This window comes from Anopheles coustani, chromosome 3, assembly GCF_943734705.1.
Source record: "Anopheles coustani chromosome 3, idAnoCousDA_361_x.2, whole genome shotgun sequence".
Lineage (NCBI taxonomy): Eukaryota > Metazoa > Arthropoda > Insecta > Diptera > Culicidae > Anopheles > Anopheles coustani.
The window spans coordinates 12,313,619-12,596,491 of record NC_071288.1 but is presented as its reverse complement, the minus strand read 5'-3'; the positions used below and the strand labels follow the sequence as shown (position 1 = coordinate 12,596,491).

At 45.6% G+C, this 282,873-nt stretch overlaps 6 protein-coding genes across 9 annotated transcripts; 4 read left to right on the top strand and 2 right to left on the bottom strand.

Annotated features, from left to right (window-relative positions):
* Positions 1 to 58,065: 58,065 nt before the first annotated feature.
* Positions 58,066 to 63,638, bottom strand: LOC131260699 (uncharacterized). The gene is made up of 2 exons (XM_058262494.1): positions 63,534 to 63,638; positions 58,066 to 58,902 (listed from the first exon to the last, which is right to left on the bottom strand). The coding sequence occupies exon 2, from the start codon at positions 58,836 to 58,838 to the stop codon at positions 58,074 to 58,076; it is 765 nt and encodes a 254-aa protein (XP_058118477.1). The 5' UTR covers positions 58,839 to 58,902; positions 63,534 to 63,638; the 3' UTR covers positions 58,066 to 58,073.
* An 835-nt stretch (positions 63,639 to 64,473) lies between these two features.
* LOC131260697 (mitochondrial dicarboxylate carrier-like) lies at positions 64,474 to 66,370 on the top strand. Its single transcript, XM_058262491.1, has 3 exons — positions 64,474 to 64,573; positions 64,952 to 65,369; positions 65,429 to 66,370. Exons 2-3 carry the CDS (start codon positions 64,957 to 64,959, stop codon positions 65,886 to 65,888), a joined length of 873 nt encoding a protein of 290 aa, XP_058118474.1. The 5' UTR covers positions 64,474 to 64,573; positions 64,952 to 64,956; the 3' UTR covers positions 65,889 to 66,370.
* Positions 66,371 to 66,560: 190 nt separating this feature from the next.
* On the top strand, positions 66,561 to 68,125 carry LOC131260698 (mitochondrial dicarboxylate carrier-like). Of its 2 annotated transcripts, none has more exons than XM_058262493.1 (3): positions 66,561 to 66,667; positions 67,083 to 67,502; positions 67,574 to 68,125. In XM_058262493.1, exons 2-3 carry the CDS (start codon positions 67,084 to 67,086, stop codon positions 68,019 to 68,021), a joined length of 867 nt encoding a protein of 288 aa, XP_058118476.1. In that variant the 5' UTR covers positions 66,561 to 66,667; position 67,083; the 3' UTR covers positions 68,022 to 68,125. The 2 variants fall into 2 exon arrangements, with proteins under 2 accessions (XP_058118476.1, XP_058118475.1); XM_058262492.1 differs by having other exon boundaries at positions 66,586 to 66,667; positions 67,063 to 67,502.
* An 8,563-nt stretch (positions 68,126 to 76,688) lies between these two features.
* Positions 76,689 to 231,019, top strand: LOC131259723 (uncharacterized). The gene is made up of 12 exons (XM_058261296.1): positions 76,689 to 76,866; positions 133,780 to 133,990; positions 137,975 to 138,096; positions 169,019 to 169,428; positions 174,955 to 175,678; positions 186,184 to 186,324; positions 200,554 to 200,678; positions 218,697 to 218,825; positions 226,279 to 226,447; positions 226,536 to 226,683; positions 226,759 to 227,326; positions 228,806 to 231,019. The coding sequence occupies exons 1-12, from the start codon at positions 76,689 to 76,691 to the stop codon at positions 231,017 to 231,019; spliced, it is 5,139 nt and encodes a 1,712-aa protein (XP_058117279.1).
* Positions 231,020 to 234,963: 3,944 nt separating this feature from the next.
* Positions 234,964 to 246,127, bottom strand: LOC131260888 (uncharacterized). Its single transcript, XM_058262733.1, has 3 exons — positions 245,776 to 246,127; positions 238,994 to 239,122; positions 234,964 to 235,082 (listed from the first exon to the last, which is right to left on the bottom strand). Exons 1-3 carry the CDS (start codon positions 246,125 to 246,127, stop codon positions 234,964 to 234,966), a joined length of 600 nt encoding a protein of 199 aa, XP_058118716.1.
* A 2,881-nt stretch (positions 246,128 to 249,008) lies between these two features.
* LOC131259724 (steroid hormone receptor ERR2) lies at positions 249,009 to 282,541 on the top strand. 3 transcript variants are annotated; one of them, XM_058261299.1, is made up of 6 exons: positions 267,975 to 267,992; positions 277,744 to 277,887; positions 278,209 to 278,512; positions 278,580 to 279,337; positions 279,805 to 279,977; positions 280,066 to 282,541. In XM_058261299.1, exons 1-6 carry the CDS (start codon positions 267,981 to 267,983, stop codon positions 280,226 to 280,228), a joined length of 1,554 nt encoding a protein of 517 aa, XP_058117282.1. In that variant the 5' UTR covers positions 267,975 to 267,980; the 3' UTR covers positions 280,229 to 282,541. The 3 variants fall into 3 exon arrangements, with proteins under 3 accessions (XP_058117281.1, XP_058117280.1, XP_058117282.1); XM_058261298.1 differs by lacking the exons at positions 267,975 to 267,992; positions 277,744 to 277,887 and adding an exon at positions 249,009 to 249,383; XM_058261297.1 differs by lacking the exon at positions 277,744 to 277,887 and having other exon boundaries at positions 267,626 to 267,992.
* The last annotated feature ends 332 nt before the right edge of the window (positions 282,542 to 282,873 follow it).

The window sequence follows — 282,873 nt, the reverse complement described above, 5'->3', positions numbered from 1 at the left end:
TAATTTTACACCAATTTCTTTTACCTAAACACCTTTCGCATAAAATGATTAACGTAAAAAAATAGAATTTTGAAAAGTAACAATTACTTTTAACAATGTTATGTCCATCCGAAAACCAAGCCAACGTATCTGGTCCACTTGCCGTACCGATAATCCGCGATCACGGTGAAATCGTACGCATCCACATTAGCATACACGTGGTTTCACGAGACGTAAAAACTTCGCCTCGAGCGCGCCTGTCAGTCAACGCAAGGATCAAAGAAGAAGCTTGAAAGAACATTTTTCCCTAGAAACATTATCTTCCATCCAAACAGGTCCGGACGCAAATTTCCTACTTGTGGGTTTCATCACAGAAACATACAGGCAGACTGCCTTCGGTCCGACATAAGATAGGCACGCTTCTAGCTGTCGTCCCTAAAGCTAGGCACGTTGGGGTTGCGTACTTTTTCTTATAACCATGGGTTTTTTCCACCTCTAATACCAGCAGACCGGCCGGTGAATGACTGGCCGTGGCAGTGAACTTTCCTTGTTTTCGGGGACCACCGCAAAGCGTAACGGATTTTGGGGTTGGACTGGCGACTGGCGAAGTATAACGCCAAACATTAGCCTGTCCAGTTTGTTACACCATGTTGCGGCTCGATTCGCGAGGCCATGGCCGTAAGCTTGAAAATAAACTTCATAAACATTTCCGACCGCAAAAGAGGTTGTGTTGGTGTTTGGAGTGCAAGAAAACGTTGTGTACTACCTCCAGTGTTACATAAATTGAGTGGAAGTTTTCGGAGGCCATCATGGCGCTGGCGAAGAAAAAAAACTCGGCGAACAAAACTGATCGAAAAAGTAACGCTACATTGTTGCAGAAGATAAACTTGTCCGAGAAAAAACTGATGGCAAAACAGGCGCCGTATTTGGGGTTTTGATTTAATTTGAATACGGTATAGTTCGTATCTGTACACCGTTTGTTGATCATGGTCCAACAAGGAAGATCTCCGAGCCACTTCAAGCACAACATAAGCGCGGGCAAGGCGTCCATCGGGCTATTTTTTCATTCTTTTGCTGGCCAAAAACAGTGCGGTAATTTGGGCGGCGCGCAGATCATTACGTTGGTGGTGACCGCGGTTGTTTGTTTTCATTAAGTTCGGCCCGGACACTGCCGAAAAACGGTACGGATAAAAAGCAAAAGTTTAAACAGAACAAAGTGGCTGTTTCGTTGGCATAACTCAGTGAAAGCACAATGTTTACTGTCGCGAAACTTTAAATCTCCTGCAAAATACATTTTTTCTTACGTTTCTTCTTTCATCGTACCAAGTTGTCGGAAAGTTTTACCCACCATTCGGTGGCAAAGAAGAATAAAGAATTTCCGAAATTTCTCCTCCCGGAAAAGAAACGTTCAAACACTTCCACTTCCACTTTGATGTATCATTATTTTTCGAGCCACACCGCAACTATTTGAAACTGCTATCGAACTGTAGCCAGCTGTAAAAGTCAATGCTATTATGGCTTGACGGTAGATAGCCGCCTGTACCGGGCGAATCTATGTGGGCTTTACAACGCTCATTACAGCATAAATCAAAAGACTTTCGGGACAAGTCAGGCTAGCGTGATCAAAAGCGAACCGTCCGTTTTGCTCTAGCCTAATCCCGGTCATAAATAAGAAAGAGCGAGGGGCAAACTACGCAAACACTTTTGTGGTTCACGGTCGGTGAAGAACAAATATATTTATTGCTGTTATGACGGAAAATAAATCAGTGCGAAGAAATTCGTTTCTTAAAGCAAGAAAAATAACGATGGTGCAGCTTTTGACCGATGCAACTGCTCGTAAAAAAAATAAAACATCGAATTAAGAATGGAAAAACCAAAACTTTGGTTCCAATGATGGTCGGTTCCGTTGGATGAAAAGAGCAAGTGAGTTGTTTTTCATTCACCGAACTATATTAAAGCAATCCCAGTTTTATTTGCCATTCATATTTTTACAGACTCAAACACAAAAAAGCCCTGCGCGGTTTGGAAACATTGCTTATCAGCGAACATTGTTTGGGATTCTCATCTTATTTGATAGCATGATCAACATTTACATCCTGAGGTTATTTAGTCGAATTATCCGCGGGTTTAAAGATAATAAGCGAGTCTAGTCGTTTGCAATTCCCAATAATGTGCTGATGGCTAGTAATAAAAAGAACCCAGAAAACCCAACGAGTTTATGTAAACTGCCAAATAAAAACGTCTCATAGCGATAATATGTTTATAGAAGCTCCATGAAAATTATCATAATTCTATAACAAACACTCGAGAAGTAATTGATGCAGCACTCTCCTTAATTGAATTAATGCCCACGTTTAGGTATGTATGTATTATGTAATCATTGAAATTCAGCGAACATTCATAAAAATGGCGTGTTCATCTTCCGTACGTGACTTTTCACTAATTGTCCAACACACAGATTGAGCAGAGTACAATAGAAGAACCAATTGGCATGGGCTTTAGTTCGACAACATTCACCTGGTCTCGACCGTGAGCATTGAAATTCATGGCAGCTGACGGAAAAAAGAGGCCATAACTCACCGTTAACCAGAAAACCGGCGGACCAAACTCTCCCTGGGAGGGAACGAACCAGAAATGGGGAAATGAATATTTACTGTCAAATGGACGGGAATGACGCTGCTCGGGCGGATTCGAGAAAATATGACTAACCCGGAAGCGGGCGGGATACTTCCGGGAAAGCGTTCAGGATCACTTTCATTAGCTAAAAACCATTGTCCTACGGCTGGTTGGCACTTTAGCTGACATTCCTGTCCATCGGTTGGTATCCACTGCTGATATGCTGATGGATGTGGATGTGATTACGGGGTATTTGTCACTGTCGGTGGGGAAGATGCGCTGAACCGTTAGCTAGTGGGCGGGTTTTAACAAATTAACCATTAATCTTCGTTTTGAGGTTGACTGCTTTCATAGCCGTTGAGAGATTTTTATAAGCAACTGTGAAAACTTGTCCAGAACCAGCATCAACTTTTTGTTAAACAAGCTTATTTAAGGTTTATTTAAGCAGGTCTCTGGCACACGCCAGAACGTCAAACATGGAACGATCAATTTGTTTTCTATTTTGCCGTTTCTAAACGGGCCTTCGATGGGCAGGCCTTTGAATTATGTTTCACGGTTGTTCTATTATTCCATCCGCTATCCAGAATCTGGTTTAAGTGACTGCATAATTTATGTGACACGTTGGCAAATGGAGCATGCCGAAGTTTCGGAAGCGAACCCCAAAAGTGGACGAGCATGAGTGCGGGATTGTTTTTGTTGCCCCTTTTTTCACCCACCGTGATGAAACGATAAGCTCCAATGTTTAACCGGTTCCAGCATCGCCATCCAGGGGGGAGAGAAAGAAAAAGTCATGGAGAACCCGAACTCCTGCCGGGCATCGTTCAAAGGCAAAAGGGTGACGTCTCCCACTTGACTGTATCGTTGGCTCGTTGCTTCTGATGAAACACGGAAACAAATTGAGCAAAAGGCGACCCGGGTTCGGTCGCTGCGGTTGACAACGGAAGGGAAAAATTAGAACCAAATTATACGTCATCCGCAAATCCGCACCGAGGGCGGGCACCGATGTCAACACAACAGGGGCACAAGACGGATGACCCCCCGGCGGGTTGCGGAGAGAGTCTGGGAGAAGGATTCCCGAAAACTACAACCAGAACCCAAGGCGGTGTGTGGCTCCTTGTTTGCGTCCGAATCCGTGCGATAAGATCGACCTGGGATCAGCGCTTTAGAGTTTCAATAGAAACCTCCGACAACAGCGACGTGGAGCACAAAAGGGCTTGCTGTCAAACGGATGTCAAGCTACAGGGCCACCATATCGTCCGGAAGGGATGGAATACATTATCAAATCGCCGAAAGTGAGCAATGACCGCCGGGAAAGAGGGTCAACGGAAGCGAATTTGTCGAGCAAAAGTTGTTTTCCTAACCATTTTTGGTAAACAAATCATATGCCGGATTGTGCGACACTTGCTTTGCTTTTGGTATCGTATGTCATTCGGCGGACCTGCCAAAATTCCGTTCACATTAGTGAAATTGAGGGCAACAAGGTGACATGTTTACTCCGGAGAGTTAAAATCAGGTAAAAAGCGCCAAAATTAGTTGCAACGTTGATAGGTGATCGACTGTGAGGCAGCACGGTGTAAGAATTCCTTGAAGGACATGTTTCGGACCTAGTAGACTAATCGCATTACTCCGGCCATTGCTCTCTAATATTAATCTAATGATTATTTTTCGTTCGAAGTACACTAGAACCACAAACAAGTCTACTAAATATACCAAGAAGGCTACATTCGAGAAGTCAACGTTCACTTTATGGCGCTCTCGCATTCCCAGAAGTCCAACGGTCGATGTAAAACAGACGTGGTACGTAATCGTGAGGTGTTCAAAAAGTGGTTCTCCACGAATAAGATGATTAAAATGAATTCACTGAACTCCTCCTTCACACACTCTGACAGACTAGGACAATTCCAGATTGGGTGCTAGACGAAGAAAGTTTATTTCGCGTGGGCTTGAGTATCGTCCATCGTTAGTTGCGTCTCCATTAACAGACACAAAAAGTGTTCATGAGCTATTTCTGTATATTTAGGATATTTTAACAGATTTCTTGAAATATAAAATAATGTTAGGCTGCTTAAAGCTTAAAATTCGGACCAGCAAACTTTTTATGACTAAATATGTAAATGGTTCAGTCAAGACAACGCCAGCGTATACATTGTGGACAACGCCATCGCATACATTGTGGACATCGCCAGAGCATACATTGTGAGTCAACATTCGATCATCGAGACGCGGCCCCCGGACCACAACATTATGCTGAGTTGCAGCTTCCCATAGCAACGCGGACCGCCCGCATTATGCTGAGTTGCAGATTCCCGCAGCGACGCGGACCACCTAGAATCAGAAGACCGTGAACCAACGATCCAGATCGCGAACCGATCATCAGTTGGTATCCAGCATCCGAACACGATAGTTGGGTATTAACCCGCACATATGTTGTAGGAAATAAAGTTTAAGTTTTTTTAAAACTCAAACACCCGCAGCAGTGCGTTAACTGGCGCCCGAATAGGGACCGCGCTATGTGAAATTAAGTACAAGTGAAAGTGAAAGTAACCACGCTAGAGTGATAGTTACCACCGAATCCCAAACTTAAAAAGACTTTCCTGATCGCCGAGTGCAGCCGTGTAAAAAGGATCCCGAGTCACCTGTGCAGTTAGCAGCTCACACAGGACAAAAAGGAGCCATCCATTACACCGAGAAGGAAGTCATTCACAGCCGGTTTTCCAGAAACTAAACTACGCCCGCTAGAGGAGCAGTAAAACACAACGCCCGTCAGAGGAGCATCATAAATCATAAAACCATCGCCCGATACAGGATGCGTATGGTACTGTAAGTAACAAAAAAAAACAGTAAGTAAAAATTGTGAAACAAACACAAAATTGTGAAACAAAAATCAAGTGATTACAAAAACGCGATTAACAAATATTAAGTAAAATTACCTAGTGAAGTGAAAAACGTGTTAAAACAAACAAAAAATCCTGGAGGATCTTATAAATTCATTACAATCTTTTTCCTTCAAAATGTCGAGACCAGACCTTGACCAAATTATTAACCGCATTGCCGCACTCGAAGCGTGCAATGTCGCCCCCGCTCAGATCGATTATTCCGATCCACCGCTTTACTTTACAAAGCCAGATGGAACAAGTGTAAATCCCGAAAGTTTTGAAAAAATCCCTGATTTGGTAAAGGATCTACCAAATTTCACTGGGGATCCCAGCGAACTGAATAGCTGGTTGAGTGACGTAGACAGCTTGGTAAAACTGTACCAAACTAAAAGTACAGACACACTTGAACGCCAAAACAAATACCACATGATCTGCAAATTCATTCGCAGAAAAATCCGCGGTGAAGCGAACGATTCACTCGTTGCTTCAAATGTAGGCATAAATTGGAACCTGATCAAAAAAACATTGGTCACGTATTACGGTGAAAAGAGAGATTTGGAAACATTAGACTTCCAACTTATGAGCGTGCAGCAGAAGAGCCGCTCATTGGAAGTATACTACGACGAAGTAAATAGATTGCTCTCGCTTATAGCAAATCAAATAAACACTGACGAAAGATTCACACACCCCGAAGCCTCAAGAGCTTTAATCGAAATGTACAACAAAAAAGCAATCGATGCTTTCATGAGAGGACTAGATGGAGACGTTTATAAATTCATTAGAAATTATGAACCGACATCCCTTGCAGGAGCGTACAGCTACTGCATTTCATTTCCGCGTTGTAAAAAAAAAAAAAAAAAAAAAAAGGAACAACCAACACTACCAACAAAAACCATTTAACAATTTTCAACGTCAACCGCCACCAGAGCCTATGGAAGTTGACCATTCCATCAGAACACAACAAGTGAACTATGGAAACCGCCCTAACTCAAACAATGTTCGACCCCCAAAACGTCCCAGGGTCAATAATATCCAAACACAGCCAGGACACTCAAATACGGTGAACCACATAACGGATGCCAATCCGCCACAACAATTCGAAAACGGTAACCCCGCGAACAACACAATAGATAACAACACATTACAATCGTTCGAGAGATACCTCCGAACCATTGAAAAACAAGAAGGATGCAACTTCAGTGACACTGTCGAAGTCGCAGAACTTAATTTTTTAGACTAAACTCGGCGTTGCCTTACTTTCTTTTTTATGGTAACGCCTCGGAGCCATTAAAAATGCTCATTGATACCGGTTCTAATAAGAACTATATCCACCCGAAACATGCTAAAATTTCCCATAAAATTGATAAACCATTTTATGTATCTTCTGTAGCAGGAGACATAAAAATCGAAGCTTATTCACAAGCCCGTTTATTCCAACCATTTTCAGATAAAATGTTAAAATTTTATCATCTTGAAAACTTGAAATCATTCGATGCCATAATAGGGCACGATTCACTGAAAGAAATCAAAGCAGTTATTGACACAGCCAATGATGAATTAATCATTGACGGCACAAATGTAATACCCCTACAACAATATGAACTACAGGAAGTAAATAAAATAAATATCCGCGATAGTCATCTCAACCAAAACGAAAAAATACAGCTACATACCCTATTACAGGAATATCAGGATCTTTTCCAACCACCTGATTCTAAATTACCTTTCACCTCACAAGTAAAAGCTACCATAAGGACAAAAAATGAATCCCCAATCTACAGTAAAACTTATCCTTATCCCCAAGCACTTAAAGGTGAAGTTAACAGGCAAATTGAAAAACTACTAAATGATGGAATTATTAGACCTTCAAAATCCCCATACAATGCACCAGTGTGGATTGTTCCAAAAAAACTGGACGCTGCCAATGAAAAAAAATATAGACTTGTCATAGACTACAGAAAATTAAATACTCAAACAATAAGTGATAAATATCCTATTCCGGATCCATCTACTGTTCTAGCCAATTTAGGCTCAAATAAATTTTTCACTACCCTTGATTTAGCATCAGGATTTCATCAAGTACCCATGTCGGAGAACGACATCGAAAAAACTGCATTTTCGATAAACAATGGAAAATATGAATTCGTACGCATGCCCTTTGGATTAAAAAATGCACCTTCCATATTCCAACGCGTCATGGACGACACTTTGAGAGAACATATAGGAAAAATATGTCACGTTTACATCGATGACATTATCATATTTAGTGAAACAGTTGAAGAACATCTGCAAAACTTGAAAATTGTCTTAGACACATTGCGAGCCGCAAATTTCAAAATACAGCCAGACAAATCCGAATTCTTAAAAACAGAAGTAGAATTCCTCGGATTCATTGTCTCAAGTGAAGGACTTAAGCCAAACATAAAAAAAGTTGAAGCCATAAAAAAATTCCCAGAACCACAGAACCTTAAAGAACTGAGAAGATTCTTAGGACTATCAGGTTATTACCGCAGGTTTATTAAAAACTATGCACACTTGGCAAAACCCATCACAAAACTTCTAAGAGGGGAGGATGGCCATCGCCAAATTTCAAAAAACGAATCAAAAAATGTTCCTATTAAATTTGATCAAAATGCAAAGAACGCATTCCAAACCTTGAAAGACATAATATCTTCTAATGATGTTTTAGTTTTTCCAGATTTCCAGAAGCCATTTGAACTGACAACAGATGCATCAGATAAAGCACTAGGAGCTGTGCTTTCACAAAAATGCCACGACGGAGATAGACCAATAACCTTCATTTCCCGAACTCTTTCCCAAACTGAGGAAAATTATGCAACAAACGAAAAGGAGATGCTTGCCATCGTGTGGGCACTACATACACTGAGAAATTTCATATACGGAGCAAAAATTAATATCCATACTGATCATCAACCATTAACATTTGCTTTATCACCGCAGAACAACAACGCAAAGCTGAAAAGATGGAAATCATTCATAGAGGAACATGATTACCAGTTATGCTACAAACCAGGAAGATCGAACGTCGTAGCCGACGCCCTTTCCAGAATACAAATTAACTCACTAACACCAACCCAGCACTCAGCTGATGAAGACGATAATTCATATATCCCTTCAACAGAAGCACCTATTAATGTTTTCCGCAACCAACTAATATTTAAAATCGGAACTAATTCCTCTTCCGAACTAATAAGCCCTTTCCCGAAATTTAAAAGGCATATTTTCATCGAACCAAATTTTACTACTGATTTTATCAAAGATAAATTCAAAAAAGTTATTAATCCAAACGTAATTAATGGAATTCATACAGATGAACAAACAATGGGAATTATCCAAGAAGTTTATAAAAACCTTTACAATCCAAAAACAGTTAAAGCTAGATTTTCTCAAATACAAGTTGAAGATCTTTGCGACGTAGAAAAACAAATCGAAGAGATTAAAAATATCCATAATTTTGCACACAGAAACGCTAAGGAAAATTCATTGCAATTCATAAAAAAATTCTACTTCCCCGGAATGAGAAAAAGTATTCAAAATATTGTTAAAAATTGTGAGATATGCAAAACCGAAAAATACGATAGAAAACCACAAGTATTTATACCAGTAAAAACACCAATACCGACATATCCAGGAGAGTTAATTCATATTGATATATTTGCATACAACGCAAACTTTTTATTTATCACGTCAATCGATAAATTTTCAAAGTACGTTAAAATTCGACCGATAAAATCGAAATCAATCGCTGACATAAAGGAAGTATTACTACAACTTTTATATGACTGGGACTTGCCAGCCCAAATTGTTATAGACAACGAATGTACTTTTGTATCGAATGTAATCGAACAATCAATACTAAATCTAGGAGTCAAAATCTTCAAAACTCCAGTTAATCGTTCAGAAACGAATGGTCAAGTAGAGAGATGCCATTCGACTATCAGAGAAATAGCAAGATGTACGAAAAAACTCAATCCAGAAATGAGTATCATAACATTAGTGCAACAAGCCGTTTATAAATATAATCATACTATTCACTCATTTATAAAGGATACACCAAGAAATGTGTACGTAGGAGAACGATCAGATGATCCACAAGAAAGAGCAAGAATAAGAGAAGCTACAAATGAAAGAATACTCGAAATATTCAAAAAGAATGATGAAAAGATCAAAGATGAAAAATATAAAGACTATGAAGAAAGCGAATATGTATATGAAAGGAAGAAAACAAATAATAAACGCGAAAGTCGTTTCAACATAATAAAAGTAAAGGAGAATTATCCAACTTATATAATCGATTCAAATAATCGAAAAATTCATAAAATGAATCTAAGGAAATAAGGAAGAAATATTAATACACTCTTTGAAATTCTTTTAACTATCGTTACAGAGTGATTACAACCCTGTTGATCAAGCTTATTGTAGCAGATATAAGCATATATGATCTAAGTAATAATCCCTTAGCTATAATACCAATAAGTAAAGCTAAAATTCAAATCGGATATGTAAGGACGATACATCCAATCGATTTATCAAACATAGAAGAAGCAGTAGAAAAAACGTTAGAAGAAATTCCAAATGGAATCTATACGGCATCAATTGAAAGTTTGATTAATATAAAAGCTAGAACGCTACAGGAAACCTTTAGAAAGATTAGACCGTTTACAAACAGAGAAAAACGATGGGACACGATCGGAAAGGTTTGGAAATGGATCGCAGGAAATCCAGACGCCGACGACCTACATATTATTAACTCAACGATAAACTCCCTAATTGCTGAAAACAACAAACAAGTAGTTATCAACCAAGGTTTAAATGAACGACTCCAACAAATAACAGAAGTCGCCAACACGGTTATCAACATTGAAAATCAACGATACGAAACGCACCAGACAGAGATTCGTCAACTGATCCTGTTATCAAACATGAACATGCTACAAGAAAAATTAGAAGTAATTGAAGATGCCATCATACTCGCGAAACACGGGATTCCAAGCAGCAAGCTACTATCCCTAGATGATCTAAACTCTATAGCCCAATTCCTAGAGAGTAACAACATTACTTACCGTACTCCAGAGGAATTGCTAGGGCAATCAACTGCGCAAGTTGCTGTAAACCAAACGCATATTATCTACATACTAAAGTTCCCCAAAGTAACCACACAAATGTACGAATACGAATACATTGACTCCATAATCCAGCACGAGAGACGGATTATCGTAAAACAAAATTTCATAATACGAAATCGAACGCATGTATTCGAAATTACGGAAAGATGCCAAGAGCAGGAAGATTTCTACATATGCCAACAAGTAAATCTGCAACAACCCACCAAATGCATAGAAAAACTCGTGAAACGAGAAGACGCTGAATGTCAATACGAAAAAATTTACTCGAAAGGATTGGTGAAACGCATTAATGACGCCAATATTCTCATTAATGATGCAATCGCAGAAATATCGTCAAATTGCAGTAATGCAAACCAAGTATTGAACGGGTCATACTTGATACAATTTGAAAATTGCAACATAATCATCAACGGAGAAATTTATTCAAACAACGAAGCCATCATTCCCGGTAAACCATACTACTCAACAGCGGGAATTAAAGTCAACATAAGCGAAATTGAAGACAGACCACCGATAGAATATCTAAACAATCTTACGTTGCAACATCGAGAAACTCTACAAAGTATAAATCTACAAAACGATTCCATCAAATGGAAAATTCATGCATTCGGAGGAACGTTCATGTTACTATTCATATGCGCAACCGTAATCTGCTTATTTTTCAATAGAAGGAGAATGGTAAAAGTAAACATAAACCAAGAACCGCAACGCGGAGAAACATTCGTAAGCAGACCAACATCATTCCACGCAGCAACAAGACTTTGAGGACAAAGTCATTTAAGAAGGGAGGAGTCAAGACAACGCCAGCGTATACATTGTGGACAACGCCATCGCATACATTGTGGACATCGCCAGAGCATACATTGTGAGTCAACATTCGATCATCGAGACGCGGCCCCCGGACCACAACATTATGCTGAGTTGCAGCTTCCCATAGCAACGCGGACCGCCCGCATTATGCTGAGTTGCAGATTCCCGCAGCGACGCGGACCACCTAGAATCAGAAGACCGTGAACCAACGATCCAGATCGCGAACCGATCATCAGTTGGTATCCAGCATCCGAACACGATAGTTGGGTATTAACCCGCACATATGTTGTAGGAAATAAAGTTTAAGTTTTTTTAAAACTCAAACACCCGCAGCAGTGCGTTAACTGTTCGCTTTTAAGATAAAGGGGCTTAGGCGCGTCTTCGGCGATTTTGGAAGCCTAAGATTATCGGGTTCCAGAACCTGTCATGTACCTTAAACGTTCAGCGCAGCCATAACATAAAGGTGGAGCTCTAGGGCACCTCTTTCCCCCTTCTTCGGCAGGTGAGTCTTTAGAAAAGGCGACGTCAAGGGGAACCTCGGAACAACAGACATTCGGGTTGACCTCGAACATCGTGGCCATGCTGTCAGATACCGCTACGCGGACTAGTTTAAGCCGAAGAAAGCACCAAAGAGCTTTCCTTCCCGAACTGCCCACGATGGCTTCATCACGCTGACCAGGTCCGCCAAAAACGTACAACCCGATGGGATGTTGGAGTGAAGTTAAATGTCATCGAAGATGATTGGTTTGTGTGTTTTCTTCCCGCCTGGCTACCTTCCATATTTTTGGAGAACCCTTCGGTGGGCACTTAGGTGGGCACGCGCAGGCACGCTCGTCCATCACGACCCCGTACGGTATCTCGCTCGCTCCAAGGGGATAATTACATTCCCGTTGGTCTGCCGAGCCGGTTGGTTGATAGGAGAAAATTCTCTGCAAGAAAATATCTCACCCCCCTCAATCGGCCTCGTGCCGGTTCCGAAATGGAGAAACTTTACCTATCGAACTTCGATTATTTGTACTCCGAGCCGATGTGACCTACCCTACCGTCAAGGGGCCTATGTTCTTTCTTCTCTTTTCCAATTTCCAATTTTCGTTTCGACAAACCAAACGTCGTTTCGTTTTGGTCTTGGCCTCGCTTCGCGCGCCAGGTTCGGGTAACACATTTTCCGACTGGGTTGTGATGGAGAACGTAGCCTTGGTCGTTTGCCTCTGAAAGGCCGTTTGATAACACGTCAGCTGCCAGCTCGGTCGTGCGTGGGTCTGGAGTGATGTGTCTCAAGATTTGGTGATTTGATCAGTCAATCCGCTTGTCATAAGCAGAAACCAAGTAACGTGCAACACAACCCGAGGGGCAGATAGCCAATTTACGGAAAGCCTACAAATTGTTTTATATCATTTCACTACCAAGTTGAAGATTAATCGGTTAAAACAAAACAAATTGTCGTCCGTTATCAAATGGACAGGTTCGAAAAAAAAGCCGCTGCCTTTCGCATGCAAATTACTTACGCCGGGCACATAAATCCACCATATTGAGTGGGGCAGCAATTATCATTGGTACACTTTTCGTAACGGAATATCGATAAATTGAACCCCCTCTTCCCTTCTCCCTATCTCGTTGGACCCAGCCGTGCGGTGGAAAAAGGGTGAAACAATTTGCATGTAATGATAGTTTTCCGGCCCGTGGGAGTGTTTTCTTTTGGCATTTCGCACAGCCTTTCTGCCCCTTGACTGGCGGAAGCTGGATCCAATTTACGATGCGCCCCAAAAGTGCGCCGCTTCCATTATTACCATTGATTATTAATTGCAGTGCGATTATCGGTGTACTTGCGGTCGGGAGAAAAGTTCAATAACGGGGCTTTTTGGTTTTGCCCGAGTGCCCGAAATGGAACTCACAGCGGTAGATTAAAACTGTTTGCATTTCATTTACATCATTGATTTGTTGTGTGCCGTATTGGTAGGAGAATTAGCATGGAATGAAATTTAAATTCATAACACAGATTCGTGAGTGGGCGAAATTTCACATTTTAAAGCATACATAATTTATTGTTGATCAAACAAGCGTTTTCAACGTGTAAAACATTTGCCCAAAAAATGACATAACAAGAAAAGAATTTTTAAATTGTATGTAAATCATATTTAAAAAAATACAACTTTTGCCGTGAACGCTATGGCTTTGTGAAATATGCTTCGCTAGGTTTATTTATTCGTTTTTTGGCATAACTGACGCATCAATCTCGCTTGCCAACGCGAAATCAAATTAGTTCACCGATCATATTCTTCCCCGAAGAGGTTTACCGACAGCAGCACGCTTCCATTCTCGCGCGGGCCGATGATTTGATTTGTGATGAAAATTAAACGTTTCGCGTGCCGCCGGCAAAACAGATCACTTCCAAGATTCTCTCAATCTTGTTGCTAACACCATCCCGCAATCGGATCTCAAAAGCCGGGGAGTGATAGAAACCGTACACGAGACATCCTTTAGACAACCTTCGTCGCCGACGACAAACTGCACGTCACGGAACATCCGCCCGGACTCGTCGTCGTACAGTGCGTTGACATTCGCGCCACCGTTCGACGTGACTCGTGCCTTCCTATACGGCGATGGCAAGGGTGAACGCCAACGTTTCACTGTCTCGGGAGACGTTGATTAAAAATGTTTGCCACCAGTTTCGCACCAGGCAAAAGATGATATCGATTGGGACGTCTGCCACGTAACTGATAAGCGTCGTGTGTGAACATATTAGTAAGCGAGCTGAACGCCGCCTGAAACTATGTAACATGTCGAGCGGCAGAAAAGCAAACAAAAAGTCCACCGCTTTTGGGTAGCGATAGAGCTAAAGGATTTTGCAAAAGCTGGCCAAGTTTCCCTTGGTTTAACAGGTATGCCAATCAATCAAATCGTCGTGCCGACAGCGTAAAATTAATTTGTAATTTCATGTGGCTTGTGGCAACAGGCGTGTTTTGCATCCACCCCGAGGTAAACACTACAAATCGAGCCCTGCCGTGGCATTTATCTAGTTTGATCGTAGGTTTAAGAAAAGCCGGCTGCTACTGATGGCGTGGTTTCTTGAAATTTGAACTTGTTTAACTTTTTCGGAGGAAACTTCAAGGGAATATTAGCAGCTGTGCTCCAGATGTTGGCATACGTTTGCTTTCTGTGGTGACGGAAAGCACTTAATTCGAAGGAGTTTGACGATAACCATATCTTTCTTGATTCTGAAATATGATTAGATGGTAGAAAGTTGTAGTAATTTGCTAATGGCAGTCACATTTCACATCAGTTGAAATTCCAAGAGGTGGTTAGCTGATTAATCCTATGGAAGGTGATAGTTCGTCTAATGTGGAATATCGGATTCCAAGTGCTTGAAACACAATGTGGCACAATTTGAGAGTTTTCGAACTCTTTAACAAATATTGCATTACGTAAGGGCTATAAATCAATAATTATTAGTATATTAAAAATAGAAAATAGAACATAAAAGTTGACAACAAAAATGCTCACACCAAATCATGTTGACAATTGATGAGGAAAAGAGAGAGTAGAGTAAAAACAAAAAACCAAATTTAAGGCAATGCTATTGGTTGTCATCACAGAGAATTTGTTTATGGTTTACAATTTAAATCAAGCAGGAATGAATGTATAAAATAACATTGACGGGATTCTTTGCACAGAATTAATTACAAATTTCAACAAGCTTACTTAGCTTTGTTATTGTTATTTGTTATTAAGATGTTATACATTATCTGTTGAAATGTATACTGCAATAAAATAAATTTGAAAATGGATAAAATCTCTTTTTATCAAATAGAAAACTGAGAAAAGAACCGTTGTTGACGGTTCAATAAATCAACGACCAGTAACTGTAATGAAAAGAAAACAAAATGGGAACAGCTTTCATCGAAATTGGAAGAGTTGATTAGAAAATAGGACGCACATAGGGAAAGCAGGGCATCGTGGGTCACATTTTGGCACAACTTTTTCCTTAAGCTACCTCCACGCCGACATCATGTGAAGAAGTGTAGTATACACTAATCCACTTGAGAAAAATGCGATGGGACCCAAGGATGCTCGAATTACAATTTTTCTTCGGCATGTCTCCGCAAGGCACAACACACGGGGCCAGCGACACATGCCCGCGATATCGAGCATTAATCAAATAGATAACCACCCCCCGCCTTCAACCACCCCCACCCACCCTCCCTAGGCGCCGGGTGCAGTTGGTAAAATGATTTACTGCCCTTGGAGGACGAGCCGGCACTTTGTTTTCCGCTGTGTTTGCGTTGTCTTCCACCTTATTTCGACACCTCACAGCGTCGCCTCCATCACCTGTTGGGTGTTGTACCTCCCTCCTGGGGAGGTACCGAAACTTTGGCGGACACCGATGCGAGATCGTGCGTTCCGATGGTCCTCGGAGTCTCCCGGCATATCTTTCCGATCTAACATGCGGCATCGTGCCGGCGATAAACTGTCCGTTTGCCGACTCTCGGCCCATGTTCAGCGCCGAAAGACCGGGGCATTATCATTATCGGGGGACCATTTGCTCGAAACAAGTCGTCGGCAAACCTTTTCCCGACCCGCCACAGGAAGGAGGAGGGTAGGAAGCGGCTAGTTTTGCCGTTAGCCTCCGAGGGCGACCCCGGTGGACCATTAATTAAGTAATTCATTGGCGTTCCCTTCCCTCGGCGGGTTTGCTCGTTTGGAGCGATATGGGGCGTGAAAGCCCAACACAAGCAAACGCACGCACGCACACAAAGTGTGATCCAATAAAAGTCAGATGCTCTCATCATATTTAGCGAAAGTGTTTCGTTGGACAAACGTTGCGGACGATGCGGAGCGCTCAGGTGAAAGCTCACGGAAGTTTCGGATCAAGGATGCTGTGTGTCCTTCCCCAGTGAGCCTCGTCCGGAAGGAATGCATACCAAATGATGGCGTCCGGTCTGGTTGATAGGATTTTTTGCGAGAATTCAATTATAACTTTCCCTGGACTCGGGTCCCACCGGGGTATCGGGGTGTAAGGATTTGCCGCTGTTGATGCCGTAATTAACTTTCACCGATAATTGCGAGCTTTGATGTTGTCCACCGGACCGGTTCGATTGCCGACCGGAAGTCGAACGGTGGAAGATCCGACCGTGGGAAAGGGGGCTGCATTTGGGGACGGATACCGGGTGCGTGCTTGCTTACACACACACCTGGTTCACGACAAGAGGATGACTAACGAACGAGCCGGGAAATTAGTTAGGATTGTACGAGAAATCTACTATTCTCTTTCATCCACGTCAACGTCATCAACCCGGAAAGAAGAAACCACCAACTCACAACCCACGACATTCTGGCGACGCGAGGGAACGTGCCGAGGCGCATAGGCAAGATTTGGCCAGGTTACCAGAGGTTACCTTCGATGGTCCTTTGTTAGCGCTAGCATGCATCCAAACCCGACGAAGGAACTTATTTCGTTATCTTTATTGTTTCTGCTCATTAACGCGATATTCAATTATTGGGTACGTTTTGGGGCAAACAAAGAGGGAAAAACACATCTGGGAAACCTTTTTTCGCCTGGAAACCCCCCACTTGATTTATCAACCGGAAGCATCTCTCTCGGCGATTTTCCTATGGAGTTTGTTATGTTAGCACTGTAATCAAAGAAACTTTGGCGTTTTGCGATCCTCACTTTAGGCAACGAGCGACTAAAAATAAATCCTTAACTAACAGGACAAAGGAAGCGAATTTATGTTCCTTCTGTCACTCGATTTAACCAAAAGTGAGAAATGGAACAAAAAAAAAGTAACCAATACTGATCTTTTCCTTCCGAACATCATCCCAAGGAAACGCAAGGAAATTGTTGTATTTCGAGGAACGAAATAAGCTGCCAATCATGGGAACGATTGAATCTTTCGCTGTTCAAATTGAAACATTTAGGATTCTCTTCCAGCAGTTCGGCTGAAACTCCGATTGGCCGATGCTGATCAGTTCCGGCGATACTTAGGATGGGAATGACAAAAATATATTAAAAATGAGTTGAGTAAAAGCAATCAAACAGGAAATGTGAAGGCTTTGGCTTTTTGTGGAAAAGCGCCGTCATCTTCAGAAAGCGATTGAAAAGAGTCAATGCTGTTATGGAAAGGTGCTGGTAGCGGGGGAAGGAAAATGAGTGATCATAAGATATGTATGTGTCAGTTCCTGCCTTCATTCGCTTTCATACATGTAGCACGTTCGATAATTTTCTGGTACCGGAAAAAAAGTGTCCTACCTGTCGCGAATGGGTAACGGCTTTTCCCGTAACGTTTCCTTTTTCTTCCCATCCCTTACTATCAATGTGAATGTTATGACAGGTTGATGGTGGGGAGAAAAGCAAAAAACTAGGAAAATACTAAAGAATAATCCTCAGTACAACAGTGAGTCCGATCTGTCGAATCGGAAATTGACTTCTGCTGACACTGTAAGAGGCGAAATGAATAAAAAGAAAACCATACACGGATGACTTTCGGTGGACCGAAGGGGTGGAGGTTGTGCGGTTGCCAACATTACGAGCCCATTAGCTGAACCTTCTGAAGGGCGTCCCATTGAGCGGACGATTCTTGGCCGTGGTTGGAAAACCCGGTTCTACCCGGACACGGTTGGTCAATAGGTCGATTGGTTTTTCCGACCCGGTTCGGCCAAAAACCGCCGCTTTTTATCATGCTTTCCGTTCGCCACTACTCGAATTTGCCGGCGAGGGTGCGAATGTGCCGGCCGGTTTGGACAGTTATTACGTCTCGGGTTGGAAAATAAAACTTTTCAATCCCACTCTTCTCGGTGGCGTTCTTGTTCTGCCTTAGTTCTGCCGAGAATCTCTCATGTGTGCCACAATTGGCCATTTAAGAGTCCCGTGTTTTGCTCCACTCCCCTCGTGAGTGTGTGTAAGGGATCGCTTGAGGTTTTATGTCTCGAGGACATTTCTTGAAACGAAACACTTGAGCATCCCTTTGTCCTTTGGACGCAGTGTCACGGGTACCGGGTTGCCACCAGACTCGTCGGGACGCATAACGAGTCCGTTTCGATAAAGCCACGGGCAATTGAATTCAGCCGGTGCATTAACAGAGCGAGTGGGAGGAGGTGGACGAAAGAGTGTCGAAGATTTACACCGGTGCCGGTACGAATGCTGGGTTCGATTTGATTTTTCCATGGGTGGAACTTGAAAAACACGAGAACATGCGGCATTTAGAGTAGATTATCCTTACCCACGCTGGGCGATGGGCGTTTATGAGGGTGGCTCGCTATACTCACATCCATTAACCGTTTTCTTTTAGGGTGGAAAAGTTAATATCGTCCCCTGTGTTTCAATTAAGCTTAACAAAGTTTGATAGCGGCGCTTTTCTTGGTGCACGTTTTTGCATTTCAGTTTGCGGCTGCGTATCAACATAATCTTGGGTAACGAAACTTTTTACATCAAATTAAACGTAAGACCTATTTTTGTTTTATGCCTTTTTTACGATTTCATCACTGTCACAGAGAATTTACATCTTTCCTAGGTTTTAATATGGAATTTAAATGTGATCTTTTTCGGATGTCAATACATATATCTGGTTACTAAAGTATTGGTCACTTATTTCACTAACAAAGTTTTGAAAGCTCTCGTGCGTGAAAACATACAGTCGTGCGAAGGAGAAAAACTTTAGTGAACACTAAAGATGAATATTTGAGCTCGTGCATGAATATGAAGCATACATAAAGACTTCGATGCTACAAATTGCTAGGTTGGTGTTTATCATGGGTTCTGTGCGCAAACTACTTGTTCAAGGCATTTCAAACGGGGTTCCAAGAATTCAAAAGTAATTGGACGCCTTTGCAGCCGTATGTCTAATCTTGTCATCATCTCGTCCACCGGCTCCACAAGCAATTTCCGCACACAAAATAGCACGGGACAAGCTTATTAGGAGTAATTAATCGGAGGCGTTTCGGGTGGATGCTACTGTAAAATACTTACAACCCTCCGGATGGCCCTCATTATACCGCCTCCGAAAGTTGGTAATAGATATTATCACATCCACATCAATCGCTGGCTTTGATGTCGCTTCATCAATGGAAGCGGTTAGATTATATAATTTGTTAATGATGACATAATCCATCGTTTGTTTCGTTGGTCGTAAACGAAACATGGCTTCCGGATTAACGTTAACAAAATCAGTAGCGATATAATGTGGGTAATTCCATACCAGACCAACATTATTGTTTGATCATAAACTGAATACTCTGATTGGTTTGCAATTTATTATCAAATAATATATGCCTTTGCAAGATTCCTCGGCATGGCTTTAATGTGATACCCGGTCGATTCTGAGCAGGGTAGTGCAAGTTAACTTTAAAATTTAAAATACAGCATTAAAGGGCCAAGAAGCCACTCGGGTATGAATCGTCCCATCAGCTGGCAATTGACAAAGAATCACTTGTCATTTTAGCTTTCGGTTTCTACGTCTCCCGTTGTACACTGCTGTGAAAATTGTCACCGCAGTCGGCCCATTCAATTAATGAACCCCGCCAAACACATTGTTAATAACTGCTCTCATTGTGGGTTGCGCCTTGGCGCGCAGCTGGATATGCTATAAACTGTCTATTTCCGTTCGCCACTCTAACGCCATTTTCCCAATGATTGATTTGACAATCCGGGAGACATGGCGCGATTGGGTGGCAGTTTTGCGCTCCGGCCGTCTGTCAGGAAAATGAAACTCACCCGAAATTCCGGGAGAGAAACCATCCGGATTTCTGATGACCTCAAGCGTTGCTGTTACCGAGTTCCAAGAATGTCCTGGGCCGTGCCATGGCTACCATTGGAACAAGAAAAAACCCGTGGGATGCGCGCTGTAAGGGGTCTTGTTTGTTTTTCTTCTGGGTGTGAGGGAAAACGCTGATTATTTTTTTTCCAATGGCTATCTCACAGGAGGACCGGATCGTGACAGCATAAACTCACCCATTGTTTGGCGGATTCAGCTTCCACTTTTCTTCCGCTTCCATTAAGTTGGCAACCGAAACGGAACGGTGGGGATCAGTAAACAAAATAGACGAAATAAAAGCAATGTCATTAAAAATATGACGAAATGGTTGGGACGCTTTTAAGGGCTTCATTTCGGGTGTCCTTTTTCGCCCTCATCCTTAGAAGGTTGTAAAACTGTTTGGACCTATTTTGGTGGCACCTTCTTAACCAAGAAAACACTCTGTGCACAAGCGAGTCAGCGTGAAAATGGGGTTCGATAATCGGCTCCAGCCGCATAATTGCTGCTATGGCTGAAGTCATCAAAACACCATCAAAACACGAAACCAGGCAATGTGAGACATACCGGGAATCGTACCGGCACAGTTACACAGTCGATTATCTGGCAGTTACCGAACGGTAGCTTTATTTGGATAGCGATGGAGACGCCTGGTTGTTCCACCTTTTCCGTGTTGCCACGGTTTTACGCCTCCGCCAGGGGTCGCCCAGGCGAGGAGGGGGTGATAATCTGGCCGGGCTGAAATAATGATTACCGTTCATTTCCTTCATCCTGACTTGTTCTAACATCTCCCGCGGGCCAAAGTTTGTTCAAGCTACTTATTGAATCGCTGTCAAACGATCTCGGAAAAGCTTTCAGCGCGCGCTTCGGCAGCCGGGAAGAAAACCGGGGAAAGTTGCTAATTATTCTGACACTCGGTGCGGGGCGGAGTGGCCTTTGTTTGATGGGATTTGCAAAGCCTAAGTCGTTGTTTGTGTAAATCCTGAAACGGGGAGGGGTGTGGCCGCTCGTGTGCGGGTTTCGTGCGCCGAAAATGCGTATGCTAATAACTCCTGCGAAGTGTCAAAGAAAGTTCGACAAAAGCACCTTCGCGGAGAAACGATCTTAAGGTCCAAGGGCAACGGCCGCTCCATGCGAAACGGATTAATTTATAAACTTCGCGAAACCCGAGCTTCGATAAACCGATGACGCCTAAGTGGGGGGCCAATGTTGGGCAGCTTTGGTTTTTTTTTGAGTGATAAATAATTGATATTTTCGCTGGAAGCTGTCGAAAGCTAGTCATCCAGTTTGAACTTTATCAAAGCACAACAGAAAGTGGCGATTTTATTGGCCCCCGCTGTACTTCATTACCATAAATTATGTATTTTGGATTGTTTGCCACTAAAGCATCTTAACTTTGTTCTAGTTTTCACAAAAAAAAAGAACTAACGACTTTTAATTTCAGAAATCGATTCATTAAAGTATTATTTCGTAACTTTTAAGACGTAAGAAAACTTTTAAGTTGCTTCGAGAAAAATGTATTGAACGCAAAGAGGCGTCCAAAGGGATGCTTAATATATTTATTGCGGCACCTGTATGTAACGTTTGCTTTGAGGTAATTTCAATGATTACACGTTCATGTCGCCACCGGTTAATTATGTTGAGTGTACGATAGGTTATACATTTTCTCGAATCTACTGTACGGTATTGGCTATCTCGTTGGACTGCATTAGATTATGTAATGTTGCGATCGTCTTCGAAGTTCATGTGATGTAACAAAAGTTCCCACCGACTACAATGTTCCTTACGTGATTTTCCATAGGATTGGATTTTTTTCTACTCGTTACATCAAAGCGTTCGATGTTGCTCATCCGATTAATGCAAGGAAACAGTCCTCGCCGGGCTTATGAGACACAGAGTGAATAAAACATCCACATATACCTTTTGTAGCGTGTAGAGATTGCCTTCGTACCGTCGCTTCTCGGTACGTACCGGCTGCCACGACTCAATTTGTTAATGGAGTACCTAGTACCGAGGCCTGTAAGTGACTTAAAAAAGGCTTAGATAAGGCCGTTGGCGTGAAGTTGAAGGAAAAAGACTGGAAAGAACCTCGGAAACGGCAGCATTCCGGATGGCATTGCACGGATGGTAGGCTGAAAAAAACACGGACCGGTTGGCTCGAATTTTTCGGTTGAATCGATGGCTAGAAGGACGACGGAACGCGATACCGTTGTGCCGTCGCGTCAAGGTGAGCTACAAAAAGGGATTACGCCGAAACGGGTGGACAGAACGATACGGCGTACGGCGAAAGATGGAACATGACATCGTTATTTGGGATAATGCCGGGCGCTTTATGGGGTTCCGCTGTCGGTGGCGGAAGTTTTTTGTCCCTTTCTTATTTTTGACACGTGCAGCCGACGATACCGGTCCCCGTGTTTCCCTAGCGACCGGGGTATCGGAGCGAGTGATTTGAGCTTTGGAAACACCTTCGCGTCTACTTTGGCGACCGGGTTTTAAATCTCCGGCGTGTTTTATGGGTAATATGTTTTGCTGTTGACGTCTTCGATGGATTTTTTTGTAAACAAATTGAGCTATCCTACCTTTTAACAGATCAAGATATCCTACCTTTTAACGCACCACAACTATTTCAAAATCAGGTGTCAACCCGGGCGGGATGATCCGGTATTCAAATTATTTAAAACATGTTTGATAACCAAATTTGTTGAAGGCCTTATCCTTCGCACTCCATTACCGTTGACCTAGGATATTGGCTTAACGAAACCCGGTTTTGAGCTCGTTCGGCCAACTCCCAGTCGCATATCCTCACTAATTTATCGCAAACACTAATGGGCGTTCATTGCTTATGGTTACCGATGCCATAAAACTCGATGGTGTACGATCGAGAAGAGATGTGTCGGTGTGCCCACGCGTAACTTACCAACGGTAACTGCCAAATGCTTTCGCACTGTGTACGAAAAGCACATAAAATGCTTCTGCTAGCCAAATCGATCGACTCACCCGAAGGGATGTATGCAAATGTTTATAGTTTGCAGCCGTCCCTAAAAATAGCAACATCCTTCCGTGGCACGGGTGAGGGAAACATATCGGCACAGGAGCGAAAAAAATCTGCCACAGCTGCAGCCGCTGCGGTGGGGAAAAATGACACGCCAGCAGGATCCCTCTTTTGGCCATTTTACGGTCGCACCGAGGACGATAACAGCGTGCCAGGATGATCGTTAAATTGAAAGAAAGTGAACGGTGCCGTGGGTGGGGAAGCGAAGTGCGGGCCTTCGGTATCGTCGGGTCGGTAATCCCAGTAATATAACTTCTCATTGCCGACCGTTTGTAGCTCCTCCGCAACGAACCCACCATCCAGCATCGGTACGACAAAGTAGGACAAATGGGACGCCTTCTTACGACGAGAGACGTTCGTCTTTCTATCTAGTTTGCTCTAGGATTCCTTAAATCTTGCTGGGAAGGATGGTCGGTACACGCACACACACACACACACACACCGACGATAGGACGATCCGGGGTGGCAAAGGTAGCGCTGGTGAGGGGTGGCCTCTGACGTGAAGCTCGGCATCGCGGATTATGCAGTGAAGGTCGTTTGCATACCATGTTCGCAGCATGGTCGCTCGTTAATTCCTCGGCAAGAAGAATGCAATTCTTAGCGAATAAATTAAGACAATGGGTCCGGCTGAAAAATGGTTCCCTTGGTTGGCTTCAATTAGTGGCTTGAGGGAGGCAACCGAACGCCTCGTTCAAAGCTGTCGTTGCAGTTTTTTTTTCGGAAAATTTTCGGATCACGAGCGAGTGTCGGATAAGCCAAAATAAATTCTCCAAAGAGCATTTCATTCCTTCGTTAGTGTAGGTTTTTGGTTGAACAAGGGAATTTCGCGTCATTCCGATTAAGAAACGCATTTGAAAGATAACAGAGAAGCATGATGCTACTTTCAGTCTAAGTTTCGAGCAAGATAACCTCGCTCTGAACGAGTCTTTTGGGAGTAATATAGTTGTTTGTTTCCGTTCAAAAGTATTACCCCATCCATTTCTATAGATGGATTCATGGCCATGATCGTCGGCCTACGCATCAACACCAATGTCAACTGGAGTGGGGTTTGTTCATTAAGTTGTTTTCGTCCTTCGAAACGACAAAATCCTACCACTCGATTTCGAGGCATTTCGACGAAAACATTACCATATCCAGCGAGCAGAGAGATGAGGCGGATTTTTGTTTTCTTATCGTGCGGTTCCACTTTCTTCTACGAACCGCAATACCGGGCCCTTCTGTGCTGGCGGCAAACCGCCCAGGCCGCGGTTAATAATTCGCATGAGCTGAATCTCGCCCGCCGCACCTCCGCCACTGGACGGAAAAATGCCATCCCTCGGCTCGCATGTTTGTGCCTTGCGCATACGCACACGGAGCGAGATGTGATTATCTACCACATTATGCTGCCAGAGACTAAGTCCCTGGGCCGCTTTCGGCCTGTCAGCTAATAGATGAGGGTGCCCCTAATGAGCATTTCGGTTAATTCCGGCATGCGAACTTGCGCGCATATTTTGCCCTCACCGGTTCACCGATAAGCCCGCTTCTAATGACATGACAACCCGGTCGGTAACCCACCTGCGGTCGGTTGCGATTAGCGGTGGAGGAGGCCGTTTTTATCAGTCGGTGCCGTATTAAATATCCCAAATAACTTACCGCAGCGGCACGTACACCGATGTACTCCTCCGGAAATAGACGGCAAGTCTTTGCTGGTAAACAAGGTGCGTAAGGGAACGTTTGCTGGGCGCGTTGTTCAGTTGTATGATGTTTCGTGGAAACTTCTGTCAAGGAGGAGGATTTTACTGCACTTCATTTCTTCTTCACAACTCACCAAACGGTTTAATCACCATGCAACCGTACGAAAGATAAAAAATCGAGCACAAAAGCACGTCATAACTCACTGCCTTGAATGCGTTATTTATGGATCTTTTCTTTTAATGTAATTTGTTTCTGCTTTGCGTTACATTAGACGTGCACAGTTTTTTTTTCTTTTTCACACATCCATTCGCTGGTTTGCTCGTTTAAATATTTCACGATACGATTGCCTGGTCAACACTTTTCCATTCAGCGTGAAACGAGCAACTATGCCGATCCTTTCCTTTCGATATTCCGGCTTGCGGGAAAGCGCCGTCTGCATGGACACGAGAGGATATTATAATGGGAGAAAAAGAAGATCACGAATAATTTTCCGCTCAATTTCCACCACTTCAAAACGTCTCCGTCACACAGCACCACGCACTTGAAGCCAAGTAATTAATGGTCACCGGACCGGAGGACAGCTCCGGCAGGCCTCTCGAACAACTGGGCACGATCTGGGCTCGGCTGCTATCAACACTCGTTCTCCCCAAGGACGGGATGCGTCTGGCCGCACTCAATCACAAGAAGAAGAAAAAAATGGCAACGACAGCGTGTTCGGCCATGCTGTGCCCCAGTGAAAACCCCGTTTTGGGCCTTCGGCCCGAAGGTGGCAATAAATTTTCACTCACGTTCCTAAGTCGATCAATGCCGCTGGCGTTGGCTAATGCGAGACGAATGGACTCATTTGCACATCCTTCGATGGCCTAAAAACACACTGCCAGTAGGCGGAATGAACACAATCACAATCACACACATACACACACACACACCCTTGCCCACGAACACGAGACGATGAGCGAATCGAGTGGAAAAACGGGTTCCATTTACTATGGATTACCCGCCACCAGGCGGCTCCATCGAGGACGAGGTAAGTAAATCATCCCGGTACCCTCTCGACCAGCTCCGGGTTGGACACGTGACGGATGTAACGATTTTTTACCCCTCGAAAATGTAGACATATAAATCACACCACCGGCACAAAACCAACTTCACTTCCCAGCAAATGTAGCGAAAGCTCGAATCAAATGAACCAGCTCCTACCGGGCGGAAAATCGTTTTCAAATGCAGCAAGACGGTTCTAACGGTTGGAAAACGGTCGGACTGTTCCGTCGCGATAGTACGCCTGCGGCCGATCACGACGACGTTTCGTTTGAAACTGTCTGGTGCGGTAGAAGGCGCGATGTATTGCTACAGTCTGATTCGTCGTACAACACGGATCGTAGTGTATCGTGGGTTAAAGCCAAGCTTGAAGCATTATTTTATATACGAGACTATTAGAAAATTGGGCACGCAAAAACTAACTAGAGTTAATTTAGTTTTTGGTGTACTTTTCAATGAAATATCTTATTAAGAAGTAATGAAATTTTAGCGAACACAGTAATTAAACCCTTCACAGTTTTGCGCGTTGTTTATTTCTAGTGCAGCAGCTTCGACAACACGTTCTAATGTGTTTGTTAACTTGTATTCATGTATTTGACACTAATCGATCGATTGAACCAAATATTTGATTATTATCGGTAAATTTTGCTGATCACAATCACAAATAATACATATGCAAAGTGACCATCATTTAATGATAAAATTTTTATTTGATTTAGGAAAATATATTTTTTCCTTCGGTTCTAGATCAAAAATGTAAAGATAAAACAGTATGACAATTTTGAGTACCATTTTCTCAACTTGGAAAGACTGTGAAGGGGTTAAAAAGATGCTTGCTTATTTTTTCGTTCATTTTGCGTCTTCAAATTCAAATTCAAATGCTGCAATATTCCGAAACATTGACGAGCGAGAAGTAATAAGAGAGGAAGGTTCTCTTGTTGGTGTGTAATTTTTGTGAAGTATGATTTTAGTAAAAGTGTGACCCGCCTTGAACAATAAATTTGCTGATTCGTATTCGAATGATCAAGCCAAATATGTTGTGCAAAGCAAAATTCACCATAATTTTAAGCTCGGAATCATACGATACTAGCAAGTTGAGACTTAAAACAAAAAGTATTTAAAATCGATCGAAAGGGTGCAAAATTTTATTTTTGTAACTTTTTCATTAAAATACCCTTTAGTATGACAGAGTTGTTTGTACTTCTTCTTCCTCTTGGCGTAACGACCTTGTTGGTCATGCCTGAACCGTTGAGGGCTTACGAGACTTTTTTACTCCATGTCTACGTGGATAGTCAGTCCTCTCGTACAGGGGAAGGAGGGTCCGGTCTCGGTTGGGATTTGAACCCACACCGTCGAGGTGGTGAGCCCCGGCGCTGATGGGCCGATTTTCTAACCGGCGCAACCGCCCGACTGTCGCGGACCGCGGTTTGTACTTAAATGTTACTAAAACGAATTAGTACCCGTACAATTGTTTTATTGTTTTATAATATTGGCCTACACAACCCACCAAATTTTGCGCTGGAATCAAATTTTGGTAGCACCCAAAAGGTCCCTTAACCCCCATTGTACTCTATCGCTCCGACATGTTGCGTGATTTTGACCCGTCTTGTAACATTCGTCCGTTCTACGGTGGATGAGGCACGCGATCGGAAAACGTGTGGTCCCTAAAATATGAAGATCGAAGGGAAGTGACTGCGGGCGGCCGGTCGGTTTATGTTTTCGCTTCATAAACAAACCTGTTTTCGCGAATCGCCACGGCAGCTAATCCATGACATCCGGGCGGTAGAGTGACGGTGACGGCATGCAAACAACCTGTCGTTCAGCTGTCCAATCGCTGGTGCTAATGTGGGCGACAAATCAATCAATGTAAACCGGCCGGTATGGATGAGGCAAGCCCCAAAAACCACGGGCACGATGTAAAGGTCCGTCAAAACCGGCCCCGTCTCGCTGAAGTCTAGTTCATAAGTTTGAATGGTAATCAATAAAGAAAAAAGCCAAATAAGTGGACACGACGTTTAGTTGCTAGGGTCTCTGTCTTCCGTATTCCATTCAAGATTGTTTGGTTTTAAATTATCTCGAGAGTATGGCTCTGTGTGTTGTATCCGCCTGACGTTACGATTTGTCGCCACCGACATCAAGCAGAGGTTTGTTTGCTGTAGATTTTATGTTTTATGCGTTGTATCGAATTATTGACGACGAAGCAGAATTTTAAATACATATCCTCTCTACTTTTCCCGTCTAGACACAAGGAACAGTGCCTTTAAAAATGGTTGTAGGATAAAAATGATTGGGGAGGTGTTTTGAGCTATGCTCTGTCCATCGTACAACGCTGCCCGAACTTTGGAAATAATTGTCTATTGAATGGACGATCAGACGAAATCGATCTTTTGATTTTTCATATTGACATAAATCTTCGCATCGATATTCATTAGTTTGTCTCATTTACATCTTATTAAACTTGGCTTCTTTTTTACGTTTCGTTTTCTCGCTCATAAGATGGGATGGAAAAGTTGATTCTCTTTTTCATTTTTCTTGTTGAGAGTTACCAACACAACCAAAGCAGCAAAGGGCACGGACGAACCCGAAGGTCAGCCTTCGACGAGCCGGTTTAAGGAAAGATGCTTCCGTCCACAGAAATCTGTCAGCAAGGACCAAACCCGGCTACAGACCGGCCAGGCGTGCTCGGCTCAGCCTTTGAATATGATATTAATTAGATGATGATACATCGGTAGCGATACTGCTGAATAGCGCGTAGTTAGGAGTATTTTACGAGCCTCATTATGGTAGTTCGTTCCGGGGGCGAAAGCCAGCATGCGGATGTTTACTTTCATGAAATTACCGAAACTTTTTCCAACCATCCGCCTGCGTTGTGGAGTAATTTTCGCGTACGCCGGCGACAGCCGAAGGTCCAGCACCGAGTATGCCGCTCGTAAAAGCCACCCAACGACCATCCTTCTGTGACATTGGACGCCGCAAGTGTGCGGAAAATCCGTCGAAAAGTTTCCCCGTACATCCTCATCGCGGTTTACAGTTCGGGAAGCCCAACATCGCTGCACATAGGCGATTCTGGGAAATTTTATTTGCTGCACGCGATCGAACCGTTTACATCCATTCCATTGCTCTTCACCCACGTAGCTTGCCTGGTGTGTGTGTGTTTTTTTTAATTTATTGGCAACTCCCGTTCGATATCAAATTGCTTGGGACTTTTTATTGGCACTACATGGCACTAAAACGATATCCTGGAAGTGGGCTGAAAACGAGTTTTCAACCATTTCCGGGAAGAAAACAACTACGGTTTTCTGTAATGCAATTGAGCAAGCTAGTAACTCTTATCGCCCTCGAGATTGGTTTTGACTTTCCGCTCAAAGATTGTTTGTGAGCTTCAAACGATTTCTACGGAGATGATTAACACAATTCGCGGCTCTAGACCGCAAGGGCTGCCATTTCGGTTTCGCATCTCTTCGGATGTGTAAATGAGTTTATTTTGTACGCAATATACTTCATTTCCCAGAACTGTTTGTAATGTTTGTAACGGACTTTTTGTGTTTTCGCCTGTCCGCCATTTGCTTTCCCCGGCACTACTTGTCTAATCTGCATGAATGGACAGTCTCAAGTGGGGCAGCACTTTAGATTAGCGGCAGCACGAATCGTTTCCGCCCCGTGGGTCATCTCGCCGTAAAGTGGTAGTGATCGAAAAATAAATAACTTGCTTCCCAGCGCGGACGTGATCGCTATCAATTTTCATTATTTCCTGCTGTCACGGGGAGGGATTGGCTGTTGCAAAGGCCGGGCGGGTTCGAAAGTTTTTCATAATATCTTCCCACGCAAGGAAAACCACCAACGACGGGGAGGGGGTCGGCGAAGGCATAGTGGGTGAATTTCCGCCCGGGTACTGCGGGTTGCGCTCGAAATTGAACGCGACCTTTTCCCGGTGACGACATCGGCAGGACTTCCTATATTTGCGCGGCGCGCATTGTCGGGGCACACTTTGATCCGGAAGTCAGCCGACACCATTTGACTAAACCAAATTTCCGCCGCAGGAAGTGTGAGCCAAGGAACACGCGGATTCGATTACCCGACGCGCTTCCCGTTTGATCGTTAACGCCGCGGGCGTGAGGTTGCGTTTGATGAAAAATTATCTGAAATTCCGGCGGGTTGAAGGGCGATTTTTCCGCCCTAAAAATGAGGCAAGGCTTTTTTTATGCATCAACCTCCCCCCACCGACAGTACTTCTTAAAGCGGGCGGGAAACGAAAATCGGCGACTAGAATGGGTCTTTTTTGTTTGAGGCGTCCATAAAAAAAATATATAAACAACCCACTCACCAATTCGTGGAATCTCGTATGCCAAAGGATGAGTTCAGGAGAAAAAACGATCTCTGTTCCACTTACCATCCTTTAAACGTGGGATATTGGACATGAAATTGGAAAGGGGTAAACAGGGTTTTCAATCTGCTGTGGGGTGGAAAAATCGACCCTGAAACGTTTCATCAATCATTTTGTTTAAATCACCCTACACACCAGCTTCCGTCACACACAAGCACGCATTCTCAAACCTTTTCCATATTTCATAAAATCTGTCCAATCTACCGGTTGAAGATTGCGCGCGCTTTCTTATGCAACACATTTTCACGGAACCGCTTTAAGATGCTCACACGCAACGGAATCGTTCAAAGTGGTAGAATATTGAACGGAATTTTTTTTTCTTTGTGAAAGTGTGTGATGGATCGAGATGATAATTTAAAATGTGAGACAAAAAAGAGTCAAGATGATAATTTAAAACCTGAGACAAAAAAAAAGCCAAAACGACCGGAATCATAATCGTGATAGATAAACTCTAAATCGCTAAGATTCTTTCCTTGAGTGTTTATAAAAATTGTAAGTGAAAAACCATCTCAGAAACATGCAGATTTGTTTTTAAAGATCTTACAAAAACATTTTGACTTCAACATTAGCAAAAGATGTCTTGACGGGGTTATGCAAGGAAAATATGATATTGCTTTAAGCCCGTACACCCAGCTTGTCTCGAAAACCTTTGACCAAAATAATCAGTTAAATTGTTTTTCTCACATTTGCTTGCTATGACGTGCTGACATTTTGTTGTCCAAAGCGTCTTGTCAATCCTGCAAATTGGTTTGACGATAAAAAACAAGCAAAACACAATACCACTCCAAGCGTTTCGATGCATTTTCAACTGTCATGCTCACTCAAAAGCCCCTAATTAGATTTCCGATGGCTGGGTCTCCGTAAAACATCTACATTATATTCGTAGCAGTTCGTAACACTTTTGGTTTTTGTTTTGTTTTTGCGGCCAAACCAAAAATAACCGTTCCCAAAACACTTTCTCGTCATGCTTAGCACCGTGTCGTAACCGATTTTGAACAGATGCTCCAAATAACAACGAAACACCGTGGGAAACCCGATAGTGGATTGCCGGCGGAGAAGAACGTTAACACTCGAGTAAGCCAACCCTTTTCGGGGGTTACGTCGGAGCGGCCAACTGGATGGGATCTTGTCTCCATCATGCTTGGAAAACCATTTCGCTAGCCAAAGCGAACGTTAACGCTGACCCGGTGGACGTAACTCGCGTTGGCGTTAGAAAGTTCTTTCGGGGAAGGACTATCTGGTTTCACGTTCGTCGAGCGAATGCACATCAAGTGCAGATGCCATCGAAGGGTAAATGAGATCGCAATTGGGGCGCAAAATGGCTCCACCCCGGGGTTTGATCCTTCTTTAAGGCGAGCACTGGAAGGAACAGTGCTGGTGTCGTGGCTTAAGGGCGCACACTTGCAATCACATTTGACCATCAAACTCTGGATGATAGGGTGGGAATGGAAATTTTCAAAAATAGCTTCCAAACGGGAACGGCCCCAAGGTTCCATTAAAGATCGTGACTTGCCATGGTCACGGCTCCAGACGCCCAGTATTAACCGGCCACTCCAGGTCGATCGCTCCGGGTGGTACTGATAGGAATATGCCGCCCTCAAGCGGCATGTGAGCTTGGGAAAGGAATATTGTGTTGCCCGATGGCCATGGCGAAGGTCAAGCGATAAAGCAAATTTTTCGTTCTGAAAGGGTGTTACTGCCAGCGAACCGCGCAAAAAGAACCAATGCAGAGAAGCCATTAGAAGTGGTGAAATGAAAATAGAAAGCAGAAGCGGGCGGAATGAGCGAAAGAAAGGCTCGTTCGCCAACATTCCTACGGCAGTTATGCCCCAAGGGGACGCCCTGAGATGTGAGGCGCAGTCCTAATTGATTTATGGGCAGAGCATGGATCACTCTGCACTGGATACAACCATGCACATCAAAGCAACCCCGTATTAAAACACGATTCTAAAGACAAAGAAAGATTGATTGGAAAGGAAGCACACGAGAAAAAATCAACAAACAGCTTTCATCCAGAAGCTTGCAAATAAAAAAGGCGCACACTCATTTCGTATTCCAATCAAACATTGGAGGAAGGGAAAAAAACGCTCCTAAACATGGAATTAATTCCCAGCCCCGAAACGATATGTACCAAACCGTGCCAAATTTCCTCACTAATTGGCTTTTTAGTGGCAAAAGTGAGTTATTGCTGGTTTTGCTGGTGCTTTACCGTTTTTGGCGAAACACTGCGATTAAATTGGTAGCCGGTGGAGTTTTGTTGGAGGAGGACAATTTTAGACGCCACCCAAGCGTAAACGCCTCCTCCCGGAAGTGGAAGCGTTCGAATTAATCGGCTTCTGGTGTGGCCGGCAGAACGTTAATCCTGCGGGCATCGTTTTGCGCTGGCTACCGTCGGGGCGGCGGTTTCCCGAATGAAGTCGGAATATGAACCAATTAAGTTCCCCGGCGCCCGGCTTTATCGAACGCGGCGATCGAAAGCCCACGTTGCATTAACCAACGGGCGATTAATTAATAGTGGCAGATAGGAATCAGCTCAATTTCAGGTTGAGCCTATCTCGCGATTGTCTTAAGGTAGCGAGAGATGGTAGCACACTTTCCACTTGGTGGGAAATGATGTATCAAAATAACTCTTTCTAAAGTGTATGGTAAAATTGGGCAAGAATCACTCCTTCTTTCCCATCCAATCTAAATTCTTGTGCTCAAAGTTGCACACCATCCCGCCCGCCCACCTTCCAAAGCGAGCCTTCCCGCTCCTGGATTCGTGTTGGATTAGCGAACGGGAAACGGCACACAATAATTGCCCCCACCGGGCTGAGGCCGGCCGGTCGCCACACCGACGGTTTGTGTACCTCCGAAGAAGGGTAATTAATTTAAACATGCCCATCGCCACGGTTTGCTGCGACCATTGGCAAAGACAGCCTTGATCCAATCTGGGCGCACGATCATCGTACGATCCGATCAAACCCTCCACCGCCCACCCCTCGGCCGGGGGTTAACGGACCGAACCGCGGAGGTCAACGGCAATGTGGTGGGTTTTTTTTTTCACTCCCTACCTTACGTGTAAAGTGTAATATCTTTGGCAACACCTTCCACCGAAGAGACGGGGCGAGAAGCGGAAGAAAAAGGCAATGTTGATTTTTGGCTCCTATCTTCCCATATCTAGCCGCGAACATCGTGTAGAAGGCATCGCGATGGATACGGCAGCTTGATATTAGCTTAACGGTTCGGGCGAAACGCACCTACACAGCATTTTAATGGCATAAGAAAATCGTTGATGATAATTATAATAACGCCATTTAGTTGTTAATTGTGGTTTCGCAAGATACAATCAAACCTACGCTCGGGCAAAGCCTAAGCTCGTGCGAAAGAGAGAAGCGGCAAATCTTTGCCTTGTGTGTGGGGGAGAGGGGAGAAGAAAATATGTTATCATGGGAAAAGAAAGACGCAAAGAAAAGTCCATTTCGTTCGAATGAAGACAAGCGGGCAGAAAAAAAAACCAGCATCGGTTAGTTTTCCCCATCGGCGCCAGCCTGCCACATCGATGCCAGCTTATGGGCGGCCAAATGGTCAGCCCCGGGTTGGGTGATGCGGGTGGTTTGCACAACGATAAAAAAAAAATCACCCTTCCCCAAACCCCTCGCGACGTCGTGGCTCGAATGGTTTTTGGAGTTGAAAACTTGGGCCATGAAATTGAATCTGAAATTTGTTCCATTCCATGTCTTCGAAGGCTTCGGGCAACCTAATCGGGAGCGGTGGGAGGGGTTGGGTTGTCTATTTTGTGGAAGAGTGATATTCTCCTCCGGCTTGTTTGCACCACCTGCGCAGTTGAGGTTCGTTCGTGTTGTGGATTTTCCCGAACCACATTTTCTTCATGCGAACCGCAGACGAAACAATCGTGAAGAAGAGGGTTCTCCACCTTCATCCAACGTGGTGTGTGGGCGTTCGAATCTTCCCGCAGGGAGGGGGTTTCGATGGCCTATGTGAGCTGTTACGGTAGGCCAACAGCAAAAAAAACGAGGTACTACGATCTCGATTTCCCAGCGGACGATAATCGGCAGCGGATCTCGGCTCCAGTCGGCGTGCTATTTTCCTGCCGGAATCGTACTGCAGAAATGGCGACGATAATTGAGGCAGTAAAATTATTTCTTCATATCATTTCAAGCGAGTCAATTTACGTGCACAAAAGAGCCTGAAAGATGAGATGTGGGACGAGTAGAAGGGTGAGTGTGGGAGAGGCAGGGGAGGGGGAAGGGTTGAATGGTCTCGATCTACGTTGGCCCATGTGTTTGGCAAGGGAAATGGTAAAATTCTTACCCTCTATTTTTCCCCCCCCAAAAGGAGGGCATTTTCCGTGAAAGGTTTTCACGCACCTTCCCGGAAACCCGTTCTTGCCGTAGTCACGGGTGGATCACGTACGATCAGTATAGGGATACTTATTTTGCTCGTTATGAACACGAATATGTACCAGTTCATCGGCCGTTAGGTGTTTGGGTTCATTTTCCCCAGCAGATACTTCAATTCGAGGGTTTGTATTACAATCGAATATTGTGTGTTAATATCCAACCGAGTCACAGAAGAAGTGGAGTGTAGAAAAAGAGAGTGAGATAAAACAAACTATCAAAAGAAATAGACATTAGTGCAGAAGACTGGTTTGAAACATTACCCGTTTTTTGTTGAACAATTGGAAGAAACCTTGTTTCTTCCTAAAAAGAAAACTGAGCAGAACTTGACAAATGCAAAACCTCTTAAATTGTCACAGTTTGTGTTTCAAACACTAGGAAACATAAATAGAGAAGTAAACCAGTTTCTAAGAGACGAATGTTAGAATATATACAATAAATAACAGAAATAAATTTATATAATTTTTATTTATATTTATTTATATTGAAAAACAATATTTTCAAAGTTAAATAAATTTGAAATAGTTATCAAATGCAAACGTACGTGTGCAAAATAAGTGAAGTGTTGGAAGGTTTATAGTAAACTAGTTATGTTTAATCAATATCTCATCGAAAGCTGAGCACATTGTGGATGTTTAAAATATTTTCCCCATCTCCCAGCGCCCATTTTCGGAGTACCATTTTCCACCGCTCTACCATTCAGTTTATCTCGTACAATGAAATCGCACAAAACTTTTATTGAATATCTCCGCAGCTTATTTCGCTGCCATGACATTGAAGCACGACGCCGCGCCCGCACGAGTCCGCCGAGGCAGAAATGTTCGCGTTTTCGCCGCCTTGCGGTGTTGCGAAAGAAAACTCCCGTTGCGTTGTTTGAATAATACGGAATTCCTATTGCCAAAGTTGCGTTTTTTTTTTCTTCAACTCTCCAAACAAACCAGACAGCGGCAAGCACGCACCAATCGGACGGTTTTATGACCGGACCGCCGTGTCCAATCCTTGTTTATTTCCCGTGTTTCCGAGTCCCCCCCCATCCCACACACCCGTCCCCTCCTTACCATTGGGTCGGGGGCAAACGGCATTTCATTATGCTCGCTCTAAGTCGGAACTTTTCCTGCACCGGGTCGAGTTTGGCGAGCTGTACTCTTAATTAACGGCCAAAGTTGATTCGATATTTATTTTGTAACAACTGATCAAGGCCAACGACGCCACTCCTCCAAAAATCCACCCTGTCGATCGCAGGGAGGGGAAAAAACCACAACAAGATGCTGTAATCCCGTTGATAATGTTGTTCTCCCGCAGCACATGGCCTAATAATCGATGCATTGTCGGGAATGGACTTAACTTTCGCCGACGCCGTGTGGCGGCTGCGGCTGAGATTGGCAAATGATTAGCTGTGGGGCGAACTCATCTAGCACACCTGAGCAGCATAATCGGTTCGCCGGGTTCGGATGGTGCGTTTCGAGTGCGAACAATCCCGAAACCCATCAATCATCGTTGGCAGGCCATGGAAGGGTCGGAGAGTGTGCTGTCCGGACGTTGGGCGTCATATCAGTCGCGGGGCGGGCTCAGTACGAGGGCGAAAATGGTGGATAAACCTTCGTGACCGTCGGCACCGGTGAAGATGTTGAGCCCATGATTATGGGCACCGGGCGACTTTCCGCGCGGCGGCTGTGAAGAAATTAATCAAAATGTTCCACCACCGGCCGTTAATGAGCCGAGCTGTTTCAGCCGGGGTTGGGGCGGGACACCACCGAAACGATTCGAAAGCTGGTGCGAGTGCATCCGACGTCGAAATAATAGATTCTAATGAATACCTCCGTCCAGCTCGCGGTCGGTTCTGCGCTTCAACCGGAAAACCCCGGTCGGGCGTTCCTCCCGGGCCGAAGAGGACCGCTTGCGACTTCGTTAGCTCGCACCGTTCGATACTTCGCCGAGCGGAGGATGCGTGTTTGGCGGCACGCAATCAAATCAATTACCGTCTTGTCAATATGCGACATTCAATCGTTAAACAAAAGCACCCGCCCCGGGCTGTAATTTGTTTCCTATTCAGATTGGCTTCAAAGACGGTTTTCTTTTCTGCTTAATTTTTTCCTCCATTGCCCACTCAGGTTCGGGTCGCAAGAAAGCGAGAAAATGGCGGAAAAATAATTATCTGAAATGTGAGACAATTTGGTTTGGATTTTTTTACCCCACAAAGGAAGTTATGTGAAAAAATAAAATAAAATTGGTGTTTGACACAAACGGAAGAAAGTGAAAAAAAGGTTAAGGATTATCCAAACCGGAAGAAACGGAGGTGACCTGGACAGGGATGGTGAATGCCAAGGTACTGGCCAAGGCAGGAGAAGTGTTTTGCATGTAAATTACGGCTGGGGTCCACTTTCAAAACAAACCTTTGCCGTCGCGAACAAAAAAGCCTGGAACGCCGGAAGAGTTGTTTTTTTCGTTCGGACGCATTTGCGCAAGGCTCGCCTTTTGAATATTGATGGATGTATTGAAGGGGAAAATTTACCGTCGACGCGGTGTTCCTTTGGTTTCGCACGGAATAACAATGTTCTAATTTGGTTGCAAAGTTTCTTAAGAAATATAAAATAACAAACATGGACATGCAAATATTTGGAGCCTACAAAATAAATTTGATTTGAAATTCATCCTCGATCAAACATCGAGCTTTAATCACTTGCGTTTGGGGGTGAGATTTTAAGAATGTTTTTTAAAACCGTGATTAAGAATCCCTGACAAACAAGAACAAAATAAAAATGGAAATTGTCGATGGCTTTCAACGTAATTTCAAGAGGGATTTAATTGAAAACATCTCGCCCCGTCCAGCAGGTCGGGTAAACATTTGCTTTCCAAGAACTTCCGGTGTCCAGAGCCGGCCTCCAAGGAGATGATTTTGCATTACAAATGTATCCCTCCGGCGAAGAGCAACAATTGTTTCATTGATTTTTTTTCCTCCTTGAACTAAAAACCGTCCAACCAATGTAGGCCCACGAGAACAAACGGCGTGAGTAAACCCACACTTTGCGAAGCAAACGCCGGAGGTACTTTCTTAAAGTGTGCCCTGGACAAGATCTCATCGCTTCGCGCCTTACGTCACATCGGAGCACGGAAATGGAAGCACATGTTTATGAAAACTCACCAACTTTCCCGTGCAGTGGCCACCTGGAGTATCGTCAGTCCGGCAACCTGACGCGTCACCGCCCGCAGCTGAAGGGTTGTTCTTGGCAATTTGTATGCTGCCCAGGTTCAGTCACCTTCACTCCAAGGACGAGCGAGTGTATGTGTTTTATTTTTTAATTTAACTTCCCGACGGGTCTTATGTTATAAATAAATTTGCGACGAAACCTTCAGTCACCTGGTGCCCAGGTGCGGGACTGGACTAGCGTTTTGGTTTGAAAGATTTCCCGGTTTGGTGTTTCCACTGCCGAATGGGGGGAAAAGGAATGGGAAAAGGCAACGCGTAGCAGAAGACGAGCAGGCAGTTTTCCTGGCTTTTCCAGGACGGTTGAACGTCTTTTGATATACGAGCAAATTGAATGTCACGCAAACCGGTTGCGGGCTGTGGCGTCACCACCCTGCAGTCTGTCGGGGCACGTAAGCCGACAGGAGACAAAACCGAGCCACTGCATCACAGATTCCTCTACCCCTCTCCACTCCTTCTAGCCTTGAACCTCCGTACGAACATTCCGTTGGGAAGTGAGATGAAAAGAAAGCATCTTCCTCCATGGTTTAAAGCAGAAAGACCACAGTAAGCTGATCCGGTGAGCCCCATTTTTTTTTTTCCCGACGCCGGTTTTCGATGGATTTCAACGACAGCGATGACCTAGAGAATCCTCTACCTTGGAGCTATGGATAGATGGCTAGAAAAAAGAGTCCACCGTAATGGAGCTCGAAAGGAGCGAAGTGCTAACCCGGAAGCCTCACGCTATCGTAGGACGGCTTTCAAAGAAAGCGGCGTAACCCGATCCGTGCCGCGGAGTAGCTTTCGATGCCCGTTCAGCCGTGAACATGATTTTCAAACTACCTTCGAAGGGCTTACGCCAACGCCCTGTCAGTGGATTGCACCCGTGGCAACGGACACTTGTTGCCGAAATCATTTTCCGGCCGGTAATCCCACGCGCGGTTCAAGGTTTCCCGAGCGAGACTAACGCTCTACCGGGCACCTCGCACCGGTATCAGGTTGCAAGATTTTCCTTTTCATCTCGCCTCCGGGTGCTTTTCAGCCGGATTTGCTTTTGCCCACACAAGCATCGTATTTCGCACCGCTAGAAGGGGCTCACAATAATTTTTCCCCACGAGTTGGACACATTCAAATGATGTTTTCTACGATTCACTCAATGTGCTATCCTCAAAAGCACATGTTCTAGCGTCTCCGAGAAATGGTTATGCCTTTTCCAGCACCAGCGCGAATTCGCTTATGGCTGCAAAAGTGAACAAACGGCAGCTTCCAATCTGTCGCTTCTTCATTTGGCAATTTTCTCCATTTTGTTTCGTTGGAGTTCTGATCAGATTGAGCTGGAAAAGGAATCCAACCAGAGGGCAATAGTGGACAGCGAGCTATTTCCTTCGTATCATTTTTTCTGTCTCTATAATTTTGTTTATTTTCTTCTACCACCCATCGACCGTCCAATTGGCAGTAATTAAGTTATCCCGACAAACTCCAGATTATTGGTGGGTTGCAGCCGCCTTAAACGCACACTACTTCCCAAGGCACAGACGGTTTTCGTTTCTGGTCGATAGTCCATTATTGGCTAGATGGGATAAAAAGAAATTCACCAAAGGAAAAAGTCGATCGCAAATCGAAGTTGGCGTAGGAAAACCATTGGAAACGAACGAAAAGAAGGGCTAAATTTGGAAAAAGTTGAGCTGATACTGGGCCGCAAATAACAAACATCCCTGTTTCGGGATTGATTAGTTTTCAACGATAAAAAACCACTTGTAGCAATTGATTTCAATTTACGCTTTAATCAAGTCAAAGAAAACGACCGAAACAGCAGCTGATAAGGAAAAGAAAAGTATGTTGCAAACAAAATGTCTACCGATGAAAAATTTACCATTCCGAGTATTTTTCATTTTCTCTCATCTCTGTGAGGAATATAAAGCAAATGGGTTTAGTCAAAGCAATTTCAGGAGTGCTAAAAATCATACCACCATGGAAAATATTTTTCATCAAGCCATACATCGTAAGGCAGGCCACATACCAATCGACTGACACGATGTAAGGTTCCCTGCACAAATAAAAAGTACTTCACGTCGTTAAGGCATGGTTAAAAGAATAAAATATAATAAAAAGCAATTCGGATGTTCCACTTGTCCCCATTCGTTCGGTTCCGGTGAGTCATATCAGTTTAATTAATAAAGCCCAACGTCCTTAAAGTAGAACCAGGCGACGAGCAACCATTGGCGACAGAATGAAGCTGGGAAACTGACGAGAAAAGCACGGCGAACCTTCCACACCGGAGCAGTCTATTGTTTTTTTTTCACGACTGGAATTAAATTCAGCCAAATTTGCACGCATTATATCCAATTTGGGTCGTACAAGTATGTAGGTTGCACGGGAGGAATTATGCTTCGCCGTTCTATTCGTGAGGGTGTGCGTAAGATGCTGATTTCCGGGAAGCTTCATTCTCTAGAAAGTAACGCACCAAAAATCGGCTTCCATAATGCTCGAAAACGGGAAAAGTCAAAAATAAAAAGTAAAGAAAACGCCACACCAAATCAGGAAGTGTGGGGCGTAATGGAAAGTGACAAAAAATGTCTATATCTTTCGGTTTTCCATCGCTTTCACCGGAGCGTACCGGCCAGACGGGAGTCGACGAGGCTAGCAGCCCCTGCCCGAGGACAATTTATTATGACATTAAGAGCACTGATAATCATATTTTATGGCAAGTACACCCACCATCGCCCCCAAGACGCCCTCCAGGCGCGGTGCTCGTGTAATTTACGTTTTCCGTGAACCATCAGCGCCGGAATCTATTCCAGGATTCCTAAACCCGACATCGCACACATTCGGCGGTCGGGCTCGAACTCGGCAACGTATGGAGTGTTCCCATTTGGAATGGATATAATATATACCAGTCGAGTGTTTAGGGCACCGGCCAAAAGGTATTTCAGAGGTAGACCCCTGTGCGAGTCGTTTCGGTTCAATAAGTTGGCGAAACTGCCTTGCCAGGGTATCGAAGCATATAAATATAAATGTATTCAAAATGTTTCGTTGTATTTTCAATATACGTACACCCTTATCTGGTGTACGAAAGCATCTGTTCATATGCTGGAATTAATTACCATTCGTCTCTAATTGGAGCTGGTGAACCTACAGCATTCAATTGCTCCGGTTTTATTTCCAGAGTAAGATTAATGCGTCTGTCTGGCCGTCTGTCCGATGCCAAAACGCTTTTGAGTTCGAGAGTGGTTCGATTCGACGAATTTCCCCGAATCATCCTTCACCTACAATCGAATCTGACGGTCACGAAAGGCAGAGGGCGGTGGTTTAATCTGGTGGAAATGCCATTAAGTATCGTATAACCTTGACAAGAGTCCGTTAAATTCAATTACTTGGTGTCTGATTTCGTTTGCATTAAACAAACACAAGTACTTTAAGAGGGGACGGTATTCGTTTATTTCTGCTGCATCAGAACGCTAGTATTTAAGCATTAAAGTTATAATTAAATACAGATTTCAATTCAGCGTTTATTCTTTCGAACGAAAGTGAAAAAATCAATGTTTCGAGTGGTTTTTAACATAAGCTTTATTTCTTCGTACAACTCTATCGTTATACAACTCACAAAAATGTTAAATAAAGTTTAATCATGTGTGATATAATTTTTCAAAGAAGCAAATGTATATGAAAACTTTAATTCACTTGCAATTATTCGTACGATAATGACTGTGCACTGTGGATAATTATGCTTAAAAAACGCATTCCATCACATGAGTCCATCGATGCTTCGATCATTTGAAAACAAAATAAACAAAATGAAAAGTATGGAAAATTATTATCCAAGAGACTGAGTGGGCAGAAAATCTGTACTCGTTGGCAGCCCGCCCAATCGTCCTTTCATGCACTTTCCGGTCCCGAATGTAGGCTGCATGTTAAATGTAGTCGATGCAATATTGTTGCTTGTGTGTGCTCCCATGATTGAATTAATGCACGTTCTTGGGTTTTGGAATTTCCCCAGAACTGCCCACACACAACTGTCACAAATCACGTGACAACCAGCGGGTGGACCGGAATGGGGGACCGACACCAAATCGATCCGTTGCACCCGGAGCGAGTGCTGATGAAGGGTTTATTAGTTACTTTCGCCCTGCCCAATCAACGGCCAATTGCTGATAGGCTCCAATGGCCTTGCCCAATCCTGCCGTCAACGCAGTCAATCATGCGCCGATTGTGTGGATGTCACGCGTCAACAACAGGCCACCGAAGTGAGGCCGTCGTTTAACCGGCACGCACCGTACGGTCTGTCGCTCATTGACCAGCGCTTCCGGTAGGCGGTGTGGCGTCTGATTTACGTTCGCGCTGCGGCACGCTGCCAACTGGGAGCACCTGTTTCTTTTTCACCGAAGTAATCGAGCTATGGATGGCTAAAAATAGACCACCCGATTCCGGGACGGAAGACCCGAAAGAAAGAAAGAAAACCGGAGGCCTCATTTTCCCGCATTCCATCATCGAGCGAATGACACAAACATACCACGACATGCGTGTGGCGGAACTGTTCTCAAGGTTGTTGATATCGATTCGAGATCCTCGGTTACACTGGAAGTAAAATACGTCTTTAATGTGGACAGTTTTCATCATCATCCTGAATCGAGAATCACACACACCAATCAGAACAGATCAGAAACATTTATGATTTTTTTTATAAGCACACATTACCATTAATTTTGCTTCTCAAGCGTATACAATGTTGGTAAAATAATGCATAATAGGCACGTTATCTTGAATGAGTATGTTTCAGAGCACAAGGCAATAGAGGAACGAGATCATGCAAAAGAATTTTCCTCATGAATTATTTTAAAGTATTTTGATTCAATTAAAAGTACCGACGCATAACGGTGGCGAAATGTATTCGTTGTAACACAAATAACAAATGGTCCGCTTAGAAAGGAAAGAAAAGAATAATAAACGAAGCCATAACTCACAACCTACTTCAACACCCGCTTTACGGGAGTCGTATGGATATGGCATTGCCTACTCGGACCCGCCATTTCCCTCGGCATCTTCTTTCCATGACGGATAGAAATAAATTTCCACCACGGCGCGGACAGAAAGCGTCCTGCCTACACACTAGCTATTTGCTCTGCGTACAGCATTGTTTGGCCAACGTGCGGCGTGCGCGTGTTTGGTTGTGCTGGTTTTTTGGTCGTGTAAAAACGATTTTAATTCTTCCTTGTTTTGCTTGGTACAGGCTATTTACAAAGCGAAATCCACGAAAAGAAAAGTACGCCATTATCCACGCAGGGAACAGAAACAAAACAAACTACACCGAATTTAAGCTTGCATCCCATTATGTTTGCGTACTTACCCGTCCGACGCGCGGGATCGTTTGATTTCCAGCGGTCCAAGCAACCCGCCTGGCTGGTGGAAAATGGCGGCTGAGGCGATGAAAGGATGCTTTCTTCATTTGCTGCAAAGCCGAACAAGGCGGGGAGCGCCCGGAGGCGTATGTTCTTCCCAGAAGCCCGGATCGGAGCGGGCCCTTCGCGGGTCTTCAATTTTTCCGCCACACATTTTTGCTGCCGAATTGTTGACGCGATTTAGATGCTGGTTTGCGAAGAATCACCAGCAGAAGTATGTGCTTTTCGGGCAACGATTCAGAAGCACAACCTGCCGACAGTTCGGGTAGGTGAACCACATTCCTAACCCGGCCTCCATGATTAAGGGATGTGTTTGGTTTGGTGTCACAAACAACGCGAACCGATCGACGAGAGGATCCTTAGCGTCGCGGGCCGTCGTCTTGTCGGACGTTTCATCGCGCGGAATGTGGATGCTGTACGGCTGAGATTAGGAAGCGTTAGCGTAAATAACCAATTAGTGTGCTTGAGCGAGCGGGAAACGCATTTCGGCATTTCGGGGCGGCGAACGAGATTAAAACTGGAAGCCGGTCGGTATTCTAATCAATGGCTTTTGTTTTGCAGCTGAACCATCGCTGCTCGCCGCCCTCCGCCCACTAGCCGCTGGTACCTCACGCGTGTTCGGAGCACATCAAAGGATTTTACATTTCTAAGTATCTGCCACGGTATGCTGAAAATATTAAAAAATGAAAATATATTAGTTCCAGAAAAACTCGTACGGCAAATGGGGGATTATGAAGAAGGAAATGCGGGGTTGCGATGGGTTTGGTGCACTTTGTACCAGGGAAAAGGATGTTAAATTGACGCTTTATCGGCTTCAAGCTTATGTTGGGAATTATTATTTATCTATCCAATGCAAACTGTTAGTTAAATATGGCGATTGATCATTTTACTCAACGGCTTAAACAATTATTTAAAACATGTATTTGGAATCTAAAAATAGTACGACTCTAGCAAGATGCTAAAAAAGGAAAAACTAAATAAATAATCAAGCAATTTTATGAAGTAAACAATTTTCAATTAGAGGGTCTTTTCCCAATTCTCTGTAGAAAATTCCTTCGCCAGCTGATTTATGGAGCAGGAACATAGGGACAGTCCGGCGAAAGAAATACCACAGCTTACTGTCGGGGGCTCGTCTGCCCGGTTTGGTGAAAATTTATGACACTTTAAACCGTTGCTTATGATGTGGAAACAGCAGCCTGGTGGGCTTGCAACATTTGGTTGATGGTGGGGCTTCGTTTCTATTATTTAGCTTTCCAGTCAAACAAACAGCAAATATGGCGACTCGTGGCTTCGTAGCAAATAACGCGAGTACACATGCATCAAACACATGGCGGGGAAAACCCGGTTCGTTCGGTGGTTTCACTTTTCAGTATTTAATGTTTACCTTCTCTGCGTGCTCTTGCGACTCACTCTGGAGTATGTGAATTGGAAAATTATTTCTTTATTGAAAAGTGCACATGGCACCTTTTCTTCAGCTCGCTGCGAGAATGGTAGTTTCATGTTTGCGTTTTTATTATTATGGTGTTATGCGTTTTGTTTTTTTTTTCTTTTCCGCCCACGCCTCCATTGCGAACACAATTGCGATCGATGAATTGCCATTCGTTTCCATTACGATCATTCATTACGGAAGTGAAATTTATTGCCATCGACATTATTGGCGGCCAACATTCAATCTGGGGCTCCCACCCGAAGAAATGCAAAGCTTTGGGGTTGAAAAAGCTCCGTTTGAAGGCTGGTGGTACGGCGGGCACCCGTTGAAACCGGAAGGCACATTTTATTGTCTTCCCCGAGCATTCAATTGGGTCCCCACGAGAAAGGGACGTGAAATGTCGCTGAAAAATCAATGATCATATGGCGATGGTGAAGTTCTTCGCATATAAAAAAATATATTCTTACGCTTCGTCGCACGGGGAAGAAAACCCGAGTGCTGTCCATAAGGTTGCTCGGTGGTAAAGCGGTAAAGCATATTCTATGACTCGTTTGTTCGATTCTTTCGTTTTCGCCGGCGGTGGAATTATTGGCAAGCGTTAGGTTTCCCGCAGGTGGAAAGCAAACCGAGTCGGAGCGAGCCGATAAAAATGGCAGATTTATAGGAGCGACCTTTTGCGACCCCCGGATGGGGCGCTGGGAAAATGCACGGCCATCGGGCGGAGGACGATTCACCTAATCAGGTGCAATATTAAGCTACAGCTGGTATCGATAACGATGGGATGCACACGTGCCTGCATGCCGCTATGGGGTTTTCCACGCGTGAATCGTAACCGAGGAAAGATGAGAAATGTGACATCGAAGTGGCTCCAAGTCGAGTAATTGGGAGCCCCACGTGACCAGCTTGACTGATTAATCGTCGTGTAAGTAGCTAAAACTAACGAAGCAATTTCGGCGACTCTATCAAGTGGTAAAAGGGAGTTTGAGTAAAGGTGCGAAAAGAGTGGAATGAAAATTAATTAAACTTTTGGAAATCGCTTGCACGTGCAACCTCAGAACGTTAGAAAATCGTACAACCGCAGAAGTCATTTCGCAATTTAGCGTGTAATAACCACGAACTGGTTAATTAAAATCATTAATTTCAGCGTGGACCATGTCCATCGTTTATCATCCAAATGGACCAAACATTAAATTGAAAAAAAAGAACAATAAAAAAGTTTATCATTTATGAAAACCATGTTCAGGACGAGAAAAATATACGATCTTATTAATGTGAACCGTACTTTTTCCGTACCAAACAACAAACAATTCCACACGTGGAGTATTAAAGATATTGTGCGTAATGATGGTGGATTGGAAAAATGTCACGAATAAAAACAAATGTTGATTCCCACAGACAAAAAGGAGCACTTTCCTAATCGGTGCAGTTTCCCGCGGCTGGCCTTGCTTGTCATCTTTCATTTTTACTTCGATTCGCCGTAAAATCAGTGTAGCGGATTCGTCTCCATTTGTCCCCGATTCGTGGCCAGCCGGCGCTAATGTACCAACTAAGTGTTCTTCGGAGAAGGTCATTCCGCAGTCATCCTTGGAAGGGAGAGGCTCGCTTTCCCGTGCTTCCCCGCGGTTGATTGATTCCATCGAGCAAGGCCAGAGAAATTATGTCGTAGATCGGGCAAGTGCTTCTCGAAATGAAGATTGATGTTTGGTGAAAATTTTGCAATAAAAAAGACCCATACCGGGGCGATAGCTTACGTGATCGTGTAGCCACCCACTCGCGGGAAAAGCGGTGCAGAAGCATTTACCGGGAAGTTGTTGTGACAGACGAACGTTTTTGGTGATGCCGGGAGGCACGGTATGTTATAGACCGTGGTGTCCCTTCAGCGATCGATTTTGCTCGCGTTTGGCATTGGTCAATAAATTTTCCGCTCGTGCCCGAGCCCTCGTCAACCGGACTTGGTAAAGTAGAAAAAAGACCTTTTGGTTGAGGGTTCGAATCTACGATCGGCGTGTTCGCTCTACTGTCGAACCACACAACACGTGAACGATGAACGTTAGAACCCAAATAAAGATGGTGCTTTTATACGTTCTTTACGTTCGTCGTCTAGGTTTCCCCTCCCCTATATGGGATGCTATCGACCAACGTTTGGGGCAGTTGGAACAGCATTCGAACGGCTTTAAGTATAGCCGTCCCGAAGTGGAGCAGGAGCTTGGAGTTTTCGCGTGGTTTCGGTTGAATTGGGAGCAATATTACCGCAAACGGATAGCTCACATATCGGTCGACCGGGGTGACGGAGAGTCAGCGATTTCGCCAGGTCAAAGCGCAAACATCGTAAATATTTTATTTTCCATTGGCTCAACCATTTTCCAGGACACGCGTGCTCAACGGCATTCGAACCGGCAGTCAAAAATGGTCGCGTTGATTAAGGAGAGCATGTTTGGCTCAAATAACTGGCGCACAATTCTGTCACTTGTTGGGATTACTTTTTGAGGCATTGTTTGTAAGTTGATTTTACGGAGTTTTTTTGCTGACGAAATGGGTAATTGACATTCAATTTGGTAGAAATATTTGCGCTATGTTCCAATTGGTATTATGGTACTTTCAAATTCCGTCGTTGCCCTACTATGTTAAATTCACCTGTAGTCTCATTTTTATTTGAAAAAGTAGAAGCGTCTTCAAACCATTTTCTTATGCAACCTGATGAAAGGGAAAAACTGTGATTTATTATCTTAATTTCAATTCTAAACAATGAACATAATTTATGTACATATGTACATAATGAGAAGCCAAACTTGAACTCGAAACCTTTGTGTGCTACATAAAACATACGCAACATAACAACATGCCTGCTACTGTTGCGTGATGACGTCAGACGCAACACCTCGATTAGAACCGTTTTCCAGCGTAAAATCGTCTTGGAGTTTGATTCATTCTTTTTCGTGTTAAAATACGATTTTTATGTAAAAATACGGTTTAGAAAAACTTCAAACTATATCAAACCATCCAAATATATATAAAATTTACAAAAACCTTTTGTGTGTCTCCAACAATTGATGTTACGATCACTATTAAATTGGGAAAACGTAAATCATTTTACAATTCACAAGGTTCAAGTTAAGCGTCGTACCTTCGTACGTGAAACAAGTCAATTGGTTCCACTTCAAACAGGACGTGTGTTCGAATGTTCGAGCAGATAAAGTGGGGCTCGGGAAAGTTTATGATTTAAGGACTGCCGCACACGACCCGCCCGTCCTGCCACAAACTGCCCGGACGATGTGGGATGTAATTTGTAAAGTATGCTTACGCTGTTTGCCTTTTTTGAGCCTCCCCCACACCTTTGTCAAACAACTTACAACGTTCCTTCTTCCACAAGACTTTATCATGTCTGTCGCTTTCTCGATCGGCCCTCGGAACACGGTAAAATGTTTCATTTTTCATACAAATGATGTCTATTAATAGGGTAGTATCGCAGTGCCGCTCGGGCAGATGATCTAACATCGACCGTTTCTATGCTTCTACGTTGCCCGGGAACGTCTTGTCCTGTCGTTCCACGATTGTGGGGTGCAAACAGTTTGCCACTGCCTAAATGGATCCGAAACGAGTACGTTTACCGTGACGCTCGACCGATGGACGCCGCTTGCAACTACGCGGGACACCACAGTGCTCAGAATGGCTGGAAACGAATCAACCCCACAGACAGAAGGAAACATCCATGGGAACCGGTAGCGATGCGAATGTGAATCACCAGCAACTAACATCGGAGTGCCGCAAAAGTAAAACCACCTACCAGCTGCCGGTGTGGGGCTGTATTTTGGCACAACACATGGCCGAAAGCACCTCTAGAATTCTGACCAAGAAATTTCGAATGGATTGATTTTAAATATGAACCACGCTGTAAGAACGGCTAGGGAAATAAGACAGAACCGCACTTAATTACTCTCGCTTGAAAAGGCGCACTTCCGTATGGTCTGGCGAGTTTCCCCAGTTTTGCTGAAAAATCTACTCCAAAAAAAACCCGAACAAATTAACAAACCAGACAACCCGAAACAGTGTCTGCCGTCCGGCACTTTGGTCAGCGTGATAGACGACGCAAAATTTGCAAAATGCAGTGTGTGGTGTTTCACCGGGTTTTTCGTTTACGTGTTATTCCCCTGCGCGGGAGACGCGGGGTTGAGATGGAACATTTGCACATGATGCGATCATAATGAAGCTATTCCGGTAGGGAATGAAACACTTAAAATCGCAATCCTTCGCACTTTGCCTTCGCGAGGGAACGCGAGAAGAAACATTTCAATCGATGGCCATTAAATAACCATAATTCGCTATCCACTGCATTAACTCAGATGCGCGTGTTACGGTTTTTTTTGTCCATTTTCACCGAGGAGAAAAAAAAGAACCCATGGTAGCCAAAAACTGGTTGAAGAACGTTCTTGTACCAAACCAAACCGTTTGGGCCGATTTTAAATAGCACGCAGATAAAACGACTTGAAGGGCAAATCAAGTGAGGCACAAGAAAACAAGCATAAATACATAAATCACTAACAAAAAATTCCGTTACAAAGCACACAATCATCGAGCACATTTGTTAAATGTTTAGGTGATCTTCAAGTACACACACACACACAAACACACAGCTGTGCCAGCCGTTACAATTTGCCTTTCGGCTAACGATCAACCGATTGGGCTCGATGAAACAGAACATTTTTCAACGAGGCAAACAAGAAATGGGCCCAATAGGCAGCTGATTTAAATAAAACACCATCATCATCGTGGCCTAACGTAAACATTGGAAGATGAATCAATAGTCAAAAAAGCAAAAACAAAAACCGTCACGAGAGGCAATTCGCACAAAGCATGGCACAAAGATAGTTAATCAGTTGTAGTATTAAAAAAATTTGGGGAAAAAAAGTGCAGAGAGATCAGAGCAACCAAACGTGGGTCGGGAGGAAAAAACTCTTTCAACTTGAAGTCTTCATTTCGGAACACTCACCTTTGCCCACTCCCGATGCGGAGATGTTCAACCCGAAATGTATAATTTTTTTTTGTTTATCTACCATTATTCACAGTTTTTTTCTGCCCTAGTAAGAGATAATTACATCCCCCCTCGTTGCCTTTCGGCCACCGGACGGATCGAAGGGGTTGCACACGAACCTTTGGCAAACCTTAATGGAGCCCAAAAATACGGAACGTTCCGGATGGAACTGTGTGCTCCAAACCGGCCGGCGATCACGACCAAAGATAGACCCAGCAGTATCGAAGGGAAGGGTTTTCCAACGCACGTGCCACAATTCGATGCAAAATACGCCTCCCAAGCATGGGAAGAAGGAGCGGAGGTAAAATTGCGACCTCCCAATTGCTTTCCGAAGAAACGCAAACTCCGGTCCGGAAACTAATTGAAAATAAATCCAACCAATGTTCGTCCATCGGTGGAAAATAGCGGGCCAACCGGGAGGGGGCTGGAGAGGGAAAACGGAACGGAAAACCGGTAGGTACAGGGCCGTGCTATGGGATCTGTTTGCATGGCGTCGGTGCTGGTAGTTAAAACGGAAGGACGACGATTTAACGACGGTGGTGTTAAGGGGGTGACGCGAGCAGGAAGGAGGAGGAGGAGGAGGAGGAGGAGGAGGAGGAGGAGGGGGGAGATTGGCAGCAGGAAAGACGTAATGGGATTTCAAAGTGACAAATTTTATTGAAAGCATTAAAACTTCCTGATCCCACCGTGGTCCGCTTCGGGTCTGGCCGGCGTTCGGTGGAAGATATGTGGTCGTTCGTCGATTGTGCGTGTTGGCCAAGAAACACGCTCGTAAAGTGCCGATCGTTGCACACGAGGCCGAGAAAGGCATGTTTGTAAAGTTTTCGTAGGGCAGCAGAAGGAGAGGCCACACAAAAGTTCCTTCATAAACAGGCACCGCTTAAGCCGGTCTGGGTGAGATTCATTAGTAGTTTAGAAAATTATTTTTCCATGTGAACTTGTTGAAAAAATAACAATTTTAAATTTCAATTTTCAAACAAACAAGAAATAGAATAAAAATGTCGGTACAAATTATACAACCACGAAATTTGATTAATCTGACAAAAGCAGCTGAAGTATAACAACACAGGTCAACGTCATCGACCGGTTTAGGGTTTGTGTAAAGAGCAAACAACCTTCAAAGGGAGTGGAAAGTATCCCATTACATCCAAGAAATCACGCTGTTTTGCTGCCATAGCGTTCGACGGTGCCTATGTTAAACAACAGAGAACATAGAAAATACAAAATGGAAACGCTTTGTAACAGAGCAAAATTTGAAAAAAGAACAGGTTTCTGTCTGTAACACTTTTTTCCGTTGCAAACCCTTCCACGGTTATTGAACGAGACACTAATTCGTCTTGTTTTGACGATGTTTATGTTAACCCCCTTTTACAGAACTTCGTCAAACTGAACGTTCGCACTTCGCTTGACACTGCGGTGTATTTTACATGCGCCACACGCCAATTTTTCACCGCCACCGTTTACCCCTTCCTTGCCCGGTAGTGCTGAGTGGCACGCTCGGCCACCTCAAGTGTTCGAATGTATTTTGACAACGTTATGGCAGCGGCACTTGATGCGCGCGCGGAATTGCTCACGCTCGTCGATGTGCGCTCGACACGGGTTCTGACAGCGGGTCGTGGTAACATAAACACGACCACTTTCTGCCACCCAAATGCGCTGGTTTTCCTCGAGCTGGCTGGATGGATGGAGGTGGAAAATGTTCGAACCACAACCATTCGAGTGGGACGCGAGTTCAAGGGTTGGCGGTCGGCAAAATGGGTAATGAATATGACCGACGAGAAAATTGAATCCCTTGTAAATACCATAAACACGGGGACGCCCCATCGCTGCCGGCGACGGATGGCATTTTCCGGCCGGCCCCAGCGTGCCGCTGGCGCCGTGGAAAACCGGCGACATCTCACCGCAGGAAAGCCATTTGTGCGTTTGAAATGGTCGCGTAATGACCGCCAAACGATCCATTTCAAAGTCGATTGCTGGAGAGGCACGAAACGTCAGGATGCCAGGATGGGGGGGAGCGCGGTCGGGGACACGTTAAATAATTACCATCACCACCGACAGTGCGGGTCATCCGATCAGAAGTTTACCCTGGCGCAAATGGGCTGGCGGCTTGGAAAAGTAAATATTTAATCTGGCAACTCGGGCAATAAATAAAATAATAATAAACGGCCGCATCCTTCCAGCTTGCTTGGAGTGCAGCGTGGTGCGAATAGGCACGCGCGCATCCAAGGATACGGAAGGACGCACGTGTGCTTACGGAATGTCGTCCGCAATCCGGGGCGCGTAATAAAACTAACACGTCCGCACGAGCACCACGGAGAGCGCGTGAGGATATTATTTACTTTACAAAACCGACCGAACACTATGGGTCGGAAGAAAGTGGGAGTGAATCGGGTGGCCGGTACGAAAGATCTCCCCACGGAGCGACCATTTCCGAAGCAAACTTCAGCGCGAATGATTTCAATAAAATTCTCGATCGCAAGGCGAAAGCCTGGAAACGATTGCCTTCCGACGGAGATTGCTTAAATCAAATAAACCAAGTTTGCTTTGTTGATTTCGCAAGATGCAATCTATTTCCGAGACCGTCTTCTTAAAGGTCGCTACGGCAAAGACAACGAATCGCTGTTGAATGGTAATAAAACCGCAGCCAAATGAAACTGCAATCGATTTTGGGTCGATACTGGATTTCACTAAAAGGATAGCAGCAGCCAGAAGCATTATGTTGCCTAAAAGAATTGTTTTCTCGGTGAGAAGTTAGAAAGTAGGACAAAAGTACTTAAAACATATTTTTTTACGTATCACATTTTTTAACTTCCTTTTTACAGCTCAGCTCACTACTCTTTGTACAGTAAAAAGGTATTTTTGAGATCTTTTCGCGAATTACTTTAACGATTTTAACACACTAATAGTTCCGATTTTGTAAAATTTCACATCCATTTCAATTTCAAACATTTACTTTCAAACTAGTTTGAAAAACTATTACCAAAGCGCCTAAATGTATGCAAACACCATCGATAATTGATGACTTTTCTAAACTTTCCACTCGGAAAATCGTATTGTATGCTTGTGTAAATATGTTGCTATATTTACCGTTTCGATTTTACAACTTCATTCACTGCCATGTCGTCTATTTGCCTCGATGTGGGAAGCCGCACGCACGCCACCGGTATAACTTGAAGTGCTGCGCAACTACTTTCAATCAAATTCATGTCAATATCCGCTCGGAAAATCCTTTATCTGCACAGACAGCGTACCATCGAGCAAAGCCTCGGGTGGGCGCATCGAACGCTTAACCCTTCCCTTTCGAGTTTGTGGACGAAGGATAACTCGAGCTTTTCCTAGTCGGAAGTATTCGCCTTCTTCATTCCGTTACGGGTAGTTGATTTGCTGAATACGAAACTGATACATTCGATCAACCATCTTCCGGTTGGAACATGAGAGGAAAATTTCGATCGGTAATGATAAATGAAACTTCCCGCTTTAGCCCATCAGTATCAGTCTTGCGACCCACTCGAAGAACCCATCCACCCCGTATATACCAGGCAGACATGGTTTATACGTATATACCAAATATTCGTGCCGCTGTCACTCGAGCCGGACCACAGGGACAATAATTTCTCCCCGTCCCCGTCCGCTCGCAGTCCCTGCACGGTGCGTGCCGAAAAACTTTGGCTGTTCCCAGTTAAAGCGTCGAGCCGGTTCGACAAATACCTCAAGCCTGTTCGGTCGAACACGACCATGTTGATTGATGGTCAGTGCGCACGCAAAAGGATTGAACAGGAAGCGCTCCGATGGGTGGAAAACACTCCACACCGAGGATGGGTAGAGAGAGTATTAATCTTGGGCCTGCCAGCTCGGTCATTGATGAAGTTAACAGATCGGAACAAGCCCCATGGCTTACGCACACGATACGTTTCAAATTTGGCCGGCTGTGTCCGGGCGGGTGGGGACTTTATTTGAAACGAAGAACAACGGGTTTCACGTTCCGTTTCATCCCCTTCTGCCGGCGCTACGGAGTGATTTGTTTTCATCGGCTGGATTTAGGAGTGATTTGCTTTCATCGCCTGGCAGAGTCGACCGGGAGTGGACATAATTTTTTTAAATTAACTGAGACGCTAGACATAATTTGCAGCTCAATTTGAAATTGGTTAGACTTCGGGTTAAAGCAACGGATCTATTATACATGCAACAAGGAACGACCAAACCACTACGGACAAGTAAGGACAAGCAATACCATTACTCAACTTTGTGATGGGATTTTCTTTCTTTTTTTTTTTTAGTACCAGCTTGTGATTGATAAAGGTTTCGACAGTTGTTGGAAGCATTCTGTTTCAGATTAAAAAAGCGAGGGTTTAGTAACCAGAATTTAGGAAAATGTCATTGAAAATTAAACAGAAATTGCTCGGGATAGAAATGAACGCAATAGTACGTAGAAAATGAAATTAATTTTTCAAACCTAGCAAAAAGGGAAAATGAGCTCCGATGAGTTTTCAGAAGAAGAGTCGATTTACGCTCTCGAGAACAACAATATTGACTTTTCTTATAAAGCTTAATGAAGTATAAAGTAAAAGGATTGTTTTCAAATGAATTCCACTCACTCGAGTACCGCCAACGCCTTAGACCAGACATTTATGAAAAGCTCATCGTTCCATTCGATAAAATATGAAACAATAGCTCTATTTTAACAGATGCAAATCATCGCGCCGGAAATAAGCGGAAGGCAGCCGATAAGTGAGCAAGTAAATCAGCTGACATTTATGTGATGCCGGTGGCGCGAATCATGACTCGGCGGCACAAAAACAATACGGCCCATTTACAGCGCTTTTGTGACTGATTTCAACACGTTCAACGTTCAAGTTCACGTAGAATCAAAGAAGAAAAGTGCTGGAAACACAATGTTACCGGTGGAAATGGTTTTCCCAGAACTCAGATAAGATTTGATGGGAAGGATGATTTTTCCACGAGCAGCCGGAAAATTACATCGATTCACTCTTAGCCGGATCGTAAAGCAATACCAAAAATAGGAACCACTTTCCGTTGGGCGTTTCGTTCGGCGCCCTTGACAACCTCGACGGTTCGATCGATTCGATGTGAAGTCACCGAGGTGAACGCAAACGAAACAGTAATACGTTCGGAGCGCAAAGTTTCACCGTTCCACCATTCATTTAATGCATTTTCGACAAACGAATCCGTGTTTGTTTCTCTCGTCGAGGGGAGCAAGCAAAAAAAAAAGGATGACGAAAAGGAGACCTAAATCAATATCCTTTGCGTGTGGTATGGACCAAAGCAAACGGGGATGGCGAAAGCAACCTCTACCATCCAAGACATCTGGCGCAATCGATTGGATAAAATCGATGGTTCAGTCGATAGCGTGATGGTTTTAGTGCATCGTAAAAGGGGCGCGTAAGGAATCTTTAAATGATTATTTTCGCTTCCTTCCCGGAAATCCCCACCGAGTAAGATCGCTTGGGACAGTCCCGACCGGTGTCGCGAACCGTGTACCGCTGGGCCCGATCGTGGGCTCGACTGATATAGGAAAAGTTCATAAAAAAAGGGAGCCCAAATGTGATTCCATAGGCGTACACGGAGCCACGTCCGATTAAAGCCTATTTGTAGAGGTACGCGTTGTGTCGACACACGACATTGAGATGCCGAAAAAACGGGACACTATTTTTATTACACTTTGGCAAAGGCAATAACGGTTGAAATGGGGAGAATTGAATATAAACAGTCTCTACAAGCGTAAGATAGATGTTGTTTACTAAACGAAGCATCGCAAACGACGAAGAATGAATTTAAGTTCAAAGTTCAGGGTTGGTTAAACGTAGCGGAAATTGAATCGCTCTTTAACTCGTGCAAACAGAAAAACAAAAGAGTCGAAAAATGGGTCGTTTTTTTTCTAGGCTTGAGTAACATTTCACGACCCATATCGGGGAGTCGATTTCATAACATTGGCAATCAAGAAAAAGCCCCATAGCCGAAATGTTTAATATATGGGCCCGCCTGTCTTGATTATGAAAAAAATTGAAAGCGAAAATCGTTTGTCTAAGAAAATAGTTGTTTCTTCCAATGTTGTTCCAATTTGTTGGAAAAAAATCTTACTTTTGGGACAATGCTATCCAAAGTGCTTAAAATCTAATCTATAAATAAAAGCATTTAGCTTTTAATGGGCAAATTATTGGATCGACTAAAACTAATACAGTGTGAATGAGAAACTGCAATAAACACACATATGTGGATATATATGGTTTCGTACGGCCACGGTTCGTTTCGATAGAGACACACCGAGTTTGGTGGCGTGACTTTTCCCGAAAACCACCGTAAGGCTCATTAACAATCTGTCAAACGCATCCGCTCCGGTTACAGGCAATAAATTTGTAACCCTGTAACTCTGCCGACGCAGAAGAACCCGTTCGTCCATTCCTCCATCCGGATCCAAGGAGCCTCTGCAACGAGTGCACGTGCAAAAGTAGAAATGTGTGACCTCCACACGGTGGTGGTTGGAGGCCACAAATGACAAAAATAGCGAAAAATAAAAATCAAAAACAACATCGAAGCACCATCAAAAATATGTAATAACTCATTTCGCTCGCGATGCCGGTACTGGAGCTGTTCGGTCGCACACACTCAGGGGTGACACCACGAGGGAAGTGATGGAATTTTCCTTTCCCTCGTGGGTTGACGAGGACGAAAAGAAAACACAGCAAATGTGGGTGTGGGTGTGTGTGTGTCCCGTTTATGGCGGAATGCGCTATGAAATATGACCGTACAAAATGTTTCATCGTGCCCGTTCTCTCGTGCGGCAATGATATCTTTTTGGCAGAAAGATTTGCCATCGAAAAGTGACGAAAGAGCACACAAGTAAAATGGGTAAAAAAAAGCCTTGGCCGACCCTTTGGGCGCTGTGTGGCATGTCCTTTTCGGTGTTCGGCTAATGGCGCGGGTGGCAATGTACGCCCCGCACCGACCGGTAGCCGGTCACGAGATCCGGAGCGGAGGCTAGTAAATTGCAAACATTAAAGAAATAATGTAGCACGAGTTGGAATTCGAGGCACAAGCACCGTGGAATGGAATGGGAATGTTATCTCAGTCATCGCACCACCCTCCCCCATTGGAGTGCCTTTAAGTGTTGAAAGGTTTCTCCAACTGCTTTTAGCGAAGGAGAAAAAGGCGGAAAATATATCAAAAACAAACTAATTTTCCGCTTCAGCTCAATCTTAAGCCAGCTAAATTAGAAGTTCGCCAACCGCGTTGCTTACATTGCGGAGTAATAAAAGATAACTACTTTCCACCAGCCTCGAGCTCGACATCCGAAATGGTGTGTTTAATCAATGTACCTATACTTCGCACACGATATTTTACGACAAAGCCTACTTCTCCAACGGTTTTGAATGATCGACATAAATTTGAGCACAGTGGTATAAATATCGCCACGCATCAAAAGATAAATCTATCCAGCATGTGAAAGCTTCTTGAAATGGCAGAACGTTGCCGGTAGTGTTTGATGAAGCCTAACCAAACCACACGCAAACACACACACATGGTACGTCATAAGTTCGTTTATCTTCTTAACATACTCCATCCCGGAACAATGTTCCGTCAGCATTGGTACCACGGTAATCCCGGACCCCTTTCTTCACACTCTCGAAAAGCATACCGGAGTCATCATTAAATTTTTCCCAACCAAAGTTGCCAAAACTCGACGGAGGCGGGTGAAACGTGAGAGTTTCGCACGTACCAAAACGTCATGGTGCACGTGCAGATGTACGCATATTTGCGCCGCACGGCAGACGAATGATGTTTTCGCTTTCCTCTCCATCGACGCCATCGACGGCGAGCACGAGGTGTGCGGGTGTTTGACTTGTTCTGGTTTACATGAAATGAATCACGTACCGCGGGGGAGAAAAGTGGCATAGGAGGTCGTGAAGAGAAGTCTTGGTTGAAAAATCGTTTCTTTCACGTTTTCGAGCGTGCGAACAAAGCGCAAGAATTTGCAAAATAATACTCTTTGCGACGCTTGTCAAAGTGGGACCGAGTGAAACTGTCACATCGGTGTAATAAAATTTCTACCTTCTATCTCTGTACCGCGTGTCGTGTGTCTAGCGGTCTGTACTAAAGGACATTCGAACTATGAGCTGCTTTCCCTACAGTAGTAACCCATTTCTTTGCTCCACCGTCACGCGACATGGTGAACATTATTGCTCGTGGAACATTACCTGATACGAGAGACCTAGTGTGACTTTTATGCATACGGGCGACAGCTACTTCGGGCGGTCCAAATGTAAGAGATGTTCGTTTTCTTTTTGCATTCACCACCTTCATAGGTTTTTTATTCCAAACTCTCCCGGGACGAACGTCTGTACCTGGCGGTCACCAACTTTGTACAGGAGATTGCAGCGAGCCTTTCGCAAAACGAGACCCGACGACCGATCCTCGGCCCTCCGCTCGTGCACCGTCATGCGCCCATCCACTTCGCGGAAGTTGCCCGACGGCAGCGGTTCGAGCAGGATGGAAATGGTGGCCAGGTCGTCCAGGGTGGCACACAGGCGCTCGTAGCACTCCGCCGCGTTCACCTTCAGCACGACGTGACTGATGCCGGGTTGCGCCTTGTCAATTAGTTCCTCCGCGAAATCTATCACACTGTCCTCGGCCTCGGGTGACGGGTCCATGATCGTGTAGAAGCTGAGATCGTCTACGATGACAACGGTGTTTGATGTGGCTGGTACATCGCGTACCCGGTTCCGAAGATGTGTCAGCAACTGGGTGGGCTCAAGTTTGGGACACTGCGCATACAACTCCGCGTTCACATCAACCAGTTGAAGCTTGCCTGATTCGATATAGCTACGTGCGTTAAAAGTCAACTTCTGTGCGGCCCCAATGTAATGAGCGGCCGTATGATGCGATGCAAACATTAGCACATGGTTCTGCGGACCCTCGCGCAGATGGCAGGCGATCAGTTGCACTAGCAAAAACCCTCCATCAACGCCGGACCGCTCCTGTACCAGTGACACCCTCAGCTGGTCCGATGGTGCAGCTTCATTTGTAGAATCCCAACCACACGCCCACAAATTCCTCCACGACATGGTCACACGGGGGGGGTCTGTGCTAATGCTTTTCCGGAGCCGAAAAGGTAGCCTCTCTGTCGTCCTGTGGGAAAGATAAATGAAATTACGGAACATCAGTAGGTTGCGCGTGAAGGTGGAACAAAAAATTTTAGATTTATTTTTTGACCCGTCCGACGGTACCCAGTACGACCCCACAGGGACGGATGTCTAGCCAACTTTATTCTCGGTATTCGTTCTCGGACACATTCAGAAATGGAACTAAAAAAAACGTCACACTAAGGCTGGACATTCTAAATTAACACAATAAAATGGAAGGTTGGTTTTACTTCATGCCGAATGCCGGACCTTTGACCGTTTTTAGAACGTTTCGCCTTTAAATCTTTCAATCAGTCAAAACTGTACAGGTTGTGCATGCTTTAATGTCGTTTCAACGGCGGAGCAATGGATGATGAGTATCGTCAACCTGATTCGATATTTATACGAAGTAAATTGTAAAGATCCTCTTGAACGTTTGTACGAATTCCTTTCGATGCCGGAGTAATTGGAACATTGAAAGAAAATGACCAACAACAAAAGATTGGTTGGGCGATATGTCCTCTAAGGATTCCCCGCCCCGTGGAACGATTGAAAAAACCGCGGGGACAAAGGACAGCAATCGACGAGAAGGCGATGCACCTTCCAAACGCGACAGTCTTCTTGTGGTCTTTGCTCTGATAAGTTGCGTAGTCAAGAGTTTTTCTACCATAAACAAACCATTCCATTCCCAAGCTTCCATATTACCGCTGATAAGCTCGGCGACTAAAGCAAATTAAATATTTTAGTCCACAATGGTATAAGATTTCTATATACCAAAACAGATGGATTTCTCGTCAGGAAGTTCATTAAAAATAACTTACAATCTGCTTTGCCAGCTCAGATTCCTTCTCCGTGAACAACCATGGCACAGAATAAGCTTTCTGTAAAGGAGATAATGCCGTAAGCGTAGAAGCGAACCATCTCATGTCTGCCAGGCGATCCGTTTCCCACGATATTGCTTATCGTTTCTTTTGTTTCTTTGCACGGAAATGCAGCTGCTTTCTGAAAGAATGGTACGAATTGCATCGGGTGGATGCAGTTTTCTTTTCTTATTGCATTTGTTAGCCATTAACATTCCAGTCTCGTGCGTCACTGCGGATGTCTTTCAGGGAAGGCCATGGGATTCCACTTCCCACAAAACCTAATGACATTTTCCGTCGCGGAACGGTATCGGCCCGATAAGGATGATGCTAAATTATCCATCGGGCGCATATCTCCCACTGACTGCGTAAAAGATGTGCAATGGAAATGAAAAAAAACCCCTAAAACGAAAAACCATTAAAACAGAAAACAAAGTCTATACGGCACGATGATATGATTTCCTTCGTATGGTTTTACGAGATAAAAATTTTCGTTTAGTCACGAACACATAATTTAGTTTTTGCGACCAAGAAAAACCGATCAGTGAACGGCGGAGGAACGCAGACGGAAACAACAACACCTTATCGGCTTATTTCTACGCAGGCTGAAAGAGAAAGGTCCATCCTTTTCCCATATCAAAACAGATGAGTTGGTTCACATGCAGCTCAGCGTCTGATGAAAGGTCGCACCGTCATGTATTACGGCCGCCTCGAATGTTGATGTTTGCTGTAACGATCGATGGGCCGGCGATGGAACTTTCATATTGCCCCGCTTTTATACACTAGGCGATAAGTTGCACCGATCGTTTTAATAATATTTTCTAACTAAAAACTTTCTCCCCAGCTAATGAGTCCTTAATGGCGCTCGATGTCGCAACTGTTGCGCATAAACAGTCTCTCCCAGTCCGGATAAGTGCCCCGGCGGTGGCAGTCGTCCTTTCCCCGGTGACTTTTCTGGTAAAGATATGTTCTAACCGAGGCCCTTTGTTTTGTGTGGTTTGCACACGGGTTCGAATTGAAACTCGAAAACTTTCTCGACCGTCTCCTGTGTACGGTCTCAGTTTTTCGTGCGACAATAAATGAAACACTTGTCACCGGATGGAACGGAGAAGGTGCTTTAAGGTCGAGCCAAATCACGTGGCAGAGGTTAGTGGGTGGATAATTTTTGTCTTTTGCAAAACTCTCTCGGGAAAATCCCTTTCGAGGGTGGTTTTCGTAGGGAGGGGCTGAAAACTTTCTGCCGAGTGTTTTGTTTATTTCCTCTCAGTGGTTCGCTTGCGTCTCGCCGGTAAATCTTTAACCGCATACGTGGAAAAAGTTTTACGAAGTATTTAGTTTTGCGTGGAATTTGTAAGAAGTTTGCCACTTGCATGTTATACTTCAAAGAACGGAGAATGGAGAGGCAAGGTTGGACAATAAATACACACAAGCACATTTCGGTAAGAAACCAGGAGTGCATGAAAAACCGCATCTCGAAACGGTCCGAACGAAGGTAACTGTTTACGAAAAACTTTTTTATCTTATGGCTATGGAACGAGCGAAGAGCGTGGTGGGCAAGGAGGACAAGAGAATCAAAATCACCCAAAGGATGATGATACTTTCATTTGCACTCGCCACCTCGGCAGAGAAGGTTTAATTCAACGCCTCAATAGAAAACCACTCTGATTCGGGGTCCTTCAAATACTTTAAGTTTGATGGCCTTTAAAATTGAACTCTGATACCACCTCGATCCAGCAAGATATATTTCAAACTTTATCGGCACGTAAAATGGATTTCAAGAATTTCAAACGAAACGATGGACAAGGAGGTACGATCTAAGAACTGGGTTGAGCCTCGAACTTGCCGCATTAGAAAAGGATCGGTGGACTAGCAAAGTATTAAGACGTCAATGAACGAATTCTGGGAAGTCTGAATCAAATTATAAACTTGAAAAGTTATTTTCAGCACCGACGACGTTCTGATTTGTGTTAATTTCTAAGCCAGCTTATTTTGGCGTGCGGATCAAGAAGATCATTTAAAAAATGCCCTAGGAAAAGTGGTAAGTAGCCAATTTGCTTTGATGTGAAAGACTTCCTCTTCCCGGTGTGAATGCAAAATAAGTTCTAATTAAAGCTGAACCCTAATGGGGAGACCTTTTAGTTCAAACAAAACCGAAAACTTCAACTCACTGTTGAACATAATTCAAAACGTAAAAGGCAAGATAACATTTGCCCAGAAATCAAGAAGTTCAAAGGTTCATCAAACTTGATTCTAGATTGAATAATTAAAATACAATATCGGTAAAATAAAATTCCCTTTGGGATATTTCGAATTTATGGCACTCTGAACATTTTCCGTTATGATTCGCTATATACATGTATATCTATGTACGAATTATAGCCACAAGACATTTAAAAAAAAAAAAAATTAATTTAACAAATTAAAGTTTTAAAAAGAGCCGGTGCAGTCGTTTATTAACCCATCTTATGAAATAAGATGTCGACAAATATTTGGCCTCAATCTGCACGCCTTAAGACAAAGCATTCAGAACAGTCTTCGGTCGTATTGAAGCAGAGAAATTGTAAATTGTAAATCAAGACAGTGATTTCAAGGCAGAGAGCAAATACACGTGAATATTTTAAACGCTGTCGTTGCCATTGCCATTTTGTGAAATAAGCCAATATAAAATTCATTGAGCTTTTTGAATATTTTATTCATTGTAAAATACGGTACTGAAGTACTTTCCATCACACCTACACAAGACGTTGGGCGAAGGCAACGGGTACCAGTTTCGGTAACAACGGAAAATCGCTTGCGTCAATAAGATCTTCTCTACGCACTAACGCGGAGATTGTTGGCAAGCAGAGGTGTGTACGCCTTTTCCCAGCCGTCCATCCCGTGGTCCTTTGACCACTTGTGCGGTACATGGAAATCGGTGTGGTGCAAGAATAGAATGGCACCAATCTTAGCGTAGTGAAGGTTAAATCCTTTGCTTCACTGCCGATTCGTCTGGCATGATATGCCAATCCTCATATGATGGACCGTTTTTCATGCCATTTATGCTTCCAGCCGATGATAATGTACATTCTTAGCATCTGGTTCCCTATCATCCCGTCGTCATAATCTACCATCAATCAACGATGACAAAGCCGCAGAATCTTCCGTCGGAAACGCACACGAGTAGCTCCGTATCGGGACAGCGTCCGGAACGGAACGCCGATGGAAACAAGCAACGGTTCTCGGTCGGTAGCGGTGGTGGTGAATGTGCGTCAGCCGGTGCCGCGGGGGTAAGAAATTAAAAAAGAAGAGGAAATCTTCCAACGACATGTCACTGACAAGAACCGTCAACTGATGATAATTTTAGCTAAACGATTTCGGTACCTGATAACTCTCACTCTGTCTTCGTTCGGCAAGCTGAGTGGGTGGCGCCTTTCCTAGCGCGGTTACTGCCGTCGGAAGTACCTCTAAATTCCAACGTTTCGCGAAATTGTGGGTAAGCATGGTGCAGTGTAACCGGTTGAGTGCGGACTAGTGTACGAATAATTAATGCCATACAACCTTCAAACAGTTGATTATTCAATCGATTCATTTTTGATTGCAAAGCTAGTATGTGCAATGCTAGTTTGTGTCACATTGTGGCCACATGGCAATGAATACCGTTGCCAGTGCGCTTGGTGAACGGGTTGCGAACGCGAACGCTGTGTCCTAGCAACAACACCTCCACATACGTGCTAATGTGCTAATCAAACGTCAGCGCGCACTAAACTCGTTTATTGAGCAATAAATAGTGTCCACTTACCGGAACCAAATTATCAACCGGCGGCTAAGTGATATTTATTCTTACAAGCACTCGACAACGCACAGCGTACACAACGACGAAACGCACGACGGCCTTCGGTACGGGTATTCCGTTTGTTGTTTGTTTTGAATCAGCTGATTGTGACGTTTGCCTCGTCGAGGCAGGGCTGTGTGGCATGGAATCGATGAAACGACGAAACACCATGAGTTCCAGTTCGGCGTCGCATCAGAGCGGATGGTTAGCAGTGCACGAGGTTCCTGAAAAGGGTTAGCTGAAAAGTAAGGTTATCTTAGGCACGGCCGCGTGGTGTCGCCGAGCTGGAGCTCAAGTCAGAGAAATCCTAGCCGACGCACATCTCGTGCTGTTTGAGTAATCAAGCGGATCACGAGTTTCGTGCGATCTGACAAACGGAAGGAAATATTCCTTTCGTTACGGCGGGTGAACAGCCGCATTTTGACTGCGCACTAGCGTGGTTGGCTAGCAGTGCTCCTGGCCGCATGGTGGCAGTCAAAAGGCGACGCCTACAGAAAATCGAAAACCACAGAAAATCAGGACATATGGCCTTTAGTTGCCAGTCCTTAACCTAAAGAGGTCTATGTCTCCAGGTTAGCTTGCGAAGGCCCAGGAAGCTGGATTCAATAGCCGTACTGGAGTAAATCCTCGCCGAATTGAAGAAGAAGAAGACGAAACACCATTAGCTCGATATTTCTCTTTTCCGATGTTTCCAAATACGGACGAATACAGAAAGTTTACACATTGTAGAATAATTTTAATATTCGCCGCAGTATATGACTCACTGAAACACAGCGTTTGATACACTGGAGCACAACTCAAGAAAATAGTAACAATTGTTTTACTAAGTGTGGCGATCCCTTGACTTTCAGTTGTCAATTACGTCATCGTTACATTTCATTCAAAGTACTTTGTCGCCGCTGTCGTCGTCGTCGTCGCCGTCGTCGTTGTCGTATTTTTGGTCGCGGTCTTCGCATCCCTATCCTTTCCCCCTAGCACGGCTGCCTTCTCCTACCGCACACACGCAGGTAACCTGTACCCCCGTGCACCAAGCCGAGTGCATTATCTTCCTCAAACAAATTTGGCGTGGTTTTATCTAAAAATAACACCATGACCAAGACGCACCTGTGTTATTCTACGTAGCCCTAGAGGGCAAGATTTTTTCATATCGCGGATGCCCTTTTGCTTAACCTTGTGGCCCGTTTTGCGTTGAGTGTTTACGTTTTGTTTACATTTGTGATTTGAGCTTTTTTTTTCGTGTTCTTCCTCATCCGGGAATGCGATGGACCGGGTGTTAACTGGACCACATCAGCTGATTTTACTTGTCAAATGCATCTCATCCGGTACGCTGGAGCCGAACCGAAGAAAACTAATCGAACACACCCTTTCGTTCCATTCCATTTCAGCAACGATGTCCGACGACAAGAAGAAACGCCTTTCGTACTGGTACTTTGGAGGGCTGGCCAGTGCTGGAGCGGCCTGCTGCACGCATCCGCTGGATCTGCTGAAGGTCACATTGCAAACGCAGCAGGAGGGTAAAATATCGCTGCTCCAGCTTACCGGAAAGGTGGTGCGTACGCAGGGTGTCCTAGCGCTCTACAATGGCCTCTCGGCATCGTTGCTTCGCCAGCTGACCTACTCGACGACACGGTTCGGAATCTACGAGGTGGGCAAGCAAGCGATGGGCAGCGATTCCGGATTCTTCGGCAAGGCGCTGCTAGCCGGAGCGGCCGGAGCTGCTGGTGGATTTGTCGGAACACCGGCCGACATGGTTAACGTGCGGATGCAGAACGACATCAAGCTACCCCCGGAGCAGCGTAGAAAGTAAGATTGTGCCAAGCGACGTTGGACTGCACTGAACACTTCTCACTTGCTTGTTTTAGCTACAAAAACGCCGTCGATGGTCTGTTCCGGGTGTACCGAGAGGAGGGTTTTGCGCGCCTGTTCTCCGGGGCGTCCACTGCGACCTCCCGCGCCGTTTTCATGACCATCGGTCAGCTATCATTCTACGATCTCGTGAAGGATCTGCTGCTGAAATCGGGCCACTTTGGCGACAACTTGACGACCCATTTCCTCTCGTCGCTAACGGCCGGAGCCATCGCGACCACACTGACACAACCGCTGGACGTGCTAAAGACGCGCGCCATGAACGCCAAACCGGGCGAGTTCCAGGGCGTGTGGGACATTGTGCGATTTACCGCCCGTCTCGGACCGCTCGGGTTCTTCAAGGGTTACGTGCCGGCCTTCGTGCGCCTTGGGCCGCACACCATCCTTACCTTCGTCTTCCTCGAGCAGCTGCGTATGAACTTTGGCTATCTGAAGCCGGAGTCGAAAACGAACTAGTGGCCGAACCGCAGCATAGCACCTCGAACGATTACCGTTTACGGGTTACCGCGAGCTTTTAGAGCATTTGTTGACACATTCCACTAACGAACAAGCTGTAGGCATCACGGGTAGATCAGGTCGATCGAGTACCGGTGATGCAACCGGTACCGAACATTGTTATGGGTTTCTATTTTTTCGTTTTTTAATCTTTTGGTTTTAACTGACACGTATAAATTTGAAAACTTTCCACTCTCATAGAGACACCATAAGGAAAGTTGCGAGATTACGAAGAGGGTTTGAATAAATATTTATCAACGTTAGAGTTAATCCGCGAGCCGTATTTTTCCACCGTTTGTACGTCGTTTACGTCAGTGAGATCACCTGTCCACAGTCGTGAGCAAGGACAGCGTAGCATTGCGAAATTTTTTGGCATACCCAATTTCTTATAGCGACTAACAAAGAGCGATGCTCCCGCCTTCGAAAAACAAAAGCGCATGGAAAATGGGATTCAAATTGGTAAATTAAATAATCCATTTAATATACTGATTTTACACTGCCTGTCTTTCCTTGCACATTACTGTAAATACTCTGTTGCATCTCTTTGGCAGAACAGCGGTGTTTGACGTTGTTCAATGCAGTAGAAAAACATAGTGCCGGTCGGTCGTACCTTTAGTTTTCTCGCTTCGGTGCAAACTAAACACTTACACTCCAATTATCTGAAGATCCGCTATCAGATCCAGCTGCGTGTAAGCTGTTCCTATCGGCGAGGCACTAGGAATCGAGGTAAACAGTCACCGGTACGAAAGAAAGTTTGATAAAATTTCGTGTTATTTACACAATATCGTTGCCAAAGTGACACAATAAGGTGGATTAGCAAGTGGTTTTTTGACGTTCTTCTCGATAACATTATTGTGAACGAGACGATACCTTGTAAAATGCTTGTAATTCGGAAATGGTTTTGGATGTGATGCAAGAAAGCCCTTGTAAATTTACAAAAAGTACAATTGCATCTAATTTTTTCGAATTTTTAGGTAGTAAATGAATCGCTTTTGGATTAAATCGTCAAACTACACTTCTTATCGTACCTGATTTCATACCACCGTGACCAAACAGCTTTTTTACCGCTAGATGGCGTTGTTCATCGCGTTCGAAGTGCCAGTTGACAAATTAATTTCGATTAGGTTTTTTACAGGCATTTTTCCTATTATTCAGAATGTTGATTTCGAAGGATTCCGAAAAAAAGTCACGATGGTATTTTGGAGGTTTGGCCAGCGCTGGTTCGGCATTCTGCACGCAACCGCTCGATCTGCTAAAGGTGATCTATCAAACGGACCTCCGGACCAACGTGTCGATGTTTCAACTTTCGCGTGAAATTGTCCGCGACGATGGGGTGTGCGCTTTATTTAATGGCGTTTCCGCAGCTGTCTTGCGGCAGCTCACCTACTCAACAACACGATTCGCAATCTACGAGCTAGGCAAGCAAACAGAATTTGGAAAAGAGTCCGGATTTCTTGGTCGTGTGGTGATGGCAGCTATCGGTGGTACGGTTGGCGGCTTTGTGGGATCTCCGGCAGATCTGATCAACGTGCGAATGCAGAACGACATCAAACGACCACCCGCGCTGCGGAGAAAGTAACGATTGCCAGAGTGTTCTCAGTGTACGGTTGAATTTACACGCCGGTGATCTGTTTCGATTCTTGCAGCTACAAGAACGCCTTCGATGGCATCGTCCGGGTGTGGCGCGAAGAAGGCTTCCGGAGACTGTTTGCTGGGGCAAGTTCGGCTACGGCACGGTCGGTGTTCATGACCATCGGACAGCTGACGTTCTACGACCAGGCCAAGTACACACTCTTCCAAACCGGCTACTTTACGGACAACATCGGAACGCATTTTCTGGCCGCGTTAATTGCCGGTGGCATGGCCACCACTATGACGCAACCGATAGACATGGTGAAGACGGTGATGATGAATGCGAAGCCAGGTGAATTCAACAGCATCGGAGCTATATTGGTGCACATCGGTCAGCTGGGACCTTTAGGATTTTTCAAAGGATTCATCCCTCGCTTCATCCGGCTTGGGCCGCACACCGTGCTAACGTTTATATTTTTAGAGCAATTGCGCATCCATTTTGGAGTGGTGGAATCTCGTTGAACATGCGGACTATTTATTTATTTTTTTGTTTTCGTAGGATATTGTGATCTTTAGATGCGTGCTATTAGAATAGAATATAGTCTATTAGTTATATTTTCCAAACTTGCCTCAAAGTTTTGCAATAAAATGTTAAAACGTATTCTGCGTTGAAAATTATTATGATGTTCCTAACCATTAGACACATTTAGACATTACCCTCCCTAGTGCGAGGGAACTGACTATTCACGTACAAGAAAGCCCTTAAAGTTCCTCCTGTTTTTACATCTACCATTTCCCACAGCCTGGGTCGTCAAATGATTCGGTTATTTGGCCGTTGGGCTACAGTACTGTATGTCACAAATGAAGCACGTGACCGTGTTATTAATCTTGCCCTTTTCTTTTTGGCCTAGCGACCGTTTTAGTCGTGCTTGCCCTTGTTAAAGGTTTTGCAAGACTTTTGCCTTTTGTGTAAGTAGATAGTCAGCCTTCTCGCACAAAGGAGGGTCCGATCTCGAGTGGGATTCGAACCCACGACGTCGAAAACGCGCCTCTACGCTCATGGGCCGATTTTCAATCCAATTGACTCGTCCAGGGCACAATCAGTTGTGTAGCATTGTACGTTCGAAAAAAATTTAGGGTTTTCAAACTATGGTATTTTGTTTTTAAGGAAGACTCTTTACGAAATAACTTTTAAATATTCCTGCATGCATTACAAATTGCATTTTATTTTGGTATTTTTTAGAATTTTCTTATAATGCAACAACGAAATGCCCCAGCATACCCTACTTGTTATGCTACGAGCATAAATTCCGAAATAAACATGCTAAACTCTGACTCGCACACTCCTATCGAAACAATGTTTTGCACAAACACCACCGTGGCTGCACACGTATCCACAACCACCAACAAGCGGCTCGCCGTAAACGTACCAAATTCACGTATTTTGCGTGCCAGTGTGCGCATGGCGGAGTATGTTTGCGTTTAATGTTTATGCTCGCGACACGGCCGCGCCGGAGCGAGCTTTCGAGAGCTTCGGCACGGGGCAAGTTTCCGTACAGGTTTCATCTCAAAACAGGTTTCTACACAGGCCACCGTCGAAGCGGGCACCGACATGCGCTTCAGTTGTAGTTGAATCGTAGTTTCGATAGGACGTTCTTCTCGGAGTGGCCGCACCGTAGGCACGTAACGGGAAGAGATAGACAACATCTCCGCGGTTCGTCATCGCCGTCTCGCGAGATTGCGTATGAACACTGAATGACCGTCCTGGCTCCCTGTTGAACTGGTATATCCCATTTTCCCGTGGTTCCCCGTTGCCAAGTGAGTGTAAATTTGTGTTTTTTCCGTCCAGCCATCGAGTGACAAAAACAACATCCCCTCGGACGGGTGTTTTGTGTTCCGTGGCAATTACTGTCATCCAGCTGTCCCTGAAGGGCGAGGGACGTGTTTCTCTGTGTGTCTTTTGTCTGTGTGTGTGTGTGTACACGTACATAGACAGGAAAAAGCCTCTTTCATCCCGAAAAAAAGTGCTGAGCTTTCGCGAGACGTACTTACGTTCGCGGTGTCCGGAAAAACCCGATCGACCGTGTGACAAACCCCCTTCTTTGATCCATAGGTGGGATGTGTGTGTTTTGGGGCTGGCGAAGTGCTACGTGGGAGCCACAACAGGCTCCAGCTGGTGTTCGAAATAGCAGCCGCAGTTTGGGCAGTGGGATGTGTTTGGTGTCCGTGCGTCGTTCGGTTGGAAAAGATTTCGCATTTTGAAGGAAAAACACGAAACAAATATTCAACCAGTAAAACTTGTGCAGCCCTTAGCGTGGTGTTTGTGGTGTAACATTCATCCGTCTTGAGCAGCTAGGTGACGAAAGAAAACAAAAACATCGCAATGACGCAATTTGGCGTAGTTCTGCAGACGTTCTTCTCCGGTGGCCAGCTTCCTTCGGGCAGAGATCAGTGGACCGTCAGCTCGATGCTCGAATGCAGCAGCAGAAACCAGTCGTCGGTGTAGTTGGCTGCTGGGAAAGGGTCGGTCACAACACTACCACAACCTCGAAGGCCTGCCGCAGGCTCCCCATGAAGGGCCGTTGAGAAAAAAAACACACATAAAAGGTAAATCTACCTTCAACATCTATGTGAGGACATAAGCGTGTAAAGTTTACCAAAGCCTGCTTTCCTGCCGTAATAAACAACGCATCGAAGTAGCTCGTTGCGTTGCTGTGCTGTTCTGTTGTTGCTCCACCGGGTCGCACGTGTTTGTGTGCTGGCAAGTTCGGCGTTTCTCGTTTGTCATCAGCTCGCGCTTGTGTGTGGTGCGGTTTCCAAACGCGACCGCGAAAGGAAAAACTCCCCCTTGCGGTCCTCGCGAAGCTTCGCTGCGCCGTTAACCTTTGCCGCTTTTTGGTGCAATACGGCGATACGTGGCGGGTTTTGTTTTTCCTTCCCTCGGTGCGTTATGTTGGCCGCAGCGTGCCCTGGCACAACGCGACCACGGTATGCCACAGTTGACAGTCTTCGCTTCTGCCTTTCCAGGGGGGTTGGTTTAACGAGGGAGCGAAGCTAGCTTTTGATGGTCGGGTGCCCAGTTTTCCCTCATCTTGCACACGCTTGCTGGACACGCGGTTTGAAAGCTTCTTATACGGGATTACACACCAGTAGCCGCCTGCTTGTACTCACTTTCCATCCGCATTGTCACGCTTCCGCGGTGCGGAAAATCTGCGCCCGAACCGGTGACAGATGTTACGGATCATCTCCGGTCGTCACTTTGTTCGGTTTCCATACCCGTTGGATCCACATATAAAAAGAATCAAGAAAAAACATCCTCCGAGAAGGTGTAAGAGTGTAGTGGAAGGTGATTATCAAGGTTATGAATACAGAATATTTATGTAGAATATGTTCCTTGAACCATAATTATAGACTTTCGTTCATTTTGACAAATATTGAAGTAATTCAATTCGAGAATCACCTTCGTTCCCACCTTATTGAGAGTATTGATCATGATGTTGATAGAGTAGATAAAAAAACACCTCCAATGCGTAAATGTTAATCATTTACACAACTTCCATGATTTGTTTGAAAGCTTAGGCCACTGTAGCACTTGATTGGCAAGGTGGTAAGGCCCCAAAAAGGTGAGAAAAGTAAAGAAAAACGCAAATAAATAAGGAAACCTCTCCATGCTTTCCCTCAACAAAACTTCCGGCGCAGCGTGAAATTTGGAAAAACAAAAGTTATCCCTCTCGATGCCGGCCGTTAGTTGGTTTGTATCTTTGCCGCTTTTTTGTTGTTGTTTACGTTTTGTTTTCCTTTTCTTTCAACCGGAAAACACCCGGGTAACCCGCCGCGCCTGCTCGTCTTTACGGTACGAGGGATTGGTGCTGGTGATAAGAAGTTTATGGAAATGTTTCTTTCTTTTCGCCCCTCTTTCTTCACCGTTTGACGCAAGTTTTCCCTCCCGTTTTCCAATGGAAGAGATGGAAACCCGCAAACAATACCGCTTGCTCGGCGCGGGATGCGAAACCATTATGATTGGGATGATGTGTCCATCCCCCGTTCTTGGGTGGTTGCCAAAGGAGGGTTGCGGAACGGAAAAGAAAATGCGCCCGTTCGAGTGCGGGAAGATGCCACGGGCGCAATTCACCACCGTGTAGCGTCGTAAACGAGGATAGTGGTGGTTCACGGTTGCAAAATGTGTCAGAAACTCGGACAGGCAAATCCCAGGGCGGCCACGGTTTCAGTGGAAAACTAGGCCCGCTTCAAACAGGGCGGTACGGTGGGCTGCGTCTTTGCTTTTTCGAGCGGGGCAGCGGGCAGCCTCGGTGCGGTGCACGTTTGCGCGTAGGAAAATCATACGGAGGCAACCCTCGAGGCAGCGTTTGCTGAGGGTGCAAGAATGAAAATGGAATACTTTTATTAAATTTATTCACATCAGCACTTGGGGGGGATTGGTGGCGGTGGGGTCAGGGCAAGCGAAAAAGCGAATCATGGACGTTCGTTAGAATTTGTGGAAATTTGAATTAACTGCGTGCACTGCGTGTTTGGGGATTACGAAATATGCTTTCGAAGTTTTAAAGGGAAAATTTGACGTTTATTGAGGTCGAAGGGATACAACAAACAAAAAACGAAAAAGAAGGAAATTTAATAATGCTTTACAAACCCCATGTTTCGTTTTGAGCGGATTTCAATTTTCGCTGTCAGGAATTAACTTTGCTGTCTGTTATTATTTTGGAATTTCGTTTTTGTAAAATATAAAACTAATTTATTTTATTTTTAATTCAGATTATCAAACTTCAGACAACCAGACTTAGAAAAAAAAATTATAATTGGGTATATTCCAAACCAAACTGTGAAAGTAAAACATGTGCAGTTTTAAATGTATTATTTCTGAGAATGTAACAGTACAACATTTACTGATAGTATGATAGTGCTGTGGAAAGCTTCGGTTGGCTTGTTGGTTTAGATCTCATTGTAAATTATAAGTTTAATGTACTTTGAGAGCAACTTTACAAACAATTATCCGCATATTCGTATTTTTCATTTATCTATCGCCATGTTAAATATTGATTTGTTAGCTCATACATTTATTTTATGGAGGTTTGCTCTTAAAGCCATTTCCTTTCAATCCAACCGGTCATGATACGATATGTTTTGAAATCCATTCACGACCTAAATGATCGATGGCCGAAGTTATCTACAAAGAGCAAAGCCCTATTGCGAGCAGCACAATGTACCATGTGGTTGGAAAACTGAAAAACCACATACCATTCAAGGCTCGCTAGGGTCGCTCGAGTAGAGTTCAATCAGCTTAAAGGAGTGCTTTCCACCTCACTGACACTGAAATAGCGCCACTTGAAGAACTTCACTTTCCGTTTGATGTACGCCAAGGCACGGAAAATGGCACTGGCGCTCTTTGATGTTGACGCATCGGTATGCCTGCTGCGTGTGGGCGAATTGAGAACCCGGGCTCATCCCGCTAGGGATTTCCTTTTCTAATCTCTAATTCCAATTAGTCAAACCCCCTGTCGAACGCGTGTTTGGGCAGTGTGTAATACAGCTGTCGGTTCGTGTTTGGACGATTGTTTTAGCCCTAAAGATCGTTGAACTGCAGGACGCAGTGAAAGGCATACAATTTCCATGCTAGAAGATGGAAGATTTCCATCCAAAACTGTCCTATACCTCCAAAACCCAACTATCGCTTGGTATTATTTTACGTTTGTTTAACCACTTTTGCGGGTTTATCGTGGAAAGGACATAAAATCGAAACTGAAGTGCCGGTTCGACCTACCCCTCTTTTGGACGTGGAAAACCACATACCGCTAACCGCAGGATAATGGAAATGGCCTGTCACATGGCAGTGTTTGTGCGCCAGAGTGGGCCGCTTCCTTCCCTAATGCGTACCTTTTTTTCTCGCCACCCTAAAAGACAAGTGTAAGGAGTCCTGATACTGTCTTTCCACCCTTCAGGGCCAAATCCCGTTCGTTCGTAATGTCCTCTCTTTACCCCCGCGAGGATTGGTTCCATTTTCAAGTTCATACCGCTCACCCACCCAATTTTTATTACCATCAAACCAATACACAACAGAACGGAAATGGAAACCTGTCGGGGTTTTCACCGCTTCGCCTAGGGGCCTAGGGATTGGGCCGGACGTTTACCACATCCGTTTTCAAAGGGGCAGCACCGAGTGCGCCAAGCGTGGATCAGATTTTTCCATTTCCTGTGTGTGTATTTCACCATTCTGCTCCCTTTCGGGGCCTCGGTGTCTTGTTGACTTTTCCTTCCCAATGCCAGACGAGCCTATCCATTTAACGAAAGAAAACTCCGCACACACGCGCGTAGTTTTGTGTTTGTGCGTACAGTTTTCTTTCGTTTTTTTATTTAGGGCGCGTGAAAAATGTACCCCATTTCCGAAGGCGCCCCCTGAACTCTCTTTTGTCTCTGAATGGCAGGTGCTCGCTAGTCTCGGCTTGAATGTGTGAAAGGAAACTGTCGAACAGCCTTTCCCATGGGAGTGAAAAGTGTGGCCAAAATGGGGACGACGAGGGGTGTTGAATAAGACAGCAGTTGTTTTCCTTCTGGCCCAGGGAAAAGCCGTAAGAAATGTGCAAGATGCGCACGTGCGATTGTGCGTGTGACGACTCCGACCACATTTTCGCTTGCGTAAGGACTCGTTTACGCGTTTTATAGCGACGGTTGGGTTTTTTTTGAGAATGGTTTTTCCTCTTCGATATAGTACCACGTTGGTCGAAAGAAGAAGAAAATGTAAACCTCTGTGGTATGAAGATGCCCCCGAAAATTGGTCCTTTTTTCCCCTGCTAGTCCCCGTTAAGTGAGGGATACAATGCGGGATAAGGCAAGAAAAATTTGGTAGCAAGGTGGGTAACGAAAAGAAGAGCGCAAGGAAACCGCGCAAAAATGATAAAAATAAAGAAACAGAGATCGGTGGGTATGCCGTACCGCACACCACCGCAAACGGAAGGATATTAAATTTCCCCTCGGCCCACCGATATCTGAAGATTTGGTGAAACTGCCGAAGGGCGTCCCGACGTGACGTGGAAGCGTGTTGGAAAATGTTGGGCAGCGGCGAAACGCAACGTCAAACACTTGGTTGTTCGGTGGCGCCGATAAGGGATGGCGCTGGGTAAGATGAACACCGAAAACAAGGGTCAAATGGTAAAGTGATAGAGTGATAAAGGAACCGCCGGGAAATGTGTGCGTTGCTCCCAATTTTGCTTCCCTTTTGTGGTAGAAAGGTGCCCCATAACCGTTCTTTGTCGATCGCTAGTTTTTTTTTGATCGATTTTCCGAATGCTACTCTCAATTGCTGTAGGCCTTCCAAAGTTGCTTTTTCCGATGGGAAGATGCTGGAAAATACTTCTTGTAAAGAAGCACTGGGAGAGATAGAGAAGAAAATGGTTGCAAGAAGAGAATTACTGTATTCCGTTATTTACTTTGATATGTTGCTCTTTCAAGATAATCTGTTTGTATTAACATCTTGCGAGATTGCGAGGAAGATTGTAACAATTTATTGTTAGTTAGATTCTTCTATTCGATTTGCTAAAGCTAATGTTAATGTTAAATTATCCTTTTGTAAAAATGTGTAGCACTAAAGTATTTTGGAAATCCATGAAGAAGGGTTTATTTGTAGTTGTTCCGTAGTTTTTCGTGTAACCACTCTTTTAAAATTGTTTCTTTCTATTTTTTCTCATTTCATCCATAATCTTTCAAATTTTTGACAGTGCTATCTTTTTTATCTTACTCTTATGTGCGAATAATGGTCTTTTTATCTTTTCAATTTTATTTTAAAACATGCGTGAACATTAGTTTTCTACGTGTACTTTTATGTAATGCGGGTGTGAAGCTAAACTGAATGTCTCAAAATACAGTCCTCCGAACATATTGATAACGACGGAAAAATGTGTTTATTTTGCTAATTACTACTATTTAAACAATTAACTTCTGTTCGGCGACAAAAAAACTACTAGCATGGATGCAAAGAAGTTTTTTTTATTTTCCCAAAGAACAACATGACCTCAACCGAACCCGCAGCATTGCGTGTGAATGAACCTAGCGTGGTTTATTTTTCGTTTTCAATCCATTCCCAGCATCATCACCTGCGCTGGAAGGCAATGTACTAATCATAATTAATATTTATTTGTTTTCCAATTGTTTTTGCTCTCTTTCAGTTTTCCCGGTAACCGACACCCGGCGGCAGGGTCACGGCAGCATACCGTAGCGAGCGCTGAAAAACCAACCAGAGAACTACCAACCGGAGGGTGTTTCACTGTGTGTGTGTGTGTGAGAAGCCGCGCTCCGGAGCCAAACCGGAACGCTACGGAACGTAACGAACGGGTCAAATTATTACAAATGGTCCAGAGATACGGTTCATGCTTTTCCACCCACGGCGGCTGGGGCTCGGACAGCAGCGGTTCAGTGCACCGTCCAAGCGCCAGGTCTAAGCCCACACGTAGTAGAACAAGCTCAGCGGGCGGACTCGGGCCAAGTTTCGGTCGAGCAATGTGAAGTTTCGTCGAGTATGATGAGTGATTTCAGCTTAATGTCGTCGCTTCCACTTCCAACCGGGCTAATCTTTTACAATCATATTTTTCCCTCAGGCATTTGCTAGCTTACAATTTGTACGTGTGAAGGCGGGTGTTAGTGGAAGCGTGTAAATGAAAAGTGTTTGTGCAAAGTGAGTCGAAGTGTGGAAGAAATTGGGCTTGCGTCGCATCAAGGGAAAGGGATGTGCGAAAGAGTGTCAAGTTGTATAAAAGTATTGTGAAAATTCCCCGAAAGCAAAAGGTCATGCGTTGTGCGTGCATGCGATAGAGCCGTGCATGGTAGCGAAAGGAGATCGAAGGCCGAGGAAAGCTTCCGTTTTTCCACGAGATGGAGCACTAATGGGCCGTCCATTTTGCGCCGCGTTCCGTTCCCGGCTGGCGACACCGTAATGTCCGTCGGCCAAGTGTGCGCTCGCCTCGTGAAGCTGTGGCCGTACCGATACTGCCCACCACCACCGCCACCGCCACCGCCATCGTCCTTCCGCCCATCCCGCAGTCCTTAGGGCTACTAGCAGTAGTTGTGTGAGTGTGAGTGTATGTGTGCCTGTGTAGGTGTGTGTGTCCGCCCGGCGTTGGTTCGCGTTCCGATGTGCATTCAATTAAAATTTAAATGAGCATTTGGTGATGTCATTACGTTCGGATGATAATGAACAGGATTATATTCGGGGCGTTTCTCCTCCTCACGTGCCGGCCCCCGTCCACCCCGCCGCACGAACCGGCGGCCGAACTGTTGCACGTCCTGCCGGGGCTGCACGATGGTGCGGGTGGTGGCAGCATCGGGGGCCTGCTGGTCGTCCAGGCGTCTCCACTTGCACAAGGTTAGTATGCGTATACCTCCCTGTTGGGGAGGCCTTTTATCCCCGTTCTGTCCCGATACTAGGTACGGCATGTTGAATTCATGAACCGATTGCCGAGCTTACCATTTGCGAAGGGTTGCCATCGTGGCCATGAGGTACCGGGGAAGCACTGAAGCATTTTACTAGGCATTGTTCAATCCTAGTTCGGGAGCGATTCAAACGCTACATAATTCTTGGCAGCAACCATGAGCACTAGAACGACCAGGCGAGTCAAATTGATCTTGCAATTGAGTTTAATTCAAATAAGATGTACCGGAAGCGTCTTAAAATTTACTATACCAGGGACATTATTTATTATTTTATTTTTATTAAAATGTTAGAAAGTGTTACAATTTGATAAGTAAAAATTGTACAGTCATATAATGTAAAGGTTACCTCTTAATTGTTGTTGTTATGTCATTAAATAAAAAAATGTTACCTCATTAAACTTCTTTAATTTTATTTTAGTTTGTGTGTTGCTATAATTATTTTGTTATGCATAACACTTTTTCAACATATTATTGGAAAATTGCCTGCTCTAAGGAGTTTTATTTAGACAGTCGGTAGCTCAAGTGTTCGTTAAACCCTACGGCAATCGTCCTCGTCAGTTTGCTGCAGGTCAGGAGTACCACCGCAGCGCAATTGGTTCACTTTATTATCACCAAACCATATCGCTGTTCCCCGGGGCCTATTTTCAATATTTTTTCCCCATTCTGCCGTTCGAAATTCGTCCCTGCGAATACATTCCATTAGAAAAAAACGGGACCACCAGGATCGGGCCCAAAATCGGACACTGGGTGTATGAGGTGCGTTAATTAGAGGGCGCTTTTTCGGGCTAAAATTGGGGGTTTTTTTGCCCAAAATGAAGCTGGACAAATTTATTCGTCCAATTTTGGGCGAATAATTTTCCAGCGAATAAAACGTTTCCCAGCCATTAGGCGATGCCGAAAAGCTACCGTTGGGATCGGTGTCGGTCAGTGTCCTCTTTGATGTCAATTGTGCCCCCCCCATTTATTAGACGCCCCTGCGGGATGGAGTGCGTGGAATTTGGGAGGTATTCAAAATTAAAATAAAATGCTTCCAACAAACGGGATCTACCCGGTGCTATGCTGCACCGTGGAAATGGGGGAAAATGAAGCACACGCCAGCGTGCTCCAAACAGGTGTTTACGGTGGAAGCTGAGGGAATGCTCATGTTAATAAGCGGTGTTTAGCTGAAAGGTAGCAGCGAATGGAAGGACTTCTCGGAATGGGGTGGGAAAATGTATGACTCGCTTTGAAGGTTTCCTTTCATGTCGAGTATCCTTTTCAGTAAGCTTCCTAGCGTGCAGAAATCCAGTTGGAGCTTTTGTAACTTCCGAGAAGTATTATATTTTCAAACAACAGATTAGTTGTTGCATTGAAAAGGATTTAAGCATGTGATAGAGTCCTTGCATACGCAGGAAACATGTGTACGCTGGGTTGAATGTGAATTTGTCGTTATTTCCTCTCTGGCAGAAAGTGAACAAGGAAGATAGTCATTGAAACCCCTTTCCATCATTCAAACCAGCATCAGATGTTGATCGTTGCGTTTGGCATGGCAAATAGCGATCCATTCCCAAGGATTTATCTACTTCCATGTTTAATTTTAATCAATTTACATCTTATTTACCTCTCCCCGAGTTCCGGACGTATTTAGCAACACAAACAAAAGTTAGTTGTTGAATCTCGACGGTGTTGTTGGCATTCACCTTGCGTAGCAATCGTTTGGCAAATAAAGTGAGCCATTTCGACAACAACCAACTTTTCATTTCAATTTCCTCATCAACTTTTGTATCATTTGCATCCCGGATGCAACACGTTCAAGTGGTCCCCTGTTAGTTTATTCGCTTCATTTTCCCCCTTTTGAGTATTGTTTGCTTTTATTTCCCGCCCGGATGCTTGATCCTTTCAATTGTAATTACACTAATAAGTCGATTCATTACTTCCCTCTTCTATCCATTCGATCCACTCGTCACTCGATTAGCTTCCTCGGGGCAGTGGAGAAAATAATATCACCCACTTTGCGCTGCTCTTGGCCGTGATGCCGTTGTGCCATCGAGTGCCCACCACAATGAAGGCGCTAGCACAATGGGAAGAAAATTGCATTTCACTCTTCTCTTCAAGAGTGCTCGTATTACAAAGCAAACAGTGGCATGCAATGCAATGCAGCACCAGCCAACAATGGGGACCGAGCGCTCACATGCGTTTGCGGGGTGCGACCGCGGCCTGAAACATTGCCGTTGTTATGTAGGGCGTGCGACGGTTGGAAAAATCGGAATCTCGGGTCACGCTGCTGACAGCTTATCACTGCAGAAAGAATCAACACGCTGGTGGTTTGCAATGTTTTCTCGCGCGCTGTTTCATTACCAAATCGTCAACGGTGTTTTATGGACGTGTGTCAATGTTTCACATTGCTTTCGCATCGCTTTTCCATCCTCGTAGGACGGGCGAATGGTTTGGATGGGGTGGATTATGGAGAAGAAAATGGCCCACTCACCGTTACTCGTGACGCCTGGCTGACTGATGCATTTCATTATTGTTGCTTCACAGTTTTGCGAAGCTGCAACGGTGTTGAGTACAGCGTCGACTTTCGGCGAGCGCCGATTACGATTCGAAACATCGGGCGATATCTATAATTCATAGCACGCGGTTGTGTGCAGCATCCGGTGACAACGGTGTTGCATCCTCGATGCACCGAAGCGGCCATGCATGCAATTTTGACAACTCACCGCGGGCAAGCCAGGGGGGATGGATGGCGGATTGCGGCGTGATTGAATTAAGCCGTAGTCGGTGACCCGATTTTAATTGCCACCGAATGCGGGGAAATCGATTCTCAACCCTTGCTCGATCCGGCATCCCCTGCTAGTATCCTCTGTTTGATTTGAATGTTTGATTTTCGCAGCCCTCACTCACTTTAGTTTACACGTGGTTCTGGTTTCACTGGAAAAGCCAATCTGGTATTCATTGGAAGCAGATGATCTTACACGTGAAGTTTCAATGTAATTTTAACTTTAATAGAAATTTGCAACTGTTGACGCTTGAGAGGATTACCAACATCAAATCTTTTTGAAATTATGTTTTTCCTCGTTTAAACTGAAATGCTCGTTGAACACAAGCTATTTTTAGATTCTCAACAGACAGACAAGAAGGTCCCAATGAGTAATTAAATCTATCGTAACCGCGACAAAACATAATTAAGAAACTATACATCTTGTCCTTCTTATACAAAAATGTTTCTTGTCCTTTTTATACAAAACAGTTGTGGAAAACTGTTGACCAGAATCTTCGAAATAAGAAAGAATGTTATAGAATTTTTAGATACAAAGGGCAAGCAAGAACCTTTGCTACGTGATGAAAACTGGCTTTGGAAAGTGGTATTTGCGGCAGACATAACAAACCACTTGAATTTACTAAATCTTAAACTTCAAGTACAGTAAAATCTTATTTCCGTTATTATTATCTTATTCCGTAATTATCCGAAGCTCAAGTTGTTTTTAAACCAGCTACAGAAAACAAACTTTACGCATTTTCCGGAGTGCCAGAAATTTAAAGAAAAATCACAACAACAGTTCCCAGTTGACTATGCATATGATCTGATTATAAACCTGCACAACCAGCTCAATGAATGGTTTTCTAAAGTAGATGCAAAGGCTTTAGAAATAATAATTTTGCAAAACTCATTCGAAGCAGTTCCAATGAATAACAATTTGAGTTCACAGAAATTCAAACAAATAATAAACTGAAGGATAAATGCAAAGAAGGGCTAATTAATTTTGACAATTTTGAAGGACAAACATGTGAACACTGATGAAAGGAACGTCAAATCTGAAACCCGTATTCCTACATTCGTACTAGTTGATTGTTTACATGAAAGTTGACACGTAGAAAAGGTAATATGCAGTACACAGATATAAAAATGTGAACGGTATATATAAAAATACAACGCTGCGGTTATGCGGCTCATGTTATAAAAAGTTTGGAGACCCCTGATTTAAGCAATAAATAGCAGAATAGAATGTATTACACTAGTGCTTACTCAAAAATGTGCGAAACTTTTGAAGTCTTAGGAAATGGATTGTTATGATTGTTCGAAAGCATAAAATTACTTAATTAAATTATCGACAGGAACTTAGTATATCGCTTAGTTTCCTTGCGGAAGGCAAAATTTTTGAAAAGAGATATTAATATCGTCCTCATGCGTTTAGTAAAGCCCCCGGACTGTTGCAGGTTTTAGCAACACTGCTTTGTAGCAATGCCCCTGCTGCTTCGGTAACTCTATTATCGCCGGGTTACTCCGCTTCGGGTGTAATTATTTCCACTTTCATGCTGCAGTCGGTGCGGTGTTACAATGGCGTTTGCGCCACTGCAGGCTGATTATTGTTCAATAATCCTATCACACAACGGCAACAACAACCATGCAGCGCGGACCCTCCCTGCCCATTTGCTGCCCTTTTCCTCGGCACAACCACCTCCGTAGCGCGAGGGCGGTCATGCTAAACCTAATCAAACTCCCTGCGGGGCAGGACACGGTCCAAACAGTGTCCCAAACAACGAGTTAATTGAAACGGGACACACTCGGCGAGAACCACTTTCCACCCGGTGTGTGGGTGTGTTTGTGTGTGAGCACTGGGGCCTATCCATCGGTCGAACAAATGACCGTTAAATGTGCCGGCCAGCCTGTACGCGTGTCCTTGCGCGTATCCTGCGCCATCCCCCGGGGGAAAACATGGTTCGTGCGTGTGTTTGTACGTGGGTGCACCGTGTGTAGCAGATGTCAGCTGCATACGGCTCGGTTTCGGACTACCCAAACCCTCCCCTCGAATGGTTCTGATCGCTTGTGGGAGCCGCATCGTAATTGAAGTTATTCAAAATTGTGTACATCCGATGGAAGTACGTGGGACTCTCGAATAAACAATAATTGTCGTTCAAACATGTGCACGCTGGTCAATATAATTCGGTTTTGGCTGTAAACTAATAAGAATCGGGATCAAATTAGATTAGTCTGTTTGACTGCATCTACACCATCACGCTGCATTGGAAATGGAAACTATACCGGTCAGTTTTCGGTAAAAAAATCACGTTTGAACAATGTAATTTTTTTAAAAACATTCATTTTATTTAAATTTAAATGTAGTCTATTTTAGTTCGTCTCAATCAAACTGCAAAGCGGTGGGTAACAGGAGCTAATTTACATATTTATAAAGTTCAATGCACATTGTCCCTGGAGTCTGTTAAAACCAACAAACAGTTTTTACGTGCTTCATAGTGACTACACAAAAAAAAAACTTCACACGCAAAACACGTACCAAACAAAAAGTTCTTGCATTATGTAGGTGTTGGGCAAATCAATCGTAGCTGATCGTTAACTTGTTCATTGCATTGTTCCGCATACACCCCGGCACCGGCATCTATTTTAAGGAGTGTCGATTCCGTTGTTCATGATATACTTTCGCGTGGTGTACAAACACTCTTTTTTTCATTATTCTCGTTGTTAGTTGTGCGTTACGCTTAAATGGAGCCGAGTTTTTTTTCCAATCGGTTTGTGTGTTTTTTTCCACCCCCCTTCTTATGTTTACTCCCTTTTATGTATCTAGTCCATAGTGTTGATATTCATGCTAGGTTTAAATTTTTTTCCTTTTACTACAGTTTTGTTTCTCGCAATTTGCCACCGATTTGTTTGCCGTCCGGCGGTGGGTAATTGTGTTAGTAGTGTGCTTCGCGCCGTCCCGATCCCGTTTGCCAATTGTGCAACGTGCGAAACGGTGGGAAATCGGTGCACCATTCCGGTTTCAGGCTCCGATTTCCACTGGGGTCCCTCGTTGGAACGCACGAACAATTGAAGTGGCCATGGTGGGGAGCTTGGTTGTTACTTGTTTTCCCTTTGGCATCAATGAGTTGAAAAGTTCATGAGACTATGAGGGATAAAAAAAGGATACACTAAATGAAATTTCCCGCTTTATGGTTGCATGAGTCCCGGAGAAGGTTAAAACACTTATTTTCATGTATGATTAAAACCCAACTTCTGTTAAAGTCATATTCAAACGTTCCAATTAACGAAGACATTAAACTGACGACTTACATAACATCGATTAAATAGCCTGCCCGGTATCGGCTCCCCCAAACGTTTCAGTTCGTGGACCGCCTGCCCGACTGGACACAAAACCTAATGCTCACACAAGCTACCCTGCCCGTTTCCACAACAAAATTCACCGCCGGCCAACCCGGGCGCATTAATTGTGCTGACTGCGTGTGATCTCCTGCTGAGCGGAAAATCGAATAGCAATATGGCGCACAACGAAACAAAAGCAATCAAGCGACTAACAGCGCCCGGGAAGGGACGACCGGGTACGTCCGGATGTTAGAGGAGGATGGGGGTAGATTTCAAGGAGCGGCGAGAGAGAAGAAACAAAAACAATATCCAAATGCAACACGGCAGTAAAACCGGAAAACGGACATGAAAAACGAAGCAAAAAACACACACAGGGTAGGAAAAAAATGGAGATAAAGCAAGCACAAACAATAAAGCACGAAGCGCTTTTTTGGGAGCTGGGCGTCCGTCCGGCAACGGCAATCGGGCATGCCGAGCCACAGCCACCAGCATACCGGCCGGTTCCTCCTCTCTCCTCCCCCTCCGGGACACACAGCATAAATGGCGGTGGCGGTGCATTTAATGTCGGCAGCTGTAGCTCCCGAACCCCCGCCACCGCTTGGTGTGACAGCACACAACGCAGACATAATCCTTCCATTCCGCCCCCATCCGGCGGCCGCTTCCGGGCCGAAAGTTGTCCCGCCAACCCCCGAACGGTGTTGGCATGAAACTATAGTGTCGTAAAAAAAAACACACACACAGAAGCGACCGAACTAAAAGTATGCTAAGAGTACATAATCACGGTAGGTTTATTTTTCGCAATTTATTAGCATTCCATTCGGTTGCCGTGCCATGCACTGCAACGGGGGGACAATGTTCCCGTGCGCCTTTCGTGTTACAACAGCTGCAGCTCCAACAACAGCAACTGCGGCCCGAAATCGAATGTCACAACTGCTGCTGGTGGTGGTGGTGCAGCTCTCAAGCCTGTGTCGACCGATCGGATGCAAATGTACCGTGAAAATGGAGCGATCATCACGACGCGTAAAGAATTGGGCCCTTTCCCGTCCCTAGCCTCGGGTGAGAGAAGCTTCGAAACTCGAATGAAACCTAACGAACGAACGAACGGCGCGCTGTTAATGGCCGTTCGTTCGAGGTGAAGATCCAAAAAATCCCCTCAATTCGCCTGTGTTAGTGGCGATCCACTGGTCACGGCATGCAAAAAGACAAAACTTGGTAGCACTCCACAAGAAATTTCGCGCCTTGGCGACGATTTCTTACGCGGAATAAAGTGAAGTTTTCGTTTTCCAGCCCGGTGGCATTTAGTGGGATGGAATCTGGCTGTTTCCCCTGCTCCCCATCTTTTTCTTCATCTTTTAATTAACCTCCCGTCCAAAGCTTGGGCAGTTTTGGTGAAATGTTTTTTTTTTGTTCATCCCTTTCAGCGGGAAAGTTTTTGAATAAAATTGGAATAGTTGTCAAACTTCCGTGCGGCCCGGTTTGAGTGGAAACGTTTCGCGCACTAATTTACTCCCTCTCGTCGGAATGTTGGTATGGAAGAGAGGAAGGCAGGCGGAAGGAGGGGGATTCCAACGTCACCACAACGAACCGTATGCGATACAAATGCCAATGACAGCACTCCCAGCCAAAGTTTGGGAAAGCGCGCGACTTGAAGCGGACAAATTCTAATCGAGTAGCAATTTAAAATTTTCCCACCAAAAGCATCTGCGCACGGCAACTCGCTGGATGTTGGAACGGGTGGAACTGCTGGGCGGTTGAGCCGCCTTCGACAGGGATTTTAAACTTCCTTCCCAGGTCGATCGGGAATTGGCATCTTGCGCGCACTTCAACCAACACTCGTTGGCTTCGTGCCAGTGGAAAAACAATCAATTTTTAATAAACTCCCCCCTCCCAGGTGAATGTGAATGTGTGTGTGTAGAGTGAGTGGCACTCCAAGTGGCACGGCGCAATCGTTTGGTAATTAAAATTTCCCGCCCGTGAAGAACTCAGCTCAAATAAACTTCATCCTTCGGGAGTGTATCGGCATTGTCTTATCGCCTTCGCTTTCCGGGACTTTGAAGCCGCCCAAGTTTCTTCCACCGGAGCTCGAGTGGAGTTAAATTTTCGGCGTTCCGGAAGCTTTGCGAAAATTGAATTCACACCGCGTGCGCACCTTCCTCCGAGGTTTTGTCCACCCCTGCAGGTGCGCGCCCTCGGGTCCATCGTCTCCCTTCCCCCGAAAGCTGGTTGGAATTAGTTTTGCGTGCTCCAAAAACCGTTGTCCGTGCCAGGCTCGGTTCCATTTCCGGTTCCAGCGAACGGATCGATAGATTGGTTTCGTGCCCCGAAAAGGAAAAATGGGAGCTGACCTCCCCACCTATTCTTTCCCAACTAAAGGGAGGAGGAGCTTGATGGGAAGTTATAGTTTCCTGCCGGAAGTTCATCCTGCATTATTGGTCGGCACCATCCCCTTCTAGAAGCTGCGGGCATGGGGGGGAGGGGGGGGGGGGGGCTGCCACCGATCGGGGCTGTTGTGAGTAAACTTTACGATAAATTAAGAAATAATAGCTAGAGGATAATTGATTCGCTCGAAGTTGTGCTACGCCCCGTATCTCGTTTGCATCGATGAAACTGTGGCTGGCAGGATTATGGTTTAGCAGAGCATGGCCTCCACTCTTGGTCGAGGCACTGGGAGGGGATATGCGGGGGGTTGTAGAGAGCGAGCCCCGTGGTAGATGGATATAAATTGGTCAACGATTCCGTGTCAGCCCGAAGGGGACAGACGTACAATGTGATGGATGAACTCAAACATTATGCTTACGGACGGAAACTACTTCCCGGTCGTTACAGCATGAGAACATGGTTCCTTCTGTGGTGAAGTTTGTTCAAATAGTTCATCAAAGGTCGGTATGCTACTGATCAATAGATAAACAGCATTTAATTGTTTTAAAATAATTGAATTAATATACGCAGAGAACATACGATGGATTTTCAACAACAACTCAAAAAAGTATGTTTCAATTGCATTTCAATAATCAAATGTTTCTTTGGTCCTAGCGTTAATATTCGTATGAATATTTGTGTCATAGCCAGAGGCGAATTAAGCGTTCTAGGGGACCTAAGCAGCTGTGAGTTTAAGGCTCCAAAAACATGCAATACATTCAACATTCAATTTTAAATATCATGATTTATAAAATTTTAAATTAAATTAAACCCCACATTTTTAATAAGGAGCGAATTTAAATTAATATATAATTTCCTCAAAGTTATTTAATTGAAAAGTTTTCATTACCAAAGGCTGATATGCAAAGCCCAATTTTTGCGAATCCATCAATAAATTTTCAAGAGAATCATTTTCTACGAAAAACATTTTCTACGACCCACACTGACAAGTAATTATTTTTCTTATTTTTTGCAATTTAAAATTGACAATCGAGAAATATTTGAAAAAGAAAAAAACACGAAGAATGATAAGTAAAATTACTAATATTACTAGTGCAGGACATTACTTTTGCTAATTTATGTCCATTGTCCTTAGAGTATTCTAAGAATGTTCCACTTCTTTAATCAAACCATTCACTGATCTCTTTAAATTGCGTCAGTGCAATAATCTCAAATTTTGTTGCAAAATAATAAAAATAATTCCAATATTAAAATATAAAAAAAGAGCCAAACAACGGGGTCCTCGAAAGCTCTGGGCCCCAAGCAGCTGTTTAGTTTGCTGACCCAATGATCCACGTTTGCTCGATATTCATCTAAATGAATGATGCCTTTTTGAAATATCCATTTCATATTCGTGATGAAAACCACGATGCACAAATTTGATGTCAAATGGTGCGTCCAAAACTGATTTCAAGAAATAAGTAATGGAATTACGTTCGTCTAGAAAACACCTAGATTTCATGGCACGTGGACATCGGGCCCGTAATCAGATGCTTGAAGTTTAACTAGGACATAAATTCTGCCCGCCACCGCCCTTCCCGAGCAAATCCATCAAGGCGAAATAATGCATTACCGAGAAGGTATGCTACTAATTTTAACCGGTTTCGTTAACGATTGTTCAACGGCGTTCTAATGGCTACAGGGCTAAAGGTTAAGTCGGAGGTAACATTTTTAGGATTCGTTGGTTTTGTTTTTGAACTCCGCTCGCCCAGCTTCGGGCGAAGCGTTCGTAATGCAATCCGTTCGTTAGGGGTTCGGGACGGCGAGAGTCGTTTGTTTTGGTATTAAAAAATTTTATGCGCTGTAAATTTTCCCCATTTTCCACCACCTTGCGCCGGTGCCGATGCGGGCGAGGCGACGCACGGCGTAACGAGCAATTGTAAAACGCTCTAATTAAAATCACCCGCACACCGGTGAGGGTCGCGCCACTGGTCCGTGGTTGTCTCAGGAAATGTTCATTTGAATGGATAGTTTGAAGGGTTTTCTACATCAAATTTTGCCGGACTGTTTGGACCGATAAGTTGGTCTCGAGCTGGAACTGCTCGAGGACGAGAACACTCTGGGTTACGCAACCGGTAACAACGGCTTTTTTATTATGTCCCTAATCTGCTGTCTCTAGAATTCTCCTCCAGTCGGTGGGCGTTTACAACTTTCGCAACCAATTGTTGAGCCATCAACCTCCTGGACTGTGTGGAGCCGGTCGTTGGTCGGTTGGGAAATTGTGTTTACGGTTTCGTACACGACCTTGTTAAGCTGTGTTTGCCTTCCATTACCACCGGTCGGTGGTTGGGTAACGTCTTATGATGTGTTTGCTTTCAGGTGACTGAAACTTCGGGCACCCAGGCTTCGGATTGTACGGAACATTCTCCCCACAGGACCACATTGACATGGGATACTGGACTAGTCTTGTATTTATATGTTTCCGAAATATTCAAGCTTTGTTCTCACTCACACGAAATGAAGTTCCAGAAGATACTCTCTCTCCGTCTACAGCGAAGAGTATCCTCCGCTAAATAATGCAATCTAGGGGTCCCAGGGTGTCCTCGTTGGCTCGTTAGACTAAAGGAAACACCAAAACCTGAGTGTCTTCGTTCTCTACGCCATCCTTTTGCGGTCCATACATGTCTGACAATATCCGCACGTATTTTGGGAATACGCCATCATAAAACCGTCCGTTCTAATACTTGCTCGTTGGGGGCTGTTTGATGCTTTCATTAGCAGATACTTCCGTCGGGAGCTTTGGGAGTGATTGCAATTTGATCGCCCCGGTACCGATGCTTTGGTTCGAGGAAAAAGGAGTATTTTTATAAATAACTTTTCAGATGGAACCATCTGTAAATCGTTGAGTCCTACTGAACGTGGATTGAAAATGTAATGGGAAAAATTCATAATTATAGACTGGACTACAACAGATCTGTTGTGCATCCATTGGGAAGTAATGGAAACCCATCTAAATGGCCCCATCTTTCCACTGTGCGTCCGATACAACCAGGATGGCAACGGTGAAGGACGCACTCACCTCGTACGGCTGTTGCCGAATGGGGACAAAAATATCTCATCCTTGCCCGAACCACTCGTTATACTGTGCCTTATCGTGTGGGACTTCGCAGAAGGTCAATCATCGAAGCCGCACTGCAAAGCTGTCGTCGGCTGTGAGCTTAGCCACAAAACGGTCATTCTCGGGCCATCCGCTCGGTAGGTTGGGGACGTGAAAACGTTGCTCTTCCCAACGCAACGCCACAAGCGGCGGGGCACAAACGAAGGAGGGGGAGGACGACAGCTCTATCTATCCTGCAGAATGCCTGCAGGATGTACGGCCGGGATCCAATTTTTCCTGACACATGCACGGCCCGGTGCGGTCGTGTGAAAAAGGCGCACACACACACGCACGCACACTACCCACATGCTATCGGCTACACATGCGGTGATTTGGCCGCAAAAAGGATCGGTCATGAATTCCCAATGACCTATCCTGTGTCTTTTCCTGGGCACGACATTACCCCGAACACAGGACGCAACGTCGGATGGACGTGATAGACGTGAGCGGCTGTCGTTCTAACGTTCGGCTCTAGCGACGTGTCCACAGTGCACTGGACCGGGGAAAGGGTAGAGCACCCGCAAAGGTACGGAACGGGCCTTTCCCTGTACGCCTAATTTCTGTTGTGTGAGTGAGAGTGGGACGATTATCCTTCCGGGTTGGGTTTGTGGGACCATAAAAGGGGTCGTAAGCCACTCCGCACTCCCGAACCCTTCAAACTACACCGTCGCAGGGGCTTTCGCCCCCCGGGAAGAGAAGTGTGCAACGGGGGGTGGGGGTGGACTGAGCGAATAAAAATAAAGCCATTCCCGAACGCCGCAGATGTCCATGCGCTTCCAGGATACAGCATGAACGTTTGATGATGGTAATTTAAGGCTTAGAAGTAGGTTAACTGAAGCGAGCGATAGAGCGAAAATAAAAATGGAGAAGCATATTCTTCTGCCGTACGGCCGAATCGATTAGCGGTCGTTGTCGAACCGTATTTCGCAAACGAAAAGACCGAAAATAAAATTAAAGAAAAAGCGCAAGCGAAAGTATTTGAGTGTGCAAAGAGATTAAACCGCAAAAAAAGAAACAAACGGAAAAACATGACTACTCGACTTGTCGACAGCGCTTTTTTTTTTGTTCGCCGCATTCAGTGACAAGCGGCACGAAACCCCCGGCGGTCGGGCTCTCGGGACGCTTGGTGAACATGCATGTTTGAGAAATGACCTATAACCCGCCGAAAGGACGATTAAAAGGCGATTAACGGGGATGGCTTACCGTTGTCGGTGTCGCCGTACCCCGAGGAAAAGTTCGAGGGTCGCGGTTGGTTCTCGGGAAGTTTGGGGAAATTTTCTCCATTCGCTGAAAACGTACCTCCCCCCCCCCGTCTTCCCCTCGAAAAGGATATCCCCGAAGGGGAGGCGAATGAGCGAGCGAAAAATTGAATCTAGACCGTGCAGACGCTGGAAGATAATTTGCTCCATTCCAATCCGGTAACCGGCCGAATTCGAATCCTTTCTCGGGAGGCTCCCCTGCGGTTGTGCTTACCCAAAACATTGAATCAATTTGCTCCTAATGGATCGGTGTTGTTTTTTTTCTCCTTGGATTTTGGTGTGTTGCGCCTTCAAAATCCGTCCCAAATGGGCGCCCGGACAAGGAAACATTTTGCAAACGTTAATGATACGGCCTTCCCCGTGGGCTTTCTCTTTTGGGATCGCATCAGTCATCTGCGCTTGGAGGTTCCGCCGAGTCGCTAATGAGGGTATAATCGGTAGAGTAAATGCCGCACAATTAGTACGTCACTTTCGCGTTTGGTGGTGGTGTTTGGCCATGTTATTTGTGTTTTATTCACGCACTTTACACCCGCAACAGCACCACATCGGTTGCCAACCGTCTCGCCGGGCTAGACTTTGCGCAAAGCGTGCCGACAGCATGACTCATTCCCTGAATTTGGGTTTTTTGTTGTTGTTGAAGTCGCACCGAAAAGCTGGCCACGGGATGGATTGGAACGGGCGTTGGTGTGTGGAATGAAGAATGAACAAATACAGCTTATCAAAACTCAAGCTCGAAACACAACCGTTGTCGCCGGGCGTCGTTTCTGAGATGGAGAAACTTTTTCCACGGGAGGATACGCTGCGGGTGAGCTGAAGATGACACATCCGAGCAAATAAAAACGTATCGCTCCTAACTTTTATTTCCAATTCTTGCTTTTTTGTGCCATTCCCCGAGCGTAGGCGTACTGAAAGTCGGTCGATAAGATGTCTTTTATTATTATCTTTTCTCCACACACACGCCACATGGTGACGATTTGGTATTAGTATGTTTGGAGTGGTGGATTGTTGTCAGTTTATTTGCCAAAATGTTTTTTGCGACACTTTGAGGTAGATTTTATTTCGAAACGAAAAAAATATGTTTATTTTGGAGGTATTCTTGGGTGAGGTATTGAACTTTTTTATTATGATCATACTTACTCTTACTTACCTCAGTAAAAGTCGTTCTTAAAATGTTGAATAACTAGCTTGACGCCCCGGCGTTGCTCGGTGACGAAGGGATTGAGAAAAGAATTATGGTTTTAACTAATACTTGAAAGGTATATTTGAATTTAATAGTTACAATTAGGACATATTTAAAATGTTTGACCATTCATCAATTTCACCGTAATGTATAAACCTTAGGGTAACTATATTGGATACACCTTGACATTTGTTTACATGCTTGTTTTGTTTGTGTTAAAATTGTAACTGAGTTTAAGTTGTAAGATATAGATGATTTTATAAAAAAAATAGTGATCAAACTAACCTTTAACAACATCTACAGTACTTAAACTTAATGTGGGAAAAGTTTCAGAAGCGACGGTTCAGTATTGGTCGAGTTTTTAGTGTACACAGAACTCCATACATAAAAAAAGCGAAAATATGTAGTAGATAATGTTTGTTATTCATATAAATAGAAACTTTAAATTTCTATTTTATCGACAACAGATTGCTACCAGAGCAAAGAGTATTGGCTTCCTACTGCGCAATATCAACGCGCTCCCATTTGGTCAGTAACAAAAGACTTAAACGGCATGCGCGATCGAATGTGACGTTTTGCAAGCGACGAACCCGGTTTGTTTTTCTTGTTTGTGCCCCAAATTCCTTCCAAATGGTCATCACCAGGAACCAGTCTGTTTATTGCCGCTAACCTATTTACTTTTTTGGCTAGCGCCTGGTGGTACTCAATATTTGTCATGTGTATGTGTCTGTGTGTTTGGTTTGTTTGGTCAAAAGCCATAATATAGTATTCGATTGGCGCGCCGGCACTTTTGTTATCTGTTTGGAGTGGGTGTTTTCGAAATTGGTATTTGCCAAACGCGATGTGCTTTCTTTGCCCGGCGTGACCGAATATGTGTATGTGGGATTTTTTTTACGTTCCTCTCACAACTATCCCAATAAATCCACCTCGTAGGAAGACACACTTTGAAGCAGTAATGCGGCGACCGCTTCCTACAGGATATTATATGCTCAACATCAACCGTTGCAGTTCCGTTCGCTACGTTCTCTCATTGCCTTCCAGCCCGTCGACACATATGACATCTTCGTAGCTCGGTTGGCTGATATTGACAGCAAATTCTGCTTACCGACCACTAAACCCGAAGGCGGGTGAAGCTGTGACGGGCCGGTCGTGTACAATGGCCGGCTCGGAAACTGGCACTCCATTATGGGGACGAGTGCTTCCTTCAGTGCTTCGGGCAAGTCGAAGCGAAAGGCAGGGAGTCGGACACATTCTGTCATCAACGTTTTCCGTTTTCCCGGAAGATACGATGTACTCGAACACTTCACCCGCCAGGCACGGAAGGAGATGTTGGCTAGCGGATACATCGCATCGTATGAAAAGCTTTCATTGTTGATATTTTTGCCAGCTGCGGACGGAAAATCTATCTATCGTCGGCAGGAAAACATCCTTTGTCAGAACTGGTGATTATATAAACGTCGCAGATCAATTGTGTTTTCTAATTCCTCGAACCCGGCGACTGGATGGCTTGGCACTGATGGCAGGCACTGTGTTCACCAGCATAGAAACTCATTCACTCGCATTCTGTTCGTAACAAAGCTCGTTTCAAACGAATCTGTTGAATAGTTTTCCATCGTACCGGATGGTGATGAAGATTGCAATCGAAGAAAACAATGCGGGTTGAATTCAATCGATTTACTATTTAACAACAACAAATGAACAAATCCCGTTGACAGATTTTTCTTCCTCTATCGATTTCATGAAATCATTTTACTTCAATTTATTTTTCCTACAACTTCCTCGACTTAGTAACTGCTTCTAAACAAGTTTTTTTTTCATTTATTTCCCAGGTAAGTCTCGGCGCTTCAAATGCAATTCCAGAAGACAACACATCAGCAAGATGCTTATGTGTGTTTATTGGACCTGAATGGCTGTGCTGATGAGCAGCATTGCACCATTGAAGCGGACTGTACTCCATCGTAAAACGAGTGTGTCTTCGTGGAAATAGCGCCATATTGTGCGGCAAAGGGAAAGGTCACTCTCGTTCCGCGAGCTGCCACAATGTATGGCTGCCTTAATTTCATCGCACCGCCACCGGGTGATGGCGCTGGCCCCTTCGAACTCGTCGTTTTGCCCTCGTCGCAACGGTCAGCTGCACATCGTCGCGTCGCCGGAACCCGTCGATGGTTACGTTACCAAGTCGCGCGCGGTGTTGGTGATTGTCTGCCGTTGGCGCGCCGAACAATCACAGATAAATCTTTGTACAGCGCGCCCCGTTCTTGACACGGTTTCTTCGAGCGTTTCTTCTTCCTGCGGGCGCTTCGCTCGCCCTCTGAGCGTGCCAGAAGCACTGACCGGGCAGCTTTTCGAAAGCGCAGCAAACGGGGCGCGATTTATTATGCTCGTTTGTTGTCGGTGTGACCCCGAGCGCCACTCGGTAAAATCATATCCCAAAAACCCTTCAATTAGTCGCGGGAAACGAGAGCTACAATCGGGCTCGAAAGTAGTTTTTGGGACTTTCGTAAATCATAAACATTGACCCGACGGGGGGGGGGGGGGGGGGGGGGGGGGGGGTTCGGGTTACCGTCTGGTCGTTGGCCTGAGAGTTGTAGGTTGGTTGGCGACTAGGAGGTCACAACGGTTCCACCGACAACCGTCCGCAGGTTCGAACACACACAATCGCCCCAACAATTGTCGTCCGCGCTGATGATTGACGATCAAGAAGTGGCCGACAGAAGGGAAGAGACAAAAAAAACACTACGATGAGCTTTTGGTGAACGTTCACTCGTCGATGGAAAGCTTCTTCAAATGGCTTGTTGCTTTTTCATGAAGGTATGAAAACTGGTCCTTGCCTATTTTTGTAATAAGATCAACATCACGGTCAGGCCCCGGAAAAGGAGCATCTCGTCTAAATATACAAAACAACGACCAGTTCGTCGTGCTGCGATCGTTTAAGTCTCCAACGCTTCAAAGTATCGTTTTGCAAGAGTTTTTCGTCGTGTGTGTGTGTATTGTATGTGCTAAGAAAAAGGTAACCGCGATCGTAGCATCGTTGTATGCTGGTAGTCGTAAGCAGCTCGCGATCGATGTAGCAAATGCTGCGTTCTACAAAGCTGTTTCTTGTCTTTCAGCTTGGTGGTGGTCGGTTGGAGTCTTACAATCGCTCGCCCCGCTGGTAGTGGTAGTCGCAGCTGGCTTTGCCGCGAGATTAAATAATGCCCCGAGGTTCCCCCTCGTTTTGTATCCAGCCGACACGGCCCGCCAGCCGCGCTTTCGTGGGCGTCTAGGGAAACCGAACCCCGAAGGCCAGAGACGATATCTCCACTCGCCGCGGACGGGTAAAACTGGTTTTACCATCTCAAGGTGTTTGTGCGTTCGTTCGTCCGTACGTACACAACAAAACCCCACGGAACGATGGAGCTAGCCCGCGGACTACTCGCCATCTCCGCTTTTTAGACGACGACCCTTAGGTTAGATTTTTGCGGTTACTCGCGGATTGTGTGAGTTGGCGTTGTAACTGCTGTTCTCGCGATCGACGCGAACTGTTGCCTGACCTCCAAGCTTGGCGCAGGGAACGGAAACTTTACGCGTTGTATTTCGTGACCATGCATCACTTTTGCCGTGATGTTGACTGCAAAGATGCTGATGGAATCGTTAGTTACGTCCTCCCCGAATGGGTATGAGATCATAGTTGCGATTTGCAGAGTATAGCAAATTCTTGGATGCAATTTCCAGGATACAATATGATAAAAATCTAATAAAGAATCGTAAATCACTTCTGTGGAATTGTGAGATGGAAAATAAACATTAAACTCATCCGTGTTAATTGCTATACCACATTGATGAAACTACCTTTATAGCTAGAAGATGAACTACACTGCAAGCAATCATCTGCTGCTTATATCATCCAATTAGTCGGATTACTCTACCGTAGTATTTTTAGTATGCGATAAGGATGTCATTTGTGCTCCATTCTAATTGCAATTCCGGGAATTCAATATTGCTTTGGAAAGCAATAACGCAATGTTAACATCAATTTAATATCAGTATGCTTTCGTTCAATGGTTTAGTTTAACATAATTTTTTGGTTTGTTCTTTCTCGGCAAATCGGCAAAATTCTTTATGTTGGACTATGAAGAAAAAATGTTTATAATTTTTGAATATTTGTGCTATTGATACTTTACATATCCACTCAAAAACGAGGTAAACCAATGCTATACGCCGTTATGATTCTGGCAATCGTTTGGAACACTATCGCTTACAAGCTATCGAATATGTATGAAGTTCTCAGAAATGGCTCGTCATCGATGCCATCGGCATTTGCGTATCGTTTTTCTCGTTTAAACTTTCCAGAATAAAACAAAAAAAACATCAAAGGTCCACTTTAGGTTCTGGTCACAAAAAAAAACTTGACCGGTGCGAGAAGCGTGAGGAATTCGAAAAATGGTGGAGAAAATCTAACGCAAACCACTTCCGCAAACTGAAACCGCCCGCGAAGCGACTGTAAAATGTGGTAAACTTTCCATGATTTATTCCTTATTTGTCACTCGATAAGCGCCGGAGTCTGGAGGAGTTGTTGTCCTCGGCTGGTGGCGGAAGGAGCTGGGTTGCCAACGAACCCCTGAGAAGCTTCGCTCGTCGTCCCAACGCCACTCCCGGTCCGGCTCGGGCGCGGATGAAATTGATGTGAAAAGTTTTCCCCCACCCTCATTCCTTGTCCGTTTCCTTGTCTTTCATTTCCGATGGCGGAAAATTCGGTTCTGTCGCGTCTTCCCTCGGTCAAGCGTGGTGCCCCAAAAGTGGACGTCAAGCGTGCTATTGTGTAGTTAAAATTTTAATTTACGACAGCTGGTCAACTTTCGGCGCGCGGACAAAAGTTTCCGCGCAATCGGGTCCGTTTTCCCGCTAGCCTGAAAAGGGAACAACGTCACTGGTCGCCTTCGGATGTCGTAGTGGCAGACATTTTCGACAGATGAGACAACAGCCGGAGGATGGCCGCAATACCACGGGGACGGTAACTGACGAGACCAAATCGACGAATCGGTTCTATTGGACCGACTGAGTCCAGTTAGTTGGAGTCCGGTGAACACGGAGTTCCCGAAAAAAAATAATGAAAACTCGTGTGACAGTCTCTCTCTTTCTCCCTTTGGCTTGTCACAACCCAATGAACATCGTGATAAGAGGTTCCGGTCAACTGACTTTTTTTACGAGAACAGCTAACACAGGAAAAACAAGACCTTTCCCACTTGGGAACTTGTGTTTCGCTGTACTAATTATGGGAACGTTATTCACCCCATTCCCACTGGTTTTTAATTTTTCTGCTGTCGGCTCCTTTTTGAATGTTTTTTGGGTATTCCTATTTTGCGAGATTTTTGGGTATTCCTATTTTGCGAAACTGCGGTCGAAAAATACCTTTTGTATTTTTGGCCTTTTTTGTACTGTTTAGTTTGAGACGAAATCTGATGAAAGAAATTTGTTACAAAAAACAGCACAAGAAACAAATCAACTATTGCAACTATTCTAAAACCATTAGTAGTATAGCAGAGGGTGATTAGAATGTCAGATTTAATGAGGTTAAATCATCCAGTGATTACCGTAGTGGATTACTGGGAAAATCTAATTATATTAATTCCGGTATCTGGTTAAAGGAACCGAGTACGATGATGAGATGGTTTCAAAATGATGCCAATGTATCGTTACGCTTGAAATCAGAATAACAGAAGAACCCAAAATACCAGTAGCCTTCACTGTGCACTCGGTAATGTAAATAAAAATAGAAGCAGTTAACTCGAACTGAAAGTTTTCCTACCGCCCTTCGCCAAAACCGGAAGATCAATTCTTGCGGTAAAAATGGAATTCCGCTCAACTGAACGGGTTTCTTGGGCAATTGGAGCATTGTGCGGGTAACGCGAAATCGATTGCCCGAAGCTGCGCTAACGGAAAGCCACATTGCAAACAAGAAGAAAATCGTAAACTCATCTTTCCAGATACTTCACTCTGGCGAACCAGGGTCTGCCTTCTGGGAAGGCTGCCAGTGCGTTCTAGTAACCTTCTTTTACCCACCCAGCTGGTGTATTTATGTGTTTAGTCTGCATCGAAGGCCGAAAACGACGCAACATTCGACCAGCGAACGGACAAAACACTGACTCATGCGATGCCGTTCTATATTTTTCTTATTTATTCTTTCGTGTTTCAATGTTTTGTTCTTCTGCAGAAATTACGCACTTTTAGAGCTCATTTAAACCATCCAGTTTCATCCAGTTCTCACATATCCACATAATTTGGCGCAATCATGTGGATGAGCAATGTACGTCTGTAGGCGTTGAAAGCTTTTGTGTACTTTTGAAAATCATACGCTCCGACACGCAGCCCCTTTTTATGTCCGTTGCTCGAAGTTGCTGGGCTGCGAGTTCAACGACCGTTACAGTAATATGGCATATCATGTCGTGACATACTCGTATCGATCGGTGAAAAATAGACTAAACATCGAAGCTTGCGAAACAAACCTTGTTTCTGGCAATTCCGTAGGTAGCGCTTTCCTATCCACTTTACATTGCCTTGTTGGGAGTATATTGTTGATATTAATGCGTGTATGTTTGTCTTTGGGAAATTTTCACAAAGCATTGAATGGTGTATTACATTGGTAGCAATCAATAACGGCCGATGTTGATCCTTTTGTAGCAAACGTGTAATGCTCTAACATGGTTTGAATATCGAATAGCATCTACAATTACATCGGTCAAACGTTCTACTAAGAACGGTTAAATGCTAGAAGGAAATAGGCTAACCAATTGTCGGATGATGTCGTACATCATTACGACATTTAGAAAATATTTTACAACGTTGCATAAATTTTTAAGAAACTAATCCATTTTTAATAAAAATTGAGAAATATTTGTTTTACTTATTTGGATGATTGACGTTTGAGATAAAAAAATCATGATAAAACAGAGTACAAATAAACTGTACCCGCAACCCGTAGCGCTTAATCAATAAATGAATGATCGACGCAATCAATCATAATTCATCGGACGTACTCCGAACGAGGATGTATCCATCCAAAGCTCTCTTAACTCAATAAGGATTGTTCCGTGTGCCTAATGCACTCAGCATAGAGATAATAAACAGAGGCAGAAAAAGATACGCCAAAGACAAATACATCCCGTTCACGATGTATCAAAATGCCTGCCTCAGGAGTAAACAAAGTTGAGAATAAAGTTGGAACAAAAGAACCAAAACACCGGCTGGAAGAAAACATCTTATGGATGGATCGCGCGTGGTGGGTCGTGGGTGGAAAAGTTGATTAAAACATTGGGATAATTTTAACCTCGCTTCCTTATCCTTTTGAATTCTTCCCGCCGGTATCCCGTCCCATCCCTTTCCGGTGTCGACGGGAGCTAATGAGTGCTGGGTAAATTGAATAAATTTATGGAGCAGAATCCGGTTCGGAGCTATCGAAAGCAATACCGAAAATAAAGAACTGGATTTCATTCATTTTCACATTTCACGGCGGCGGCGTCCCATGCGATGAGGATCCGTACCGTCCTATAACTTTCTCCTTTGTCTTGCCTTCGCTTTTCACTTCGGGGGTACGGGGTTACGAAATCGTGAAAGAGAATGAATTCTTTATCGACTTGGAATGTCATAGAAGGGAGTCGCTAAGGAATCGCATCCCTTTTCGCTTCGGCTTTCGTCTTCATTCCCGGTGCGGAGTGAAACATATTTCTAATTGCTATCGATTCACCCGCCCGGAAGTGATTACCGATTCGATTTTCCGACCCGTGCGCGATTGGCGAAAAAGCGGAGCATCAGCATGCAGACAAAAATGTGATGGCTAAATTTATGGGCCCATGTTTTCATGGTGTGTAAAAAGATAACGCAAGAGGAACGAGACGCTGGAAGAAGAGCTCCCGGTCCTTCCGGCTCTCGAAGAAAGTTTATCCAAATAGAGAAAGAGAGGAGCACGCGCGGCTGAAGGAGGAAGCACAGAACCCTTGGGCGGAGGCACACGTCAAGAATGCGATAAAAATCGAAATGGACGCAATGCGGAGCGGGCGCACCGTGGATCGAAAAGTGGGTCCGACGAAATGGGAAATGATTGAAATTTTTCCATTACCGAACTTTTGTCGAATGCCAGCGGTGCGAAGGGTACGGCGGGGGACAGGTGGGGTGGCGAAGTAGTGCCCAAACCGTTGACGGATTCCGCGCCCATCCCCGTCAGCTTGCCGACGGGCGGCGGCATGCTTTCGGTTATCATTTTCCGCTCGGTTATGACAACGGCAACGACGACGACGACATATTGCACCGGAAAAGCGAGGCGACAGTTTATGTGTCAGGGTGGCTCGTTCCGGTTTTCCTTCACCGTGCTGCTGCTCCTCAGCTGAATGGCTATTATTTGGGCATATTTTGGATAGCGGTTCCCAAGGATGGCAGTATTATTTATCGTGCCATATCTGCTAGCTAGATATATGTTGTTTTTTTTTCTAATCTTTTTACGATCCTTGTTTTTTTTTATACCTTCTGTCATAAATGATACGGGTTCACTGAAAACGACGTGGGTTACGGAGTTCTGTTTCTTTCTGCATATTTATCCAGCTGTTTTGCTCGCTTGACAGCAAATTTGACTTCGTTTCTTTCTTTTTATAGATTGCTGAATAATATTTTTAGCTTTCTCTAAATGGTAATTTACTCGTGTCAGGAACTTTTCATTAACTTTTTTTTATTGTATTACAAAGTTTTGAACTCCTTAGAAATGCAAACCATATTACTTTATTCAGAATGGTAAAATAATTGGGAGTAAAACAATATTGGCTGGACTTAACTTTTTTAAATTAGTTCATTCAACAAGTTTTCCTTTTGAAAATAATCTTCTTAAGGTGCTAAAGATCGGTTTTATCTACAAACACATTCACCAGCTCAACGATGGTGGCTCTTATTCAATTATGCTTTTCCAGTACAGCTGTTTGAATCTGAAACCACACAACATCTTCTGGCAATTCATAAATTAACAATTTACAATACCATATCAAAAATTAAGAGCTACAACATTCATTGTAAAGGAAAAATTTTTGCTACTCATATTTTATCTGTAAACAGCCCTATTGGAAAGGTTGTCAAAGTGTTCATTTTAAAATCTTCTTTTTAGTAAATTTTTGAACGTTTTGATGTTGTTTTGATGTTTGACATTTTATTCACGTAAGTGGTATATTACCTCACCTTCTCCTATACACGACCAGGAACCACAAACTGCGGCCAGTTTGGTAAACGATCAAGCACGTTACCATGTCAACCGTTGGCACATCTTCCGCATGATAGTGCGATAGAGCGGTTGCGGTTGCAGGAGACAGTGTTGCATTTGGTGCCCGACCAACGCCATCCCACACGAAGCGATGGTTGAGAAAGCAAGCGGAACAGGACGAGCCTTTGTCAGAAGGCAGGTGGGCGGGGTTGAAATGGAGCTTGAACGACCGGAAATATTTTTCATCAAAATTTCAAACTCAATTTGTGTGCCCGCCTCGTCGATGGCAGGAGGGTGGACTCTCGCAGGGAAACTTCTCTGTCCCAAAGATTAAGACACTTTTCGGCGGCCACGGGAGCACGGAGTGCTTTGCCTATGTTGCATACGGGGTAGCTTTTCTCGTAGGAACGTTGAAAATGGAGTGGCGACCGCAGGGCGGCCCGAAAACATTGGGTGCAAAAAGGAAGGAAACACCGGGGGGCAAGAGAAAAGAACAGCACGCTCGACCGTTGGTGGGATGTGCATCTATGTGTCATCCTCGTAGGCGGAAGGAATATGAGCATGTCGTGGGTGTTCGCGCTGCTGCGGTGAAAACATAAACGGATCCTCCAGGGATCCGGCCGGCTGGTAGATTTGGTGAGTAGTGCTTCGCCGGGTAGGCCGGGACGCCCAAGAGATCGGTCCACTTTCTTCCGTTAGGCCACCGAACACCACCACCGTACGTGCCGGTGTCCTTTAATGGCGCTTTTGTCATCGGAGACCGCCGCATACCAAGTACTCTGTTCGATGTCGATGATTCGAAACGAACGTCTTTCCACCCGACGCCGTTTGCGGAGTTGCATTTGCGAGATTTTGGTGAACCCGTAGATCGAAGAAGGATCGATTCTTGGTTGTGTGAGAGAGTGGATGTGAGTCAGCGTACCCGATGGGTAAATAAGAAGGAAGCGGGAAAACAAGCGTCTGGGGTTTCGTCAACCAACCGGGAGGGTGAGTTGGATGCGCAAAACCTCGCTCGAATCCGCTTTGAAGAAGCGTTTTTAAGCTTCTTATCGATAGGGTAATGATGATGATACTGGCCACGTTCAAACATCCGTACTTCGTTTTGGGGAAAAACTTATGTTAAGTGCTTTCTAATCCCATCAGCGTTGATTAATCGTAATTAAGCTACCGAAACAGGACGGCGCTTGTTCACCTGCCATCGCCTGCAAGTGGTCCAATTTGGGAAGCGAGACATTTTACGGCATACGTGCACGTCAGGGGACGAAGAAAACCCCCTCACACACACACACGTGCACAAGAAAAACCCAAATCCTTCCAAATAGTGGACAGCGTAAGTGGTGATTCTCGTTTTGGCTCGTACCTTTTGGCTGTTGCTCATGCGTGGGCGCTTCGTTTGTGGTTGGAGTGGAAGCCGGGTTTTAGAAGCTGAAGCTCATCAGGAGAAGGCTTCTGGCTTATGGCCAGAGCTTGCGATTCAACCACGCTGTCTTGGTGGCTGATTACGGATTCGTCCCATCAACGCCACTGACGACAACGACGATAATACCGTGTTTTCAGCTGATGCAGCAGCGCCGTGTGTTTGGGCCGCTTTCCGCCGCCGCCCGTTCGTTGCAGCGATGTAAACTTTTCCAATCTTACGCCGTGCGCCGTTTCGCCTTCGGGGCGGGATTGATGCGGTCCCGGGACGAGCGCCGGTTGCGTTCGGTCGTAATTTGTGCTGCGATTAGAGTGGAGAAACTAAGTTAATTACAGAGTGCAGTACCTTCTGAAGACTGGTACGGCCAGGCTGCCGAGTTCATCAACCGCCTGCCCGCTACCCACGAGCCCGTCGCCTTCCCAAGAGCCGGTTCTCTAGCGTGTGTGTGTGTGGCTCGGATTACAACTAGAACCGGTCTTTGCTCGTGCACCTCACTCGTGGTTTGGAGTGAGTGATAGGCTTTTACGAGGACGCCGCATCCTGTCGAAGTAGCGCGCTTCATTTGCGTCCGACGGCAAAGCAGCGTTGGGAGGGGCGGGAAAAGTGCCACCCCCTAAAACTCGGTCGGATGTTTTACTGCGAAATTATGCCTCATCAGGAACCGTACGACACGTGTGCGTTGCGGTAGCGGAAGATTCGACCGGCAAGATGAAGCGGTCCCATCCATCTCCATCTTATGGAAAGCCAACCGATTTCTATCTAGGAGCACTCAGCGGACCTACAACCTGTCGATGATGTAACGTGGAAAAGCGTTCGCAATTAGCCTTCCTTATTACGTCCCACCGCTCCACCGAACACCACATCATACGGTGCAAGTTGGGAATGTTCTAATATCCTAGAGGAAAAACCCCAATATAAATATTCATACTCTCTACTGGTTTTGTGGGAGCTTTTGGGGCAAACGATGGCAATCTGGCCAGCTTAGATAGGTGCTGTTCTAAACCGAACCGCCTGCTTCTTGGTCAATGTTTCGCTCGAGGCTGCGATGGATCTGGTGTAAGCAGCATGTTTGCGTAGAGTAAAAATTGTCAACCAACGATGTGGGATATTGAAATTCTTTGTCAAAACCCCGAGGGCCGGGAAAGCGTCGGGCTTGGCACACGGTTTCCATGTTCAAGGCGACTGGGGAGCATTTTATTAGAAACGGATGAGTGTTCTTAAGAAGCTGTAAAATCCATCAATATGTACACATGTATTCTTGTCACTGTGTGCTCGATATTGGAAGCAGGGAAAAAGGAATACATGTCACGAGGAATGTTTTTTTTTTGTGTGTGTGGTCCGTTTTGAGCGGCATCACTTCGGTTTTCCACCCAAGGCAAAATACCTCACGAAGAATGTGCTTTCTCGTTTCTGGCTACACGTATTAACTTTTATATTGATATACATTGAACCGTATCAAACGATAATAGTACATGGGAAAGGCTTCAGCATGGTCTGTGGGAAATTAAAGTCAAGTATGTTGCCTACATTCTGGCGGATATCATTGGCATAGAAAAAAGGATTAACGAAAAGGATTAATGAAAAGGGAAATAGGAACTAAGTCAAATGAATTATAAGGTAACGCGAATGAACTATATTTGACAGATTAATAAACAGTAGCAAACTGGAGCTCAAAGTGTAAGGTTTTAATTGCACAGCACGAAGACCATCCGAAAATTCACACATTTGGTCCTTCGAACCGGATTTTTCGTGTTGAGTGAAAGTTTTACTCAGTAATTGTTTTACGAACAATTATCTCGGTTTACGTCTACGACGTACGCAGTGTCTTACGGACAATTGTTTTCTTCGACGTTCACGACGTCAAGACCGCGAAGCAAGTGTTAGGAGAACATTCGACGAGTTCCTCGTCAATTGTGAACACTGATTTGCACAACGAGTGCAACGCAAAGGATTTGCACAACGAGTGCAACGCAAGGGATTTGCACAACGGGTGCAACGCAAACAACAGTGCAGTGAGAAAGAGTGCACACAATACGAAGTTAGTGAAAGTCGCCTACGCATCTCACCGCATCTCGATAGTGCTGCATCATCTAACCGCCATCACGTTTTGCGCGCCATCAAAGTTTGAGAGAGTTCGCGCGCATTTGATCTTCCAGCGCGTCACCGGTTAACCCTTGGGGGACAGCGAAAAAAGGCCACAGTGAAAACAAAAAAACTTTTAAGAGAAATGGAGAAAAAACTCAAAGCGGCTCAGCATAAAAAGAAGGTTGCGTTGGAGAATATCAAATCGCTTGAAAGATTTGTGACCACGTTCTCCAAGGATGAAGTGGGTCAGCTTCCAGGTGCATTGGAGAGGCTTCAGCAGCAAAAGGAGGATTTCTTCGCAGCGATGGCGAAATTAGAAGAACTCGATGATAGCAGTGAAGCGTTGGAATCGTGTATCAGCGATAGGATTGACATGGAGGAGCGTTGCCAACGTTTGAAGGCATTCTTGCGGACGAATCTTCCGAAGGAGACACCAGATTCTTCGATGCTGGCAAACTCAACAATGGCATTTGGACGGCCAACTGCAACCAATCTTCGGCTTCCAAAAATCGAATTGCCTACGTTCGCCGGTGACTCTACAAAATGGCTCTCGTTTCGCGACCGTTTTGTATCGATGATCGATGATTCGGCAGAATTGTCATCGATTGCTAAACTGCAGTATCTACTGTCATCTTTAAAGGGCGACGCTGCTTTACCCTTCGAGCACACACCGTTAACAAACGAAAACTACGCGGTCACTTGGAAGGCGCTGTTGAAAAGATACGACAATACACGTAGCCTTATTCGTGAGTATTGGCGGAAACTTCATTTTCTTCCGGTGGTAAAATCAGAGAGCGTCGAAGATCTAACTAATTTAGTGGATGAATTCACACGGCATTTGAATGGTTTGGCCAAGCTGAAAGAACCTGTGGAGGCATGGGATACTCCTTTGTCCAACATGCTGCTGATGAAGTTCGACAGCGAGACCATTCTTGCGTGGGAGAAGCATTCCGTCCACTTCGAGCGGGACAAATATCAGGAACTGATGAAATTTGTCGAAGATCGGATCCAGATCCTCAAATCCACTAAAAGCCTTACCATTGTAGAGGATTCGACGATTAAGGTGGCCGGCAACGCACGGCAAAATACCTCACGGAGAGCCATTACAAACACCGCAGCCATTCACAAATCTTCGGGGCAACCACGGTGTTTGTTGGAGTGCGTTGAAAATCACTCGCTACGCATGTGTCCAATATTCAACGGCAAGGATGTGCAGCAGCGACGCGACATCGTGGCAAAGAAGCGCTGTTGCTGGAATTGCCTAAGCAATACGCATCTAGCGAAGGACTGTGTTCGGTGTGCGGCCGAACGAACTTACACACAGACTTGCACCGACCTTCCTCGTGGCGTGAGGAAGGATCCAGGGAGTGACTTCAGCGGATGGAAGCCACCACTGCCTGGACGGAAAAGAGCTCGGAAGTAACCTCCGCGGATTAAGGTTACTCGCTCTGGAAATAAAAGCAAAGTCGATGGGCAGGCCAACAGACTAATACTCTTCCTTTCCAACTTATGGAGACTTAGACGGCAAAAAGGTGTCCAAATAGAACTACCGTGGGTCGGATTCCGTTTCGGATCTAATTGCCTTGATAAATAATGCCTACGCTTCTTTATTCCAAGTTCTCCATGTATTTCTTCAAATTCGTGGCCTCAAGGCATCCCACGATCGGATGCTATTATAGCGATATCTAAATCCTAGCTACTGCTTTTTATCCTAGTTCTACACCATGCTGTACTAGCGATGAACAGTGCTTATCGCTGTAATCTTGCTACGTCTTTCTTATCGTTTCACGTTGTACAGTTCTATTCTGTACTCTGTTCTAAAGGTTTGGTTCTAAACTATATTGCCTACATTCAGGCGTTCCGTAGCTTCCGATCTAGACGGAACATACACCCCCCGTTGAGGCTACTCAATATTTCAGGGTTACTCTTACTCTTCTATGGGCAATAAAGAAATTTTTGTTATGGGTCGCCGATATGTTGCTCCGTCTATGAATACATCAATCGCTCGTACAAGGCCATCTTCACCAGGATATACTGCTTCCACTCTGCCCATCTTCCAATGGAGCGGAGGCTGTTGTCGATCATGGATGAGGACGATCATTCCTTCGCGAACATTCGGCAGGCTGCGTAGATTTTTCTTCCTAGGTTGCAGTGTATTCAGGTAGTCTCGTTTTGCGCCTCGGAAATTTGTTGCGTTATCCGAGTGAATCTGCTGCATCATTCCTCGTCGACTGATAACCCGCTTGAGAGATGCAATGAACGCATTTGTGCTTAAATCAGACACTGCTTCTAGATGAACTGCCTTTGTTGCCATACACACATAGACTGCTATGTATGCCTTGATCATTGCTGAACGACGAACACCTTGCTTGATGAAAATTGGACCGGCGTAGTCCACTCCGGTAACTGCAAACGGTGGTGATGGCGTCACTCTGACGGCTGGCAGGTTACCCATCAACTGGCTTACGGGGGCTGGGTTGGTCTTGAAGCAGGTGACGCATTTTCGGGTGATAGACCGAATCGTGGAGCGTGCGTTCAAGAGCCAATATCGTTGACGTAGGGCGTTCATCAAGCCGGTTTGTCCTACATGAAGTAACTCTACATGCATTTGTCGAACAATAAGACGAATAACTGGATCCTTGTTTGGTAGAATGATAGGATGGCTTCTTTCGAAGGGTAGAAGAGACCGATCCAGACGGCCTCCCACACGGAGCAAACCTTCAGAGTAGATGGGACGAAGGTTTGCAAACTTCTTCGATGGTTCGTTTTTCACTGCTCGCTGAATTTCGTCGTCAAGATGGATGAGTTGGGTGACACGGATGATCGCTTCAGTAGAACGGCGCAACTCGGGAATCGTTAAATACTGGCTGGTATGTCGTTGAGTTGACGGTCTTCTACAATTTTCCACAAACCGGAGAACGTATCCCATGATTCTTTGAACCGTTCGAAAACAACTAAACCGTTCAAAAAATGAAAATGGTTCAATAGTCACGGTTGGGTTGGCCATCACTCCTTTTAATTCGGGAAGTTCGTCCTCAGGAACAGGATCTGCTGGATTAACCATATAGCTCGCCTCATGAAGGTAATCGTTTCCTCTCCACCAGAGGTTGTTGGTTTCCAAGGCTTCTAGTAGCATGCCTCTCGAAACGATGTCAGCTGGGTTGTGATGAGACCTTATATATTCCCATCGACACTCTTCCGTGTGTTTCTGGATTACCGCAATTCGGTTTTGGACGAATAGCTGCAGCTGGTTCAATGGTTTTCTAATCCAAGCCAGAACAATTGTGCTGTCACACCACAACACAATTTCTTGGAACTTCAAATTCAGGGCTGGCAAAACCTTTTGTACTAACCGGGTGAGGAGAAGAGCGGCGCACAACTCTTTGCGTGGGATGGAAACGTCGTGCTGTGGAGCCAGTTTGGATTTGCTAGTGAGCAAACATAGCTTCGCTGAACCATCAGGAAACAGGAACGCACCTGAGAGAACGTCGTCCATGTATGTCTCTTCCTTTATTATGCGGGATGCAATCGGAAAGGCATCCCCGTCCTCCTCGACCAATTGGAGCAAACATTTGGTGGCAAGAAATGGTGCTGATGCTGTACCGTAGGTAACTGTACACCACTCGAAGACTCGTAGTGGCTCGGAAGGGTGTGGTCTCCAAAAAATCCGCAGGAAACGTTGATCTTCTTTAGCGTGGAGAATCTGACGATACATTTTGGCGATGTCTCCCGAAAAGGCTACTTTGTACATTCGAAATCTCAGAACAATGGAGTAGAGATCGTTCTGTACAACTGGTCCTACATGCAGCACGTCGTTGAGCGATAACTCGGCTGGAGATGCCTTTGCACTGGCGTCAAACACGACTCGGCATTTCGTGCTCGAACTAGATGGCCGCAAAACCGCATGGTGTGGCAGATAGTAGGATAGCTGGTTGGGTACATCGTCGGATTCACGGATTTGTCGGCAGTGCCCTAGAGTTTCGTACTCTCGGATGAACTCCACATACTGTTGTTGTAGCTCTGGGTTGCGAAGCAGTCGGTTCTCTAACATCATAAATTGTTTGAGGGCTACCGTGCGACCATTGTTCAACAGAGTTTGTTGTTTGTTAAACGGTAGTCGCACAATGAACCTTCCAGATTCATCCCTTTGAGATGTAGGTAGAAAATGGTTCTCGCACTCCAGTTCTTCGATGGATCGTTCCAGGACGCCTGGAACCTCTTCAGTTTGGCCAACCTGCTGGATCATTGTTTCGATGTCGACCAAAGCGTGGTGGGAATACATAGCTGGGATGGTAATCTGCTGCTCTGCTATGGCTCCGGTCACAATCCAACCAAACTGGCTATGTTGCAGACGAGGTAGATTATCAGCAAGATCGAGTTGGCTTGGCTTGAGTATATCGAAAAATAACTCAGCCCCGATCAGTAAATCAACCTTGTCTGGCGTGTAGAACGTTGGATCAGCAAAGGTTATTCCCTCCGGAATGTCCCAGTTGTCGATGTTGATGTTGCAGGATGGGATTGTGCCAGTTATTTTCGGAGTTACCAAACATTCCAAGCTTGTTTGGTAACTGTTCACTCGGGATTGTATTGTAACGGTCTGCTTGTCGCGAACGAGCGTGCGCAACGCGTTGATTCCCACGATCGGAACGTTTGCCGGTCTCTTTGGCAATCGTAGACGGTTGGCCATTTCCTCGGCAATGAAATTGACCTGAGAACCGCTATCTAGGAGGACGCGGCAGCGATGTGGCTGGTTCTTGGCGTCCAGCACGTTGACCACGGCCGTCAACAGGAGGACGTTCTTACTGGGTTTGATGGTTTGCGATGCACATGTCGTCGAAAGTTGTTCCCGTACCACTGGTTCGCCGTACTCTGCTGCTGTCGATGGAGGATGCACTCTTGGGGTCGGAGGTTGAGGTTCTACTTCTGCTGCCATGGAAATAGTTGGCTGGCCGGTGGGTGCTACGTCTTCGTGCAGGAGCGTATGGTGGCGACGCTGGCACTTGTAGCACTTTCTCTTGGAGGGACATTCCCGTAACTGATGTCCCTTCCGCAGGCAGTTGAAGCATAGTCCTGCTTTTTGTGCGGTGTTACTTCTTTCCCGTGGTGTCCCTTTCAGCAGTTCTTGGCAATTTATATTAGGATGGTCCTTACCACAGATTTCGCACTGAATGACCGCTGCTGTATAGCTCTTCTGGGCTGGATGTCTCGGAGAAAGCGGATGGTTGCCCTTTAGTTTGGCCACAGGAGCTGATGATGACGCTGCTGCGCAATTTTCCAAAATCTGGCATCGGGATTTTAGAAATGCCATCGTCTGCTCGTAACGGGGCAGCTCACCTTTCCGCTGCGTCCCTTCCCAGGCTTTTCGGGTTGATTTGTCTAAAGCCGAAACCAACAGATGGACCACCATTGGTTCCGACACTCCTTCCAGGTTTTGTTTTAGGAACTTGAGACTTTCCACATGCCGGGAAGTCTCTTGGACTAGAGCTCTTAGCTCGTAGAAGTTTTCTGACGTCATCCTTTTGAGGTTCAGCAATCCGTGGATGTGGCTGTCCACTATGGCTCGATGATTGCCGAAGCGCTCCGTCAGAATCTCCCATGCTTGCTTGTAATTGCCAGCGTTGAGAATGCTGACATCGATTGCACCTGCAGCCTCGCCGACTAATGCCTTCTCAAGGTGATACAGCTTCATAGTGTCACTGTCGCCGGCATTGGCCATCAAGTCTTCGAAGATGGCCTTAAACTTGGGCCATGCAGCGTATGTGCCGTCGAAAGTCGGGATCGGTGCCTTAAGCGGTTGCTGCTGAATGATGACTTGCGCCGCGGCAGACATGTTGTTCTTGGTCTTCGATTCCGCAGCAAGCAGCAACTCCTCGATTCTATTGGACGCCTCGTAGAATACTTCCTCGAACTCGTCGTACACGCTGTCCTGCTCTGCCATTGCGCTGTCTGGAATTAGGCCTACGATGGTGGTGTGTATGGCACTAAATTCCGCGTACACAGTCGCGACGTTTTTGGCGAGCACCTTCAGCTGGGAAACGGTTGGCTCTTTCGTTTCCTGCAGCGTCTGCTCGATTCTCAGTAGCTTGGCGTTGATCTGCGCTCGTTGGCGGACTGCCGTCTTCAGCGCCTTTTCCATCTTCTCGCTGTCCTGGGGTTCACTTGTTGAAGTACTCGCTGTCGGCTCACTCGGCGTCTTCGCTGGGGAATCCACTTGCTTCGATGGGGTGTGCCTAACTCGTGGCATCGGGTTGTCTTTTTACGCTTCACTAACACAATGGATCCGGTTCGAAGGACCATATGTTCGGTGTGCGGCCGAACGAACTTACACACAGACTTGCACCGACCTTCCTCGTGGCGTGAGGAAGGATCCAGGGAGTGACTTCAGCGGATGGAAGCCACCACTGCCTGGACGGAAAAGAGCTCGGAAGTAACCTCCGCGGATTAAGGTTACTCGCTCTGGAAATAAAAGCAAAGTCGATGGGCAGGCCAACAGACTAATACTCTTCCTTTCCAACTTATGGAGACTTAGACGGCAAAAAGGTGTCCAAATAGAACTACCGTGGGTCGGATTCCGTTTCGGATCTAATTGCCTTGATAAATAATGCCTACGCTTCTTTATTCCAAGTTCTCCATGTATTTCTTCAAATTCGTGGCCTCAAGGCATCCCACGATCGGATGCTATTATAGCGATATCTAAATCCTAGCTACTGCTTTTTATCCTAGTTCTACACCATGCTGTACTAGCGATGAACAGTGCTTATCGCTGTAATCTTGCTACGTCTTTCTTATCGTTTCACGTTGTACAGTTCTATTCTGTACTCTGTTCTAAAGGTTTGGTTCTAAACTATATTGCCTACATTCAGGCGTTCCGTAGCTTCCGATCTAGACGGAACAGACTGCAAGTCGGATCGGTCCTGTCGCACGTGTGGGGAGCGTCATCATTCACTACTACACATTTCTTCGACGATATCGATGGGAGTGAACTCGGAAGACGAAACGGTGTTCCTTGAGACGGCGGTGCTACATCTCGTCGATGACTACGGAACAAGGCACGAGGCGAGAGCGCTTCTCGATTCCGGATCGATGTCTAACTTCATCTCGGAAGCGTTCGCTCGGAAATTAATGGCCTCTCGGTCTAAGGTCAACGTTTCCATCTCTGGCATCGGTATGGCGTCGCAGTTGGTGAACGGGTCGATTGTGGCAACCGTCCAGTCGAAGATACAACCATTCGCGACTCAAATGGAATTCCTGATCCTGAATAACCCATCGGCGGACATCCCAACGACTCCCACTGACGTGTCTTCCTGGAGGATGCCGGTAGATGCAGTTTTGGCGGATCCATCGTTCTACATCCCAGGCAGAATTGACATCGTCATCGGGGGAGATGCGTTCTGGGAGATTCATTCCGGAAGGAAACGGTCGCTTGGCAAGGGACGTCCGTGGCTGGTCGAGACTCCCTTCGGTTGGGTCGTCGCGGGTAACACTGCCCAAGCTGCAAAGGAGGCTCCACGAATTTGCCATCTGGCTACGTCAGACACCCCACTGGAAGCGATCCTGAACCGGTTCTGGGAATGCGAAACACTTCCCAACGAAGCAACGTTTTCGGCCGAGGAGGACCTCTGCGAGAAACATTACGTTTCTACGACGACTCGGGACGCTGCGGGAAGGTATGTGGTTAGTTTACCGTTTAACTCGAATGCCAATACAATTTTAGGAGCTTCTAAGGAGATCGCCGATCGCCGGTGGGCGGGAATGGAACGTCGGCTGAATTCCAACCCGCAAATGAAAGAGGCATACATCAAGTTTATGAAGGACTACGAGCGTTTGGGGCACATGAAGAAACTTAGCGAACCCGTTGATGATTCAGTTCCGCATTACTATCTGCCGCATCATGCAGTAGTAAAGGAGACCAGTATGACCACTAAGGTTAGGGTTGTCTTTGATGCATCCTGCAAGACAACTTCCGGGTTTTCACTAAACGACACTTTGCTCATCGGTCCGGTAGTACAGCAAGATCTGCTTTCGATTGTCATGCGTTTTCGGGCTCATGCGATAGCAATTACTGCAGACGTGGAGAAAATGTATCGTCAATTCCTTCATCACGCCCAAGACAAGAATTTTCTTCGCATTCGGTACAGAGAAAATTCCGCAGAACCCATAAGCACCTACGAACTACAAACGGTTACCTACGGCACGGCATCGGCACCATTCTTAGCTACACGAACTCTGAAGCAGATTGCAAACGATCATGGGGAGCAATATCCACGCGCAGTTAGCCCTGTACTGTACGATTTCTACGTGGATGACCTACTAACCGGTGCTGACGATCAAACAGATGCAATCGAAATAGTGAGCCAAGTTACAGAAATGCTGCAGTCAGCTGGTTTATCGCTAAAAAAGTGGGCATCGAACATACCTGAAGTGCTCTCTCGCATTCCACCAGAAGACGTAGCGATCTTACCAACATACGAATTACGAGACGCGCAATGTGTATCCACTCTCGGGCTTGTATGGGAGCCAGCCCTCGACTTGCTTCGGTTCCGGATCGATCTTCCATCTACAGCACCAATATGGACACGAAGGATAACAATGTCTTACATTGCAAAGATATTTGATCCACTCGGATTGTTGGGACCAGCCATAACAGTAGCCAAGCTATTCATGCAACAGCTTTGGTTGCTAAAGCAAGACGGGAAAGCTTGGGACTGGGACGTTGAGCTGCCATCACAGGTCCAAAAGGAATGGCACAAGTTTTATTCTACATTACATCTTCTTCGGGAAGTACGCATCCCGCGTTACATATCAAGCCGGGAACCCACGAGCATACAACTACACATCTTTGCAGATGCATCCCAAGCTGCATTTGGGGCATGCTGCTACCTTCGAACTGTAAATCGAGACGGGATTTCTGTTCAACTCGTGGCAGCCAAATCCAAAATCGTTCCATTAGATAACCCGCATTCTATCGCTAGATTGGAACTATGTGCGGCTCGACTGGCAACACACTTATACCGGAAGGTCAGCCAATCCTTAAACATTACTATACAATCCACGGTATGCTGGACCGATTCCATGACCGTGATACATTGGTTGAATTCCTCACCTCGACGTTGGAAACCATATGTGGCAAATAGGGTGGCTCTCATACAGAAGGAGTCCAGCATTACGTGCTGGAAGCATGTTCCGGGCACAGATAATCCTGCAGATGACATCTCGCGCGGTCTTCATGCAGATAAACTATTGGAATGCGATCGGTGGTTCCATGGCCCGCACTGGTTGTCTTACAACGAAGAAAGCTGGCCTGTGCACAACCCATCTACAGAGGAAGGAGATTGTGTATCGGAGGAAAGAGCAGTGACGCCACGTGTGGTTGCTGTATCAACGACGGCAGATTTCAGCAACAAACTCTTTGCATCATTCTCGGCATACCATCGCCTTCGCAGATCTATGGCGTTTTGTCTGCGTTTTATTCATTGCCTGACTGGACGCGGCGCATTCAGAACCACGGAAGACGGAAATTCACCGGAACAGCTGTCACTGGTTGAGAGAGTGCCACCATTAACACGGGAAGAACTTCTCCAGGCTGAAATCCAGTTGTGCCGGTTGTCGCAGGAGGATAGCTTTGCAGAGGAACTGCATACCGCAAAGCATGGCAAGGAGATTCCGAAAACGTCGAAGCTGCGGTGGCTATCGCCCTTTGTTGACTCAAAGGGATTGCTGCGAGTCGGTGGTCGGCTTCACAATGCGCAGATTCAGGACGCGACCAAACACCCGATTCTGCTCTCCAGTAATCATTCATTGGCCAAGTTATTGACAGTCGCGTATCACTTGAAATTATTGCACGCCGGACCTCAGTTATTATTAGCCACACTACGTCAACGATTTTGGATAATTGGCGGGCGCAGTCTCGCTAAGTCTGATTACCACCATTGCCAACAATGTTTCAAGGCGAAGCCAACATTGGTGAAGCAAAGCATCGCGGACCTCCCAATTTCACGGGTAACACCTACGAGACCGTTTGCTGTCAGTGGAATTGACTACTGCGGACCAGTCTCACTAAAGTCAACGATTCGGAACCGCAGCCCGACGAAGGCGTACATAGCTATATTCGTGTGTTTCGCGACCAGGGCGGTACACATTGAATTAGTGGGTGATCTCACGACGACGTCCTTTCTGGCAGCACTTCGGCGTTTTGTTGCAACAAGAGGGAATATCTCAGAACTTCACTCCGATAATGCAACGACATTCAAGGGCGCCGCGCATGAGCTTCATCGCCTCTATAAGATGCTCAAATGCATTCAACAAGAGCGGGACGAGATTTTCAACTGGTGTGCGAACAACGAAATTAAATGGAAATTCATTCCACCACGTGCTCCGCATTTTGGCGGTCTTTGGGAGGCAGCGGTACGTTCTGTAAAACAACACATTGTTCGCACAGTAGGAAGTACGAGCTTAACTTATGAGGCAATGGTAACTCTGTTAGCCCAAGTCGGACAATGTTTAAATTCACGACCGCTACTGCCATTGTCAAACGAACCCACAGATACAGAGCCACTAACACCAGGGCATTTTCTAGTAGGCTCCAATATGTGTGCATTACCACAAATTGATAGGTCGCAAGAACCATCAAATAGGTTGAAGGAATTTGAGCTAGTACAGAAACATTTACAAGCCATCTGGGCGCGCTGGTATCCGGAATACCTTCAACAATTACAAGCGCGTGCTAAAAACTGTTCAAATAACCCTGTAGAGCTAGAAAAGGGACAACTCGTCTTGATCAAAGAAGATAACGTACCTCCAACTATGTGGCCCATGGGGCGAATAACAGCAGTGCATCCAGGGAAGGATAGCATAGTTAGAGTTGCTACAATTCGAACTGCATCAGGGAAGGAAATTGTACGAGCAGCAGCGAGACTCGCTCTCATTCCCAATCCCCAAGTGTAAAACCCATAGGCGTAGGATAAAAAAAAAACACTCACGCAACAGTTAAAAAAGGGATACCCTTTTTTGGTGGCCGGAATGTGGGAAATTAAAGTCAAGTATGTTGCCTACATTCTGGCGGATATCATTGGCATAGAAAAAAGGATTAACGAAAAGGATTAATGAAAAGGGAAATAGGAACTAAGTCAAATGAATTATAAGGTAACGCGAATGAACTATATTTGACAGATTAATAAACAGTAGCAAACTGGAGCTCAAAGTGTAAGGTTTTAATTGCACAGCACGAAGACCATCCGAAAATTCACACATGGTCTTTACACGATCAACATAGAGAATTCCAAGGGTTTTGTTTTATTAAAATTATTGTTAAATAAAATGTTCTTATATCTGGTGAATAGGCGGTGATGGTACCTTCTCATATTTTTTCAACCATGAATGACTTCTAAACTTATGACTTGACTTAAAGTTAACCAAGCTAATTGAATGAAGTAAATTTTATTGCAAATATTTTGACAGCCAGTAAGGCGGCCTTACGGTACTTTTCCGAAGCTTTAGAAATAGTTGACAAAACCAAATTTGGGCCTTCGTGACCAAATGCTTCTCTAAGTGAGCATTAACATGTTAGAATAGATCCTACCTTTAAGAGTTCGGAACGGAATGCCCGTTAAAGGGCTTACGAGACTTATTTCCCTGTTGTACGTGGATAGTCAGTCCTCTCGTACAGGGGAGTTTAGGGACCCCAACATATTTTAAATATACTGTAACAAGCTTCAACAACCACAACAATAACTTCAATAGCAATTACCAATTGTCGCAGAGGGAATGTCTCACAATATCAAACAAATTCGTTCCACCAAGTTCCAACATATAACCAAACGTCGTTGGTTTAATGTTTTGTCCACGTCAGATTTAAATTAGATGATAAAGTTGTCAAACCCCCCTGTCAAAAGTTGTATTTAATTTAAAAGAGGCCGAAACTCTTTATTTTGGTTTCAACAGAAGGTTTCTAGCATTTTCCGTTTTTACATGGAAACTCGTTAAAGTTTGTGTATTTTTTTTATGCAATCGTTAGAACTGTTCTGGTTAGGTATTGAATCGTAACGATGTTTTTCTTGTTCAATCGTTCCATTGTAATGCGTATGCAAATCAATCAGGTATTTATTTTGTCACTTAAAGCAATACGTGCACAAACAGTACTCAAAGAGGCTGGAGTTAATCATTCAAATGCGGCATCCTGAAGGAAACTGCATCGCCGGGAAGCTCCTCCAATCAACGGGTGTGTCGGTTTGGTACAATCATACCTATCACAACTGCCACAATAATTGTATGCACCACCGGGTGGGTGTGTGTGTGTGTGTGTGTGTGTACCCAATCAAACTCCCACAATGCGCAAAGGTGCGTATGCTGAATACGGTCCACCACCAGCCATGAAGGTGTGCATTGAATTTTACACTTCAATTTGCTGCTCATAAATAATCAATAGCTTTCCCCGAGCCCGAGACGGTTCTGACTTAATTTCACCCGGATTACCGGTGCTCGACGTCAATTCCTGTCGTCTTAGCAAACGTCGATGCGTTGGCCTCTTCCCTGGTGGGGAAACAGAGTACTAGGAGACGGGGAGTATTGGGGGGAGCTTTTCCAACGACGGCGCGTGTTGTGGAGATGGCGCGTTCGATGAAATTAGGTGGCTGCAAATCTCTGCCCGTCGGTGAAGCTGAAACAGGTCTTCATTCTCGATGCTCGGTGTAGGGCCTTATCGTTTTTCCCATCATCAGCCTCCTACCCCCTTCATTGTGTGTTGCGTATAGGCTTCTCAAAAACCATCCGCACTGGTGTACTGGCGGTTTCGTCTTGGCGCTAAAGAGCTGCTGCATCATCGCAATGTCTCAAGGCGTGTGTTCGGTGGGTTTGCTGAAGACAGCGTGGTGGTAGGGCTTTGTTCGCTGTCGAGAGTGGTTTTAGGCTTGACTTACCCACCGCAGCAGTCGAGCGAAGGTGTGTGTGTGTGTGTGCATGTTTGGGCATGTGCGGTGGTCGATCGGTTTCATTAGATTTTCCTCCGGTTGAGTTCCTCACCTTCACGACCGCCTGTTTCCGTTACGACGCAACATAAGTGGGTTTCTCCGTGTTGCTTCCGTTGGTGAGCCATCAACAGGGCCGGAGGGGGATGAGGGTAGGAGGAAATAAGTCAAAACAATTAACATAAATATTTATTACCAGAACATATTCCTCGCGTTTCATCATACGCCTAAACAAAGCTCCCGAAGGAGAGCTTGCGAAGGGAATAGCCTTCCATGCTTCGGTGCGCTCGGTTTCGGCGTGGGGTGCCATTTTTCCGGGGGGCTGTTGGAGGTCAGTTTGGGGTGGAAACACAGCTCGCCCTCCACCTGCTCCTCCTCGTATCAACCGAGCGTGGAAGGCGCTCGCGTACGCGTAATTGATTAACTTGCGTCCTCGGGAGCTCTCAAAGCTGGGTTTCGCGAAACCTTGGCACGATGGAAATTGACTGAAGGGTACACATACACACATACACGCACAATGGAATCAGGCACATCCAGGTGTGTGGTGCAATTTCTTCCAGGCGTCATTTGTGCGTACCTATTATGACGCCCCGCGGAACGATCGGATTGCAGCAAACCGAATGGGCAGGGGAGAGCGGGCAAGTAATTGTAGCGTGACGTGCAGAAGATTGTTTTCCTCCGGGGCTGGGCACACCGACGCGTAACCGAACCACCGTGAGGAACCGGTAGGCGAGGTGGGCGAGAATCGGTGAAGAAAATCCCATCGGAACATCCTGGGGTCGGTCGACGTCAACCAAGGTTGCAAACACAAGTGAGAAATTCCCACCACACTCGACGACGACCGGACCGCTTGCCTGGCTAGATGAAGATCTTGGGCACCATCAACGGGTGGGCCGCTATCCTTTCTCCCCCCGAACGTTCCCTTCAGTTCTCCATCAAACGGGTTGGTTCAAGTTTCGTTCCCACGTCATTGCTCCACTGCGTCGACAAATTGCATCATTTAATCAAAACGCACGGCTTGCTGACGACGGGCTCGGGAGGAAAACCCCAAGAATGCGAATATTTCCGCCAGCTCGGTTGGGCGGTACGCGGTTTTATTCACCACAGTTGTCCCAAGGATCCCGCTCATGGCTTCCTGCGTTACCGGCGTATTATATTTTACGACATAACAACCCGCGTACAATAACTGCGAACGTTTGATGCATGCGTTTTGTTCTTTCTACATTCTGCGAATTTTCCACAAGCGCAATCGTAGTATACTGCAGAACTTACTTGTTCTCTACTAAGGATTCTTTTGATTGTCAGATCAGTAGTTTACTAAGCCTCTTAAACTCTATATTCACATCAGTTTTAGAATCCTGAGATGTACGGTATTTTACTTTCTCAAGCTGTAAATGTTACCAACATGTGAATATACTAATATACTTTTAGTTTTACTTGCTCCCGATCATTTGCAATCCGTTCGGTTAATCTGTTCGCAAAACCAGGAGGAAGTAAGTACAAATTTGTCTATCAGAAACTCCATTATGGATGCATCGTCTACCGAAGTCGAAGTAAATTTCGTGTCGCCCTCCGGTGCACTTCAAGAAAACGCAAGTTGTATCAAACTTTTTCCTTCAAAAAGAAACATCCATTAAGATAGTTTTCAACATATATGGCTCACCATCATCCCACAATGCATGATGAAAGCATTAAGAGGACGACGCTTACTGTTTCATATGTGTGTGTGCTTTATTATGCATATGCAAAACTTGCATATTTCCTTTATTGTTTACATTGGTTGAAAAAAAGCTCCAAGTGTTATTTACTTTTAAGGCAGTATTGAATTACTTACGAAAAAAATGGTTTTGAAATTAATTTAAATTTAAAAAACCTATAAAATTTCACATCTCATGGCGAAAGAGTCGTTCTGCTTTAGTTTTCGCATTTCCCGTACCCTAGTGCACTGCACTTTCTTGCTTAATTTCGCACGAGGGAAAATGAACATTAAAAGCACTTCCCCTTCACCAGCAGCACCTTAGATACTAGATCCCAGCACTTTCGCAAGATCGAAAGTGTACCGAGCGTACCGGCGGCGCCCATTTTGTCCATGTTTTTCGATGCAAATTTCCCGATTATGATTCGCCGCACCGAACGCACCGGGTAAAGTAATTATAACGCGGTATGAATATGCAGATGAAATGTGTGCACTCTTCAACTCCTCTCACTTGAAGCAGTCGCCACGAGGAGCTACCCTGCTAGAAGGGGGTGAGTTTTCCCGAGTTCCGATGGTCGGAATCACTTTCCCCCTCCTAAAGAAGGCACGGTTTCGCACGGCGGAGGAAACAACAAAACCGCCATTAAAATAAACGACTACACCGATACATTTACTAGCGATCGCCGAATAAAGGTTGGATTCCGTTCTGCCGGTTGGGGTTGCACATGCCCACGGTGGCCTGACGGTGGAAAACCGTCCCGCATTCGCCAAGAAGCTGCCCGTGTTCTTGCACGTCCGCATGCATCGATCCGCTAGGATGCGAAATTTGAGAGACTTCTGATGGACGCAGAAGGATGTTCGCTTTATTGCTCCGGCGCTGCTTTCCGAGAAAGGAATTACTCCCCTCCGTGGAGGGCACGGCATTAGCTTTTGGCACGCTTTTTATAGCACCGCCATTTGTGCGTACGCGGTTCGACGTCGGAAGCAGAATGTGGCACCGGCACGGAATCAGTTCACTTCACGAGCGAGAGGTCTTTGGAGAACCTATGCCTTGTTTTCTCCTCACTCTGGAGGGAACACTACAGTTTCATTCCGGCACGTTCCAGCGCGGTTTCTCGCAAGCTGTACCCTCGTCCACTCACTAATGTGCCTTAAGAGACAGCTTCGAAAACAAATAAAAAACGCCACCCCTTCAAACGGACTCCGCACAATTATAACCTTTTTCAGTGCGACGAGATGATACGCTGCCCGAAAATGATCCATTTATTTTCCGCCGACAGAAAAATCGTTTCGAGAACCTGTGGCGTGATCCGAGAATGATGGAGCGAAAATCACCCCCTTGCGCCGCCTCCCCGCGTGTGGGTGGCGTTCGGAGTTTGGGGCCGAACGGTCACATATGCGCCGGAGTGTAGGTTACGAGCATACTAATCCACCCGCACCCAACTGATGACACAAACGTGACGTTGGCAGTTTTGCAAGGATTTTCACTTTTTGCCACTCTTCGCCGGTGAAATGGACACACACTCCGACACTCCCACACACGGCGAATGGGAACAAAAATTAACTGACCCCAGTGGTGTCGTTTTGTTTCGCTTCTCGCTACTCTCCGGAGGATTACCTGCATTTTCCCGGTGTCGGTTTGGATAGCGTTATATCTGGTGGGTCTGGGAATGACTGGACTGTATGCTTGAGGCTACTGCCGAATGGCAAAAAATAGCTCAACCGTGTTTGTGATGTGGATGTTGAAGTGTGCAACAAATAGTTGACTTGAAATTGGATGGTTTTGGACGATCAGTTGTTCTTTTGTTATATTAAACAACATTGTAAACAAACTAGGTTAGAAAGGTCGTTGAATTGGTTCGTCGAGTTTCAATCATTAGGTTTCAGAAAATTGTATTTTTGGTTATAGTTTTACACATTTGTGGACATTTTCGAGGAGTCGTTCGGACGTTTTTTAACCTTACTCAGTATTCTATTGTACTAGTTTTAAACTCCCGTTGATCAAAGTTGCGATAAAATGATGTTTTCTATCATTTAATTGCATTTTCAATGTTTATTTCATATGTTTACACCTTTCAAAGAACATTGTTTGTTCAACTTAAAAATTGGATAAATGCTCATGAAACATGTTCTCTTTCTCAAATTTATTTCCATCAACCCTCCGTACCCGAACACGCGGCTGTGTTTGGTAAAAACAGGTGAATGACGGTGATATAATCTTCCGTGTTATTTTCGGGTTTTATGTAACCGACAAATGGGACCTCCCCGGGGGACGAACCGGGGAAAACCACTCACCCGGAAACGTGAAAAAACCGGATGGATGTAAAATGAGCTGCAGCTCGAGAATGTGCTGCGGTCGGAAGCGACAAAAAAGGGAGTACTAAAAATCGGTGGAAAATACACTACTCTGCACATGCACCGCACGGGCCCGCTTGGGTGTCGGTCCCGGCGAGCGTTTGGCAGCAGTTTTTCCGGCCCCACGGACGGCAGCAACGGGCACGGGTGGAGGCTTTTAATCGAGTAAGTGCCCCAAGTCTAAGTTGAAATTATGAGTTTCTGTAGCATCAATAAGTGCCACTTTTGCCGAGTGGTTGGCACAAAATTCTGCCAGATCCTGTTCCGGGCAGGGGTTAAGAACAGGGGCGTTGGATTTGGCCGCTTTTACGATTCAACTCTCTTCACCACCCTCCGCAAGGGCATGTATGTGTGTATGTGTGTGTAGGGTTTTGTGAAAAAGTTCCTAATTGCAAAACTACCCGCTTTCCGCTTTGCAACAACCGCGGGTTCGACGGGGTTTATTTTTGCTTGCATTAAGCAATTGTCAAAAGTTTTCGAAAAGTTTTTGTCGGGCCTCGTTTCGTTTTTACACTCGGGCGAATAAAATACTTTTTCCACCACTTTGTAACACCTCTAGCAATGTTCAATGTGCATTGAAATAGTTAAACAAAATGGAGCAACTGCTGTTCGCTAATGTGATTGATGTAAACTTCACTTTGTTTAACTAGTTTATAACTCGTACGGTACATTTGCTTGAAAAGTGTTTGCTGCATAGTTTTCCACACATGTTGCCTTAAATTGATTATATATTTCAAATCCCATTGGCTTTCAAGTTCGCTTCTGCCGTCTTTGATCACGTAATACTGTGCAGGCCCAAAATAAAAGGGTAGAGTTATAACGGTCCACTAGCAAAAGGGTTTTCCGCACCGATCGTTGCCAATTGCTGCGGATTCTACTTGCTGCCAAAGGGTTTGCAAAAAAAAAAAAGAAAAAAACAAGTCAAGGGTCAGAGCGAACCGTCTCCTTCGGTTGTCATAATAACACGTAACGTATGCGTAAAATGGCATAAGTGCAGCACCGTATAACTACATTACCGTTAGTGTGACGGGAAAGCTGAACACACATAATCGAAGCCCAACGGTCGGCCGCTCGCGTGCGCCGGTGGCGTTCGAGTTTTCACACGAGGAAATCGTACAAAATCGATACAACTCCACTGCGGCCCGGTCCAGCGTCAGCGTTTTCCTCAGACACCGTTCGCCCGCACGCTCCAAAAGGCGCACGTTTGCCGAAGGTTACGGTCAAGCGTGATCCGCGTTGGTACCGTTGCACGGAAGAATAACGAAAAAAAAACACGAAGAAACGAAAATGAAACACGCATAAAACAAAAAGAATTACAATCGAATGCGAGTGAAAATTTTTAACGACCTTTTTTTAAGATTCCCTGGCCAAGAGTTGGTTCCTTGCTTTCAACGGATCGATCAGATCGGTTGAAACGGAAGCCAGCGTGAGCCAAATCACGTGTCTTCAAATCGTGACCTTTTCCGAAGTTTTCCCCCGCGCCAAGGAGGCCACGGAAAATATAGAACACGAATATACGGGGCGAGGAAAAATCGCGGATAATTTGTGCAAATACTCGCGAAGCCCAACGACCACCAAGCGGACGGGGTGTTTTTAGCGTGGATGGCAAAGAAAACGGGAAGATCAAGAACAACGGCGGGGAAAACAATAAGAATTAGAGCGTGGGGAGAAAGCAATCCTTGTCGAAGGGAAATGCAAGAACATCCTCCCAGTGTCAGACGGTCGGACAGCACCGTCGGAAGGAAGCCCATCGGTATGGATTATAACGACACTATTAAGTTTTATGCGAACCGTTTCTTTCCATGGGCTCGTGGTTTTACGGATCGTTTCCTCCCTCCCTCCTGCGGGCCTTCTTCACCCCGGTGCTAGCACTCCGACGGGTGAGTCGGTTCGTTTCCCGCGTCCTTTCCACCGGATCCTACCTTATTTTCCCCCTTTGTCATGCCGTTCTTTCGCGTTTTCGCGCGCATTTTCCAACGACACACCGGAATGCGAAAAACATGGCGATGTGACCTCGCGACAATCAGCCATGCCAGGCACGTTTCCTTCAGCCCGGTTGGGTGGGCGAGGTGGGTGGGTTGGGTGGCGGTGATGCAACGTGACGGGATTTGAGCGAGCTGACGTGAAGCCGCCCCCACCGTTGGGGGTGTGTGCCTTCCTGCCTGTCTGCCGGCGGGCGCAAATGATTTCCACATTATTGTTGCGACTGCAAAGTTTGTGTGGGCGTGTATCACTATATACCCGATGGCGTTGTGTGCGTTGCTATCCTCTCGAGGCTCCATATATCATCAAACGCGCTGGGAGGGAGAAACAGGGGGAAGCTGGCGGGCAGAAGCCATTTCGGAGAAGTTTAACAACGTCCTGGAATTGACTTAATTTTTGATTTCGATTCACTGCGACACGTTTCCCAATCAAGTGCGAAATGCAGTGGTTTGCTAACAGTTATCGCGCACTGTGTTTCGTTTTATTTTTTATTTATGGTGAGATTGTCTGCAGGGGATAACAATGAGATAAGCGAAATGGTGTGCCATTTAAAACTCTGTCCTGCTCTGGTCTTAGTTCACTTCCGCTTGTAAGAAAATGTTTTGTTGTGCAATTTTATTTTCACATTTTCCAACAGATTTCCATGAGATATCGAATATAATTAAACAGACACCTTATTGATAATTCTTATATTTCAACGTCTTACATATATCTTGTATTTCAAGGTTTCACTTTTTTCACTTCAATTTACTTGATGTTTTTATGATTTGGAACTCACTCAATTCAATTAAACTATTATAAATAAATCATATGGAAAGCAACTCTTTCTTACATGTGTTTTAGTGTTCAATTAGAAATGAGAATGAAAACAATTTTCAAATTACTTTTACTTTGAACACTATTCTAATTTAGTTTTCTGTTTTGCAATCCATATTTATCAATGATCCTTATCGATTTGTTTTCATATGATTGCGTATGAGCTAAGATTTCTCAAATGAGATAATATATTTAGAACAAGTGGATTCACACCAAATAACTAGGAAATGTCGAAAGAGAGATATCGATTCTGATAATTTTCCACTTTTGGTGGCTGAACTGTTGTTTATACTCCTTTGTGACTTGTGAATTGAAGGCCATATGAATCGGATATATGAATGATGTCTTCATCCCTGTAATTATTGCGATATTTAAATACTCTAACATTGCTGACACATTGTTGTTAATTATTGATTTAGTTAAATTTTTTTTCTAACTTTTTTCAATTTAAATCATTCGAAATCGAAATATGCAGCTTACCAGCGGAAAGTACAAAATCAACAAACGAGCGCAATTGCAAGAGATCAGCCTAAGCCAACCACTATGTTGATAGTTACCGTGCATTTTTCATCGAAATCTGTACAAGCTGTTGATTTATTTTTCAGAGTAATCCTCTCAAACCGGCTTCCGTCGGGCTCTGGTCATGGCCCTTGCCCAATCCCTGCCGCGTCCACTTCCGGTTCGATGCCCTCCTCCTATCCCGCCCGAGACGGGCGTTCCCCGTTACGTAGCTTCATAGTGCCTTTTGAATAATTCATCCGGCGAACCCAACGTTATGAATCCGATTGCAAGTGTGAAGCAATAGACCGGATATACCGGCTGAACTTTACCGTTCACCCTCGCCCATCCTCCCTAAACTCCTCTCCCTGACTATTATGCACCATCGATGAAGCATTTCATCAAAAGCCCCGACCGAAAGGTGATGATGCCGGTCGATGTCGTTGTTGCGGTTTGGCGTGAAGCACTTCAACCCGCCTGCCGTCCTCTGGCGCGGCGCAATATTTGTGCGTGAATGTTTTATGACAACGCGCACTTCCGTTTACCCGCACGCTGCGGGGCTGGGACGGCCCGGGAATCAGGTTAATTGATGATTTTAATTATTAACACTCATCCGCAGCCGATTGGTTTGCTTCCGAGTGTGCGGCCCAGGATTTCGGAGAGGTCGATACCGTTCCGTTGCCGTTTTGGGCAAAGCCAATTGCTTGTGTTGTGCTGCATTGTTGCTCACCGTTCGGTAGTTCCACTTTGTGTTGGCACCATGGTGCGTGGAAATAAAAAAGAAAATCAAACCTACACCAAATCCGCTCGGAAATCTCCTCCACGCCATTACCATACGAAACGAAATTGCATAAATTTAAGGGGTTGCACTTGAGTGAAAGGGAGTGGAGGGAAAGTTTTCATTGCGTTGATGAAAAGTAGCTAACGGGGAGAGAAAAAAAAACCAAAACGGTCCCTCCAAAACACATTCGGCATGAAACAAGTCTGCGAGGCGTCAATGGTGGTGCCGTGCGGAGAAATGATAAAATAATAAACACCAATGTCAATGTGCAAACTTCCGCGCGGTGCTTTCATTAGCCATTATGAGTGTGGTCTTTCACTCCTTCTCGTCGCGTCACTTCCTCTCCGGTCCCAACGCGACGGGCGACACGGATCCCTGGAGTTTTGGCGCCAGAAAGGGCAGGCCTCCCCCCTGGCGGATGGCGCTGTGTTGACTTACTCGTATTTTAATTTACTTTTCGCTGATTGCGGCCGCACGATGGGTGAGCATTTTCCCGTACGCCCTCGCATACATTTTCCAGCAGGAGTGTTTCTTGTGAGCCGGCGTTGGTTTCTTCTGCCGTGGCATTTCGTTCACGCCGAATACCGCGAACGAATTATCTGCGCATGGTACGCGTGGAAAGAAGTTTGTTATTTCAGCCTTTCGTTCTACGTTTCACCGGTTTAATACACTTTGTCTGTCGTTTAGCTTGTTCTCTAACCAGTCCTTCGCTGTAGGCTTCTTGCAAGATACCAGTGCTGTGTAATTTTATTCCCTTTTTAAATCTCAAATCCCACCAATGAATCATTGGTAATGCATGCGTGACAAATTTATCTCGTAAATTCGTGCCAAGCTTAAGAGAAGAAAGTACGACCGAATAGACAAACCTTTTACGGGCTTCGATTTATGGTTAATTACGACGGCACATTAGGAAAACACTGGCCGTAAATGGTGGTACGATCAATCGTTGGCACTCCTTGACCACCAAATCGGTTTTTTTTTTCTCCAAATGCCCACAAGTGCGTCGGCATTGTTCCCTTGTTGATTAGAGGCGAAAGTATCTCAGTGCTTTTTGTGCGCATCATTGTGCCTGTCATCATCATCATCGTCGATAAACGAACGGCTGCGATCGAAGTGAGTAACCATCAAACCGAAATGGGCCACCATTTGTCTTTGCCAAAAACTCGTTCAGCTTCGCTTCATCGGACAAACACTGCTGCTGCCTGCTCCTGCTGGTGTATTGCGCTTGTGGGTTGTGTTTTTTTTTTCGTGCAAAACAAATGGTTGATTTATTTTCGATCAGCTGACTAAATTGAGAACAATGTGGAAGAAAAATCATCACACCCTCCCCGGAATGGGAAAGCCCTTCGCGTTGATTCGCACGTTCGCGCGCACAAAAGCACATCCATTATCGGCTGACGTTGATGAGTTGATGTGAGTGTGTCGCACTGTTTGATTGCTTTTTCCACATCCACGTCCGTTCTTGGGTGGCTTACGGTGCGCTGCTCGGTTTCTTCGCCCGAAAATTCAACCCGCCTAACAGGGCCAAAGAGATTTCCCACTCAAACGAGTGCGTGGTATTGGTTTTGGGAATCATTCCAACCAACCAACCATCTATTTCGGAGTGCCCCAAGGCGACTGCATCCGGAGCACCGCAAGACCCAGCGTGCGGGAATTGGGACTTGAGATTTGAGCGTCAACAAGCGTGAATAAAAGTTTGCTATTACTTTCCCGATTTGGCACGCAATCGGCACGGGTGGTGGAAGGGGCGCGTGATCGAAGTCGTGCCGTAATTATCGAGCAATTAATTCCGCAGCAGCCCCAAAAGATGAACCTCTCAGGGGGTTGAGTGCTATTGTTCGATGCTCGTTCGATTCCGTCGAAATACCGCAGGGTGTTCGGAAAAACGGGAGATGTCGAAGTTTTTGATCGAAGCTCGCCGAAAACCGTTCCGATGGTTTCACCCGATCCCGCACCTCCCATTCTTCCCCTCAAGCATCCCTTAGAGGTTGACCCTGGGGTAGTTGAGGAGATTTTCATTTACGGTCTTCCACTTCCAAGCCACTTCCGAGCGAGCGTTTTATTGTGGAGTTTTTGGCGTTACACACACACACACCAATACTGGTGTGTGGTTCGCTTTCATTTTCATTATGCTAGGCACCGTTTTCACTTCCCTTTTGTCAACGACAAAACAATCGAATCAATAGAGAGGGAGAGGAAGAGGAATTAAACACAGAAAAAAAGTGCTGCCCAAGAAACACAATGGATCCCAAAACCCCGAACCGAAGATGGCCGCCAATGCAGCGGATCTGATCTTAAGCGTCTTAATGGCGGTGAAATAAAGAGACTCGGGGGGGTTTTTCCTTCTTCTTCAGAACCACCAAACCCTCGTGGTTCGGGTGCTCCCCTCGCCTCGGGAAAGCGAAAGCGCGGACTCTTATAAGAAAACGCCCGTCCGCACGCACGCCAACGGGACCGGAGAGCGATGGGGAAAGGGAAAAGCCCATAAGCGAAAGATAACGCGGGCTCATTATCGGTTTAATTGAACGCGTTTGTGAACGTGGATGGGTTTTCTGGGTGACCAGGATTATTGTGGCCGTCGGTTTTACTTCGCGCGCCCGAGCGGGTTATCTCTCGGCCGCCATTTGCCGGGGCCCGTTTATGGGCCGAAAGTAAAGGAAAGCCCACCGCTTTCGTTGATGTTGATGATGATGGGGCGCCGTCTCCTCGAGATACAATGTTCAATTAATTTGCGCACGTGCGTACCGGACTCCAGTTTTTGGGCTCCACAAGCTCGCTAATGTTGTGCTTTTCGATGTGCAAACATAGAAACCCCCCCGGCTTTGGGGTGGGTCCACGGTATGTTTTGGCCGACCAACCATGCTACCGGAGTTGGATTCGGTAACGCATTCCGCACCAGCCGGGTTGCTGTATCTGGAGCATGACCGACAGCGTCGTGTCGTTTCGATCGTGCTAGATGCAATGGGACGGAGTGGGACCGTTGGCGAGATAACGCCCGGTGCGATTGCCTTCGGACTGGAACCGAGTTTGGGGCTGAGGTTTTTTCTGTTTGGGTCGACTGCGGTGGCGAAAGGTGAAACCGAATCCGCAACCCGCACCGAAAACAACGTGCACACGCGGCGAAGGAGGGAGGCTGTGGCCTAACCTTGACCGGGTAACCTTCCGGAGTGGCGAAATCCGTGCGAGTGATACATTTTCCAGCGCTGGAAGCTGCTCGTTGTGATTTTGTTCAACCTCATCACGTGTGCACATTACGTAAGGATGCCTATTAGTGAAGGGTGGAATTATAAATGTGAAAAAAGTCTACTCGTGTACAGCCATTTTGCTTGAGTGAGATCAAATAACAGATAAACATTGCCAAGAGCAGCCACGCCATAGATTATGCGATACTCACGTTCTTTAACTGGCAAGTAAATTTAAGGAAGTGAATTATGTTTCATCATAATCCTTCTATTAATTTGCAAACCCAAAAATTATTTTAGTTTTGCCAGCAGTTGTTCATTTTCTACATTTTATGTTGTTTTATTTTTAAAACCACTGTCGTAAATTAAATGTAGAAAACATTTAAATAAGTCCCAAACATTTAGTCTGATCAATACAGACATGAATTCATATAAATGGAGCTACAGAAATTAATTGTATTAACATGCTTTTATTTCTCCTTATGTCTGGTTCTATTTATCTGGACGAACTGTAAAGTTTAGATTCTTATTTACTTTATAGTTTTTCTGTATAAGCACTGCATAGCACTGTATGCATATTTCAGTTGCATTTTATGTTTACTTTATCCTGGCATTTTCTATTACTTACCAGAAGTATAGTCCATCGACGAGAAAGTACCTTTTAATTCTATTTTTCATTCAAATTAGACTTTCTTTTTAACAAATGTGACTTTTTCTCTTCCTTTTCACTCTACAACGAAGTTTCCAACCTTAAATCGTTTCAACCATCATCATCGAAATTGATGGAATAATCTAAAAAAAGCCCGCATTACTTGCCCAAACCTGCTCAAAGCCATCGTTAACTCGTATTTGAATAGCAAAGAGGTCGTTATTCATTCATTCGCAACAACGCGGGGGAAAGAAGAAAAAAAACTAACCAAATCATTCTTCTGCCATTGCAACTCCCATGACCCCCAAAGGTCCCGCGTCCGGATCGGTAATGATGATGTTTCCTTTCCTTCGGCGCTGTCGACGAGGAAGTCGCAAATTAATGCTCACTGATTGCCAGGTTGTGGAGCGCGTAAACGCGCGGATCTTTGTTCTCCGTCCGATCCGTGCGTCAGGAATTCCGTTCCGTGTGGGGTGGGTTTCATCCCTGGATCATCCCTCCGGTGGCTCTTGGTGCGCTGGTAAGCGGGAACCTTGAACTTCGGTGACGCTCGAAACTATTTGGCACCGGGCCAGACAACGCCGGGACAGCAAACCATCAGCATCAGCATCATCATCAGCATCATCACCTATCGTCGTGCGGAGGGGGAGGGAAGCTTTTCCGCAAGGTTGTTCTTTATTTTTGCTTCTCCTTCCGCGCTTGACCAACTGTTGTTGTGGAATGACATCATTTGTTTGGCACTCGCACTCGCCACGGTCGGCGAGTGAGATTAAGAGGCGACGCGAAGGCTGCCCGGCGGGGTGGCCGTCCTTGCCCGGTGGTTCAAAACCGTATTCGTGTCCACTGCGAAACCGTGGCACCGGCGAAGGCCAAGTTCGTACGTCGTTCCGTGCAGCATCCTTGCCACGGAAACCGATTAGACCGACTGGTGAGCTGGTCGAATCCAAGGCGATTGGCCATCGGGCGAGCTTGTTGTTTAGCTTGCTCCGAATACTGTTCTTCATCAGGCTCTTCGAGCTCTTACGGGGCATTTGGTTTTTATTCGTCGTATGTGTGGGTGTATGTGTGTCTTAGTTAAAACGATTCACCTCGGGTATCGTCCACATGTTTATCGCCAGCGACAGCTCAAGGTTGACTCTATTTGGGGCTAAAGTGGATTATAGCACTTGACTACCGACCCTCCCAGCGGATAAGCGCCGTCGAGGCTCTAAATATTGCCCGTTTTCTTGCAACCAACCGCTAGGAGACACTTCTGCTCCTTGTTGAGCGTCACGACATCACATTAGTTCCACTTGTGTTCCACCGCCCACCGACGTGAATTATCATCATGGCGTAGGTTGTCTTCCCATCGATCGAGCATTGTGTCGTGGTGGCACCTGGAGACACTAGAGATTAATCATGGATGAAAAATTCCAACGAACCGATTTCACGATCGGCGTCGACGGTACGTGTTTGTGCACGTTAGCGTTATCTGTGTGGCGCTCTCTGAAGGCGCCATACTTTCCAGACGCAACACGATTTTTCTCCTTGTTTTGTAGATTGTGGATGAATGGAGAGGCCTGCAGCATCATCATGTTGTTATTTCGATGAGAATTATTCACCCGAAACGATACCTTCGTAATTCGTGCAAGATATCAGAGACATCCTCTCTTCTTTCGGTCGTTAATGCTTCACAAAAACATACACCTACGCTACTTCTTTCCATTCCGCGACTTCATCGAACATCACAAAATGCAAATTCCCGTTCAGTTATCGAAATTGTTTTGACTACCGCGCTCTAAGTAGTAGTAGTAGCATACAATTTATTTCCATTCTTTAGATTAATACATCATTTGTGGCTTTTTCAAATACATAAATATTGGGTTCGAAATATTCTTTCCGCATTGTTCAACCACAATTTGGTTTACTAGCTATTAGTTGTGTCATATTTTTGAAATACTTTTAAGTAAGATTTGTTCAGTATTAGTTCAAATGACGTTCTGTACCAAGAAGGATCCCTAAGTATAGCCTTTAAGAAATTGTTTTGAACTCTTTGCAATTTTAGCTTTGCTTTATAAAGTAACATTTTGTTTTTAAAGATTAATTTTGATGGAATTTCTCAAGGGTATTACTATTCTCTTGAATATTGAGTTGACTAATAGGTAATTTGCGTTGACTAGTATTGCTAGTAAAGAAAATTATTTCTGATTTGTCGCCGTTTACTTTTAGCTAACAATTTGTACATATTTGGAAAGAGCTCGATTTAGGGTTTTAGTGATCGTTTTTAGATGTTTTGGATGTACGCCCTAAGAAGTAGTGGCTTTACGTCACACTTTTGTCAGTAAAGAATGTGGTTTTGAGATTTAATTCACTCCCACCCGACAACACATGGACCAACTGCATAGTGAAATGTGTTCGTGGTTTCGTCAACCTCCACCAGGATTGACTACGACTTCCACTCTCTCGCATTAAGCTTCCATTCGTCTTTCGGTGCGTGAAAGTGGGCGGCGATGAAAAGCTGTCACATTTTCTTCCCGCTGGGGCGACGTGGTTCGTTCGAACGCCGCTGCGTTGTTTTATGCTTGCCGGACCGGTTTATGAGTCGGGCTTACGGCACACCGGCGAACCAACGCAAAACACTGGTGGATTGGAACACGAACACGTTCGCAAAGCTTTTTGAGCCGCTTTCGCCAGCCGTCATCAATCAGCAGAACTTTGTCATTACCGTCGGCATGTGCGACAAATTGAGTTTTCGTTACAAAATCAATAGCTGTCCGACATCGTCGGACAACAGTGGAATCCGTATCCTGGACCATAAGGGTCGCGTTCATTCGACTTCGGTAAACCACTCAGCACAAATACGCTAGGGCCTGTCAGACATTTCCGTGAAGGAAGGCTAGGCTTTTGGGGGCGAGCAATGTAGAAGCAATAAAAGTAATTGCTTCTCCAATTCAAGGTTATTTTATGTTATGAGTGTTCTTGAGCTTTTTATTAAATTAATTTAAAAGACAGTTTTGTGTAGAGGATTGACTACCCAATTGAATAACAAAGAAACGATGCATGGAAAATCGGGTCTTTGGATTTAAAATACGTTTCCGGAAAACGTTTGAACCGTTGAAATGAAGACGCATGACAATTTCGCTGAATAGACCTATTTGTGGACCTGCTTGATGTAAAATTGATGGTGAAATCTCTTAATAATTTCCCATCCGCCAACAATCCAGGCGCGTGTCAAATTAGAAATGAATAAGCTTCCATTCGCTGGCGAGATAGCGCCCGTCCCTTTTGCTTCCCGCTTCGCTTGACAGATCGACAAATCAATCAATTAGGCTGGCCCTTCTATTTCCTGTACCACCCATGCCGCCTCCCCCGCACCCGCAACCTATTCCAATCGAGCTTGTTCGAGTGCACATGCGAGCGCGATGTACTTACCGAGCGCGAAAGCCATCACCAGATTCATCGATTGATTCTTCGCCGGCGCGTGCTCCCCGTGGGAGTGGGGGGGGAGGGCCCGTGTAAAATTTCCACCCCACCGAGCCTACTTGAGAGCCACCGTCTGGGCCATCGTAATCGTAATCGTGTTACTTTCTGACAATACCGTATCCTGACATACCGCCGTGCGCCGCCGAAGGTGGCAGTCGAACACGACACGGTTCGGTACCGAATGTAATTTCATTTACTCCCGGCACCGCGTTGGCTTTTCGCGAAGCGGCTTCACTGTCTCCCACCGTCTCCCGACAGGGCGACAGGACGACTGCGACCTGTTCGGCAAAATTGGCGAGATGCCGATTTCAGTGTGCTCTTCCGGGTGAGGAGCGTGTACTGCGCGTTGCCGAAATTGAATTTACATCGACGAAGGATAATGGCATGTACTCAGTGAATTTACAATCCCGTCGAATCTGTTTGTTCCCGATTTCGGGGAGGCGTATCTGAGCTCCTAAGAGATCCTTCCGTGGTAGAGTGTGTACCTAAGTCATGGTTGGAAGCTCTGAAAATGGATCCCATTCCGTATTTAGCGTCATTGGGACGACTGTTTGTGAAAAGCAGGCATACTCGCTGTCTAATAAAAAAGATGGCAGAGTAATTTAGTTACTTATTGAATATCGATTCAATTAGAAGGCGATGTAAGTGCCTTCAATTCATGATCCATAAAGGATTCGTTTTATTTAAATTTAACTACCATTGCTTTTCGGTTGCGCCACAAAATTATTTTAATTGCAAATGAAAACTAAACGATCTATTTTAACAAGCTTTCAGTGGGTCGAACGGTTAATTTTTCAAAACCATCGTTCAGTGCACTCACCGTAGCCTAACTTCAGGCGTCGGCACTGTTTGACGAAAGACAGCTTAGCATTTTATTTTCAAAATAGAGTCGTTACACGAACAGGCAAACTTAAGCTTTTGCTGTTCTTTCTTCAATCACTATCCAAACTCGACATGTTTAATCAATGCATTGCGAGTTAATAGAGATTTCGATACGCGTAGGCTGGGTATTAATTTACGTGCGCGTCGTAATGTACGTTAAATTATGGAACGCGACACCAGAACCGGCAGGAGGGAAGGGCTGGCTGTCCCGCCCACATGAGTTATGTTGCCTTATCGAATATCCATCAACAACCCCACCCTTCCCACTCTCTTTCCCGATGCGGGGTGGTACACGGGATGTCACTTCCGGTGGATGAAGCTGGAATGTGACTGCGCGTAGCTTATCGGCGTTGCTTCCTGTAATTGTGTTCTGGTAGATGGAAATTTATTCCTCCTCGCTTTCGGCATGACCCTCGCGGTTCCTTCGTTGCCGTTCCGTACCATCCAATACGTTACAGCACAGCGTGAAGGTGAATTATGAAACACGAGCAACGGCTCCCGGGCGGAGGTTGGGTACGTGATTTGTGCGGCTCGGTTCGATTTCGTGCCATCGCGGACAGCATTGCTTTCCTTTTCCCCCATTTTTTTTTGCGTCGAGATTAAAGTGAATCCCATGTCAGTAATTCGCCGACCGCCGGGCCATTGGCAGCAATTGCCACCGAATGCTACCGATTAATGCTACCCGTGCGCGCGGATCCCTCGCGTTTCCGACACGCCGTAATGCCTTTACATACACCATATGCTCCCCGTTTCGTGCCCGTTCTGACCGGTTTCGATGTGTTGCTTATGCGCTTTCGTTTTGTTTCCTTTTTTACGCTCCATTTCAGCACCACCGCTGGCGGCCGGTGGGGACGATTCGACGATCAACCCGTTCATCCGGTACTGGGAACCGGCCCGGTTCGATCGCGGACTGCTCGAGCTCGCACACCAGCACCACGAGCAGCACCGGAGGCGACGACGCAGCATCAATTACGAGCACAGCTCCGCCGCGTACGGTCCGGCCAACGTTGTGCGGTTAGATTTCCGCGCTCATGATCGGTAAGTTTTGGGCAAGAATGGGTACTTTATTTAACTGATTTTTGTACTTGACTACTTTACAAAAGAGAGACTTCAAAAACAGTTATTGAAACTGTCTTGGACAAACATATTTATGCCTAGGAAACATTTTCAATGTATAGTAGACTTAAACAAGTGTTTTTGTATGTTTTATGGGTGTACTAAGCCAAATAAGTTTTATTAAGACTCAGTCAAAACATCTTACAACATTCCGTACCAAAACTAATACCATCAACGGACGAGTTTTGCACCTCTTTTACAAACAAAACAGGGCGTTAAAAAGGAGGTAGAAAAAGGCAACTAATAATTCAGCTGTAGCAGTTAACATTTCCCAATAATCAGCCATTTCGAAACATAACCAACCTAGTTTACCACAAATACTACGTGGTACCGAACGTGTTAAAGATATAAGTATCTAAACTAGTATAAACTGGCCAATAAAGAGCTTCACATCTTCATCCGATTGACATTCAAGTGGAAAACGTAACAAACGTTATACCACATACAGTTTATTGTGCTATATAGTTGCTAAGTAAAGTGGCATACAGAATCTATTTGTTCAGCAGCGTCTTTCGAAATTTCGCAATTTTATTAAATCCCTATTTGTACATCAACTTGAATTTGTATAACATCAACTTGAAACTTCGGCTTTTGATGGTTATTTCCCCTGCAAAATTCTTCTTCGGTATACAATGTTTATGTAAATCTCTTATACATGGCTTTTATACATAGTCTTCATAAAACATACTCTTAACTTATGCTCAGTGAATTTAAAATTCCCCCAAAATTATGTTTGATAAAAATAAATTTCGCTATTTTACTAGTTGTTGACCTATTTTTTCTATTTTATGTCAACATCGAAGGCATTTGAAAATAATCATTCGCATTGCATTGATGGTGCCGGTATGCAAAGCGTACATATCATAGGTATTTGGCATGAGGTTCGAAAATTATGTTTTTCCAACTTCCACCATTCATTAGAAACTTTACCCTTTATTAGTATAGCAGCATGATACTTTATTGTGCTACCATTTTTTTCAATGTATGTATGCTAATAGTAATTTTAACATTTTTTAACAAACAAGAGTAGTTTTTGCCGTTGATGGACCACTATTCAAATGTTTATGAAAAGTAATATGTTAGTTTTCTAATGTTAATTTATTGGTTTTCATCACTTGTTTAAATGTTTTAATTTTAAACTGTAACAAAACGAGACCACCCGACGAAACTCGATTGGACTTGAGAAAAATAACGACGATATATAAACAATTAATCAAATGAAAATGGCTCAACTCGTAGGCAGCAGAAACGTACCTCTTGCTCCGATGGCTGCCAAACCGGCGGTCGGCTTCTTATCAGTGAAAAACGAATTCAATTTTCTCCCGGCTTCGAAGGCGGCCCTCCGACATTTGGTGCGACAATAAATTGCATCCACCGGAAAGCGATCTGTTTTCGGAAAATGCATCACCACCGAATGACCGCGCCGGGACGCAAGCTTGCCCGAAACAAATTGCGCCATTAGTTTTCTTTCATTTGTATTAAAACAATTTCCCATCCAATCACGCCACGCAACGGACCACCGGCCCGATCGCAGGCAACACCGTTTGTCGTCCGTCCGTCGGTCGAATAGATTCGTTTGGTCGGCAATTGTCGGTGCCACGGTCGGTGGCCCCGCATGCCCGAAATCGCCCGGACGGTACGAAGGGCTGCACGAACCCAGCGAAACAGAGATGCTGCCCATGACGAAAAGTTTCCGGTCGACGATGTTGTCGTTTTCCTCCTGCTCGGCGGTTGTCTGGTGCCGTGGTGACGTTGTTGGTGGAACTTCGGACACGTTGGAAATCGAAACGTGCTGGGTGAAGAAACGGTAGCAAGAGGGAGGAGGGAGGGACCTCAGCCTGATGGGATACTTTGTATCCCTCTGCACTTGTGTCCTTCTGGCCTAATCCGCCACCGGCGGTCGACAGATGTTGCATTCGATGTTGTTTGGGAAACACAACCACCGTCTCCTTCTACACATCCTCGACCCGCCTGCCTTTGTGTGCGACTCTGTGACATCGTCCGACTCTCCCTTTGGAGCCATCGGAAAGCGTACCCAACATCCGTGTGGCCACACGGTTGGCGTCCGAGGCGTTCCGTGCGGCTGTGTAGCTCATTTTCATTAAACTCTGCCAAACTGGGATGCACCAACGGAGGAGGGCCCGGGAACACCACCCGACATGTGTTTCGTGTCACACAAAGTTCTGGCTGGAACATTGTTTTCCCGCACTGATTAGCTCGCGCTGACACGGACCGTCCGAGGCGGTATCCAACGAGTTTGCAGCGGCTTCAGGGTGAGTGCAACGTGGATATCCCACTGCAACTTCTCGCTACATGGTATATGACAAAAAAAATGGATGCTACCTCTCGAAGGGCTCATAAATATGTTTTTTGTTTCTACCAACGCCCAACCACAGTGATAATAATGAGACATAAACTCTGGTACTTTCCAATAACTCAGTTACGAACGATATTCGATTCGCGGATTGCGTGGAACTCTTTCATGCCTTTTTTTTCTAGTATGCGATGATCCACGTAACCATCGACCGTTGTGGTCTTTGGAAGTGATACTCCAGACCAGCCTGAATAGTCTGGCCCGGAATTGGAGCGAAACTGGCGCTCCATTGGCCATGCAGGATCACATTTGAGTTGATTAATTTTACACGATAGTTCGTGGGGAAAGTTTCGCTTCCGGTAATATCATACTTCCGCGAACCCATCGAACGCCATGTACGGCACACAGGTGTGGAAAACTTTCCCAATTCCATTGCTGCTTCCTATGGACTTGTTTCCTTTTTTTCCGCATTTCCCAGTATCAACTCCCAACGTATCGAAAAAACCGGCGAAAGGTTGGCTGCAAAGACAGAGCGAGTGGGTGAGTGTGTAGTTTAACCGCAGGAGCATAAGAGTAGGAGCGCTAGAAGACAACGCTGGAGCTGACGCAGCAATAGTAGCAGCAGCAGCTGGTAACCGATAAGCCTTGTATTCCATTTTATAACCTCGGCAAACTTTATGCTTTACTCCCGGAACTTTTCCGGAGACATAAGTTTCATCTAGGTAACGGCTCCTCATCCTCCGTCGGTTTCGGATCGGGTGGGTTTCTCCAAATATTGTCCGGAAAATGAATATCTGACAGGGAGCCCCGTGTGCTCCGAGCTGCTGGACGCTCTAGACAGGGTTTTCCGGGTAGGCACTATTTGGCCGGTTGATTCATGGGTCACATGAGGGGCCGGGGGCCGGAGTAACACGCTGTCCCGCTTCTTCTGCACCACAACCCTCACCAAAAGCCTCCGAAAAGTGGGCTGGCGGGAAGTTGGTAAAACTTTTCCCGCTCACCATTTGACAATGGAAACGCCGATTTCCGCCGGTGTGCAAGCGAACTGTATTGTAAACCTTTTTTGCCGGCACCGGTCTTTTTTCCCCCTATCGCTCGAAACCGGAAGTGTCCGCCGTAGGAACATCTTGGTTATCAGTTGTAGGTTTGAAGATAGTTTCACCAGCTACAGGGTGTGTGTGTAGGTGTGTGTATAACTCAACTCAGAGTCGCCGGCACGAAGTTCTCCATCGGCGAATGGAGAAAGAATATACATCGGTCGGCAATGGGGGTCATAATAAGTTTAAACAAGCTTCTTTCCCCCCCATCTCCCACTCCATCCGGAGGGGTTTGCGGTTTTCGGTGACTCAGAACGGGCCGAAAAGTAAGACGGGTCCATTGTTCCATCGGGGCAGTTTTATATGCGAAAAGTTTGCCGGCGTAAGAACCAACCGCGAACAGTGACAGCGGCCACTCCATTAGCGTCGGCGTGACGAAGACACGACTAGGAACGACGGTTCCGAACTCGGGGAAGGAAATGACCCACATGACTCAACGAATTAGCTGAATTCTCATGCATTTGTTCGCTTTTCCTTTGCTTTCCTTCATTCCAGAGAGTTCCGGCTGGTGCTGCGGGAGGACCCACGGTCGGTGTTCGCACAGAACGTCCAGATCGAGAGTACCGACGGTCCGATGGACTACGATCTTTCGCGCATCTACACCGGCATCGTGGAAGGTAGGCAATGGTTGTATTTCTCCAGAAACCTTCTTTTTAGGCGCTTTTGAGGCTCGTTACTTCCAGGATACGCTAATCAGAGCCGAGGCGAAGAAGACGAATGTACCGTCTCGGAAGGAATTCGCGGGCGGGCGGAAGCTCTTTCGGGAAAGATAAGAACAAATTAATTTTCCACCTTCCACCTAAATCACGAATGTGCCTAACTTTGCGCGGATCGCGACGCGTAAACCACCCGAAAGTGGATCACATCCCTGGCAATGCGAGGAAAAACGAGTAAAAGAGAGGCCCTGCCGGTGGGAGTTGATTGCGAAAGTTTCCAAACCGGCATCAAGTCAAGGATTTAACGTCCGACGACGCTTCCACTACTCCGCGGATGAAGAGATTATGGGGAAAATAGTGTTGGGATGGGCCGGTGCCTTTCGGTTTCCCGAAGTGCAGAACTTGGCCAAATAAAAAAGAGGGGAACTGGGATGTTCTTGATGCGCGAACATTTCCAACGAATGCACTTTTCATCATCCGCACCGGAGCACTTTTCCGCCGTGCGCAAATAGTTCATTTTGGAAACTTTTCCGGGTAGCGACACAGATACACTAATACAGAGGAGGCACACACGGCAGGCGGTTTGTGGAGGATGCATGTAGTTACGCTTGTAATTACCTGCCGCTAAGAAGATTGCACTATCGTTCGTCTTTTAGTTGGGTTTTTTGAGGTTCTGCTGAGGTGGAAAATCGTACTAACTCCCGCATCCGATGGTATCGCTTCAAGATCAAATGTTTAGCTTACATGTAATGTTGATTTTAGTGGTGGTAAGTTATTTGCATCGATGGGATATTGTAAAAGGTAAATTGTTGGAAAGCTCTCATTGGAAGATAAGTTACTTTCTTGAAGTTTCTCCTCTAGTATTTTTTTTATTTAACAAAATTAATTATTTGGAACAATATTTTTGTTATTTCACGTAAATCTTACTCGTCTAAAATTTTCGAGATATTCTAAATCGGTTTCCCTCTGCGTGTTGTATTCTCTTACTAAGCGATTTACGTTAGCTTTACCACAAATTTAGAAAACTTTTTAACCGATCCAAAGTTGAACTCACGAGAACGGAAAAACCGTCCATTGAAAAAGAAAGAAAAGGCCCAATGCTTTTAACTTCATTTCAAACCGGTAATGCATAAGCTATGGCACACTTGGAAATCGCATCCGGACTACGGACAAGCGTCAACAACGAGGTTTCCCGGCGTACCTACAGGTTGGCTCGTCGGGAAATTGGTAGCTGTGTTCCGGTGGTTGGCAGCAAAAAGGCAAGCACCAACACTGGCCCGATTTTCTGCTTCTGCTGTCGAAGCTCCCATGGGCAACTGTCGGCCAGCGGCGAATCCGTTCCAGATGGATGTTAGCCTCCGCTCCGGATGAATGTGGCTGGGGGTACACATGGGACAGAGGGGGATGGAGGGAGCCGTCGTACCTACATACGACAAACCCAAGTGCCACCACCAACAACACCACCACCCTTACCACCACCGTTCGAAAAAGCGGAAGCAAAAATTCAGTAATTTTATTCATAATGAAAAATAAATGGCTTTTCAACAAGTTTAATTCCCACTCGCGACGGAAAACTACGAGCTTAGGAAAAAAAATTGGAACCAAAATGAAAAACCATGGAACATGCCTGCAGCATTTGTTTTGGGCTTCTCGTGGTTTCTTTTTTTTTTGCCAGCCCTTGGCGAGTGCCGTGATGGAATAAGAGCACTAATAGAGTCCTTGGGCGGGTCATTGTAAAAGCGGAACGCGTGGTTTCGGGCAGGTTGGTCAAATCCCTGTCGGACGATGTAGTTTTTCCGTCGTTCGTCCGTCTAAGAGGGCGTGTGTTCGTTGCACAGGTTGTCGGACAGTGGTTGGCGAAAAAGGAAGCGAGAGGAGATCGGGTTGGGCAACGAGAAGGCTTAGTGTGCATTTTCGAGTATTCCAGTACTTTGTTCCCCGGAAAATGGCCTCCATTTTCTTGACTTCCTTTTCTCACAGTGGTTTTCTCTTTATCTATTACTATGTTCGTCTCGCTACACTTACATAAGCCGGTAAATTTGTGTGTGTGCGTGTGTGTAGGTGTGCGTATTGCAAATGCATAATAATTTGTGATTCGGGTTTTGCCGCTACCCAACTTGTGGAAAGTCCTCGAAAAGCCCCGAAGCGGCCCAAGTGGAGTTTCGTCGTGTTTGCGGGATTCGAAATTTGACGGGTACGAGGTTTTTCCACGTCAGATTGCGGGCGACTGGGGAAGGGTAAACCGTCAAAAGTGTACCGAACGGGATGGCATGATCATGTTCGGTTTCGGTTTCGTCTAGCCGCAAGGGAAATCTTTCTGGCCATTTTTGTTTGTCTCGTTTTCCGCCGTGCAACCGGCGGTGGTGGACTTTCGTTCCGGTTGCAATTTTATCCCCGCACTGCCACGTGGAGCCGGGAAAACTAATTTCGTTCTTCAGCTTTTTTTTAAAAGTAATTTGTGCGCCCGGCGTCCCGCTTCGTCGATTGCTTTCCGTTTTAAACCGTGACGGTCGGGGATTTCGGTGCATTGTCGTTGCATTATTAGTGCAATTGTCCCCCGGTGCAGCTGCCAGATGCAAATGATACACTTGCACCCGGCGTGCTACTGCACGTACATACAAACACTCACCCGCACCAGTGCCTTTAAAGCGGGCTCGTTCAGTTCACTGGAAATGTTTTTATTTTCATTTTCCCACCCCCACCCGGGTTCATCCCACTACTTGGTGAGGAGAAATTTTCTGACTGAGTGCACGAATTGTTCTCGCCGGGGATGGCATTTGCCAAGCGTGCCGTTCTCATCAACGGTGGTCTTTTCCTCATCAGCAGCACCGTCATCATCACCATCATCGCCCCCGGGACGGGTTGGGGTTTTTCCTCGGCAGTGGAAGGATTCGTTGGCACTGAACTTAACACTTTTCCTGTCATCCTGGCGTCCGACGCTCGATTGTCATTCCAGTCATTCCGTTCCGACGAACGTTCACGTTCGGGATGTGGTGATGTGGCCGTCGGCCGTCCGCAGCAGCGAAACCCTCGTGCGAGTGAGGATTATTTCGCAGGATACTATTTTCCGGTACGAGTTGTCGCAAACCGCTTGGGGGCCGCCAGCACTCGGCGTTGTTGCCGATTTCTCTCCCGAGCCGTAGTTCAACTTGTGGCGCTTTCAAGGATACTGTTTTAAGCGGAAATGTTTCGTTTTATGCGAACACTAAATTGCATTTTCAAAATCAAAATTAAAATTTAATATAGGTGTACGAATAATATTCTTCGACGCATTTAAAGCTGATTGCTTAATTTACAACCGTGCAATAAGCCTCATTGTAAGTAATACGCTTCAGTAGCTTTTATTCCATTTCTTTGTGGTTTGATTTAAACCATTCAAATTTTTATCATTTTTGAATGTGTTCGGTTCGTTTTGCCAATCGCGTTCGTTCAGGAATAGTATGAAAATCGAAGGCACGAGGAAAATGGCAATCAATCGTTTTGCCTTTCCGTCCAAATTGCCGTCAATATGCGATCATCCTACGGTGTTCCCAAAGCGCGCAGCTGAATGTACCGATTGAGAGATAAAAGTCCCGATATCATCATTACCGCCTGGATGTTGTACTTCATTTTGTTTTTATTTTCTGGTGTCTGTGTGTTCGTGTGTGTTTTCCCGTTTTTCACAACCTTTCACTCGTTCTCTGGTGAACGCGACGTTCGAAAATCGCATGCCGTACTATCGGGTTCGGCTGCTTGGAGGTACTTCTGGCTCTTCTGATGTCCCTTTCCTTCCTTCGGCTACGATACTCCGCGGGCGCAGCGTTTCTGCTTCAGCCAGCCATCCGATTGCAGCTTCCGCGGATCGATAAATATTCATTCGATTTGATTTCATTAGACTGCTCGATGGCCTGTACTCCGGGGACGAGGGGGTGGTTCATGCCTTTGGCCGGGCTGGGGGAGGGCTTGAATTTTCTTGGCAGCAAAACTTGGGTAGCAGGTGCACAAATATGTGTGTAACGAGCTCACGTGTTAGGCGATTCTGCCAGGTCGCAGGTTGACACTCTTTATGGTGGGCTTCATCGAACGAGTAACCGGTTCACGTACTGCGCGTTGGCTGGTGCTCGAAGTAATGGTAAACATTTTTTCGAAAACAACGGTTTTAGCACGGTGGGATTTGACAGGTTTATGAGTACCGAGATGGTATGGGAGTAGAAACGTTTAGGGTAGTAAATGGGATGAAGTGCCATTTATTTTCTAGGAAAAATGCGAAATTCAACCCAGGTGCACGAAACGCTTTCTAGAATAAGGACTGCTGATAATGTTTTATTTTTATATTAATTTATGTGTCTACTTGCGTTGAAATCAATCGAGTTGGTGTCATAATAAATTATACAGAAATAAAAGTTGGTAATTGAAGCACACAAACTGTTTTATATATGACATGAAATATGGACATAAACATCAAGGATCTTTAAAAACAACTTTAGATACTGATAACTTACAGTACTTACATCAATCTTCTCAAGATGCTTAATCATAACATTACTTAACTAATTTTAAGCCAAATTATATTAATGCAGCTTTCATCGATTGGTAACTTTCAATCAGATAAAAAATTATTCATAAAATCTGGAAATTATACATAAAATACGATACAGTAGTCAAACAATAGATTTTCACTATACTAACATATGAATTATATCGTATGGATCGCTTTGTAGATTTGTCCAAACTTATATTAGGAATGATCATGATCAATAAAAAGGGAACCCGCAGCATACCATGTAACGGGCTATAAACCGTTTGGAATTTGTTTACAATTCACGAGTGGCCTAAAGATTAGCATATTTCACTAACTGAACAAGAGAGTTCCGAATTACGCTCTGTATATGTTCTGGAGAAAAGTTGCAAATGAGGAAGACCGTCAGACTTGATTTCGGACATATCATGGCGACTAAAAAGATCCATATCCCATAACTGAGCAACGAGAAGCACTTTCGACTACTCAGGATATTACTTTACTACAATATCTGTGAGGTCCAGAGTCACAACTGGAACACTGTGATCCAGAATTTCCGGTGATCTATTTCGTGTAACACTTTTCGAACTAATTGTCAAAACAACGGTGGAGCAGAATATAGCTTTGTCCTGTCCTATCTTTTTAGCGAAGTTGGTAATAATTAACAAAACCGGGGCGTAAATTGTAAAGTTCAGATAAGCTAATAGAACACGTTGCCTTGCTAAATGGTGTTTACAAGTGCTGGTTTGAAGTTTTGTAAGCGTTTGACAGATGACGATAGATAAGTGATGCAAGCATTTAAATAACCTGTTATTAATCGAGAAAAGCATGAAATGCAAAAGTTTCCGAAACTGAACACAATCGGCGAGACTAACGAACAAACAAAATAATTAGCATTGTTAAACGCACGGCTACGATACCGTTCCGCGCCGCACCTACCGTCCACTCCAATCCAGTCTTTGGAAAAACAATCGTTTCGTTACTGTCTCTAACGGTGAGTTTCATAAATCAACAGGATGTTCTTTGGCTTCTTCCTTTGCTAACCTTCCGTTCGGCGTACCGCACAACGAAACGGCGAACAAAACGGTCCTGCCAAGCAACACAAAAAAGCACAAAAATGGCGCCCCATCGGGGTGGCGCACGATGATGAAGAACAACGGGGCAACACGTAAACCGAACGGGGTTCGCTTCGATGTCCCGTGGTCCTGGCGGTCCCCGGACCAACACGCGTTTCACTCCCGCCAGCGATGCACATTCCGAAGCGTACCGGCTGCATGAGCTCGCGCAAGGAAGTGCATGAATAAGTGAAACCCGTGATGCACTCGCCGTGCGCTCGTTCATTTGCCACGGTCGCTACACGAATGAAGGTGAAACCGGAAGCATCGTTGCACTTGCACCGGGTACATTCTGAAGGGAAATAAAAGAATAAGAGAAATCTCTCGCCAGTCACCGGATGGGATGCAGTTTGCACCCTTTCACAAAGGAAGGTGTTTCTTTCTCCCACCCGGCTCGGTTTGCCTCGAGGCGGGAGAAAAATGGTAGGAAACGGCATCCTTGCAAACGAAATGTACCGTGCGTCGGGTTTTTTCCCGACCCGCCGGGGAACGATGCAGATGAATGCTACGCGACTGAACGCGCCGGTAGAGCGAAGCGATATGTTAAATTGTGCCACGAAATAATTGACTTTTGGGGAAGCTTTCTCGCGAGTGTGCATTCGAGAACTGAGCTCTAGAACCACACGACAGCCTCAAACTGGTGGTCGCAGGCGAGCAAGAATTCCCCCGTGTTCACTTTGTTTCCCCGTCCCCGTCCCCCGTCTAGTACATGTGAACTATCGATATTGTTTCGACATCCCAACACAGCATCCGCTGGGACACGGTTTCCGGTGAAGTAGTTTTCTCCTTTCACGGATTCCCAGATTATCCCTCCGTTCGGGGTTTCCCCGGAAAACAGTTGCGATCAGCGCCATCTTCGATGCTCCTAGTAATGAACGGTTCCGAAGGGACGACGCTCGGCGAGCGTTTTCTGCCACAATGACGTCCAATCCAATTATGAATCGTTTGTGCCACTCCGAGTACCGCTGACTCGGCTGTTTTGGTTCTGATTTTTGGTACACAAAACCCACGAACGCCAAGCAAAACACACACATACACACCCACCACCACCGTTCGATTGGCCGGGACTCTTATCCTTGTTTGCCCAGGGACTTCGGTTCCTACGGCGACGGCTATCTTTATGTATTATATGAGGTGATAACGAATCCTAGAAGGCACGTACCGAACCACCCTCCACGGAACACGGAAACGCTCGCTCCCGGTTGATGTTGATGAGGGTGCGGAAAATATTACAACCTTTTTGCGGGTAGGACAAGAGCAGAAAAGGGGAGGCGTTATCGGGGTGGTTCTGAATTGATTATTGGCTTCAGCTTACCTGAGGTGGGGGATGGTCGATTATTCGATGCGAGGTGGTTGGATGCCCTCGGAAGAGGGAATAGCATCCGAATCTGGTCCCTTTTTCTGGCATTGTGGCACTGCCGGCTGCAACAATAAGCCAATTATTTTGCTCGAAACGCTAGAAATTATCCCACCCACCCTCAGACGTCGCCCGTGCCCAGCGCACAGCGAGAGAGATTATGTCCAAATGGAAAAAGACACGAGAACAGTCATGGATAGAAGGGACATTCGTAACAAATGACTGTAGTCGACATCTGTGGACAATTGTTATGACTAGTGTCCAAATTGTATTGCTTTTATTCGAGTATTGTTTTAAACTTTTGGTTAATCACACCAATCACTTATAACAAAATCAAATACAGGCTGGCCCCGGGTTTCGACCTTTGACAAATCACTCGAAGCTGGTTTATAGTTTATGTATAGTAGTGTGCTCTGTTCTTTACTCATACGATTTAATGCATTTTGTATGACATAAGATCCGAACATGGTACAATAAACGAGTGGTGCAGGTTTTCCACTTCATACTGCTTTGCTCAATCAAAAAAGTCTTTCAATTGAAGTACTGAATGTAATATTGTAAACCTATACGGCATGGAAACCGGAGAAGTAAAACGGAATATAAAACGATTGATGGCCATTGATTTCATGATAAAACACACAAACTTTGTTATTATGTGAAGAACACCTTCATATAATTATAATTTTTACATAAAAAAAATTTATTCTGTGTCTGTTAAGTTTTAAGTAGGTATGATAAACGAAAGAACTTTTGCGCGCTAGCTCCGGTTTTCGTCGCTGTCATAGTCCCATTTGAAATATTCGTTGGAAACAATGATAATTTATTACAATTACTTGTAATAATTTGTACAAATGGAAATGTAAGCTTGTATAAATAACACCCACAATAAACGACATTTCATTAAAGAAATGGATAAAAATATTCTTGAAAACAACAACAACAACAACAACAAAGGGCAATATTTCATTGTAACGTCCTGTAAACTTATTTTAACGCTATCAACCTGTCATTGTATATTAAAATTAATGCAAATTTAATAAAACGGATATTGACAGCATAACTTGTACATTTTAAATAGAGCAGTGAATCCACCCTAATATTCCTATCCTCTTCGGCACCGTGCCCACTGTGCAGCACCGTTGAACGGGATGTGGTTTTTGAGCTGCGCGAAAAACCAACACCAGCGGCACGTAGTTGGCAAATATTGAACCTGAAAAGCGGATCACTTGTAGCACCGCGCATACCGTTGCGTTCCGTTCGACTCGCAGTAATTTATTGATCTAATTAGCATAATTGGAAATGCTGATCATAATCACAGTTATTCGGAAAACCGCAAACCCCCACCTCCCGAAACCGTCCTCTAATGAGGAGGGGATTTTTCCTGGTCGTTATTCATTCACGCCCGCCGTAATCCTTAACTCGAACCTCTCTCTTATTACCCCATGTTTCCTCTTCCCTGCTAGAAAACGTTTCGTGTAGGGTAAATTTTCGGCACACGCATGGATTACAGCTCGCTCGGACGGTGGGCGTGTAGGAAAAAGGAAATATATGGCCGAAAAAAGTCCATATTCCGAAAGGTAGCGCTTGGATGGCACAATGTGTGTGTGTAAGGGGAGGAGTAGCCCTAATTGAAAAGCTCTCCAATGTTGATCCCCGTGCCGTGTCGTGATTGAAGCATGAACAGGTCGCGCGGTGTGGAAAGGCCGTCGCCTCGCCCGGTTGAGGAATGTCCAGGGTGATGGGCAGGGTTCTACATTAACCTGATTTTTGGCATCCGGTGGGATTACATTAACGATTGGCTAGTTCCCGTTGCGTTCGCCCGGGTCGTGGGATTAGCAGCCTATGTGTTATTTTTAGTTGCGATTAGTAGGAAAAGCTTTGTTTTCTAACTCGAAAGGGGTTCGTCAAGTGCGTACTGGTGGTGGGTGGGTGTATTCCGGGTGGGTTCCAGGTTCCGGATTAGCCTCCCGGATCGTTTAGCTACCATTGTTAAGTGAAGCTCGTAAAGCAAATTGTATAAACGTTTTCCAGTTTTTTGATCCGTGTTCGGCTGTTTTTTTTTTTTTTTGCTTTGTCTGACTCAAACATAAACTATGGATTTTTTGGGCCCTAGCACGCCAAAAACACACCCACAAACAGACACACGGGTGGCCACACCGACATGAAGTCTAATTAAAACACATAAATTATCCTAACGGAACGAAACCGGACGCACCTCCGGAGCGATGGCACCGTCAACGGTGGCTTTCTTTGTGTGTTTGTGTGACTTATAGCGTTTATTTTGCATGCCTCCCTTCCATGTCCATCCCTTCTCTCCTCGTGGCAGACATATCCCATTGCTCTTCGTACATGTTTTTCGTTCGTTCCCGGACGGAATGTCTTTTCCATCCACTTTCCCCAGCGTCAGATATACTGCTGGATCCTCCGGAGGACACACGGTTAGACAACGAACGAAAGCTTGAACCGAAAATGAGTGACTTCTGTGTGTTGGTGCAGATCCTTGAGTATGCCTTGCCGCTGTTTATATTTACACCATTCTCAACCAACATCCACAAACATTCACTCTCGCAGTCGGTGTCGGTGGCCTTCCCTTCCGGTGGTTTTTGGGTCCACGCTTTTCCGAGCAACGAGATTTTTATGCTTCCGGCCGAGTTCACGACCCTGTCGTTTGAAGAAGCGCGAAATAATGCGAGGAATTTCGCGGAGCCATTCATATTTTATTATTCCGTTTTCACTTGCTCTTCCACTGAAATACGCCGGGCTATGGTTTTTTTTTTTGTCAAATGTATGGTATGTATAAACTGCATATGAGGCCATAAATTATGTTCCAAATAGTTCATGTCATTTCTATTCTTTATGCTCCGTCGCTGAAAGCGTACCATATTTACGAAAATGATTTATCTTTAAGTGTTTGAAACAAAAGAGCACTTTGCATTAAGTTACTTTAGTTTGGATTCTTGAAATACTATGGATGGATCTTTATTTGAAGGGGCAAACATCTCGAACCTAAAATAGACGTCTTTCTGTTTTGTTCTTTTGAGAAGCGAATAATGAGTACGATTAAACAGTTATATTAAATGCAACTTGACTGCAATATCTTTCAAAAAACATGCTCATGAAAACCTTGACGATGCTTCTAAGTCCAGAGTTCATTCGAATCAGTTTCATACTTTATTTTCAGTTAAAAAATAATGCCGAAGAGAATTTCAGATCCCATCCTCGTGATGGAAAGCATTTATTTGATGTGCAAAGATTTTTTGAGCCATCTTTCGGCCGGTTTCTGCTGGTGAAAGCGGTTGCTGAAATTAATTATGAATCAACCGTTTCCAGCATCAGACATACACTCGGTATCTGGGGCTTGTCCGTGGTGAGTTAGGTGAGCAACCTTTCCATCGTATGAAGACATCCTCGCCTAAATCTTCCAGATTCACCCCTGACACGTGTTGGAAACGTTATGCCTCAACGGCAAGATCAGAAAGGGTTTTGTTGATTTCTTTTCGTGAACGGTTTATCAAAATTATCGTTTGATTAAACGTAAACTGGTTTCCTGCTCAATCAAATTTTAAAGAGGGTTCAGCAGGTTTTTGATCGCCTTAACAAGGCAGTTTTTAATTCATTCTGCAAAACTTAGCAAATATAGCATCAAACTATGAGTCTTCTTTTCTTAAGATGCATTAAATCAGTAATCTTTTTGTTGCTCACTCACTCGTGTAAATCTCTTATATCCTTTTGCTAAGCTCATTAGACAGTGTTTCGGTTTGGTAGAAAAAAAGGCTGCGATTAATCCAAAGTTGTTAATTTGCCTTAAAGCATAAGTTAAACAAGAATGTTAAAAAAATAAAATGCTTCATTGCAAAAGATTACTCGTCATCGGACGTTCACTCCACCATCTGGTCCGCTTGCGCTAGTTAGGAAAAGTGTCCGAACGATTCCATAAAGAAATGATGTTGCTTCCCCCAAGTGTGGCCAAGCTTTCGCATCCTCCCACCCATAACTAAAAGGGAACTCGGTTGGAAGCGTGAACGAATGACGGGCAAGTCGCTTCCAAGCCTCCCTTTTTCCCTATTTCCCACTGCCCACTCTCATGGGGCCGGAAATGTTTCATTCTTTTAATTTAAATTTAGTTATCACTAATTACCATCTTGCCCTTCATCCGGCTAGATTCCGGAATCACTCGCTACTTGCTGGTAGTGTGTATGTGTGTGTCTGGGCACTGTCCAAGGAACTACGTTGGAACTCGCCTTCTCCTTCTAACTTCTCCCCTCTTCCACTTCCAGCGACGCCACAGATAAGTTGTAATTAAGTAGTTTTTTATTCGTTCGCCAACCAAACGGTGGGGTCCTGCTGATCCTAGCGTTCGTGGGCGGAGGTCCTTCGAGCTCCCAAGTTTTTTTTTTTTGTTTTTCACTCTTCCAATGGCAAGTCTGTTTTTTTTTTCCTTTCCTTCGAACGCCCATTTTCGGAAGTTTTTTTTTTATCGTTCCCGGAAAAATTCCGCATCGCACCGAAAGAAGATAATATTTTTTATCGGCCAAAACGGTTTTCACTTCCAAGCGAACGTTTTGGCCAGCAGGCAGGCAGAAGAGGTGCGGAGATGGAGGCCGAATAGGCCACGAGCAACCCGCGGTGAGTTATTCACGAACGATCGCCAATTAACGCACCGGACACTTAACGACGGTGTGACACACTGGGTGGGCTTGCGGTGCGCTGATAACGGCGAGAATGTTTTCCACCACCTTTTTTTTTCCCCCCAGTGTTGTAGCATTCGCAGTTTGTTTTTCTGCACTCGGTCCACTTTTCGGGCTGCGGGGACAAATATTGGAGCTTGTCGAGTGCAGTGTTCGGGCTCGATGACACTGTTGTCACCCTCTGGGTGGGGGGAGGCTTTGTGGGGTCGTTCATTCGAGTGACCAAATCGAGTTTACCACCGGTGTGTTTTTCTCCTTCCTTCACCATATTTCACCTGCGGCCACATTGATACATCATCCATCGCTGGCGAATGTTCTGATTGTGATGTTTTTCCATCCGTCTGGTGGCATTTTATCTCTCTCTCTTTCCCTCTCTCTCTCTCGTTTGTTACCACACATCAAACTGGCTTAATTTCCTCCCCGAGGGGGGAAGATATGTTTATACCTTCTCACCACATTCAATCGGCAATCGGGACCGCGGTCAAACACATTCGGCCGCGAGGGGTTACCCAATGGTTTTTTCTTTTCGGTTTTTCCGCACATCCCGTTTATTATGGTTACGGCCGAGTGCGAAGGTATAAATTACGGAAATGCGTCTGTGAAATGTATTTATTTTCCCCCCTTCCTCGTTTTCCCCAACCCAGCCCCCCCAACAAGTTGGTGCAAACGCATAACCACAAAGCGTCACCCGAATCGATTCCGTTTGCGCGATTTTATTACGTTTGAATACATTTGCATGCCGATAATGGTTTGCGCTTGGAGAGCGTCCAAATCGTATTATGGCGCTTCGAAAAGCGGACCCCGGTCATCCTTGAACTATCGGACCTTCGGAAAAAAGGTACTGTTAGTTTCTGCTGCTGTCATCCTCGAAGGTCAGTTACGATGAAACATCCTTCGTCGACGTCAACTATGAACCCGCTGTCAACGCTGGAAGACGGCCAACTATATAGTTCTAGATTTTTTATTCTCGCCTCAAGGACACCGCCACACACACGCTGGTTTGTTGGCCAAATTGTGTAGGCCCCAAATGGGCCGGAAAACTAGTGCCCATTTCCGCTGGTGCCACCCGGAGTGAGCATTCTTCGCCAACGTCCCGTGTACGATGCGTGGAAAAAGAAAACCCCCACCGCATCTGGGACGGGTGCATAAGCTTTGTATGGAGTAAAAATAGAAAAAGTACGCAGCTTTTCTGAATGGAAAGTAGAGATTCGTGTTTTCCGATCCATTCCGGTCCGATGCTAACGCAGAAGGTCCCGGTGCGTCGGTTCGTCCTTGGGGAATTGTGAATGGAGGGCTGCAGAACTGACTCCCCACAAAAATCCTGGAAGGCTCTTAGAGTGCTTTGGTGCCGGGGACACGGCGGGTTGCCCGGAAAAGCGACCACCGAAGAGAATATGGACTACGGCCGTCCACTTTCCGGGAACGTGTATAATTTACCGGTAAAAGCAAGTGAACAAATGAAAAAAGAAGAAAAAACCAGAATTCAAAGAGCAGCGTGACATAAAGATAAACAAAGTCAGCAGAGCAATTCCTGGAGCGAACAGGATTCGGCAACTAAGGCCCGCGCTAGAAATATGCACCCAAGCCCGGAAATGAAGCGAATGAAATAGGAACAGTACTATTTCACCCTGCGGGGCGGCCGGAGAGTGGAGGAAACGGGGGTAGGGGAAGACCAATGGACCGACATCGATGGTAGTGTATGTGCATAAATTTGGACACCAATATGGGGCCAACCCCCTGCTCGCCTGCCTCCCCCTTTCGCCACCGTAAATTTATCGCCCGCTGCTCGGGTGAAATATGGCTTTTCCTCGCATCACGCAATGTCGACGCCAGCCCGTGCTTTCCACCACTCTCGCATCGGGCATCCTGGTGGCTGTGGTCAGTGTAACGAGCTTCCGTGGCCTCAGGACTTGCCATCCACCGAACGAAAGCCCAAATGGAACGGATCGGACGACCTGAACCTTTCGCACTTTGGCGAGAGTGTAAGTGGAAGATTACTATCGTTAGCCTCTGCATCCGATTGGAACAACACTTACACACACACACACACGCATAGTCGCAAACACATGCCTGGCGCGATCTGGTCACGGTCTGGACACCGCGGGGGGGTACGTAAATAGCATATCCGTTTTTCACTTTCCCGCGTTCGGCGCGCTCATAAATAATGCATCAAGTGGTTTTTATTTCCTTTCGCCCGACGTCGGGACGGCGCGGTCCGGCGGCGTCCGGTTGGGGGTTTCCGTGTTTCTGTGAAATCCATCCTCTGTCTTCGTTGTGATTCATTTGCCCCTTTTTCCTTAAACGGTGTCCTTTGCCAACGCTCGTGGTAATTTGTATTTTAAGAACACAGCGAAAAAGAATGGAAAATCCGTTCCGGTAATTTTTAAGCTATAAAGAAACCCCACCGCTTAACGAGCACCACAGGTGGTTTGTGCTAGAATCGGGATAGGAAAAAGGGGTTTCCCGTGTGCTACTTGCCACCCTCTTCTCCCCCTCCCAAACGAGGGTTCATTGTCCGGTCCGGTTTGTATCAATCGGTTTGCTTCGTTGCTTTAAGGGAGGAAAATAGAATTGCGAGGTCAAACGTGCGGCTCTGAATGATGCCACATGAAAAGCGACCAATAACTCCTTCTTCTTCTTTGCCCAGACGTCGGGTCATCGATGACTCTGGGTTGCCCATCCCCCCCGAAAACGGGGACGAACATTAGGAACGACCCCGGGTTTGATGAAAATGCCAGAGTGGTTGTTTAATTTGATCACTTAATAATCATTCTCAAAGTTGCTCACGTTCCATAAGGCGTGGAAAATCTACCCCACCCAAATCCCTCACATTGTGGTTTCGGACGATTACTGGGCGTGGGAGTGCTGGGTTGACCCCACCCGCGGTGTGATTATGTCAAGCGCCTGGCGGGAGGTACAACCAGTTCTCCGAATCGTCGACCACAGACGTACGCTTTGGATGGGGAGTAAAAATTCATGATAATTGATCTCGGTGGCCAACGAAAGGGACACGTTGGGGTGGAGGAGGGGTGGCCTAGCGGGACACCGAAGTGTGTGCCTGTAGCGTCAATAATGTGCTTGTTGCCACGTTACGAAACTTTGCCGTGTGCATCGTGTGCGCTAGACTTTCCAGCCGGACTTTGCGGTCCGATGCTACGTCGAATCTTTTAATTTTCCTTTTCGCCGAATCGTGATCCTAGACTGGCTGGGCTTTGGCGGCGAAGACCGGCTCGGACGTCAAACCGGGCAACAAAGTGTAATTGAAGCGATTTGTATCGCCCTCCTCCGTTACTGACCACGCTGATGGCGTGGCGCAGGAAGCTTTCCGTTTTCTTTTTCCCCGCTTCCCCGGGGGGAGGAGGGAAAAATTAAATGGACCGCACACGGTGGCGGGAAGGACCACGGCGGGAAAAGTTTGTACTTTTGCTTGTTCTTTTTCACCCTCCCCCCGCTGTCTCTCGTGTTCGTGGTCAGATTCGTTCATTTTTCACGAATATTTTCCGTGCGCTGAATTGGCTCGTTAATTTTGACAGGATGTTTATGATCCATTTTGGTCCATTTAGCTCGATGAGGTTGTTTTGCTCGCTTGATGTTTTGGTGTTTTGGCTTAAGCTTCTTTTGTTGGACGGTACATATTTATTTGAAGGTGCCTGCCGCCGACGGGGCTCGTTGTTGAGTTCACTATCACGGGGGGTAAAATTATGGTTCTGGCAAATTGATGTTTGAAATCCACTTTAAAACAAATCGCATGCACTTTAATTCCATCACTGTGGGAAATTTAGTGAAAACAAATGTGTTTCAAGAGATAATATGGTTTTCCTTCATATTTTTTTTGTAAATGTTTTCCTTTTTGTGCACTCACTTCGGAAGCTGGTCGGAGAACGCTTACCTTAAGCACACGCGTAACTAATTGGATCAGTTAATTAAAATGGAGCTTTTCTTCGGAGCCTCTCTGCCTTGACCTAATCTGTCAAGTTAAGCATACTTTATGGGGCTTTGGAAGCCTCAGCTATATCCGACTTTTGAGCGATCCAGGGAGAACGGGAAAACCCCAATCCAGCGTCAGTCATTAACCCTTCGCGGGAAAATATTCGTCACTCACCGTTTTCGCTGACTCGGACGTTCGTCTTCGTCGGGCGAAGAGGTTTCCTTCACGTTTCGCTTCTGTTTTTGACGTTTGTCATGTTTCGCAGCCTTCTTTGTTTTTTACTGGATCCCTTTAACAAGAGCTAAATTAGCCTCAAAATCCCTCCCAACAACGGCCGGGATTCGCTATGGTTACGTGGGTTCCGATGTGGTTCCGGAGCGTGATTAGGGTTTTTCGCGGGTTCCGTTCGGACAAAGTTTGCGGGAAAACCCCTTTTCGGTGACCCAGGGAAACGGCGACCGACCGATTTCCGTCTGGAACCAAACGCGCGTGTCCCTTATCCGCGGTGTTTTCTCTGAACCACCCCCCCCCCCCCCCCCCGGGTTTGGCGAGAGATCTAGATTTTCGCGAAACTTCCAGCCGAGCGTAAAAAAGGAACCTCATTCAAAACCTACCGATAGCAAAGCAGAAGGTAATCAGCCAGCTAAACATTTTCGCCAGGACGGAGCTCGGTTCGTGATGCCAGGAAAGCCATCCCATTCCAGTCGCTCTGAACATTGCGTTGGAGCCGGGGATTAAATTAATGATTTTTTCCCGCTTGATCGAATCTGTAATGCTTAAAACAACACCAATAACGAGGCGGGAACGTTTTCCCAGCAGTGGGAGAGTGTTCGGAGTTTGTCGCAAAGTTGGCTCTTCCGGTAGTCCTTCCCCCCTCTTCGATGATGGTAATTGGAAGGAACGCAAAGTTTAGTAAAGAAAATATTTTCATTCCTACCTCCTCCTGGATGGGAGGCGGACGGCGTCGGCATGGCCGTGGCGGTTATTCAAGGCAGACGTGTGCTCGTCAGGGATCGAAGCCGAAGCACCTGACCGGAATTGCTGATGAGAGGACGCGGTGTGGACTGTGCGGGTTGGCACAGATGGTTCTAATTTAGGGAAAATATTCTTCCCGTTGCGTCGAACCCAACCTGGCCCGGATTTGATTGATGTCCTGCCGTCGTCCCCGGGTTCCAGTAGGGGACGCAAACTGGGCCGCTCGTCAATCTGTGCCACCAAGATTGTACCCTTTAAATCCCTTTTTCTGTCTGTCGGAAAAACCCCCGTTGACCGCACCGAATGGGCGTAGGATGGCGGTAATTTATTTGCCCAAACACGGGAGCTCTAGTTAAAGTGAAATAAATTCCACCGAACCTTTCCTTTCTCCGGCGGTCCCTCGGGCTAATGAAACGCAATCTCTCACATTCGGTGGTGATCGATCGAGCTGGCCATGGACGGCAACACCGCTCAGCAGCTGCGTCACTACTTGTTCGGGAATGCCGTTCCAAAGTGGTGTGGAATGCATTCCTTGCACCAACCGCCCAAGAATCCAGCGCCCTTTTTTATCGACCCGGGCATCAATGCAGCACTCGACAGCATTCTGGCGTGCTCGGGATGGGAGAAAAATAGCAAATCACGGACGTGCATTCCTCCAATAAGTCAGCCGAGGTGTCGAAGTTTGCAGCGGCTAGAGACAACGTGGCGCGAGCTGTTTGTTGATGTGTTCAGCTTCCACCATTCTTTCAGCCAATGTCGGTGTGGGTGTGTACGGACAAAGTGTTATAGAGATAGGGATCGATTTATCTTTCACCGTCTTTCCTCGGCCTGGCATAACCTTCCTTTTCGCTTTCCAGTCCTTCTCCTAGAGATTGGAATCTGAATGCACCAAAGTGCCTTCCGGTGAACCACGAGAGAAATGTATTTTTTTTTTCACTACAAAATCCTTCACCCACCCCCATTATCAAGTGATCGATCGGTTTTGGGTTTGGGTGGGAAAAAAATCCTCCACCCACCCTCCGCCTGGCTAAACTAATCGGTTCGCCAGATGAACCAAAACCAAAAATGCAGTACAATGCAATTTTGAAATGCACGTCCGACCACAGGACACCAATTGTGCTCGTGTGTGTGTATGTGTGTCAAGTATCTTGTATCTGCCGCATTATTCAAGTACCGGTTTCTTCCCCACGTTTCCCCGAAGAGAAACACCGTCCGGCTGGAGGAGGCCGGCATTTGGTGGAACGAAGAAAATCTTCCCAAATCAGCACGATGACTTTGCAGATGCATTCTTTTCGTTTCGCACAAGGATACAGAGGAATGAAAAGAAAGAAAAAAAACATGAATCCTCCAAACAGCAACAAGGTTAAAGGGTAACATTGCCGGGGTGACTCGGTGATGGTGGAAAAGAAAATCCACGAAAAGAACTCACATTGCATTGAAGAGTGCACTGGGCCCCGATAGTCCCCGGAAAATGGACACGAGCCACATCAGACTTTACTAAGCGGATTTTCGGTCCATGTTTTCTCCTTGCTTGGTGGCCGTTGGGGGTTTTGTTTTTTCCCTCCCAACTTTTCCACCAACTCGGAATCGGTTCGGGGCTCGAGAGCTAGCTGATCTAAAACGCTAGCCGCCACTCACGGGTTTGGAATTTGGCCAGCATGCCCCAGCTTCCCGTCCTCTTTCCCATGCGCTCTTGAGCCTGAGTGCCTGCGGTCACCCTGCGGGAGGGGAGGGGTCGGCGGAGACGACCAATCGGAATACATCCAGTTCATTGCGTTGCCGTCAAACTATGCCAAACATGCATCTATGCATTCCGTAGGTCCGACCGAAATCCCAACATCCCCGTACGCAGCGTGGCATTTGGCGCAGAATGCGTTTGGTAAGGCCAGTAGTTTGTCTGGGTGAGTGTTGTGGGAAATTCTATCACTCCACCGTCTTCTGATCCGCCGTGATGTGTGTGTGTGAGTGTGTATGACCTGATTCGCAGCGATGTTCTGGTGCAAAACACGCTCCGATGTTATCACCATCGGACGGAGTCGGTTGGATGGCGGGACGAGCAGGCAGACGAGGGGTGTATGTCATAACCTCCATCTCCGGTCGGCACTCGGTGCACGCTGGACAATTTTCCGATGAAAACAATTCTCCAACCGGCACGAAAACCCGGGGCGGGAGGTTCAATTTCGACCCGGTTCGGATCGTTTAGCAGCTTAGCCAGAGCTCTCTAATCGAGTTGAGCTGCGCGTCTGTACACACACACACACCCATACACACAGCTTGTGTCGAATGTTAGAGCTCCCCCTCCCCCTTTCCTTCCAATGATCACTAAGTCCGGATCAAAATTTACCGTGCGTCGTGTCGTGGAGCACGGAATGACCGAAAAGTCTGTGAAAAACTTCTACTCCGAACGGACGAAAAATGCAGGTCTCGTTTGCAGTCGTCGTTTCGAAATGCGTGTCCTTTCCCTAGCCAATTTTTCTACAGTTTTTTTTTCTCCCCTCCTACACGAACTGTCTCGCTGCCACGTACGTCAGCCAGCTCTGGGTGGTAGGTATTTGTTCTTTCATTCGATTTACCGAAATACGGTCTCGCAGACATTTCCCCGGGAGTCGGGAGGGGGATAGGTTCCGTTTGGTGCATTCGGTTTGTTTTCCTCTTTTGTACTTTGCGAACGAGCATGTGAACTTGATTTCCATCGATAATTTCCACTTACTGCATGCTTGACTTGCGGGTGGGTGTGTGTGTATTGTGTCGTGGTCAATTTTGGTTTCATTTCCAGATAAAAACCGACCGGTCAATTTGTGTCCTCTTGTACGATGGGTTCTCCGCCTGTCGGTCTCTTGAGTGCCAGGACTGTAGCTATGCAACCGGCATAGTACGGTGATTGTACTTTTCCTTTTACTGTTTTTTTCAATGCAATTGTACGTTCCATGTTTTGTGGTTTTTGTGTTTCGTCATGTTTCAGTATTCATTCGTTCAAGAATTTGAGAGATTCTCGGTTTTTTGTTAGATTTCTTCAAATGGGACTCCTTCCCATTAAAAAGTCGACATAATGCAATTTGAGAAGGAGGTAAAAGATTTAGTATAAGTAAAGGCTTTAGCAAACGAAGCAGCTTTCCAGGAGCCTCATCCTTTTGGTCCATTTTTTAAATTGTAATATTGGAATTATTTTTATTATTTTTCTACAAAGTTGCTTGTTTTATCAAATGCGTGATGAGGTTGTGAATTTACTTTTTAAGGTTAAAATATGATATTGATGCACAGACGTAAATTAAACAGATCAGTGTAGAGATTTGATTGAATAGGAGGAAAATTTTCAGAATAAAGTTTAAGGAAAATGGATATGGATTGCCAAAAGTACTGTCCTGCATATTTCCAAATATAGTAATTTTTCTCAACACTATTCGTGCTTTTTTTCTTTTGCAAATATTTGACGATTGTAAGTTTCAAACAACAAAAACAAATTAATTGAAATGTAAAAAACAAAATAAATTACTTGTCAATTTGGTTCATAGAAAATGATATTCGTGAAAAATGATTCTCTTGAAAAATTATTGATGGATTCACATGAAATAAGGTTTGCCAAATCAGGTTTTTGCCCATAAAAACTTTGAAATGAAATAACATTAAGGAAAATTGTAAATTAGTTGATACTCGATTCCTTATTTAAAATATGTGGTTTAATTTAAATAGATATTTTATCAATTTTCAAGTAAAGAATTTAAAGGTATTACATGTTTTTAGGACCTTCAACTTAAAGCTGCTTGGGGAATGAAGAACAGAATGCTAGCTTCGGTTGATGACTGTAAAAAATCGACTTTTATTTACATCACATGATTAGTTTCATTGAATCGTCCTATTTGTTCTGGTACAATACACTGATTTGTTTACTTTTACCAAAGTCTCTTTGTTCTATGGAAAACAGAGTACGATTGTGCATGTCTTATGTAAAAATTGGTGATAAATTTTACGAATCCTTTGCAATATGTATATTGCATGCACCCATAACCTATAAGGTACGGTGCATGTCTTCAGTTCAGTTTGGACTTTGCACTGTGGCAAGGACGTTTTATACCATTCGTGCAACGTCTTTTCCATTCAGTGAATCGAGTTGATTTATACTCGCAGTGGTGCTTCTTGTCTTTTCTTGTCTTGGTCAATGCAATAACAAGCAATAAAGAAAGGATCCGCGGCTTCCAAGAATTATCCTTTCGCCTTGCGCGACTCCGACCAGACCACAAAGGGCAAGGGAAAACCCCGATTAATCCAATCTGAATGTTACTCATCGTGACGTTGATCGCTCGAACGTTCGCTTGAAAAATAAAGACAAATAAAATCGGGCCAACATATTTCCCGAGCCAGACAACAATGCGCTACCTCAACGTGGCGCGCTTGTTGCCATAAAATAAAAAACTAAAATCCCTCCGAGTGCGGTTGAAGGTGGTTGGGTCGCTTCCGAACAAAGTATCAACCATCAGCCGCCTCCCCCCCCCCCCCCCCCCCCCACTTTCCACTCGACGTTGAAGAAAGGATTTACTTCTTTGTTGCTCCACGGACGGCAACTAACATCACCTCGGCGCTCGTTTCGTAACTTTTCCACCAACATCCACCGGCTTGGGGCGGAGGAGGAAGGGGAGCATAAATAAAGTTTCCCGCTCGTCTGCTCCCCCCCCCCCCCCCAACCCCCTCCTTTGGAATGGAAATTGGTTGATAAACTTTTTTTATATGGGCATTTCCTCACCGGTGTTGACAGTTACGACACAAGTCCCGGTTCAATCCGTCGTCGCCCGTCGTCGGGTGGACATTTTCGTTTTATCTCAATCACGCCACCCGCTGCACGACTTCTCCGCGGCACCAGTGTGGGGGGGATGGAAAGCGACCTTAAGTGGGAAACTATGTTTCGCGAATGATAAGCAATTCGTTCCCGTGGACGTCGGCGAACGGCGTGCGCCACGCGAAAAACCGCAACGTCGAGCGGTCGGCCCCAGCTTTTATGCGTTATTGATTGAAAAGCGTGCTCGCTCGGTGCTCGGGAATACCTCGAGTGGCCGCCAGCAATGTTGCCTTAATCAAAAGCTTCCTTCCCCCACCTCCCGGATTTGGTGGTGGCGGTTCATAAACTCTTTCATAAACTAACGAACCCTGACCCGCTGCCGCCGTCCCCGGCACGGGTGCACTCATAACTGCATTACGATGCGAAGCGATGCAGCTTATTTGCATATCAGTGTTCCCGGAGCGCCCGGGTTCCCTGTTACCTGTTCTGTTTGCAACGGCAGTAGTGTCCTTTGTGGAGTCCTTCGAGTGGGGCTTATGGCCAGGTGAACCGAGGATGGATTCTGCCGCTGAGGGGTAAGATTTACCGATCTAAGTTTGCTGTTTTACGGCTCCTTCCTTGGCCAAGCTTTAAGAGGTATGCTCCAGCCCGCGTTGAAGTGAACCTGAACCCTGCCAGGAGCAACACACCTTCCTTTGTTATGCCGTGTCCTTTCGTACAATATTGTGACCGCTGCTTTCCACGCCGAGATGGAAGGCAAAAAAGACTGCTCAGGAAAGATTATTCAAGGAATGTTGTTCGTTTGTATCTACCTTTTCTTTGCCACCACACACACACACACACACACACACACACACACACACAGACACAACGTCCTCGTCCGCCGAAGCTCAACACAAAGGGTAAGCGAAAGGACTTCTGTTGTAAAATCACAAGAGGCACGAAAGATTCCATTTCCGGCACACCCTTTTCCCGAGTCGCCCGCCGCCGCCGGCGAAAACTCCGCTCGGAAGCAAGTTTTCCCGCGTCCGCTCACAACAACACGATGACAGTTTTCTGAAAGCTGCTAACGCCAGAAAGCGAGCCGAAGAAGGCAGAAGCCGTTTCGCTCGTGCTTGGTGCCCCGAAGGTTTGGCCGTGGTTTTGAAGGATGGATGGATTGATGATTCATGTTTCTTTTTTCTCCATCTCCATCTTCGAAAGTTCTACGAAAAGCAGGTAGCGGAAGGTTACTTCGGCTCCCCATCGTTTTTTTTTCCCCGCCCGACACGATGAATGACGTTAAGAGGAATACTTACCGAAGCTCAAAACTTCGTTCCTTACGTTGGGAAAACTCGCCTCCCTCGTCACTCCCCCCACCCTGTTCGTTAGTTGATGGCAGATTGGTAAAAAGGTGGCCTCGAAAGGTGGTTCGAAATAAGATTCGCTTAGTTTTTCCCTCTTATTTTCCTGCTGCCAAGCAAAAGCTCGCTTGAATGGAAAATGATCGAAAGCGGAAAGACAAACATTTAATGGAAGTTCTTCGCTTCGAGAGCGAACATTTTTTTGACATAAAGAATGTGCTTTCAAAGAATGAACGGCATCGGGCTCTGGGAAAAGGTGGATCAATCCTAGGGAAATTGACAGTTTCGCAAAACCGGAAATTCCACCGGCCAAATATAGCGTTTTGGGCAGAATTTTCCACTCGCCCTCGGTAAAGGATTGTTAGCAGGCAGCGGCTCGTTTGGGTCGATTTTGGTTATTTTCCGGGAAATAAACAAAAGAATTCCAAACCCGAACGCCGGAATGCTCGCACAGGCTCATCTTCGAAGAAAGAGCAAACCCTCCACCCTCCCACGGGAGGGTGGGACACTTTTCACGAGTCAATCATCATCAACGTTTGGGGCTGGAGAAATATTAGTCCAATTTTTCACTTTTCATTCCACACCACAAAACATATTATACCGTTGGCATTAATCTCCGGGGTGCGCCGGGGGAGTGTAGGCCGCTCTCTGGAGGGAAATTTGTTTCAAAACTCGCCGGCGAAAACATTTGCCAGAACTTTGACGGCACTCGAGAGAGGGAGTCGGAGGAAAGACCGGCGCTGACTTTTACTTATGCTTCCGGGTGGGTCAACTGTAAAACAAGAAGCATATTTTATCACGCCACTCGCTCATAAAAGGTTTCCCCGGGCGGAGCACGCAATAAAAGAAACTTCTGGGCCAAATTTTCCCGCACATTTCCCGCTGGGATGTGCTGCATTCGTACGCCGGGAAAGTGATGGCATTGCTACTTAGTTTCCTTTTCGCAGCCTCCCAACGCCACGCCAACGTGGCCGTCGACACTAATGCGGTAATGGTGACACTATTATATGGGAAATTATGTCACCATAAAACGGGGGCCGACGGAAACCCTCGGTGGAATCGCATCCGACGTCGGAAATAAACACAAATGCCGGATGATTCGTCGAGGGCGATAAAAGAAAGGAGGCAAAGGCTCGGGTCCAACTATTGACAGCGTAACGGTGTTTTAGCCGCGATGACACTCGAAAAACCCCCGTGCATCCAACCACCGCCCGGGACGCCCTCTGGTGGCGCGGGGTGGAATCGAGGGGTGCCATTATTACTATCGATAAATTCTTGCGAGTTTTATGTCCCACGCCGGGCCATACGAAGGTGTTTCTCCTGGAACGGAGCGCGGCGGTTCGCTTTGTTTTACAATCGGGAGGCGCTGTGGAAGGAGCACACCACCACCACCACGTTCCGCCCATCGCCCAAATCCATTTTCCCAAACGATAATCCTGGCCCAAAAGTTCATCCTTCCGCGTCGACGAAGATGCTCGCTTCGCTTAGCGGACGCTCTTGCGGCCAGCCCAAGCAAGGACATCCATTCTCGGGAGTTGTCGGATAAAATTTATCTTGCCTCACCCACACACACACACACACACACACATGCACGTCTGCAGTGAAACATCTCTCTGGCGCCGCGTGTGTCAAATTCGCCCGGCCTGGTGGTGGCCGCGCGTTGGGTGATAAATTTTATCATCATTTTCAGATCGGGCGGGAAGGAAACTTCTCTTCTCCCCTCCCACCACCACACCGGGCCACAACTCATCTTCACTCCACGTCTCGTACGTCTTCGAGCACGAAGCTTCGATTGCTGTGACACCTCTTTCAAGACCGCGGTCGGTGTAGAAGTTGGTAAATCGTCTCTTCACCGGCAAAACTCCCTCACTTCCACAAAGCCCGGCCGTTGCGGGCCGGAAGAAAGCGAACCGGGAAAACGAGCTTGTGGTTTTCCATAATAATAAAAAAAAGAGAAGTAAAGTTTACTAAAAACTTGCTTCCCTGCTCGACGGTGCCATGTGTTCCGACGCGGGCGAGAAGTTTTTTGTTGGCTTCATCTTTAAAATTCGCTCTCGGGGACCCCGCAGGTCCCTTCCGCCCGGCTGCACCGTCCAAGCTGGGTGTCGCTGTTTTACACATAAAAAAATGTCGTAAAATATGGCACGGTAATTAACGGCACCGGAACACCGAACCCCCGAACCGCAGCCGCCCGGTCGGAAAACCCACGCGCAGTTGATGTAAACTGGGGCAATATATTGCTTTTTCTGGCTGGTAGTAACCACCGACCTTCCCGCTGCAGTTTCCGTTTGCCGCTACCGCTGAGCAGCATACATTTATGACCATTCGTGGGCACTGTGTTTTTTTTTCCTCGCCCCATGTTCGTATGGAACAATGCATAAAATGGAGTGAAATATCTTTACACTGAGAGGAAGGGGGAAAAAAACGCAGAAAATCCCAACGCTCACACGTGGCGTTACCGGCAACCGCTGGCAAATGTCGTTTGACGAGCGCAGGGGAATCTCGCTAGCTCATCTAGAGCCCTTAATTAAATTAAAAGGATATTTTTGCTGGGGAACAAGCACTTCGGTTAGTTTATATTTCTTTGCGCTGCTCGGTGGCAGTTTTTTGTTTTTCGCTATCTCCTGATGGTAAATATAAATGGTGGACCTCACAGGAAAAACATTTCATTTTGCAGTTTATCCTGAGAGACGTAATCGTGAGCTTGAAATAAACAAAAACGTTCGCTTTATGTGCTCCTTTTTTCTCATTCAGATAACGTGGTTACTATTTAAAAAAATAGTACAAAATTCAAACATTTAAAAACCCTACATCAGCGTTTCAATTTTATAAAAACATTGCGGGAATTTACACACAACAAGTAAAAACTGAGCTTTGATAAAAAAATGAAATAAAACGTCAACTGCAAACATATGCACTCGAACGCAGCCCAAAGTGGACCAGAAGTCAATCACTACTTGCCCCCTTTCCCCAGCGGGTGACGCGACCTCGCCAAAGTTCATTCATTATGTGGAAAATTCAATTAAACTCACCCGTGTTCGGGTGCCAGCGATTGTTACAATAACCAATTAATAACATGACATATGCAAATAGGAAATGAGAGGGGGGGCCTGCCATCGAAAATAAAAAACTCAAATAAAAATGCACGCGAGAAAAAACACACATATAAAACACGCGCACAGACAGGTGCATGTTGGGGGGTCGATGCAAACGGATGCACCGTCGCAAACGAACAACACGTGGGATGCAGACATAAATAAATTGTTCTCAACTGTTTTCGAGGGGCAAAGGGAGGGAAAAGGTACGAGAGGAACGGAATGGTTCATCCTGGCGTGTGGTAATGTTTATGTTTTCCTTTTCGCTACACTGTCAATAGTGGCGCTGGCATGTGTGCACGATTGTTATACACCTGATACGCCGGTGACTTACGCGAGCTGAAACCGTAAAACCGTATCGGGAACGCGCGGGATGGAAACCCGGTGCGTGACTTTGTTTTTCCCCGTTTTCTTTACATTCTGCATACACCGCACTGAGCTGATTGATTTGCATAGGATGCCCCGGCGCGCCCGGGATGGTACAAACATTTATCCTCGTCTCGTACTCCGAAAGCATCCATCTCGGCCCGTCGTTTCGTACTCCGGCCCCCTCCCGGGGTGGAGGGGGCGGTATGGAAAAACCCAAAACCAAAGAGGTGGCAGCAAAAAGTCGTCACTGGATTGGATAACCGGGAGCGTTGGGAAATATTTATTAGCATTCGGCAGAGCGTGGAAAATTAATGAAAACCATCTGGCAACACTTTTTATACCCTTTTCCGAGAAAGAAAAACCCGCAGGGTACCCTTGTGCGAGTGTTTGTGTGTGTGTGTGTGTGTCATGGATACAAATAAATCTCTTCGCTTCTGGTAATGGTGGCACCTCGGTTCGCACGGGTAGCTAAATCAAATATCATTAAAATGTATGCCCTTTTTTCGACGCCGTCTTTTCCGGGTGTTTTCGTCGTCGCGGGAAAAGTTAACCCCGTCGCCATGTGCACGCTCGCCGACGTTCTTCATTGAAAGCGCAGACCTCAAACACGACGGTGGCGTCGGTGGAAAACGAGTGGAAGAAGTAGCGAAGCGCGCACCGAAAGTAGTAGTAGTAGTAGTCGGCCGAAGTGTAGTAGTCGTCATGTCAATAATTCAATGCGGCGCCGCGGTTGAAGCACGGGAAATGAATGTTTGGCTTTTGGTGGCGAAAGTTGCCGGCTTGAGGTTGCTCGGAAAACTCCCGCACACAACTCCCGAGCGAGGAATCGTAATGACGTCGTTTCCTGTAAGTCACACGCTTTGTTTTGGGGGGGTCGTTTCAGGGTGTTCCGTTGCGCCCAACGCTACCAGTGGCTACCCATTCTTAGTGTGTGTGTGCAATGGTACCCTCACGCGAAAATGTAGCATTTCTGCTCACTCTGTCTATTAATATTCCTTTCGAACCGGATTCGACTTTCGCTCACGTGAAGTGTTTGCTTAAGGATAGTATGTGCAAAGCTTCGGTTCCTATTTTTTATCAGTTTTTCTTCCCCGTCCCCTCGCCGTCAAACCGCATCGCCGAAGTTTCGCCCCTCACATCGCACCCATAACTCATCCATTCCGAGTTGTTGGTGCGCCGGCCCGGGGGTGTGGGAAACCCATTCCGATGGAAGCCACTTGAACTTTCGATGGCTTTTGAGGCGGATTTCGTACGCTCGAGTGTCGGTGCGTGCGGTATATGGACAGTGTGTGATTCATGTGGGTGCCTTGCCCGACCCTTTGGATTTTCCTGCCGCACCCTGCCCGTGCCGGATCGCCCCTTTTCCGACGCTCCCCCTCTGCTAGCCTGGGTGGTTCTGGCGGTGGTTTCCATTTGAAGTTAGGAAGTCTGTTCATCGTCCTTGTGCTGGAAGCCTCGGGAGGATTCATCCCCTAACACACACACGCACACACATGTTCGCTGGCGCTTTCATGCACACAGCCGCAAAAGACAAAGAAAGATTTAGCAACTTCAAACTTGTGCGTGGTTTTTGCGTGGAAATCCAATTCGAATAAATTGAGCTTCGAGCCTGGCGCGTTCCGGGGAGGTGAACCACGGTCGGCGGCTGGTCTGGCGGTATGAGTAGCGGCTTTAAGGGTTTGTGATTGGGAGGCTCGAAAGCAGCTTTAATGTTACAGATGGTACCTTCGAAGCGGCACCAACTCGGAGAGATTCCGTGGTTTGATAGACAGCTGTTAATATTTTTAGGGGAACGCACTGTGAGAAGGTTTAAATATTAAAACTACTCTGTAGTGAGTGCTTACGATAGAACGATGGTTTAACACGTTAATTGCCACACAAAAGTAGGTGACAGCACCAACTAGTTCTAAAAAGAACTATAGTAATGTTAAAAATAAGTTATTTGGGAAGCCAAGTCTATGCTTGGTCTTGGAAAACCATCGGTTTAACATATGTTATAAAAAAATTTTATCGACATTTTTTAGAGTTTTCAGCACCTTTTTCTGAGTACAATCTTTTTTGATAAAATTTGTTTACAAAATAATCAAACCGCCGGTATTCAAAGATCAAGCAAAGACTAAACGTCCCAACGAATTAGTTTTAAATATTGCTATAGTTTTTAAGCTACATTTCCATTCATTTAGGGGGCATAAACTGTTTGGGGGGCATACACATAAACTAAGAAAAGCTGGTTATCAAAAATTATAGCCATTGCAGTTAACGTGTTAATTGTCCAACTTTGTATTAAAAACAATAAAACAATGATTAGAATGAGGTATTATTTTACACAAATTTGTTTATCCAATCAGTTGAAGTTTCCATCAAAATGTTTTAGAGGATCTCATTGAATAAATTCTTGAGGACTTTTAACTCTTTCAAACTCCTCACAACTGCCACAAGGCATTGCAGGGCAACGTTGAACTGACCTACAATACAGTACACCTTTTTACCTACCAAATCAGCATTTCATCGTGAACAAAGTGCTACTGTGTTGACTACTAATCAAAACAGACGTTCAGTGCTTCTCGTCTTGGATTCAGTCATCAATTATCACCGACATTAAATCAGCGCCCAACATGAACGTACGAGAGCACTCAGTATGCAAACGTGCTACGCGGTTCTTGGAACAGCGAAATGTCCTGTCCACTAGGTCGAGCTCGAAACACGCTGTCACACACCGTACGCTGTGTGTCAAATAAATTTCACCACCGTCCCGTAAGAATTTCCCTGATTTACGAATGCAAACACATCCCCCGATGGATGAACACGCGATGCGGGCAGTGGTTTGCAATCGGGATTCTTCGGTTTCTTTGCTAGAGAAGTGTGTTATGCTAATTTAAAATTTAGAACTCTGATAGAACTCTTTAACTTTTTCATGCGTGATCACATCATCTTGTGACAAGAAGCCTTTTTAGCACGAACTCCAAATCGTGCCGCTCCTTTAACCCTTTTTTCTCCCCCTTCACAAAGCGACAGTTGTCGACCCCTGGAGAGGGGACTTTTCTGACCGGAATTTCCTCGCTTTCGGTCATCTATCATTTTGCTGCGCCGCGTCCTACCTCCAACGCACGAAAACGAGGAATGACCCTCGGGCGAGCGCGAATCATCAATCGTGTCCATCGCTCGCTACATCCTGACAGCCGGATTTGCGTGCGAGTCGGTTTGCGAACGCCGGGACGCTCCATCGGGCATTCGACGGAACCGACCGTACCGTTTAACCATCGTAAGCGGCTTAACCGTACGGCGACACGAGTGTATGTGTGTGTGTGTGTGTGCTGCGTACGTACATTGTAGCGAAATGGGGATTACAGGATCAGCGCTTCGGGTTCTTTATGTTCGATGCGAGGCGGAGTTTGTTCAACAATGTCACCATACCGGCCTCGTTCTTCGAGTCGATATGAGGGTACGCTCGTGTATGTGTGTGTGTGTATGCATACGCATGAGGGATTTTTGTCATGTCTTTTCGACAAATCAATTGATGACCGCTTGTCCGCTTCTCCCAGTGGCGCCACCCCACGCACACGCCCAATCCCGCGTTCAATAATCCTTTGCACGATAATCCCCTTCCCGGCAGCATAAACTTTCGAACCAATGTCGGATCATGCCCCTCTTCCCTTGGAGTTTTTTTTTATTATTTGTATTATCCTACTCGTTGCCATTCGTGTTGGAGCCCAATCCTTTCCGATGGCATATGCAACCGTTCCCATTCCTCCTATCGGCCTAGAAGTGAAAAGGCTTCATCCTTTTATCACCGTTGGCCAGGGGGAGGAAGAAGAGGTGGAGAGCATTTAGGTGGGGAGAGTGTATTTCATTGTCAAGGCTTTCTTTTCCAGTTCCATTCCACACCGGAATGCTAATTTTCCGTCTACTTTCTTGCCGGTTTCGGGTTATGATATGCGAATGCGATACCGAATCAAGGTTTATGTGTACGTGTGTGTGTGTAAGTACCTTTTCCATTCATTTTTCCTTTTCACTTATTTACGCTGTCCAACTGGTTCTCAATATTTTCCGTGTTTTGGGGCTTGGGTATCTGCCGGGCAGACTTGCAACATCCGTGACGAGTTCAAAAGAATTGATTGAGCAAAACGGACCCAGCACGAACCGCGGTTGTGTGTGTCTCACCATGTCAGCCGACCTAAACCGAGCGACCGAGGGTGGGATTTGTTCGTAAGGGGTGAAAAAAACCCCTTTATTTATTTTTTCTTGTAGTAGTAGGCCATAGTGACCGAAATATGCATACGACGATCGGGTTTGGTGGATGATTATTTATGAAGCCGGCAAAGGATACGCGCCCGGCGAGCGAGCGAACGGTGCATGTGTAGCTGTTGCGGCCGAACGGGAAGCGGAACATCCGCTCCAACCCAATGATGGCGCGGTAAATCAAGGTCGGTGCGCGCCCATCTGGGGACCGTGAACTGGCAGAATGTTTGGGCAAGGCGTGTTTAATGAAGCCAGAGTTCATTCTATCGCTGTTGCCTTTTGGTTTCAACGGTGTATTAGAGCCGCCCGGGCATGCAAACGATGATACATGCGAGCTTTAGGTAGGACTTAGGATAATGATGTATAGACCAAGCTAAAACGCACCAGCTTGATCGACTTATGCCGCAGCGTGACGTATGGGTTTTTGATGATACCAAATTTAATCCATTTCTTCACCATCGCTAACGCTTTCCTTCCCTCACGGGGTTTCCCTTCTCGTTTGCAGGCGATGAGCACTCGCACGTCCATGGGGTGCTGACCAGCGACAACCTGTTCGACGGTACGGTTGTCACGAACCTAGAGCAATATTATATCGAACCGGCCGCCCGGTACTCGCCGGAACTGGAGCGCCGGCACGGTGTCCATACTGTGATCTACAAACTCAGCGACGTTAAGATACACCAGAACCACCATCACCACCACCACCATGAAGGTGGCAGTTCAGCGGAGGAAACTGGCGCGAGTAGCAGTAGCGGCGACCCTCGGACGGGTGCCACTTCCGGCGGGCGTGTGTTAAATTTAGTAAAAAACCAGTCTAGCGCTAGGATTCAATTCAATCAAAAGTCTGACGACGACGACGGAGGGCGGACGACGACACGCAAGGCGCGCCGGAAACGTTGGCTCGAGGAGGAACTGGTAAGTGACACTGCTGCGAGGAAGAGGGAGAGAGGGGTAGCGAATCAGCATATTCACGCGTGGGCAAAATTTCACGCCATAAAACGATCCGTCCGACTGGAAGTTGTCCCTCAAATATTCACCACAACATCGACCACCGTCCCTGTGGGCGAGGGGGGGACGCAGGCGGTGGTCACGAAAGCTGTAGTGCACACCTTCCGTCCACGTCCAACGCCTTGACGAAGGGACGAACGACGTGCGCAAACTTTTGGTTGACGTTACATAATTACTTTCCAACGATTCCAACGAGTAAAAGGTTGCTTTCGGCGGCCGGAAACCCCGGACGCGGTGTTTGGTGGGTTTTTGCGGGCAAAGTTTGGGGACAAGCAACAAAACGCGCCATCGGAAAAGGGATGGAAAACATCGGGCCCGGCACGCCGAACACGGCCGAACCCCTTTCGGAACCGCAACCCGGTGCCGTTTCGCACCTGAGAGCGTCAAACTTTTACGACGGCACCGTAAAACGACACGTGGGCAAATTGTCTTTCCCGCGTGCGTCACGGCATCCTTTCCGGCGATCCGGACCGGCGTGGGATTAGTGTCGTCTTTGCCGCTTCACCAAAGTTGGGTCCCAAAAACAGAAAAAAAGGTTAAACAAAAAGTGCGACCGCGCCAGTTCGTCATTGGAAAGTTCGGAACTCGGGCAACCCCGGGAGCCGGAGCGGGAAGCTGGGTGACCAACGGTGTACGTGCCGCGGTGTGCATTTCATTAAGCATAACACCACTCCTCGGGTGCAGCCGAGCACGCGGAGGTGTGAAGTCATCCGACGAAAAGGGTCTCACCACCACCAGCACCTTCGGTGGGGTGGCTGACCATATCGCAACCGGCGCCGGCGGATTACTAATCCGTGGGAGATCAGCGCCGGAAACATGACACGAATATCCATTCACATTTGTCCACCATTCATTTGTCGCCTTCGCCTTTGGGGTTAGCACGGCCTTGAACTTCACCACCGGTTAATATTGTCCAACCGGTAACGTGCCGATCACCAAATGGCCAGGGCGGTGGCGTCGGCACATTTGTTCCATTTGTCAGCATATTCAGATGATTGGAGTTTCCTGCTGAATGAGCCTTTTCGTTTTAGTTTGGCGTTTTCACAGGAGAACTTATTAGTCGCGCCGCGCGCACGACAAAGGCTGCAATTTGCGCGGATAGTCGTGAACAAAAGGTTCATTATCGATACCGAGTGGATTTTGGTGCAGGATTTCAGGTCTAGCTTGGTTTTCTGACAGTGTGGACGGTCAGAGTCAGAACAAATTTTCCTGGAATCTTATTATGGCTTTTGCCGGGAAACTCGAGGTTCCATTGGTAGAGTTTCCTTGCTCGCGGCGTTATTGTTATTGTTATCTTCCTTCCTTCCTTTCAAAATCTGATAAAACTTAAATGTTTACTGGCGGTCAATACTCAAGTTTTTGTTAGCTACATGGTTCTATTCTTTAATTTATTTACTTTTTTACACTTTTAGATATGGACAGCGAGCGATATCAAACATATTTTTTCTAGTTAGATTTTTGGTATACTTTTGATACCACTTTATCATTTTTATTTTTCCACTTTAAATTCTTATTTCGGTCTAATCTTTTCCTTTGAACTGCCTGCGATTCACAGGCAAAAGTGTGTTTTGTCACTCATGTTATTTGTTTTCCTAATCAATGTTCAAATCAATAACAGGAGAGCGATTTATATTAATTATTACATGGTAGATATTTAATCTTAATAAAAAGGATCCTCTTTTAACAGTAGATAGATGTAACAAATAGATTTCAATTTGTTAAAAGAAGTAGAACAAAATGAAATGAGACTGAGAAATTTATTGGAAAAGTAAAGCCAAAAAAATAAGTAAGTCATAATAAACCGCAAGATTCTGATTGTAGGGAATTTTTTTAACTTATCTACATTGCTTTGTTGAATGTAAAGAAATTTGTAAAGCTACATATACAACAACCTGTAAATAGTGGAAAAGGAAATTATTAAACAATAAAGCAGGTCAAACTATAGCATTTGTTAATACTCTTCTCTTGTTATTTCACAAGTAATTATAAGTCCAACTTAAAATAATAAAAGATATAAGTCCAACTTTGGCCGGACATTAGAATAATGGAAATGTCTGGAGAGATTGATCCGCCTCTGAGTGAAGGGGATAAAAGAGTTTATAAAATAGACTCAAAGTTGAGGTTCCTAAAATACTGATTTAATGTAAATTCACCTTCAATATGCTCACATTTACGTTAACTGTCATCTACAACGGTACAATATTTTGAAAGGCGTTATGCAGCTCAAAGGTCTATTTTCATATAAGATTCCTGTATCGCTTTCCTCGAGAGAGTCGATTTCTCTTTTCAAGGAAATCGCACAACAAGGCGACCGTAGTAAATCTATAAAATCTCTCGAGGACGTTTTGCTTGTGATTTCAAGGTATAGGAAGAATTGAGGTATAGAAAAAAACAATTATTTTTTAATTTTTTTTTTTTTTTTTAAGTGGCACGACATCTCCTAGTGGGACAAGGCCTCTCTCCGAAGAGAGTTTGTGTGACCGAAAGACGGTATATTATAGAACGGTGGTCAGCCGTTCGTAATACCGGAGGGTGCCAGACTCGAGATTCGATCCCACACCTGTGGTGTGGTGTTTCCTCGCGCTACCGCTGCGCCATGGGCACCCCCTTATTTTTTAATTGGCTCTTAAAATAGTTTATTTTTTCATTAAAAGATACTTAAAACCAATATTGTTTTTAATTGAAATTTACCTTTACCGTTACCTTTCAATCAAATTTATTTATTTATTATCGTATGACGGGCGTTGCCGTATTGTTGGTTTGTTTGTTATTATTGATTTGTTAAGTACGTCACCAGTGAGAGATTTTCCGATTATTTCCTACTTTGAATGTGAATACTTGCTTCCCATGTAACGGGAGGAAAATCGATCACAAACCGTTCCACTTACGACCCTTTTACCGCATTAGTCATGTTCCACATTCGCTCGGTGTCCTTTGATCTGCCGATCTTGCCATCAGCGGACGGAATGTGTATCTGCAATGTTTTGAGTGCACTTTTTCTATCTCACTTTCTCTTTTTCTTTCTTTTTCTGCACACAACCCCCACATACTCCACATCCGAGCGCGATTGTGGTTCCCAATAAATGCCGGATCCTCGGTCGATTCCGGCTCCGGTATGGTGCCGTTTGTTCGCTCCAGCGAGCTCTCGAGAACCCATTCTTAAGCACTTCCCAATCGCCTCAAGCACATGCAAACATGCTCCGGCAAAAGGGTTGATCGATTTCGTTTGAAGTCCCAGCTCCAGCAAAATACCGAATGTAACCCGGAGGCTCAACCCGAAACCTCCCGAGCCGTTCCACCACCCCGCGGTTCTAGGATTAGTTCTAGTGGACGGGGATTCCTAGCATGGATGGAACGAACGAACCGAGCGAACGACGACGCAAACGAATGAGTGATTTTCGAAACGATTGCTTTTGCAGTAGAAGAAATCCGTTGCCTAGAGCCGTTGGGAACGTCGGTAGCGAGAACGTGCCTCGTCTGCAACATGTGCGTTCCGCCCATCCTCCCCATTCATCGCCCTTTTTTCTTTCGTAACGAAGACGTTTCTTTTACTTGAGAAATTTTCATCTTTTAAATGTTAGTTTAGCAGAAAGTCTTCTCCGTCTTGGAGTCCTTGCCGCCATTGGTATTTCTGGAACTCGAGCAAATGGCCTCGCCTCCGGGCGCCTTCTCCCAACCCTCCTCTCAGCACCCCTGTGCGGGGCGCACTCCAATCAGCACGCGGACCACACGTAATTCCCACCGCCGACCATTTTCGATCCGGGCGCGCGCTAAAAGGTCGCCCGGAGCGCAACCGGAAAGCTTTTAGCCTTTTAGTTATTTACAAAGCTTACGCTTCGATGGCATTTGTGAGTTCCGGCGCTCCGGCGTTTCCCTCCCCTCCGCGTTCGAATCGTTCCGCTCGTTCGAAAAGCGAAAAGGACCAAAAAAAGGGAAAAAAGAAAGGGGCGAATTCTTTTCTTTGCCACCCAACTTCCACCTTCACGTCGGACGGATTGTGCAGTGGAACGTTCCCGATCCGAAGGGAACGATTGCCGCTCGCCTCACCCTCCCCCGGGGGAACGGGGGTTGAAATGAATGTCAAATCGAATTCTGCAAACGACGACATCGAACGACGGGCCGAGCTATTGACACAAAGATGCACCTCTTTTGCCATTTTCCTGCCCCAGCCTAGCGTTTTCTCTAAGAATGAGGTGGGTGGGGGGAGGGTAGGAGTGAGTGGTGAAGCAGGAAAATAAGGACTTGCTATCCCTCGGATGGCACGCCGGGTTCGATACCATTGTGAGGTTGCTGGAAAAGATTCAACCGGAAGTGGAAAGCGTATTTACATTTCAATGACTCAATTCTCCCAAAGGGGTTAGAGACCCGGGAGGACGGTGTGGGGGGAGTGTAGGGGCAGCTGTGTGTTTGCTGAGTGGCCCGAACGGTTGCCACTCGAACGGCCAGATTGCATTACTTCACCTAAGGAGCACGCCGTTCCACGATCAGCAAGGGACGGTTCCGTTTCCTTAAGAGCACCAGCAAGATCTTGCCCTCCTTATCCCTCGATCTGGGTTCACGTTTTCCTAGCGGAACGGGACCATTACTTCACTTCGGCAGGCAACGCGCAGTGACCGGTACTTGCCTACCCATTCCATCCATTCCGGAGGTCCATTAATGAGTCCCTGAGCTAAAGTGTACCCAAGACGAATGGAAGCATCTGGGTTTTACCTCCCGCTTGGTAACGTATTTTAAACCTGGAACGATTCATTACATCTATAAATGTAATGTGGTCCAGTGTTCGAATGATGCGGAGTAAAAAAAGTTCCTTCCTTTTCCCCCAGGAGAGGTCCAACAACGAAGATCCGAGCTGCGTGCTAATTTTTCCAGCACCACCAGCAGCCCGTTGTTGGCGCAAAGAATAACTTGCCCCCGTCACGCACGTTACATAAATAGAGATTCTTTTGTGTGGTTCCCCATGGGGCAGAAATGTTGTTTTCCTCCCCATGTGCACGGACATACACACATACAGCAAGGAACCCAGCAAGGTGGCTCGTTAACACGGCACCGGATGTGTCCGGCCAGGCTAAGAAGGTTCTATAATTGTGTTAATTAATTGGCATGCTTGAAAATCATCACTCTTCCACCCCCCCTTGGCCCATCCCCCTGGCTTCCCATCCGAATGAATTGGTCGAGGGATTTATGTTGGTTCGGAAGCGTTGACCGGAACCGAACCACTCCAGTCTCCCGGCTCGTTCCGGACGGAATTTCTAAGCCCGTGCTGGGAAACTATTTTCGAGAAAATCCCTTAACGATGAGCCCGGCATCGGCTCGGGGAACCTTGTTCCTTGTCCGGCATTGCAATGTGAGCAACGTTTCGAGCTCGTTAAAGTTGTTGAAGCAAGCACATTCTAATTAGATCCCTTTATGTCCTCTTTCCCCTCTCCCCCACAGGTGCAGGAAAGCAGAAACCCTTCGCTGCCGCTGGACCTGGAAGTGCCGTACAACAATGACTACACGATAGTGCGCAGCAACGGCAAGACGCAACAACCGGGCGAGGGAGTGGCGTCCCCACCGACCCGGCCCACCATCAACCGGACGATCAACCGGGGCATCATCGGCGGGACGGGTGGGAACGGGCCACCGATCCGGGCCCCGACGCCGACGATAAACAATCGCAAGAATCACTTCCTGCTGTACAACGTGTACAATCCGCACGGCAGCGGAAGCACCATCATCACCGGCGGCGGAATGGTGGCGGGAGGTGGCGGCGGTGCTGGGGCCGGAAGTGAGCAGACGCCGTGGACGCGCCCGGTCAACACGACCGGCACGAGCCACAACAAGGACCACTACGTCGAGATCATCACCAAGAACGGATCGACGCGCAAGAACGTCCCCGTCAGCGACCACCCGGACGTGATGGTGAACGGCAACATCAACCTGAACGTGCGGAACGATCTGCACGACCATCACCACCATCACCATCAGCAGCAACAGCAGCAGCAGCAGCAGCAGCAGCAAAAGTCGCTGGCCAACTCGCTGTACGATCGGAAGAGCACGTGTATGTTGTATCTGCAGGCGGATCATACCTTCTTCCAGAAGCTGGGCTCGGACGAGGCGAGCATCGAGTCCATCACCCGGCACGTGCAGCGGGCCAACTTCATCTACTCGAAGACAGGTAAATTATTCAGACTAATCAAATGATCATATTGTGAAATGTTTACAACTTTGAAAAATTTTCGAGATTCATTTTTCTTCATTCTTCTTTGCTGATTTTCTTTTGTAGACTTCAAAACTCCCTTAGTTTAACGTAATTAAATACTTTTTTCATTTTGTCTTAAACTGCCAACATTGGGTAAAAATGTTTCTCAAATACTTCGTGAAGTTTACAAAACATGTGTGTCATTTTATTCTTATTTCATGAAAACTGTCCTCCTTTATCTTATTCTGCTTTTTTTAAATTAAAATATTGCAAGGACTAAAAGTGTTTTCAAAATTTTGTGATTTTTCAACTCTTTCTTTTTGCAATTTTTCACTCATCTTACTTTGTTGGAGCAATATTTTCCAGAATTATCAAATGAAAGCTAAACCACTGTATGCCATTTAACCTTTTATTTTAACTCGCGCTACTAAAATTTCACATTCTCATACTTCCGAGTCATTCGAGACAGATAAAATGATTGTATCGTTTGCATATAATCGTTAAGCTCAGCCGTCTACACTACAACTATTTTAATGGCCCGGGATCAACGTTACTCGAAAGGTCACTCTTTCAGCTGGTGGATCCGAATTATAAGCTTCTTATCGCCCGCCTAAGCTTTTTCCATTTTAGCCACTCCACCATAAGGACTCCCATTCTCATAATCAACATTTCACCGATAATCCGTGACATTCTCCTTAAAAAAGAAAACGGTGGGATTATTCCGATCTGCCTTGCAAATTGCACCACGATCTCGACCGATGGCCCTTGCATCCAATTGCTAATGGTGATGGTGGTTCGTAACTCCCATGTATCGCTCCCCTTCCCCTACTCTCCGTCTCTCCCTCTCACGGCTAACGACATTCCATTGGTGCCGTGGAAATGCATAAGCATATCGTTCGATTTAAGTAATATTTTATTGTGCACACTATTTCGCCCTCGTCGAGTGGGTGGCCCGTTTTCGCAACTAGCTCGAATTTTCTGACCCCCCCCCCCCAGACAATGGCCGATAAGCTCTGGAGCGTCATGAATCTCTTAACCTTTGCAATTCTAACCTCCACCGTTTTGCTCTGCACTGCAAAGAACCGAAGCAGAAGAAGTGAAAGAAAATATGCCAGCGAGTGGAATGTGGATTACGAATTTTACGCTGGCGTATGCATGCTCAAACACCATTCGTTTGCAATGCTTCGGCACACGCTCGGTTCGGGAGGGGGACAACCCAGATTTTGCCACCCCCGATGCCGGAAAAACGAATCTCGAAAACCCTATTTGATAGCGACCACCGGAATATTTTGGGGCCATCTTTACCATGCGTTCCCGTTTCCGGAGTGTTGTTCCTTCCGCGTCTTTTTGTTGTCCGAAAGAGGGACTTAAATTGGAATAACCCATTCCCTCTCGTCGTCCCATTTCCCCTAAGAAACCCCTCGAAGTGCGGTAGAGTTTCCCAAAAGAAACCCATTGATGGCGTTACATCTTGTTTTTTTTTTCTCCGTTCGCTGCTCGATCGGCTTCGGAAGCACAACAAACCCATCTCCAACTCAAGGCGCGGCCGAAACGGGCGGCGAAGGAGGTGGACGTGTATGTGTATTTTATTCTTGAACATTTGCAACTTTTCGTCCTATTTTCGTTCGAATCGAAACGAATACGTTCTCCGCACGGCATCCAACATTTTGCCGAATGTGAACACGAGGGCGGAAAGGCGGGTTTTCCTTTTCCTCGCCACCGAGCACAAAATTGGAAACCGTTGGGGCCATCCCACCGGGCCCGGGGTGAGCGTGCTTGGCTAGACGTTCGCGTACCGTGTTGTTGTCGCTCAGCTGGAGCAGTCTGCTCCGAGCTCTTATCTTCGACATATGTAATACCGGGGCCGCAGAAGGGGGTTCCTGATTTTCTTTTTCCGATGTCGCAACCCTGAAATGGACGAGGCCAGTTATGGTGCCGGAAGCGAGGGGTTCGACTCTTCAGGTGTTTCCCCAGCAGCGAATAGGAAAACTGGTCTGATTGATAACATCGTTGCCTCCTCTGTGCTGTCCTGCCTTTATTCACAAACCGTTCCTACAACGGAACAATAGCATGGAACAAAAACCCCGTTTATATTTCCAGCAAACAGTGAAGAAAAAACAAAGATACAAAAAAGCACATTACTAGGAAAATAACCACAGCGAGGGCATATCGAGGGCACGAGCAGGAACGGGCGTAGATGTTTCCGCTTTTGTTGAAACAGGTTGTTTATTTTGTTGCAGTTACGCCGCTGTGTGGAACGTTAGAATAGATCCGGAGAAAGAGTATGTTTATTTATTTCCTAGAAAAAACGAGCGGTTCTTGCAAGCTCGAAAATCACAAACAAATAGCGACGCTGGTGTTATCCTTTGTCCTGTGCTTCACTTTTCTGTTTGCATCAGTAAGCAAAATGCAAAATAGAAACCATTTTATCGACTAGGCTTTTCGGCGTAGGGCGTTCGATAAGGAATTTGTGATTGCTATCCGTTTAGCATATTCGAGGAGGGGAAATTTTTTACATATTTCTTGGTCGAAAAAGATGACCTTTTCCTCTCTTTTCAATGTTTGATTTGGTATAACAAGATTAGAGATTGATTAAAGTGTACTTGAAGCTTTTTGAAATGAACAGGAAATGAAAATCGATAAAGTGGACGTATATTTTTCCTGGAAGTTAAAATTAAACATAACCGATGGCAATAGGACCATTTATAAGTGGTATAGTTTCAAACAACATACGGTTCTTTTAGTGTTCAATCCAATGCGATTCAAAAAAGGGTCACTTATTTTACTTCATGCTTGTCATGTCAATGCTGTTGATCAATACGATCGAATCAAACGGAAAATCCGTCGGAAGGAAAATGGTGTTTGAAGCTATGAAAACTCATCATCAACTCTGCTCTTTGGAGCGCACTACACAAACACTTGGCCCGCACCCTGATTGCGTGTTCCGTGTCATTCCACGCAAATCGCAAAGGAGCCGTTGTTTTCCTTTGGCAAACAGCATTTGCATGCCATTCCCAGTGATTGTTCCGCTCGGAAGGCTAAATATCTCGCATCGCACGATCATATCGCAATCTTGGATCTCGTTTCGCCGATGACTTACTGAACCGCTGGCATCGGGTAGCCGGAAACGTCACTCTAGAGCTTAATTAAACGACACCCCAAACCAGCATCCCGCGCTCGGCCGCCCGCGTCCCGATTCGATGCCGACTCGTGGCGTGTGAAAATCAATCAGATACCGATACGCTTGATCGGACCGTCCGGACGCTCGATGGTTTCCGGCCTCGTTCGCTCCCGCCGGCATGATGTCCCCGGTTGACGGTTTCTTGACGGCATTCCAGCGCGTTGGCCCGTCATCAAAATTTACCGCAGTTATTTTCCGGTCGACACGAATCTTTCCCTCCTCCCCGTCCACCGTTCGCTCCCGCCAGGACGCCCGGTCGGTGAATGTTTCATCGCCGGAACGCAGCGCGAAGAAATCTGAGAGGATTTAATTCAATTCCACCGTCCTCCGGCGAACGGTCACCGCCCTCGCCAGTTCCCGATATCGATGGGAGTAAGCGCGTGAGCAAAGCTTCCCACCGAAAAGGGTCAACGGAAGCGGCATTCCATCAGCGGTACACGGGGTAAAAGTCAATTTCCTACGATGTTTTCCAGTTCACTGACCCCCGGGAATCGTCTTTACCGTGCGTCGCCCGCTTCCGATCGCTTCCTTCGCCGATCACTCACTTTCCGGGCGAGCTGTTTTGCTCGAAAAAATATAAATAAACATCATCCTCCTTTCCTACCAGAAAGTTGTTCAACCTAAAGAGTCTTAGCGTGCGCCCGTGATTTGTTGAGCACGAATTTTCCCTCGTTTAATCTTACCACCATCTGCCCGGCAGCATGTCGTTCCGGCAAGGCAAGCGGAACAAATGTCACTGGAGTTTCTGGTGGGAAGGGGGTGAAATGTGCTGAAGATGAGTAAATTTGTTATGAACTAACGTGATGCGAAAGCGTCTAACGGGAGTACTCCAACCGCCACATAAAATGAATTGAAAGTTGAAGGAGAAATAGCAGCTGTTAAGTGTTTTTCAGCATTGCGTAAGCTAACTAGATGTATCCTTATGATAGAATAGATACACAATATCAGAATTCTGAGAAAAAGAGTACTGAATTTGAATCATTATTTTCCTTGAATAATGCAAGGCTACAAATAAGAGAAAATCAATTTATTGGATCTATAATTGGAAACAAACGGAAAAGACACAATATAACCAGCATTTCTGAATCATAAAAAGCCTTGATTTGAAAATAGACAAACGAACAGAGCTTGTGAACATACAACTCAATTCTCTTTCCATAAGGATCCTGTTTTTGCATTCGTTGACTCCCATAACTCCCTCCGATTCCCATTTTAACTCTGTTTCCACAGACAGGAAAAAAAGAGGGTTAGTTCATAAAGCCGAAACAAATTCAAAACAAGAACCTCATCCCCTAAATTCATCCAACGTTAAGGGAGGACGGACGCTTGCCTCACAAATTCAAACCAATGTTCTGGAAAAACACAACCAGATATCTGTACACTAGCTGCACCACTACCCCCACCGGCACCAAATGTCCGAACACTCCAGCCTGCACCTGTATAAAATCCACCCATTCGCAGCCAACTAGCAGCAACAGCGCACGAGGCGAGGTGATGTGGAATGGGGGAAAACACAATCGAAACAGCCCGGAAAATCGTTTCATTTGTCTCCCCTCACGAAGGGATTGTTGTTTTCTATTCATTTAGATATTTTATTTCGGTGTTGCCTTTTCGATAGCGCTTGTGGGGCGGGGGTTGGTATTGCTGGTTTTGTGATAACATCGCTCTAGCCCCCGCCCGGGCACCCTTCGCCTGCCACCGTCCAACAGCTTATCGTACGCATCGTACAGATTGGCAGTGGACCCTCGAAGGAATTCCCGAACTGTTTCACCGGGCACCGAGCCGAGCGGATTAGTTTCATGTTGCTGTTGTTACCCGGCTCGTGTGTATGTGGTGCGGGGAGCGAGATACCCTCCGCCGGAAAAGCGCACCCCTTCTCTGCAACCCTCACATGCCACGGGCGGTTAACAAGGTGAGCGCCGCGATAATGGGCCGGGATTGTGTTTGTGTTTGAATAAATTATTCAATTGCCTAGCTTTTCGTACGGTATTCAGCAGGAATTTGCCACCCCCTGGCTGGAACGCTGTGTGGTGTAGGTGGTAAAAAGTTTGACCAACTTTATAGTGGCCAACATATTTGTTTGTACACGCGGTCAATCCGACAACGCAATGTTCCATTGTGATGGAAAACGTGGAAGCACTTGCTTGAACAGTCATCGAAAAGCGAAAAAAAAAAATATAGTCCAAACATGTGAAACAACTTTCAACACACTCTGTCAATAGCGCACTGGATAGTTCACTATAGTTTAATGGCCCCTCATGGTGGATCACAAATAAATCCTGTTGTGTGGTACTATTGCGGACGAACATTTTCCTCGCTGTGCACCGTCTCTTGCTTTGTGGGTTGAATACGTTTTTTTTTTTGGTTATTTCAGGTATACCGCTTCAGACTATCTATACTGCAACCGAATTTCGCACTCTAATTGGATTTTTATTTCGCAGCATTAAATGACCCCGTTGTTTTTGTAGTCTTATTCGAATTTGTTTTTCTTCAAAAAATCTAATCCCAACCTATTTGCTACCGACTCGGTCTAGCTTTGGCATTTTCTACTTCCAAAGTACGACTACCTTTACATGATGGAGTTTATTTTCCGAACATCCGATCCGATTAAGCATGATCCACCAGGCGCCTCCATCGCACTCGATGTACCGGGCACTCCACCTACCAGGCGCCTCCATCGCACTCCACCCACCAGGCGCCTCCATCAGTGTGACGATCGACTGGGAATGAAATGGAAAAAGTGCTTTTCTACCTGCAGAAAAATCTCCAATCCCGTCCAAAATTCGCACCATGCGTACGTGCGGTGATTAGGTTAGCAAAACCAATGCGCGCAGGTTAGAGTACTGACAAAAAAGGGGTGCTAGTGGGAGTGTTCGCGTGCGGGACATCCCGTAGTGACGTACGAAAAACTATTTTTTTTTGTTTAGGTTTTGGTTTGTTCTATTATTAGGGACGTTTATAGGTACGCTGTGTGAGTTTTCCATTTTCGAATCGCTAATTGAACAAACCTGTTTTCCCCAGGTATTCGTTTATCCCGAAAGTAGAATTTTGTTTTTCTCGTTCACACGATTTGGACACACGGTGTTAGTGCACCGTCCCGTAGCAAGCACTGGGGAGTTTATTGAATTCATAACCGGCGTTCGATCGGCTAGTGAAATCGACAAAATAAAATGTCTGCATTCGACGGAGACGTGTTCCACGCGAGACCGTTTCACAGGCGCCATCAATAATAGCTTCCCGATTTATCCGCGCCAAGAAGCGCGCCCTTGCAATCCGGTGCAACGTGTGGTTACGCTTGTTTATCGCCATATCGCGATGCCGCGAACGGACGGCTCATCGTTGTGGCAGCTAACGAGACATTGTTGGCCTCCGGTGCCCTGTCATCGATGCCGGAGCGGGCAACTTGTGGTGCACCGAAATTTATACACTTGCCCGGGTAGCCGACAGGGGGTACTTGAAGCGTAGGGTGGGAGGGCAAGGAAAACATTCACCCGTCTCCATTCCACGCAGTGAGCGGCCCCGGTGAGCCGGCGGGTTCGCAGTGAATGGTGCTCCTCAAGTGAATAATAAACACCGGAAAACCGATAATTGTCTTCTGTCCCTGACACGTGCCTTCGGCGTCGTTATTGAACACTCCATCGAGCTCCGTCGGGACCGTCGGTACTCGGGCCGTCGGGCGACATTTATGTCACACAAACTCCGCACTAGAGCGCGCCGAGGGGAGCCCGGGGGAAAGGGAGCGACTGCACAACGGGCAAGCGGTTGACGATAGATGAAACATGCCTGGCATAAATTTAAAATTATCGATTGTGGTTCCGGGCGCAACATTGGTTCGATTATGTTTCTGTGGTCGCTCCGTTTATGGTGCCGCGACGGACGAGGCAACAGGGAGGAGTGGCGGGGGAACTAAATTGTTACAATTTATGGCAAAACATAAACAGTTGTAAAGCCCACGAGCGGGATTAACATTGAGACGCTGGGAGCGCATTTTAATTGTCTCTGCACATTGTATGAAAATGGCCTCAATGGCACAGAATGAATCAAAATAGGTTGCAATTATTCAAAGAGGAAAACATGCGGCAAAGAACAAAGGCAAGGGTGAAAAAAAAAGTCAAATAGAATGGATTCAAGGCAGTTGGATGAGAAAATAAAAATAACACTGAACGCAAACATCAATGTCAATCATGCGTTCGGACGGATGCTGCCATGCAAGGGAATCTAGTGTTATTGCTTTGCGTCACTATAATAATAATAACATTGGTTGCGGTATTAATTTGTGATTGATTTAACGCAGATGAGCGTATGTGATCGGCATAAAATATGTAAATTTCATGCTTTGTGAGAATCGCTTTATTGATGATGGTAGAGTGGATCATAATCCGCGAACAAACAGTAACGAAATGACTAATCTGTGCACGGCTCTGTATACTAAACGTACCGAGCACGTATTGTTAGTATTATGGAAGTCATATTCGTTACATGTACCACAAAAGAACATGGTCATAAGCTTAAAAAAAACAATTGAATGAATGAATGAAATGCATTTACAACAAAGCTTAAATTGGCAAAGTTATTCTATGATTTAAGCTCTTCATATTGTTGAGCGGTTTTTATCCCCTTTTTTGTGAAACATTTGTTTTACATCCGTTCGATATTTTAATTGCAAGTTTTTAGTTACAATCTGAATTATAGAATTCGATGTAAAAGAATTATATTTGTGGTTTCAGCTTTTTCACATTCATAAAAATTGCATTGAAACAAAACAACCTTTTTTCGAACATCGTAACATTGTTCGGTGCTTGTAAGTGTTAAAAAAAATTCTCTCCATTGGGCAATACGAATCCTGCTGAACGAATGCCTGACCGGTTCATGTTAAATATACATTCGTTTTCCCCAGCCCATTACCACACGGCACATAATTTATTTCGTGCCATTACTTCGTCTAATTAATACTCAATGCAACCGCCGGTGTTTACTCCCGGGCGCACCATTTTCCATTTCCCGTTTACGGGCCAAAGCCCCGATGCAGGTTACGGAGATGTGGGCGGAAGTCCGGCAAATTTGCTAAACTAAACGAACCGTGCAACACCTAAGCAGCCGTTCCAGCTACTGCCCAGCGCAGGCGTCTCGCCTCGGGCCCGCCCTTCGACTGATGTGCCAGAGAGTGTCGACTGATGGCGCAGTAATGCCAACCCGGGGGTGAAGGAAATGGAATCTGATGTTTTTACACAAATGAGTCCTGCCCACCATTGCATGTGTTCGGTGTCACGCTGCTTGGGGAAACACCCCCCCCCCCCCCCCCCCCTCTCGACAACCCACAGAAGACTTTCGAAGAGTGGTGTACCGAGCAGCGGTCTCGAGAGTGTGGCCATTCGATAAATTCACCATTGACTTCCCTGGGAACCGGTTCCCGGCTGCCGTCGGCCCGAATACAGGAAATACGGGGAAAAGCGTTCCCATTTAAGAAGTGCCGGCCGGGACACCAAAGACACCGGAACCAGGCACTGGCACAGAAAGTTAAGCCCAGCTCTAATCGTTGCCCACCGACCGGACGGGCAAATACACTTTTCTGGCTTCCCGCCGGCCGGAACCGGAAACGCATTGATGCTTTCGGTACGTAGCTGCCTTCTGGCAGGCAGCTGGCCGAGTTCCTACCGGTTGAAGCAACAATGGATTACGGGTACGTGTTCACCAACCCGACCAGCATGCTTATTTGTGAATACCATTAAAGGGCCCTCTGGCCGTGTTTATCCGAAATGTGAGTATGGAAATGAAAAAAAAGGTTAATTTGAAAGGGTTGCCTAAATGCTTTATGCTGTTTAGCAGCATACACTCGGGCAGATTACACTCCGATGCACTTGAATACCTGATGGTCCGTTTGAATGCGGTTATATTTTTACGAAAAGTTCTCTAAAAGCATTGCCTAGTCAAAAGAAGTAGTTTATAAAATAGTTTTAAAAGAGAGCGCAAAGGATTTTGTTTTGTTTTGTATATTTACAATGTTCGCGTAGCAGAGGTTCAAATGGTTTTGAACTACTATGAATACACATTTTCGTGATTAAACGTTGATGAACTATATGATTGCTCCTTTTTATTTGAACCATTTGATCCACAGTTGAAGAAGAACTTTTTCGATTTCATTCCGAATAGAGTGTTCTGTTTCCAGAAATGTACCATCATTTCGGAGGCAATATACCCTGTGAATTAAAGCATTTCCACATCCATCCATACGTACCCACGTGAAAAGAAACCCTCTTGCATATGCATATCGTTTTCCGATTCCGGGTGAATAAAATCGTCCGCCTTCTCCCGGGTTTTTCCAAGCCCCCTTGCCCCCACCCGTCACGCCAACACGTCAGTCATTAAGGTACGGGAAGAAAGGCAAACATTCAACAAATGTCATCATGCTTCCATGGCCACATCCGGCGCGCACGGAATGGCCCCCGGCACAGCCCACTCGTCGCATGAGAGTGTGCTTGAGTGGGAAGGGCAAAAAGAGAAAGGTAAAGAGCGAGGGAGCGAGTGATGGAGAAGTAAACTGTCACCTGCAGGCGTTGCCGTGCACAAAGAAAAGAATGGTTTAGTGCAAGGCGCGAAGAACGAAGGGTGACCAGGGAACCAAGGAAGGGAACATGAGAATACGACAAACCATCCTTCCCAGTACATGATGACGATGATGGAGCCCGACTGGAGGAGAGTTATCGTGGTGGCTCTTTGTATGTTTACACCTTTTCTATTTACCTCTGCTACTCGATTCCGTATGCAGTCCATGGGTGGAACAGAGGCTGGCACCTCCTTAGCAATCGTAGCCCCAACGTGGCAAGGTCGTGATGCGACAGGAAAAATGCATTTCCGGACCCCCAACCGCCCACCGTGAATCTCGGGCCCCGTCAGGCGGAATCGGTAAATTTGCCACCATTGCAATATGGAGTGTGCTGACGAATCCCAGCGGATCAAACGGAAATGGGGAAATGTGGGCTCCGAGTGGGTGTGGGTTCTCTTGTTGATGGCGTTCGTGTGCAGAACGAGACGAAAAAAGAAGTAATCGGAAATGAAAAGACGTGTTCCACAAACAGTCACACAATTGTCAAAGCGACTACATGTGATAGATTGGCGATTAACTTTGGCTAATAACACAAGGTATACTCGGTCGTTCGTGGACATTTTTTCACCTTATTGTTCATTCCTCTCCTTACACCGATTTTTTTTTACAAAAAGTGTAAACAGGTCATCTTATGATTTGGATTATCTTTCTTTCATTTAACAATTCTTTTCGTGTTATTTCCTTCCCTTTTCACAGATTTCAACGGTGACGGCAAACCGGACAACATCACCTTCATGATCAAACGCATCAAGGTGCACAACCAGAACGCGCTGAAAGACCCCACGTACCGGTTTCCCGGCAGCTACGGTGTGGAAAAGTTCCTAGAGCTGTTTTCAGGTAAGTGGTGTTTGGGGAAAAGAGCCCTGTACGAAATAAGATGAAATGCCGTACCGAACCGCTGGCATGGAATGGGTCGAATAATTTTCCACTTTTTATTAGAGCCAGGTATCGTAGGTAAATAATAATAAAATGCCTCTTGCGAGGGTAGCGTAAGGAGGAAAATGATCCAATAAATCCTAAGCAAAACAAGCAAAAACCGAAAATCTCTAACAGGAACCCCCCTTCACCGCAACGACCAGGAAGGGTCGAATCATTGGACCGAATGAATCGAAGGCGAACGTCAATTGGGGGAAAAACCCGATGACTGTGCAATGCATATTTCATTGAAGGTCGCTTCAATGCCGGCCGCTCGCTGGGTGAGTGGTCTATGTGCGTGCATGGATAAAGCGGACCGGTTGTGGATCGGGAAACTCGATTCCTGCCAAGTGTCCTCCCCGTTCGTAAGCTGTCTCATTTTTCACCACCATCACCACGGCTCGAACGGCTCGAGCAAACGAGCGACGCGAGCGGAAGTGCGTCCCTACGTCAATTTGGCTCGATATCGTTTACCGAGCGGTTTTGCAAGTTGGCGCGTACGCTACCATCGCCAGTCATGATACGACCGGAACGTAGCCGAACCCTCACGGTGAGTGGAATTTAAGCGTGAAGGACCACCCTCTATTGGAATGCAAATATGCTCAAAATTTGTTGTGAAGAAAAACAGGATGGCAGTGTACCGGAGGGGAGACGGCGTCTTAAGTAACGGAAAAAACGGAAATTGATGAACAAAACTAAAATGAAGCAACCTTGTTCAAGATTACATTTTGGATTAATACAGTTGGCGGGAATCGATAGTGTAAATTAATTTTGAACAAATAACGCTCTAGTAATTTCTTATACAAGAACAAAAAAAACTACAAAAAAATCAAAACAATTTGCATAATACACTTCTACAAATCACATACAATAAAAACAGAATTTTCAAGTATACATCATAATATTCCATGCAATTATCAGCGCAAATCACTGCAAGTAATAGTCTTTCGATGATAGTCGAGTTCTGTGCAAGATCTTTAGCAAAACGGATCGGTTGTACTTCTCACCATTAAAACCGTACGCAGACAAACACACACACACACACACACACATGCAGTTATTTTCCATGAGAGCTTTCGTGGAAAAAACGGGTCAAATTTTTGATCCCATTACTTGCCCAAGCAAAACCGATGCCATACGGGTGCTGGAGTAACGTAATAAGATAGAAAATTGCCAAAACGATGATTTACCATTTTCCATCCAATTTAGGTCGTGATTTATTGCATACGACCACTTCGCATTCTCCACGTGGCGTACGTACTGAACAACGAACTGAATAACTGGCCACAAGTGCAGCGGCCCTCGATGGAAGGGTTCTCCGGACAGGGCTTGGGCTTCTGTTGCCTCCACCATCCATCCCATCGTTTGAAGAAGCCCCTGCTGGGGGAGGGAAAGTTTCTGCAGGAAGTTTATGTTGAAACGCGAAGGAACACAGCACCAACACATGGGCAGCGTACGAGATAGACTTTTCCTTCGCTCGGATCGAACGCTTCCACGCACGAACCATCGTCTGGAGAAGGCAAAATCGACCGATTGGCTCTTAAATTGTAGCACGAGTGAGCTGAAATTGGAGCACCGTCGGGAGCGAAAACACAAATGAACCGAACACCACTTGATCCGCTTTATGAATGCAGCACCATTTTTCGATCGGTTGGCAATCGAACTGTTTTCAGAATAATCATTTGTTTAATGAAGATTCGAAAATGACAGCTGTCGAAAAAGTAAGAAAATTTCAAATGAGTAATAAAAAAATTAGAATTCACAAATATTAATGTTTACAAAATCTTGCTGAAGTTAAAATGATTATTTTACCTCATCAAATACATTTTGTTGTTGTAATGTCGGTTGAAATCCATGAAACCATCATTTCCTTTCTCTATTGAAAATTTCCCTGAAAAATGCACACATTCAAAATAATCCACATGCAACATGCAGCTTATAATAAAATACAATTAAAAATATTCCTCAGAAAGAAGACGAAGGAGAAGCAAACTTACACAATCGGTTCAATTACGCCGGCCCTATCGATTATGCACACAACTCTCGTACGTTGGGACCATATACTTGATGTTCAGGTATGCATCCGGGCCTCCGCACCGCTCGAGCAGCTCCAACGTTTCGATGATCAAGTCCCCGACACGCCGACCGGCCCGGAAGTCAATCTGATCGCCGATGTTGACGCGCCACTGCTTGAACAGGTTCAGCGTCGGAAGCAGCTGCCGGTAGTACGGCACCAGCACGATGCCGATCGAAGGTCCTGCGAACGAAAACAAGCGGGCAAACAGCAGATTGGTCGGCGCTCCTTTCCTTCCCTCGCTCGCTTTGATTGTCAATTAAAACATCATTGTATAATTGACGTGTGCAGGGCGCCTCGGAACGGAATGCAATGCACAAAACGTCAAGACATGGGCGTTAAATAATAATTACATGCATCCCACACCACGGGGAATTACCGAACCGAACCGAGTGGCATTCCACAGGCAGGGAACGAAAAACACACAACCGTCAAGGCTCGCAAACACAGACAAACGTGTGTGCCTTTCTGTGGAGATTGCTGTTTTTTCCCTCCCATTCATGAAATTACATTCGACCCCGGGCGGGAATGTTTCCCGTTTTCCCGGCGGTCATTTCGGGCCAGCATGAAATGTACAAAAGCAGCCCACAATCACACACACACACCCACACATACACCCTATGGCGGTGTTGAGGTTGGTCCATTTTCTTGCACAAAAATGCCACGCTCGTACGGCCCCGGGTTTTGCTGGCGACCGCCGGAGGCGCATCCCGGGTACGCTTTTGTTCTGGCAATTTTCCACCGCATTTCATTTTCCCCCCACTCCCCCCGATCCGCAGCCCTTCGCTTCCGTTGGCGTGAGGGAAACCGTTTCTTTTAGCTGTTTTCCTTTTTTTTTTTGGTGTCGTTCCACACGTCACATTCGACGTGGAAAATTGCACAATGTCAGCGGTTTTTTCCGCTGTATATGGAAAACCCCCACCCGGTTGGGGGCATTTCATAGGAACCGCATGGGGCAAAGGCATGGGTTTTCCTCATATTTTTTTGTTTTTTTTTTTTACAAGTGTGTCTCCTATTGTATGGTTTGTTATGGTTGTTATTCCTTGCTCCCCTTGTAACCTTATCGTTTGAGTTTCTTTCGCTCGGAAATCTTTCCATCGCTTTCCCCCGCACCGGGTGCAGCACATTTCCATCGCCACTCGGTAGGAGTTCATGTAGCAAATAAACAAATGGAACCAGTCAGGTTTTTTCCCCATTCGCAGGACGAAAGGAGGGCGTGGTTGGGACGTGCACGGGAGTTTTCACATATTTCCATCGTTTTTATCTATCCGTTTTGCTGGTGGTATGGATAAGGCGGGCGGATAACTCGTCCATTGGGAGCGGTAGGAGGACATTCCACACGATGCGGTGCACCTCACCACTTTAATTTTATCATGGCACCTACACACCTTCACAGGAATTTTCTTTACAAATTTGCGCCAACCACAGCGCCGCGCTGGACCGTCACATCATAACCACGTAAAATGTTGTAAAATAATGATGGCAACAGTAAAAACCATAAAATAATACTACCCTCAACCAACCACCCCCTCCTGCACCCTACGAGGGGAAAAATCGAGAAAACGAACATACTACGAGAGTTTTGGTTTTCCTCGCCGCCGTTTCCTTCGGAACCAACGCAACGAGTGCCTGCCCGGGAGACTCCATACACTTTGTAGGCTCTTGGTGGAAGATGATTTTTTCTACCAAGGGGTTGCTCGTTGCATCGGCACCATAAGTGAAAGAAAAGAGAGAAAAAGATTTAGCTCAGATCCTTTTACAAACGGTGGTGTGCACCATTTAAGCTCATCATTGTTTAAGAAAGACAAAGCCAGATTGTAACGATCACAGACACTGTACGAAACATGATGAGAAAATTAAATTCCGCCAAAGAACCAAGAATCAGATAGTACATCTCGGCGATTTATTTTACCATCAAGCTTCTTTGGAAGAAAATTGAATTTAAAAACATTGTACCGACAATGAAATTAAAAATCCAGCATCTTACAGCTACTGCAATTTATTAGATGCATCTATTGCTTGTTTTAAATCGCTATACTTATATGAATTTTATGCAGTGCTGTTTGCTTTAAAATAATAAAAATAATTCTATGGCAAACCTGCTATATTTTCCAGTATAAGACCCCTGCTTATCTGTTCATTAAATGAACTCACCTCGGTTCACCTCAATGAACGGTGCATTTCCGAATGCGGTGCAGGTACAATTATTTATCACTCGATTCAGTCACAGCAAAATTACATACTAACGATTACTGGTGGCGCCTGAAATCCCGTGGGATTAACGACTCGGCTCGGGTAACATTTTTCTTTATTTTATAATGATCCCCATAACGCCGAGTGTAGCGAGTGAATATTTTCAATTAGCTGTCACAACTGACAGTGGCAAACCCCTCCCCACCACCGGCGCCTCCTCCATGGGCAGAGTATAATCCCACAGAACGAGAGCGTTTGTCATGTTCCAACGTTAATGGAAAATTAAAATTTAATTTCCCTCCCCAAACCCCGGGAATGGCTTTCACCCTCCCGCGTACGTGTGTAAAATCATCTCACGGGAAACGGCCCCCGGTCGCGACGTGAGCGAACGGGATCGCGTAAGCAAGACGTTATTGCATGGGCGGTGGTGGGTTGTTAAAAAATGTCACTCACACACACACACACTCCCCTTCCAAGAAGAAGTAAGGTAGAGCGGGCAAGTCTTGCACGGAAAGAACATCAGACGCTACAAAAGTACGGAAAAGAAGCTGTCGAAGCACTCGAGGCATTAAAACAATCCCAACAGGTGCCGGAACCATAAAAACGCTATCAGCAGGAGTGGAGCCCGTTGCATGCGGTTCCGCTGCGACGCACTTCCGAGAACGATCCGGATAGAAAGTGCCGGAAGGGAACCCCGGGGCAGGCGGGGCGATAGAAACGGAGAGAGTATGCCTTAATGGACGTTCCATTGAGATGTTCCTTTTTTTTTTTTCTTGCTGCTATCGCCATTTTGTTGTTTTCATTTCATTTCTACCGTCCATAAACAAAATTAATTAAACGCCCACTACCGGTCCTTCGCGTCGGTGCACCGCAGGCAGCGGCCGAGTAATGGCCAGCATCCGTCAGGCTGCCGTCGGTTTATTGGGAACGGTTTTAGAGTTTTGTGCCCGCCACGAACGGAAAATGATTACTGATGGCAGATTTCAGCAGGGAGTTTGCCTCGAATTTATTGAAATCGGACGGCGGCTCGTTAAACATCCGAATGTTATAATCTGATGCTAGTTTGCGTTGATTTTAATTACGATAGTCAAGCAGGGACAAGGAGGAAATTTAACAATTAAATTGGAAGAGCCGTTTTCGTGAAGCAGATCAATTTAATATGTTTACCCAAGGTTGGGATCCTCTACCTAGGAAAAGTTCGTGTGATTGCAATGATGGGCGTCTAATGTATGCTACTCTTGTGCGTTATCAAATAAAATAATGAATATGCCAATAACGAGAGGGGACTAATGTTATCACCCACACGGGATGGGCACTTATACCATCACCAAATGTAGCTTAAATTAACCGCTAACAAAAGTGTAGACCGGCAGCTCGTTCGCCGACTGCAAAATAATCCTCAGCTAACCCACAGCCACAAACGGTTAAATTGTACCCAAGCTGCTGGAACCTTTATCCGGTTTGGGTTTTTTGGGGGCTGGCGCCTTCAGAATTAAGCGACCGGAGATGAGTCAGACACCCTCTGGTAGGTTGACGGGAAAAACGTTGCGGTACGCCATGTCTGAAGGACGGGGTGGCATCATTTCCTGACTTACCGACTCGCAGCAGCTGCTGTAATGCTCGTAACGTGGCCATCATAACGTCCGGATTTCTCGTGCCCAGCGCGTCTCGCATCGGCAGTATCAGCATCGGGACGGTTTCGAGTATCTGCGGAACGGATGGGAATGAATCCGGGTGAAAACATGGTGGGTGATGGATGGAAATTAAGCAAAATAACTTATACACTCCATCTGCCGATTGCTTATCATTTGCTTTCGTCTGGTTAAGCGTCTCCATCTCGCGCTTAATCGTAATCGCAGTTCACGCCGAATGAAGATGGTGGAAAAAATGCGGCAGATTATGATAACGGCGCAAATCGGGTGGAAGTAACGACCACAATTATAATCACTGCCGTACAACTCCGGCGCTGTTGTTGCGTCGTTTGTGACAACTCTGCTCGATAAAGCCCTCGATCTATCTCTCCGTTCTCCGGACTGCTTTCTCCGGTTTCTCGTCGAAAAGTACGCCTCCGTTGGTGCGACACACCGCCCGCCCTCGTTACCCATTAAAGGACCGTTTTCCGAGGTATCCCTGCTCCGTTGTGTTGTACGCTTTTATCTCATGCTCGAAGTCTTAGCGTTGCCCAGAACGATTTAATTTGGTGATAGTTAACCGGAGGCTGCCCGTGCGCTCCCGGGGTTCATCCTCGCCGGGTACTAATCTTCAGTGGGGGCGCACGGATATCGACTCGCTCGACCGTAAAGACTATGTTGTTTCGACGCCGTGCGACGATCCGAAAGTAAATTAATTTTTTCATCCGATTCTCCGGAACTGCTCCAGCCGGGGGTCACAACAGACGCTGGGGAGTCCGAAGTAAGCTCCGAGGATTCGATGGCTTCTTCCCGCTGCGAGCCGGGATGGAGCAGAGTCGACTGATGTTGATGATGCAAACAAGCGCTCTGCGTCGGAGCAGAGGGGTAGGGCTTGTGTGGGGAGGACCTGTGCCCAGCGGTCGCCTGGCGTCATCAGCATTAGCATCGTCGCCCACCCACCCCATCCCGAAGCACGGGCACAGCGCGCTAATCTTCATCAAATTAATTTATTAAATTATTTACCATCATTGAGTCGGCTTTTTTGGAGCGGAAAAATCAAGTGGCCAGCGCATTCGCCTGCCCTCTACTGGTCACGCGGGGACGGAACCGTGGTACGTGAAGGGTTTGCTCGCTAAAAGGATAAGGAAATCGGAATACGAGTCAATCTAATTTTGCACAATCCGGCGAACGATCAGCCCTCGGCGGGCCGTGACTTTCTGCCGGACCGACGGCCGGCGTGTTTTGGGGGGTAAAACCCAGTCCTTGAACTGGGATTGAGTGAAGATTACCCGCGGCAGCACCACCGTCAAGCCACTCGCCACGCTTGGCCGCTGAAGGGAACGTCACCCAGAAGGCCAACAAACAGGCTAATGAAGAGAGAACAAGCGGCGGCAGCGAGTGAAGAGCTGCGGCCTGCGGGAGTAAAGTTTAGTCCATTAGTAAAATGGTTAACTCTTGCCAGCGGCTCTGCGACCGGCGATGCTGGTTGGCTCCCATCCGTCCTAACTGCTAAAGTTTATTAATTTTAAGTTTCGCCATCGTCACTCGGAGGACGCCGAAAGGAGTCAACGAAACCACCATATTGGCAGGTGGCCAGCAGGGATCAATAATTTTACATCGTTTTACGAACGAGAGCACCCATTGGGGGGGAGTTATTTGGGTTTGGAGTGAGGAAGGGGGGTTTAGAAAAATATGTCAACTTCCCAAGGGATGGATTTTTCGAATGCGTTGGGCGAAACAAATGGATTAAACCAGTGATGTCAAATTTCCTTCCAAAATAGGTCTGCGGGCCAAAACGTAGCATTGGTTGGATTTATGAAAAAAGGATCTTATTAGTGTGCTTTTAGCTTAACAGGCAATCATTATTTACACTTCAAGAAATTTTAACTGAAAATTTTGAAGGTCCATTTAATTACTTCTGATTAATTTGCTATGAATCTGCTAATATCGGGAACTCTCTAATTATTTTCTCTAGATAACTAGGTAACTCTCTACCATAAAGCACAATTGTGCTGAATTGCAAAATATGTTTAAATAAACTTGATACGATTTCGTTAGAATTTGGAAAATGATTGAATGTTTTGAGCTCTCGCTGCTCCCCGCTTCCAATGAATCAGAAAATTCTATAAGCTGGTTTAAGCGCATTCTATAAATACCTTTTTTCCGAATTATTCAAAATTTAATTAAAGTGGTCGCAATCGTTTTATCGATTCATGGGAAACAGCTCTTTATCCTGGCCAATTTGTTTTACAAATGAATAGATAACTAACGATCATATCTGTTCCATCGAAATCCAATCGAATATTAAAAACACGAACTTTTATTTCTTGGAATCGCTTGCACGCCACGTTATAAAAAATGTGATCTTTCTTCTCCGTCGACAATGGTTACAAGGAAGCACTTTCCTCTTCGCGCTATAACACATTAATTAATAAAATATATTTGAACTCTTCGGCTTTCTGTAATTCATTTCTGGCAATTGCCAGCTTTATACAATTCAAAAACCGTTCTCTAGAACTTAGCAATCCAAGTTTTTGAAATTTTGCCGAAATTTTTCACAGTTCAAACCGTTGCTTCGTTTAAAATACTAAACACTGTTAAAGATCTGTAATTTAATTGCGAAAGCTCTTGTAGTTAATCAGATTTATTCGCTTGTTTCGAAAATTCTGTATAAAACCCTAGGTCTTGTCCACCGCTATACGTCGGCGTGATCAATGGGGAGCATGACTTTCAAACAAAAGCCAATACTCAGGTTTTAATACTTTCCATGTATTATTTCAAAGGAGTCGCGGGCCGCATGTTTGACATCTCTGGTCTAAACGGTTTGACAAGTGGAAACGCTTTTCGCAACAAGGGGAAACAACGCTCGGACCAAGCGGGAAAGCCAGGTTCGGTAGCTTCGAGTGGAGTAATTAAGTATGCGAAAGTTTATCTCTGGGCGCCGATCAGATACAATGGTGAAAACTTCAGTTGACAATCGTCTTCTCCAACCGCAAGGAAGGAAACCCGAGAAAAGGGAACCAAACGAACAAACGAACGAATGAATGAATGGCCTAGCGAAGAGCCGGAAAGTCCTGTGAATGATGATTTTGCATGCAGCTGAATCATTAATTCTAGCTCCATTTCGTCCACCCCATCGGGTGGGGTGGTTTGGGTGAATGGTAGCCGGAGGCAACTCTTAGCAAAAGCCAACGCGTTCCATGCCACGTCTTTCTTCGGGCTGCCAGAGACGAACGAACCCGTAAAGCGCGCTGTTTGGGTGTTTGACAGTTGTTGTGTCGGAAATATATATATAGAGAGAGAAATGTATAAAAGCCACCCGCGGTGTAGACACAAACACCATCACCACTACCACCACTTCCCTCCGGACACATCCCAGGAGGTGCGAGCGTATCATGGCTCGGGAAAGAAAACTTCATTTGAATATTAAATGATTTATGTTTATGCGATCGCAGCCCGGTGATGGAGCGACCCTGACGGAAGACGATACGATTTCCACTCCCCTCTGTCTCCCCAACTCTGGGGAGGGGGGTCAAGTCAAGCCGCTGTCCGTTTCGCAGACGGTGGAGAGGATTAGCGAGATTTCGGTTTTGCGTGGGGTGGTATGTCCGTCCAAAAGGCGCCGCAAAAGGCGAACTCCGCAGGGATCGGTAGCGGGAATGTTTGTTTCAGATTTGATTTCGGTAGGGATTTTCTTTTTTTCCCGCGCAATCGATCTTTTGGGGCGGGAAAGTTTAAGAGTTTTTTTTGGCAAGAAAATGCGTAGGTCGTGAGCGTCGGGAAAGAATTTGTCGTTTACGGTACAAAAAGACCAACATTTAAATCGATCGAAGGAAGCGAGAGTTGCAACACACTTGACATCGTTCTGCACGACCTCGTCGTCCCTTGCCCCTCCAACTCAACGGCGTGCTAAGCGTCGAGCTGGGACAAATTTCGAATTTTCTTAACTCTCATTATGATGAATTTGTATGGAAATCGTGGCAATATTTGAATATTGTTATCATCGTTTCACGGAGCGCAAAAGTTTTTGTGCAAGGGCACACCACAACCACGAACGTCCCGGATGCTCGAGACGAGAAAACTCCCTCCACCCCACGCTCCAACGCTCCCTGCAAGCGAATCACGCTGGAAAATGCGATTTTGGCTGCAGCTCGAGCGTCAATGGCGAAAAGTTTTTGATTCCCGCTTGAATCGATGGCTTTTTGCTAAAGTGTATAAGTCCTTGCCGGGCACAGCTGGCTCCGTGACTGTTGGGAACTTTGCTACCACCCTATCCACGATGGGAGTGGAAAAGTTGAGTCTAATTTCTTATTCCGTTTGTTTTGCCACATGCACTCACTCCCGCTGAGCACGATGTAAGGAGATTCACCTGCCGGGAAAAGGGTCGGCTTATGTACCCGCACACAAGCAATACGCAGTGACATCAAGGGCTACGCTGGTCCTCGCCTACCGGGAGTGACAATGATGGAGCAGACAACACCCTCACGTCAGAGGGCGTTCGATAGTAAATCCACTTTGCCGTGGCCTCGGATTCGTGGTAAAACCTTTTCTTCACGAACGTCTCGAAGTTGGGACTAACAAGCAGTGTCGGGGGAAACTTGAACGATTTCCAACGAACGAACGACGTTCGAAGGCGGGCATTAGTTTGATTTGCATGTGCTCGGAAAAGTCACAAATCGTGCGGAGAAAGAAAACGAAATTTAAAATTTAAATCCTAAAGGCTTCAAACGGTACATTTCACTGCGTAATCCCCCATGCCAGTTGGTAGTTGGTAGTTGTGCCTGTTTTGCAACCTGTTGGGACACTTTTGAAGCGAAATGGATCTTTTGCGCTCGAGCATCAAGGGAGGGTGGTTCATGTTCTTGTGGAAATACCGCCCGGTAGAGTGATATGATGATTAACATCAGTATGCCTTTCGGCCGGTGAAAGAAGTTGTTGGCTCTACAATTCCCCATTCAAATATCTCTTCCGTCCACAAGGGTGGGAGGTTGACTCACCTTCGAGCTCAGCAGAAAGAGACTGATCTAGTCCACTGTCCGACGAGCTTGGACTATTTATGGACCCTGGATCCCGAAGTCCCAGCATTAATTTACCGATTTGCTAAAGAAGGAATCACTACCATCAGGTCACGGCTGCAGATTGCACCAGAGACCCGACTCTCGCTTAGAAAAGTGTAGTTACCTTCCCAAGCGTGTCTCTAGCCGGACCTGGTCCCAGGTGATGGTGATTATTAGCTAGCTTCCAGCTCGGTCCATCGTTCGCCCGCATCGAGAGTGATGATTTCTCTTTCATCAACTCACCCCAACGGTCCTCCGATCGATGCCCGATGGGGTCGGTGTGTTGCATCGGCTTCCGAGAATGAGGTCAACGGCGGATGGAGATGTTGGTCAGCCGAGTCTCAGGGGGGTCATATTTTATGACACTCTTCTAGCCGGCATTCGGTAGAATGAAAGTGAGTGAAGTATCAGCCGTGTTTGCCTACTCCATTTACGCCATCACTGGCGTTCTCTCGCCTTCAGGCCGGGACGATCCATCCCGGAGCCAAGGACATGGAGTAGATGGAGATGTAAAAAACAGCGGGCACTAAAAAATAGAAAACTAGACCAGTCAATCGAGAAGAGCCGGTGGAAAGAGCATGTAAGGTTTCCCGGGAATGGCAGCTTAGCGAAGGTCAACCGAAGAGGGAAAGCCAGCGGGCAACTTACACGCCGACGTCAACATTCCGACCAACAACCGCGTGATGATGGCCAGAGTTCAACCGACATAAAAAGCCTCATAAGGGCTACGGGGGGTGGCAAATCGGGTGTGCGCGTGTGTGCGTGGCAAAATGGGCGACTGATAGCAAGTGACAGCGACAGCCCGCGGCTCACGGACCGGACCAACTTTCAACATCACGTTTCACAACCGAAGGACGAATGGAAGAGTGTGACACGTTGAACAGGATTCCTTTATTACTTTCGTTCCTTTTTTTCAACTATGCTTCCTCTTCTGTCCATCAAAATAAACCCTCCATAGTGCAGGGCGAAAGTGAAGGAAAAAGTGAACCGAAATGGATGGGGATTCGCCGAAAATGTGGCAATAAATCTTGCGCACCAGGGAAAGTTTGATGGAGCTGATTCACCGAACCGAGAGACGACAAAACAGCGAGCGCCAACACTAAACCACCATTAGCCATTTTGCCTAAAAAGCTTCATCCGGTAGTCCGTCGCATGGATCACAATGCATTATTACACGCGTGCAGCTAAACACAAAAGCGAACAGACGAGTATGCAACAGAAGTTCATCTGCATTCTTGCCGCAACAGTCGGGAACGCCTGCAGCTCTCGAGCCGTCGCTACCGAAAGCTCTCCACCGTACCGGCGGACCAGATTGCATTAGCGTCTGTCAGTGTGTCCTGGTGAGCGAGATGCATTAGTTTGGCTCGGAATATCCTCGGAGTACGCTCCAACCGGGGCTGTGTCTCCATCCCACCGTACGTCACTGGCAAATGCAATTTCAAGCAGCACTCGCTCGACCACTCGGCGACGCATTGAGGGGAGACGAACGTCGAGGTGCATTGTCACTAGACATCCCTGTCAACGGGCGTGTACAGCGTTTGTTGCCACTGCGAGTGGCCAATGAATGATTCGCCCCGGCTCGGAAGTGAATGGAAGGCAAAAACAGCTTTTCCACCACGTTCACGCTTTGAACTGTCGCGAGGAGTTTTTCCCGTTGGCCGAGGCAGTGCTGTGCAACAGTTGGCAACGGACGCTCGTACGGATGGGTATTGTGTTTGTGCCGCTTTTGCTTTTGCACCAGAAGAGCTCTTGCTGGCACTCGTGTGGTGGCCCCACAAAGGCCAGCAATTAAATGCCAGTCTAAATTAAGTCTTCCAAACTGTTAAATAATTTTCTTGGCGGCGTTTCCAACTTTCATGGGGAATTTAATTTTACATGCATCGTCGATGAAGTTGGCAACGATTAAATGTACTTGTTTGTTTCGTTACTGCATTGTATACGACTCAAGATTGGTGAAAAAAAAGGTCGTTTCAAACCGTGCATAGAGCCAAAAACATAGGGAATATTTTTGACAGTTGGTTTGAATTTTTGAAATCTTTCATGAGCTGCTTGAAATGTTTGTGTTTAACAGAACATTTAGTATATTTCACTAACTGAACAAGTGATTGAGGCGTGTTCGCGGAATTTCGCGGATAGAAATTGATCCTCTGTGCGAAGTCATGGGACATGGTTCCTGTTGGTCGCCATGACTATCTAAATGAAGTGTGATGGTCTTCCTCATGTACAGCCTTCCTCCAGAACATATACCAAATGCCTCAATTGCTTGCTCTGTGAAAAATATCAAATTCGCAGTTTTACCCCACTTTAATGGCTGCTCACTAAGAGGTGAACAAAATTCAAACCAACTGTCAACAATATTCTCACGGTCTCTGGCACGTTACATAGTGTGCTGCGACCTCTTTTTATATTAATCTTGGTAAACCCGTAAGTACAAAGTGGTACATATCTGATAAAATCTCTTTCCCGTTGCCATCTACAAAGTTGCATCATTTGAAAAGGGGTTCATTAAGCTCTGACTCACCTGTCGTTCGGTTCCGACCGCCAGCAGGTCCCTAACGCCGTGTCGGGCAAACTCCCGGTACGGGAATGTCACTTCACACAACCTAGAATAATGCATCGCGTACCGGGGCGTGTTGGTAGGAATAGAACTCGAAATTCGTCGCATAGCGCCGTTGCCAAACCTACCCGTCGAAAAACAGCGGCAAAAAGCGCCGATAGTTCAGCTCCTCCGGTGGCGTGTGCCACTTGATGAAGTGCCACAGGCCGCGAGGACCACACTCGCGCGATACCGGCACGTCACCGCGCAGATAGAACCGTCGGAAGCGCGAAATTCGTGGCCCCCGGATGCAGGTCACCGGAATCGGGCACGGTGGAATCACCCGGACGCAACGCTGGTACGCCGACTGCACGGTGAACGCCGGAACGGGACGACCGAATTCAGGACAGGTGCGAACCTTGCACCAGCACGACGCCATTGGATATTATTCAAACGTTCGCTGGTCGATTGATAACGAAGTTGTGTGCCACTTGAAATGTGTAGAACCCTTTTACTTATCGCAAAATAATTTGTCACTTGAAATTTGAACACTTCACGCCACGGGATCCAAAACAACTTTAACAGCACGTTAGCGAAACGCTCGCGAACCAAAGCCTACTGATGTCGTTTCATAACCGCTTTTCTTTATCCTTTTTGCAGAGGAGGACTACGACGCGTTCTGCCTGGCGTACATGTTCACCTACCGCGACTTCGAGATGGGCACGCTCGGTCTGGCCTGGACCGGCGACCTCAAGAATGCGGGCGGTGTTTGCGAGAAGAACGGGGTAAGTAAACGTCACCCGGAATGTCCGTTGTTTCCTAATACACATCCAATCTAATCCGAGCCCAAACCGATGGCGAACAGTACCATTAATTCATGTTGGTTTAGTTTACAATCCGAACAAGACACCGCGTTAATTAATAAGTGCTTCGAAGCGGGACGATTTCCGGAAAAATGGCTGACTCATGCCGATGTCGCCGTTGCTGCGCAGTTCTCGAAAAGCGGCGCCTGCCTTGCTCGGATATTTTCCGATGAAATTTAAAACCTTTCGCACCAGCGAAACGAAGCGCCTGCCATTATTAATGCTCGTCCTGTAATTGGGCTGTCTAATCTGCAACAAATCTTCCGACGACTGTGCCCGCCAACCTATCGAGATCCAATTTGGCACACTTGTTTGCCTGGCTGGCAGAAAGCTCGCCCGGCGCCGGAAGCGAACCCAACAGCGTGGATGGCCGCGCGATAGGAAGCTACATCAAATTTAATGACCACTCATCGCATCCCATCCTTCGGCCCTAGTGGTGGTGGTGGTTTGGCATTTTATTTTTTGCTATTGCTACCACTTTAGCAGACACTACTCCGCCCGTTCCCTCGTTCCGTTCCCGGTTTCGCCCTACGGGTCTGATTTTTATGATTATTGGCTCAGACACGGATGGAAGAAGCTTTCCATTAAATTTCAATACCCGCCCCAAGCGGAACAGCTTGCCACGTGCGTGTGTGTATGTGTGTGTGTTGGATACGTTGATATGAGAGGTGCTCGGGTGGTAACTTATTTAATGCGCCAACGAGAAGACTTCCGCCCGGACGGTCGAAGGGAGCGCCATTTTATTATCCCACACACACACACGACGAACCGATGGCGGAAATCGGGCATCCAGCATCACACAGATTATTATGCCGACAGACAGGCAAACGATCCGATTTTATTGACGCCCAACTCCGATGAGCTTCAAGCTGCGAATCTGGTGCTTGCGTTGGGATTTGGTCGGCAATTGCGATTCCCCCCGCCGGATCGATGCTATCGCCACTCGACGACCCCAAAGACCTTGCGGCATGCGAGCAAAGGATTTGCCTCGGGGGAGCAACGCTAGGTCAGCAGATTTGAAATCATTTGAATTGCGGAATGATTATATCCCGCTTTGGGGGAGGATCCGTCGGGGGTTGTTTTTATTTCCGTTCTATCCTTCCCAGTGGCGGACTTTAATAAAAATGGGAATCAGTGCCCTGTGTGCTAGCCCTCGACCCGGGATTTCTCTGAAGTACTTCGAAGTCATCTTTCATTACGCCACCCGCCAATGTGTGCTCGATTTCAATTAGCTCGCTTGCGCGCGCGCAGTCGAACGGAAGTGGAAGTGCTTGAGCCTCGATGGTTGGAATGGTGAATCTGACTGCATCAATAATCCGTCGAGTGTCGGTCGGTCTATTCATGATACGAATCAACCCGCTTTCCTTTGGTTCCCGTTGGCTCATCAAGGAACCGTCGGTGCATCGATAATCATACCCGCTTTTGCGCTGATACCGATACCATGCCGTGGTAAGCGTAGTGAACGTTTCCGCCGTTCGGTACTGGATGCGCCGGTTGAGTAAATATTCTACAACTCCACTGTAGCCGAGGGTGAGTCCTTTGCTTGAGTATTTGTTTGGTTTTTGTGTGCGCTCTTCCTTCGATGTGTTTGAATTTTTTTCACCTTAGAGACGGTAGCACTCGTCGCGTATGGATGGTTTTGGAAAATGAATGGCCTCGTCAAGAGTGTCGCCGTCGTCAAACCTTTTCTGGCGACCGCAGGATACTCACCCTGTCCGAACGATAACCATTGCTACTACAACGCAACCGATGCAACTCTTTTTTCGTCGAGTGCTAGGTACATCGACAGGAAAATTCAAAAGAAAAGTTCACCTACACCAGCGGTTTCAATTACCTCGTCTGGGCACTATGGTTCACCGGAATGCACTAGATAGAATGTTGCCGTTCTGTGAGGTTTTTCCGTAGATTAAATTCTACATCTCATTATTTAAACAACAAAAATCGCTTAATTTTCGAAAAGCAACTGTTTTGAAATGTCTTTTCTCCATTATTTTGAAATTATACACAAACGTAAAGTTTTCTTACTTCCCAAAGGATATTTTTACCATCTTTACAATCGTCTCACATTTTTTTTAATATAGACAGCAGTATTTGTGTGCTTAAACTCATATACAACATTAACATACGTTTTATAACGATCAGCTAACATTCAATTCCACTTTTTAATATTTTTAGCTGTTGATAGGGCACGAAAATAAATATTTTTGTGAATCTGTTGTTCAAGTGCTTTGTAACTATTTAAGTGTTCTGTATAAGGAATGCAATAGAGTTAAAAACGTGAAAGTTTCAAAGCATGTCTCCTAATTTTTTTTCTTACACTCATTTAAATTTTTTGTTGAACTGTAAAAATTTATGTAAAAACATACAATGTTCAGGAAAATTCCGCTATCATGCATTTATAAAAAAAAGTATGTATGATTTTCTAGTGTTTTCTTTTTGAGTTTGTGTAAAATTTGGGAGCGAAAGGCTACCAACACACCCACTGTGCATGGCAGTCGTGAGGAGTCTATTTAATTTTTTGCCAAAATGTCTAACTTTTTGATACGTCTGGAGGGGGTTTGATGTGCACGATGGTGACGATTGGATGTTCGCGTGTACTTGAATAGTCCTTCAACATTTTCGGGATGGATTTTGTTTTTTGTTTTCAAACTCCGTACACGCTCCGTACCATCTGCATCGTGCCGGGTTTAGCAGGAATTACTAGACAAAAGCCGAACCCACGCTTTGACCGACGCCAAACTTGTTGAGTTTGGTCTGCGTTCCTTTTTTCCTCCCTACCTTGGCCTTGTCCTAGCCCTTTGGAAAACTAACTAGGATCATTTCCACTCATTAGCCAGCGTGACGCGTTCGGCGGTCGGTGGAAATACGCGAGAAAGACACAGGGTTTTGTACCTTTTTTGCTATCGGCCATTTTTTTTTTCATTCCTTTGTCCGTGGACGTGGTCCGTGGCTGGATCCGAATCCGAGGTCCGGCTCCGGTCCGGAGCTTGTTATACGGATTCCGTCGAAAGCGAAAGTTTCGTCCGCTGGCTGGAAGAATGATGGGTCGCCATTTTCTTCGGGCGCCCGGTGCGCCGGTTCGGCCCTAATGGGACGCCGAGTGGGGTGGAAACAGATGACAGGTCGTAAAAACTCTTGGCCCCCGCCGATCGCTAGCGACCTCCGGAGCCGTGATGGAGGCCGATGGAGGACGTGAGACGGTACAACACTTTCCAGCTTTTCCCACCCCCTGTCAACCACCTTTTGTTCTAAGCTACCCTTTTGTTCTGCCGGAGGGCCCGTTCTGTCCGACGAAAAATGGCGTTTTGTTAGTTTTGGTTGCTTGTTTTGCGTTTTGTCCATCGTCTTTTCTGTTGGCCGATGGAAAGCTTGTGATATATATTTTCTCCGGCGTCATTTTCCATGCTATGGTACGCAATTGTTCACACACCGCAATGACAAACATCCCGGGCGCGGATGACGGAGATGGATTGGAGTCACCATGGAGTTCTGGGCGGGGGGAGGGGCTGGAAAGATACAAATGTTACACTCCAGCTAGCAGATTCTTCTCCTCGCTAGAGAACCGGGTGCCAATTTGCACACCGTCGGTCCGAGGTTGGACCGCTTCGGTTGTGTAATAAAAGGCCCCGGAACAGCTGGGCCGGACCACCCCCAGCTAGCTGCCGCTCCCAAGACCGAGGACATCCTAAATCATTTGTCAACCCGTGCTGACGATAAACTCGGATTTATCGTGCCGGAGGTGCTGCGCATCGGTTATATTCGGGCGGATGCTTTTACGAGTCCACCCGTTCGATGGAGCAAACTTTTGCCTTCCGGGTAGGAAGAAAATAAAATTTAGCTACGACTGCTTCGTCGTCCCTTGCGCAGCTAGCAAGCGAGTCCTGATGCTGTCCGGCGTCACGTTCTCGGGAAACGAATACCGAACGTTTGCAGAAAAGGTGCGATGAATTTCGGTGTTTCACATTTTTTGATCGCTTTCTGGCGTTCCTTACGAAAGCGTGCAGACATTCGAGGCACGACAGACATAGTGGCACGTTGTTGTTTGATGTAGCGACAATTCTTCATCGGCATCGGATCGGTTCTACACCATCAAAGTCTATGGGAAAGGAGAAAGGAAAGAGAAATTCCGAAATACCGACGGCTGCAGCTACTTTTGGGTTTAAAAGAAGAATAATCTATAAAAAAAACCCTTTGCGAAAGCGTTCAATAAATTGTATCCTTTTTTTCTCTAGACGCTTCTGTTCAGTACACGAGGACCAAGTATCTCCTCTCTTCAACCTTTCATGCTGAAGTGCACTAAAACTGCTGAAAAGGTCCACCGGATGCCTTCCCGTCCACCGTCATCCACCAAATGTCCTTTTTTTTAGCTTACACCGTTGTTGCCACGACGGTGTTGAAGACAAAACAATTCTTCCACCCACCACTCTTCCGAGCTTTCCGCCCTCTCGTGGAAGGAAATGCAATTTCCGTCTCAATTACGGTGTGTCAGCGGTACGGTCGGGTCCGGTGGCCACGAAACATAGACCCACGATCCACGACCATATTGTTCCGTCCAGCGTTCACCGGACGAAAGGGAGCGCGATACTCGGATGGTCGAAAGAATTGAATTTTAATCCAATCTGAAGGCGACTAAAGTTTCCGCTGATTGTGTACAACCTCTTCGGCGCTCCGACAAGCGGCGAGGGCTTGAAGAATGACTTATTTTTGGAGTGGATTGCTTCAGTGGTCTCCTCCTTGCCCTCGGGATAAACTTCAAACTACCGTGGTGGATGTTTCCAATCTGTGAAGCTTTGGAGCTAAAGTTCGGTGAAAGATTTATGCTCTGAATGGCTTTTATGGTAGAATTTTTAATCAATCACAATTGCTTACAGCGGTTGATCCGGGAGTTCAATTTAAAGATATGCTTCTTAATTCGAATGGAACCGTGCGTAAATTTTTATCGTTGAACTACGTTTTCTCTTATCAGATTCACTTCATCTCTGCAAGTGGTTGAGCTTTCCCCTTCGATGTTCGGACAAGTGTTGAATGCGACGGAATAATTTCATTCCGTTTACGAGCCCGGGACTCCTCCACTACCCCCTCCCACCCCCTCGCCTCCATCCCACCCAATCGAGCCGCTGGCAAGTGCTGCACCGAATTAAATAAGCCCGTCGGCGATTGGGCGTCGTAAAAAAGCAAATTACATTCGCCCGTTCGTCATCGTGCCGGTCGTCATCAATTTCCACTAAGAGTGACGCCAGCAATCCCTCCGAAATATCTCGCACAATTTATTGGCATTTCCTTCGCACCCCCTGCCCGCCGATCGCCCGCTATCCGTCATCTCAGCGTCGAGCGCTTCTGCGGGTGCAACCGTTCTGCAGATCGGAAGTGTCGATCGATAGTGATTTATTTCGCTCACGGATGATGTTTGCCCGCCCGGATGAATGAATTTCCGTCCCATCGACAACCGCATTAGCCTATCGAGGCCTTTTATGTATGTGCTGGTGTGCGTGTGTGTGTTGAGTGTCGAGAAAACCAACGGTAGTAGGTCGGGCTGGTTTTTCCGAGTGTCTAATTGTGGAGTGGGAAGCCTTAAGAAAAGAAAACTACGGAAACGGACGAATGAATCAGAAAAAGAAATTCTCGGGCCCGACTTGCACGTCCTGCAGCCGTTTGCTTGAAGGGAAAAGAAAAGAAAACCTTTGTCATCATTGCGACCAAACGGCCGACCTTGGTTGGGTCTTTCATGTTTCCCTCCCAATTTATCCCCAAAGAAAAAAAAAAATGAGACGAAAGATGTTCACGCCAACATCATCACGAACCACGGTACCGGTTGTCGGCTTTTCCGCGACCACGGCCACTTCTTGGCCCGTACACAATAACGGAGTGCGCTGGAGCAGTTGCTTCCAAACTGAATTTATGACCACCTCTGACATTGACTTAACCGAAAACCGCCACTGCGATCACTTTAATGTGTCTGCCAGCGCAACAAGATGATAACGGCACGAACCGGAGGATATCCATGTTTCCGTCCCACGTCCCTACCGTGCCATCGAAACGGCTACCGATGACGAGCCAGTTTCAACGTTGACCCGAAACCGGAGGGCGGACATATATATTCTCCAACGTAACGACAGCGAAACCGAAACCGGGCAAAACGGAACGGTTTGGTGGTGGTGGTGAAATAACGTGCTGCCGTACAGATAACGTTCGAATGGGAGGGAGAAGGTGGTGGAGAGGGGTGCAGGCAGACCACTGGACAGACAGACTGGTTGCCGTGCGCCGGAAAAAGGGCCACAGCGTGTAACAACGGCTGCGAAGCGAGAATAAAGAATATCAATAGAGACATTCATACAACTTTTATGGACAAGAAATGATAATTTACAACCCTCCGGAGGCAGTTAGTTATGATAGCTTCCGCACAGGTACCCCGTCCGCAACACCATCCCCCGGCTTCGCCACAGGATCTTTCTGCAAGCCACACGCTGGAGCAACGTGGAGCATTTTTCCTATTTGCGCCTGAATGTCGGCAAACCGGTGCACTTCGAGAGATCATTCGAGTGCCGGAGAGGAAGGTCAAAGTTTTTCCCGCTCGCATGTCTCATACACACACGCACACACCCCGTTCCGTTCTTAATCCACCGATTCGACATCCGGCGACACACGGACACGTTCCGGTTCCAACGGCCGTTGATGTTTGCCCCTGGCAACCCGGCGAACAAGGGTCACGTACACGTGACTCGCATCGGCCCCCGCCGGAATATGGCGAGAAATGTACTAATTGTAAAAGTTTGACTCACTTCACAGCCCCGGGGGGGAGGGGGAGTTGGGTCAAGTAACAAACGATGCATGCGTCCGGCACATTCTCTCCCCGGGGGACCCCATCCCCGGTCTCTGCTCCCATGTCAGCAGGTTGTTCTTTCGCAGCTAATTCGGGGCATAATTTTCGATTTCGTCCCGAGCGACCTCTCGCTGGGTTCGAACGACCCATTCCAACCATCAATAGCCACCGGAGGGAACCTGGTCGGCACATAACTTCTATTCCGGATGACCAATTAACGGGCGACTGCTGAGCTTCCCGGTTCTCGGAACCGGCCAAAGGCTGGTTGCAATTTTTGGGGCGAGTTTTACTGGTGCAGCAGTTTTGGGTTTTCGAACTTCGTACGGTCCAGTTAGTCGTTGGTAAAATATTCAACGAACTTCACCCCGGAGTACGGTTTCCAGCGTTTCGGCAGTGGCAAATTGAAATGTGTTTTGGTGTTTTATTCCTTCTTTCTTCCTTTCTTGTGAATCAACCCGAGTGTTGTGGTGTGCACTTTTGAAAATAATATTACAATCCACTTCGGCATCCCAACGTTCGGTGCAAGGTTTCGTCTTTCATTGTACTTTCCCGGAAGACGCGGGAGTACGGAAAATGTGCTGAATGCTTTTACTTCACATGTGATCCTTTAAAAGGATTGCAATTTCGTCCGCCCTATTTTCCTTTCAGCACTCTTCAAACTGCCCCAAAAAATCATGCACTAGCCGTTGGTTGGAAAGTGAAGCACTTTAACTTGATGACTGCATGCCGTTTGCTATTGTTATAAGTTTTTTTTTCTCTAAATCAACTTATAAAAAAAAGCATCCAACATTGATGGTCCGGGCTGGAGTCCGGAGCCTCATGCTGCTACATTTCCGGAACGAAATTGGATGGAATAAAGCTCCCATTTGCGCCCCGTTCCTCCCACTTGACAACAACACGTTTGCACGTTTCAGGTTGTCCTGGAACGTCTAGACTGCAAACGAACGGACGGCAAGTCCTTTCCCTCCTGCTCGAACATTGGTACGCCAACTCAGGGCCGGGGATTTTAGGAGTCTTCGTTTTTATCTGTGCTGCTTCTTCCGAGCCTCGGTGGGCTCGGTATTCCGATGCGGTTCCGCAGACTAAAGTTTGTTTCCATTCGGTGCGCCCAAAAATCTCTCCCCCTCCGGGATCCGGGTTGTGTTGCGGTCAGGTGAAAATCTTTTTTTTTTTTCTCCCGGATGGTCCACTCGAAAGCCCACCTCGTCCGGTGTTGGAAGCGATGTGTTGGACGTTGCATACCATTCTGGTCGGTTGGTCACGGCGGAAGAATGTATTTATTTATTAACATGCACATCGCATCCGCTACGGGGTGTAAAGGTGGCTTGGATGGACCGCTGGGGAGAGCCATGTGAGGGGTGAGCAGGAGGTGGGAAAGCTACAACAGCACCGGAAAAAAAACCCCTCGTTCGACGTCGGGGAATGGGACAGACAGAAAATAAAATGGCAACAAAATGGACGAAACACGTTACGATGGTTTCCGTCGGGTTCGGAATTTCCACCACCAACTCCACCAGCCCAGGAAGTGGGTGATTCTGTCCGGATGTCCTTGTGACTGGACCACCGTCTCGAGCATTGGTTGAAGATTTTCCTGCTTCCCACACGTACGGAAAGTACGGTTGACAATAGTACCAGTGGCATGAGGGAAACTATAGAATCTCTAACTATTTTCCATCCGGTCTATCCGGTGGACGTGTTTCGTGGCAAGAAGTTAAGATGGAAAAAAGTGCATCGAGTGCTTTAAGTGCTGCTGCAAGCATTTCTTAAACCACGGGTGTGGCACTCGAAAATCAACCAATTGTAACTCCACTCACTCGACTTCTGAGCTCTTCTCTTCTCGATTCGATTACCAATGCAATTCTTTCGTTTGATCCAATTAATTTAATCTTACTTATCTTTAATTCAAACTGTTCAATTCAATCCAATTACATCTACTCCCGGTGCTTTTTTTTTATTTTCATTTCTTGTAGAAAAACAAATCTTGCGAAAAACTTCACAATGTGCGGCTGACTTTCTCACATCAATGCTCGAAGCTCACGTCCCTCCTAATCCCTTAATCCCACACATACCACTGGCAACACCCACTGGCGCACTAGTCGCACCGAAGTGTTTTGACACGTTATCTCGATGGTGCCACGTTTTCCCGCTTTAATCCCCTCGGCGCGGCTAATTCGCATCGCATGACTGATGCCACTCATTTGGCAACCGTGCCACCCATTCTAGCATGAAAAATGTATGACACCCGGAATCCGAACAGCCACGTGCGAAGTGCCAAAGAAACCCCCCACGACACGCCGTACGGACTGTGACATGCCCCAGATATGGATCTTTACTGCCGAAATCGGGGGGATTGGAGCTTCCCTTTGCTGGTGACAAATTTCCTCCCACGATACGATGAGGTCCCGAGAAGAAGCTTCACTACCCCGGTTTGGAGTTCATAAATTTCATTAGCATTAATTTTGCTCGTGAAAAATCCGAACCGTAAATATGTTCCCTTTTTCTCGGAGCTTCTACGGGGCCATAATATGTTTGCCGGGCGATGATGATGTTTTACCGTCGTTCGGTGCGCAGTTCTTTATGGCTCACTCCGGTCGCGGCCTTGCGCGATCCGGCTCGATCTTCGGTTTCTTCCATCTGCCATTTTGCCGGGCGCATGGTATACAACTGAATCCAATATTGTGAATTTCCACGGTTCGATAGACTCCCTTTTGAGGTTTGCATCCATGCGGAGGTTTGTTTTCTTCCTTCTCAAACTGACAGACAGTACTGCGTCTCCCCGTCTTTGCCCTCGTTTCTCCCCGTGTTCCTGGCCTAATCGAATGATAAAAATGTAATCGGTTTATCCAGAACGATGTCAGAATGATGGACGAGTGTGACTGAAGGGTTGACTTGTTTTTCGCTTCATCCTAAACCGGGTCTGTTTTCTGCTCCACAGAACGTTTCTTGCGCGAAGCGTAAAATTCAACACCGCGATTGGATGCCCACGCAACCACCTATTTCCCGATGCCCTTTATTTCTTATTCTATTCTGACATTCGATTGTTGGATTTTTACAGGCAAGTGTAAGTTACCGGTATAAGAATCAGCTCCCTTCGTGCGACACAATGACCAATGTGAAGCAAACAATCGTAGAAACAGCCAGCTTTGGACTCCAAAATGGTAGATTCCCCTTGGACGCACGTGGAAAGTCACATAAATTGAAATGAAAACTTTCCCGCTTTTTCTCCATTACGCAATTCGTCCCCAGAGAGCCCGCTGCTTGATTAATGGGTGGCCCCTGGCGAACCGGCGAGCAGTTCGTGGCCGAGAAAGAGCGGCTTTTCTTTCGTTTTATTTCACCTCCCCGAAGTGCTGATTTCCTTTTTCGTTTTCATTTCCCCGAAACCACCGCCGGCTGTGTGCAGCGAAACACTTTAAAGAGCCACACGTCGGACGTATGGCGTCAGGCCTTTAAAGGACATTTGGTGGTGGTATTAAAGTTGACCAACTTTTTCTATAACTCCTTCGGCAGGTGAAACCGAGTCTGATCGTATTTCGAATTGTGGCCATTTTTCTACCGTATCCTGTAAAAATAGTTTGTTTGGATTCGCAATTCTCGTTACTTCCTGGAGGTAGTTCCTATGTCGGTCTATGTTAGCTTCGCTTTCATTTGCGCTGTTATGGCGAGCAACAACCTTGCTGTCTGCGAAATCGATAAGAGAGTCATCATAAAATATTTATGACCCAAGGCGGACCGAAGTTCTCGTGTCGGATGTGATTTTTTGCCCTTCCTGGTTCGCTTCGTTTTTTTTCACTTAATTTCTACCATCTGATATGCAGGTTCCGGTGCGATACCTTTTCATTAAATATGCTCGATGTTGTTCGCTTGGATGCAGGAAAAAAAACGGATTTATTTTTCTCTCTATACTTCGCCGGAAATGTGTCATCCGGTCTGCGCACAGAGTTGCTATTTTACAGTAAAAAAACCAGTGTGTAAAACATGTACCAAGCGCCTTCATCACCAGCCAGGAAGTCTTCTTGCATAATCTACGCACCTTAATCTAAACCATAGAAAGGAAGAAAAAAGGCTCTTGTTGGAGGTTGGCATCAGCTTTGTTACAATATCCTTTCTCGATGAGAATGAGAAGGAATGAAAAATTGCAACACCGATTCTTCTCCGCTGTTGCCACCTTTCGAAGCTTTTCGAGGGAAAACATTTCCCTTTTTTTACCCCCATTCGCACTTTGACAGACACGTTTGTGCAACAAAGCGCGCGCACAGCAGTCAACGTGGGTCGGGATCATATATCCTTTCTTTGGCCACTTTGCTTCCGCATAGTGTTTGCGGCGCGTGTGAAAAGGCTATTGTTTCTTTTTTTTTGTTTTTGTTAGCTCGGGTTGTGCGGGGATTATTCCCTCCGAGAGCGATCCTGGCAATCATCGTCCACGTTGTCGTCGTCATTTGGTTGACTTTTCTCGGGAGCAGCAGAACCGGTGTGTCCCTTGTTTTTCCTCGTTCCACCAAACCCCCCGCTCAGTCGTTTTCATTTTCTTAAAACGTCACATCTGTGCTACGATGTTGTGCTTACTGGAATCATAGTGGCCTGCCGGGAGGGGGTGCTCGGGGGGTATGCGCGGGTGACGGCGATGCAAACAAAAACAATTAACTATGAAGTGTGGAACAAATGTTTGACAAAGAGCTGTCGGTTCCATTTCTTCGCACCCGCACCCGGACCTGGCGTTGCTGTGTAATTGTTCGTCCTGTTTGCTCAAGCGGTGGAAGGGAAGGGGGAGGGAAAGAAGAGCTTTCCGTATTATTATCTCACCGGCCGTGTTCTGTCGTGTTTCATGAAGCACCAGGAGGGCACACAGCGCTTCCTGTCACCATTTTCCACGCTCCTCCGCGAAGGGGTTGGCTTCGGTTCGGTCGATAGGCATCTGGAGGCAGGCTTCGGAGGGTAAGACAACTGGAGGCAGGCGTACTTAGCGGTGGGCAAAAGTAAACTGAATCTCGAATGCCCCCCAGAGACGGATTGGCGAGACGAGTGTAGGGTTTGGAGTGAAACAGATAAGCGGAAAAATCTTAACGCAAACTCTAGCAGACGGTTTGTCAGCAAATTTTGAAGTACTTGAGTCTTCAAACTTATTTGTTGCTGCTTCATTTGGATGGTGCTTATGACGATTGAAATTCCACTGAGATAGGAGTTTTTGAATCATTAAAAGAAATTAAGTCTGTTTTACTTTCTACTTTTTGAAAACAAGAATTTATTCCTTTTTTAACGGCAGTTTTGTCACAAATGTACGATGCTTTTTGCTTTTCCTTCGTTGGTTTTGTTGTAGTAATTTCTGGCTACAGATGTTTAAAATCGACTTTTGCAGTTCTTTTAAGGAATTTTTTTTCTGACAAAAGATTTCTTGCTGAATCTCTCAAAAGAGTATTACTTTAAAAAATCGATCATTTAAGCCCCTGCCGGCACAAGATGATGAATCCTTTCTTCGCTGTTTGTGTTAGTGTTCATAGTTTCTGCTCGGGATCGTCTTTACCTTTTGTATGGGAAGTGTTGTTCACCTTTTGTATGGGACAGCGTCGAGAAACTGACAGATCTCGACGGAAAAATCATGAATACCTCAAATGTTGATCGGATTTACGATAAAATGCAATTACATAAAAGGTTGTAATGTCGACGATGTGATTTTCTACCGTGTAAAACAACCGCTGCAATATAATAATTTATTTCAATTAAATATGGTACTTACATTTAACATATCATACGAAACATTGCCAACTTATGGTTTTTGGAGTGCACTCAGCAGTAAAAATTGCTAAATTAAATCATGCATTAATTCATAGCAACGTCAAAGTATGATTATTAAAGTTGTCCTGCCAAATAAAAACACCCCGCCGAAAGCCTGCAAAGCATACTCGATCGAACTTTATAAGCATGACGTTAATTACTGGCTCGGAGAGTTTTATGAGCACACAGCTTTGTCGGACTGCCACAGTACGAGGCAAACCAACCGGAAGCTGCCACAGAGCCCGGGCCGGGTGCGTGCGGATGATTTTGGTGTACTTCATGAATTATGAATAATATCATCCTTCGGTCCCCTCGGCAGTGCATTCCCGGCATATCCCGGGCGAAGGTGGCGACAGGGGAGGGGACCTGCAAAGGCTGGCTGGCAGGGCGGTGAAGTGAAGCATAATTCGCAAAATGTGTTGCTGCCTCCACATTGCTGCAGCGGTGTCCTGGAACGCGCGCCCGAGTTGCTGTGCATGCATTATAAATAAAGTAATTTCGATTTTTCCTCGCATCCTCGGCCCGGAGTTTCATGCCTGGCGGTGTTTGAGTAATTTAAAATTTTGCCTTCCATTTTTTTCGGCATCAATTTATTTTTACATCACTTTTTACCCCGCCGCTCAACCGCGTCGTTTTTCCTTAGCTTCGTTATGTCCATCACTGAAATGTACGAAATTTGTTAAATTTAAAATAAAACAATGCCCCACTTATTTTAGTATTGCTTTTTTCTTCGATTTTAATCTCTCAAATTGTGACTCAAACGTCCATCGGAGTGATTTTTCATATGTTTAAAATTTTATGGAAAATAATAAATGGGGCTTAATTTTCCACACGAAATCAAACATAAAATTTTCGCATTGACCAGGGCTAAGTTTTTCTGGACGGAATGTTTGAAGTTTGCAGAATAATAAAGTCATCTACACCGAAACATTAATTTTCAAAAATGTCAAAATGTTTCCGCCAGAGTAAACATTCGTCAGAATTTACTCAGTAAATTCACTCAGTACCTGGGAAGTCATCCATTTTTGTATTAATATATTTGTGACTCTCGCAAAGTACCAACAATATCTATTTTGGGTTCACAGAAGCAATTCATGCTCCTAGCAACAATTCAATCATTTTCCAATGATGAGCTCATGTTTTGGAGTGATTTTGTTACAAATTATAACAGCGAGCAAATAACAGGGAGTGGAAATTCATGACAGTTCCCAGTTGTTCGCATACACATTCCAATGAATTTCTGCTTCGATGCCCTAGGGATGACTTGCTACCAATCGATTCCTGTTAGACAAGCTATTTGTTTTTGCACCGTTATTTATAAATTCGGCGAAACCTGACGGAAAATTCGATTACAAATTATTCGTGCTACGTTGCCACCTTGAAGCTTCATTTAATGGATAATTGAATTACACGCGTCCAGCTTCACGAAGCTAATGGTAGAGAGAGCATCGCAGTTGTTTGTGTTGACTCCAGGTTGCCATCGTATCCGTGGGTGGTCAACGTTATGAGAATGGAAACGCTGGTGAAGTTTATTTATTTAAAAAAAAATAGCCGAAGGTTAAATAAGAAACTTCATAAGAAAAAAAAGCCTCCCGGGTGGAACCTTGTACCTTACCCGGAGGGAGGCCACCGTAGGATACAATACAACGAGTAATTCAAACCACCGAAGACCAAAATGGCCGCAATCGAGTTGTGAACGGAGAAAGAAGCTCCGTTCGGCAATGGTTTCCTTTTCGATTCGAAAGGAAAACAACCGAATCTGTATCGCGCCATAGGGTGGGTTTTCTTGGAATGCGACGTGCTCACGTTCAAAAGCAACTGGATGCGGTGCGGTTGGTGTTTAATTAAAAATAAGCGAAGGTGCAGAAATCAAACAAATTAAGAGGAATGGCGCCACAAATGGCGCACGGGTGTGGTCCGTTTCTCGCTTCGTTTATTTATGAAAACTGTACCGCCCGCGATCCTGGCGCTGCTCGCGGGGTTGGGTTGAGAAAGTTTTCCTTACGATAAATTGTAGGGCAAAGGCATGTGATCGGTGCACGGGCGATTGAACGTGATCGTGCCGGTTCGTTTTAAGGGCAATTTTGTTCGTTTGTTGGTTTCGCTTATTAAAAAACGTCTGAGCATATCCAAACGTGCCATAATATGCTTGCGATAATTTTTCAACTAACAGCTTAAAGAATTATGTAAGGTTTACTTTCTTTTAAGTTTATGCAAGGTTGGTTACATATTATAATCTGTGTTAATATTTATTTTTCTTCTATTTTGATATTGTTGTATTTTTGCTCAAATCAAATAAATATCTCTGTAAGATCAAATTGAACAAAGGGACTTTTTTATTGTTGTCCCCTTATGTTGAAACTTTTATCCCTAACTAAGCTTCAGAAACTATTTTTTCTTATTCAAACAATCAAGATCTTTATTTAATGGAATTTGTTTTGTTTTCGCTCTGTTGTACAAATTCTCGCTCCAACACAACAACATCGCAAATGGTGTCCCGCTGGCAATTTTATTCCCAATGCTCTCCTTTTGTGTTGACCTTTGTTCACATATTAAATAGCCCCTTCAATTCTTAGCTGACGAACTGGCCAGTAATTAAAGGATAACCCCTCGGCACGGTTCCTATCAATGAATCCTCGGCTCGGCAGCCGACGAAACAACGCAAATCTGCACGAAAAAGATCGCCATCAGCTTGTCGTATCGTCCTCGCTCTCAGGTTCGCCCGATCCCCCGGAAAGGGATTTGCTTTCACGGATGGTGCGGGCGATAACGGAAGATGTTGCCTCTTCGCCTTATTCTTTCGCATCGGTTGACTTATCTCCAACCCGTGGAGAGGAGCATCGTGTTGCCGTGCGGGTGGCTAATGAGGGAAAGCTACCCCAACTGCCGTTCGTCCTCCGCCGCTTATTCGGCGTTTGTTTTCATCCGCTATCGCCTTTCCGAACTTCCCCGTGCACTCATCCGATGGGGGGATGGAAGGGGGCCAGGGACCAAGGTTTAATTAGATGCAGCCGGACCGGTCATACAGTTAAGGCCGTTCCAGCCTGCGCTCTGCTCGGGGTCTGGTTTCCGGCTCGCCATTCCAGGCGAGGGATTTTTAATTTTGAACCAAATGAAACCTTTTCCCTATCTTCGCCCACTTTAGCCTGCTCCTTTCGCACGGCTTGTTGTCGTGCAAGTGTATGTTGGCTTATCTGTTCGTTTCTTTGCTACTTTCGAATCGCTTATTTATTTTCAAATCACAATCCGGTAAATGAAAGGTGTTTTTCTAGCCGAGAAAGCGGATTATCATCATTGGTCGAGAGGATGTGGAAACGAAGGTTTGATCATCTTATTTACATCAAGAGCTGATCATCTTATTTACTGGACGTACGAAAACAAATTTACCAAACCACAAAGGACTTTTCCTAATCTTGCTAACTATTGGAATTAATACTATTGGAAATAATAGGAGTTGAATCTGAAAACAATATTTCGATCCATCTCATACGTGCAAGATAATTCCAAAAATGTTTCAGTACGAAATGAATCAATCTCATTAATTGATCAATTAGTTTGACATGCTAATTCCAAAGTTCGGAATCGATTCCCTAAATTAAAGGACTCTAATTGATGCGGCAAAGGAATGAAGATTTCACCGCAACGATTACGGTGTGGTCACATCGTATCGAACTGCAATCAATCTTTCGCTATCCGGTTGAAAACAAGTACCGTCCGGCGGAAGGAGAACGTTCCGACATTTTATTGTATCGGACTGCCTTTTCGCCTCTCCTTGGCCCACATTCAACAGTAGCGGCACTTTTCCGCTTACTCAGGCGACGTTTGCTCGTCCTTTTGGGCCGAGTGTGGTCAAGTGTGTGTTGTTCTGTGTGCGTCCGGAAAGACGATGACTGATAGTTTTTCTATTCAATTACGGCTAAATGAAGCTGTCTCGTTAGCTCTCGTTAGTCCAGCCAGTCCGGTGTGAGGGAGAGGAAGAACGGGGACGTCTTTCGAAGCGAGGCTCTTGGCTCAATCGAGGCCGCGCGTGCTCGTCGCTTTTGGGGGATAACACAAACGCCGGAAGTGCTGGACGATTTTCATCGATTGGGTTACAAATTAAGTATGCGATGGTTGGGTGAAATTTATCATCTTCATCACCCACCACCCCTACCACCAGCATCCGAGCACTGGTCCACTTTTCTGCAGCAAGCTTCCGGAAGTGGTCGGAAAGCGTGCTGCGGCCTCTTGCCGAAAGTAGAATGATGGATGATGATGAGTGTGTAATTTGACTACATCGAAACCATCGTTGGGAAGATTTGTGCCAACGTGTGGACGGATCGATTGGCCGGCATTTCCCCTGGCGACGACATTTATTGCTCTAATTTCCCGTTCGTTCTGAAAGTGGGATGAAGCAAACTCGTACATAAAAAAACATACCACATTTGACGTTTCGTCGATACACGCGTTCCATTTAAAGTCACAGTTTCCTCGCTTCGCCAAATTACCTCCTGGTGTTGACGGTATTTACTTTTCGGTTTGTTAATTTTCCACTCAACCGATCGACACTGACCGTGATTGGAAATTGTAAAACCTCCGAGTTGCAGTCCTTGATCCGCAATTCCGCTTAAGCTTCGCCGTAATGAGTTTACGAAAGTCCGCACCAGCCGCGACGGGCGTTTACAAGCTGTCCATTTACTAATGGGAAATTGGTAGCTTGTTTCGCTCAATCGAAAACTTCGCGGAAAAATAGCAAACACAAAAACAGCAGCTGCCAGATGATGTTTACGACTCAACATGTTTTAAGTAATGCAGATTATCAGTTTAGTCTGTAATCTGTTTTCGAAATCTTCAGACAAGAACCAATTTATTTTTAATCTTTTCCTTTCCTCTAGTTTCTGAGAATTGGAATGAAAAACGTTCGTCTGGATGAATGTGTTTTATATTTTCGTTATAATATAATCTCATTTTAATTTCAAAACGATTTGTATGATGGAAAATGTTGCCAGTGTGTCTTGATTTTGTATCTCAAATGAAATTGGTATCCCAGAGAAGCACAATGACAAAAGCGAGCAAACTTTAATTATTGAAAGTATTACCAAGTTATTTGTTTAAAAACAACAATTTTCCGTTAAGGGTAAACGTCCCCAGGAATGAATGAATACTGCATAGCTTTCCAGTTCGCATTCCTTGGGATTGCATCGGCAAATGGCACTTTTGGAATTGTCCGGGGAAAAGTTGTCACGTAAACGCGCCATTAACGACAACAAAAATCCTTCCCGAGTTTTTTTTTTTTTTTGCGTCTACTCCGTAAGCGTTCGTTTTTCCACCGTGCTGATCACCCCGTTTTCTTCTCCCTCTCATTCCAGCACTACCGGGGTTCGCTCAAGTCGCTCAACACCGGCATCGTCACGCTGCTCAACTATGGAAAACACGTGCCACCGGCCGTGTCCCACGTAACGCTGGCGCACGAAATCGGACACAACTTCGGCTCGCCGGTAAGTAAGACCCACGGTTCGACTTTCTTTCACCGATCCGGCAGCGGGAAAAATCGGCTTCACCGTCAACCGGTGCCTCCGTCATTCTCGCAACGATCATTAAAACATCAAAAGAAAAGGATAAGAAGCCAGACTTGGCTCGACTCGAACTGACTGTCGGGAGCTTTGACGTCCATTTTGTGGGTTGTGGGAGGGCAATCCTTACTGCAAAGTCCGCTCGTTGCTTGGAGGATTAAATTGCGACAAACGCGAACCGCCCGAAGGACCGTTTTACAAAATGTCGCCACCAATCGGGCGTTGTTCTTATACAAGCCTGTCTGAGAAATAGCTTTCTGAAGGTAGAGAAACCATCTTCTTTTCTTTCCTTCCCTTTGCTCCGCTGCTCTTTGTGATCTTTGAGCCAACTCAACCGATCGACCAACGCGAGAATGGTAACGAGCTGGACGAGTTGGTTTCGTTGAAAGATTACGCGCCCGAGAAAAGGCGCTTAAGGATGAGATTTTCAATCGGATAAATTAAAGAAACAATTCATTAAAACAGCATTAACTACTTTCTGGAATAAAATTGTTTCTGCTCGGGAAACCGAGCGCACCCGTCGTTCATATTGTTAATTGAACTGAACAGTTTAATTCTATCCGATTCAATTAAAGCTCCCTCGAGTGCCTCGCGAACTGTATGGGAAAATTAATTTCGCTCAACGACGCCACCTTTTCTTGGCCTTTTTATTGTTCAGGTTTTTATGTTCCACCAGTTGTGGCAGGTAGAAAAACTTTAGCAAAAGGCGTTGCGATTTGATTGCATTTTCCTCGAAGCAATGCGACGTGCATCGCCGGGCAAGATTTTCCGGTCCCAACCTGTGCTGGTTGCGCTGGTGTCCTCGGCTTTTCACCAATCGTTTTCCCGTCCCATCGACGGGCCTGTCGGGCTTTGATCTCAATCTGTCGTTTCGTTCGTCTTTATCTCTTCAGCCTGTGTTTTTCCGCTCGAAATATATATTTATTTTAGTTTTTCAATTTTCTTCCTCACCTCCCGTGCACGAGTGGGTGAAATCGATAAAATAGAAATAAAAGTCGAATCCCGAACCGAACGCAATTGGTTGGCTTCTTCCCCCTGACTCCGGCTCGGGGCAAACTCTCCGCGCGGCCAAACGGAACCGACCAGCCGGGAATCACCACCGAACAGCTGCCGAGCCGGCCAATTGTTTGTCGTAAGACTACCGTTTTTCGGCAAACCGTTGGCAACTCGTTCAACTGGATCGAATTGGATGGGCAGGGAGAAACGGCATCCCCGCCACCTCACCTTGGAACAGCTGTAGGGTGGTCGTTCCAATTTTTCCTCGGCGTTGATCCTACGCCATCAAGGCTTGTGCGAAGCGTCGGCAAAGCTTCGTCGCAGCACGATTTAAAGGGTCCACTGCTTTGCTGCTTCATCCTTTCATCGTCTCTGTTTTCTTATGTTACACACTTTTATGTTTGGAAAAATTAGAACGCAACGTGGAAGGGAAGGACGGGGAGCAGAAATATCTGATCGAAGAGTCTGATGTTGTATCGCCTTTCTCGTCGGTCATCTTTGGAGGGATATCTTCTTAGGACAATCTTTTGAAACGCTATTCTGTGAAAGGACATACCGTTTCTGGTTTTTTTGCCAAACGCTTTTGATCTTTGTTACGTTCTCATATTTTCTTTTCATATTTGGTCTCTTCTTTTATTTCTATTTTACCAGTTTTCTTTTGATTTTTATTTCTTAAGCTTTTATTTAGTCTCTCTTTTCTAGTCTTTTTGTTTATTTAAGCCTTCAGGAATTCTATTAACAGTACGTAAAATCAAATAACCATAATTGATTCCAATTTTCTCTAAACAATGGAAAGCACAATCTCGAACGAACCTTTTAGTAATAATCTAGTAATAGTAAATCTTCCCGGAATCTTATTTCAGCGTTGGGAAGCCGGTATTTTCGTTCATCTTTCTCCACCTTTTCCCCAACAATCAACAGTTGATGAAATAAATCCTTCGGCACCAGATGTGTAGTGAGCAAACAAAATAACGGGAAAATACAACAACCAGGAGTAGCTTATCCTTCACACCCTTTCGGTATCGAAATGTTCGGTAGTTTTTCCCAAAATTGATTTCTCAACCGAGCTAGATTCGGTTCGCATCGCAAACACGACGACGGACGTCCAATTTCTTCCCTCTCCACCCCCGGCTCCACTCGAAATGCACTAAACTACGGGCCCCCGTAGGTCGTAGGCATTTGGAGTTGGAAAAGTTTTTCCTTTCATCCAACGACTCGGCGCACTCTTTCCGCACCGTGCTTCCACAAACCCATTGCGTTGATTGCGTTCCAGGCAAGAAGCCGTTGGTGCCATTTGTGCAGCCTTTTCGCAAAGCGAAATTCGAAAAGGCTATCTTTTTTTCCCTCCTTTCGGCGCGTTTCTATCCATTCGATTATCTACCCCTCGAACCCGGCAATCCCGAGCCTTCCTCGGTCGCCTTACCGTGAGCCGCTGTCGGTTGTTCGATGATGAGCAGGGAGGAAAATTTATTGACACGGAAATAATGGGCCTAATCCAAGTGTAATCAAGATGTGCTTGAGAAGAAAACTTTCCGACACAAAACACCCCGTTTCCGGGCCTGGGTTTGGGGTTTCTTTTCTATACACCACCACCACCGGCAGTGGCTGCAAAACAAAATTCACCCCGGACACACTTTCAAAAGAAAGTCCCTTCCCGAATCCTTTTTATTCGGTTACGCTTTTAACCAGCGCAAAAGGATGAGCTGTCCCAACCTGTCTCGGCCCCGTCTGCCTGCCCCGCAAAATCAGTCGGGAATCGGGAAAACGCTGTGTTTTGAATTGAGTTTGAAAATTCCGAATAACTTAATTATTCTTCAGCTTTAGTGCAATCGGGACTTGCTTTACCTTCGTTCGGCCCGAAAGTCGTTCACCTAAGTAAGGGGTTGTCCGTTCGTGCGTGAAAAACAAACCTCCACTCGACAATCAAAAGAATGTTTCTCCATAAAACGACGGACGCCGGTGTGTCCGTTGTATTCATCCGCAAGCGTACCTCATTTCCATTTCGTTTCCACTCAGAACCGAACACACCGCAATGCTTGCTGGCTTGCTTTCGAGTGGGTGGAATTTCAAAGAAAAACTAAGCGAGTCCCACTCGAAAGGATTGCGGTGCTTCCGGAATCAACTAAAACGATAGAGTGGAATTTTTAATATTCATAAACGGTTCGTCCCCTCCAAAACGCCGCCCGGAGAAGCGCGGTTTGCAAATGCAAAACTGGCCGATGATGTATTCAAATTTCGACTAGGAACACAACTGAAACGCCAGTGTGTTCTTCCTGTTGGTTTGTGTGCCTTGAAGCGGCCCTTTTTCCATCAGTCCCAGTCAGGAAAGATTCGTTGCAACCGACACGCTGATGCGTTTGTGATTGTCGAGAACACTTTTACTCGCTTAGACATGAGTGCACCACGACAGTTTTCATCGCATCTCGCGTCAAAACGGTTTGGTCGAAAATGAAATTTAGAAAATGGAAGTGCGAGGAAAAAAAAGGCGACCAACCCTGCGGGAGTGAAAATGAAATGCACATTTCCTCGTTGGCTGGCTCGAGGAAATGGTTCGGTTGGGGTTTTCTCAAGTTGTTTTTTTTTTATGGTTCTCTTGTCCCTACGGTTTCGCTTTGTGAGGATCCACCGTTAACCGTCGCGCGCATTGAATTGTTTTGCCACGTTTCGAATGCATGCACTCCCTGTATGAAACCAACCGTCCTTTGACAGCCCTTTGCGAAGGACTTTGCTGCCAGCGGTCTGGTTGTTAGCGCGCAAAGGGACATGTTGCAAGAGCAGAAGCAAACGGAAAATGTCGACTCCCTTAAACGACCTCGCGTGCGTGCCCGGGGCCCGCCTGCAAGCAATGGTAAAAATGACGAAAAATCGTACCTGACACTTGGAACAAACGAGAGGACTTGTTCTGTCATGACCTACACGGAGTGACATACGTTTTTTTTTTTGCAAGCGAAGCAACATATGTGGAGTTGAGGTGAAGTGGGTGTTTCATCTTCCACTTGTCGGAATGGATTTTTCGCTTTCTTTCGAGCGTGAAAACAGAGGAAGTGCCAGCTCTAGGCGCATCCCGCCGGGGCAGAAGATGTGCGAACGGCGTTGAACGTAAAACGCAACTGGCGTTGACCTGAATCCCCGATGGTGACCCCGTTTGCAACAAGGACGGCACCTACATTGGCGTTTAATGAGAGCCTTTTGTGTGCAACGGGTGTCAACTTCACGCGAGCGATGGTTCCCACACTCTTGTGGTTGTGTTACCATTTGTTTCATCCTTCCCGCTATGATCCGAGGATCAAATTTGTACATTGTATTACATGTTTCTCATACAATCTGTTTTTTATTATCATCTTATACCTCAATAATAAATTCAATTTATTTGAATGTTTATTAACAGTTTTTTACATTTTGTTACATTATGCAAGAGATATTGGTGGTTAAAATAATAGACCACATTTAACAAATTTTGTCAACTAAAGTTTTTGTACCACTAGTTCCAAATTGGTTTTTGTTTGTTGCCTTGCCTTCGATTGTATGTTTTAAACATATTTCATATATCCTATACTGTTAAAACATATTATCAAAGCTTTTATGCAATGGGATGTTCTAGATCATATGTACTTTTCTTAAAATATTGAACCAGAAAAAAATCCAGCGAATTATAAACATTTATCTGAATGTAAATATTTAGTGTTTATGCACTTAGGGTGTGAACAAGTGGGGTGAATGTTTGAATTAAAACAAGAAATCTTTTTTGTCAAATGTTTTATGCTTCTCCATACGTATCGTTAGCATCACCATAACATCGTGCTCATTTCGTCATGGCATCAAATTTTCCTCAGTTAAGAAATAATGGAAATTTCAATGCTGCCCAACAAAGCGTTTTCCTGAAGGTGTAATAATCTCTGCTATGCTTGTTGAATCTCTGTTTACCAAAAACAAACATCGATGAAAAAATAAATATACCAACTCTCCCACAAAGACAGTTTCGTGCCGGCCAAGGGCAAGACCGGCTAAAGTAAACATTAAAGAAATTCCATTTTAATGCAGCTATCCAGTACGGTACCATTCCATTTGATTGCACTTTATGTCCATCGAGACTGTCAGCCGTGTACAGGCAAAAACATCGTCCTTCCGGGTCCAAGTTAAACCGGGAATAATTAATAGATTAATAATACCCGAGATTTGGATCCTCCGCTTTCCGGCAGAGGAGGAAATGATAATCTGGGAAGCTGGCCAACACAGCAGAGATGGTCGTAAAAAAGATAACTTTAAAACATTATAATAAATAAAAGGTGCGGAGAGTGAGAAGGAGACCCTGTGTATCGTTTCCTTGAAATGATTTTTTAGATGTCCGTTCGTAATCCCACCGTGGTTCCTGCCTCGAAGAACTTCTTATTGCATCTTCATTCCATCGACTGCGTTGCGGCGAGTGAACGTGATTCCTTTTCCGGTGCAGCTCTCACTCGCATCCTCTTGGGAGGTGGCGGAAGTGGGAGGTAAAATAAATACTGAACGGAGAATTTATTGGTCTCAATTAATCGCCTCGCGCGCGCTGGACGTCGGACGTGGCACGGGAGCGACGATCCTTTTCGCAGCAGTCGGTCATTAGTGGAAGCTGAAAAGTTTACTGCGAAAAGATAAATAAGGACTTTAGCACAAGGGTGGGTCGCGGAGGGGAGGGTGGAGAAGTGCGGACGTTAACAATACTTTAGTTGCTTCATTTCATTTGCCAAGAACTACGAAACGAGGTGGATTTCGGCGTCGCTGGAATGCTGGGAGAGTAATTGCAAAAGAAACGTCCCGGAAGGCATGCCGGCGGGTTCCAGAGACGTGGCCGTTTGCTAAGTGAACAAATTGCAGTTCGTTCCGTCGGGAGGTGGGAGGAGTGGCCGAAACAAGTGTATCCCATTTAGAAGACACGCTGTTGGCAGCTTGCACAACTCGATTTTCCCGGGGCTTTTCTGGTGGCGTTAGTACAGAGTGAGAGAGAGCTTATCACTTCCACTGTGGCATTCCCCTGAGCAGTATGTGGCTCTAAATCCCAGGACGCGGTATATTAGGTTTTGGAAAGCAGCAGTGAGTCGTCCGAGGGTATGATGGAAACATGCAGCTGTATGTAGCAAGTTGTTTTTAGCGTGTTTCATCAATGTATCTTCACGAGAAAATCCTTCAAACCGTGGATTGCTCTAGCGCAACCTTCCGAAAATGTTGTGCCAAATGAGGTTGAGCTTGTAAATTATATTTTTTGGGTAGCAATTTCAACAACATCTTCACTTCAGGCGAGTGAATGACGGTGCAGTGGGTGGATGAATCTGAGTCTTTAATTAAAATGGATCCATTACTCTCTGTACTATATTAGTTATTACAAAATGAAACCTCCAACATTTAAAATTATATTATATTTTTTGGGTAGCAATTTCAACAACACCTTCACTTCAGGCGAGTGAATGATGGTGCAGTGGGTGAATGAATCTGAATCTTTAATTAAAATGGATCCATTACTCTCTGTACTATATTAGTTATTACAAAATGAAACCTCCAACATTTAAAAGGCAATAAGTTGAATTTGAAAACAAGGAATGCAATAGATCTAATTTTTTATTTCATATCGTTATTCCCTCTGTTGATTTCAAATAGAAGCTCTTTATTCATCTTAAAGCAAACTGAGACGGTTGTTTTCGTTAGTATTCTACAAACCTCAAACTCTACCGAAAGTTACTGTAATTATTTGTTGTTTTAAAAGGCATCATAAAGTTGTACTTAAGAACTTTAGAAAATGTAAGGTTACAGAAACCAACAAACAAAAACATTCATTTATCTACTGCTTAAAAACTCGCTGTCAAGAACACCTCATTCATAGGTTTAAATACGGTTATGCTAATACTTGAGATCAAAATACCTTTAAGTCAATTAATCTATACTGACCTAGTTCGAGACTCAATCTTTCTACCAAACATTTGATCTTCCGCGACATAACTCAATTTGAGCTCCCGTTTTACTTCCCTTGCGGTTCAAATCTCGATAATCGTCTAATGAAAACAAAAACAAAACCACCATAATCAATTTAACGGCACTGGTTGTGGTGGTAAACCATCACAATTAAAAGTGCATTCAAGTGGCCGTGCCTTCGACACGCGAAACCCTTCCTTCGAGTGAAGCAGGCACTGCAGCAACAGTGCACAACTTCCTTCACCGTGCCGTCACGTCTTAGCGCGAACGAAACGCATGGTGCACATAATTGTGGTTGATTAATTCCTTTCTCTGCCGGCAAAATTACAGCCATTAGTGCGAAAGTAGCCATATTTCACTTCCTCCCACGGTGGGCGGGTGGGTTGGGGTTTTTTTTTACTTACGTTTACACTTACACCCCCTCTTTTTTCGTTCACAGCACGACCCGGAGCAGTGCACGCCGGGTGGCGAGGACGGCAACTTCATCATGTTTGCCCGGGCGACCTCCGGCGACAAGCGGAACAACAACCGCTTCAGCCCGTGCTCGCTGAAAGCCATCGAGCCGGTGCTGAACGCGAAGGCACGCAGCGCCAAGGGTTGCTTCACCGGTCAGTATTCCGTCAATCACGGCGTCGTTGTGGGGTTTTCCCTCCCGCCAGAATTTAATTGTAACCATTCGACGCTCTTTTGTTGCAGAACCGCAAGAGGCCATCTGCGGCAACGGGGTGGTGGAGACGGGCGAGGAGTGCGACTGCGGCTGGGAGGAGGACTGCAAGGACTCGTGCTGCTACCCGATGTCACGCCATCCGCGCTTCGACCAGAAACCGTGCACGCTGACGCCGAAGTAAGCCACGGAGCGATAATCGCCGCCAAAGAAGCGTTTTTCTAATGGTTTTCCCTTCTTTCTCCCCCACACCAGAGCCCAGTGTAGCCCCTCGCAGGGACCGTGCTGTACGCTCGAGTGCACGCTCAAGCTGGGCGACAAGTGCCGGGACGACAATGGGTGCCGCGATCCGGCCTACTGCGACGGCCAGCAGCCCGTCTGCCCGCCCTCGATCAACAAGCCGAACAAGACGATCTGCAACAAGGAGTACGTGTGCTATATGGGCGAGTGTACCGGCTCGATCTGCCTGGCGTACGGGCTCGAGTCGTGCCAGTGCACGGTCGGGCCGGCCGATCCCGCCATCAAGGCGTGCGAGCTGTGCTGCAAGCAGCCGGGCGAGGACAAGCCCTGCCTCAGCTCGTTCGACTGGAACGATCCGCCGTACGACGTGCCGGACATGTACGCCAAGCCGGGCACGCCGTGCAACGAGTACAACGGCTACTGCGACGTGGCGCAGAAGTGCCGCGAGGTCGATCCGTCCGGGCCGCTGGCGACGCTCCGGAAGCTGCTGCTGTCGGAGGAAAGCATCGCCAGCTTCAAGCGCTGGATCTACGCCAACTGGTACACGGTGGCGCTCATCGTGACCGTCATCTTTGTGCTGCTGGTGAGTAGGGTGGGATTGAGGGACATCGTCTCACGGAGCAGTGGAACCTCGTCGACGTCGGGGAATCTAAGCCTACCTTTCAGAACTAATCTGACTTTGAAGAATAACCTTTTTAGTTTGTTAAAACTTTGATAATGGGTTTTAGTAAAATGGTTGGTTTTATCCGATGGAATTCAAATGAGGCACATAACATTGTCATATAAAGTTCTTAAAAACTCTTTTAAAATCAAAATAAATCCTTTTCCATATGAAATTTTAAAAATAATAACCGTAATTTCTTAACAAAATAATTAAACTACCGTATACGTGATAAGGTTTGCACAATCCAGTGATGTTCAGAGAAGATTTAAAAACAAAATCTACGATTGTATTATTGATATTTCTTTTTTACTCAAACGGGAGATGTTTCCCACAGTCTTTAACGATGCTAAAAATGTATCGAGAGGTCATTTGTTGCCATTGGGGCCTCCTTGGGCTTTCAAAACTCACAACAGGTTCTTAAAATAGTACGGATCTGGTAATATTTTTTACGTAAAGCAAGCCGTAGACGTTACATATTAATCTGTACAGATGTTTGACGTCTGCAGCTATTCCTTAGCTCTTTCCAACATCTCTCGAGATATTCGGGATATCTCGAGGGATGTTTGACAGACGATGGGTACGAGAGAACAAAGGAAATCTGTAGACGTCAAAGATCTGCACAGATTAATATGTGACGTCTACGGGCTGCTTAATCCTTTATATATATATATATTTCGATACGTCAACTCAACCCTGAGATATAAACCCAAAGGCCAGGTGTCAAATGTAGCCCGCACACCCTGTACATCTAGATGTTTAACCTTACATTTTCCCGTACCAATAATGATGAACGTTACAATTTTATTTCTTAATCTAACGTTTTAATTGAAAATTTTGTATGGATCAAATTTGTTTGGACTATATCATCTTCCAATTTTTAAAATACCTTGATAGAGAGGGGTTGCTTTCTCCGCGTCAGTTAGTTACTGTTAGTGGGGCTCAACAAATGTGTACTTTAAATAAACACTTGTTTCTAGCTTATGTTATACTAAACTTTAGCTTGAAGAAAAGCTTACAAAAAATCTTATTCAATATACTCCATTCCTGATTAAGTACAAATCGGGGTTCCACTGTTCCGGGACTTGGTAAATAAGACAAAAATAGAAATCAAAATTACAATATCTCGCACCAATTCGATACGGGCAACAGAGAATTCGACGAAACGTACGCCACTGGAAGGACATTCCGCTGGATGTGGAGCAATACTGTGAGCGATGATAAGCTAACATCATGCCTTTTGATGAACTTTCATTCCCAAAGTAGGGCTAGGGTGGTAGAGAGTCCGCGTCCCTGTTTCTTTATCGCTAAAATTACAAGTACTTCGCTCGATGATTGCTGTTTAGAACCGCATTCTGGCGAAAGATCGATTACTAATGCATTCTGTTCACCCTTCCGCAGGTGCTGAGCGCGAAGCTGCTGGGCAAGCGCACCAATCTAAAGCTGAAAACGGTCACCATCATCCACAGCGCGACGACGGAGACGGTCCGGCTGCCGGACGACAACAACGGCGTGATAGTGCACACGGCCGTCCGCACGAAGGTGCCGCTCAAGAAGAAGGTCCGCGGCGAACGCTCGGCGAAGCCGTCCACGAAGGGCGGCCCGGCGGCGTCGAAGGCGACCGGCGTCAGCCACGGCCAGCAGCAGCAGGCAAAGCAGCTGCTGGCGACGGTGAACGGCACGACCACCACTACGACCGCCGTGCTGCCGTCCACTTCGAAGGAGCAGCAGCAGCGCCAGCACAGCTCGTCGATGGCGACCGGTGGCGTTAACCCCGCCAGCATGGTCATCAAGCAGGTGAAGCGGCACGTGGGCCGCACCACGACGACGACGACGGCCGCCACCGGCGACAGCCCGAAGCGGCTGCTCAGGCGCAAGAAGAAGCGCCCGAGCGGAACCCAGGCGGGAGGCGGCGGACCGTCGCCGGACGAGTCGCCGGTGAAGGAGTCGCAGAAGAAACACAAGAAGCCCAAATCGAAGCATAAAGAGGTGATCGACTACTCGAGCCGAAACGCGACGGACGCACACACGCATAGCAACACGTTTGGGAAGGTGCACCGCTGGTTGCTGGAGTCCCCGATCGTCTCCACCGGGCAGTCCTCGGCGGGGGCGGGGGCGGCGGCGACGGCCCAGTACGAACACACGCCCGCCTCCGTAGCGAACATCATCAGCAAGAGCCAATCGACGCCGGATCATCTAACGCAGCAGGCGGTCGGGGCGGGAGTGGGAGCGGCACAGCAGGCCAGTGCACGGTCACCGAAGAAGACGCGCATGAAGACGAAATCGGTGGGCAACCTGAACGAGAAGGTGCGGCTGCAGGTGGTCTACAAGCCGCCGTTCAAGTTCAGCCTCAAGCTCTCCAAGAACGATCCCTCGTCGGTGGTGACGGGTGTCAAGACGCACGTGGTGGCTGGTCCGGTCGGGGGGAAGCGCAAGAGCCGTCCGACGGCCCTCTCCGAGCGGAAGCGGGTCGGACCGGACGTGGTCGATGGTCAACCGCGCAAACGCTCGGCCATCCTCGTGCGCCAACCGGTCACGCCGGAGGAGAAGATGCCCATCATCGGCAGCTCGGAGCCGAACTACGAAACGCTCAATCCGCGCGCGACCGGCGGCAGTGACGGCGAGTCGCACACGTACGAGAACGTCACGTTCGGGCACAGCGACGAACCGGCGGGCGACCATCCGGTGCCATCGATCAACACGGCCACGTTCCGCATCAACCGGAGTGCGAGCGGGACGCACCTCCAGAACCACTCGCTCGCGAAGAGCGCGGGAGGGGCGAGTCGGGGTAGCACGTCCAACCTGCACGCCCCCACCGGAACAGTGAATGGGCGCGATCGGACGAGACGGTCCAGTGTGCACAACCACCACAACGCCTCGAACGCGTTCCGCTCGTTCGCGGGCGATAGCACGGAATGTCTGATCCGCTCCAGCACGACCAACCTGAGTGGCCTCCGGGCGTCACACGGAGTGACCGGCAGCGGCACCAAGCGGAACAGCTTCGCCGACAAGAAGCGATCGAGCGCCAGCAACCTTACCCGCCTCCACTCCGGTTCGGCCTCAAACCTGAACTCACTCAAACGGCACGGCTCGTCGAGTCAGTTCCTCGTACCGGACGGTGGCTCCTCGAGCCGTCGGAACAGCGTCACGCAAACCCCACCCGGCCACAAACTGTCCCGCTCGGCCTCGAACGGTCCTTCGGCCACCGGACGACATCCACCGACTACCGGTACGAACTCCGGCACCCTCGGAAGCCACTCGAACTCCTCGAGCAACGGTAGCGGACAGCATCATCACAGCCACCACCAACACCAGCGCCGCAGCAGCATCGGCACGGGCGGCGGCAAAGGCGGACCCGTACCGCTCGCCCGCCAAACGTCACTGAACGTGAAGCCTAGCTCACCGGGCGCCACGTGCTGGGCCGGACCGGCCTTCCACCAGCCGAGACCGCACACGTCCTCCTGTGCCGACGACATGCTGCAGCAGCAGCAGCGTCCGTTCGAGTGGCCGAGGGTGGCGACGGCCGGCGGCGCCAACCGGACGGTCGACGATCCGCTTCCGTCCGATCTCGAGGTGATGGTTTCGGACGTCGAGAACCTCGTCAGTGATAGATAGCAACGCGCTCCGCTTTCCTTCTTCAGTGCTTCGTCGGGTCACTAGGGGGAGAGAGGACGAGGCACACGTGTGTGATATACGTAGCGCAAGGCGAGCCAGAACATAAACCCCCTGTTGCTGTACTGCCAGTTTTCAGTTTTTAAACCGTTAACCTCGAACGGAACCGACCGTTCGTTCGGCTAGAAATCTAGTTAAGATGATTTATTTATCCTCAAACCGTGCGCTCTTCAGCAAGCTGTTTTGCTTTTCTTCCATCCAATCGGAGTACGCGGCGAAAGTGAAATATTTCACGAAGGGAAAACTTTTCGTTCCGCAAAGCATGCGTTGGATGAACAAAACCACATGCCGCAATGGAGACGCCTGGTGGTTCGCTTCGCGTTTCAGCCGGAAAACGCGTCACATTCGAATCATCCATTTCCTTTCAGTCCATTTCAAGTTCTTTTAACATTCTTTTAACAAGTGCCAATTAGAAACCAATCATAAACGATAACCCATTTCACACACCGTAACGATGTGCTTGAGGAAAGGAGTATCCTGTCCAGTCCCGTGCGCACCAGGGAAGCCTTTTTGCACTACCACCACCAGCAGCACAACCCTCCACAGCCACCCTCATGCACCGCAGCAACGATGAATCTTTAACCCCCTCCCAGCAAACAATGCACGGGAATCCGGCCTGTATCTGTATCATATCACTAGAGAGCCCGCTATATAGTGAATGTCGTTTTTCGGGAGGGCACTTGTACTGAAGCATCTTTCTACTTTAGGACACCGGATAGGGTTTTAGGTTTTTTTTTAAACAAAACGACTTTTACCTTTCCGTTGGATGCCGAGCTAGAGGGAGAAAGGGAGACACTTTTCGTAGGCCAAATCAATCTTTCGAAAGAGCAAACTAATCGGAGCGGTTAGATAGCGCCCTCCCACAAAAATACACCCAGTTCCGGTTAACACTACGCCATATTGCAATTGTGGGTGAAAACGGACAAACAGAAAAAAGGCATGTTGTTTTTGTTCAGATGTATTGCACAGTAGACACACTATTGTGAACGTGACCGTGCGTGCGTGTGCGTGTGTGAGAGAGAAAAAGAGTGTTTACTTGAGTGCGTCAGAGCGTGTGTGAATAGAGTGGACGCCGTGAGTGATGTGTAAATACATACGGAAAGGGAAAAACAAACTTTAGGAAATGTAAAAGAAATGACGAAATAATAAATATCGGACGGGCGGAAAAGAAACTTTAAGTTATATTTTAGACGATCGCTTTAAGTGTGAAAACAACAAGAAGAAAAAAAATAATTGCAACATGCGCAACAGAGAGTAGCCGTAAGGGGATGCAAAACGAAACGAAACGAACGATCATATGCAACTAACGTACGAGGCGCGAGCCGCCGGATGTGGCGTGAACGTGAACAAAACTAATAAAACTAAACATATAAGTTAAATGTGATTCTAATCTTATAGACACTCCTAGTGTGTAAGGATCAGGAACTACTACTAACACCCGCGAAATCGCGAGGAAAAGAGAAACGAAAAAAAAGCAGAAATGGAACCAGTTATGGAAATAAAGGAAGAATAAAAACAAATCACGAACAAACAAAGCTACCAAGAAAAACCATTGGCACGGGGGATCATCATTGGAAGGTAGAACGGACCGGGATGGGTGTTTGTATGATATCAGAGAGAACTATTTAGGGTGTACGTGTACAGTTATACATATATTTTTCAGAAATTGAGAACAACCCCCAGCCGAAACCGAAATCATTTCCCTCGCCGCTTGTTGTGGTATAAGTTAACATTGAAGCTTGATTCGAAACGAATATCAGCCACCAGTGTTCCGAAAGAGGGCTAACAGGAAACTGATTTTAAATTTTCTCTTATACCGCCCAACGAGTTCCGCCGATGGTCGAGAAAGGAAAAAGCTGTAAGAAAATAGCAAATCGATGCTTTTCAATGATAGGCTACAACAAAGGCACGCATATTTCACCGAAACATTTCTCGCCACAGCATTTCAATGGATTTCGTAAATGGAGCCCTTCGCCTAAAAGTCCAAACGTCCGGTAGCAAATATGTGAAAGCAAATTTTATACAATCATATTACTCCGAAGCAAAGCAACAGGTGAAGCAAACTGAGGCGTTTGCTTGGTGCTTTAGAAATGTTAGCAAACGTGGCTCAGAAAGCTGCCATACACTCCAACACGAACCTTCCTTTTTATAACTGTTTTCCATGGACCTAAATGCTTCAGCTTGGGTGTATTTGTAATTTTTTTATAATAAAACAATAACACTAACTTTGGAAACCCTCCGTACCATATGAAGAAAAACCGAAACCCAATTACACACTTCATTTGTATACTTCCGTTTGTACCCAACTGTCCTGCATCGTATATTTTCAATCTGTCCGATTCCGAAAGCACTGCAAAAAGTAACTGTGCAATTCGATGGGCAACACAGGAACGCGGAAATGAAAGTCAATCGAAAAAGCTAATTAACAAAATTAACCAATCTGCAATCGTGGGGAGAATAAACAGTGGCCCTTCGGAGACCGAGAGGAGTTTGTGTAAACATGGCAGAAGGACAGCACCGGTAAATGAAACCAGGCAACAACATGACCTACACTAAATTTCACACGCATTCGATAAAGCAATCAGGCAAAGCATAAGGAAAGGAAATGATAGAGTGTCACCGCGGGATTTGGGTCACGTGTGTGGGCAGGATGGACAGGGAATAGGGTGGAGGGAATAAATGTAATGAGCTAGCGAAGTTGGTCATCACAAGTCGTACGAAAAATTGGGGCAGTAACTAAAAGGACGAAAGAATGGGATGAATAAATAAAAACAAAAAACAAATAAAATCGTTGGGTTTTCATTCGAATTTCGCTGTATTAAGTGATTTTTCAGAAATAAAATTATGGATGACTTAAACATTTGTTTAAAAATGATAAAAACACAGTAAATGAGGACCCAGTGGCGAGGATGGATGGTAAAATAAATTTCAATCATATCCAAGTGTAATGTAAATCATATGTAAGCACCTTGGCCGTAACGGTTATTTCGAATATTTGAAATGTTCGAAAAAGGTCGGAACTACACTGGGTTCACAAATGAAACGGAACTGGAGTGATGTGTGTTTCGAATTTCAAATATCCTACAAATGAACCGTTAAAAATAAAAACCTTGAAAAGGGATATGTATGTACTACAAAACGGATAACGATGCGATGAGGTTTGTTTTCTTCCGTACGGGTACAATTAAGAGCAATCTTCTGCTTGAATACACATTTATTTCTCAACGTCATCATAGTACATCATTTTTGGGTTGATTTTTCAGCGATCTAACTAATTGGAACATAACTTAGGTTTTCCGATAACGTAACAACATGGGCATGTTTGTTTTTCAAAACGTAAAATTATGACTTAGTTGGAAATACTTATCGACAATGAGCGTTACATATGTAAACGTGGTCTTCTAAACGATAAAATAATAATAACATATGCATACAAGATCAAACTAATTTCAACCAGCAACTTCTACTCCGCGTGATATTTTCAGTTCGAATAAGAATGTTATGCTTTGGGTTTTATTTGTATGATGTGAACTGACGGCAGCTTTTTTCTACATCCTTTTTTGCCAATTTCACGACCTCCGTCGAGTAGGAACTAAACAACAAAAAATATACACTAAACTTTCTACTCCTTACAGAAAACATCCTCTACCATCACTACCATTAAACATAGCTCGCGTGTCTCCGTTGCTGCCCAACGGTCGCGACGGGGAATGATGAACGTAACGCAACGCCGATGCTCGTCCTGACACGCCGAATCCTCCCATTTCGTCACATGATTTGGTGGGTTGCAGAGGTCGAGGACGCAAGCTTAAGGCCGATGGGGGATTAAGGCCACTTAAGTACACACACACTGAAACGTACATGCAGACAGCACCATCGTCGGTTGGCTAACTTTCGCTAGGGTAGAGCCGGTGGGTAACGGCTGTGTGTAGAACGCCAACGATCAGTAGAAGCAACCAAGAATGGAATGGTACCGAACTGGCCGCCGTCGAAAATTTGGTTTTATCTGCAAGAGTAAGGGAAAATACGATAATTAATGTTTACGAGTTTATGTCAATCAAATCATGCTTAGCGCGAAACGTGACGCTACCCAATTTGAAAAAATATTTAATTACCTCCTACTTTAGAAAAGAAAATCTCTTCTTTTTCCTTGACATAAGGGAGTCTCGTTTTAAATTAAAAATATTCATAGATGGAGCATGGAGTGTAAGGAAAAGATAAGTCACCCTAAACCCTTAGCACATGATGGGGACCATTTGTCGGGATGAAAAATGGGTGCAAGCCCTGTCCCGGTGGGGGAACCGAAACACAAAAGTGGACGCTAATGGATAGAGGTGATTTGTGAAAAAAAAACTTACTACCGAACCGTTGGATACTACTTTCCGTACCCTTTGCGGTCAACAGTTGACAGTTTACACTAATGGGCACCGGTACAGGTGTGTGTATGTGTGCCTTTGTACGTATGTGTTTATGTGCCATGGTGACACTGAAACCGATATGCAATGGCTTATGTAAACGACGAAGGTTGCGGTTTGCATGGAATCGGTTCGCTTTGCGGGAAAAAATCTTTGCCTACATCTTATGTTCTACTCGAAGCCAAGCCGCCAAGATAACGACATCTAACCGGGACAGCTCGTATGCGCAATGGCCACGGGAAACAACACATTGCAGGGTTGTAAACTTTTAGTGGCATCTGATACGGAGCAAGGGTTGGTAAGGTTTTGCTTTTACGATCATGCTAATCGCATGATATCATCGTACGCATTCAGACGAACGTAAGTACGATATCAAAAATTCATCACCGTCCATCCGTCGTGGATGAACATGTCAAAAACATTGAAATCTCCTGCAGATAATTGACGGTTTTAATAATTGATGAACTGTAACCTATAAAGTTTAATCGTATTCATTTTTAATTTTAATTTCCTTGAAGACCCTAAATAGTAGGGAATGAAATCAAATCGGTATTTCATTATCAAATCAATAACTTAAAACCATATGCCATTTTATTCTCTTGCAAACATGTTTTTTTTTCTACTAAATCCGAAACATTGTACCGTAAAGTTACTGATGCTTGTTTAAAGATACATTTTTAGCAAAAGGTAGCGAACGAAGCGGTTTTAATGTACCTAAAATTCTTGCAACAAAATCGATTAGCTCCACCCAATAGAAATTTTAAATGCTTTATTACTATTTCAAATAACATTTCTTAATTCTTGAGTGAAGAGAACTGTGGTTGAACGCCATGCAAAGTAAATGCAATGTATATAATCGTGCAAAAACGGATATGTAAGCTTATCAGTTGCATATGCTCATTCAATATTGAAGGGTCGCAGTTAGAGTTAGAATTCTATTTAGACTACACATGATAAAAATTGCATCAGGCTATTTCCGTTCGATGAAAATCGCATATTTGTCATGTCTCAGCATGACTGACTTATCCTTGCTTATCAATCATCTGCTCGTTTGTTAGTTGTAGCAGAAATGAGAAGCATGATAAATAACTCGTTCCAAATAAACGATGAAATAAAATATTGCATGTTTACCCGACAGACCGACTTTGCGATCAAACAAACTGACGATGATTTACATTCGATCAAAAAGGTGAACTTGAGAAATGCATCGTGCGTACTTACTCCCCAACTCTCGGTAATGATTCAGGTCCTATAATTGGACATGGATTCACTCCGATTGGGTCCCAGCATCCAGACACCTAGTGCCTTCCGAAGTGTCTTTCCTTCCAAACCTGCCCTTTTCCTGCAAGGCGTCACATGATCTATTTCCAACCCCGTGTGTCGTCGTGCTATTTGTTTACGCAGCCCGCTCAAGAGAGAAAGAGCGAATGGATTCGTCGGGCATCAATAGTCAACCGCGTCAAGAGTCTACCGCGCGAGTCCTCCAATAAACACCGAGGTGTTAAATAAGAAAAAAGCCACGAGCAGAAACAAAATAACCGGGCCGCCACTTAAGCAGCAAACCTTCGGCCGAGGGATCCGGGAGTCTGTCAGCAGTTAACAAATCTACTCCGTGATTCTACTCCCACAACTTCTGGAGGTCACACCACAACCCGCAACCCAGCATCTCAAACTCCCGTCGCTCTTGGCTCCGTTCGATGGAAAATAATGATTAACGTCTTGTTGGAAATGCATTCCGCAAACGACGCCGTGTGTTCCCGGGGTCGAGAGTGTTCAGCGCCACACTACTTTCGACCGGGCGACGAAAGATGAGACCCCTGCAGAGGTTAGCATATTTTCCCACCGCCCGATTTGTGTGGCAACACCGCCCGAAAGACAGGTTACTGTGTTTTCCGCACTGCTCTACATCTTGTATAAACATGCCAACGGGAAAAACGGTAGAAAAGGTGATCGATGGAAGTGTTGTTGAAGTTAGTCGTTCGATTAATACCACTTCACTCGTCAACCGTGTCGGGGCGTGCAGACACAATTTGCTTGTTCTAGTTTTGTTATTTTAAATACACTTTATTGAAAACGAAAAGAAAATTTATTTTATTTCAACAGCAAACTTCTAACATTGCCCTCGAACGAAAAGACGAAAAATCGACATTTTTCAGCGTTCAACAATAGGATTCGGTCACGTCACACGCAATAAATCATAAAAGTGGATGACCGAAACATAACAACCGTCTTGCACCCCAGGGTGTGTGTGTGTGTTTGTTCGCGCGCCACCATAACCATTCACAAACATGTTCCGATATATACATGTTTTCGCCGTTTGTGGTGTCGTAAATCGATTCCGTTTCCTTCCTGGCTGCTTTTCCCACCGGCTCGTGGGGTTTTTCTTGTTTTCCCTTCGGCGGCGGGAGGGAGTTAAATCCCTCCCGAAATCGTGGGCTTTTCCTCAAACGCGATCTCGATCGGCCGTCCTTGTCAACTTGTTGCTTCAAACGGCGCTCGGTGTGTAATAAACTCGTCTTCGGCTCGATGACGGATCGTGGGGTCAATGTTATTTTTGGGACACACATAAACGCACGGCAGGCACGTTCAGTGCCAACCATCCAATTCCCCCCGTCAACCAGCTGTCAGGGTTTTTTCCGCAAGATGACTCCACACAGTGGGGTTCCGGCGTTAAATAGGCGAATTACAATCGGATGCTGGAACGCGGTTCTAATTCGGCGCTTTTGTTAGACTGGTCGATTTTTGCTCCACCCCCACCGACATCCCCTCTCGTTTCATGGGGAGGAAGCGTATGCGTTTTTAATGCGCGTAAATATTTACACTTTCCAACCAGAGGCCGCAACAGCGAAACCTCGAACGTTCCGCGGTGAGCTGGCAGACGGATCGATAAGTTTTATTGGTACTTTAATTACGATAATCATCATCATCATCTACTTCTCCAGAAGTCGAACCCATTTGCACCCCTCGCTCGATGATCTAATCTTTGGTGGAGAAGATCTTCACATGTCTCAAACCACAGTTGCATCCTGTAGAATGAGGTTGGTGGGTGGCCATCAGAATCTGGAACGAGTTTAACGAGATTACATCCCACCGATTGTACGGGGATGATTATGAGCCACCGTATCCTCCCCACGGGGGTGTTCGTAATAAAACGACCCAGCAGGGGGTCGACCATCGAGTATTGCAATTGCTTTCGTGGAAAATTCCGCCCGAAAATCCGCCTCTGGTTTATGTTAACCCGGTGGTTAAAACCTTCTTCCCCGTAACGCAACCGATCGCTAGTTAATCGAGCCGGAGTTCATATCCAAACGGTTCTGTCTGTGTGTGTATGTATGTTCCTGCTCGTTGTTATCGATCCGCGAACCGAGGTTAAACAAACATGCGTCCGTTTTTTTTTATCCCACCCCTCGCTAACCATTTGTAGCTTGCCCACCATAACAACTAAAAAAAACCAGCCCGAGAAAGACACCGGGAAATGGTACTTAAGATCGCGGATACTTACATTCGAGCTTCGTGAGGCGATCGCAGCAGCACTCTTTGATCGCACGGTACTTGCTGCAGGATCCGGCGTTCGCCGTGCAGCGTTCGTCCAACTGACGCAGGCAGGTGTGTGGCATCCATGGCAGTTGCTCTGGAAACAAACAGGGGAGAAAAAAAAAGAACGCGGGAAAGATAATATTAGGTTGCTATGTTTTTCCGTGAGTGAGTCATGGTCGTCTTCTGTGTTGTTCATCCCGTGGAAAGCGGAGCGGAAAAGAATGCGCAACGCGGTGGAAGGACTACATCTAAATGTAGTATTTAAATCGTGGTAGTTTTTTAATCATTCCGTCGCGGAACACTACCTTGTGCCGTGAGTTTGTGGAACTATGCAATTCACACACGGTGTCGAATTTTTCTTTTTGCGGAGAAGTGCGAAAAGCGATCAGGAAAGGCATTTGTTTGCGGTTTTGTGCCACGGAGCGTCATCCGATTATCGGAGACTGTGGTTCGGGGATTAACTTTGATTTGTATACGTAAAATTTAGCACTAGAGTGCTTGGGAAGGTAAGTTAGAAGGATACGGAACCAACAGCTCTTATCCAGTGCGATCGGGTGAAGGAAATCGAGATATAAGAGCAGAACGCACTTATGATTCAATTGAGAATACTTAGCGCTAATTGCCAGTTTATCGACCAGTTTATCGAGGTGATGGTTCAGATATTCTCGGCCCCAAAGCACTCGGAGCATTATTTTTAAACACCGATAAAATCAAACATTAGACCATTTACATGCCATATGAAATTAATGAGCCATGGGTGCCTTTGCTTCGATTAATGATTGTTTGGTGCGTTATTGAAAAATAAGGCAGTATATTTAAAATTGACACGTCATAGACTGAAACATGCATTTAAGTTTCCATAGAATCAAAATTGGAAGAAACCTTTGGACAATTCAGAAGAAACCTCGGAGTTTTATTACGGAACACATTTTAAAAATGGTGGAACAATTTAACGAATTAGACATTTTTTCTGTACCTCAGACAACTTTCCAATCCTTCAAAACGGCATGATATTTTATAATCCAATCTTTCTATTCAAAAGGATTTCCTCAAATGCAACCTTCTGATTTACTGTTAGTGAACCTTGAACTCCACGATATTTAATCGGTTTCGTAACGGTAGAGTTTTAATCGTGTTCACGTTGTGCTTATCTTTTTCTTCAAACATTCCTAAAGAAACTACTTTTAACATACTACTGGAATGTTAAAACCCGTCCGCTGCCGTTACAACAACCGAAAATATGGAAGGAAACAATATCATTAAGCTTCTTCTATCCCGTTTCGAAGGAACAACTGCGATGGCGCCATATGTTTGTTTCGCGAAACTAACCTTACTTCCAGAAAAACAAAACCGCCCACATTCCGGTTATGGAGACGCATCGGAGCGCCATCAAAAACGCGACACACCCTGTTGTTGGAGGTGACGATTTGAATCCGTAATGAGGGTGAAATGCGCCGGACTGCCAAAACATTGGCAAATTCCGCTTGAACCACTAGCTGGTTTAAGCGTTGAGAAAGTATGCCTATTACTTTATTATTATTTATATGATTGTCATCATTGACGCGTGCGGAATGCGTACGGAAGCGCCCCACTAAAACCTATCGGATTATCGTCTAACGTAAATTGTAGCAAACGAACGAGCACGCGCGAATGAACGATATCAGATTACATTCCCGGGCCGGCGTTTTGAAGGGCATCACGGATTGAGCACAGGAGAAACGAAAAAAGGTATCCGTTTACAAGCGTCCCCCCTTGGGCAGGGGTCTTTTCGGGAACCTACCGGACTTACGCTCGAGTTTCGACCGGCTGGTTCGCTCCTTAGGACTTCACCTTCTATTTAGACGCTCGCCTTCCGAATCGATACAACACGGTGCGTGCTTGGAATACCCAACCCGTGAGGCGCAGTAAACAACGGACTACCAGTGCCAGGTCACCCCGTCGAAGAAGGGAGGAACAGAGCTCCCCGGTAATAATTCCGTAGCGCCAGAAATCGGTCCACCCGATCGTGGCGTTGACGTGATCAACTGATCGTGAAATTGAACGACTGCAAAATGCAAACGCGCATCGAAGGGCAACCACACGCGACCATAAATTGCGATCGTGTGCGCTGAGGACGGATTTCGACGACAGTTTACTTTGCCCTTGTGAGTGCATGTGTGCGTTGGTGTGTGTGTGTGTCACCAAGATGGTCGATTGTTGTAAGTCAAGGTAGGTCCAACCGCAAGGCGGAAGATGCTACATACCACATACCGACATACCCGAGTATCTCTCGAGCCAGCGTCATGACAGCTTGATCAACTGTTAACGACTCGATCGGGACTTGCCGACTTCGGAAGAGATGGCCTGTCCTCTTCCCCCCCCCCCCCCCCCCTCCCCGCTGCAGTTCCACCTTCGACGCCGACCATTGTTCCGTGACATTGCATGCACGGGCACGTTTTTAAACTGTCATAATCAATCTGCGCCGTGTTAGATTAAACCAACCAACAAAAGGGTCCACCAGTTTGTACGTTGTCCGTAAATTGACGGCCATTTGCCTGAAGTGGTGCTGGGGTGTGCATTCTAGCCAATGCATCAACGAGCAACTGCAGCAGATCAGGGATTGCATTGAACGGCTAATCAAATGACCATCCGTGTGGAAAGGTGTTTGAAGAACTTAAACACACCGCACGAAAGAACCTCCTTCCGTACAAAACGTGTTTTTTGAGAAACTTGACTCACTTCCATTCGTAATGAAAAAAACCCATTGGAAAGAATTAATTAACATGTAGCCTTCTGTACATCCTGCTGACCCATTACGCATCGGGAAAGTCAGGCACCGCAGCCCACGCGAAGTCTTATTTGTGTTTCGGCCCCATTTAACCATCTGTTGTTCTATCTTCTCTCGGTCTGCTTCTCCCTTTACTCAAGACCTACATTTAGTTCCCTTTCATTAGGATACCATCGCATCGGGATACCGACCCCCTAGGACAACGGGCACCTTTACGGTCAATAACCTTTTTTCTTTGCTTTGAAATTTTGTTGTAGGTCACTTTTTTACCCCTCCTGTTATGTTGGCATGTGCTCACAACGACACGAACACACGTGCCACCGTTTGGTTCGCATGGCGCATAAATTATATGCTGTGGGTATGTGTTTTTTTTTTTCAACTGGCTTGTTGTACTTCGAAGGACACACGGCAAAGTGAGGAAGCATTTCATCTTGATCTTGAACAGCTTGGTTTGAATACATTGTATTTAAGTTCCAATTTTATGTAAAAAAAAATGATTTTTTTTTCTACATTTACATTCTTCCTGACATATAGTTAACCTTTTATTTGAGTTTTGATTGATAGTTAAAATTATAAACAAATATTGTGGAACCTGTCCCAATGTTCACAAGTATTTTGCACGCGTTCTGGATTATTTTCTGATGGTTATTTTCTATCGAGCATTACTTTATTTATCAAAAATTTGTCCACCTCCCTCAATTTAACCGGAAAAGCTAGACCGTGATTTTGATAGCTTTACATTACACAAAAAAGTGCGTCATGCACGAGAAATTAACGGTTCGAATGCTAATCATTGGCTTCATACCAAATGTTGACTTTTTGATAAGCTTCGCGCTTCTCGGGAATCGTTATTTTCTCGCAATTGTCAATCCGCACCAGAACACGGTCACGTACAGATAGCCGGCATAGATAGACGAGAGGGTTTTTTCTTCTTTTTTTCTCTTGATGCCGTCCATCGTCGATAGAAATAACACGTATGCCCTATCACTGACATCGTTTACATCTTTTCTACAGAAGTCCGCTTGAGTAACCAACTAATATGCACATTTATGTAACGTGTTTGTTGGTTAAATAATCACTGTAAAAGTGTTGCAAATTTTGAAATACACAAAACGATTTATTATTTTGCTATATAAATTTTATGAATTTAGATTTCACACGTACAGGGAAAATATCTACATTAATCATCAAAAATCAAACAAACTACAATTCAAATTATGGGAGAAATTATCGCTGCACTATGCACTGTATTGTCGTTGCGCACAGAAAACCCATTAGGCTTTAAAAGAACTACGTGAACTGTAAAAAGTCAAATGAAATTTAATTTACGAACCGATTATTTATGTCAATCTCGCCCCATGCTTCCCACTTAAGCGACCCATGATGAATAGAGCACACAAACTCCGGATATGCTCATGCTTTTGGCCGGCATTTCTCAGCCGCGCACGATGTTGTCTAGCTGCAACCGGTCCCATGTGCCGACCATGGGCAACGTTATGCTATTGTTCCACTCGAGATGGAACCACCGGGTCCGTCTTCGAAGCGACGGAAAAGAGCGCAATGTTGGATATTGTCATGCAAATCGATTGTTTGCAGAGGTCAGACGGGACCTCCTCTACGGGCGAGCAGGAAGGCAGGCTCGAAGAATTGTCTTCACGATCACGGTGCCTCCTCGGTGCCGTTTGACGGATGGACCATCGTCGTCTTCGGCTTCAATCTGCCGCTTGTGCGGGTAACGTCGGAATCCATGCGGAACCAGATCGATTGGGAACGACCCGGAAAGCGGGTGAAGAACACCACCAGAGTTTTGAAGATGCAATCTTTCCTAGGGAGGAAAAAAAGAAACCGACCGTTCGTACGAGTTGTGCACGTTCCGTTGAGTCACAGCCAGTTTATGTTGTGATTGTTCGTAAAAAAGCAGCTAGAATGCAATTGCAAATCTCTCCCTGCCGCCCATTGCTTCCAGCGCCACCCAATGCTGCCAACTCGGTCGTTGTAATGCCGGGCGGGATGTAGGAACGAGGGGAACGCATCGGTTTGTTGAAACTCCCCCCATGACGAGACATTTTCACCGAGACAACTAATCAACTCTGCAGTTAAATGTAATTTGGTGCGTTAATGTCGTTATCGTTATCGCTGACAGTGGTCGCTTGTAAACGAGCCGGTCGGTTGTAACAACAATTTGTCGTATTACGTCGCTTTTGTTTCCCACCCACCGCTTTCCCGGCCCAATGCGAACCACCGAGCGCAATTGCTGCATCATTTTCATCCGCGTGTTTCGCGGGAAAACGAATGCATGGAAAATGGCCACCGCTGTCCAGGGTGTGGAAAGCGTACGTACCTGCCTCAAGGCCTTTTCGGGGGTATTCTGGCACATTTGCACGCCCATTTGTCGCTGTTTATTGCGAACGGCCTTGGGGTAGAACTTTTATCGTCGAATCAAACCGAAGTGTGCGATCGTAAATGCATCATCTGCAGACGCGAACGCAACGCGAGAACTGCATCGAAAGCACCCCGGTGTTGGCCGGTGGAGTTTTGCTAGAAATTACCCACTTTCCAGTTTCGCTCGACGGAAGCGACCGATCATTAACGACGTCGGTGCACGGTGCGTCGCTGTAACAAAATCCCCCGGCCTAAACTCAACGTGCTCGGTTAAATGCATCTATTAGGCCAAGGTTGCGAGGATTAAACAACTCGCCCCGGCCGCAATTCGACCCGTTTCCATTGAAGCGGAGGAAACGAACGGCTTTCAATGATTTAGGCAATGTACAAAAAAATTTTTGCTAGCAAACAGATCAATTTCGTTTTCTGATCTGAAAACACAAGTTTTCAATTCCATATAATTACATGGAAATAGAAGGAATTTGAGTCTTCATTTAATTAGCACAGTAATAAAAATTATCTATCCGTTTGGTATCCCAATAACGAGTCTAATAATCTTTTGTTGTTCCCTTCGCAGTTCTTTGAGATAAAAAACCTTAAAAAATTATAGCAACTGATAACTAAAATATTCAGATAAAATATCATATCGAATAACCTGTACCCTGTTAACAACGAAAATTCAAACTTTCCGAAACAAAACCCGCTAATGAATTTAATCAACTTACACGAAGGTTTTGTATGAGTTTTCTTATCAGTCACAAAAAATACAAGCTAAATTAAAGCTAATTCAAAAAGAATGAGAAAAAATTTCAAAATTATTTTAAAACGGTCGAATCACAGTCATGTTGCACTGAACTTATGATAACAATAAAAAGAGAGTGGAGATTTGCATAACAGTAAGCAAAGCATGGATTCTACTACTAAAAGTCCTAAGAAGAATGCATAACTTTTTTAAAAATATTGATGTGATTTTACCACATGGAAAAGAAAGTAAAATAAGATCTAAAATAATATATTTTCTTGTCGTCAAGTACGATTAAAAAATAATTCTGTCATAAAAAGATGATTGCATAGAAAATATTCAACATTCCAGTAAGCAATTTTTATCAATTATCCCCAAACATATGCATCCCTTCGCAACATAAATCAAAGATTATTTTTTGTTAATTCTGGAAAAGGCGTGACACCCGTACGTGATTGAAATAGTTACCATGTCCTCGAAACTCCCACAGCATGATGAGTCCTTTTGCCTTACTTGTCGCGTGCTAAACGATGACATCACACAAACCATGGCGTGACCTCTTTTCAATCGAACAACCAACGCGAAAGAAAAGCATCTGGCCGCGCTTAGCTAAACAATTAAATCCAATAAGTTCGTAATTGGTTTTCCCGGCAACGAATTGTGGGTCAGATTGTGCAGGACCACTTGAAGAAACGCAATGTGGCGCCAGCCGAACGCACCCCGCCCATTCTACCCCACCCATCCCAGCGTTCGGAGGCTCCTTCCGATGAGTCACCAGGAAGGAGCGTAAAACAGGCGCTCCGTCCTTGGGCGAAATGTCCTGCGAGGTGTGGTGCGAAGGTCGGGCCCTACCTACCTTTGGTGTGGGAATACTCGCAGCAACAATGATCGTTGAGGAAGTCGGACGTGCGGCAGTAATGCAGCACGGACGCGTTGCACGGCTTGCACCAGGCCGGAAGTCGGTGGATTTCGGAGTCGTTCAGCGTGGCCAAGTAGCGACGGGCGGCTAACTCGGTTTGCTCGTGCTCGATGTGGTACGTGACGATGGAGGAGGGCGTCGGGTAGGCCGACTTGGCGCCTTCACGTTGCTGGTGGAAGTCGGACTCGCCCGGAAGGTGCACGTCGTTCGTTGCTAGGGCGGCCGTCGTCAAGGACGACTCCCAAATGGCGGCGCCAAACAGGACCGCTAGGAGGCGCGCAAGCACCATGGTGATGACGAATTGTTTCTCCGCTCGCCGCTTTTATCGTTCATCTAGGCTTCTCTTTCGCCGAGTCCACAACAGTCGAACACCACAAACACATAACTTTGATCAAATGCTACGGGACACATGCGGCTCATAATCTTAACTTTTTTTACTCATTTAAAGCGATGATGTCACAGAGCACAAAACAACACCTCGTAGCTCATTTGCCGGCGTATGATTTCGTTCTCGTTACGTGCGTCGCTGAAGGTACAACTGCAGGACAATGGAAGGATCAGGTTTTTTCCTCACGTACCGCTAGTTAACTGACTGCCACACACACAAGCAATCACAAATACACGCACTAATATGAACACGCATACGACCGGTTTTTGTTTTTGTGCCACTGCTTCAAGATTTTACTACCATTTTCCGCCAAGGAAACCTTCCGCACTTTTACGAAATAAAAAGGGGGCCGTTATGTTCCGAAGGGACGCACGTGCGCGCAGTGTCGGGATACTGTGGTGTTGATAAAGAAAGTTTACACGTTAGAAAGCAAGTTGTTCATTCATTCATTTATAATGAGCAGAAATAAGATTTACGAAACCATTCGTTCGATTTTGTTCTATTATCTGAAAACCGATTATCAATAAATACAACTTGTGCAAAATTATAAACTAATGGTTTCATTTTCCAAGCATAGCAATTTTGAATGATTTTAACTCTAAGGTTGATAACAATTGCCAGTTTTACAGGTACATACAATTTTATGGAAATGATAAAAAAAAACACGATTCGCTATATCACTTTTATTATTACACAACAAGTTTACGACAAAACACGTTCCGCATAGAATACTGCAAGCGCAAAGATAGCGTCCTCCCCCTTCAGCTGCACAATACCGACTGACAAACATCTGATCCGCGCCGGTTTAGTTTCACTCAAACTAGTTTCACTCAATCAAACGCATACACTGTTCTAGCGTTCTATTTGTTTCATGCTTAAGCAATATTTACTCAAAACTGCATTTGTAAATCATTTTTAAACGCTAACCTGTTATAGTTGTTAAATAATTGCATACATTGTCACGAATGATGATCATTTAATTTGTAAAAACCTGTAAAAACAAACACCAGCACGAACGTTCAATCCCGTTGGACCAACTTAAACTTTTTTTTATTTTATTCTATTATTTTCTTTCTGCGATACATTGATAGTCCCAAAACATTCAAAACAAACGCTTTACAATGAAAGTTTCAATAAAATGACTAAACTTTTGCAACCGGTTTGAAATTAGGAAAATTTAACAAGTACAAGATACGTACAAGTAATATATACCTTGGAATCTACCGTCAAAGGCCTGAATGATGTTACCTGCTCCTTATTGAACCAAGATCTTTCTCACACATTTTTATTTATAGTCTACAAGATAAGATGCAAAAATACTTCCATCGAAAATGTTTTTTGCCTTAAAAAGACCTTTCATTTGAGGGGTCTCTTGCTGAAATTGATCGAGGCACTTAAAAGTTATTAACAAATTAGCTATTTCAGTCATTATTTTAAGCTGTGACCAAGGTTTTTGAAACTCGTTGATGCCAGTTTGGCGCCCTGCAGCTTTGTTCTAGTGATGGGTAAACCGAATCTCCAAATCTGAATCCCAATCCTTCAAACAGTCGCGATACGATATAAACCATTCAGAACCGGTCTGGAAATCGTTTATCCTAATCTGAATCCCCATCAAATCACGACTGATAATTCGCTTTTTAAGCATTAAAAACATGCCACACATTTTTGATGTGAGCTTCACCGTTGTTAGCAGTTCTGTTGATCATACAAATCTACTAACGTGAGGAAACGATGTTCTTCGCAGGCATTGAAAAGCGGGTACAGTTATTTTTGTACGTAACATTGTATAAGAAGATTATCAATGTAGAGTGATAGTTTTATTCAAAATCTGCTGAAAATGTAAATCAGGTGCTGGTCTGAATAATTGTCACCCCCTATTCGTATCCATTCTACTGTATTTCTTTGTTAAAAATAGGTTCATGAATGTTTTTGGAACCTAAATTAAATCGTGCTAAAACCTTTATCTCTGTCCAATCCATTCAAACCAACGCCCAAGTCGAGTAAACTGAAATCAATCACAAAAAACATCATACACGGAAACAAATCAAATCTGATACGAATCCCAAACTAATCAAATATGATTCAAATCCCAATCTCATCAAATTTTTACACGCTTTCTAGACTGCATCGTCGCGTAACGCGACGTTGCCTGACAGGCGCTGAACTCCATACTCGGGGTCCACACTACAGCGCGACGTCGCCTGACAGGAGCTTACGCGTTAGCTTAAGCTAGCGTAACACGCTTTCTAGACTGCACCGTCGCGTAACGCGACGTCGCCTGACAGGCGCTGAACTCCATGCATAAAAAATCTAGCGCGATTCGCGCGACATCGCGTAAGGTTTTTTTTATATGGAGTTCAGCTCCTGTCAGGCGACGTCGCGCGGTAGTGTGGACCCCGGGTTACTCGGGGTCGCCTGACAGGCGCTGAACTCCATACAAAAAAAAAACTAGCGCGATTCGCGCGACATCGCGCAAGGTTTTTTTTTATATGGAGTTCAGCTCCTGACAGGCGACGGTCCCTTAAGAACGTAAATGCATTAGAAAACATGTGCCAATATTTTCGGCCATTGAGCATTTTGTAAACCAATTTGATTCGAAATTCTTGACCACACCCGTTTCGCAGAATATATAGACAAGTTTTGGAATTCGCTCATCAAAATGGTGAACTGTGTATGCTGTCAACGTTTTCGATATGGTGCAACCTCCTATCCATCAACCTTGAATCCAACATAAATATTACAGCTGTCAAACGTGGTGCAGAAGAAAATTTTCCAAGTGAAAGGAAAGCAGCTTGCAAAGTGGCGAAAAAAGCTATCGGTGTTGCGTTTGCTTAGCGGAGCGTCTGCTGGAACCAGTTTCCTGCGTGAAACGGTGTCCCCAGTCGTTCGTTTGCCATATCATTTCCCCCTGTGGAGGGGCCACAGCCCTACAAACAATATCGGTTCCCCGAGCACTTCTTTTCCGGATTGCTGTTGGCGTGAAGGATTGCACAAGCAATAGACGCAGTGCACTCGGCCCTGTGCTGTGCCGTGTAAAAGATTATCATCGCGAAAGTGTCGCGAGTGTGTGCTTCGTGCTCTGTGGGTAAAACTATCATCTAGTAAAACGTTGGAATCACCTTTCCTTCGCAAGGAAGGTAGCATTCTAGTTGTTAAGGTAAGTTGTTGGGAAGCAGGGCATTCCCGTACACACGCCAGTTTCGAGTGTAACGATTCGATTCCCTTGCATTCGTTCAAGCGAATCCTTGCGCAGGAGCTATTAGCAGCATTTTTACTTTTCCTTCATCATAACAGCAGCGCGTTTGTGGTGTTCGATCGCCGTAAGCGGGCAGACACGAACGCACGGTAGCACGGAGGGGTGACTGTGCGTGTGAGAGAGTGATGGCATGTGCTGCTGCAGCTTCGCTTGAGGTACAGTGTTGCCAGTGCGCGTTGATCAGGCATCCCTTCGAGCCAAGGGTTTGTTTACTATATTTATCGTACTTCTCACATTCTTCGCGCTCCAAGGACGATATGATTGGATCGGTGCGGGAAAGCAAAACGTTGCTGGCAGGAATTCGATTAGGTGTTGCGTAACGAACTGATGTTCTTTGACGAGACACGTGTCGCAGCTCCTTTTCCCCGCACGCCGAGAGATAAAATGTGCGTGAATTGATTTTTAGATCGCGGAACACTGTTCGATTTGCTTCCGGAACTGTACTCTTCGTTACCTGTTTTATAGTAAGCAAACAAAGTTATCAGTAAAGGGAATTCAACCATTTCTCAAGAGACTGTTCGTTGACATTGTCCACGCAATCTTCAGAGTCTGCTTATCGTAACTGCGAACGGGAGGTGGTCTGCACGTGTGTAACGACAGATAAAATTATATTAATACATCAGCTACGCACACAAGCATTACAACGTGCACGATACGATAGCAATCAACCAGTGACGCAGTCGTTAGCAGCAAGAACTAAGCGTGAAATTATGCAATAGTAGCATTTTAGTTAACAATTAGGTCTTGGCTAACGGCGCTAGATGGACCGTCAACGTTCGAGATTGATCGAGTCAAAACTTTAAATCATACTTCTTCCTTTGACGCATTTTTCCAGCCCGATGTTTCCTCTTCCGACGAGTGGGGCGGATTAGGTGGGATTATTTCCGCATGCACGCTGGAAATGGTTCGTGCCCGATTCGGGCGCCCATCGGCACGTGTTCGGCTTTCGAGTTCAAGGATATTTTGTCCGGAATATCCTTGTCCGCGTTCTGCTCTGCCAGCGACGCGGCTGCTCCGTATGTTTACAAGTTTCTTTGTTCGAAGTTCGAAGGCCCGGTTTTCCCGGAGCCGGAATCGACCGTGCCGACTGCCCCGTGGACCGGGGAGTAGCAAGTGAGGAAAACCGGCCGGGGACTTGGTAGCTGTTGGTGAACGCTCGTAGCCACCCGGGGACCTACTCAACTCGTTCTCGTGCCAGAAGGGAAAGCTAAAACGGAAAACATTGTCAATGCGAGCTTCGACAAACGGAGAGAGGTGGTTTGGGTGCTGGAGAACGTCCTTATTTTCGAGGATTTTCGGGCTTCCGGTGACAGTCGTTGGTGCGCATTAGTTGGTCCTGGATACGGTTCGCCGTTGGAGTGTGCTTTCGTTGGTCAAGAAATCAGTAGCTTTAAAAGCTGCAACGCAATAAACTTTGCATCCACTTTTTGCTGGCGTTCTGCTTGCGTATAGATGGACATTAGCTGAAAAATCTGTAAATTTCACTAGTGGCACAGGTGATATTGTTACTCATAGTGAAGCATATTAGGGAGAAGGACCATATTTTGTGTATATTGGCACTAACCTCAGCGTTAATTTAGCACCACATCAAGATTGACATGTTCGCTGTGTAATTTAAAAACATACATCTAAGCTAAATCAAGTGATGCATAAGACTGTGACAGGGCTTTTAAGAAAAAGATGAAGTAAGTAATAGTGATAAAAAATGCTGCAATTAAAGTACTAGGTGAGCATAAGCACATCCACGATAAATAAATGCTTGGGAGTACAGGAAGCATTGAAATAACAACATTAAAACAACGGAACTACAATGGCAAATTTTGGATACCATTTTTCTTTTGATAATCTGTACGGTGAAGAATGGCCTTTTTGTACGAATGGGTCGCAAGTTGTGTCCTTATGATTTTGTGATCCAGGAGAAGCAAGAAGCGATTGAAGTAGAATCGGTTTATGTCTTCCGAACCGTTGGACGGAAAAGCGAATGTTATTGATTTCTTCACAACTGAGTGCTACCTGGAAGAACTAGGTAGCATGATTCTAATTAAAAGTGATACAACGGAGATGACTTCGACTGTACTTCCAAATTTCCATCCCCCAGCGCATGATGCTATTTCTCGCCATTGCTCAAAACTCACACCCGACTGTCAAAATTTACAAACTGAATCGCTCCCCGCTGGTGAAGCATTTCCTGTCTCGAAGGTCAACGCACTCACGCCCCGGTGGGGAGATGCATTCGCATCTTTGCCAAGCGCTCACAAATATGCTCACCCGGTGCATTGTTTGGTTGTTGGTTTGGCAAACCTTTTCCCAAACTGCTAATTGGAGGTGCATCCGTGAAGGGGGTTTGGATTTGCTGTCGGTCTTCGGTCGGAGGAACATTCGATTGGGATTTTTCGTTCGTTCGTCGGCGTGCAAAACGAGCCACGGTGAATGTGGCGCACCACGAGCCGGATACCGGATCTCAAGAATGAAAAAAGGCAGCATTTGTGGAGTGCAACGCTTCAAAAACTAACTTCAATCACTCAAAAGCCATGTGAAAGAATGTTTCGAGATCAACATGTGGAGGGAAGGAAGGGAATGGATGCTGCTGCTGGAAGTGCCTTTTCGGGGTTTTATTCTGTTGTCGAGGTATTTCAACAAGGATTGGAAGCATTTTTCCGCAACTCTTTGCATAAGGCAAACGATTTTTTGTAGGATAATGAAAAGGTTTCGAAGGGATAACCCTATACTTTGCATTCCATTAACCCGTGTCTATTCTAACTGGCTTAACATGCCATAAATAACAACCCCACTTGGAACACTAACCAGGGTTTTCGCGAGTTGTTCTTTCTAACGTTGTTGAATTATAACTCAATATTGCTCAGCACATGTAATTTTTACAACATTTTACACAGTTAATTGAATTAGGATTCTAAATCTTATAGGAACAAAACGAAGCTCAGTGTAAAATTCGAATACTATCTTTTAATCTCGCTTATCTCCATCGAACATTGATGGTTAATCGTAGGCAGGAGTAACCCAATCTTGTAAACATTTCACGTGTTCTGTTTTGCAAAAGGTAATTGAAAACATGCCATAAAAAGGGCAGATAAATTTGTTTGCGCACAGAAACCCACTTACCATACCGCGAGAGCAATCACGATGCCCATTTAGATGCTGCCCGTCGATACCGCGGTGGCCTCCTCACGGAGCGGATTCGAAAGGCAGCCCTCGGCACCAGTCGGTTGGAGGCAAAACATATTTTTTAGTTTTCCTGCGCGAACCGGTGGGCGGTGGGCGGCCATTGCCTAATCGCGACGATAAATCATCGTGCCAGCAGCAGCAGCAGCTGGAAGGGCTTCGGCGGATTTGGGTCGGTGTATCATGCGTGGCGCTGCACTTTTATCAAGGTGTATAAAATAATGAGCCCGTCCCTAGGAAAGCCAGGTCCACCCGAGGGTGGACGCACGCTCTGTATACACATACCATGCTGTGTGTTTAGCCGTCTGCAGTCACTCGTTGCATTGATCTTGACGACGCTGATTTGGTGGCTTTTGCGTGCCAGATCGGTTTTGCAACCTTACATTTATGACACCGTTGCTAATCGTTGTATATGGTTTAGATTATTCATTTATGACTGGCATTTGTAGCACTTGCTCGTTGCATGCCTATTCGGACCACAATTGAAAACTGCTGGTGGTATTTTTGACAGAGAGACATAAAATAAATTGTGGACAATAATAAGGATCGATAATTTTCTCCTCCTTTATCTGTAAAGCTTTACAGTCATGTTTATCAGATTGTTTTCTATTGCCACAAGTGTGCCCGCTCCTTCACATAGGACCAATTAATCATTTTGATGGCTTTCGTTGGATATAATCTCGTTAATTAAATTAGTTTCGTGATCTCATCGATGCAACTTAATTCGTTGCTCCTACGCCGAAAGGCGATCCACCGATCGTTATGGATAAGAGGGCACCTCCTCCGATCGCGCACGGCGCATCGGAACCGTCAGTAACATACTCGGATCAGTCAAACCTCGAGAGGTTGCCTGCGCAGAAGACGCTGACGTTGAGATCGTCCGAGATCGAGGAGCCTACACTTGAGTGCTTGGGGAAGGGATCAAGAGAAGCGGATCACACAACAAAAAAAAAAAAAAAACAGCGAAGAGAGATCCAGTATGCCCTCACGTCGCACGTCAGTAATTTATATTGCATCCTTCTTCCATCCGCCACGGGATTCGGGATGGCCAAAACCGTTCACCATTCCGCGTTGGGCAGCGCGTGGGAGCGGGGGGAAGGAAATGCAAAAGTTAGCAAAAAAAAAAGAAGTGAAAAATCGTTTGCCACACGCGCTCCTTCCACTGCATTGGGGAGGGAACTGCACCGGGAAAGGAAGTGCAAAATTAAAGAAAAATCCATCATCATCAAGTCATCGTGTCGACGCCATCGAGTTTTTTGGCCGTACTTGATCGACGCCGGTCGCCGTCGGGGGAACGGTGGATCGGTGGGTGATGTTGGGAGCGGAAGACAGCAATAAAACAACTTGACAGCTAACCAAACAGAATTAGGCAAAAAAGTGCGCCACACAGCTTCTTACCAAATGGATGCAAACCGAAAAGAAAAGAATCTCAAACCCACCTTAAGGGGCACGATGGCAGAGACTCCTACTATAAAAAGAAACGCTAAAGGCATAAGTCCTCCATTTGGTTCAATCACCTGCGTGAAGGTTTCTCTTTTTTTTTCGCGGCCAGCAAAAGCGTCATACGCGCATTATTGCACCGCATTGTCGGGATGATGGTGCTGCAGTCGTACGCGAAGCTGCGCCCGTTCGGGACAGAACTGGGGTGACTATTGTTGTTCCGGCACGAGGGGAAAGAAAATGGTCAAGAGCACCGTGCATATGTGCAGGGTACTTGAGTTTTTGGGCGTCCCATTATTTTACATTCTCGGTTCCATCAACAGACAAAATCGTTAAACGGCTTCAAGATGATTTGCATATCCCGCTGCATCGGCTTGGGTAATGCGCGTTCCGGTTGATGAAAGGTCCGTATAGGATGAGTATTCGGCTTTGAATAGCGAGCAGGGTTGGCAGGTGTTGTATGGGGTGGTCTTGCGAGCAGGGATGGCAAACCTGTGCGGCTGGAGAAGATAAGTGAGTGTCAACTTAAATATTCTTGCAAATCGAAAGTGTCAGATGTTAAGATCCAACGGAATGCAATTGAAAGATCTCATGGAAGAATAAGGGATTGAAAAAGTCATTCGAATAACAGTTTAAGTAAATAAAAGTCATAAATAGACGCTGTAGCAGGGAACTTATGTTGGAACTTACAATTTCCTTTTTATCACTTCTGTAGATAACACTAAAAACATTGCGTGCTTATCGGGAAAAGTTCGTTTGACCAAACCCTGAAAACTAATTATTTAAGTGCTTTAAATCAATTGTTTGCTTTGAATATTATCAAAAATGGTCCACTGCAAATGGTTGTTGCAGCAATTGTTGAGCCATACACATTTCAGGTTACGTTAGTGAAATCTAAACGAAAAACAAATAATTTTAATTCTTTTAGGGTAACGGATTTGATTTATTTCTATTGTTTTTTTTTTGGATATAAAGTAATAATTTTTGGCAAACCATTACTGATAATGGCAAGGTTTTTAGTGAAACAATTGATTTGTTCTTTATTAAAACGGCGACCAACTCACGCCTTTTATCTTATTTTGATGAAGCATTTGGTTATCTTTGCTTGATAGAAAAGTATATCTGTTATATGTAATATGGAGTTTTCTTACCTTTTGATCGATTATCTTTAAATTGTTTTATAACATTATATGGTAAATATTATTTACTATTTCGCAGGAACAGGACTATTAAAGAACAATCCTAACGAAAGTTTTTCATCCCGCCAACTTAGAATGTAGAGGTTTAAGCCGATTCTTGCCTCTCTTGCCAAATTACAACCGTCCCGCCATTCCCTCCCGTCATTCTTCTTACATTTAGCTTCCGCAGATGAACTTCTAGATTACCACTTCTTCTCTTATTATGCTCCGTGCTGTGATGCATGTGTTTGCCATCTCGTACCGTGCACACCACTTGACGGCTCGTGAATCGTTGCATTTTAATTAAAAGTCGATTTCAACCATTTCGTTGAGTAGAAGGCAGGAATCCTGTGGCCAACAAACCAACCCTTGACCGGAGCACGATGCCGAAATTAAACGACTCATCGGCCCATAAGTGCCGCCGCTGTGCAGCTATGCGCTATCCTCCGACTGGCGAGTGGATGGCGTCGATAAGTGCGCTCCGGCGAATACCGGCATGTCCTTTTACCAGCGGTTGGTAGGCACACGTACCATAGGCATCGTAAAAAAGGTGGTTATGGTCCTTCGCGTCGGCACTTCGGCGAACGCACGCCACAAAACGCGCCGCCCCTGTTCCCGTGCTTCCCGATGGTCAAAAGCCCGCTGGAGGATGTAAACGGATGTTGTGACAGATAGGAATCGTCGGGTCGGGCCTGAGTGTCTCCGTCAAGTGTCGGGGTTTTTCGTTTGGTTGCACGTGGGTGGCACACACGTTGTTCGAAGCGGTGCGTGTAGGATTCGGTTGTTGCGGCTCGACTCAAATGCATCATTTATCGGAACGCAGTCACACGACGGTGGGCTGGAAGGATTACTTACAAAAAAAAGGTTTACGATGCCGCCACAATCATCACAGAGAAAAGGTAGATTCGACATACGCTGCCGGAGTGGCGACGAGACTGCGGTGTCTGGATGGCGTGCAAAAATTTGGCAACGATTTTGCCTTTAGCTTCTAGCCGCAAAGAACCTTTAAAACGGCCATAAACGGTGCGCATTTTCTATCTGCACACGTTAAAGCTGAACGTGCACGAAATATCTACCGAGTTTCATCGAGGTGACATGGCAACGGGGGGGTCTGGTGGTTTACCGAAATTACCCTTCTATGGTCATTGTTCTTTTTGATATGGACATCAAAACGCGCTCATAAGGAGACGATTTGAATCATCAATTGCTCACTGGGCAAGAAAGGTAATTTGCAAACGCAAAATTTGATTTACGAGCAATGGAAAGATAATACACACGAAGTTATTTTCGGGGTTCTATTTTTGTAATCTCTATTTAACGGGAAAAATTGTTTTACGGAGGTTATTCAAATAATTTGCACTGCCTCAATTATGTCCATTTGATTGAGACAGCTTCTTCAGTCCAAAATCTCACATCGGACCTATAAAACTTATTTATCAGACCGCATAAATTGCAGTTGGTTTCATAATCTAATCAGAACTGCAAGGGGTGCTACTTTTATATTTTTCGTCTTCCATGATCATTTCTTTATGCGTTTTATTGCAGATCGTCAGTGAGTGCAATGAATTTATTATCTCCCGTTCCGCCCCTTTTGCTACTGGCGTTTTGGAACGCCGTCCCCGTCCGGAGGCAGCTAATGGAGCTGTCAAATTTGACGAGACGGAGGTCGATCACCCTGACCACCACGCGCCCAACAATTACCGGCGCAAAGTGCGGTGGGTGTCATTACTGCGTTCAGGTTGCGCACACAGCGAATTGCATCACGACGCCACGATGAATAATGAACGGAGGATGATAGATTTACACAAAAAAACCACTTGAGACACCTTAAGATTCATGTTCCCCCTCCCACCGTCAACACACACACCACCCCCATGTAGATCTAATCTGTTTTTCTTGATTTGGGTTCTGGTTCTCGGAGTTGTTGGGCTTCACGTCGATGTTGCAGCAACCCACCCGATGCTGTTCGGATTGTGCATTTCGTTAAAAAAAAAAAAAATTGTGATGAACTTGTGACAAATAGAAGCGTACAAAAAAAACGCAAACATTCACTAAACAACAAAACCAGGGTGCGGATCGGAGACAACACATCGGCATATTTAGCCGCCACACAATCGCCAAAAGTACGTTTGCGTTCCCTCAGTGCGCTCGATCGTTACAATAATTGCATCAATTTTATCCCCCACTGCATCGCGGCCGATGCAGTTATCGCACAATGTGTGCAACACAGCGGTGGCAATAGGTTTGGCTGTTTTTTTTTTTTTTTTTTTTTTGGTAATACTCTTGATCTCCCCCGTGCTTCCGTCTCCGTTCTGCCAAGATCCATCATCGTCATCGCCATGATCGTCGTCAGCATCATCGCCAACGCAAGCGAAACTGCCGTCGTGGCTCACGATCATTGTCGTTGTCGACGGTGGTTTGTTGGATTGTTTGACTTGTTTTTGTTTTCTTTGCATGTACCAAGGGGCCGGAACGCACACACACACACGCGCACGCACACCCTAGCGACTATGCGGAGCCAACGGGGAACGTGTATGCGTGTGCATGCAGTTTCGGTGCAACAATTGCATCGAGGCATTCGTTCATCAAGTACTTCCCCTCTTAGCTTCGTTTAGCAATGCTTTAGAGTACGCGAGCTGCGTTATCAATGTTTTTTAAACACTATTTAGTACACTCTACGATGGTTGCGATTCTCTCACGTTTGATGCTTTGGCTAGGATGAACCTATAAAGTTGAATGTTTTCCATCCACTATATTCGATTCGACCCACGGTGGTACCATTCGATGCATGATGGGAAAACTCTTAAGGTTTGCCTCGGAAAGGCACCTTAAATTTGTTGAAGCACGACACATAAAATTCCATTCATTTGGCAGAGGTGCAAAAGTGAGCTTAAAACTGTAGGAACGGGAATTGGGTGAGGATGGTATCGGGCAAATCGTGACCCCCTAGAACAGTGCTTCTCAACTGCGTGAGCAAAGAAATATGTCAGGACTAGTGTTGTGCCTTATAAATCTTTTGACGAATTTATTCACATGAATCTTTCACCTTAGATTCATTCAGACGGATTCATGAATCTTGCGGGATTCGAATCTTTAAACGTTAATTAACCATTCGAAACCGTAATGAATTTTCATGAATCTTTCATGGATCTTTTACGAATCTTACGAGCGACAAAAAAGGGTCCCTCTACCCATTTTTTGGTCATAAGTTTTCATCAGTTGTTGCATCTGTGGGATTCGTGAATCTCTTATTGAAAGATTGCTGTATTTTTTTAAACGCAAAGAATCATTGAAATTCATGAATCTGAATCTGAATTAAACAACTCTAGCCAGGATGCCTTACACCTGAAAGTTACATGTATTGTACAATGCACACACGAGCCAATCAACGGCTTTAGAGATGTTTGTTAACAAAAAAATAGCCTTCGTTTTGAATGAAATTTAGCAACCTTTAGAATCCTTTCCAACAAAAAAATAATTTAGTTCGATATTTCTTAATTTTTCTTTAACGATTAATATCAGAACCGAGCTGGAGCTCAAGTCAGAGAAATCCTAGCCGACGCACATCTCGTGCTGTTTGAGTAATCAAGCGGATCACGAGTTTCGTGCGATCTGACAAACGGAAGGAAATATTCCTTTCGTTACGGCGGGTGAACAGCCGCATTTTGACTGCTCACTAGCGTGGTTGGCTAGCAGTGCTCCTGGCCGCATGGTGGCAGTCAAAAGGCGACGCCTACAGAAAATCGAAAACCACAGAAAATCAGGACATATGGCCTTTAGTTGCCAGTCCTTAACCTAAAGAGGTCTATGTCTCCAGGTTAGCTTGCGAAGGCCCAGGAAGCTGGATTCAATAGCCGTACTGGAGTAAATCCTCGACGAAGTGAAGAAGAAGAAGAATATCAAAGCCTATTTTTATCTTCAATTTTTGCATTAAATTTTGGACATAAAATAACAACACATCGTTGATTTACATATATTTATTGCATTGCAGCATTTATTGAACCAAGCAGCAAAGGATTGCGATGACGAAAACCAGGTTGAGAACCACTGTTCCTAGAATAAATTGCACCAACAGTGGAAAGTTTCGAAAGGAAAAGAAAAGTCTTGGCAGCCAAATGCGCACACAACGGAAATGGTTGTCATATCCTCCTCACTTTCCCTCTGGTTCCATTCCCGCGTCCCCTTCGGTATGTGTTGTATGGAGCTTGGAGTCGCCGGTTCGGCATTCGGCGCAGAAGTGCAAACGGCTCGCTGACCATGAAAACGGTGCCGCATCGCGCACTCTTCGATGCAGAGAAGCATTAGAGAGGGGCCCGACAGTTGCTGCAGGGAGGGGATGGGGGGCGGGGGACACGAAAGAGGCGGGAAGTGACGGTAATGGTTGGCAGCCCGCAGTGCAATCCGTCCCGGAGCGGACGTTGGAGAACCACACGGACGGGCGTAAAGAGAAAGAGAAAAAGAGGGGGGATGGGAAAATGGGGATTGAGGCAGGCGAAGGGCGCGAGTCTGAAGTCAAGTTCAGGGTCAGTACGGAAAGATTTATTTTAGTCGATTCTGCACAAATGTACGTTCGTTCGCTGCTTGGTGTACGTGTGAGTATGCTCCAAAGTGTGCGTTTGTGTGCGCGCAATGATGATGTTTCAGTTTTGGTTTTGTTTTTTGTTTATTTTACTTTTTTTCGAATGCCACAAAGATTCTCCACTTCGTCGCCCCCGTTTTCCCACCCGGAACACACTGGTATGGGTTTTTTGGACATGTTGGTCGACCGGTTTTCGTGTTTTTTTATGCCTCTCGTACTGCTTCGCTTCAACGGGAGTAGATGATTGAATCGAAAAAAAACCCACGATGCTTCGCCTTTGCGTGTACATTACATGCATTGCGTGCGCTTAACAGTATGCTGAGTCCCCACGATCCAAAGTACATGCCGCGGATTTGAGAATCTTTCTTCCATGTTGCCGTCACGAGCGAAGAAGGAACACTTCTTGTACGTTCGCAGCTATTCAGTTGAGCCTTCATTACTATTGTCATTCTGTCTTTAAGAAAAATTCCTACAATTGGCCAAGTAAGTGATCGTTTTCATGTAGAACGTTTTTCTACAGCTCACTTGCCTCACGTCTAGTAGCATGCATGCATACTTCAACCTAACCACACACACTCCTCCTACAGGCAAACCACGCACCAGTGGGTCGTAGGAAAATCGGCGGCACTTTTCCAGGCTCGGCTTCCCATTCGACCGGCAATTTGTGGAAATACACTCAAAACCTGATGTGACACATTCGGCCGCTAATGACTCTTTTCGCGCACGGTAACGATTGCGTGTCGGCGAGTCGTCCGTTTCGAAAATTGCCACCGTGAATTCGGCATGATGACGGTGGGAAAATATCGGGAGTCTATTGCTACTGTGCTCGGAGGTCAAGGGGGTGGCGGGGAAAGGAAAGCACGGCAAAGATTATTGTCAGCGATAGTGGCGGCCGATTTCTTGGTGTAGAATTATTTTTATGGAGTCGCAGACGATGATAATCGGCTTGCTGATTGCAGAATCATTGCTACAAGAATACATCGTACTTTTTGGGCAATTATGGAGAGATTGTTTGCTAGTTTGGTTTGTGCTTCGCTGTTGTGATTAGCCTTTTTTTTTTTGTTATATGTCTGTAGTTGTTTCTTGGAGGAATAAAATTTTCCTTTTGTTTTCCTTTGCTGTCGTTTGTTGTGCAATGCTTGAGGTACATTTTGTTCTTAAGTTGATTTCTTTCGCATCCCTTGATTTGAAAGCTGATAGGTAAAAACCTGATTTATTTTTCTTAATTATGTGTTTTGACTACAACGTAAACTAACATCGCCCATTAGTCAATATCGACCAACAAAGCTTGATTATTGAGAATTATAAAACGGTGTCAGTGTGTTAAGGCGAACATATCCGAGATCGACGCCGCGATCGCTTCGAAACATATACAACTTCTTCTGCCCATCCAAATCCCCCCACTCCCTGACCATTTATCGTTCGATGTTGGCTTCGCTTGGGTTGGGATGTCAGCCGTTCGTTATGCTAGCGAAAAGAGTGTGTACTTGCCTACACCTACAAACGGCTCGAAGATCGAACGCTCGAAGTGTGCGTCCTGACGCTTTTGAAGTAGATCGCAGCCGAACCCTGCTTTCGATCAGCGATCGAGATGGTTTCGTTCCCTGCATCATCTGGTGGCCGATGCCAGATGATGTACATGGAGCAAGAAGTTTGCCCGTGTGTGTGTGCGTGTGTAGTTGTGATCTTGAACTTGACCGAAAAAAAAAAATAATGCTCATCTCTTTTCTATCTCCTCATTTCATTCCAGGTAAATATTCTTCCTAGTGTTTTATTCCCCTGTACTGCCATGGAACCATTAGTGTACTGAGCAGCTTGGATGTGAGTTAACTTTCTAGACACTGTCAACTTTTCTACAACCTGTTGAGATGGAGTATATTCGGTTTTTTGGCTAATTAGCACTTTTACTTAGAGTATAGAGCAATTCTAGGTTCTTAAGATATTGACGTGTTGCCAAATGTACGGCACATTATTATTATTTCGGAACAAGATCGTGTTTATGTCATTCAAATCGATTCAAGTATAACTATACTAATGAAACGACGAAGGTGTATGTTTCCTTCCAATCAACTGGTATATTTTGTGAGTAAGAATATACGAGCAACGTGATCATCGCGACTCCTATAGCTGTACACACAAAACAAGCCCCAAAAATCTTTGCCTGCATCTTTAAATTTCCGGTATCGGTTTAATATCAGACATTCGGGGAAGACGCGAACAAGCGAAAAGAGCGAAATGAAGAGAACGTGATTATTTCACTGAAAAGTTTGTAACAAACAAAAAATAAAAGAAACCGCGAAGTAGAAGCCAACAACGAGAAAAAAATATAGGTAAATTTGCTAGACAGCCAACATTGCCGGCGAATCTCCGGGCGGGCCAAAGAATTGGGCAATTAAAATTTCAAATCTGCTCCATCATCAGAGCGTCTCGCAGAGGGGTGGGGGGGGGGGGGGGCAAGCAGGCAGCGAGTGAGGTGGGTGACGTTCGTCTTGATGGAAAAGTTGGCTAGAAATAGCAGAGCCAAGTCTTGGCCGCGGACTTAGAGCTGCTTGACTGAGTGCGTAGAATGTGTGCGCGAGGAGGAGTTCTGCACAGCCGGGATGGGGATGTACGCTGCTGGGGGACTTCTGGGGAGTCTGGGAGAAACTGTCGGTCGAATGGAGATTGCATAGAATTTGGGTGCTTCTCGTTTTTGGAGCGGTTCTCTTTGCCCTCCTGTGTCTGCCGTGTGTCTGGAAAACCGCGATTCACCGGGACGGCCTCGTGCAAACTCAAATCGACGAATAGAATACAACTCCTGCGCTGAGCTGTGAACCACTGAAAGTAAGAGGACGGCGGCCGGAATGTAGGCTTGTTTAGGTCTGGTTCCTAGAACGGCACCCGGAGCGTTAATTTCCGTTCTGTTGCGCAGAGTAGGTTTTTTTCTTTGTGTCGCGCCTTTGGTCGCTGTTGGGCCAACGCCAGTGACTAACGATCCGAGCGTCCCTTCTATGATGAGTCTGAGCGAAAGCTAAATTTAGAAAGCAAGTTCTGTGTTGCTTGCCGGTCGTCGTATGGCGGGACTTAAAATGGGTTGGAATTTTCACTTTCCTACACTTCACGCGTCGGTGCATACCTTGGTCGCGTTGGCTGCAGAAGCGCATTTTAGACGTGACCGTGAACTTGGCAATTTGAGTCATGATTCTTGGAAGACTGCACTTCTTAGAGATGATGCGTCGGTAGGGTTTGCTACAGAGTGCATCAGTCAACTAAGAATTACAAGAACTGAGAGGAAGCTCACTGTCGTTTTTCGTTCTGCTGAACGTTTGGTATGAATTTATTTCGAATACTAGAACTACAACAAAAAAAAAGAGTAGTGGAAAAACGTGCCGCACCGAGTTTAATGGAAGTGGAAGATTTCCCCAACAGGTGACTCTGCCAGTGACGTCTATTCGGGACTCATTTTGACATGTGCTACTACTACGCCGTGAGCGGCGTATCAGATTAAACACGATCCTTCCCAGATGTTTGACGCGTCGACACAAGTTTCAACACGGAGCAGGACATAGAAAGTTCGCCGGGTCAAACCCGGTTGGGTTGGGTTGATAACCAATCCGGGCTTTAATGCAGCTTGATGTGCTGCTATCAGCATTTGGATCATATCATCCGCTACTATGGGTATGAACCTCCGATTAGGTGCGTCGTGAGTCCTTCGTACGATTCATCACGAGTTATGGAACGTGAGGGTAGGGATTTTTTTTAGGGATGTCATAGATGATAAGCCCTACAACATTATTTTTGTGTAAGGTTTTGTAACACAATATTATCGAAGGTTTACAAACGTTGATACTTTGAACTCCAGTTACTTTGAGTCTCTTTATTTGCCTTCTTTATTCTGAATCATTCTGAAAATTTATTTTAAATTTTGAAAGTCTTTCGGCTTATCTTATCTTGAGGTGAAAATCTGTCACTCAAGCATACAAAAAGGGTCAACTATTTCGCTGTATGTCTGTGTGTTCATGTATAACACTCTCTTCTTCCAACGATACTGCGTACAGTGGAGGATGGGATGCTGCTCCGTTGGCCTCTGTTGGTCATCCATATTCCTGGGGATAAGTGATTATGGTAGGTGCCTTCGTATCGTCCCCGGCCTTCGCGGGCTCCTTCCGGAGAAGGCTCCAAGCAACAGCGTGTTGCGCTGAATCGTGCCGGTTTCACTTTTGCGCCTCCTCGCACCGAGTACTAGGGGGCTCTCGGCGGAACTGGACTCAACCGGTTAGGCCGGCACCCCACGGGCGATAGACAGGCAGCGAGCTTGAGATGGCGCTAACTCACGCCAAAAGCACACAAGACAAGAGCCCCCCGGACGAGCGCGCCCAACACGAGGGCCGCTCAACACGTTTCGTCCACTATCTTTCTTGGGAGCGCTTGCGCCTATCTTGGCACCGCCTCACAACGATCGATCGCCGGCAGTTGATTAGCGCCCCACTGATAAGGCCTTGCCCAAGGCATGCTTGTCTTCTGACGTTTACTGGTTCTGTCGGTTTGTACTATTTTTGCATAAACAGTATCTCGCTGACCGATGTTATCAGCGGCGGTTGGTACGAGCTGCGAACAAGTGCACGCAACGTTTGCCTTGCACAAGTGCACAATCCACACCCGCTTGCTGTTTGACTCTCGTGCACGTTTGCCACCAACCAATATAAGGCTCGTTTCGACGAAAAGGGTCGAGTATAAATAAGTTCAAGAGCTTCAACCGGCTTTGGTAAGGGTTGGGTAAACAGCGGCATCCTGTATGAAACACGTTTCTAATTTGCAGTTCATTGAATTTTACCCAACACTATTCTTTCCTGAATTTAGATGCCTTACAACACGGTATGGGAAAATCGCTTCTATTTTATTGTCTTTTCCTTCTGTTTTTCAAACTAACCCCGGGAGGGGCGCATACTGATGGCAGCGATGAATTAGAAGTCCTTCCGAGTCCCCGGCTCAGACAGCCTCCGTATACATTTGTATGTTTTTTGGCAAATATATGCTGCTCTTGGCCGCCAGAATTTGTAACAGAAATGTAAATCTCGTTTTTTGGGGAGGTCTGTGTCAGCTGTTTCGGCAAACCGATGGTCGTCTGCGGCCGTCTCACGGTCAAGAACGCGTCTGATTCGAATCTATGAGATGTGTTCGGTACATCTGATAGAAAAGAAGGCAGGCAACTATGGGTGTCTAGAGATTAGGTACACATTTTGCACTTGAAATGGACTTTGACGGATTGACTAGACTTCCAAGAGAGGAGGCTCTGGGGACAGTAGCAGTTTTTACTTTATGTTTCGTCTAATCAAGTCGTTAAAGAATTTTGGGTAATTGTGCCACAAAAGAAGATGTTTGAGAAAGCGCAATGTTGCAATTAAGTTTGTTCTGTAAATGATTTCTCGTAACCTTAAAGGCGTACTCACGGTAGTTCAAGCGATTAGAGGATTATATTGTGATATGATGCCATCTACTGATTGTTTTATGTTGAACATTTTCAAATTCTCCTACACCGTTGCTTGATGAACTACTTGGCGCCCCCTTTTCAAATATTCAGTTGATCTTTATTCTTTATGCGTGGTGTTTCATTTTGCCATATTTGATTATTGGTTTAAATTAATCAGCAAATAAACTTGTTGGGACAACAATTAACACCTTTTGAAAATCCAGTTTCGTAATTTTAACCAGGCGCCTCCATTGAAAATGAAGCTATTAGAAGAGGTTCTAGAAAAAGATTTAATGTATTTTGTCGGAGTCACTGTTGACTATGTGTTGACCACATGAAAGAGGAACATGTGATTTAAAGATATTTCTCTTCTCAAAACTTTCCGATGGACCTCTCCTCCGTCGTCTCGCCAGCTTCTCTATCGTTTTTCTTCCCGTACCGTCGGCTCGCTGACATTCCGATGGCGCCGCCCCGGTTCGTGATTGATGGTTGGGTTATTTTGGAGCTTTAAAACCCTTTACTACAAAAAACAAAAAACAAAAAAAACAAAATCGTTGTTTCACCAGCAGGCACCACACAGATACGCACATCACGAGTTGTTATGCTCGACGGGTCCGATTGGAGAGGGCCTGTTTTCCTTCCCTCACCAAACCAAAGCAAACCAAACCGATGGCGTGAGACGAATCGTCGCAAACTGGACGCGTACGAACGAAGCGAATGCGATGAGGAGGAAACACAACCCGACAACATCTCACTTTCCCTGGCCCGCGCCCGCCAGGGCTGCGTTCACTTTCCATCGGTGGAAACGCGACCGCCACCGGAACGACGGGCCGGTCTACCACAGGCGCGCCAGTAATCCGGTCCGTCCGTCCTCTGCCGATCTTGTTGGATCGAAGCAGGGGAGTGTGTGGATGTTTTGTTCTGGCAAAAGTTTTTCCTCCAAACGGGTAAGGGAGGGAAGTCAGGGGGTATGCGTTGCCGAATTCCGTGGCTCACACTTCCCCGCCGGGGCTGGTTGCGATTAGTTGCGCTTGGCTGCATGGTGCCGCGAATTCCGCGTTCGTGTGTGTGTGTGTGTGTGTGTGTTTCGGTTCAGAAAAGCCGCCTCGGTGAAGGGAAACGGCGGCGGTGAACACGACGGACGGATGGCGAGCTGCTGGCGCTCGTAACAGCTGGTGGGATCGTTATGGTGCGCGTTCGCTAGAACCGGGTTTCACACGCACACACATCCCGGTGGGGGATTTTTGTTCGCGGTGTGTCATGCGGTTTGCCGGCCGCCACCGCCACCATCAGCAGCGCCATTCGCCATCATCACCATCATCACCATCATCATCATCATCGAAAGGTAGCGCGATACCGCGAATCGAGAGGAAGAGGCTCGACGATCGCAGCGTTGTGTGCGTCCACCGGATTCGGCTTCCCTCTAACGCGAATACGCGATTAAATTATAATGCTGCTGCTCTGCTGCCGATACCGGTGGTGTGTGTGTACGTTTCACCGCCAGTCGACGAGTTTTTAAAACAAAAACAAAAACCCTTCACCGATACACACAACAACGACGGCGTAGCTATGGCAGCTCCATCCGCAACGAAAGACGATCGAGCGCTGGAGCAGCAGCCGGAGGCGGAGGAAGGCCGACGGTGACGGTGACGGTGACGGGCAGGGTCCATGTATAGAGTAAACCCAGCCAGAACACGGCGGGCAGCACAAGCGTATTATATATGAAAAACAAATTTCGCGAACCGAACCGCGCTCAGTACGAGACTTTATGTCGCTCGGTTCGGACGTCCTGCGACTGGTGAGCGAGAATCCGGCTCCTCCAATACACGCACCGCCACGAGAACGCCGAGTCGCCCAGCGTGGTGTGGCCCTTCCACTGTCCTCTCGAAGCTGTCCGCGTTGCGCTTCACCGTTCAATCGGAATCTCGTTTCGATGGTCGCCGATGTTTCGCTACTCTTGACTCGTAGGAAAGCAACAACGAAGGTGCTGCCGTCGATCGGGTGACGTTTCGCTTGTTTGGACTATCGGGTACCTGCGCGCTGGCAGCTGAAGGGCCCGGACAGGGTTATCACACACATGTGCGCAGTCGGCACCGCAACCCCCGCGGTGAATTTTGTGGAGAACGTCATTTTGGAGGATTGATTGTGCGCCAGCATCATCTTCCCTGATCGATAAAGTGCGTGCGTGTGTATGTATGTGAGCGATCGTGTGTACTGTGATAAGGGTTAGCCTTTTGCTGAGGACGGGTAAAAGTGCCAAGTGTGCCTCTGTGATCCTACTTTCGAGCAAGAGAGACGGTTTCAAAAAAACGGTTTGTTGTGTTTAGAACTTTCCGGGGATGAACTCAAGTGCCTTCCGTAAACAGATTTGACACACAGGTGTTGTAAAAATATCCTATCCGTGTGGAGCGGTTCAAAGTTGACGTTTAGGCAGACGACGAAGCTTTAATCTTAATCGCAACGCGCATTCACTTGAGCGTGAGTCAGGTGCCTTTTTGTAGCAAGAGCGGTGGAGAATCAGTTTACCTGTATGCCAAAAGCAGGCTGGTCGATCGTTTTAATAGGATCCTTCTCGGCCGGTTCCCGCGGACCGCAACTAGCTTACGATGGAAGTCGGAAGGCAGTGGCTAGTGGAAAAATCCAAGCTGGACGAAAACGTCATTGACGGTTGGATGCAAGAAGTGGTAAGTGGGTTACTCTACCGACCAGGTGATTGACGGCGTAAATTCTTCCCCTGGTGCTTGTTTCCCCCCGGATATGTAATGCCTTTCGCTTCAAGGGTTACCGTCTCGCAACTCGCGGTTTGTTCAAATTTGCTGCCGGTGTGTAGAACAGTTGTGCAATGGGCCCAAGAAAGCGAACTGCCGGGATGATATAACGACAAAACACACTCGATACGTCGTGCCACAAATTAACAGCCGTAACCCGTTGAGGTGAGGGAGGGAATCGGTAGATCCGGCCCTTTTTTGTGTGTTCTATCCTTTTTCTTCACACTATTATGTCAGCCCTCGGTTGCGGCCGGCTTTCAACCCTGCCCGAGCCCCCAACCCCCTCCCGACCAATTCTCCGTGAGCCATGATTCTCGTGTTACATTCCGGTACGTTCTGTCCGATTCACACACCTACGGCTCCACTTCCTTCCCCACGCTTTCTTCTACCCCCGCCTGGTTCCCATCATCATCCGTCCAGCATCGATCGTGTTTCAGCCGCGCCGTGGTGTTGTTCTAACCTTTGCGGTAGGGTAGCGGGAGGGGGGAGTGGGGGGGGGGGGGACTCTAGTGGTATTTTGTAAGTTATCGTTATTTTGTCACGGTTTGCGTTTTTCCCCGTTTTTTTTTATAAGATCGTTTTTGCCCAATGAATGGGAAAGGTGGTACCGAGCCTTTGGCTTCTTGTGGTGGTGCTATAAAAAATGAGAGAGGAATAAAAAGAATTGAATGATTGATGATGGGATTTAGGGTTCCGAAAATGATATATGGAGATAAACTTACGGAAAATTGGTATGTAATTTGAATTGCAGCTTTCAATAAATGCCGTTTCAAGGCGAAAGAAGAAAATTATGTTACTTAGTAGTTAAATTGCAAAGACAGCAAAGTGATTTTGTTTAACGTAATCATAAACATCGCGTTATGTTCAATTATGTTTTTTTTTGTCGGGCACATCGAGTTTTTGCTGAGGCACACGGGATATATATGTTTTACCTCTCCCTTGTCTATTCTCTGTGTTGATTTAAAAGTCGATTCCCTAGACTAAATTAATCCGGCACATCATTGAAGATGTCAATCATAAACACGTTCTGTTGGGATGGTTGTATAGCTGCGAACGTGTTGCCGTGTTTTTCCTGGCTTTTGCTTTTGGGTTGTGCTCTTTTTGCTCTAACATATACGTTTATCCATTTACCGTTTGGTCGATCAATCGACAGAGTTTGTACAGTTTAAGCGCGTGTAATTTTTTTTTTGTTATTCTGAATGTGTGTGGAAAAGCATTTCGCAGATGACTTTTTTCTTTCATTGCATTGACACGTGCTTGTGTATTTTTTTTTTTCTCCAAAGAATCAATATTTGTACGACACGCATAACACCTTTTCAAACGAGCAGTTTATATCAATGCTACCAGAGTTGGGACAAAAACACTACCTTTCCCAACAATCGGTTCGAATTGAAGTCTACAATAAGTTTAAAAATTACCATCTGGAAATTTATGTTTTTCCTGATTGTTAATGATGTTCCAGTGTTGGTAGTTCATGAATTGTAAAATATATGTGAAAATGTAAAAATTGCACCTTGAACATGATCATTGTATGTATCTTTTCCAGTGAGATCAAACATGTTTCATAGAAGCAGATAAATTGCCCATAAGAAAATGTCTTAACATTTGCTTGTGTACGGTACCCCCAAAACCTCGACGATTCGAGTCAACAAAACATATTTCCTTCGAACCCTTAGCCTGCGGATAGGAGTGGTAGGAAGTTGTAAAAAAAACATCATCTTGCTCGCTCCTCCTTGTTTTTGTTTTGCTGACGATTTTTTTGCAGGAATTAAAAAACGGATAAGAATGTAACAAATTACGGAACATTTATTCGTCTATACTCATCGGTGGATAGTTTTCCATTGGGGGGGCGTGTGGAGAAGGAACACCGCTGTCGAAAGACAAGCCTTTGAGTAATGGTCGTTTGAAGTGGCGGAGGAGATATGCACGTGCGTCCGAGTCCACCGCCGATGCACGTAACGAATCGTTCAAATGGCCGTACTTAACGTCCGAACCACTCAGAATGACCAAACCGAGCCAAAAACCGTAGGCTGAGCACCGTGCGCAAACATTATGTTCCGGGGGCACAGGCGGAAAGACAACCAGCAGCGATCGTAAGCGGTTTGTTTTATGTGGTTACGCCATTTTTTTTTCTCCTCCCATATTCAATTTTAGCTGATGGCAGTTTATTACCGCAGGTCTTTTTTTATTCTGTGTAAAAGATTGTGGCGTGTGCGCACGGATTTTGTGCACCATTACAGATTGCGAAGTCGATTGCAGACACTTTGTAGAAGGATCTGGCCACGAAGAGTTCAAGTGTCATTATTCCGTCATTTTTTCGTTGAACATTTTATCTTTTATAATTTATTTTTCAATTCCCTTCCAAATGTCCGGTTTCTACCCCATTTTGTATGCGATGAGGTTCATGTTTTATTGTGCAATTTTATGTTCGTGCAGCACTTATCAACGCATCTCCCGATGCAAACCTCTCTATATAAACTAGCTTATTTTGGTTGAAAGGTGAGTTTTAACGATACTTCTTACGTGCGCTCAAAACCCCGCGCCAACCTCCTCGCTGATTGAGCTTAGCTTCGTAAAAGTTGCTTTAAAATCTATCGCTTCCTCTCGCAAGCTGACAGATGGGTGTTCAAATCGTACCTCTTGCTGGGACTAGGTCTTCTACTTGCAAGCGTCCATTGGCAGCAAGGCATTCGGACGAAGGCTTGCCTTGAGTCGGAGTCGCTCTTCCCGGTAGAATATATTTTTTCCTCCCCGTAAAGATTGGTTTTATGCATTTTTAATTTAATTATCACTACCTTCGTGATTCGCACCGTATCGCTTCGGCTCGATCTTGCGGAGAAGGATCGCCCTGGCGACCATGGTCCGGATGGAAAGGCGCGTGTGTATTTTGGAAAGATTTATGACAACCGATAGCATATTCGCAGCGACTCCCCTTCTCGGCGTTTTGACGAGGAGTTGACAGGGTTGGGACTCGTAAACTGCCAAAGCCAAAGGATTCGCGCATGCTTTCCGTGATTTGTTTGGGGCTTTTTCGCGTCATAACGGAGCTTCGAGCTAATCGCGGACATTAAAATGAACCAACCGCTGGAACATACACACACACACACACACACACACACACACACACACACACACACACACAGCAGGGATTGCAGTTTACCATCGAATGCGAGAACTAATCAATTTTGCCAGCACTCAGCTGTCAATTAGAAGTAGAAGCCTTGCCCGCGCGGACGGAGCTGTGTAAAAAAAAAACTAACAACTAAACCCCTGAGAGCTTTTTGTTTCGTTAAAGATGCTGTCAAGTGTGATCGTAATCTCCGGCTACTGTTTAGAGGGAGTGCCACGGACACAAAAAAGAGCATGTGGATGTTGTTCCCCGAAAACCTGAGGTTTCTTTTTTCGTGAAGCACATTCCGCTGATATATTTGAGCTCACATAATTAACATTACTGGGAAAACTTTGTCTATTTCTATGTTTCTATCTTTTTGCATGCGTTGTGTTTGCTGTCTTTCGAAAATAACATAAATTTGACGTTCCGTTAATGTTGGGAATCCGTTCTTAATTTTTGTTTAGATTTAAATGTAAATTAAACGAAAAGTGTTAAATCCGTTAAAAAAGCACACAGAAATAATGCAAAAAGTTGAATAGCGCACCACAATATTCTTCTCCGTTGAAATGTTTTTTTTATATTCCTTCCTGCAATGAATTGGATTATACTAATTTACTTTCAATTTGTATAATTTTTTATGTCGTTTATAAAACCCTAGTATTGCTTGGAAGTGTGTTTTTGTTTAACATTTTTCCTTTATTGTTTTCTTTCATTAAACTATTTTTTTTTCCGTTAAGTAAGATACACTGTTTTCAGGGCCAGTTTGTTCGCATCAAGCTGCTCTTTGCTAGTAGTAGGCAGTGAATTGCACGCGCAAGGTTTTTGTTTGGCATCGTTAGGAACCAGTTTGGGTTTGTTAAGTTTAACTTTGCCGTTATCGGTAGCAACATTGGCGCGACAACAACGCGACCTTTTCTCGTCGCACCAATGTTGCTACCGATAACGGCAAAGTTAAACTTGACAAGCCCAAAGTGCTTCCTAACGAAACCAAACAAAAACCGTGCGCGTGCAATTGACTGCCTACTACCAACAAAGAGCAGCTTGATGTCGACGAATTGGCCCTGAAAACAGTGTAAAGTAATTTGTTGTTTTCTTTATGTGAGAAAATTCTAAGTATAAATAAATAAATCCTTGTTATTTCATCGGTTAAAACTGACCCTCATTTTCTGCAATGTGTTTTTAGCCTTCGCTGGTAACTAACTAACACTTCCACACTCCGGAATGGAAGTCGAATGTTGTCAAACAACCATCCGGAAATTATTTCCGCTTCCCGGCAGCTGATAGCGGTATATTTATATGCACTCCGCAACCGTCCATTGAGCTGCAGCAACCATTGCGCAATGCACTGACGATGGTCAGACCAGCTTGGAAGGAAAGTTGCACCCGGAGTCACAGGCGGTAAGTGTGCGTGTTCGACCGACTCGAAAGATGACGTGTCATCCGCACATTTTAGCCCGAATAATGATGCGCTCAGTCAGTCGTTCGATTGCGTTTTGCATGCGGCGTCGGCGTGAGTATGTTTTCGTCTTTGAACCATCGCGATGTTTACGACTTTTCCGCCTCCTTTCCCAACCGATCACTTTCTTGACCTTCTCCCGGCGGCTTTGTTTTCGAGTGCTGATAGTGGCGCGACCCATTATCATCGTCATGCGAAACCGGTGTGGCCCTTTCGCCGCTGGCATCATCGCGCATAATGCTTATGCTACTTTTTGCTCCAATCTAAGCCACCGTTCGACCCTTGGGAAAGAATAGGTGAGTAGGAAGGGAGGGTGTGATCTAGCATGGTCCGGTTGCAATCGCTGAGAATTAAGTGATCTTTCGCCGAGATCAAAATTAGCCCGCAGCGTTGGGGGCGCTGGGATCGCTTTAGTTTATTTATTTCTAACCTAAATGTTCTCCTTCTTCGGTTTGTCTTAAAATGGTTTGTTTTTCATTTTTAGAAATAAAACATCTCACCAAACATTTTTGACCACCGGGATGCTGCACCCTTGCCCACGATTCAAGATGGCCGCACCAGCACAGCAAACTTTCGGGCGGCTTTAATTCGCCGTCGACGACGCACCGATGCCGCTGTGTTGGTGTTGGTTGCCATTCAAGAGCAGCGCTAGTTTGCCTTGAACTTGACCGTGGAACGCGAGAGAGGCTTTTACTATTATTGAAGCCGCCTTCCCCGCGCCTTCACACGCCATAACCGACCGACCCACTAATAGTGGCGAACGCGAAAGGGGAAGGAAGGAAAGAAGATCGAAACGGCGAGACACGAACGACCATTACCCAGCCGGCCATGTACAGTTGGCGTACGATGCATTAGATACCTCTCTTCCTCTTTATGGCCGTGGTGCTCTCTCGGTGCTACGTTCCTTCGTGCCGGTGCCAGACAAAAAGGGAAAGGAGGGGAAGAGGGGGGCGAGTCGAGCCGTCGTTACAAGCCACCAATTTCTTCGCCATGTTCTTCCGTGCTTCTCCGTCACTGGCGCGGGCATCCTCTCACTTTCAGGAAGCTGACTGTTGTTGTGACTGGAACGAACAGCAATCCGCTTCACCGGATTATTACGAAACCGAATCGAAGGAACGAAACTCGCGCCACCCGCCACCCACCAGCACACCACCCCTTCGTGGAACGTTGTTTCGCGGTAGTCGACGCGAAAATAGTGAAGAACAAGAAACGTGTGTTGCGAGAAGGAATGGAGGAAAAAAACACATCCTCCACAAAACTCCATCTTCCCCGGCGCTAATTGCTTTTGAATGATTACTGGCTGGCCTGGTTGGCTGGTGTTTGTGGTGTTGGTTGTTTCTGGTACAACCCCGGAGTGTGTTGGTTGCGGGCGTAATGTTGGCTGATTTTTTTCTGCCCTTCACACGTGCCGTCCCGCTCACTTTTCGATCGATCGAGACAAACTCCTTTGGCCAGAAGAGTTGCTTCTTCGGAAAAGTATTTTGGCATTATGCCCAATGGAAACGGACTGTTTGTGGCAGAACACTTGTAAAGCAAACACACTTTTGGGGGGTTTTAAGTACACGAGTTTTTGAGTGCAAATTATTACTGAACTTTTATTCTCTGCCCGTTCATAATTTTACTACCTCAGTTGTGAATCCATTTCTCTTCCATTTGTGCGCGTGCTAGTTTGATTGAAACGGTGTACAAAATTATTGGATTTCCTTTCAAAGTTCTAATTCGAGGCTTTTTATTTTACTTCGTCACACACCAATGAATTCAGATCGCTAAGAACGTTCACGTTCACTTTCAACCCACCTCATGCGGATCCTCGGAAGGGCTGGGTTTTTGTGGGATCGAAAAGTAAAAGTGGCCCTCGGTGGTTTACTTCACGGGATTAAAGGCTCGTGTTTTGCCAGCTGCCAATCAAGTGGAGAACTCTTGAATCAATTTTAGACTAAAAGAATTCTCCCGAATTTATGGCGAGATGCCGAACAACGTAGCTGAAAGGATAAGAAGGCTGCAGGTTCGATTTTTAATTTCCGGTTGTGATCGGGGTGAGGATTAAGCAAAAAATAAGCTTTTTTTCCCCTTCTTCCGCGAACCCGTCATGCTTGAAAGGGTTTGATTTTTACCAAATTTTAAATGAGCTGCATTGACCACCGGTTGAAGCAGAGCTAATTTTCGGTTGCATGCTGCGTTAAATTAATAAACCACCGATCACCGATGGTGCCACTTTTTTTTTTTTGTTTCGATTCGCCATTTTTTCGCCGACAGCCACTCGAACGGCAACCGTTTTCCTTCGCTTATTTTTGGTTTTTTTTTTGTTGATGCAGACAATTTTAACGCCTATCGAGAAACCAATGTTCCCCCGAAGCCTCCAATCATTCGTATTCAATCGAGTCCGCTCCCGGCGACGACCGGCAATCAAGAATCCCCCCGCGATCCGTGGGCGAAAATTACCATTTTACCTACTACTTTTCCGCTGTACTAGTGTTTCGCGTGAGGGGGTTGCGTGCCTTTTTTTGGCTTTCCAACCGGCAAAAAATAGGCTTCAACCGCAAAGGGGGGGATGATTTCGGTGGAAGAGGATGAAATAAAATAAAATTAACGCTTCCTCTACGCACCACCGGTTGCAGCAACTGCACAATGCTCTAATGATGACTCTGCTGACGGTGGACGATGATGGTGCATTAACATCATCGGTACCGGCGTTGCGAGGGACGGGAGGGAAGTGCACCGAATAGCCTCTGTGTGTGTGTGTGTGTGAGGTCATTGCACAGTGTCAAGGTTTTCACCCCAAAATAATACTCCCCGTTCAACGATGATGTAGGATGAAGTCTGCCTGGTGGAACGGTGGGAGAAGAAGGGGGAGATTGCCCAAAAAAAAAACCAAGAGCAAGTAACAAAACGAAATCTGCATCAAACTGCAGCTCATTACACGCTTCTCTCCTCCATAGTTTGGGGATCGATTAATGGGAATCCATGAAGGAGGATTTTTTTTGACCCGTGGTTTTGGTTTTGGGCGAATCCCCCCGAGCGTGCAGTTCTATCATTGTGGCCCACGAGATGTTCCAGCTGGTGGTTAGAGGGGGAAAGGATTACCTGCCGATGGGGGAGGGGGGCTTCCAGTGGAAATGATTATTGTAATTGGGGAACACAGGACAGGAGATTATTCGACTCGATGCATTGCACGTGTAAAGTGGTGGGGCGGTGGAGCACGATGAGGAGGAGAATAGGTGGTGGTAGTGGCAGGAGCCGGAACCTGTGCGGTCCACCGGGACGCGGAACGAATCGCAGTAAATCCATCAATCAATTGTGCATTAAGCGTGTCCCGTGCGCGCTCGTTTCGGCTTGATGTTGGTGGTGTTCCGTTGTCCAGTCTGGTCCGCCAAAAAACCAACGACAAAGCCATCTTTAACCTATCCCACCGATTCGTCTCCCCCCTTCGGGCAGGCAGCGCGGTGCCCAATTTTCGAGGCCGCAAAGTGGAGGCCGAAAATTGCACGAAATTGACTAGCGTGAAGCCGGGTGCACTTTTCGGCATTCACCCCCCGAAAGCCTTTTCTGCGGAACGGATCCGAAAGGTGCTTAACGAGAGAACAATTCCTGTACGACGGGGTTTGCAGTGGAAACGATCGAAGCAGGGAGCAGGGAAAAATTAGCAAAACAAAAAATAATGCTAGAATTAATTATGGACCATTTTTACCCGGTAGAGGGATATTGTTTCGATGCAGGGAGCGTCTGGTTTTGCAGCTGACCTTCCCCCAAACCTGCTAGCAGAAGTGCAATTAAGTACGGCTTAGCGGTAGTGCATTGTTGAACCGGGAAGGAGGCTCTCATCCGGTTGGAATTATCGAGCTCCTGGTTCTTCGATACGCTCGCTCGCTCGCCCGTTCGCAAGCAATCGACGATAAGTGCACCCCCTCTGGGAATAGCTTCGATTAAACAACGAGCTTAAAATTGAGCCACTATCGGCTTAGTGAAGGTTCTGATTGCTTTCGTTGGTTATAAGTAAACTTCCTTCTTTTGAAGGCTTGTGAGTGCAACACAGCAGTAATCCATGTTGGAATTCTATCTTATTAAATAGTTTTTATTCCGAAAAGCGTCTATATTAAGCCTGATTTTTCCATAATTGAAAACTATTGAAGAATATAAGTCGCAGTTCGCTCTGGCAGTATTTAAAAACATAAATTACTAGCTTGACGCCCCGGCGATGTCCGATGAAGAAGGGGTTGAGAAAAGAATTAGGGTTTTAATTCTTTACTTGAGAGCTATGTTTTAATTGAATAGTTACAATTACGGTATATTTAAAATGGTGGATATTTCAGTGATATCCCCGTGTTGTATGAGTTTGGTGGCATATTTTCTTGACATATGTGTGCATGTTTGTTTAGTTTGTGATAGGAAAACTGAGTTTTTATCAAAACATAGTCATTAAACAAATCTTCATCGACGTCTGCAGTGCTTAAACTTCATGTGTGGAAAGTTTCAGAAGCGACAGTTCAGTATTGATCGAGTTTTTTGTATACACAAAACTCCATACATAAAAAAAGCTAAAATATGTAATAGCTGGGTTCAAAAACATAAATTATGAAAAATTATGACAATGGGTCCAAAAAGCACCGGCAATCGGAAATTGTTTTTTTTTCTGAAGGACCAAGAAGCAGCTGAATTTTTGCCTTTCGATGATGTTTGATGTGTGGTTAAGTTTCCTTTCAAAACAAAATGTTCCAACCGAGGGCATTATGCACGAACTATTCAGCAGGCAAACACTCCTCCTATCTCCCGTAAAATGTTTGTTCACTTTTGTTTGCCTTCAGTTTCATCACTTTTCTCGCATTTTCGCTGGAGAAAATGTTCGCCTGCACTATTTTTTTATAAGCTATGTTAACATATGATTTGGAGCATTCAAACGGAACGAGTTTTGTTTGCTTCTGAAAGGAAGTCGTGCAATTATTGATTTTAAGTTTTGCTAATTGGGAAAGGCAAACCACCTCACCCTCCCTTACCTCCGGGATTGTGTTTGTCTTGGAAGCGTTCGCTCGTTGGCTGTGTTGCTTACCCGATGTTGCTGACAGTTCACGTTTACCACTTCGGTTTCGGTTCCGTTTTTGCAGGTGTCCCTGATGGAAAGCGATAGCACGCCCGCAAGGATCAAGCAGGAACTGATTGAAACGTCGTGCTGCAGCCCGTCGCCATCGTCCGCCGGCAGCAGCCTCTCCCAGATCAACCTGCTGTATGGCAATGCACCCAGTGGCAAGGTAACTTTAAGCCGAGAGAAATGCCTTCCCGAGCCCCATCGCAAGCTGGTTGGCAAGGGTGCTAAAGCTTTTATTACGCTTTGCTGAGGCGTGGAAGAATCAAGATTCGATTGCTCATTAAAAATCGCCAAAACCGATATGCCATTTCATTCAAGTTAAGGACCAACCATTTCACAGCAAGCATGCACCACGTTTTGTTACCCACATCAACACATCCCATAGCTGTTGACCACTGTTCAATGTTTAAGTTGATTTCGTTTATTCACAAATACAATTTCACTTTACATTCGGACATAACAAATGTATTTTCTCTTCTTGCAGATGGATTTCAAATGCAGCAACAACAATAACGAGACGACGCAACTGACGGAGCTGCACGGCAGTGGCAGCGGACACAGCCCGAGCAACGTCAAACCACAGTCACCCGGATCGCCGGACCGACAGTTCTGCAGCTCCACCACCTCCGCAATCGGCGACTTTGGCAGCGATGGCACCAACAACGACACGATCAAGGAGGAGATCCCACGGCGGCTCTGTCTGGTGTGCGGTGACGTTGCGAGCGGATTTCACTACGGCGTCGCGAGCTGCGAGGCGTGTAAGGCATTTTTCAAACGGACCATTCAAGGTAGGTAGGAGCGCAAGGAGAGAGGAGGAAGAAGGTTCGATTCTATTCCGTTCGAAACGTTCCGCAGGAAACATTGAGTACACGTGCCCTGCGAGCAACGACTGCGAGATCAACAAGCGGCGGAGGAAAGCGTGCCAGGCGTGCCGGTTCCGCAAGTGTCTGCTGATGGGCATGCTCAAGGAGGGCGTCCGGTTGGACCGGGTACGGGGCGGCCGCCAGAAGTACCGGCGCAATCCGTCCGCCAACACGTACCAGATGCAGCTGGTCCAGTCGAACCCGATGTACACGCCCCAGACGCTGGAGGACATCAAGATCCTGGAAGTATTAGCCTCGTTCGAGCCCGACCCACTCTCGATCGGCAACTGTGGCGATCTGATGAACGGCAGCACGGGCGAGGAGCGAAGCGCTGGCGGTGCCACGCAGTCGCCCAACGGTGCCAACACCGTGGCAACTTCCTCCTCGTCCTCGAGCAGCAGCACCAGCAATAGCAGCAACAGCAGTGCGTCCGGGGCGACAGCGGCCGCCGATTCCGGGGTCGAGCGAATGACGGTGGGCGGGGACGCGCAAGAGATACTGAGCGTGCTGAGTGATATTTACGATAAGGAGCTGGTCGGTGTGATCGGCTGGGCGAAACAGATACCGGGCTTCACCGATCTGCCGCTCAACGACCAGATGCGCCTGCTGCAGGTGAGCTGGGCCGAGCTGCTCACGCTGATGCTCGCCTTCCGTTCGATCCCGTTCGATGGACGGCTCTACTTCGCCACCGACTTTTGGCTCGACGAGCGATCGGCAAAGGAGTGTGGCGCCCTCGATCTCTACAACCATGTAAGTTAATACTATAAATCTACGAAGAGAATTATATCATAGGCTGTTCTTCCTAAATTTCAAATATGATAAATACAAAATTTTCTAGTGTAACCCTCTCGCGGCAATACAAAACCCCTCGATTAGTGTACTCGAAGGTTCGATTAGAAGTAGCCTTTGAAAAGGAACAGTGGTAAATTATTTTTCTATTTATTGTAGAAAAATGTATCTGACAAAAAATGATAAAAAAAACTATTCTTTGTGAGTGAAGGATAGCTTCGTTTGAGAAATCTACGATTGCCGGATATGTCTTTTTTTTCGACAAACATGTGCAAATAGACAACGCGAAAAATGGCAGATTTTGAAACTTTTCGATGTGTTCTTTTGTTGTTCGAATTCTATGACTAAAACTGACTAACCCTGAGTGTTGAATAAGTAACAATTTTATTTAATTCTGTTCCATTTGTTACGATTTGTTTTACCGACAGCTCGCACAAATCACCCAACGATTGGAAAAGATCTCGGCCACCAAGGAGGAATACTATCTGCTAAAGGCCCTGTCGCTCTCAAATTGTGATATCAGACTGGACAACTACAATGCGCTCAAAAAGATCCGTGACTCGATACTGTACGCACTCAATGACTGTGTGCTGCTTTTAAGGTAAAGTGTTGTTTTTACCATCCGCAATTAGCAGAGAGGGAATTGCACATTTTCAATCGCTTCCTATCGTTGTTCTTTCCCCCTTCAGGCAACATCAGGCTGTATCGCACCAGCAGCAGCTGCTTTTACTGCTGCCATCACTCCGGCAGGCGGACTTCATCATCCGTAAGTTCTGGACGAACGTGCATATCGAGGGCAACGTGACGATGAACAAGCTGTTCGTCGAAATGCTCGAGTCGGTATCGCGATAGAGAGGTACGATTGTTGGCGGGGAGCTCCGTCCCGACCCGGAGAGGACTTCTAAGGACGATATCGAGGATACTGGCCCGATTGTTGGCCTATTTTTTAATTGCTCGGAAGTGCGCGGTGAGAGACAAAAAGCGATACAGCAGACGATTAGCAAACCCCTACAGCTGCATTACTACTTTAAAGCTAAATCTGACTATGATTTCGTGGATTATGGTTACCGGAGCGTTATTCGAATTGTTTACGTAGTTTTAAGGTATCTGTTTTTTTTATCTTGTGTAGTACAATCGTGTCGCGTTTTTATTTCAAACCACCGTCGCGCATTCTTGCTCCTCGGACAATCTTTTGTGTAAAATTTTAAATGCTTTTCGTCGTTGCATCTAAATTGACGATGTTTAGATTTTGTTTCTCCTCACTGTGCTCCGTATTTGCATATAGGTTACCGTAGTCCGATAGTTCGTAGTGCTTCTCTAGCCTGTTGTCCCAACCCATTTATTAGGAGTCAATTTCAAAGTTAAGCATTCTGTAATTAGTGCCGTGTCGGTAGAACTATGAATTGGCAAGAGGCAGTTAAAAACCTCATTTCTTTAAACCAATAGTGAAAAGGCTAACATTGCCTTTAAATGTTTGCTACCTTACGGCAAGGTAGAAACGAAAGTTTCGTTTTGTCCTTGTTGCATTACTTCTTCATAAACAAATTGTCCAATTTCCGTTGTCTTTTATAACAGTACTACTGTAGCGATCTACACCGTTTAAAGACCTCCATTCGAGTGGGGTTATTTTTTTGAAACCTTTTCTATTCAAAGTAAGACTTACATGCAAGCGTAGACGATGGTTCGTTTTTGTGTTTTCGAAATCGATAAAAGCAATCCGTTCGACGCTCGATGCGCTGGACGAACATTCACACAATTTGCAATATCTTTACCCTGTAGGACACTAGTGTGTAAGTGCGATTGTAATTTATGCGCCGATATAAATGTCATGGATGGTGGGTGATGGTGACGTTCATATTCTACTTTCTTTCCGGTTTCTTACAATTTTAATTCATTATCTTTACGACTTACCGTTTTTTTTCTAAGGCAATAATGTATAAGTAGTGTCGGCTAGTGATTCAGTTTAAGCATAACAAAAGTTACTGTCGTACTGAAAGAGTAATTTGTCGAAATGCTTCACTTCAAGTCCAGGCTACATTAAACATCGTAGTCGTGTGCGCAAAATTCGGATGTTAATATTTTGGTCAATATTATATCCATCATAAAAATAGTAAAGCCTAATTGTGTTATGATTATTTTTTTCTTTTTGATTCGGACATTGGTAGTATCCGCTTGGAGTATAAAGCATCTTCGAAGTGGTAGCGGTCGCTAATAAACTTGCTGATCGAAAAATACTGAATCTCGGTCGGGTTAGGTTGCAAAAAGCCAACGGTAAAAAGTTTGTTGAGCACAGTTTTATGAACTTTCATGACAAGTACAACCCCACATACGCATAACCTTTCAATGAGCGAACCTGCACTGCGTGTTACGTTTCATTACATGTTTTTGAAACTGTTGTGAATGCATGTGCATAGTTTATTGCCCAATAATGGCAGTATCATAATGTAGGTGGCGCAAAGACCGACCGGAAGCAGACAAAGACAAGATCGAAGAACGGAGAGTAGAGAAAGAGTGGCATGCAGTAATCATGCATCAACACAGGTAAAAAAGTAAGAGAAATAACAAACAAATTGAGTGCAGTGGTTGATTCACATAGGTCTTTAAATCTTAAAATATATCTATATATCTATATACATCTATTTCGCAACCAGCTGAGATGTAAAGGCACCATTTAACATAGTTGAACCGTTAATTTCGTTGCGTGGTTAGTTTTTATTCTTTCGAAGACTCTGCTCTGATGGTGTAAAGAAAGCAGAAACCTCCCTTAGCTCTAGCATGAGAGCCTGCCCCCTGCGCAACCACAGAGGTAACGTTAAAGATGTAAGACATTTATTAAACCTTTTAGACAAGAGATGAAAATTAGAAATAATTTGCAATAAGCGCAAGCAAAACAAACAAGAAGTGGAAAATATTTTTCGCGGATCGTGAACCTGCGGTGTACAGAGATGAGAAAATATTGACGGTAGTGGTTAGGAAATGCTAGCAATAGAGTTTGAAACTTTCCGGACTATGCGGAAAGCGGACAGATTGTCTCAGGGATTGCACTGGTGCCGGTGGGTTGTTGTTTTGTGGATCGTTAGAGAGAGAAAAAAAAACAGAAGTCAGTAGGAGTGCGCGTAAGAGACCGGTAGACAGCCAGACGGAGAGTGGCCGGGATCAGAACGAGAAGGGAGGAATGAAAAACGCATGGAAGTAAAAAACAAAAACAGAAATACATCCGAGCACTATTTGCTAATACCGACTCAAATAATTTTGGCGTTTCATTCCGGTCCGGGTCATTGCTTTCGCCGAATAATTTTGCGCGTTCGTACGTTTCGTTTCTTGCTTGGGCGGGCAATAGATGACCATGTAAATGATCGATACAGAATGAGGTTGCATGAATTCATCGGAACACAGCCCTTGGGAAATTACTCCCAACGGGCTCATACATTCCGTCACCATTCCCTGCATGCAAAGATATAAACAAAAACAAATCTCCAACATCTATTTGCTTGTTT

What these genes read in the sequence shown, in the direction of transcription:
- LOC131260697 (XM_058262491.1), top strand. Translation starts at nt 64,957, where the DNA reads ATGTCCGACGACAAGAAGAAACGCCTTTCGTACTGGTACTTTGGAGGG. An exon ending in CCCCCGGAGCAGCGTAGAAA is followed by an intron (nt 65,370 to 65,428) that starts GTAAGATTGTGC and finishes TGCTTGTTTTAG; the next exon opens with CTACAAAAACGCCGTCGATG.
- LOC131260699 (XM_058262494.1), bottom strand. Translation starts at nt 58,838, where the DNA reads ATGTCGTGGAGGAATTTGTGGGCGTGTGGTTGGGATTCTACAAATGAA.
- LOC131259724 (XM_058261299.1), top strand. An exon ending in TTTCAAACGGACCATTCAAG is followed by an intron (nt 278,513 to 278,579) that starts GTAGGTAGGAGC and finishes AACGTTCCGCAG; the next exon opens with GAAACATTGAGTACACGTGC. An exon ending in CCCTCGATCTCTACAACCAT is followed by an intron (nt 279,338 to 279,804) that starts GTAAGTTAATAC and finishes TTTTACCGACAG; the next exon opens with CTCGCACAAATCACCCAACG.
- LOC131260888 (XM_058262733.1), bottom strand. Translation starts at nt 246,127, where the DNA reads ATGGTGCTTGCGCGCCTCCTAGCGGTCCTGTTTGGCGCCGCCATTTGG. An exon ending in CGAGTATTCCCACACCAAAG is followed by an intron (nt 239,123 to 245,775) that starts GTAGGTAGGGCC and finishes GTTTGTTTCCAG; the next exon opens with AGCAACTGCCATGGATGCCA. An exon ending in TCGCCTCACGAAGCTCGAAT is followed by an intron (nt 235,083 to 238,993) that starts GTAAGTATCCGC and finishes TTACTCTTGCAG; the next exon opens with ATAAAACCAAATTTTCGACG.
- LOC131259723 (XM_058261296.1), top strand. Translation starts at nt 76,689, where the DNA reads ATGATAATGAACAGGATTATATTCGGGGCGTTTCTCCTCCTCACGTGC. An exon ending in CTACACCGGCATCGTGGAAG is followed by an intron (nt 138,097 to 169,018) that starts GTAGGCAATGGT and finishes TCTCGTTTGCAG; the next exon opens with GCGATGAGCACTCGCACGTC. An exon ending in CCGTCATCTTTGTGCTGCTG is followed by an intron (nt 227,327 to 228,805) that starts GTGAGTAGGGTG and finishes ACCCTTCCGCAG; the next exon opens with GTGCTGAGCGCGAAGCTGCT.
- LOC131260698 (XM_058262493.1), top strand. Translation starts at nt 67,084, where the DNA reads ATGTTGATTTCGAAGGATTCCGAAAAAAAGTCACGATGGTATTTTGGA. An exon ending in CCACCCGCGCTGCGGAGAAA is followed by an intron (nt 67,503 to 67,573) that starts GTAACGATTGCC and finishes CGATTCTTGCAG; the next exon opens with CTACAAGAACGCCTTCGATG.